The following is a 252,578-nucleotide window of genomic DNA, read 5'->3' as shown; positions in this document are numbered from 1 at the left end:
AAACTACTTTTTCTTCTATTACTATCTCAGTCATGTAAGTAGCTGTGTTCCTCCCCTTTGTTTTTAAGGTGAATAATAGTCTTTCTGGTAAAAAAAAAACATTCTTAGTGTTTGCAAATGACACTCAACTGGGAAGCAGGAGTTTAGGTAAATTTCAGTAAAGAATACATTTCACAATGGTGTGTTTGCTTTTTAAACAATGCATTATTGATTCTAGTCAGTGTGCTGTTTGTTAAAATCTCCAAGTTATCTTCTATACTTGCCAATAGCTAGCCATTCCTCTTTTTGAAACTTGTTTTTCTTCCTTATTTATTTTAGCCCACCCCTATGTTTTACTCATTTTGTTTACTTCTTACTACTTCTCCAATTTTCCGGGTCATTTTGATTCTAATCTGGTCATTGAGAATTTAACTTCTGCTTCTTAGTTTTCATTTCCCAACTAGGTTTCATTTGCTGTGTGAATGAATGTCCTTTTCTCATAGTATTAGTCACTGATAAAAAATGTTATATGAGATTGGGTCCAGGACCACACCTCTGAGAGATAACTGATTCTGAAGATACAGTGACTCCATTGATAATCATTATCTGGGTTCTATTTTCTATCCTATTACACAAAGGTAATAATTCTGGTTTATAAACCAAATATTACCAGTTTCAGATACAGAGATAATGTTGAACAGAAAAAAACCTTGCCAAAATCTTAGTTCCCTTTATCTATTTGCCTTAGTACATAGGCCATACGAAGATAAAGCAAGTCGAAAACCACAGCATTTAGTCAGTCTGGTTTTTTTGGTAATTTCTCTTCAGAGTTAAATCACACATTTAAAATCTAGATAAAGAACATTAAAATGACAGGCTATGGACTAAATCAAACATGCTGGAATCCTGCATAGTGTTGCCTATGATGATTCAGCCCTGGTGTTGTTTACCTCTAAGCATTGTTCCTTTAAATTTTAATCTGTCTCAAAATAGCAGGAAGTAGTTTTTTATATTGTTCCTTTAAATTTTAATTTGTGTCCCAAAATCTCTTGTAAATTTCATTAACAAAAAATTCTGTAAGGTATAAAGGCACTCTATAAAAGCAGTTTTAAATAGAGTATGAGCCTATGTTTGTGAAAGAAGAGATAACATATGTACAGAAAATAAAATGTGGAACGGTATGCACTAAAATTTCAACAGTGATTATCTCTGGTTGGTAGAATTTTGAGTGTTTTTTAAATCTTTTTCACTTTAACTGTTCCGAACAAATTTTAATTGTACAATTTTTTTAAGAAAAATTATTTTACAGAAAATTTCCTGGCTATTCTAAATCACAATGAAATTAATATTTCATGATAATAGTTTCTTAAGCAATGGAACTACCAAATTACTTGCGCATCTCATCATTTTAAAAAGAACATTTTTGCCCACACTCCAATACACGTGTATTTACTTTTTTTTTTTTTAATGATGTTATTTTTAAGTAATCTCTACACCCAACATGGAGCTTGAACTTCCAACCCTGAGATCAAGTGTCACATGCTCCACCAACTAAGTCAGCCAGGCACCCCTACTTTTTTATTAAGACATAAAATATAAAAGATGAAATAAAAATGGTTAAAGTTAATTTTAATGTTACTTTACTAATGACACTAATAAAAACAATGGGGTTGAATATACTTTACTATTTTTTACATTTCTTGTTAAATACTTTATGATATAGAAATTCAAAAGTCCAGTCCTAAGAAGAGTTTTTTGGGATGTTTGGTTTTAGTGGCTCACAAGAAACAATTTTTTAAAAATGGAAGAACTAGTCTACTGGCTAAAGTTTCTAACCCATAACAGTTGTTTTTCAATTCCACAATCAAGGGTTTTTTATGTAATGTGGCCAATAAATGTCCGTCTTCCCTAATGTCAATCCCTTTTTGTAGCAAGCTGGAAGGCATGACATTTAGAAATTTTTAGCAAATGGTTTCAAAGCTCTTCATCAGAAAAATTTTCAACAGGTTAGAAAACTCTGTTTCCATGATCTTTAAGTGAGTAGTTATAAAAACATATGTAAGTTGACACATTCATATTTTTAAATGAGTTCAGGAAAAAAAAAAAACCTCTAGAAATGCTTCCAAATATTTACTTTCTAAGTGCTCCCTTCCTAGCACGAATTTCTTTTGAAAAGTAGTAAGATTCTTAATTATTGTTAACACATATACCTTGAAGAGAAAGACTAAATTTAATATTTTTAGAACATCCGTTAGATAACATGGTACTAATGGATAGAGAACAAGCCACCAATCCTCATGAAAACCAGTTTACCACTAAATACATGTCAAATATCTGCACGGTACACAAGATTGTCACAGTCACTTTCTCTTCTCAAGGTGTCTGAAAATTAAGCTATGTGTTAAAGGTCTTTATTACATAAAAGTATCATATGTGGTACTCTCTCTACTCTTCTGTGAATACCTTTTAAATTTGCATTTACAGAAATGACCTCATCTATTTTTCACAAAACGCTGCTTTTATTAAGGATGTTGTTTATTGATAAGGACATGCTTTCTTTGATACATCTTTGGTGGTGCAGAAAAAGAGTAGCGATCTGTGTATTTTCATTACTGAACAGAATTCAACGAATACCATAAACTAAGCCAAGTGTACAAGTGTCCATGCTTCTATCCAATTGCATAGCAAAGCTTCCATAATGCGTTTTGTTCAAGTACCTTTTTCTGTAACTTTTCAGAGTTTTTTTTTTTTTTTTTTTAACTTTTTCTGTCTTGGTTGGCCAATAGGATTGCACTTTAGTTTGTCAGCAAATTTTTTTCTTTGTGTTTTTTCTCAGTCATTTTTTACCATAGCAGGAAATGCCACTATATTCCCCACTGATAGGTATGTTTTTGTCTGTTGCTAAGAATGTTTCTCTTTTTGCAAAGGATGGGGTTCAATAATACATGACATCTAACATCATTGAGGAAATACAGAAAATTACCTTCATATTCTGAATATTTATTTTTAAATATTTTGCTAATCAGATAGCTTTATACTACCATTAACTACCATCTCAAGGAACAATATACACTGAGACCCAACTAATAGTAAAGATAATCTACATAAATTCATAATCCATAATCTTAATCTACATTTGAAAAAATTTGGGGTGACATCTGATTCCATTGCCACTGCTTTTTCCTTCTAATGATGTTGATAAAGTGCTACTATCAGGAGTAGACGAATCTGATCTTACACATTTTAAAACTGTGTGCTTTTATTACTTACATTGCATACACACAATTTCTTTGCAATATTCTTTTTAAGCCACGTTTCCATTCGATAAAGTATAGTTTAAAATATGCCCCTTAAATCCACTTACCTGGATATAATCCATGGCCATTTACCCAAGTGGCAAAAATTGTCAGGAAAGTGTTGTAACTCCGCAGAGTGGCAGAACTCCCAGTCTTCCCTCAGGATACCTTATAGAACTTGTGCTAATTTTACTCATTGACCAAATGATAGCTCAATTGTTAAATCTACATAATATATATCAATCATTCGTTTCTTTCTTTCTTTCGCTACAGAAAATCTCCAAAATTCCTCCACCAAAAAACATAAAAACAAAACAGTATACTAGAATTAGAGAAACAGTGTCAAAATACAAAACTGGAAAAGCAGAACTATCTAGAGGGCACTGCCACTTGTATACCCAAGATCTGAAAACTAAGCCACTACCAGAGGTAGAAAAGCAAAACATGAGACTGGTGCCTTAAGCCCAGGATCCTAGAAGTGGACCAAAGTGGACTCAGGTTAGTAGTGCCCCCTGGCTTCCAGAAGCAGCAATTACAAAATCTTTTCCGGAGAAAAGTACGCATGATTATCAGCTCCCAGGCTCTTCACAAATTAAGATCAAACAAGTAAAAGTTCATTTTCAAAGATCATCAAACAGAAAGGAAAAAGTCACCATAAGGAAAAATCAGTAGAAACAAAAATTATAACTCACAGACTTCAGATATTGATGATCAGAAACAATATAAAGGAACTGAATTATTTTTAATGAGGAATTTGATTTCATCCATGATGGAGAATGGGTATTAAATTCATTTTCCCATAATAAACAATTATAAGTTTAGACAAAATATGTGAACAATTGTTTCTAGGCATAGTAGTGTGGCACTGAGACCTTGAGACAAAAGAAACAAACAAGGTGACCTCCACATTCTTTCTGGCTTTTTGCCTGGGGATACCTTTCAAAACACAACACAAAACTATGGAAACCAAATAAAGAACAGCCATTTCATAGGATAAAAGAAAGAAAGATTTAAGTTCAGAGATAAGGAGGCAATTGGAACTGGAGGAGCAGAATACCAGAAAGGAAGAACCTGTACAGAGTAGGAGCTCCAGAAATCTGTATGTAAATCCTCTTGATTAGTTGGCTGAATTTTAAGCTGCGTAAGTAAGAGAGTGAGATTCTGGCAGGCCTGTCAGGAACAGGTCCTAGGGGCTCTGAACTAAATGAAGATTCCACAGGTTGCAGATTATGAAAAACAATAGAATTCTATTCAGCAAGTAAGGGGACTTTGGTAAACACCATGAGCATTCAGTTAAGACCCCCAGAAGGTAATAATTTAGAGAAGAAAGGTTTGCATGGGGATACCAAAAAGGTCATAACTTAGGGGAAAGCTACACTAGCCTGAAATAATACTATAATACTATAAACATATTCAAGCAAAACCTAAAATCAAGACTCAACATGATCAAGCTGATCTTCCAATAAATTATGAATAGGAGAAAACCCAATAAAAAGAAAACAACAATATACAGACTCTCAAACACATAGCACTTACAGTGTAAAAAATATCATAGGAATTTTATTAGATGTGAAAAATGAGAAAAATGTGATTCATCATCATGAGAAAAATAATCTTTAAAAATAGACCCAGAAATAACACAGACGTAGAAATTAGCAGAATTTTGTAAATATGGTTAAAGATTCAAGAGAAAAGTGGGACATAAGTAGTGATCGAACAGGGGCTCTTACTAGAGAAATGCATACCATAAAAAAAGAACCACATGAAAGTTCTAGAAATAAACAAAAAATACAATATCAAAAACGTAAAAATCCACTAGATGGTCACATACTGGACACACAAAAAAAGGGATTGAAGACAGATCAATAGAAAGAATGAAGAAGAAAAAGCCTGGAAAAAAAAAAAAAGAGAACCATATTTTTAAAAAATCCAACAGTCTGAAATATGTGGAACTGGAGTCCCAAGAGAAGTGGAGGGAGACATTATAGCAGAAAAAAAATATTTGAAGTAACCATGGCTGAAATGTTCCAAATTTGATAAAAACTATCAAGACCCAGATCCAAAAAGGCCGAATGAATCACAAACAAATAAACACAAAGGACACCATTCCCAGGCATATAATAGTCCAACTGCCAAATACCAAAGATAAAGAGATACATCTTTAAAGTGATCAGAGAAGAGAACAAAAGGCAAATAAACTACAGATAACAATAATAAAAATTACTGTTGACTTCCAGTCAGAAACCCAGAATGCAATCAGATGACATTTTTAAAGTGAAAAAGGAAAGAAATATCTACAATCTAGAATTCTATATCTGGTAAAATCAATTTCAAAAATGAAAGTAAAATAAAGAAATTGTGTTTTAAAAGAAATGTTGAAGGAAGTTCTGCAGACTAAAGGGAAATAATACCCGATGGAAATACAGATCTACACGAATGGACAAAAAAATGCAGAAAATAGTTTATATATAGGTAAATAAATTATTAGATAATTTCTCATTTAAAGTAAAGGCAATACAGTGTATTGTGTGTTTAAATTATAGAAGTAAAATGTATGACAAAATTGGACTATTACAAATTTCTAATATTATATATGAAATAGTGCAATATTAGTTCGAGGTATGCAATAATTAGTTAGGAAGATAAAAAATAGCTACTTAGGAAATTTCTAGGAAATTCCTGTATCATGATCATATTAAAAGTAAGTAAATTATATACTTCCTGATTTCAAAACTTACTACAAACTGTAGTAATCAAGATAGTCTAGTAGTGGCATAAGGATAGACAAAAACAAAAAGTAGATAGATAGATAGACCTGAAAAATGCTATCAACCACTTTACCTTATTGACATTTATAGAAAAATCCAGTCAACATCAGCAGATACCCATTCTTTTTGAGTACAAATGTAATATTCACCAAGATAAACCACAGCCTAGACCATAATACAAATTTTAACAAATATGAAAAATTGAAATCATATAAAGCATATTCTTGGACCATAACAAAACTAAACTAAAACTCAACAACACAAAAATATCTGGAATATTCCCAAATATTTAGAAATTAAACAGCAAAGGGCACACTCCTAAATAACCCATTGGATAAAGCAGAAATTGAAAGGTAAAGGAAAATGTATTTCAAATTATATAGAAATGACAATATAACATTCCAAAATTTTTGGAATGGAGTTAAATCAGAGGAATAAAGCATTAAATGTTTATGTTAAAAACGGAAGGTCTCAAGTCAATGGTTTAAGTTTCTACCTTAAGAAAACAGGAAGGGGAACCCCAGTAGCTCAGTGGGTTAAGCTGCCGACTCTTGATTTTGGTTCAGGCTGTGATCCCAGGCTCCTGAGATTGAGCTCTGGGTCAGGCTCGGCACTGAGCATGAAGCCTGCTTAAGATTCTCTCTCTCTCTCTTTCTTCCTTTCTCTCTGTCTCTCCCTTTGCCTCTCTTCCCTGCTTGCATGTGCTTCTCTCTAAAATAAAAAAAATAAAAAAAAAAGAAATGGAAACTAGGAAAAGAATGGCCAATTAAATCCTAAGCAAGTAAAGGAAACTCAATAAAAAAAATAAGTGCAGAAACTAATAAGAATAAGAAAACAGCGAAGATCAATGAAATCAAAAGCTGTTTCTTTGAAATAACCAATTGATAAATCTCTAGCCATACTGATAAAGAGGAAAGAAGCCACAAATTATAAATATCAAAAGAGAAAGGTAGGATGTTACTATAGAACCTACAGAATTTAAAAGGGTAAATGGACCAATTTTTTGAAAGATACAAAATACCAAAGCTTATTCAAGAAGTTGTTTTATAGGTATTAATGAAATGATTCTAAAGATATGGAAAGATAAAAAATGTAGAATAGCCAACACAATACTGAGGAAGAACGAAGTTGGAGGACCCACATTATTTATTTTTAAGATTTACTATAAAGCTACAATGAAGGCAGGGTAATTTTAGAGATAAATTAATTGAACAGAAATAAAGAGCTCAGATCTCTCTATCTACATCATCTCTATCTCTCTTTCTGTGTCTATCTATATCCATGTCTTCAATTTTTGACAAAGGTACAAAGGCAATTCAATGTAGAAAAAATAGTCTTTCAATAAATGGTATTGGATCACTTGTAAAGTCACATACAAAATAATGAACCTTGATCTACACTTTATGCCCTGTATAAAAATTAACTCAAAATGGATTGTAGAACTTAATATAAAACCTAAAACTACAACAGTTTTAGAAGAAAACAGAAGAAAACCTTTCTGATCTTGGGTGAGGCAAAGATTTCTTAGATATGACACCAGAAGCATGGTCAATATGAAAAAAAAAATTGATAGACTGGATTTTATCAACAGAAGAACTTTGTTCTTGTTAAGACAGTTTTAAGAGAATAAAAAGACAAAGTACAGACTGAAAAATGTTTTTTTTTCTAAATTTTTTTTTAATGTTTATTTATTTTTGAGACAGAGGGAGACAGAACATGAGTTGGGGAGGGGCATAGAGAGAGGGAGACACAGAATCTGAAACAGGCTCCGGGCTCTGAGCTGTCAGCACAGAGCCCGATGCGGGGCTTGAACCCACAAACCATGAGATCATGACCTGAGCCGAAGTCGGACGCTGAACTGACTGAGCCACCCAGGCGCCCCAAAAATGTTTTTTTTAATTGAGGTATAATTGACAAATAAAATGATTTCTATCATCGAATTAACTAACACATCCCTTATCTCACATATTTGCCATTATAGTTGTTGTTATTGCTGTTGAGAACACTTAAGTTCTATTGTCTTAGTGAATTTCAATTACACAATACAATATTATCACCTATAGTCATCATATTATACACTAGATTCTTAGACCTTATTCCTTTTTTTTTTTCACTTTAATTCATTTATTTTGAGTAATCTCTACACCCAACATGGGGCTCGAACTCACAACCCCAAGATCAGGAGTTGCATACACAGGGGCACCTGGGTGGCTCAGTCCATTAAGCATCCAACTCTTGGTTTTGGCTCGGGTCGTGATCTCACAGTTTCATGGGATTGAGCCTCGAGTCAGGCTCTGCCCTGGCAGTGTACAGCCTGCTTGGGATTCTCTCTCCCTCTCTTTCTGCCCTTGCCCCACTCTCACTATCTCTTTGTCTCTCTCTCTCAAAATAAATTTTTAAAAATCGAAAAAAAAAAAAAAAAAGAGGTGCATGATCCACTGACTGAGCCATCCGGGCACCCTAGACTTTATTCCTCTTGTAAGTGGAAGTTTGTAGCCTTTTATCAGCCTCTATTTCCCCTCACCCTCCAGTTCCTGTCAACCAGCAAACTACTCTCTGTTTCTATGGGCTTGGTTTTCAGATGCCACGTATAGGTGGGATCATGCAGTATTTGTCTTTCCCTGTCTGGCTTATTTCACTTATCATAATGCCCTCCAATTTTGTCCACACTGTTGCAAATGGCAGGATTTTCTTCTTTTTAAAGGCCGAATAATATTCCAGTAAATATATCCGTTCATCCACTGATGGACACTGAAATTGTTTTTATGTCTTGGCTATTGTGAATAATGCTGCAACGAACATGAGAGTGCAGGTTATCTCTCTAAGATAATGATTTGCTTCCTTTGGATATATTCCCAGGAGTGCAATTACTGGATCATATGGTAGTTTTGTTTTTAATTTCTTGAGGAACTTCCATATTGTTTCCCATATTGGCTGTACCAGTTTACATTCGCATCAACTATATGCAAATTTCCTTTTTTTCTTCCTATTCTAGCCAGTATTTGTTATCTCTTGTTCTTTTGATAATAAACATTGTAACAGGTGTGAGGTGATATCTCATTGTGGTTTTCGTTTGCATTTTCCCAGTGATTAGTAATATTGAACATCTTTTCACGTACTTGTTGGCCATTTATATGTCTTCTTAGGAAAAAGGTCTATTTAGGTCATTTGCTCATTTTTAAATTGGGTTATTTATTTTTTATTTTTTGTTGTTTGGTTTTTTTTGTTGTTGTTGTTTGTTTTTGCTAGTAACTAGTATGAGCTCCTTGTACATTTTTGATATTAACTTCTTATTGGAAGTTTCTAAATTTTTTTAGAATTTATGTCGTTTCTAAATTTTTTCTCACATTTCATAGGTTGCCTTTTCGTTTTGTTGATGGTTTCCTTTGCTGTGCGTAAGCTTTTGATTTTGATGTAGTCCTAATTGTTTATTTTGCTTTTGTTGCCTTTGCTTTTGATTGAGGACAACATGGCACAGGGAAATTTTTAGAAGTGATGAAATGGTTCTATTTTTTTATAGTGGTGGTTCTGCAACACTGTGTTTAAAAAGTCAAATTTACGTGTACATAATTTATACCTCAATAAAAAAATGAAAATAACAAAGACCATTATTCCAAGGGGTAGAAAATATATGGAGTGTAGACTAAGATCTAACATGTTTGAATAGGATTACCAGAAGGAAATAATTGAGAGAATAAAAAGGTGCAATATTTAAAGAGATTATGGCTTACATTTTCTAGGATTTATGAAAGACAAAATTAGCAAATATGGGAGAGAGAATGTAGGTAAATTAGGATAAATAAAACGAAATCCACTCCCAGACACTAAATAGTGAAGACAAAGACGAAGAGATCTTAAAAGCAGTTGCAGAAGAAAGACAATCTACGCGAACTACAATTAAAATAATTGGAGTCTCCTCAATAGATATAATAGATGCCAGAACACAGAAAAATTATCTCAAAGTGATAAACAAATATAAAAATCAAGATTTCTGTACCTAAAAAAAAAAATCTATCTTTAAATAATATGGAAAAATAAAGACATTTTTAGATAACCAAAAAATGGCAGTGTTTATTTCCAACAGGCATGACTATTGAAGCTTTCATTACATGCATTTCAAGAACAAGAAAATGAGCCTGGAAAGATAGTCCAAGATATAAGAAACAGTGATGAGTAAGAAATTGGTAAATCATGTAGACAAATCTAAGCAAACACAGACTGCATTTAATAATACTATTTTAATATTGGGGGTTAAAAGGGAAAGAAAGAAAATAGCTTGCTGTTTAGGAGCAGGTGACCTTAGTTGAACAATTCTAAAGCTCTCAGATTGTTTGAGGGAGGGGTTAAGTAATTGATCAACACTAGACTTTGTGAACTATGCAGGAAAAAATATAAAGATAACCACTAGGAGAACATCAGTAGGACATACAGTATAGAATTTGCACATGAGCGAAGTGGGGTGGGGAGAACGAACAAAAAAAAACCAAAACAGAAGAAATAAATCAGTCTCCAAAAACGACAAAAAGGAGAACAAAGACATATAGAAAGAAATCTAACAAATAGAAAGGACAGTGTAAGATAGGAAACAGTTCTGGGGCGCCTGGGTGGCTCAGTTGGTGAAGCATCAAACCTCAGCTCAGGTCATGATCTCACAGTTCGGGAGGTTCCGGAGGTTCATGAGGTTCGTGAGGTTCGTGAGGTTCCTGAGTTCGGGCACCGCATCGGGCTCTGTGCAGACAGCTCAGAGCCTGAAGCCTGCTTTGGATTCTGTGTCTCCCTCTCTCTCTGCCCCACCCCCACCCCTGCTGGCACTCAGTCTGTTTCTCTCTCTCTAGAAAGTAAATAAAAACATTACAAAATTTTTTTTTAAAAAGATAGGAAACAGTTCTAAATATGTGTACATGGATGGAATACTTAATTGTGAATTTCTCAGTTAAAAGGCAAAAACTCTTAGATTAATTTTCTTTTTTGTTAGATTAATTTTAAAAATCCGACTATGTGGTGTTGACTAGAGGTACACTGAAATTAAAAAAAGTTAAAAATTAAAAGATGAAAATTGTATACAAGATGAAAGACAGTTGGGTAGCTGTATTAATATCAGAGAAAATAGACTAAGTCAAAAAACATAACTAGTAATTGAAAGTGTTCCAACATAATGAGAAGAGGCTTAACTATAAAGAAGATTTAAAATTACAAATTCATATGTATTTAATAAAATAGTCTCAATAAGTGATAGAAATAGAGAAATCAACTAGCTGGCCATCATAGTGAGAGATTCCAACACACTTCCTTAATTATTGTTAGTTTAGGCAGACTCTTCTGATGAAAACTGTTCAAGCTTGATTTTCTTACAAAGAGATAATTATTGGAAGGAGCTAGCACAGAAAAGGAAGTAATCAGGATTCCCTAGAAAAGAGTTTCAAAAAAGTGGTTTGCTTGTGTTTTTATGCACCTTCAGTGTAGAGATACATCTGTCAATTAAGAGAGAAGCCCAGGGATCATGGCTCAGCCAAATTAAAAAAAAAAAAAAGGTCACGGGACACCTGGGTGGCTCAGTCCGTTGAGTGTCCTTTTGGCTCGGGTCATGATCTCACGGTTCGTGAGTTCCAGCCCATCATCAGACTGTGTGCTGACTATGCAGAGGCTGCTTGGGATTCTCTCTCTCTCCCTCTCTCTCTGCCCTTCCCCTGCTTGCACTCTCAAACTAAAGAAATAAACTTAAAACAAACAAACTAACAAAGTTCATAATCTATAAGATTCCATGTTTTCAAAAGAAGGAAAAATCATTATATGGTTGGTGCCAGTGATTTTCATATCCTATTTTAGAATTTTCCTGAAGGTCCCACTATGATATAAGAATTTTTTAAGAAAGTAGTTTGTAAGTGGAATAATTTTTTCAGTGACCAAAGCATCTGTTTCCATTCTACTGTAGTACCCTCTTCACAGATATACTTAGGAAACTGAGTTGGTAATCAGAAGGTACTTGGTCAACAAGGAATCAGATAAATTATTTATTTATTTTTGGGGGGGGAAGAATATTTTGCTACTTTACATTTTCACAATCATGTCTAATATTCTGCGTGACCTTTTCTGAACTAATTTACGTTTTTACTTTTACTAACTTCTTCTTCTAGTAATTAATTTAAAAATTCCTGCCATAATTGTGGGACCTTAAAAATTTTCCTGAATTCCCTTTTCGTATTATATCGATGCTATTAAATTCTTTAAACTTACTGTAAAAAGTGCTCAAAGACTTGAAATTATCTGGCCAAATAGCAAGCAATGCTCAGCATGAATGTAGTGGAAATAAACACAGTAGTGTGGTCCTAGGAATGCGTCTCACAGCAGATCCAGGCACGGATGGAACCTTGGCATACGATACTGAGTCGGTCTTGCATATTAGTGGAGAGGGTTAGCACAGTCAGTAAATGGTTTGGAGAAACTGCTTCTCTGGGGAGAAAAATGATTGATATTTCCAGATGGGTTCAAAGAATTTAAAGTGGAAAGCAAAACTGTAAAACTTTTAGAAGAAAATATAGAATATCTCCATGAGCTGGTAAAGTTAAGAGTTTCTTAAATAAAACACAAAAAGCATTGGGCAATCTCTATTCAAGTGGGGCATGTGTACATTCCACTCTAGCATTTTCTATCCTGGATGTATGCCATAGAGAAACCCTCACACACCTGGAGAAACTCCAACATGAATGTCCATAGTAACATTGTTTATGATAGCAAGAGTTGGATACAATCTAGCATGACTTTAGTAGAAAGACAGAAATATCTATGGTTTTTTTCACTTAATAGAATGTTATTCCTTTCCCAACATGATGAGAAGTAACAAAAGCAGGTTGCAGAAAAATACATACAGTATGATACTTAGTCATACCAAATTAAGATATAAAAAAATACTTGAAACATCTAATTTTTATTTATTTATTTTTATTTTAGAGACAGGATGAGGCAGGGAGAGGGGCGGGGGCAGGGGGCAGAGAGAGAGAGAGAGAGAGAGAGAGAGAAAGAGAGAGGATGTTAAGCAGACTTTAGGTTCAGTGCAGAGCCCGACACAGGGCTAGATCCCACAAGTCTGGAATCATGACCTGAGCTGAAATCAAGAGTCGAACGCTCAACCAACTGAGACATCCAGGCGCCCCAATACTTCAAACATTTTAAAGGATACATGCATACGTAAGGAAAGTATAAAGAAATGCAAGGGAATGGGAAACACCAAAATCAGGTACTGGTTTTCTCTGAGAAGGAGGGAAGGAAGGAGTAAAATGTAATTGGGATGAAGTACCTACGGATCTTTTAATGTACTCATAGTATTTTATTTAATGAGAAAACAATGTTTGAAAGGTGACTGAGAGAAATTCAAAACCTTTATACTATTATTATAAACTGAAAAATTAAATATTCAGCAAAAAAATCTATCTTTAGATGGTAAGAAAGGTTAAGGGGCATTTATGATGGACAAGAAACTGTCATTAACTTATGGTCATGGCTTAATTTCATAAGAATATTGTCTGTTTGTTCACCCAACTTAATTTTTAAAAATATTTTATTTATTTTTGAGAAAGAGAGAGAGAGACAGAGTGTGAGCAGGAGAGGGGCAGAGAGAGAGGGAGACACAGATTCAGAATCAGGCTCCAGGCTCTGAGCTGTAGCACACAGAGCCTGACATGGGGCTTGAACTCGTGAACCACGAGATCATGACCTGAGCTGAAGTTGGTCACTCAACCCACTGAGCCACCTGGGCGCCCCTTGCCTGCCTTATACACCAGATGAGGTTTTAGCCTGTTGGTAAAAATTGAATCCGTCTTCAAAGGCTAAACATTTGCTATCTTTTGATAGCAAAGGTATTATAAATAAATTTTTCATAAGTTGCAAAGGCAAATTTGAAAGTGACATTCCTCCCTTTCTGGCACAATAATAAATCTTATGCAAACCACTGAAATAAGTGTAGAGCACTATAATGGACTAGTTTGAAGGAACAATTCTACTTGGAATATGTAAATTCTGGTATTTTAGTTTTCAAAGGGTCAATCATACCAAGTTGTTACCATTTTTTTTCTGAAGTCATTATAGATTTTATAGCTCATGTTCTCTAAATTCAACATTAACTAAATATGTATTTTAGACGTATGAGTCTCTCTCTTGAAACTGGGTTCTGTACCTTATTTGACACGAACATTTCTGTTTGCCACCTGCATCAAAATGAAAAAGAACCAGCTATTTTCCTAATTTCTGGCTTCTTTGATTCTCACTAACAATTTTCATGATTTTCTGAGGCACCCGGGTGGCTCAGTCAGTTAAGTGTCTGACTTTGGCTCAGGTCATGATCTCGCAGTTTGTGACTTTGAGCCCCCGGTCTGGCTCTGTGTTGACAGCTCAGAGCCTAGAGCCTGCTTTGGATCCTATGTCTCCTTCTCTCTCTGCCCATCTCCTGCTCGAGCTCTGTCTCTCTGTCTCTCTGTCTCTCTTTCTCAAAAGTAAACATTAAAAATTAAAAAAGAAAACAATTTTCATGCTTTTCATTATTATTATTCAGGAATCGGGAGAAGTGTGTATCATACACACGGAAAGCAGGATATCACAATAATAAGATCTTGAAACTTGGGCAAAGCACATATCACATCTAAGTTGCATTTCTTCTGAGCCTGACTTGATAAGGTTGACATAAGGTTTAAATAGGACAAGGCTCAGAACACTCGGCAAAGTGTCTAGCATATAGTAAGCACACAAAAAATGCTAATAGATGGTGAGGAAGACAGTGACAATGCAGCCCATATATGGAATTGGCTCAAATGATTTTACCTTTTGAATAAATGAGTAAGATACATAGAATAGTGATAAATAGACTCGTAATGAACATTCGTCTTTCAAATGGCTCTCAACATACTTACCCAGTGTAAAATCTGGTGGCTTAGGTGACATTGCCACTGAAATGATTCAGGATGCTCACAGGACCTTGACAAGCTGGGACAACCCCTTAATGATGTAAGAAAGGCCAGCTTTAGTGTTCGGTCCATAATATATACACTTTTATGTCTCCTCCTATTTGATGAGAAAGCCCACTATTTCTACAGAATTTTCTTTAAAGTTCGTTTGTGTGTGTGTGTGTGTGTGTGTGTGTGTGTGAAAGAGAGAGAGAGAGCGTGAGTGCACACAAAAGTGGGGGAAGGGGCAGAGAGAGAGAGAGGAAGAGAGAGAGAATCCCAAGCAGGCTCTGGTATGGCACAGAGCCCCATGGGGGGCTCGGACTCACAAACTGTGAGATCGTGACCTAAGCCGAAACCAAGAGTTGGACGTTTACCCAATTAACTGCCCCCACACCCCAGGCGACCCTCTGCAGAAAATTTACTTCTGATCTATCCCTGGTAACTTTTCCCGGTGGGTGCACCCATCCCTCAACTGTGTAAGAATTGACTACTGAAACTCACAGCTGCACCTTACTTGAGAGTTTCAGCCCAAAGAGGCAGTGTTACCCACAGTCACGTAGGAGATTGAGGTTGGGGGGAAGAAGCCTGCGGTAGCCAGCGACTGCTGATGGGGAGATAGAAGCCCAGCTCCCTTGTCTCAGGGTGGCTGACTCAACGGAGCCATTTCTGCTCTGGCGTTTTCTTTTGGAACCAGGCTGAACCCGGACTGCAGTGAGACCCATGTCTTTATGCAACTCCTTCCCCTGCGCAGTCCCCGCTTCCTCATTCTTACAGATTCTTTTTCCTGCAGAGCCCCCTCAACAAATCCCTCACACAAGAATTCCAGTCTGAAGCTCTGCTTCTGGACAACCCAGCCTAAGATACCTTCCGAGTACGTCTGTTTCTACAGCTATATTAGGAATAGGAGAGAATTTTCTGTTGTTTCTCTTCTACACAAATGCATGAAAACCTTTAGTACTTTGTGGTTTTGGTTTTCTAGTCCTGTATCCTGTGTATTTATTTAGATCTCGGAGGTTAGTAACCATTGTAGCTTAGTGCAACTCTTTTAGATCTACACATAGTAAAGACCAGAAACCAAAAAACAAAACAAGATAACAACAAAAACAAACCTCTGGTCCCCTGAAGCAATGTGGGTGGCAAGAGCATTTCAGTGCTTTTCTTTCTTTCTTTCTTTCTTTCTTTCTTTCTTTCTTTCTTTCTTTCTTTCTTTCTTTCTTTCTCTTTCTTTCTTTCTCTTTCTTTTCTTTCTTTTTTTCTTTCTTTCTTTCTTTCTCTTTCTTTCTTCTTTCTATTTCTTTCTTTCTTTCTTTCTTTCCTTCTTCTATTTCTTTCTTTCTTTCTTTCTTTCTTTCTTCTTTCTCTCTTTTCTTTCTTTCTTTCTTTCTTTCTTTCTTTCTTTCTTTCTTTCTTTCTTTCTTTCTTTCTTTCTTTCTCAGTGCTTTTCTTAACACAGCTGCTACCATATAGGGTGAAGCTCTGACAAGCATATCATGTTAGCTAAAGAACAACAACCTAAATTTAGGGGTGCCTGGGTGACTCGGTTGATTGAGCATCCCACTTTGGCTCAGGTCATGAAAGTCTCAGGTCATGACCTCGCGGTCAGCGAGTTCAAGCCCCACGTTGGGCTCTATGCTGACAGCTCAGAGCCTGGAGCCTGCTTAGGTCTCTGCTCCTCCCCCACTCACGCTCTGTCTCTCTTTCTCTCTCTTTCTCCCAAAAATCAATAAATGTTAAGAAAAATTAAAAAAAAAGAACAAAACCTAAAATTTCACCCTAACTTAAAGAGTTTTACTCTCAATATTACTCCTAGAAGTATGATGGAGACTCAAGCTGCCATAAGTGATGGTGAGGGTAAGATCATGAGTTTCAAAGGGAAGAGATAGTTTACATGCCTGAATAAGATTCTTCATTAACTTTATTAAAGGTTTTGAAAAATACTACAATATCTCAAAGATCTGTTTCTAAGAACTGAAATGAGAAGGTGGTCGTAGAAGGTATTTCTTTGTTCTTCGTTAATAAGAACCCGGCCACTAATGGTCTGTATCAGCCATTATTATTCTCAGTTGGGCATGTCCCAAACCACAATTTGACTTTAAATTTCTGTTTCAGGCCATGGCATTTGCAACATATCAGATGCTAAGAAGTTAGTATGCAAGCAGCATTAGTTTTTTTTATGATTATATTCCTGTTAGACCTCTCAATGGCATTCCGTGCTTCTAACAGAAATGTAATCTGGCTGTCCTAGACACTAAATAAGGTTTGTCCATCACTCACTCCCACAAAAAGGCTCCTTATTATTGGCAGGTTGGAGAGCTATAGTGTGGCCTGTGCTTCATCTGATTTATTTCGCATCATAAATGGCTGATGTTGCAGAAAAATGGAAAAATGTATGTGTGAGAGGAAACAGGGGAAGGGAGGCAGGGAAGGTTGGAGGAGCCATCGGAGAGCAATGCAAGTCTGACCTTAATGAAGAGGGGAGGGAAGAATGTCAGAAGGAAGCATCTCAGAGTACTATGCAGCGTAGGGAAGTTTTAGCAAGGCTGTTGGGGAGTCTTCAAGCCACAGCCCCACTACCTGAGGTCTTCTGTATCTTTTAGGAACAGGACTGCTATGCTCAGCCATCGGCTAGGAGCAGTCTATGGGAAGCCTGGTGTCAGCACAAGTGTGGTGATGGGTTTCAGAGTGTAGAAGGCGGGATCTATGGTGAATTAAGCTCCCCATAGTTGCAGGTCTTTGAAGCACATCTTTCTGGTTGTCAAATGTTCCCTACCATTTTAAGACGATGGGATGAGAAAAGAAAGATAGAAATGGGCTGTAGTTAGAGAGATATTTAGATTCAAGGCAAGGTTTCTGTTGTTTTTTTGAATGGGAAAGACTTCAGTATGCTTGTAAGCCTAGAGGAGGGAATCTGCAAATTGCGAGAAGTTAAAGAAGAGGAAGGGAAGAAGGGAAAGGGCAAAGATGGGTGGGGACTTTGTGTGTGTATATGTGTGTGTGTTTTTTTGGGGGAGCAGGGGAGAATGAGAATGAATTGTGAAGGAAGAAAACTCCAGAGAAAGAGGAAGAAATTGGACACAAGTTGTAGCTTTGAGGAGTGGCATCTTATTCCCTGGGACAGTGTCTGAATATGATTAAGGTTGGACATTGTTGGAAGTTGAAGGGAATTGTGTTTGATTATTTCAATTTCATTCCAAATAGGAAGCAAAGTATCAGGGGCAATGGTGGAAGGTTTAGTCTTGAACAGGAGGAACAACATCCTCTGAGGTTAAAGCAAAAAGGTAAGATTGGGCTTAGAGAAAGACTTGCAGATGTGGGATGAAAATATGGGAGAGAAAGGCTGATGACCTCAATTTCTTGATGAAGTAGGAGGCAAAGTTATCCATGGAAGGTTTTATTTATTTGTAGCTCTTCTCATGTGACAAAATTCTATACACAAAACTATAAAAGAAATAATATTTGGTATATTAAAATTAATATGTCAAATATCTTTTATATTAAGATTATTACCTATTACATTAATCTTTTGTAGCAATGTGTGTGTCTGTTTCTTGGTGTATAACCCAAAACTCAAATATTCTCTTGATTTAATCTGGAATTTTAAAAAGTGACATTGTATTGAATTTATGTTATTCTCAATCAGAAAAAATTACCGGAAATACACTGTCAGTGTATTATGTATATTTACTACCAAATTTAACAAAACGAAACCACTTTTGAGCTATGTAATTTAGTATTAAAATAATTTTATCATATGAGCATATACTGGCTTACTCCATCAAAAAGTAGACATCAAAGTATTTCATAATTGGGAGGGGACTTTGACATCATTGGTTTCTAATGTGGGGAGTCTCAGACCTCCAGAAATCTATAAATTGAGTAGTAAAGGTTTATGTTCTATTTTCAAATCTCAACACACCAAATGGAAATCCCACTTCACCTATATGAAGGCTGAGGTACAATTATTTCTTTTAAAGTTTATGTATTTATTATTTTGAGATAGAGAGTGTGAGTGGGGGAGGGGCAGAGACAGAGGGAGAAACAGAATCCCAAGTAGGCTTTGCGCTGTCAGCTCAAGCCTGATGCAGGGCTCGATCCCATGCATGACCTGAGCCAAAATCAAGAGTCAGATGCTTAACCAACTGAGCTACCACCCAGGTGCCCCTGAGGCTACAGTTATTTGAAATGATGTCAATTCAGTAGGGCCACTCTTCAGAAGCTCCAATGGGCCTTTGCAATATTAATCATTAATCATTAACCATTATTCATGATTAATTTAATGATTAATTCATTAATCATTAATTAATCATTAATCATTATTTAATCAATGAGTTTTAAAAATAAACAAAAGCTTCTGAAATATGAGGTTGGGGCTGGGGAATGGATTATAAAAGTTTGAGGTAACTGGTGTTGAAAAAGTTTGGAAAAACTGATTTAATCCAATTCTATAATTTCCAGATGAGCAAACGGGGCAGGGGGAGATAAATAAATTACCCAATCTCACATCACCATTCATTACTAGTAAAGCCAGCATTATGATTTGCATATTTTGGAAGTTGTGAAAAAATTACTTAACATGGGATTTTCCTGTGTGTTAGGGTTTTGCATTTTGTATCATGGTGTTTAGTGTTCTTAGCATTTGGAACCCAAATGCCCCATGTTTTGTTTTGGAGATGCTTTGGGAATGAATATGTGAGTAGGGAACACCCTACTCCAAACAGTAGGCCAAATTTTCTGTAAAGTGGTTAAAAAAAAAAAAAAACAGTTCCACAGAGGTAATTGAAAAACAAAAACCTTCAAACGAGGCTTTGTAGTAAAGAGGTACCATAAAAGTCTAATTAATTTCAAAGTCCGTTCTTCCATTCTTCATAATTTTAGGGTAGCCCTCATTTATATCTACTCTAGTTAAAACAGTACTTTAAACAGAGCACATAATTAAACTGTTAGTGGATGAATCTGCAAAAAGAAAACTTATTTTTGACTCTTCTACAGTTTTAATCTTAAATGTGCATACTAAATGCATACATTCTTATCAAATAATTAACATATATTCACAATTAACAATCAGGGGCAATCTTTATACAAAAATTCTGCTACAGCTATAATTTTTGAAAACATTTATCTCTCCAGCAAGTTCTACCTTTTTCAAGATAGATACTTTGAATGAAGAATATAAGATACAATCATAATTAGCGGTTCAAACAATGGTTTTCCTTCTTGTGGAATGTCTTAAAATTTCCTTCCTTATATTTCTTTATTCTTTGTCCTCATATTTCTTTAGACAACACAGTCATTTCTTCTTCTTCTTTTTTTTTTTTTTTTTAGGAAGGGGAGGTCTACTGATGGTCTCAGAGAAGCGCCTTCATAATTGTTGCTGAGGCAGAAATGGAATATTTAATAATTCTACATCTCATTGACGCAGTCTTCCAAGATGTTAAGATCATTTTCTAAGTCCAAAGTTTCAAAATTTCGTAAAGATAATCAGAATTTTAAAACAAATGGTAATAAGTCGTTTCGGAGTTCATTTTCTGTGATATCCAATAATAGGTCAGCTAAAGCTCAGATTTCATACTGGCGTCAAATGAACACGGCAGAATGAACATAGCTGAGACCTAGTCATTGTCATAGATGCAACCTGAAAAAAAAAAACAACAACAACGAATTTCAATGTAGTTATATAGAACACATATCTTCTAAGTGTTCCAAGGTTAGAAATGTGGGTGATTCACACTCCTCTGATTTAGGATTTAAAAAATGTAGAACTGGCTCACTTTATGAAAAAGTAGTTAAATGGAAGACCCTATATGTTCATTGCTCGGTATGCAATCCTAACAGAGTTTCTGGATAGATTTACTCTTTATCAAAATTAGACTCAGGAGTATTTTATCTGGCATTTAAATGTACTCTTTGGTAGTTATTCTAATTGAGATTAAAGATGTTAAAATCCAGCAAGAATCATGTTTAAAAGGAAACTAAAAGACCACATGATTAACTCCATGTATCATTTCAGTTGAGATTAATTTTTTAGATCTTAATTTATAAATATGTGATGCTAAGAGAATATTAATGAGCATTATAGGTTATAAAATAAGTACCTACTAATTGGTCAAGTATGCGTATTTTTGTGTATGAAAGTAATTCATAGTAAGATTAATGGTATAATGAATACTCACCAATTATTTTCATACTTCTGTTTTCAAAGAAAATACATAAGATTCTTGCTTGATTTTCAGTCATGTGCAAAGATAATTTTTTAAAATTATACCACGGCATTTACCTTTCCTAACGTTTTCAAGTGATTCAAATTCTGATCAGATTAGAAAGCTCTAATTTATCCAGCAAGCTATTTTTAGTATTTGTAAGAATGAATTCACTGTTACTGTTCTCTGCGGTGGGTGCCATGTGAAACTTACCATCAGCAATATCATCATAGATCTCTCCATCACTGTAAATGCAGAAAATAATTTTTATCTTAAAGAAGGTATCGTCTTAACATTAAGGCAATATTTAGATTAAAAAGTTAATCATATGATTTTATATGACACAATAAAGCATTTAAGGCTGAGAAGTTACATGTTATGCTTTTATAAGTGGGAAAAAACTTCATATTCATTTACATTGTCTTTCGTTGGCTTAGCCTAATCTTCTGTTCTATTCTAAAAATAACCAAAAAACCCACAACTTATTCCATATCATAGACACACAAAATAATGGAAACGTGCCTCAAGAACATACACCATGCTTTATCATCTTTGGATCCAACCATGTGCCTAGCACACAGCTATATCTGGTAAGAAAAGCTTATTAAGTTTGTTGAACTGAACAAGCTGAAAAATCATGGCATGATACTCCACTGGGGGCCCTAATGGATTTCTTTAAAAAATGTATTTATTTAAGTAATCCCTACACCCCACATGGGGCTTGAACTCACAACCTCGAGATCAAGTCATGTGCTCCTCTGACTGAGCCAACCAGGTGCCCCGTGGATTCTTTATATTTGTTAATATCAGATTTATACTTTTACTTGAACTTCAAATGTTGAATGAAATAGAATATATTTGGCATAGGAAGTAGGTGCACCATTTTTGCATGTTTCTAATTATAATTTGTAAATATTAATTATAAGATATGTAAATATTAGTGACAAAATGAGTAGCCAAGATGTGATTATTATGATGATTCTTATGTCATATAATTCTAAAAATATTTATAGTTATAGGTTACATGCATAATAATAGTTCTAGCGACTTTTACATATTTTGGTTTTACTTGGTCCTGAATCTTTGTGAAATATTCTATTTTACATACCTACTGAATCCCTCCTATATACCAGGAGATATAAATATGAGTGAGATACGGGTGCCTGGGTGGCTCAGTTGGTTAAGTGTCCAACTCTTGATTTCAGTTCAGGCCATGATCTCACAGTTCGTGAGTTCAAGCCCCACATTGGGCTCTCTGCTGTCAGCACAGAGCCTGCTTCAGATCCTCTGTCCCCCTCTCTGCCCCTCCCCTCCTTGCTTGCTCCCTCTCTCTCAAAAATAAAAATAAGCTTAAAAAATAAAAATAAAAATAAAATAAATATGAGATACAAGCTTTGATTTCAAGAAGCTTACAGTCTAATGGAGGAAATAATGATATATAAGTAATTAAAATAGAAAGTATTATAAATGCTAATATAGCCTTGAAGTGTAGGCTACAGTTTCAAAGTTCAGAAACACAAGGTGACTGTCAGACCAGACCCGTTTTGGGTTCCTGTACTGCCTCTGTGCTTTTATCATGGAAGCAGCAGCAGGCCCTCCAAGTTGGGGCTACTATGGCAGATGCTATGAGTTGCCTATGTCTTCTGTTTGGATCCTCTGAGACTGAGGGAGAGTTTGGCTCTTGGAAATCTGATATAAATGCAAAGAGGACAGATTTTCCTATCATTCATTCAATAAACATTAAGTATCAATTCACTTCAATAGATGGTGAACCAATAATTACTTAGAGTATACTTTCTAAATTCTCTCTTAATCATCCTGTAATAATCACTGATGAAGATGTGGTCCTATGGTTTGCCACATATTCTTTCTTGAAATCTGTATCTTTCATAAAATAGAAAAGTCCCTTGCCTACCATCGTGATTAAGGTTCTGAGAAAAATAAATATATTATGATTATCTTTCTTTTGACTCTTTACTAGTTTTCTGACAAAGCATTTGGCATTGATTTGTCTCTTTCTGATTAGTGTCGGTTGTTTATGGATATACTTTGTGAACCTTCCTTGACTTTATTATAATGCAGAATTCTGTAAATCTTTATGTTGGCATATGACCTGATAATGGAGGTCATTTCTTGCACTGATATGCTTGGAACAGTATCTTATAACGTTTGAGGGGGGACTCTAACAGCACACTGGTAACAGGCTGTGACAATATCTTATTCATAAGAATAGAAGAAACATTGACGACTATCTTTTTTTGGGCATGCTTCCAAAAAGACAACTTAATACTCTACTATGCCTAGTGTGAGTAAAGAAAAGCCCTCAACTGGGGGCCAAATTACTAACAGGTGACATTAGCACCTATTGTGTAGATACTAATTGGTCCCTGATTAATTCAATTCAACCAACTGCATTAATCAATAAGTGAAAGGCAAAATACTTATGAAAGTGTTAGTGGTTTTGACCTGTCTCCAATGTTTGCCATGTCTGTCTCCAATGAATGTGAACTGTATACTCATGAATGAGAAGGGTTCTTGTCTATTTAGAAGAGTAACACTTTATGAAAACCTTAACTTTATTAGGTATTACGATATTGACATTAGTATAGCATATTGTTTTAAAATTTATTTATGATAGTTTAGTAGGTTGTATTATTTAAATGATATTAGGAATCTTTCTTAAAGAAGAGCACAGCATTCTTTTTATAAGTATAGTAGGAGAAGGAAATGAGCTTACTTATCCACCAAGTAACTCCGAAGAACATAACCATCTATGAAAAAAAAGAAAAGTAAATTTTATTAATAGTACAGCATTGAAAAATCTTTACTGTTTCTTTTAAGAAAGTGAAAAAGAATGGAATAACTAATATGATGTAATGTGATCTGATATACTGAATAATTAGATCTATCTCCAAATATGATCTATTTTTCTTACTTGTGTCCACTTTTCTCTCCTTCCTTTCTTCTCCTTTTCTAACTTTTCTCTCTCTCTCCTACACCTCTCTTTTCCTCCGCTTATACTCTTTCCCCTTAAAGAGAAACAAACTATCTTAAGTTACTGCAAGTTGGCACACAAGCCTCTTCCACATTTCCACATTTTACCCTATTTCTTCGAGGTGTTATCCATGTGCCCCAGTCTTGTGAAGAATATGCAGTTTCTCCAAATACAAAAGTAGTTCATAAATAGGTGTTCCAAATACCACCGATCAGAACCTTAACTTATAAAATGTGATTAGGTTGAACGGAGTCAAAACCGTGTTCAACTCCCTTCTCAGCTCAGCAATCTGGTGATTACTTGGGGGAGGATGGAATGGTTTGTATGCCCAGTGTGGAAGATCTTCCACCGCTGCTTTTGCCATTTGACCATGCCTTTTCATCTTTCGTGAATCAGATCATTAGTTTTTAAATTAAACTAATTTTTTATAGAGAGTCAGTGAGCGAGCCAGAGTGGTAGAAAGAGAGAGAATCTTAAAAAGTCTCTACACCCTTTGCAGAGCCTGACACAGGGCTTGATCCCATGATCTGAGATCAGGACCTGAGCCGAAATCAAGAGACAGAAACTCAACTGACTGAGCCACTCAGGCACACCTCCCTTTCTTAAATTTAATTTTGTTTTTGAAACAAATCATTATTAGAAGAACACAAACCAGGCAGTCTAGTGATTCCCTGTTAAATAGAAAATAGACCCATTTTATGCAAGAAAGCAAAGATTTTTTTTGAGTACCTTATCTGCGCCTCTATTGTGCAAAATAATCCTAAGAAAAAATATAAACGATTTTTCCTGAAAAAAAAAAAATGTCTGTTGACATTTAATTAGTATTACTAACATTTGGAATTCGTAGTTTTGGATTGGCACCTAAACACTACTGTATGCTTGAGATTGGTACCATTTACTGCCTTGTCAATATAGCCTCTAAATTCTTTCACTGAATCAATCTATTGGGCTTGGTCCACTTTAGATATAAGTTTTATTAGAGTAAATGTGTAAAAAATTATAAACCAGGAAACTCATAGACAAAGATTAATACAAATGATAATAAACTTACTTAGACACACTGATGTCATATTGCCATTGACTTAACATGCAAAAACATTTTTTAAAAAAGCTGGGATCATACAAGTGAAACTCTAGATTAAAACTTAAGAAAATGAATTTTTCCTTGAAATATTCCAGGGTAAAAAGAACTCCATCGAAATATTTTACCAAGAAATTCACCACTTTTTTAAGAAATATTTTTTTAATGCTTATTTATTTTTATGAGAGAGAGAGAGAGAGAGAGAGAAAGAGGGAGGGCACGTGCACATGAGCAGGGGAGGGGCAGAGAGAGAGGAGGGTAGAGAATCCAAAGCAAGCTCTGAGCTGTCAGCACAGAGCCCGACATGGGGCTTGAACCCACGAACCACGAGATCATCGCCTGAGCTAAAGTTGGATGCTCAATCTACTGAGCCACCTGGGCGCCCCAAGAAATTCACCACTTTTTAATGAAAACTTTATTAAAATCCTATTTGGAAAAGGAAAAATCAAGGTTCTCTTTGAATTCCTGTAGTATGGAAATAATATAGCATACGTCAAAATGATAAAAGAGCAATAATGTAATATTTTCCTCAGAGTACGAAAAGTCAGACCTTGTTATACCTTCCTTTTTTATTTCAGTTAAAGCAAAAGTAGGAAAAATTATTAATGTAAGAACATCTAAAATTAACATCCTTGGTTTCTTTTATGTCACAGTTCTTTTATCGATTTCATGTTAACAGACTTCTAAAAAAAATTAAGGTATATATCATAATTTAACACCATTTTTAAAGGGGAATAAGCTTGTCTCTCACAAATTCAATCTACATGTGTCTCTCAAAAGAGAAAATCTGTGCAGATAACAAGTTTTTAGAAGAAATTGTGGATTTTGTGTCAAGGTCCCAATAGCTGAAATCTGTCTTCACCTGTACTGATGTTTGGGACTAAAATAAAATGTGAAGAGTGCTCTATAGACAGTAATGGTCACAAACTCCCCACTAGTTAAAATTGGTGGTTCTGCTTATGTTTGAATTTTTTTCCTTAGAATAGAGCGGGAAATAGGGGCGCCTGGGTGGCTCGGTTGATTAAACATCCAACTCTTGGTTTTGGCTCAGGTGATGATCTCATAGTTTCATGACTCTGAGCCACCCCCCATCGGGCTCTGTGCTGACAGCACAAAGCCTGTTTGGGGTTCTCCCTCTCCCTCTCTCTCTGCCCCTCCCCTGCTCACACTCTCTGTCTCTCCCCAAAATAAGTAAATAAACACTAATTTTTTTTAAAAAATTGGGAAATAAAAGAATACAATAATAAGTGTTTTCATGATATATTCATGTTTAAATTAATAATTTTAAAAAAATGACATGTATGAGCTGAAGCTTTTACAGTGGAGGTAATCTCATTGTGAGCTGTTCAGGCTTTGCAAAGTCTCTGAACTAAAATTAGAAGATACAAAATTAGGAAAATGTTTAAGAGATTATAAACGGCTGCCAGAGGTTGGACTTACTCCAGCATTGAATATATTTCTGTTTTTTTTTTTTTTTTTAGTCTTTATAATATTAAAGGAAATAAAGAACAAAACAAAGAGAATATAATCACCATTTTTGGATCTTAAAGTTTTCTATTTTCCTGTGCTTTTAGATAATCTACTTTCAAAAACTCATTTATGCTAAAATTTGTAAGTAAGCAATAAACAGTCCTTCACATGACCAAAGTTAGTAACTCATGATATACGGCTTAATAGCCTGTCTTCACAAAATTAATTATAAAATACATATTCTTCTAGATTCTAAAGCCCCTATTACATTTCCTCCTATATCTTGCCTGTGTGAGAGCTCTAAGGAATGGCTTTCTCTTTTGTTGAATGCTCTGTTGTTGCTGTTGCTTGTGTGTGTGAGATAAATAAATATGACTGATTGTGAACATTATCTCAGAAACATGTATCAAGGAGATGCGGTGTGGGATGTACTGTATTCCTCTATTTTAGCTTTCTGAAGTGATGTGATAATTTGGGGCTCATTAGCTGTAAAATTACTATTGTATAGCATCTTTACAGGGTTAATGACTTTTAATAGAGCATAGGTTTTGATGTCTAGTACCTTTAAAAATCTCTAAAACTTCATTCTCTTAAAAGCATGATTCATGACAGTGTAAAAACAAGTGACTTACCATGAATTTTTATATTTTATATAATCTCCCCATTATAGTCCCTAGAAATAATTTTTTTTTGCAGTAGAAAAATGATCTCCTTGCTTAACTGTTCCATGTACATCCATTATAAGGAAAATTAATGAAAAATATGAAGGAAATGAACAAAAAAGTCATCACGGCTCCATACCACGTAGAATGGTCGCCATGTTTACTGTGGGTGCTGGTGTACCACGGATTCTCACACAAAATATGAATTTATTATTTGGAAACTTCACATTCATAAAGCAGAACAGTGGCTTGAAACAAATGTTCTGAATTATGCGGTGGGTTAGAGCTAACTGAGAAAGTAATACCCCTGCCTTACATGTGCCAGTTCTCAGGATTGACTCACCTTCCAGAAGGTTGTTGTGAATAAAATTATGAAGGAAATACAAAATCATCTTTGGAAAAGTAGAAAATATCTTCATTCTAATGTTTCCAAATTTTTTACTTAGTAATAAGCAACAAAAAAAGTAATATTTTTTATTATTTCATTTGTTCTCACAAGTTCAGATATAAAGTTAAATTTACTCAACTTGACTTCACACAGTTTAAAAACAATAAAGTCATGTTGCATAGATTTACCTCAGCAAATGGAATAATATCTGACTTCAAGGAAACATGGTCATAATATAACAGACAGAAAAAAATAAAACACTGTGTATAAGACTAGATATAAATTATTAGCCTTGTGTTATAGAAACATTCTCTCTCCCTCTCTTCTTTCTCTCTGTCTCTATTTATTTCTAGGGCTTCAAATCAGTAGACTTTTAAAATTTCTGAATTAAAAAAATTTTCTTCAGTGAGCATGTTTTATATTAAACTGAAAACAAAATAACTTAAGGAAAGAAATGATCAAGTGGATTTGAGAAAATCCAAACTCTCTTTGAAATTCCCCTTTCTTAGATGCCCAAAGGAAATGGAGAACATTTTAACCACAAATAATTCAGTTCATGTCTCCTTCCACACTTTTTATAGAAAATTTTTTCTCTGGTGACAGGAGGTGGAAAAACCCACAGCTTATGAGACATTGAGTTGTGGAATATGTGCAAATATTAGTGAGAAATTCTAAACATTGGGGAATGTGCCAGAAATACATATTTAAGATCTCAACACCTCTGCGATATGTGTTTCCATAAGTCAGTGGGTGAACTGATCAAATGTGATAATGCTTGTGAAAGTGGCTTGTACTCCACTCCACAATGGGAAGAGATTATTGTTCATGCTTTCGCCTCTAATTTCTACCATTACAAAATAAGTTGAAGTAAACTATGCTTTCTTTTCTCTGATGGATTGAAGAATGGAAAGTAAGGAAAATGTCAGGGTTACCATGGTGTTGGATTGCAAATGCCTTTATGGCGGTCAGATGTAGAAAAAAGGAACTGAAAGATTTAAAATCCCCTAAATGATACATAACAAGCAAACCACATCACTAAAGCTAAGATGGAGAACTTCTGTCTTCTAACAAGTGAAACTATTCCATAGACTTCTTCCTGTGTGTGTCTATATGTCAGACTTTCATCTGGTTTTCCAACTGCAATCTCCAAATTGTTACATTCAGTTTAGTAAGCCAGCCCTGAGCAAGGTGCCAGGCACCAGGAGATGTACTGGCAATACAATGTTGAGAACATTTCAGTGAAGCTACTCTCAAGCTCAGAGGCTAATAAGAATAATAGATTGGTAAAACGGTAAGGACAATTACAGGGACAAAAGCCATAGCATGGTGGGACAGAGGAGAGATGAACTGTGATTGGTGACTGGGGAGCAGGGAGTGGATGTGCTCCCAATTTTAGATGACAAATGGATTGTTGTTAATAGACAAGTAGGGAGGCACCTGGGTGGCTCAGTCGGTTATGCATCTGTCTCTTGATTTCAGCTCAGATTGCGATCTCACGCTATGGGAGATCGAGCCCCGTGTCCGGCTGCGCGCTGAGTGTGGGGCCTGCTTGGGATTCTCTCTCCCTCTCACTCTGCCCCTCTCCCACTTGCATGATCTCTCTCTCTTTCAAAATAAATAGTTTTGTTTATAGTTATTAATAGTTCAAAATAGTTATTAATAGTTATTAATAGTTCAAAATAAATAGTTTCTCTTTCAAAATAAAAAAATAGACAGTTATGGGCATTCGAAGTAGAATGAAATAGCACGGAAAGATAAAATAGCATGGCATATTCAGGGAATGACAAGGAAGTGATATATATTTTTGGAGTGTCAGTTGCAGATGGAGAATAGTTGATGAGCCTGAAGACAGATCTAAAGAGTTTTATGTATTAGCCTAAAGACTTTGTGTTTTTAAAAAAATATTTGAACAACAGTGTGGCAGGTGGATTGGATGAGAGTAACAGTAAGGTAGACATATCATTTGAAAGGCTATTGCAATAATCTAGATGAAGAAGGGTTAAATCTACACAATTATCCCAAATCCTATAGACGTACATGAAGAATGGATCAGAAATTAGGGAAACTAAGAACATCAAGGATCCAGTTCAAGGAAGGAATAAGCAGGAGGTTTAGAGAAATTAAGAAAAGCAGGAAATTTGGCAAAATAAAAGTGAAATTAAGCAGATATGATAATTAAAATTTGGAATAATGCTTAACATGAAAGGTAACAATAGATGCTCCAGGTGGCCTTGCCCATAGACCTTCACCCTCACCACACCAGTGACTTTGGTTCACTCAACTTTCAACTGACAGCACTTGCATTTTTTTTTTTTTTAAACAGATTTCTTTTCTTTGGCTTCAAAGCTCTTCGTCAGCTTGCCCAGTATCCTGAGTGGCTCACCACCTGCCCAGGAGTTAGGCTTCAACTTCACATGGACAGGAGTTGATGTATAAGCATCGCGATTTATTTCCCACTGGGTGGGATAACACTGCCACTCTGAGTTCCTAACTGGAATAAGCTCCAATTATTCAAGTGGCAACCTTTTCCATAACAAGGCTTTGTTGACTGCCTTTCTCTTCCTGTCAACTTTTCTACTTGCGCATGATTTTTTCCCAGAATCACCTCCTAAATGGGGAAGCCAAGCTAAGACAAAGCCCAGCCAAAGAAAGTATCTAAATAAAAAGCAACAGGTACACAAGTGCTACTGGTTTAATCATCAGGTTTCCATTCTGTTTGGGATGGACCCCAAATCACCTAAGACTTGAATTAGTTATCAGTGAGCTTAGGAATTGTAAAGTGCACTTGGTATTGCACCAGAAACAAATGATAAAAGTTACATGGAACCCTTGATTGTTGTCTATCGGCACTTCATGTAATCTTTCCACTTCTCGTTTTTAACTGATGATAAATTCTAAGAGGGTAGTAGCCCTCCCGTATTCATAGCAGTATTCAGAATTAATGTATCCAAATAGGAAGGGATAGCAGATTACAAAATCATCCCTGAGTAGTTACTATTTTCTTCATTCTTTTTTTTTGAATGTTTATTTATTTTTGAGACAGAGACAGACAGAGTGAGAGCAGGGGAGGGGCAGAGAGAGAGGGAGACACAGAATCGGAAGCAGGCTCCGCGTTATCAGCACAGAGCCCGACGTGGGGCTTGAACTCACAAATCACAAGATCATGACCTGAGCCCAAGTCTGACGCTTAACTGACTGAGCCACCCAGGCGTCCCTATTTTCTTCATTCTTAAGGTCCACTGGCTTCTAGGAAGTTAAGGGTCTCTTTCAAATTTCTGTTTCTGGTGCCATATCTTCTTGCTCATCTACATCTATACAAGTTGTTGATGAGGTCATTTACACATTTGTTACTCAAGAGTTTGTTCCATGAACCTCAGCATCAATTACCTGGCAACTTGGTAAAATGCAGAATGTTACACCTCATCTCAGACCTACTGAATTAGAATCTGCGTTTTTGACAAGATTCTCATGTGAGGTGTATGTACGTTCAAACTGAAGACCATTGCTTTAGATGGGATTAGTTGCTAAAGACAAGAATCTCAGGACAGCGTGGCAAGGTTGGTCTGAGGCTTGTGCCCTGGGGAAAGGGCCACATGACAAGTACTAGGATAATTTTCTCTTATGAAAAAGCAGAGAAAAGAAAACAGGTTCACTTAGGCTCATCACCTCAATCAGCCGCTATTGGCTGTTTAGATAATTTCTTTTATTTACATAATTTTTTGATATGGGTATAAGTCCTATCCCACATGAAGCAGGCTTCTTCCTTCTCTTTCTATTGTGTCATGAGAATTTCCGCACATTAATATCATAGTCATCATGTAAATATTCAGGCTGATATATTAATCATAACTTACTTCATACTTTTTAAAATTTTTAAACATTTATTTATTTATTTATTTATTTATTTATTTATTTTAATATGAAATTTATTGTCAAATTGGTTTCCATACAACACCCCGTGCTCATCCCAACAGGTGCCCTCCAAAATTTTTAAACTTTTAAATATTTTTTCTGACCCTTTAATGCATAGAGTTTTTCTGCATTTAAAGCTATTCCTTGCGTTGCATCCTCACAAATGCTAGTGTGGATGTGGGTTTTCTTTGTCTCCTGGAGCACTGTCTACACATTATCTCCAGTGACCTTTGAGTGTTAATACTACACTACTCATGCCTTTTATCCTTTGTATCCACATTCCATTTTCTCCTTTTGAAAGCCAACCACACCTCCTCCATGATAACTTTAGATCCATTTCCCCAACCTTGAGTCACTGGTTTTATTCTTAAAACTCCCATTTCAGTTCCTGTCCCTGAGTCACCTTCCTGTCATTAAAATTCGACTCAGAGTTCATGTTTCCACACAGACTGGCCAAGCTGATATGGGGCAGCCACGCTGACCATTCAATTTTAAATACAGGGCACATAATTTTGAATTACTCTTCCCCGGACTTTAAGTGAAATAAGCTTCTTTTTAAAGTTTGACAAAAACATTTCCATCTGTCAGTTTTAATAGCTGATAAAGTCAAAGAAGACAGGGACTCTCTTGTGTTCATTTGGAAGAGTATGTTGTATTAAGTGTGTCCACATAGGAAATGAAAACAAGTAAATTTGCAAGGTAGGAAAACTGGAAATTCTGCATGTGACATGTGCTGTATAATTTCAAAACCAGATGACAGCAAGAGCCACTCACTGCTTAGCACAGTGGTTCTTGCTTCAGTATACTTAAGAATAAGCTAGGGATCTTATGATCACAGGTTCCATCTGCCACCCCCCAGAGCTCATGACTTAGCAGGTCAAGAGTGGGGCCAGGCAACTGTGATTTTAATACACAAAGGGTTTTCTGATGCTGGTGGTCTGTGGGACTGCATTTTGGGAAGTACTAATTTGGCATTACTTTGGCACCACAGTGCCGAATATAGCAGGTGAGAAACGATAAAGGATGAAAATAAGATACGCTGATTTCAGCACCGCAAATCTCTAGTTTCTTAATGTTTTCCACAATTCATAAAGCATAGAAAAAACAAAGTTAATAAAACAGGGGTGATCAGGAAAACGTGTCTGATTATTAAATCCTGGAATGCCATATTGACAAAGAGTAAGCAGTGACTTACATTTCCCTTCTTCATTCCTGCAGAGAACTTTCGTATCATCAGTGCTTTGTATAACTTCGAGAGATTCACCGGGCTTCACCTGTAGATCTCTGGTCCCCCACCTTTTAGAAGTTAAGGAGGGTGCAACTTTGGTTGAATATAAAACTCTAATTTCACCATCATACTGGAAAAATACAAACATTTATATTATTGATTGATGTGTATTATTAAAGTAATCCATTTACTGACAGATTTATTAAGAAAGTCTTTGCTAGGGCACCTGGGTGGCTCAGTTGTTTAAGCATCTGACTTTTGTCTCAGGTCATGATCTCACGCATGGTTCGTGAGTTTGATCGTGCATCGGGTGAGCTGGAGCCCGGCCTCGGGTAAGCCCTGCTTGTCTCTCTCTCTCTCCCTCTCAAAAAACAAAAAAAAAAAAACAAAAAAAAAAAGTCTTTGCCAAACAAGCAAAAAATAACGTAAAAGCATTACAGAAAAATTTTCGAGAGAAAAGCTACTCATAATCTCACGAAACTAATATAATCATTATTTTTAAAATTAAAAAAATTTTAAGTGTACACGTGTGTTGATTTGATACACTCATACGTTGAAAAATGATTAGCAGTGTAGCTTTACCTAACACCTCTATCGTTTCACATGGTTACCACTTTTTGTGGTGAGAACACTTAAGATTTACTCTCTTTACAACTTCCAAGTATATAAGACAGTATTGCTAACTATAATCACCAGGCTATACCTGAGACCCCTAAAGTTCGTTCATCTCAAAACTGAAAGTGTGTACCCCTTTGACCAATATCTCCTCCATCCGCCCACCCCAGCCTCTGGTAATTATCACTATACCTTGTTTTTGTGAGTTTGGCCTTTGAAGAGTCCACATATAAGTGATATTACAGAGTATTGTCTTTCTCTGACTTACCTCACTTAGCATAAGGCCCTTAGGGTTGTCACAGTGGCAGGATTTCCTTCTTTTTCATAATTAATATTCCATTACATATACATCATATCTTTGTTTTATCCATTCTAGTTTTAGATTATCCTCTTACTAAAGTTCAAAGAACAACTAAATGTAAATGATTATTGCAGCATATATAGTGCATGTATGAGAGACTTCACTTAATTTGTTATAAAATAAATTCAAATCTAAATTTTGTAGTAAATAAAGGAGTTAGGATGGATAACTCATATTGATAATTACACTTAAAAATTTTTTTTTAGTTTATTTATTTTGAGAGAGAGAGAATGCTCACATGAATGGGGGAGCAGCAGAGAGAGAGGGAGAGAGACAATCCCAAGCAGGCTCCATGCTCTTAGCTAAGAGCATGGAGCCTGACGCAGGGCTTGAACCCATGAACCGTGAGATCATGACTTGAGCCAAAACCAAGAGTCGGATGCCCGACTGACTGGGCCGCCCAGGTGCCCCTATAATTACACTTTTTTTTTTTTAATGTTTATTCATTTTTTTTTGAGACAGAGAGAGACAGAGCATGAATGGGGGAAGGTCAGAGAGAGAGGGAGACACAGAATCTGAAACAGGCTCCAGGCTCTGATTCATCAGCACAGAGCCTGACGCGGGGCTCGAACCCACGGACCGCGAGATCATGACCTGAGCCGAAGTCGGACGCCCAACCAACTGAGCCACCCAGGCGCCCCTATAATTACACTTTTAATAAGTGCATTGTGGTACTTAAAAGTCATTGTTTTTTTCATTAGCATTTTGTACTTTGTCTAATATTTAAATATGACATACTTTAAACTTTTTCCTGAAGTCTTTCTCTTCTTTTTCCTGCTTTTTTAGCTTCTTGGGGTCTTTTTCTTCTGTCTTAGCCTTGGCTCCTTGACTAAGATGGCAGAACACACATAAAACAACACTTAGTTTAGTTTGAAAAGAATAGTGTACAACAAAGACTTCATCCATCACTTAACAATTCTGTTAAATTTTGTTTTTAGTTAGTTCCCTTTCTTAGAAGTCTAGTACATTCATTGTAGTAAATGATAATATTTCATACACGGAAGAGATTCTTCACAAGAATACAGTTAAAGTGGAAGTAGTGATTACTTATGTTGAACCACTGAAATGACTGAGGTATAGTGTAAACATGCTTACACATCAGAGGTTCCATATAATTCAACCTGTCTATTGTCAAACTCCCTATATATTTCCAGCCCTTCCTACATAATTACGTGGCCTGGCCAATGTCATAGAAGAGGCTTTTTGAAAAATAATGTTTTTTAAAAAATTGATTTTTATGTCTTGAAAAGTTTATCTATTTAAAAATAAAAAAGTTTAAAATTCTAGTTGAATTTTCTTGAGCGGTTTTTCATATCTACTTAAAATGGAGCCAGGCTGGCATCTCATAGACACCAAATGGACTCCAGCTGATTGTCATTAGAAGGGTGAAGAAGCCAAAGATAGTGATTCTCCAGCCTGGACACATATAGGATCACCTGGAAGTTTTAAAAAAGTACTACTACTTATGTCTAATTCTTAGAAATTCTAATTAAATTAAATACATTCTAATTAAGTAGAACTGAGTGAGGTCTAGATACTGACATACATACTTTATAGCTCCCCAGATAATAGTAATTTGCATCCAAGGTTGAGGGACATTTGCTAGGGCTGAATGTCTATGTTAGGGAAAGGTTGGGAATCTCTGAAGGAGGGAATGTTAAAATCAGAATTTTTGTGTATAATGAAAAATTCTAAACACTGATATTAATTATTATCTGGCTTACCTAAAATAAAGTTTTGTTTGCAACTGATTTATTGAAAATGTTTGATTCTTTAACTTTCGAGTCTTGGGATTTAGTTCATCTACTGTGAAATGGATTAGCACATTATCCTTCCTTGGGTTCTGTATCCTTCCTCAGTTTCTCCTGTCTTATGGTCCTCTAGGCAGTAGTGGAATTGCTGTCCCAAATCAGCACTTTGGAGCCATCGGGACATACACGAGTGTTCAAAATGCCCCATGAGCTCTCTTTGAAAATACCTTACTGAAATTTAGATTTAGCTAAAAATATTCTGTTAGAGAACATAAAATAGTCTTAAAGTCTGAAAATAAGCAGCAGTAAGGAAAACGGTACCTTTTTATCACATCAAGTTTAACCAGCTGGGGTTTATTCTACTTGAAGAAAAGGTCCAGTGCATAACCAGGTACCTAGAGAGCTGTTTAATGGAATGTGGTGGCATTTTTACAGGAATATAAAACAGAAAAATGCATTTAAAAATGTCAGGGATAGAAGTGACTTCCCAATGGTGAGGAATTTTCAAACCAAACGTATCACTGAAGAAGATTAGATTTTCCTTCCAGAAAAAAGGAGAACAATTCTCTTTTCATCTTGCATGTTTGTTTTGCCTGTGGAACTTGATCTTTACATAGAAATGATAACATATTCTCCCTTCAGTTTCTTTGATCTTGAAACTTTCATTCAGTAAAATTAGCTTAACGGTGTTGGTAAAAAATAAATGCTAAATGAATACATGCTCATGCACTCTTGCAGCATAGCTTAGAAGACGCTATGTATTATCACCGGTTTATGTCACTTTCAGCCTTTAACTAATCAAGACCAAGATCTTTTTATTCATCCTTTTCTCCTGAGAAAGCTACAGACGTGTTCTTGCTTTCATACACAGTATGTATCAGCTCATCGCTTGTGTTTATTGGAATATAGAAAAATCTTACCATGTTATTTCCTATTTCAAAAGAAGTTTCTTTTTTTAATTTTTTTAAACAATTTTTTTAACGTTTATTCATTTTTGAGAGACAGAAACAGAGTGCAAGTGGGGAGCGGCAGAGAGAGAGGGAAACACAGAATCCAAAGCAGGCTCCAGGCTCTGAGCTGTCTGCACAGAGCCCGATGCAGGGCTCAAACTCACGGACCGCAAGACCATGACCTGAGCTGAAGTTGGACGCTTTACCGACTGAGCCACCAAGGCGCTCCTCAAAAGAAGTTTCAAAAGAGACTCCTTTTGTACTAACTGATCTTAACAGATTTTCATACAGTTTTAGCCTAAAATGAAATTGAAACCTTAGGTGAGCTGAAGAATGTCACTATTCACCTTGAACAATTTTTTTTTTTTAAATTTGAATGGAACCTTTGAGAATCTGATGCTTTTGTGAAAAAGAGACATAACAAAGTCCTTTTAAAACACAAATCATTTTTTTTCATAAAAGGAAAAAAAATCTTGTGGCGGACAGAAGAGATTTGAAGAAGTTAGGTGAGGGTTGAGACATAAACTAAGAAGTGCATTCAAGACAAAAAGCTTTTAGGAAAAGGGTAAAAATAAAGGGAGGAGATGAATTGGTGAGACCAGTCATGATCAGGCTCTCAAATATTTCCCCAGTGAATGAATATTTGAATGAATAAATGAGTGCAGACATCAGTGAGTCACAGGGCAGGGGATAATCAGGGGACCAGCAGCAGAACTACTGGGAGAGGGGGAGGGGAAGAGGGAAAAGCAAGGGAGGAGAAAGGAGAAGGGGGATCAGGGCTCTCCACCCACAAATGGAGCAGAACCCTTAGAACTTGGGTCAGAGAGAGGACAGAGCAAACAGGAGCGAACACAGGAGATCCATAACCCACTGGGGTTTTATTCTAGTTGAATTTTCTGGAGCAGTCTGATTTCTGTTTCAAAATGAGGACATTTTAATTACCTCAGCTCTGCTGGTGGAGCAGGGAAATCAGACGCATCCACATCGTCATAAACTTCATCTCCCATGTCTAACAAAAGACAAAATACCAAATGTTGAAACACTTTAGGTTTGAAGTTTTAAAATTATTATTATTATTATTTTTTAATTAAGTAGGTGCTATGTCCAACATGACCCCGAGATCAAGCATCACATGCTCTACTGACTGATCCAGCCAGGGACCCCAGTTTGAATTCTGATATGAACATTCAGTCATGTTTTTAATTTAAAGATTTTTCTTTCAAAGACAACAAAATAAGTTTCCCTGGGGTCTCTGTACATTTCTCCTGGAGGTAATGTCTATTCCTTCAAAGGGAGAGGTTTTTCTCTCCCTAGATGCTTCTGTTAAATTTCCCTCAAGAAAGCCAGTGACCATGGTTATAACTAGCATCACCAGGATAAGTCCCCCCAAAACAGTGACTGAGATTATTTGAAGATCCACACTTGTGATGAATGGAAGATAAGTAGATTGCTGACAAACAAATCAATATTACAGCCCATTGGCAGTAGGCAATAGAGATTGAAATCAAGATTCCTAGGGGATTTAGGATGCTAAGATAATATATATTATTTTATTTATATGTGTGTCTTTGTCTATGCCTGTCTATCTGTCCATCTGTCTATCTATCTATTTATCTATCCATCCATGTATCATTCTTTTTTATTCACTGATCTGCTTGCTCCTTATTAACTTTTAATTTATAGCAAAATTAGGTGTGGTATCACCTTAAAATAGAAAGAATATTTCTGTTAATAAGACAGAGCTGGCACCAGCAGGTATTGAGAACCAGTATTGGTGGAAAAGTGGCAATGACCTTAACGAGTACAATGGCTTTTCCAATCCATAGATACTTTTCTTCCTTCTAGAGCTCTTGTTAATAAAGTCAGGAGGATTGCTTCCTCTTTGTACCTATTGAGTTGCTCCACAGCAAATTAAGCTGAAGAGATGAGTTGAAGAGAGTAAAATGTTTTAAGGAATGATTATCATAGAAAGTTTAAATGCTCTCTGCTAGTGGCAAGGATCTAAATTCCTTTAAGAATTCCTCCTCTATCTGTAATGTAGAGAGTATATACATATATAGTATATACATATACTACACACACATGTGTCTGTGTGTGTATTCCTCCCCCCCCCCCCCCCACTCAGGTAATTAATTTCACAGCTATGTGAAGAATCCATAATTAATATATAAAAATATGACATATCATTGGTTTCCAGAATGGGAAATATTACTGTTCCATGCACACGCACTTAAAACACACCTGAGAACAAAAGAAAATGAAAAAAAAACCATAGTTTTTACTTAACTGATCACATTTGTTTCATTTTATACCTATCCTTTGTGGAGCTAAGATTCTTGAATGCTTTTTTTTTAAATTTTTTTTTAACGTTTATTTTTATTTATTTTTGAGACAGAGACAGAGCATGAACAGGGGAGGAGCAGAGAGAGAGGGAGACACAGAATCTGAAACAGGCTCCAGGCTCTGAGCTGTCAGCACAGAGCCCCGACGTGAGATCATGACCTGAGCCGAAGTCGGACGCTTAACCGACCAAGTCACCCAGGTGCCCCACTTGAATGCTTTTTGAAAATTATACATTAAGATATAAGCTCATTATTAGCTATTGATCAACTTTTATTAGTGCCTTGCATACTTTCATATTGACAACTGAACACGAGGTCAGATAACCAGTTTGGAAAAAGAGATTATCTGTGTATTTAGTTTTCTCTTTCAATTTATTTATAAATTCAAATAAACTTTTTGAAAGACCCTGAATATTCTTTTTTTTTGTTTCTAATTTTTTTTAACATTTATTTATTTTTGAGACAGAGAGAGACAGAGCATGAATGGGGGAGGGGCAGAGAGAGAGGGAGACACAGAATCGGAAGCAGGCTCCAGGCTCTGAGCCATCAGCCTAGAGCCTGACGCCGGGCTCGAACTCACGGACCGCAAGATCATGACCTGAGCTGAAGTTGGACGCTCAACCGACTGAGCCACCCAGGCGCCCCAAGCCCCTGAATATTCTTATGAGACATTTTATTTTGTTCAAAGTGAATTTAAGAAAAATCTTTTAAAGTTCTGTCTCAGATCTTTAAATTAAAAAAATAAGCTGACGGAAACTGTACAAAGAAGAAACTGTTTTATATTTAGCAGTGGAAGAATTTCCAAATACAATATAAATGATACATTTAAAAAAAATCAAAGAAATTTGGATTTAGAAGGGCCTTGGTGGCATATAATCTGGTATATTTTTAGAAATCATTGCACAGAGGCCCAATATATCAAGCTCTACTGAATTGGGGTGGATAAGAGATGGGAAATATCGATGTCCATCCCTGCCCACTTGTTTATTTCTCCTTCGTGACCCCTATGACTGGGTGAACTGTTTAAAAACCATCAAGATGAAAAATTCTCCTCTTCCCACTCTTTCACTGTTGAAGAACTGTGGAACAGTTACTTGACAGCTTTACACAAGTTATTTTTTCCAGAGTCAGAACTTTAATCCAGACACCATGACTATATCCAGTGCCTTCCCACCACCCTATCTGCAAAAAAAAAAAAAAAAAAGATATAAAATATATACTTAATTTTTGTTACTTACCCAATTGTTTAGGAGGAGCAGGAAAACTGGAAAGAAAATGAGAACACAATTATAATCAGACCAATCTAAACACAGAAATTGAGTCCTTTATCTAGGGATAGGCCTGAACAAGTAATAGCCCGGAGGCTTATAAAGGCCAATTAATCCATTGACTATCATTCCTTTCTCATCCTCCATTTTTCCACAGAGTTTCAGTTTCTGTCCATCAATTTGGAATTTCATGAGACTTTTTGTTTTTAAACTCCAATGGTGGCCAAAAAAGTCAACAGTCAAGACATTCAGTGGTTTATTTTGCCCATGGCCATTGGACCAGTATTTTCAGATTTGTCCTATGGGGTTTGGGCATATTATCACATCAGAGTAAAATAAATGGACTCAGTGTTTTGGAGTCATCGTGGCATAGCTCAGGCCAAAAGCTTTTACTTGACTAAAGGAGTAGAAATAGAGAGCTGAAATCAACAAAGGTCATAGGACTCTTTGCATGACTACGTTTTCCCAATATATGTACCCAAACAGGAGAATGGTGAATAAGAGAGGAATATCCACCAAAACTACAGAGGGGGAGCTTATTAATAGAAGTGATCCTAATAGAAATTAGGACTGGGTGGCATTTAGTTGCAAAAGAAAAAGACCTTTGCTTTTATTACTTTTTGAACTTTAAACACACACATAAACACACATTATTGGCAGAATGGTGCACAGTTACACTGAAGTGTGAGAGGTCATTAGTTCAGATGATTTAAAATCAAAATTAGGAATGTGCAGGTGGAGCAGGAAAAATAATCTCTGCTTTTATTTCTAAGTAATGTCTGCATTTGAATAATTCTGCATCGAGAGGATTTATTAAAAAAAAGAGGATTTGTTATGTTTACTTATAATTTTGAGTGTCCTGTTCACTAACTGTTGTTTTAGGTTTCACAAAAGAGTTTATAATGAGGAATTCTATGTGGAATTAATATTTTAGAAGGACTGTAATGAAATATGGAGACTCTAAATTTAACTACAAACACTTTAAATACTGTATTTAGAGAAAAGAAATTCCAAATTGCATCCTTATTTCCAGAAAACTAATTTTTAAAAGAGAATGTATATTTTGAAGAGTAGTCACTATATTATATAACGTGGCATTGGAATTGTGAGCTTTTAGATATGACGCTGCAGTTAAAAAAAAGTCCTACTCAAAGGAGTGTATGTGTATGAGTGTGTGTGTGTGTGTGTGTGTGTGTGTGTGTGTGTGTGGTGTGTGTGTTCATTTGTGTGTCTTATCTGTGCATGTTTGTAGGGAAAGCAAAATATATCTTTGAACCATATGACAATTTTTGAAGACTTTGTGCTCTTCTGTAAATGTCTGAGTGTAAGGGTGACACAGTAAATAAGGCTCAGATGACTAATGGAAAATAACACTGAAATCACTTAAGCCTGTCAGAATTTGGTTATTGGTTATAAAAAATTAGTAGCATTTGATTAAATTAATATTAGTGTAGTTATTGTGCACTGGATTTGTTTGGTTGACTCTTACGATGAACCTTCATTATTGTCTGACTCAGAGACTTTAGGTTTCTCTCGTATACTTTTCTTTTTGTCATCTTTTCCCTTTAACATCTTCAAAATCCCCCAGGACCACGAATTACTCTTCTCTTCAACCTGTAGTGTGGAGCTTAGGAGCATGCAGGCATTGATCAGAATGGAATAATCAGCGGAACACGAAGACATTGGGTGGACATTCAGATTTTTTATAACTATACTGCATTGATCATGCAGGCAGGAAGTTACTCATTGTAATCAACAAGATGATGCTTTCAGGTTTATAGGCCTCAGTCTTTGAATACTGCTGCTGCTAGGTTAAGTAGTAGGTAAGTTACTTTTTTTCTATTTAGTGAAATTTCTTTTAGTTTTAAAATAGAAAGCTAAGTCAAAATTAAGTTTTAGACATCAATTTTGCTTTACGTTATGTTTAAAATTAAGTAATTAACAGATCTTAAAATTTAAAATACGCCATTATAAAAGTTTAAGCAAGTACAGAATTAAGTCTTATACTGGTTTTGCCACAGAAAGCAGATGGTCTCAGTGCATTTGGATTGCCTGTAACTATGATAATTATATGGAGGATAGCCATGCATCAGATAAGCTCTCCAGAGATTACTGATTGATAAATAAATGATTGGGAAGAGTTTCAAAAAGAATCTACAGCATTGGTAATTCTTTATTCCTTTTTCATTTCTCTTTTTTTGTTGGGGTTCTTTCAAACAATATACCACTTCATCTGAAGTCTTGTGCAATTATACTTTCTGACTTAGGACTGCTATTAATTAAACATTCAAATAATTTTTGGTGTTATAATAAGGAACACTATATTTTGCTTTTTATTCTAACCAGAAATCAACATTAAATTTCAGTGTATCCAAAAATTTACAAGGAAGCAATTCACTGATTATTCTTACCCATCATCAGTATCTTCCTCTTCGATCCCATCGTAAATATCATCATCTGGGGGAGGTGGGAACATCCCTTCATGTGGATTGGCCAAGGGGAGAGAATCTTGTGTTAATTTTATAATTTTGTCAGGTAATAGTCACTCAAATTTGATAGTAAATCCGCCTTATTTAACTGCAGAAAACGTTTCTTAATAACCATGTAACTAAAAAATAACTTTATGTTCCTATTCTCACATAGATAGTAGGTAAATGAATTTTTTTGTTGAATATTTTTAAAGGAATTCTTAGAGATGAAATTTAGTGAATGTAGAAAGAGTGCCGAGCTTTGGAGATAAAAGGGATGGGGAAGAATAAATATGAGAAAAAAATTAAATTGAATAGAGTGTAGAGTTAAATACTGTGGAAAAGAGGAGGGAGGAGGCGATAAGAAAATTTTAATTAATAGTGAGGAGACATTCAGGAAAATATACTGATCAAGATATAAGTGAGGGAAAACAAATAGAATGAAAGGTGAATTTGTGAATATTGGTAGTAGCTCTGGTTCATTTAATCAGAGTGATATTTTAAGGGCTAAACCCTTTGTTGTAAACCCTTAGGAACCTTGCTGTTTGACAAATATTTATTTAACAAGTGTTTATTGAATACCTCCTCAATGCAGAAATATGTACAAAGAACTTGAAATCTGACTTTTAGGATGAGTATTTTAGCACTGTAAATTAGTGCTAAAGGTATTAGTAAAATATCTTTATTTTGGTGATGAGCAAATGAGGAGTCTTTATACGTTATCATCCAAATAAGGATACTTCTGAAAGTGAAGGGGGACGCTATTAATAACTGTGCTCAGACAACTGGCATAAATTAAGATTGCCCTGGGCACGCTGGAAATGGAGTCACCCCATGACCCATAACAAACTTCGAAGAGAGAAGTGACTTGGTTAGGGTCACTCAGTGACCAGGACTGGAATCCAGGTCATTGGCTTCCAGTCCAGTGGTCTCTCTACCACTTAAAGATCTTCTTCATTATTTGCAGACAAAAGCATCTTGTAGTGATGACTCGAAGAAACTGCTGATAAAAGTTTGTGGCTTACCTCCACTTCCACTCTGACTGTGGCTAGGAAAAAAAAATAAATTAAATTAGCATATGAATTATGTAGCTATTGGGAAGAGAAGTACATGTATTGAACAGTTATACAAAAGAGAAATAACATTGCAGTTAAAAGTTACCAGAATGTTTTATGTGAAGAGGAAGAGACATTGTTCCTTATCACAATAGATGAGTAGTAACGAGGCAAAAACAAAACAAAACAAAACAAACCTAATAAGGATCAGATGAGTACTACATAAAGTTTTCAAAACAATGTTAATGTTTGCTTCTAACATTTCCCATGAGGTAGTTTTTAGCTTATACTTTATTGCACCATTCCGTACATGGATAGATTTATGAAAAACAACCAACCAACCAACAGTATTATTCCAGGAATCATACAAAGCCATTAGTTTTTTAATGCTTTTTATATTTTACTTATTTTGAAAAAGCGAGAAACAGCATGGAGGAGGGACAGAGAGAGGGAGAGAGAATCCCAAGCAGGCTTCATGCTATCAGTGCAGAGCCGGATGTGGGGTTCAAACTCCCCTCACAAACTGTGAGATCATGACCTGAGCTGAAATCAAGAATCAGATACTTAACCGACTGAGCCACTCAGGCGCCAGGAACCATTATTGCATTCAATTCAATTTTCTTTTAATATGTTATCGCCAGAGCATTTAACTTTTAGCCCAGTAGCATTATATTCTTTTTTAAAGGGAGAATTTCTAAAAAAATGGAAATCTTACTCATGAAATATTATTCTTATTATTACATATAATGTGGCCCTGATTTTCTAAATTCAGATTGCCTGTACTTTTTGTTTATTTCTAGAACATTCTATATTTTCCCCATTAAAATTTTTTTGATGTTTATTTATTTTTGAGTGAGGGAGAGAAACAGAATGGGGGGGGGGGGGAGGAGCAGAGAGAGAGGGAGACACAGAATCCGAAGCAGGCTCCAAGCTCTGAGCTGTCAGCACAGAGCCCAACGTGGGGCTCAAACTCACAAACTGTGAGATCATGACCTGAGCCGGAGTTGGACAATAAACCGATGGAATAACCCAGGCACACCTATATTTTGCCTATTTTATAATCATCTATTTTCTTGCCTCAGTCTCCCACTAAAATGTGAGCTGTGCTACAGCAAAGGAAGAGTAGATTGTGAGAACTGGAAAAATCTCAGAAGCCTAGTTTAATCCCCTTGTTTTGCAGAAAGGAAATGAGAAATGGAATGACTTGACCAAACTCACTTCTAATTAACTGAAGAGCTGAGATAGGAACCTTGGTGCCCTGCCTTCCTGTATAGTGTTGTTTTGTCTATACCTCACTGCACTCCCTGTAAGCACCATTTTCGACCTTTGGATAATCTGCCTCCAACAGGTATCAGTCTGATATTACAACCATACATTATTAATTATACACTCATATCTGATTCTTCAATCTTAAGGTCAGAGTAAAGGAAATTGGCCTGACACAGATCTATGGGTTAATTTAGAAATAAAACCTGCCCTTACTAATGGAACTCTGTAGCAAAGCATGCTATAAATGTCCTAATATATAAATAAGGAGTTGATTTTTGATGAAGTTTAAGTATATTCTCCACTTGCTTGCATACTGTTTTCGCATTCATTTTGTCTGACACTTCCCTTTGAGCATGAAGCAAGCAGTCAGGATTATGCGAAAACTTGCAGTTTTGGTTGGCTGCCACTCCTGGCAAATAGAATTCATCCTGGACAATGAATACCAATCTCATACCAATCCCCAAAGAACAGGGTTTTAATAATCAGGAGCAAAGCTGCCGCACATCATTTTCTTTTTAGAGCAATTCTTCAATTTCCCAGACTTGTCTGTTTGGAATTCAAAGCACTTACCAGCTGAAGTGGAGGTAAGGAGAGGAGAGGGTGAGAAAGAAGGGAAGAAAACAGGGGAAGGAGAAATGCAAGGAAAAAGGTTGGGGAGCAGGCAGAGAAGCAAGCTTGTCACATGATGGGGAAGTATGTGTGTGTGTAATTTCCTTTTCTTCAAGGCCTCGTTAGTTATTACAGAAATTGCTTTAGTTGAGAAAAAAAGGAGAAAGACAGCGGTCGGGACCTGTGTTTCTAAGCCTCTTGTCTGCTCACAGAGTCTGAAGTTCGAAGTCAGTTCCCCCTTCTTTGGAGGAATAAGGGAGAGCAGGGTGCGGGGACCAAGGGGGCTTCTGGAGAAGGGGAAAGAGGGGATGGTGCTTTCTCCAACTCTAGCTGGGGCAGCTCCCGGCTGTCCTCAGCATCTTTCCTTGTTCTACTGAGGACAAAGGCTGTTCTGTTGTGAGATCTCACAGGGAACAGCTGTAGCTTCAAAAAAAGAAAAAAAACACTTGTGTTTTCATTTTCTCTTCTTTCGTTTTCTTATTAAATATGCATACGGGGGTGGCGCCTGGGTGGCTCAGTCAGTTAAGCATCCGACTTTGGCTCAGGTCGTGATCTCACCGTCCGTGAGTTCGAGCCCCGCATCAGGCTCTGTGCTGAGAGCTCAGAGCTTGGAGCCTGTTTCAGATTCTGTGTCTCCCTCTCTCTGCCCCTTCCCGCTCATGCCCTGTCTGTCTCTGTCTCTCAAAAATGAATAAACGTTAAAAAAATTAAAAAAATATGCATACTGGCTGCAAGATGCTAGTATATTCTCTGGGGCTATATTTGTTTAAGATATTGAACATTAAAACCATGTACCTCCTCCAGCTCCATTTCATTAAATGGAAGATTCTTTTTCTGCTGCATGCTTACTAATCAGAGCATGTTTAAGAGTTGTTGTCTGTATGGACTCGATACAATGGAAAAAGTAATAGTATTAATTAGGGGAAATAGTTGCCACTTACAGTTAAATAATATTTCATTTTAAGAACATCACCCCTTTTCACGGATTTATTATTTTTTCTTGAGTTTGTATATCATAAATATGTATTTATTAATATTACTGGGGTTCTTTACTCTCAAAATATGAGAATTTTTTTAAATAAATAAAGCTAAAGTATATACATTGATAACAGACATGGAATGACATACGCATGTACAGGAAATTTTGTACGTCTCAGAATATGGCCTTTTAAAACTTTGACCTCAAAACTGGCATTTACAAACCCCTACACTAGGTCAGAGTATTTCTGATTACTAGAGCCAATTTATGATCTGTAAACTCCAGGGCACACGTGGCATGTTTTGATATGTGTTGCATAATTTATGGAGTATTTATTAAATGTACCACAAATTGTGCAACATATATCAAAACATGTTGAGAAGACATTGCAGGTCTATTTAGAAAGACAAAACTGCCAGAAAGCAACATGACAAATTTAACTGATGACATGAAGTGAGCAACTACAGGAAGGAAATGGAATTCTTCCTACATTTTATAAGTATATTACTATTTTGATCATTTCACATTTTAAAAATGTTTGATAATTGAAGCATTTTTTTTTGAACTTTGAGTTATGAAGAATGCAGACCCATTTTTACCCAAGTGAAGAGCTAGCCCAGATTGTGTGTTTTGAGATCACAGTGGATGTTTCCCAATTCTACAAAATGGGCACAGAAAACAAGGATTCTTACGTGGGCTGGAGATTTTCATCTTCCTTTACCTTCAGCTTGAAGGGGTTATGGATTTACCAAGAAAAGGGAGATATTGGAGGGAGGAAGGAATGAAAGAAGGAAAATGGAAAAGCAAGAAGAAGAAGAAGGGACAGGGAAGACCAGAGCTGGGAAAAGGAGCCAGAGAAGGAGGGATGGAGAAAGGCAGTTGAGGAACTGAGAAGGGAAAAGACGGGAAGAAAAAGTGCATGGGAGATAGCCAATCTCCCCTCCTGCCTCCTCCAGTAAGGATGTCTTGTGTTCGTCTGCCCCAGGAAGACGTTCCCATAATTCCTACAGGGAAGGCCATTCCAATCTACTGGAATGAATGGTCCAGGAAAAATAAATTGGACCCTTTGCTGATTCACAGCGATCACAGAGAATTGAGCTTTTGCTTTTTATGTTTAAAATTTCCTTTTTAAATGTTTATGTATTTATATTTTTTTGAAAGAGAGAGAGAGAGAGAGAGAGAGCATAAGCAGGGGACGGGCAGAGAGAGGGGGAGACACAGAATCCGAAGCAGACTCCAGGCTCTGAGCTGTCAGCACAGAGCCCGTCGTGGGGCTCAAAGTCAGGAACCATGAGATTATGACCTGAGTCGAAGTTGGCCGCTCAACCGACTAAGCCACCCAGGCACCCCTTACGTTTTTACGTTTAAAGAGCAAAGTAGGGGGGTGCCTGGGTGGCTTAGTTGGTTAAGCGTCCGACTTCGGCTCAGGTCACGATCTTAGGGTTCATGGGTTTGTGCCCCGCACTGGGGCTCTGTGCTGACAGCTCAGACCTGGAGCCTGCTTCTGATTCTGTGTCTCCCTCTCTCTCTCTGCCCCTCCCCTGCTCATGCTGTCTCTCTCTGTCTCTCAAAAATAAATAAATGCAAAAAACGTTTTTTTAAAAATAAAGAGCAAAGTAGAGCTGTATTAAAATTCATTCTTTTTTCTGTTATGTTTTCAAATAAGAACAACAAATACATTTAGACTCAGAGATTTCAGAGCAAAAATTTTTATATTTTTAGAGCTGAATTTTATATCTCATGCTTCATGTTTTTATGAAATCATATTTACTTTAGGCATAGCCCTAAGATCAAATCAGAATGATTATTATTAAACAGCATTTTGGAATGCTAACACATTTGGCAAGACCTGGCAAATGGACTATTCTTTTTTAAGTAGTATTTGATACATACAACCAAAGAGTAAAGTAAAAGACTACAGAGTTTTAAATTTTTTTAAATATTTATTTATTTCTGAGACAGAGACAGAGCATGAGCAGGGGAGGGACAGAGAGAGAGGGAGACACAGAACCAGAAGAAGGCTCCAGACTCTGAGCTGTCAGCACAGAGCCCAACGCGGGGCTCGAACTCACAAACCATGAGATCATGACCTGAGCCAAAGTCGGTCGCTCAACCGACTGAGCCACCCAGGCGCTCCAAGACTACAGAGTTTTAAATGACCTTTCACCCCTATTGGAATACCTGTAGCTGTAAAATGGTATTCAGGGATAGCAAGCAGTAAGAGACACGGAAGGTAAAATTTTAGGATCTTAAAATACATCATCTCTGACGAGCCAGCAGTCTGATGTGTTTTACAATTTGTATTTGTCCATACCTGCTAATATCATCCTGCTCTGCGACATCATCATATACCTCCTGGTCATCTCCAATTGGTCTTGATGAAAGAGCACCGAGAGAACTTTTCTTCAGCCTCAGGGAGTCATAGTCAATCTCCACGGCAGTTGTTTTAATATAGCCATCTACCGAGAGGAAGAAGGATTTATTGTCAGGCAACTGTAGTTTCAATATCTCAGAGTTGTAGACAGAATATCAATTGCACATTCTGCACATCTTTCCCTTCATTTCTTTGCTTGCACTCCTGATTTATAGACTTCCGACGCAGACACATTTGACTGGACTTCGTCAGTCTTATGCTGTTGTGGTTTGGGATAAGCCTAGAGTCTATTTTAAAGATTCCACAGTGACTCACAGGACTCATTTTTTCACCTTTTAACATCAGTGAGGAAACCAATGCCCTTTGTTTCTCCTTGGAATAAAACAAATATTTACACTGTTCCCCAGTAAAAAGACAATGCAGATGAAATGAAGATATGTCAATGTCATTTTCAATCTTCCTATTTTTGTCCACCCTGTAAAATACTCCTAACTTAACAGAATGTCTTAAAAAAAGAAAACAACAACAACAACAACATTTGGAGATGTCATAGGAAAATTTGTACTCACATGACCCCCTGGCGGTTCTGCCCAGCCATTTTCCTTCAGGGTTGTCTGTGATGCGGATTATTTCAATTTGCTCTCCTTGCTTGAAGCTCAGTTCATTCTTTCCTCCTTTGACATCACAGCAAGCTTTTGCTTGATGGATGACTTGAATAGGGCCTGTTAGCTGCAAAGAAGGGGGGACATCACAATAGGCTTCCTTACTCTTCGGAAAATCTTTTAGGAATGGAGTTTTGAAAGCAACTTGCCGACCAGCCTATTTACAACATTTATGGTTTGAATTAGACACTGAAGGTGAATATCATCTAACGAATGTTCTTATAAGACGTGGTAGGGGAAAATCACAGTGGTGAGGCAGAACCAGCAAAGAACAGGTAAGCATGTGCTTGGGGTCCAGGAGAGAGTAGCAGTCATCTGTTGACCTTAGAAATCTGTGAAAGGCTTGCAGAGGAAGCCACTAATAACGGAATACGATTTATGTAAGACAATACACACTGGATGCCATGGTTTTTATGGGATATGATGGTGGTCTGCTTGGTAGATGGAGGTTTTTCCGTGTTTGCATTGTGTAGTTATTCTGATGGTTATTTTCAGGCTTCAAACAGCAAAGGGAAGGGAAGATGGTGAGTGGTTGTGGGCTACACTTATGGGAAAAGCATTTTCTTTTCTTTCTTTCTTTCTTTCTTTCTTTCTTTCTTTCTTTCTTTCTTTCCTTCTTTCACCTTGCGGTGTTGTCTGTCTATAAACTTAGAGTAGACATTACCTGCTATAAACAAGATAACATTCTAGAAATAGCTTTGTAAATAAAAAATAGCAAACAAGTGTTATGTGAAGTTTTAACTTTTTATTTATTTTACTTTTTAAAATGTTTATCTATTTATTTTTGAGAGGGAGGGAGGGAGAGAGAGAGAGAGTACAAGCATGAGCAGGGCAGACAGAGAAAATCCCAAGCAGGCTCCACAATGTTAGCACAGAGCTCAGAGCAGGGTTCAATCCCACGAACTCGTGAGATCGTGACCTGACCAAAAATCAAGAGTTGGACACTTAACTGACTGAGCTACCCAGATGCCCCTGTTATGTGAGGTTTTTCAACTTAATATCCTGGATAGTATAGTGGTTTCTTGACAGCAGAATGCAGTACTCCTCCCTTGTCTGTGGTTACATTTTCTGGGGTTTCAGCCACCCATGGTGCACCATGGTCTAGAAACAGATGATTGCCCTTCTGGCCTATTGTCAGAAGATCAGTAGTGGCCTAATGCTATGTCATAACGCCTAAGTCATTCACCTCACTTCATCTCATCAAGTGGGAATTTTATTGTCTCACGTCATCATAAGAAGGGTGAGTGGAGGACAGTAAGATATTTTGAGAGACGCAGATGGACCACATTCAATAACTTTCACTACAGGAGAGTGTTACAATTGTTCTATTTTATTGTTAGTTATTGTTCCTTTCTTCCTGTGCCTAACTTATAAATTGAGCTTTATCATAGGTATATGTGTGTAGGAAAAAACATAGTATATATAGAGTTCAGTACTATCCATGTTTTCAGGCATCCACTGGGGATCTGGAAATGTATCCCCTTGGATAAGACGAACTACTATAATCTAGTTTAGAACATGAATCCTAAACTCCTAATCCTAAATGTGTATCTTTCCAACATAATTTCTTAGATCTTTCGATATGCAAATATGCATTGTGATTTTTGAAGTTCTGCCTCATTTTATTGAACTCATGATGCTATGAATTGTGAGACATATCATCAATTTCGTATCACTGAGAAACAGCTTAATTTAAATTATGTTACACCAGTGATGTTAAGATGCATTATTTCAGAATTTTAAAATGTGAAATATTTTATACTTTAGAATTAATGAAATATGGTGCTGTGTAACAGTTCTCACATTTAATTTCTTTAATTTTAGCATGTATTAACATTTTTGTGGAAGGAATACAGCTTGTGAAGTCCTAGTCTTTACAAACCTTGAATTCATATTTTAGTGGTATGATTTCCATACTGTATTTTTTCTTACTAAGAAATTTTATTTGAGTGAATGAGTGAAACAATGCAAAATTGATTTCTCCAAAGGAAATGCAAGAAAAAACTTCACGTAACTCTTTCAAAATTACAAAGTACCTTCCTAAAAATGTGTTATGAAAAATTTTTTAAGTTTATTTATTTATTTTGAGGGGAGGGGAGCGGCAGAGAGAGAAGGACAGAGAGAATCCCAAGCAGGCTCTGCACTGTCAGCACAGAGTCCAACATGGGGCTGTAACTCACAAACTGTGAGATCATGACCTGACCTGAAAGCAAGAGTCAGACACTTAACTGACTGAGCCATGCAGGTGCCCCTGTTATGAAGACTTTTTTTAAGAAATTAATTTTTCATATTTGCCACTTGGAATATATGAACATTGGTACCCATACGTCTGTATGAGTTAAATGTCTTAACATTCATATTTATTCATACCTAATTTTACTTATATATAGTAGGCTTTTTCAAAATTTAATGAGAACTTTGGTAGATGTAGTGCCTTATGTACGTTATTTTATTTAATTCCACAACAAACTTTCAGGAGAGATACCATTTATTCTAAGAATAAGAATCTGAGATTCAAAGACATAAGAATCTAAGATTTAAACAAGTTTAATAATATGCCCACAATCACATAATTCACATGTACAACTGGATTTTGAATCCACATCTGTCCACTTGACTCTAAGCTGCTTTATGTTTTTCTTGCACCATGCTGTTGAACCTTTCTTTTTTTTTTTTTTTTAATTTTTTTTAACATCTATTTATTTTTGAGACAGAGAGAGACAAAGCATGAACGGGGGAGGGTCAGAGAGAGAGGGAGACACAGAATCTGAAACAGGCTCCAGGCTCTGAGCGGTCAGCACAGAGCCTGACGCGGGGCTCGAACTCATGCACCGCGAGATCATGACCTGAGCCGAAGTCAGACGCTCAACTGACTGAGCCACCCAGGCGCCCCGAACCTTTCTTTTAATACAACAAATATACTGGGGAGTTATATAGAAATCAAAATTTTTATAGCTGAAACCATATATTAAATGTTCCAGGGGAATTAAATGTTTAAAAGAACGTTGACATGAGTCTTTTTTATAGTGAAGAATAGTTCGGTAATACAGTCACCTTATGTATAGCTGACACACCAGACCCATGCCAGATGGGCCATATCATCAAAGACAGTGTAGACAAAAGAGGATAGCCTACAAGCTTAGTGATGGTGGTAGAAATTTGAAATCAGGGGTCCGAAAAGAGAGAGGTCAGAAATCTAGGTGGGAAAAGAGGGATGGGAAATAGCGGGTATCAGAAGTCAACAAGTACATAAGCTAGAAATAAAGGCAAAAATGTAAGTCAGGTCTAGATACCAGCAGTGGGAGTAGTTCATAGAAACTTTATTCTGAGACAGGTCTGATTCATCCAGAGACATTTACGTCCCTTATACCATTGTGATACCTGCCTCAAGGATTCTTACGTGTGTGGTCCAAGCTCATAGTATAAGTAGGTTAATAACAAATATGAAATCTTGAGAGCCAAGAAGCGTTTGAGCAATGAGTATTCACTCACTCAATCAACAGAAAATTTCCTGGGTGCCCACTAATCATAAGCCACCATATTTTATCATATTACATTTTTAGTGCAGGGATAAGGAGGCATATTGGGTAAGATAATTACTGTTGTGAAGATAGTTACTTTTTAAAATTTTTTTTAACGTTTTATTTATTTATTTTTGAGACAGAGAGAGAGACAGAGCATGAACAGGGGAGGGGCAGAGAGAGAGGGAGACACAGAATCCAAAGCAGGCTCCAGGCTCTGAGCCATCAGCCCAGAGCCCGACGCGGGGCTCGAACTCATGGACCGCGAGATCGTGACCTGAGCTGAAGTCAGACGCTTAACCGACTGAGCCACCCAGGCGCCCCAAGTAGTTACTTTTTAAGGAAACAATAACTAAGTAATTCTCCCACCATGTAAGTTTTCAAGAATGGTGTGGTGTCCCTTTTGCGTGAAAATCCTAGAGAGATCACTCTTTTTTTACCCATCAGCAAGCAAGCTCTTACTTTAAATTTCTTCTTTATTTCTTGTTCTTTCTTTTCTCGCTCTTTCTGTTCCTTTTTCTCCAGTTCTAATCTCTTCTTTTCCTCCTTTTCCCTTTTTTTCTCTCTTTCTTTCGTTGCTTCTCTGTGGATAAAAATTGTTAAGTTGTTTTGGCACTTGCGAGCATTGATGTGTTATGGCTCACATATCCAGGAGACAGTATCTCAAGTATAGACGAAGGTGAAAAGCCAGGAGTTGTCAAAATTACTGAGCGTGTGAGATTGTTCTTAAAACCAGTAGGAGGCATACAAGTGGGGATACCTGCCAAAGGCTCTGTTTCCACTTACACCCTGTGCCAGCAAGCGGAAGACACTGCGTATATATAAAGACCCTGTTCTTTCTGCATATGGGCATGAATAGAATTGATCTCTGCCCCCCCCCCCCCCCCCCCCCCTTCACGTGCATGCACTCCCAGGTACAGGGCATGCACATGGACATACATGCAAACCTTAGCTCAGAAACTTTAGTGAGAATTCATTGCTTAAGAACTAGGTAGAGCAAATTAAGATATTTGAATCAACAAGAGAGAAAATAACATATTTCTTTCTCCTTTCACTCATTTTCCAAGAAATTTCTTAGTCCTGGGCTATGGGGAAGCCTGTTTTGGAGCTATTCTTTTAAACATCTTTCTGCTGTAGCAGGTTGACACTTTGTCATCTGATGCTGTGGTAAATTATTTCTCAGAGCACCCTGGTGAGGTGGAGCACTGCCTCGATGGGGGAGTTGTAACATACAAATGAATTCATTTGCCCAAGGACACACTGAGAACAAGAAATACAGATTCCTAGCTCCGTGATTCCCTGCCTGTGGTCTATCCAGTAGCTGCAAGTCTCTGGCCTCTCACAGAACAACATTTTTAAGAGTCTTCCATGAAATTCTTAGGCAAATAAAGAATCTTTAGTCCTTTGTATTGAAATAAAGGTTATCATTATATGCCAGTCATTTGAACAATAAAGCTTTTTCCCCTTAGTGTTGAATATCCATCTATTCTCCCTCATACAAATCATAATATTCATTTTAGGCAGAAAAATCACGGTAAAAAATGTAACCCATACATGTCTTCATAGGTTTCTCCTTCACTGTCTTGTTCCTGCCAAGAAAAACATTAATAATGATTAATTTTAATTCCTAAAAAAGGGAACATACACATATTACATTGATCAAATACGTAGTAAAACAATCATAAATGTAAGTGTATGTAAATTTGTCTTGCTTAAAATATTTTTTCCCTTAAAGAGATACACTGGAAAAGTAAGCACAAAAAGATCTTATTTTATATTCTGCTATATAATTCAGATGTCCAGCCAGACTTAAGTTTACGTTCAGTGCTAAAAAATTACTGTGAGTCAATGTAATGTTTGGTGTTTAATGTCCCAAGAATTTTAGATGAAGTAATATTATAAATTGAAAAATATCATTATTACCCATAACAATTTTGATTTGCTGGTTTATATCAATAGAACATAAATCACAGGAATGGTTAAATATTTTAGTTAAGCAATATAATATAAGAAGGGGGAAAAAAAACTGACCTCATCTAGGTTTCCAGTACCTAAAATGTTTTAAAAAAAGAATAAAATTCAATATACTTTAATTAAAAAGCAGTTTACTACAGAATTATTAGACATAATCTATCCGAAACTGTTCATAATCTAACACAACTTCTGCTCTATAAAACACATACAAGTACAAAATAGAATATGTGGTTTAGATCTTTACTATGGCCTCTTTGATACTTATAATTTAATTGTAAAACCATTTCATTGGCTTTCATAAAATAACACAAAAGCCAAAAAATAATGAAGACATTTTAACCTCTTTGTGAAAGGCATGCACATTTGCTTTTGTGGGCTAATGTGGAACAAAGGTATTACCAGAAAATCACAACTGGTTTGTTCTTTTTGACTTATTTGTTCCCAAGGATTTGTTTCCATGTATCAAGCAAATAAAGTTAATTAAGTTTTTTTTTAAACTGATAGCTTCTTCTTCTTCTTCTTCTTCTTTTTTTTTAATGTTTACTTATTTTTGAGAGAGAGAGAAAGAGAGCACAAGCAGGGGAGGGGCAGAGAGAGAGAGGGAGACACAGAATCTGCAGCAGGCTTCAGGCTCCAGGCTCTGAGCTGTCAGCACAGAGCCCAATGCAGGGCTCAAACCCACCATGAGATCATGACCTGAGCCGAAGTAGGATGGACGCTTAACCCACTGAACCATTTAGGTGCCCCAAAGTTAATTTTTTTAAAAAAGATCCTTTACTATCCAAGTGTTTAGTAGTATCACCTAATTATTAGATATTAAGACATAATCTAGAGCAACAATAATAAAAACAGTGTGGGGTTGGTACAGAAACACATAGACCAATGAAATACAGCAGAAAACTCAGAGACGGATGCATAAATTTACGTATACTCTTTCATACACATGTATTGCCCACACAAATACACACACATACGTGCATAGACATATACACACCTGTAGAGTTAATGGAATATAAAGATGGCATTAGAAGTTATTGAGAAAATGATGGATTTCGGAATATGGTAATGGGAAAAATGGTTCCCTAGGTGAGGCAATAAATCTGGATTTCTACTAATTCCTCAAAGGTGGACTGCAAATATAAGGAGAAAAGACTCAAATATAAGGGATAAAGTTCATAGAATAAAGAGGAAGATAATAGTTTTATTTTTTAGGGATAGGACTCCTTAAGTAAAACTTTAAAACAAATTACAATGCAGAGTTTAATTAATTTGATTATATCAAAATTTATTTATGTTCGGTGATGGGAAGCTTGGGTTAATTGACAATGGATAGGATGAGAGAAGATAGTTGCAATTTCTGCAACTGACATGAGATTAATATCTGAAATTCAGAGGTGCTCCTGAAAGTCAGCCGGGAAAGGATACCAACTCTAAGAAAAAAGTGGTCAAAGGATATGAAGTGGCAAGTTACAGAAGAGGAAAACACAAAGGCCAATACACAACTGAAGTACCCAGACTCAACTGCAAGCAGAGATATGAAAATGAAGTGAGATATTATTTTATACATATAAGACTCAAAACAATTGGAAAGCTAAATAATACCAGGCACTAGTGAAAGGTAGGCATCTTGGAATATTCATGCCCTGCTGATGTGAATACACACAGATGCAGCTTTTCTGGAGAGCACTCTAGTCCTAATTCCATAGTACTAGAATATTCCATGAATATTCCATAGCTTACAAACAGCCATTCCACTACTAGATATATATACTTTAAAGAAAGCCTCTTGGAGGTCCACATGGAAATACAGACCAGAATGTACACTGAATTATTATTTGTAAGTACCAGTGAACTGGAAGTAAAATGCAAATGCATAGGATACATACCATGGAGTACTATACAGTAGTTAACAAATTAAATATACATATAGCAACATGGGTGGGACCCGTAAAACATATTATGCTGAGTGTAAAAAAAAAAAGAGCAGAGTGAGTTCTAACATACTGTTTATGTAAATTCAAATATATACACACATACAACAGTATGCAAAGAATATGTACAAACAGACACACACACACATTAAATGTATTAAAATATTTGTCTCTGGTAAGGGAAGCAGAGGAAAGGGAAGGGATCATGGAGATAAAAGGGAATACACACATAAGTAAAACAAGAGAGTGGTTTTGCAGGGACCAGTGATGACAATGGCCCAATAATGATCCTATCCAAATGATTAACTCACACTTCTGTATCTGAGGTAACAAATAAATAAATAAAATATCTTTGTGCCTCTTACCATCAGAGTGCATGACACTATCTTGATTTTCTTCATTTACAGCGCTTCTGAAAACAAGAAAGAAGAAAAAGTAAAAATGGAGCAAATAGATGCTCGCCGTACAATGAAAAAGGAAAAAGACTAAAAGGATCATATTTTAAATTATTCTTTTGTCTTTAACTTCAGCTCTGATTTAAAACTTCAGAAGTTATTAGAATGAGCTTTAGCCTCATATTTATGCTGCTACTGAGGCAAAAAAAAAAAAAAAAAAGAATAGGGGAGCTTGAGGACAATTCTGTCCATTCACAGTGGACACATATAATCAATCCATTGCCTCAGGGTAGTAATATGTCTTCTGTTAAAATGGAAGTATATAAATAATTCAATTCTGGGATTCTGAAGGCATTTGACTGGTTTTATGGTATAGATGCCAAAGAGAATCAGTTCTAATCCTTGACTCCTTCTTTCCAGAGGTTCTCCTTCTGGCTTTACTTCCATCATTTGTGTCTTGGACTCTAAGTGCCACTGCACTCCAATTGCTCTTCACAGTTATCAGTACCTGGGCCCCACAAATCCCTAATGATTGATGGAACCATCTATATTTTCTATTTTTTATTCTCAGGTTGATTAGCATAGCTGGAGAAAACTGCCATTTCACTGATTCTGGATATTACAAATAATTGACATTCGATCTCAACTTTATCCTCAACACTCTTCTGTAATTTCATATACCTTTTCCTAATGAACCTTCTTTCCCATCATCCTTCTCAAAGGCTATTCAAAACCGTCACTACTTTCCTTAAATCTCCTGTCCCTCTCATCTCCCCTATAACCAGATGATCTTGTTTCTTATTTCACAGATAATAGAGCAAGAAAATATATTCTCTTTAGAAAATATATTCTTAAGAAAATATATTCCTTTAACCCAAACTTATGCTTACCTGCTATCTACCAAAGTTCCTTCCACCTGTGTTCTGAATTCTATCTAAATTATCAGTGTTTTGCCCCATTTCTTTCTTCTGTATGTCATTGTATCTTTTATATTATTATTATTCTTCTTCTACTTTCATTTCCCATTCCTAAATATCTCATACTTTGCTTTCTCTCTCAGCCCCAGTTACTCTCATTCATAAAGTCCAAAATCTTCTCTTTACCTTTCTCAATTCTCCACATTACCACAGATACAGATAGTCCTTTCTTTCCCAGCCAACATGGAGAAGGCTGTATGGGCTCACAGACTTGACTTCTTTTTCTCTTGCTCATTTCTTCATGACTACGTTCTGGCTTCTTTTGCCAATCCTTCGCTGAAACCACTCTTAAAGAACTTACTTACCAAATCCACTGGATACCTCTCCATGATAATCTTACATGATTACTTTGTGGCCCTTAACAATATTGGCCATTTTGCTTTCCTGGAGTCTCTTTTGTTTCCGTAAGAGATCTCTCCCGGCTCACTTGTGTTTCTAACCACCATCCCACAATTTCCTTTGTGGGTTTACTTGCCTCTGACTTCCCCCTTTAAGTGATGATATTCCTTTGTGTTCTGGTCTTGGTTTCCTTTCTTTTTCCACTCTACCCCTGTCCCTGAATGGCCTCACATATGCCCACAGCTGCACTTGTTCTCTTAGTGTTGGTGACTTCCGTATTGACATCTCCAGGGCCGGCCTCTCTTCCGAGTTTCAGACTCACATACACACATCTTGGATATTCCACAGCCAGTGCTACATTAACATCGCAGAAACAGAGGCTTTCCTCTTCTGTCCCAGCACAAACCTGTTTTTCCTACTAGGTTTCTTATCTTAGTGAATGGCACCACGATTCCACATATCCACCTAAGCCTTAAAGGCATTCTCTTGCTCACTCTTCTTCAGTCCCTTACCAAATTAATCATGTTCTGTCAGTTCCATATATTTAATGTCTCCTCTAATTCACGGCCCCACTCTCCATCTCTCTCCTCTTTCCTGGTGGACAGGGGAACAGAGTTCTATTATCACTAGTGTGGACTCTTGCAGTAGCCATCTGCCTTGGCTTCCAGTGATGAGCATTGCTCTCCATCTTCTCCATCCTTACAGTCCCTTCTCCACACCACTGCCAACATTTTCTAATGCAGATGTGATCATATCACTCTCATGTTCACTACTCAAGCCACTTAAAGAACCCAAGAGATGCTGGTTACAAAGCCAACCCCATTGAAGAATCTGGGCTGGAAATGCCTCGTTATCCCTTAGATCATCAAACAAGCTCGGTGGGCACACTTGAGGCTCAGGAAGAATTGCCATAGATACGTGTCTCAGTCTCCACCCGGGATGGTAAACATATGTGGTCATCGATTGTTGATCCAATAAACTTACTTTTTAAACAAATTGAAATTTAAAAATTTAACTTATATATGCTTAGCTTTTAATTTAGGTTAAGTGTAAAGGCCCAATTAATCAATTCATTAACTTGATGATGACAAGACGCTTGTTTCCCTTAGTGATTTTTTTTTTTTAGTCCTTGAAAAATTCAGAATAAAACACAGAAATGATGCAGTAAGTCAAACCCGTGGTACAAAAATTTGTGAAACAAGTTTTACAGTCATGGGGACAATGAACCTATGTTCAATATTATTTATTTATTTACTTATTTATTTACTTACAAATGTTTACTTATTTTTGAGAGAGAAAGAGAGAGTGAGAGAAAGAGAGAACACAAGCAGGGGAGGGGCAGAGAGAGAAAGACACAGAATCCTAAGCAGGCTCCAGGCTCCGAGCTGTCACTGCAGAGCCCAACATGGGGCTCAAACTCACAAACCGTGAGATCATGACCTGAGCTGACATCAGATTGCCAACTGACTGAGCCACCCAGGTGCCCCAGTGTTCAATATTTTAAATATTTGTAATATTTAAGATATTTGTTACACTAGCAAATATTTAATTAGATGTGTCAAACTAAAATTTGTTATTTAGACTTTTTAGTGTAGTTGAAAAGTATGGATTCGTGTCAATATTGAGTGTCAATGTCTTCTCATAACAAAAAAGGAGAGTCAACCAGACTTTACAGCCTCCTGATAAAAGAATATACCATCACCTAGGAAGTAATCTGACCAAAGAAACTAGAACTAAATTTGGTCAAGCTACCTTTACCTCCAACTACCAATTTATAGGAAATAGAGGAACATACAAGCTAAACTATAGGAAAGCATTCAGCAAGATCTAGACTATGGATAATTATAGTCCCCTCAAAGAGCTTGATTTCTTCAACAAATAAATTGCAATAAATAGATAAATATAGTTATAGAGGGTAGACTAGTAGCTTCAAAGAGAATTACCAACGTATAAGCCAATGAAAATGTGCAGACTTTATATGGATTCTTCTTCAAACAAATTTAAAAAACCATACACACACTCAATTTAAGAGACAACTGGAAATTTGAACATGGACTTGATTTTTATATTACTATATAAAGTCTAATTTTTAGGGATACCTACTAAAATATTTATGAATATTTGGTATTAGCTTCAAAATAATATGAAAGAGGGAAGTGGGTAGGGGTATTGATGAAACAAGACTAGTGATAAATTTATAATTGTTGAAGTTGGTGTAGGGGACATGGAGGTTCAGTTTACTCTTCTCTCTGCCTTTTACATATTCACCTTTTATAAGTTTTTTCAAACTAAATATGCTTCTTAAAAAATATAAGAAAAATCCCATAGAAAATACAAGTGAACATTTAAGAGAACTGGATGTGCTTTAACAGATTTGTAAGAGTCACTTAAGTTCTTGAGAGGATTTGCAGTTATTAAATTTGTTCAGTCAGGTTTTTGAAATGCTTAAAAAAATTCAATATATAGATTTATCCATGCAACATAAAACATGTAAGGGGGTAATTAAAACTAAATTTTTTAACGTAAGTATCCATTTGAAAGAATTTAACCTGAGTTGTCTAATCATTAATCAATGATCCCCCTGAAAGTAATTGTTCTTATTAAATAAAAATTACTAGATGTATAAATAAGATAGCAAGTTATATTATGTGAACTTAAGTACCTAAAATAAATTAGACTTTTGCCTCATTAACTTTAATGAATTGAGTATTAATTAAAAGCACAAGACATAAATACCTTAGACGTCAAAATATATTGACATTCTACAGAATAAAATTTACAGCCCTTTCATGGTATACAAAGTTCTTATGCCCAGCCCTATTCTTTTACAGTTTTGTTTTTCCTGTTTCTTCTTCCTTTTTTAAAAAATAGTTTTTAATGTTTATTTTTGAAACAGAAACAGAGACAGAGGGTGAGTGGGGGAGGGGCAGAGAGAGAGGGAGACACAGAATCCGAAGCAGGCTCCAGGCTCTGAACTGTCAGCACAGAACCCAACGTGGGGCTTGAACTCATGAATCATGAGATCATGACTTGAGCTAAGTCAGACGCTTAACCAACTGAGCCACCCCAGCGGCTATTTCTTCTTCTCTCATCTTCTTTTCATGTATTAATACCGACTCACTCTCTGAACACTCTCTGGTTTCTTGTTGCTCTGTGCTTAGCTCGCTTTCTTTTCCTTTTCTAGGATAATCTTTCTTCTCATCATCTGCTTATGGCCCTCCTTCATCTTTAAGGCTCTGTTTAAACATTCCCTCCTCTGTGAAGTTATCTCTGATGCCTTAAGCCCACATGGTTGCTGCTTCGATGTGTCATACATTGCTTCATTATACTGATTATTCTGTGTTACTATAATTATAAAGCAATTGCTTGCAAGTGTCTCTTCCTACTATGAGACTATAATCCCCTTGATGAAAGAGATTGCCACTTTGCTAGTTTATTATTAGTTTATTATTATTATATTATTATTATTATGACTGACTATCATTTTTAGAAAGCTATTAGAATAATTCCAGTCATGAATAAGACTTTGATTTTTTGTGATGAATTAATTTTGTCCCCATTAACTTTTGTTATGAAAGTGAATTGTTTATTATCATTAAAAAAATTTTTTTTAATGTTTATTTATTTTTGAGAGTGAGAGAGAGACAGAGTGTGAGTGGGGGAGGGACAGAGAGAGAGGGAGACACAGGATTGGAAGCAGGCTCCAGGCTCTGAGCTGTCAGCACAGAGCCCAATGTGGGGCTCGAACTCACGAACCGCGAGATCATGACCTGAGCCAAAGTCGGACACATAACCGACTGAGCCACCCAGGCGCCCCTGTTTATTATCATTTTTGAAAAAAAAAATTAAGTCAAAAGGACTACTGGACTTGCAGCTTACTTCCTAAAACACTTGGGTGGATGAGTAACAAATATGTGCAGAATGGAGAGTAGCTGCATAGCACTTTCATACATATGCGGCTGCACGTTTATACAAACCATTAATCACTTACAGATAATGTTTGCATGCACACATTGGTTCATAGACCTAACACGACAGCGTGTAGATGTTAGTTTACATAAGTCTGAATTCACCATCTATAACATGCAAATGTTCAATAGATATGAAATCGTATAAGAATGAAAGTGAAGAATAAAAGGGAAAAACACGAGGTAGGTGAATGTCATGAATAAACCGAGATTAAACTGTTGCCGGGTCGAAAGGGTGGCTCAGTCAGTTAAGCCTCGACTTTGGGTCAGGTCATAGTCTCAAGGTTTGTGAGTTCAAGCCCTGCATTGGGCCCCTCGCTGTCAGCACGGAGCACACTTCAGATCCTCTGTCCCCCTCTGTCTCTACCCCTCCCCGGCTCATTCTCTTTCTCTCTCTTTCTAATAAATAAGTAAAAACTTTAAAAAAATAGTCACCAATTATTTAAAAAACAAAAAAATAGTGCTGCAGGCTCTGAGAAACTCTGCCCCTGGAGGCAAACAATGAAACCAGTCACAACCCATAGTGGCACAGACTGTAAGCAGAGGGAGCAGGTAAAGGAGAAGAAAAGGAAGTTTATCGGTTGTTATAACCCTGTGTCTGTTCACGAGGACCTCTCACGAGTTCTTTAGTTTCACACTGTGGCGTGCAGAATTACATAGGAAAGGCAAAGTTAACTCAGTATCAGGTCCATCATTTTTAGAAAGCTCTAATGTGCTCTATTTCCTGACTTAAAGATGTAAAGCTGTTGACCTTTATCTTATTTGCTATTCATGACTTTAGCTTTTAATTGTTGGTTTTGTTTGTGTTTTTTAAAGAAGAAAGTCACACAACACTTTGTTCTATACCTGCTGTTGCTGAGAATAAAATCTCTGTGAACTTTTCTCTGGAACATGTCTTCCTGTATTGAACGCAGGAGGACTTATAAAAAGTACGACTCGCTTCAGCCAGTGCTTTCTAAATGGAGCTAGGTAAGCCCACCCGGGAGTGCCCGTCTGATAGGGCAAGTCTCAAATTCCAGAGAATGTTAAGAATTTATAACTAATAAAATGTTATAATGGTGTAAGTTCTGACTTTTCGTCTGATTTTAGAGCCAATAAACTCTGAAGCTGGCTACGAGTGATCTCACAGTAAGAACTGTTGAACTTCTCCCTCTTCAAACCTTAGTCACTTCCCATTATTTATTATTTCTTTTTACTTCACTTTTCCTGTCTCGTTGCTATTAATAATCATGGAATTTGTTTTGTATACCAAAATATTCAACTGTTGGTTCTGTCTTCACATGAAGAATTAGTTATGCTGTTAAAATTATAGTTAATCTGGGGCGCCTGGGTGGCTCAGTCAGTTAAGTGTCTGACTTCAGCTCAGGTCACGATCTCGCGGTCTGTGAGTTCGAGCCCCGCGTTGGGTTCTGTGCTGACAGCTCAGAGCCTGGAGCCTGCTTCCGATTCTGTGCCTCCCTCTCTCTCTGCCCCTCCCCCTTTCGTGCTCTGTCTCTCTGTCTCAGAAATAAATAAACATTAAAAAAAATTAAAAAAAAATTATAGTTAATCTTTAACGATGGTGCCAAGAAACGTGTTACACAAAAAGATGTTGACCTGAACACTAATAATGATACATGAGCTCTTTCTACGGGTTTCAGTTTCTCTTCAGATGTCTGAGTAACAGCAGAAAATGTAGCTAGCTGACTTCTCACCACTAGGTGGGGAAACAGTACAATTTAAAATAAAATAGAACTTTGGTCGCAACTACTGTATTGTTAAAGATGATTATTATTTCTGATTCTCATCTGCCTCCAATCTTCTACATTCTTAAGGCATCCTGATCGGAATGATGTCATTACAAGTATCTTCCTGGGAGGTAGGTGAAAAAGGCCACCCTATCTCCTGAAATTCCTTCCCTGATACCAATTAAAAATTCGCTTTTTTGCCTTAAGCAACACAGACTCCACCCTAGAGAAGACTGTAAACCTTTCAGTTCTTTATTCCTTTGGGAAGCCACTCCCTCACCTGAACACTACTTCCCAGTTGCTCTAGTCTTGTTTCGAGAATTCTCCCCTGGCCGCCATTATCATTTTCCTCTCTTTACTAGATCTTTCTCACTGCATGCAGACACGCTGCTATTTCTTGCATCTTAAAAAAAAAACAAAAAAACTCAATTCCTTTTTTCCCAGCAGTTACCGAGTTACCGCTCCATTCATTTGCTTCCCTTTTCTCCTTGAGAAAGAGAACAACTCTTCAAATAGAGTTGTTTACCGTTGCTCTTTCCAATTCCTGTCCTTTCTTGGTCTTCTAAAGCTATTTCAGTCAAGCTCGATTCCAGGAGACTTCACCCACACTGACCTTCACAGTCCTCACTTATTTGACCTTCTGCAGCAGCTGACACAGTTATCACTGCCTTCTCCTTGGGAATACTCCCTTTACTTGGCTTCCAGGACACCACACTCTTGTTTTCTTCCTATCTTATTCGTTGTTCCTTTTTATCCCCCTTTGCTCATTTTTTCTTCTCCGAGGCTAGTAGAGTTGGAGTGCCCCAGGCCTCGGTTCTTCTCTCTAGTTATACTCACTTCCTTGGTGATTTTTTTTAAGTTTATTTATTTTGAGAGAGAGAGAGAAAAAAGTAGGGGGGCAGACAGAGAGGGAGAGAGAATCCCAAGCAAGCTCCGCACTGTCAGCGCAACCCACAAACCGGGCGATCATGACCTGAGCCGAAATCGGGAGTCGGACACTTAACCGACTGAGACACCCAGCCGCCTCATTTCCTTGGTGATTCGAAGTCTCATGATTCTAAGTGGGGAATATATGCCTATGACTCCCTGATTTATTATGTTTTTAAACGAGAACTTTCTCCTAAACTCTTCACTTCTTATACCCAATTACCGCCTCAATATCTCCACTTGGATGTTTAAAAGATCCTCAAGCTTAAAGTAGCCATGACTTCTTGATCTTCCCCACTCCCAAACCTGCTCATTTTTAGCCTCTCTCATTTCAGTTGAAGGAAACATCATCCTTATAGTTGCTCGAGGCAAAAACCCCGCAGCCCTCTTTGATTCTCCTTTCCCTTCAGACCCCAGATCCAAATTCTGTTGTCTCTACCTTCAAAATATATTCAGAATCTGGACACCTCTCTCCATCTCCACTGCCACCATTTTGATTACAGCTATCACGATATCGTGTCTGTCTTTCAGCAATATCTGCCTGACTAGTGTCTCTGTTTCATTTGCCTACTGTCTCTTTTCATACAGTTGTTAAGGTGATCTTGATAAAACATAATTTAAAACATCACTGCTCTGCTCGACCTTTTTCAGTGGTTATCATTCCACTTAGAAGAACCACGATGTCAGCCATGACCGGCAAGGCCCTACACAAGCTAAATCTTTTCCTACTCTTCCTTTCCTTGCTCACTCTACTCCAGCTCCAGTTACCTCCTTCCTAGTCCTTGAACATTCTAGGCGTTTATTCTGTCTGTTCTCTCTGCCTGGAATGATCTTGCTTAAGCTATCCGCAAGCCTACCCCTCTCATTTCCTTGAGTCTTTGCTCAAGTGTAACTGCCTATAACGGGAGCTACCCTCACCTTTCTTAAAGTTGCCACATGCTGTCCCTAACCCCACCCTCTCACTACACCACCTGACCCTGCTCTCTTTTCTCCTACCTAGTATTTCCAAACATACTATCTCCTTGGCCTGTTTATTATTTTTGTTCTTTTTGTCTGTTGCACCCTGTTCTATGTGGGCAGGAACCTTTACTTTGTTCACTGATATTTCCTGAACTACTATTACAAAAGCACAAAGTAGTGGCTCAAAAGAACAATTCTTGAGTGAAGGTAAAAAAAAAAAAATCTATTAGAGCTTGACCTGAGAGTGGCCTTTGACCAGTGAGGGGAGGAATGGCATTTGCAGGCTGGTAGAGAGAGCCTCTGGAAAACACCCATGCGTGTGTTTTAAAGGGTGGCAGCAGGGGGAAAAGCACAGGAACACCCCTATCTCACAATTTTACTTAAAGATTTATCCTGTAAATTTCCCTCTCACATGAAATATGAGTTTTTGAGCCTGAATATCAAGACTCATTTTGCTCTTATTTCTTCTTTGTATCTCATCTAACTTCCCCTACTTGGGGGTAAGTTTCTGACCCAGATATTTCTTCATTTTGGGATTTACTTAAGCTCTCTGATGGGAGTCTGAAAGTCTTTCACTACACACCACATTTTTACTTTAAAAAAAAATTGTAAATGTCCCTTAGCTTTCATTCACTCTAATCTCTCCATCTGACAATTAACTTTCAGATTCCCCAATAATTGTTTGTCTAGGCAGTATAACATCCAAGAAGACTCTTGTTTCTCTTCATCTTTCTCCTGAGTGTATGCATTTTGTGGAGTCAGGAACTCTTAGACGAATCCAACTTTCTAATTAGGAGTTCTTAATAGGGATGAGGTAACGCTTATTACAATTGGTGGATTTTGCTAATTTCTGATGCAAACAGTATTACAAGAAAAAAATTTGAGTCTTGTTGGTTGGAAGACCCCTTTCAACTTTTTCAAGAATTTCCTGAAAAACCTGAGAAATTGACGAGCATTCTTATAAATTTGTAGTACAGGCTATAGGACTATTCTTGAAATCCTTTCTTCTGTAAACAACTTTTTATTCCCCACCATATCAAAATGGATTCTGGAGTAGGTATGGATTCTGGAGTAGGTATGCCAAAAAGAATTAATATCGCAAGCCTGAAGCTACTCATTCTAGAAGAATCTGACACCATGATTGGCCCTTGGCTTGCATCTGGGAATTCAGCTTCTAAAAAATTCTCTACACTGATATGAAAAATTGCCTGATTGATAAGAGTGATTTGTTGTGCCTAGACTGTATAGACAATGTGACTTAGGGTGAAAACCTCCTCTCCTTCTAGAAGTCTGGTATTTCGGTAGTGAATAGGCAAAAGGTGTCTATGTGACCAACTCTCAATAAACATTTGTCTCTAATGGGCTGCCTGGGAAGCAGCATTACACATTTGCAAAGCTGGAGAAAGGAGAAATCTCAGCATGTCCCTCCCAGGCACAGAAGGACAGTGTCACTGTGATAAATCTTAGCCGTGAGTACTACTATTTGCTGGTCCTCTGCATCCTTTAAACGAATCATCAAATATATGGTGGCCTTGGTAACTCCCCATATAGCAAGAATAGTGCTGAATACTCCTCTTCTCCACAGTTTCTTCAATCACATAATTATCCATCTTCATGTCTTATATATTTTCGGGGATTCATGCTTAGGGTATTTATTAAAATTTCTCACTAGAATTGGATACAAGTGAAGCCAGTAACTGGGATAGGTCACATAAAATATTCAAATGTACTAAGATCATGATCTAATGGATTACATTTATCAGACTAGGAAAAAAATTAGGGAAAAGAAACAGAATTTTATTTATTTACTTACTTATTTTTTGAGAGAGGGAGTGAGGGTGAGTGAGAGAGAGAGAGAGAGAGAGAGAGAGAGAATCCTAAGCAGGCTGCATGCTCAGCGCAGAGCCCAACACAGGGTTCCATCTCCCAAGTGTGAGATCATGACCTGAGCCAAAATTAAGAGTCAGATGCTTAACTGATGAGCCATTCAGGCACTCCAAGAAATGGAATTTAATACATGTGAAAGCAAAATAATTATAGAAGTCAAGTGTATGTAAGAGCACATGTTAATTAGTTGTTTTAACTAATCAAATATTTATTTAGCATTTACATGTTAGTAGGCAGATGGCTTAAACTCTTATTTGGTAGCAAGATATCATGGGGTATTAGAGTCTTTCAACTAGAATTCTTAAAATCAAATGCCTGGAAGGCCACGAAGGCCACGAAGTCAATATAAATGCATATTGCGGGCCACAAATAAGATAATAGCCACTATGCTGCTCTAACACTTTCTAGTTTCTGCATTTATACTCCAAACAAACACAATAAAGTGAAACACAGTGGTGGCTACCTATTTTCAACCTCTGCTCTAAACTATGATCATTATCAATAAAGGAAAGCTGGCAATCAGGCATCGATATTGACAGATTCTATTATATAGATTATGGATATGAAGTACTTTCAATATAAAGACATTATTAACAGATTCTATTATATGGATTACAAATATTAAGTACATTAAATGTAAAGAACATCAGTCTGGTAAAGAATTGAAGTGGAGGAAAAACTAACTGTTGCCAAATATTTTGGGATATTGCTTATTTGTGTTCAAGGAGAACGAAGTAAAGCAATTTTCTAGAAGATGAAAAGGAAGATACAGTCTAACTTGCCATAAGGATTTATACTTGCCGTTATCCAATTATTTCCTTTTAAAACGGCATTCATTCTAGTCCAACTTTCTGTTTGCTTTTTCCTCAACCAGCTATTCTGGTCAATCATGGATAAAAAACTTGTGCATAGCAACCCATACAGTCTTGACCTTTCTAGAAAGCACCATCTAAGAAAAGCAGGAGTGGGCTTGAATAACAGTTTCTTAGTTTTTAAACACACTGCCAAAAATCTGAAGCCTGAGAGAAAAGCTGCGCTTTTTGCTTAAAAGGTTATTTAGCAGAGTGGTTAAAAGCACATGTTTACTTTGGACTTAGACTGACCTTGCCTCAAATTTCTACTCTACGTTCCCGTGTGATCTTGGAGAAGTTACTCAACCTCTGTAAATTCCCATTTCTTCATCTGTGAAATGAGGAAAACATTTTTCACGTATATATATAAAGTTCCTAACAAGTCATAAGTAGTCAGTAAATTGTGGTGCTGGTGCTCGTGATAATAGTGGTGACGGTGTCGATAATGCTGGTGGTGGTGATGGTGGTGATAATGGCCATAGTGGTGATGATGGCGGTAGTAATGATGATAATGGTAATGCTGGAGGTGATTTGCTGGTGGTGATGATAATGGTGGTGACTTTAAGGATGGTGGTGGTGGTGTTGGTGATGATGATGGTGGTGGTGGTGGTGGTGGTGATGGTGGGGGCAGTGGTGGTGATGGTGGAAGAGATAGTTGTAGTGCTAACCTGAGGAATGTTTCAAAACTTTTAAAAAGGCGCTGGAATTTTTTTTCGAATGAACTCCTAAGGAAAAAAAAAAACCACGGTAAAAACATAAAACAAGAGTTGCTCAAGGAAGTGGGGGTATGAGAGCAGCCTGCTCAGCCCTTCCTTCTCCTTGCATCTGCTCACATGTGTGGCCCGCGCAGTTTACCACGGAACTCTCAGCGTTCAGCCAAGCATAGTTTGAAAATCTATGGCAAGAGACCGACAAAGAAATAGCAAAATAATCTTTGCTTACTTTAGATCTAAGGGAGGCTTAATGTTTCTGGGAGGTAGACTTGGGACTGGCGGTTGTGTTGGGTGAGATGCTGGCAATGGTGGTTGGCTGGCTGGATGGGGCGGTGGAGGTGGTGGGAGGGAAGTAGTTGAGTAACACATTTGGCCTTTGTTGGTACCTAAGAAGCAGAGGAAAAAAATACCATGAATTAAGATAAATCTTCAAAACACAAGAGCCGGCTATTCTGAGTATGCAGAAATGAAGATCTTAAATATAAAAACGTAAGAAATGCATCCTAGGTTGAATTAATGCTTTAAAGAATCTAATATTCTAAGTACCACAGAACGTGGCATTTAAATTTTCTATTTTTTTCAGATTTATTGAGGTATAATTCACAAGTAAAATTATCAGATATGTAATGTCTATAAGAGGATGATTTGATATATGTATGTATTTTGAAGGGTTTTCCCCATTGAGTTAATAAACACATCCATCATCTAACATGTTTATCTTTTTGGGGGGCAGAGGGTGAGAAGACTTAAGTTCTACTCTCTTCACAAATTTCAGTTATACAATACAGTGTTAACTATAGTCACCATGCTTTACTTTAGATCTTCAGAACTTACACATCTTATAACTGAAAGTTTGTACCCTTTGAGCAACCTCTTCCTAGTTCCCCCACCCTAGCCCCTGAAAACCACTTTTCTACTCTCTGTTTCTATGAGTTTGACTTTTTGTTTTGTTTTGTTTAGATTACACGTATCAGTGATACCATGTGAGCTTTGTCCTTGTCTGGCTTTCTGGCTTATTTCACTACCATAGTGCCCTTCAGATTCATCCATGTTGTCACAAATAACATGATTTCCTTCTTTTTTTAAGTGGAATAATATTCCACTTTATATATCTACCACATTTTCCTTATCCACTCATCCATTGATGGACACTTAGGTCGTATCCATTCCTTGGCTGTTGTGAATCATATTGCTATAAATATGAGAATACAGATATGTCTTCAAGATAATTATTTTGTGGCTTTTAGATGTATACCCAGAAGTGGGATTGCTGGATCATACGCAGTTCTACTTTTAATTCACTGAGGAAAGTCGATACTGGTTTCCATAGTGGCTGTGCCAGTTTATATTCCCGACCGTGTAGACAAGTGTTCCCTTTGCTCCACTTCCTGGCATTTGTTATATCTTGTCTTTTTGATAATAGATATCCTAACATGTGTGAGGTGATATCTCATTGTGCTTTTGATTTGCATTTCCATATTGACTAGTGATGCTGATAAATATTTCTTTTTTTTTTTTTTTTGAGATAGATAACTTCTTTAATTCCCATTATTAAAAGGACTTTCTCTACTTCGCTTAGGAAAAGCTTAACAATTGTTAAATCTAGGTATTGAGTATATGGGTGACAAATTTCATAATGAAAAGTGAAACAAAACAAAACAAAAAAAGAACCTTACTTTTTTGAAACTTTTGTAACTTTTAGTTTTAATATTCTGGACTTTATGAAGAAGCCTACATCAACTTTAATATGACATTCTTTATGATTTAAAACATGTAGACGGTTTTTCATCAGACTCATTATTTTAGACGAAAGACGTTTAGTTTTTGTGTCTGATACTGGTAACACATTCTTACTTGTTTTCAAAGATTTCCTTGAATCATTAATGACAAGATGTATTTTGTTTCATGTGTGATTTCTCAATATTGAAGTTTATTAAACAATCTCACAAGTAAATCATATATATAGTAGAGGTTATAATATAAAGACAAGCAAAATCAAACAAATATAAATCACCCATAAAATCATCACCCAGCAATAGCTACTGAGTTCCATGTATTTTAAAACATTTTAGTGTAAACACATACTTTTATGGCAGAGGAGCAAAATGGGACCATTTTGGTATTTTGTTATCAGTTTAAAATTTTTCTCATTGTTCATAAATATAATTCCAGGTTAATATAACTACAATATGATTTTTAGTAACTAGACAATTTTTCTTTATGCAACTCTACCATGATTTAAAAAAAAACACACTAAGGCTCTAATATTGGATATTTGCATTAATTCCTTTCTTTTTTGCTATAATAAAAAATGGCTTAGTCTTTGCACATATTTAAAGTTTTTTCTTAGAATGGATTCCATTAAGTGGAAATGCTGGGTCAAAAAACTTTTTTTAAGACTTTGATACAAAATACAAATTATTTTCTGGAGTGATACCAACTGCTGGCTCCATCACTTAGTATAGGAAAGTGCTGATTTTCACATATTTTTGCCAACATTGGCATCATATGTTTTGAAGTTGACAATAGTATGGAAAACTTCTACCTTTTGCTTTAATTTCATTTTATCAAAATATCAATATCAAATACCAAAACTTCCAACATTTTAGATGTTTCTTTTGCATTTGCCTTCATATACAGACACACACACACAGATACACATAGCTACTGCTTGAAAAAATTATTGATTTTCGATTTGCTAGATGTAGGTATTTTCCCTCCTCCCTTTCCTTTTCCAGCGTAGCAAAAGAATAACTTTTTTTTTTTTTGATTAAATCCATGTTCATGGTTTTCATTATCATGACTAGGTAAATATTGTGCTTCTCTGAATCAAGTAGGGTACTCTAATTGCATTTACTTATTCATTCAACTTACTGTTTTCCTGGAGTTAACAGCTGTCTTACTTTGTCATTTACAAAGATTTTTCTTACTTCCCACAATTTCCAACAGTGCTGTAAAATGTCTGTAAAGATTTCCTACAAAACCGAACCTGTCAGATAATGAATCGGTTCCAGCATAACTATCATCCCTGTCCGCTTGTTCTAATGTGCCGTGGTTGCTTGTAAAGTCTGCCACATATCTGACATTCGGAGATGTCTCTTTGTCAGCGTCATGGCTCTGATGCATTGAGAGAATGCATCTCTCAAAAGGGTCCAAGATCTGGAGCCAAAGTGCTCAGGTTTAAGTTCTGGCTCCACCACTTACCTGCTGGGTGACTTGGGTAAGTCACTTCTGGTTTCATCTGTAAAATGAAGATCATAATAGTGCCCCCTCATAGGGTTGCGGTGAGGATGTTAGACTTAATACACATAAAGCACTTAGGACAGTACCTGGCATATAGTAAGTTGAACATTTTTTTTTTATTTAACAAGTATTTATTGAATGTTTACTGTGTGTCAAACTCTGTTCTAGGCACTAGGATACAATGGAGGAAAAAGCAGCCGCACATTTCTGCTCTTACGGATTTGAGGAGATAGATAAGAAGTAAATACATATAAAATTATGAGAAGTGCTAATAAATGGTGGAAAGACCATCTAATGGTATACTGTTGGCATCTCTTCCCTATTCTGCATTCAGTGACCTCACTATGGTAGATTGAACTTGGGCATAATGGGAGTAGCTAGGTCGTGGAAATAAACGAGAACTATAACTTTCATTATTGTTCTGTTGATTATTAGGTATAAGAAAGTGATGGAGGAAATGCTTATCATGCAGATTAAACTTAAAAGCATGTTGTTTCTATACCTATTACATGGTAAATAGCATAAAACATTCAAGAAATATTTTCCAGTATTTGAAAGCTATTATACAAACTCAGCAAAATATTCACTCACATCATTGACAAATGAGTGAACTTCTGACATATATCTTTGTTTCTCATTCATCTTGTTAACATAAATGAAAATAATAATCAACATTCAGGTTGGAAGACACTCATTGCTTAATGTCAACCATAGGTTAGCTACAGGCACAAGAGACTGGCAAAAATCAACAATTGGCCATATGGAATTATCAATAAAGAATATTGTATAACTTATTCTTATTTATATATTATGTGCCATGCATCTTTAATACCAAAAAATTTAATACATGTATGTATATAAACATTACACACATACACACACCCTTTCTTAGAGAACTAGTTAAAAATTTACCAGCATATCATGCTTATAATTCGTAGGTTCTTGTGGCTATATCATGAATAGAATGTCTCTGTATCTCCCCAATTTGCATTGACCCTTTCTGATTTTATACATTATGCATTGGAATTATGTATGTTGCCTACTTTCCCGAAATATGCGGTTTGTTTTTCTTGTCCTCCTAATTTTGGGGCAATTTTTTTGAGAGGAAAAGGGGATGCATTCTTGAAAAATGTTTTCCTTTAATGTTACATGTCTTTGAGGTCCATCTTTTCATTTTTATAACCATTTTTCATTTTAATTGTATTATCTACTCAAATCCTTTGGCTGTTTTTATTTTATTAAAAATTTTTTAATGTTTATTTTTTGAGAGAGACAGAGAGTAGGAGCGGGGGAGGAGGAGGGAGAGAAGGGAACAGAGGATCTTAAGCAGGCTCTGTGCTGACAGCAGAGAGCCTGATGGGGAGGTCGAACCCATGAACTGTGAAATCATGACCTGAGCCAAAGACAGAAGCTTAACCGACTGAGCCGCCCAGGCGCCCCACTTTGCCTATTTTCAGAATAGTATTTGCTTTTTCTTAGTGGCTAGTAGAACCTCTTTATTCAGGGTATTAATCTTTTTGCCACTTATATGGACAAACAATATAAGAATCAGGCTGCTATGGCTCCTGCTTCTGCCTATTCATACCAAAAAACTCCCAACAACAAAAAGGAAAACAAACAACTAAACAAACCACAAAACATAAACCAAACTATGCCTCAACCAATAAAACCAAAAGTCTTCAAAACCTTTGAAGGAAATATAGTACTTCACTGTAAATTACCTTAAAGGGCTAATGGCAGGGTTTTAAATGACATATAAAAAGCTTCTTTGGCTAGTAGAGAGAATTAGTTCCCCTGCAAATCTGATAAATAAAATTTTCCAACTGATTCTATTTATGTTAGAAATATTTTTCCATCCCATTTTTGTAATCAGTAAAGTTAAACTTGTTTGATATATAAGACTTACTGCCTTTTCTCTGATTCAGTGAATAAATTCTTTTATATATAACTTCTATCACTAGAGTTATGTTTAAGAATGCCATCCCTGCCCTGAGAATACATAATTATTTTTTAGTTTATTTTTAAGAATTTTATTTTTAAGCAATCTCTATGCCCAATGTGGGGCTCGAACTTACAACCCAGAGATCAAGAGTTGCATGCTCCACCGACTGAGCCAGTCAGACGCCACAAGAACACATAATTATTAACCTTACATTGTTTTCTACTTCTCTTTGGACTCATTTTTTAACATTCAACTGTTTGAAACTATGAAAAATTTATTTTGGGGTTAGGAGTTAGGTGTGAGGTTGGGATCTAGTTTTATGGGTTTTGTTGCTACTGCTGTTGCTCTTAAATCATTTACCAAATGTCTCATCACCATTTATCTAATGGGCTATTACTGACTTGAAATGACTCTTTTATCATAGAATAAACATTAAAAATTCTAGTGAATTTGGGGCGCCTGGGTGACTTAGTCGGTTAAGCGACTAACTTCAGCTCCCATCATGATCTCACGGTTCATGAGTTTGAGCCCCTGCGTCGGGCTCTGTGCTGACCGCTCAGAGCCTGGAGCCTACTTCAGATTCTGTGTCTCCTTCTCTCTGCCCCTCCCCACTTGTACTCTGTCTCTCACTCTCTCTCAAAAGTAAATAAACATTAAAAAAATTTTTTAAAATTCTAGTGAATTTCACAGACGAAAATGACATTTCAATTTATAAATAATATGGTTTGATTGATTCATAAGTGATTTGAAAGCTGTACGCACAGAGAATAAGCCACTATAGGTGGAAATTAACAAGTTGTTGTCTAAAAAGAAGAAAAATGTTTTTCATCCATTTGTGACTTATCTTTTCATGGAAAAGATTTTGACGACCTGGGGGCATTACCATCTGAAAGTGATCTAAGGCTTGGAGGTAAGAAGTTATAGACATGGTTGGGGGAACAATGCACTGGAAACACTAAAACGTGACTTATCCCAAAACCCATGTACTACTTTTTCATTTTTGCACAGGCTTCTGAGACTTTCTGGTGGGGCGTCTGTGACGGGCCCCTGACCTTCTGCTTGCTTGGCATCTATTCTTTCCTTAGTGATAATAACTTGAGCTACCCAGAAAGGGGTGTGCTGGCTTCCCCCTGGACTTGGACCTTCAGGGAGGGCCCCTGGCATTGCCCTCTAACCACCGCCAGGGAAGGGTTTGACTGAGGATGTGGTGGAACTGGGGCAAAGTGCCCCTGAGAGACAGAGAGGGACTGGTTGGGTTTTTTAAAAATTACCTTTGGAAAATTGCCAGAGATAATTTGAAAGGCTTAATGAGGCACTAAATTAATTATTCAAGTGTTCTGCTCCTCATCAAACTTGGGGGAACCTAAACTAAAGTCTTCCTATATTACACTAGTATTTAGCAGTGAAACATTTTGCTTTGCAAAATCTGCGGTCACTTTCAAATCCTACAAGGGATATATTTGCATGTATACAAAATAATTCTAAGGAAAAGCATCTTTGTTTTTCTGGGGAAAAAAAAAACAACAACAGGAGGCTTACCTTAATGTATGGTTGGCTTTGAAATCTCTTTCTGGACTTTTAAAGTATGCTAAGATGTAATTAATGCTATTGGAATTCTCAAAAGCAAAAATCTAGTCTGTTGTTACAGAAAGCAGAGGGTGGGTATTGAATTATAATAAAATAAAGAGGAAACAGAAAAAAGAAATCTATAGGACATTTCTGAGACTGATAACAACAACACTAAGTAATCATTTTTTTTTGACCCAGCACATTCTAGACATTTTACATATTTAATCTTATTCAATCTTTACAATAAATCAATGGGGTTCTTCTCTAGTTTCCATTCAAAAGTTAAGAAAACTACGCATGTTCAGAGAGTTTGGAAGCAACAGAAGTAGGGCTTAAATGCAGCCAGAATTTGAACTTTAGTCAATTTCTATCCTGTCTACACCCTTTCTGCTGTGTTCAGTGGCTCCTCAAGGAAAGGAAGTAGACATTACTGGTAAGTTCCAATGCACGTATTCACATACTTTCCAAAGATCTGAGTGTAAGTCTAGCTTTCTGACTGATACCTTTCCTCACAGTGTGATTTTGTACAACTATTTTCAGTTTCGTGTAGGGCAGAACTAACTCTGGAAAATGTAAAGTAATTCTGGAGCATATACTCACATATTTGGGTGCTTTAGATGCTAAGTTTATAATTTATACCAGAATTTGATTTTGGAAACCAGATAGCAGGAAAGTGGACATTCAAGAGCTAGTGGAAGATGGGCCCCCAAAGATGGATGACTGACACAGACTAGCAAGGAAAAAGTCTCAAGAAATGGAATTGAGGAATTCAAAATAAAGTCATAAAAGGACTTAGAAGATATGAAATAAATAAAATAAAGGAAAAGACCAGTTTAGAGTTTAGTGTGCATTAAGAATTAAGGATACTGGGTGCCTGGGTGTCCCAGTTGGTTAAGCCTTTGACTTTCGATTTTGGCTCAGGTCATGATCTCACGGTTCATGAGACTGAGCCTTGCACCAAGCTCTTTCCCCCTCCCCTGCTCATGCTCACTCTCTCTCTCAAAAAAAAAAAAAAAAAAAAAAGAATTAAGGATGTAAGCTGAGAGATAACACCCCAAAATGATCTAATATGGGTCTTATCCCCTAAGGCTCAGGAGGTGTTTGTTGCCTGGGTGATCTGTGGTTTTAAAATACTAGATCTGACAAGATCATTTGGAATTCCTCAAAGAATGATAGGATCGTGCAGGGATATGGGCCTCCTAGGACTGGGCAGAGCTGCTCTCCTGGACAGTTCAGAATGACTCAGTGGAAATTAAACTAATCAGGTGAATTTGCAACCTACTGCCCACTCTCATCCCAACTCAGAATCCCCAGAACTGTGTTCCTGGACATTTTGGGAGTAGCTCAAGGCTTCAAGAAGGAGATATAGGGCATTTTGCTAAAATGTCAAGTGGGAGCTTGACTGGCATCTTGCTGTAACCTTTGAACTTTCACCAGAGATGTAATAATTTTAATAATGAAATTCTTTTTTTAATTAAAAAAATTTTTTTAATCTATTTATTTTTGAGAGAGAGACAGAGTGCAAGCGGGAGAGGAACACAACAAATCTGAAGCAGGCTCCAGGCTTCAAGCCATCAGCACCGAGCCCAACGCAGGGCTCGAACTCATGAACTGCAAGATCATGACCTGAGCTGAAGTCGGATGCTTAACCGACTGAGCCACCCAGGCACCCCTTAATAATAAAATTCTTAACCATAATAAAAAAATGTGACTAATGGCAAAATAAGAGAGAACTGATTATTTTTGTAAAAGAGGACAGTTCATACTGGTTACAAAAAAAAAAAAAAAATGGGAAGGGTTGGGAATGAAGGAGAGGGATGTAAAAACACGAAAACAACTCTCAAGAATCTGGGAGGTTATCAACCTCTGATTCAAATTCTCATCTTGTTTAATTTTGGAACCTCAGAAGAAGCCTTGCACAAGTCAAACGCCCCTGCTCAGGCAGGCCTGAGTGTGTGCCTGATGGTTGGAACGCCAGCACCATTTACCAGGAAGAAACGACTAGGCCCTCCGTGAGTCAGTGGTGCACAGGATTCTCTGGTTCTGCCCTGAATGCTCCAGATTCACTGAAACACGGCTGCCCAAAGGGGTGACATTTTGTCAGGATCTAAAACTCTCAAAACTAGCAAACAAAAAGAGAACTGAGGGGGAAGAAAAATGGGATAGGGAGAAGGTGAGGGGGTAATTAACAAAAGACATAGTGAGGGTGGCAGTGTCCTCCTATTATGGAGAATGGAACAAACAAAAGTATACAAACTTTACACTTTGCAGTTTTTTTGCAAACGAAATACCGCTTCTAGATATTGTCACAATACTCTTATAATACGAAGATGTATGAGGTCTCAGGAAATCTACCCCAGAGATTCTGACATTTATGACTTTTGACTAAGAAGGTACCTATTGCCTTCATGTCCCATGGGGTCTGAGGAGCATATAGCATTGTGGTTCTTGATTCCCTTTTTAATCTATGGATTCCTTTACAAAACCAAGGACACTGTATCATACTTGGGGGCCTGCAATTGCACCCAAACCCTGACCCTAGACCAGGTATTTATAACTTTGGTTTTCTTGGGATGTCTTGAATTGGGCCAGGTATTAAAAAACTTTGATTTTACCACCAGCTCCATCACCAAAGAGCTCTTTGTCTTTGGCCAATCAGTTAATCTTTGCGTTGAATTAGTTTTTCCATCTGTTGAGTGGTAGTAATAGGATCTCAACTACTTCACAAGGGTTTAAGGGTTAATGAGCTGATAGGCATGAAAGCATCTTGAAAAGCCCAAAGTATCGTATAAACGTAAAAGATGGTCCCACAAGGATGAGGGGTCCTGTAAATAAAACCATTACCAAGTTACCTTGACTTAGCATACTTTGAAATCCTTTATAAAGTTCATCATTTATTTATTTGGGAATTATGACATGCCTGCCCCAGGATTTAGCCATTGGACTGGCAACTCAGAATCTAGACTTTTATTTTCTTTGGGCCTGGGCACATAGCTACTGCCCACCCAAGAGGGAAGAAGAGCGCTAGCAGCTCTTTGGTATTTCCAGAGTCTGAACTGGCGAACTCTACACTAGGTAATTTGTACAATACTAGGTGCACACTTAATAGAACCCCTAGCAGCTGCATGCCGATGCACATTCATTTATACCTAACTGAACAGGAACTTTCTCAGGACCAAACATCACTGAGATCTTATCACATTTACCATAATGGCTGTTTCAATGCTCCCCACATTCCTGGACCTCACCCATGCCTTCCTCTTTCACCACAGATAACTTTACTTTTTATTTTACTAAGAATAGGCAGAGCACTCCAACTGGCCCTCCCTACTCATCCTTCATTTTAACTTTTTAAAACCTCCTTATATTCTGCTCACTCTTTTTTTTTTTTTTTTTTGCCCCTGGTTCTCTGGAAAAATGTCAATCTTTCTTACTAATATTAACTGGCATTCTTGGCTCTTATCACTGCCTGCGTCCTTCTAGACCCTGTTCTGTTGATTATTCACTCCTTCACTGGCACTGAGTACAACCATTTAGTAAGCACCTACTATGTGCTCTGGACTGTGTGTTTCAACCTTTAAGGAGGACTTTTCTTTTTTTTTTTTTAATTTTTTTTTTTTTAACGTTTATTTATTTTTGAGACAGAGAGAGACAGAGCATGAACGGGGGAGGGTCAGAGAGAGAGGGAGACACAGAATCTGAAACAGGCTCCAGGCTCTGAGCTGTCAGCACAGAGCCCGACATGGGGCTCGAACTCACAGACCGCGAGATCATGACCCGAGCTGAAGTCGGACGCTCAACCACTGAGCCACCCAGGTGCCCCAGGAGGACTTTTCATCTTAAACATGGTCAATCTTGTCTACTCCAAAGAAACACAACAATAGCCTCTCTTATCCTTGTCCTCCATTCTACTACCAGCTGCTTTTCCTTCTTCCCTTTATAGCCAAACTCCCTCCATCGGCCACTTCTCTATCTTTATTTTGCTTGGGTGGCTTCATGACAGGACAAAGAATGAACAGGTTTGGGGAGGTGTGGGTTTGAGTTCAGATTCACCACACTTATGAAAACCTTCAATTGCTTATTACTCAATCTGAGGCCTTGAGTAAGTTGCTTGATTTCTCCAAGTCTTTATTTTCTCATCAGTGAAGGAGTCATACACACCCACCTTGCAAAAGCACCTGACCACACTGTAACGCTCAATGAATGTTCCTACTCTTTTTAGCTCTTACTTGAGATGGCTACCTCATTGATACACTGCAGTCTAGCCACCTCAGCTGTAAACAAAACAAAACACCCTTTCCCCAAACCGATCATGCCAGTCCTGGTTCTGTTAGGATATCTTAGAATGAATGAAACATCAGGAAGTTTAACTTTAAATCCTTAGAACCATCGAATTAGGTACCCACACAAACAAACAAACAAACATTACTTTCACTTTCCTGGTTCCTTTAAAAATTTTTTTTTAAATATTTATTTATTTTTGAGAGGAAGAGAGAGGGAGAGACTGAGTACAAGAGGGGGAGGAGAAGAGAGAGAGAGAGGGAGACACAGAATCAGAAGCAGGTTCCAGCCTCTGAGGTGTAACCTCAGAGCCCTAGGCAAGGCTCCAACTCACGGAGTGAGAGATCATGACCTGAGCTGAAGTCAGAGGCCCAACCGACTGAGCCACCTAGGTGTCCCTCACTGTCCTGATTCCTAAACACGCCAGAAGCAATTTTCAACATGGGAAGAGGAATGGTTTGGTAGAGGGAATAGTTGTGCTGGGGTCATTCAAACTTGGGTTTGACTACCAATCCCATTCAGCACTAGTTGTGTTACACTGGATGACTTATTTTTGTTCTTTGGGTTTTCTATTCCTTGCCTACGTTGTATTAAGACTACAGATTCCTAACTTGCAGGATGGCTATGAGAATGAGGAATAATATAAAGGTGTACCTGTCCAGAAAATAACAGGTGTTCTACTTATGAATTATCCTAGAACCTGCAACTGTTGTGTTTGTTCTATATGGGACAGGCTCTTCTTACACGTTTGAGGGCACATTTGTTTCCATCTGTGTAGAAAGAATAGGATAATCATACTCTAACAACTTAAAAAAAAAGTTTTCTAGGGGTGCCTGGGTGGCTCAGTCAGTTAAGCATCTGACTCTTGATCTCAGGGTCATGAGTCAAGCCCTGCACTGGGTTTCACACTGGGAGTGAAGCCCACTTAAGAAAAAAGTTTTCTAAACTACCATTTTTGCCTGAAACCACATGCTAATTGCCATACATCTGACCATTTTGTGGAAAGAAAGCTTTTGAAAGGCCACCTACCCTTTTAAATGTAGTGTGGTTGCACTGCCCTTCTGTAGTGTTAACACTGATGCAACCTAATGTCGCTCAGAGAGCTCTCCATTTGTACACAGAGCACGCACAGGTGGTTTCTTACATTAATTTTATTTTCTTTAAAATTCCCAAAGTTTATCATCTGTGTGTGTATCTATGTATCTATGTATCTCTGTATCGATTTGTTTTTTTCCTGGTTCCACAGTGAACTTCTGAGGGTGGGTCTCCACTGTCAACATCTGTGTGTACCCAACACTCTGTGTCTATTTACTTGGCAGGGCATTTAATGTTCTACTGATTTGGACATTCTTTTTCCTTTACTCTTTTCCCTTTAGAAAAAAAAAATAATAATTTGGGGCACCTGGGTGGCTTAGTCTGTTAGACATCTGACTTTGGTTCAGATCATGATCTTGTGGTTTGTGGGTTTGAGCCCTGCATTGGGCTCTGTGCTGACAGCTCAGAGCCTGGAGCCTGCTTCGGATTCTGTGTGTCCCTCTCTCTGCTCCTCCCCCACTCACGCTCTGTTTCTCTCTCTCTCTCAAAAATAAACATTAAAAATTAAAAAAAAAGAAAAAACTGATTTAAAATAGTTTATTGTAAAATAGATATATACATGGCAAATCATTTAAGAAAATAGAAGACGGACTGTTGAAAAGAAATCTCACATTCTAGATCTTGTCTCCCAGTCTCCACCCTAAAGACAACTGTTACCAGTCTTTTAAGAAATGTACATTTTTCAAGAAATACTCCATTTTTTTTCTTACACAAATGGGACCATGGTACATGTTATTCTATATTTTGTTTTCTTCATTTAAAAAAGAGATTATTCTATATATAAGGAAACCAAATTTCCCCCCATAGCTATGGAGCTCTTCCTTGCATAGGTTTACCATCATTTATTTGACCAGTCTTCTTATTGATGGAAATTTAGGTTATTAAAAAAAATAACTTTATTGAGGTATAATTCAATAAACATACTAGTTTAAAGTCTACAATTCAATGGTATTTGTATATTATAGTTGTACAACCGTCACCGTAAACTAATTTTAGAATATACGAATCACCACAAAAATAAACCCTGTAACCTATTAGCAGCTGATCCCTGTCCCTGCTCTCCTACTCCTGCTGTAGGCAACCAATAATTTACTTTTGGTCTCTTTAGATTTGTCTACCCTGGCCATTTCAAATTAATAGAATCATACAATGTGTGGTCTCTTGTGACTGGTTTCTTTCACTAAGTTGTTTTTGGAGTTCAGTCGTGTTGTAGCAGATACCGATACTTTATTCTTTTTTATAGCTGAATAAAAACCTACTGCATGGGTGCCACATCTATTTATCTATTCGTCAGTGGTGGGCATTTGAGCTTTTTCCACTTTGTAGCTACTATAAATCATGCTGGTACGAACCTTCTTGTACACATCTTTTGTAGACATACGTTTTCATTTCTCTTGGATATATGCCCAGAGTAGAGTTGTCTGACCATTGGAGGGACTCTAGGTTGTTTCTTATTCTTCCATATTTTTGGATTATTAGATAATTACTCTTATAAAATTATTCTTGTACCTGTGTCTTTGTCCACAAGCATAAATACATCTGTAACATCAATTCTTAGAAAGTGGAATTGGTGGGTCAAAAAAACCAAACATTAAAATAATTTGGTAAATAATGCTATTTAGTGAGATTTTACAATTCATTTGTCTTCTAGCTCAAGAGGAGAATACCGATTTTACCATAACCTCACTAACACTGTGCATTATCATGCTTTTTTAGTCTTTAACAATTTCTGGGGAGTAAAAAAAAATGGTGTAAAATTTTAACTTGCATTCTATGTTTTTGAGTGAGGCTAAGGATCTTTTCAAATGCTTATATGACATCCTATTTGTGTGTGTGTGTGTGTGTGTGTGTGTGTATCTTTGTGTCTCCTTTATATATGTTAGAGGTATACATAGCATTCTATTTAGCTAAATTGTTGAGAAAGAACATTATCTCTTTTATGATTGGCATTTGCTCTCATATAGAATATCATTTACAATACAGACATATAAGTAGATATTGCCATTTATGTTAAATTATCTTAAAGTTTTTGACAAGATCCCCAGCAGCCTTCAAAGGTAGGACTTGAAACTTCTGGGTCACAGGCTTAGAACACCTCATTTTACCAAATTTCTCCTTGCCCTAATTCAAAGCCATCTGTTCTTATCTTCAAAGGATTTGTAAACCCATAGTGGATGGGAAATTTTGAAAACCAATGTAGTTGAAAACAAAGCACTGTAACTATATTAGTAAGAAACACTTTACTTTGAAAGCAAGCCGCCAAGAAAATCATGGCCGGCTTAGAACAGTCCGTCAAAATGGAAAGAAAAGTAATACTGAAACATGTGTGTTTACATTGTTAATCAAAGCAGAAATTTGGATGAAGGTGAAGAAGTAGAGATCAAAACAATATGATCGTCAATTAGAGAAAAATAAGTAAAGAAAGTCTTCATTATCTTAAAACTTCTCTATGTCAGAACTAACTAACATTCAGGGTCTCTGAATATTTTTTCACTCTTAAAACTTCACTACCCCAATAACTTTGTTGACTATTCATTTGTTGTCTATATAATTATTCATATAGTTATATGTCACCATATATCAAGTGTAATATATTAAATATCAAATGTAAATTGTTTTTATAAATGATTTTATTTTCTATTCATAAGATGAAATTCAAGTTATTAGGTGGTAATTTGACAGAAGACTACTGACTTTTGAATCTTTCCTTTTTGTAAAGACTATAAGTTATAATTTAAAAAGTCAGTATATAGGAAAGATTTATGGGGTTTTTTGGTCAAATGCTCATAATTTACCAAGTGCCTCTTTCTTGCTCTGAGATAGAGCATATTTGAGCAGAAGACAAGAACTGTATTTCTTTTCTTCAAATACTAAAAGGTGTTTTAAAAGTATACCAACAACTTACATGGGAGCAAAGAAAGTACTAGAATTCAAGTTTTAGAAACATTTGCATGTGAACTACTTTATATGTTGAAGGGATAATGAATGTTCTGGAGAAATTAATACTTTGAAAATAAAATCAATATAACCCAGATACATAACATCTATGAGCAGAAAAGGAGTAAATTTTGATGCTGCAGAGACACTATCACAGCTTTAGAATATGAGCAAATAGAGGAATAATTAAAGCAGGGGATTCAAGGTCAACTGTCATTGGAAGCCAGGTAGGAACATGCTTGTGCACACTGAGGTGGAAATGTGACTTTGGAAGATTTCATAGAAAAATCTAGATTCATTCGTCACGTATTTACAATGAGCTAGAGTCTCGCAGTAGCCACCCCATTGAGACAGGGCACAAGTCTCCTGTTTACCAATTTCTGAATGTTGGCAACTAGGTAAACAAAACAAAATAAATAAATAAAACAAATAAAAATCTGAAAAATTCTGCACACCAAACAAAGCACAATTATAGGCTATATTAATTTGTGACAAATCACCTTTGTAAGTTAAGAAACAGGAAGTGCCATAAAGAAAAGTTTTATTAAGGGAAATTGATCACAGGTTCATCCAGGAAGCCTTTTTTTCCCTGCTAAAACTATGGCATTTGGAAAGGGGTAAATTGGATTGTCAGACCAGGTAGAGAGGCATAGGAGTTCAGGAAAGAGGACAGAACTGCCAACAAAGAAGGAAAAGCTTCCCTGTAGTTCCTGGACAGAACAGGTGTTCTGGTGAGACTCCAAAGGAAGAAGCATTGGAAAAACAAACGTGACTATAACCCCGTGTAACTGCAAAAAGCACGACTATGTAGAAGGTGGGTGTAAATAGAAGGTACTCGGTTCAGTGAATGCCTACCTCTTCCATGACAATGACTATTATTGTCATTGCTGTTTTTGGAAGATCACCTAGGGAAAAGAAAGGTGGGATTCTGAGTCAAGAGCACAAAAGCATCAGATGATAAATCATACCTAGAGAAGGGGGCACCTGGGTGGCTCAGTCGGTTGAGCATCTGACCCTTGATTTTGGCTCAGGTCATGATTGCATGGTTCCTGAGTTAGAGCCCCATGTCAGGACAGAGTCTGCTTGTGAGTCTCTCTCTCACCCTCTCTGCCCCTCCCCTGCTTGCAATCTCTCTCTCTCTCTTTCTCTCTCTCTCTCTCTCAAAATAAATAAACATTTAAAAAAAAAGACCTAGAGAAGAGAAAGACATAGAAGACCCAGAAAAGTCATAGAGAAGCTCCTATTAGAGGTATGATCTTATGCAACTTTCTCTCTTCCTTCTTTTCTTAAAAAAAAAATAAGTATTTTTATTTACCCAAATAATATATTAAACATTTCTGGAAAAAGTTTTACGGCACAGATAAAGTAACATTTCACATGACCTCTCACCCTCTATTCTGCTCTTCTTCCCAGAGGCAATTATTGTTTACCTTTGCAGAACTTTTTCTATGCATTTACTCACCTATGAATGTATGCATAGCAATATTGAGTTAAAACCTCAAATATTACTGTACTCTGAATACCATATTACATATACTGGGCCTATGTCATTCTTTGTAACTCTGGCAGTATGTTGTGTGATCAGGACAATCCATGGTTTGTTTAGTCTTTTCCGCTTTGCCTACTAACAAGGGGCAGTGAGCATCCACAAACATACTTCTGTGTATATGTGACAGTGGTTTTCTAGAAGAGATGTCTAAAAGTAGAGTTGCTGAGATAGAGGGACTTGCACATTTTATATTCACAAAAGCCCTGTCAAATTGTCCCCCAGTGGCTGTCACTATAGACTAGCTGAAGTCTTGTCTCTTCATAACCTGTCTACCACTGGACGTTTTTAGCCATTTTTCAATGACTTCATCTTTCTGAGCCTCTGTTTAATCTGTAAAATGATAAAAATCCCACTTCACAATAATTTATGATAATTATGTTAGTTAACCAAAGTGCCTACCCAAGTACCTAGCTCACAGTAGGTACTTCGTTTAATGTTCATTCACCTTCCTTATTATGGATCTGTGAGGGAAAATTTAGTTAAATTAGGTGTATTTGTATAACTTTTTTATGGTGCTAATAAATCTTTGCAATTATTAGCATGTGTTTAACCATTGAGTAAACCCACTTTTTAGTTCATATTCATATTCTATTTTCTTCATATAATATTTTTTAATGTTTATTTATTTGAAGGGAGGAGCAGAGAGAGAGGGAGAGAGAGAATCCATGCTCAGCGGAGAGCCTGACAAGGGGCTCAGTCTCACAATGAGAGATCTCACAATCTGGGCTGATATCAAGAGTCAGATGCTTAACCGACTGAGCCCCCTAGGCGCCCTGTCATATCCTATTTGCATTTACATTAATCCTAAAAATAGGATATCCTATTTTTAATTAAAATGATCTAATTAGGAATATTCTTTCGAGTTTAGTGTCACTATAGTTTTATGTCTTGTGTTATAACTCAATCTTTCCCACTATATTTCTTTTTCTAATTACTGTGAAATCTTTGTTTTTATAGTTCATGGTGACACTGTTTGGCCTTCATTTGTTCTTTTATCATTAGTCTGAGGCAAATAAGAGTGTACTTTAGTGAAAATTAATGTAAATCCAGGCTTATATTATTATTAATTTTTTTTAGTTTTTCACTTGACCAAAAACCCAATTAAAAATTTTGTATAGAAAATTTAAGATCTCTAAATTTAAGGACCTCTAAGAATGTCCAAAGACCTCAGATTGAAATACACTGTCTTGACTGTCCACAGTTCAGTCAGGCTTACCAGTTGGATGTACACATTTCTCTACCTCATTGATCTTCTCTGTATGCTTTGCTTAATTATTCTAAGCAAACAATATGTACCAAGTTTTACAGTCCCTAAATTGAATTGATAAACTCCAGGGGCACCTGGGTGGCTCAGTCAGTTAAGCATGTGACTCTCAATTTCAGCTCAGGTCATGATCTCACAGTGGTGAGACTGAGTCCTGCCCCGAATGGGCTCTGCGCTGACAATGAACAGCCTGCTTAGGATTCTCTCTCTCTCCCTCTCTCTCTCTCTTTCTCTCTCTTTTTCTATCAAAATAAATAAATATTCCTCTTTTGTTTTTCTGACTCATTACACCCAATACGTGAGCAATTCCTATCAATGCTACGTCTGAAACATTCCAAATTTATCTACTTCTCTCTCTTCCACTGTGCCATTCTGGTCCAAACCACATTGTTTCTCACCTTAAAGCCTTCTAGCCAGTCTTTCAGCTTAATTATTATCATTATTATTATTATTTAAAAATTTTAAATGTTTATTTATTTTTGAGAGAGAAAGAGACAGCATGAGCAGGGTGGGGTAGAGAGAGAGGGAAACACAGAATCTGAAGCAGGCTCCAGGTTCTGAGATGTCAACACAGAACCTGATGTGGGGCTTGAACTCACAAACCATGAGATCATGACCTGAGGTGAAGTCGGATGCTCAACTGAATGAGCCACCCAGGTGCCGCATTATTATTATTATTTTAGACAGAGTTGTGTGCTCAGGGAACGGCCAGAGGAAAAGGAGAGAGAGAATCTCAAGAGGGCTCCACACCCAGCACTGAGCCTGATGTGGGGCTTGATCTCACAACTGTGAGATCATGACTTGAGCTGAAATCAAGAGTTGGACCCTTGACCGACTGAGCCACTCAGGCATCCCTTTCAGTTTCATTTTTATTTGCCTACATTTTATTCTCCTCATAGCAAAAGAAGTCCTAAAATGTAAAGCAGATTGTAACATTCTTGTTCATAATGACTCCAATTTTCATGGCTTCCTTTCACAAATTCCAAAGTATGACTTCTTAGGACCTGTGGGATTTGGTCAGTGCCTATTATTCTGGCCTATTCCCCCTTCACCTATCATATTCCAGACCACTCTATGTGTTTCTATTTTTTTAACCACATTAAGCTGGTTCTTGCCTAAGGAATTTGCCCTAGCTGGTCTCTGCCCAGACATTCCTATCCTATATCACTGTATGGTTGGACACCAAGTTGTAATTAGTTGTAATTAGTAGAAATTGTAATTTCAGAAGCAGAAGTTGTAATTAGTAGAAATAATAACTTTTACTATCAGTCTTGGAATTGGAATAAAATGCTACCCAATAGAGAAATTCACTAGGTCTAAAATTTATTGAACTTAAAATCAGTGACTTGGCCAAGAGATAGCAAATCTTTGGCAATAAGAGAGCAGGACCATTTGGGAGTATAAGACCAAGACCAAGGATCGTGAATACATAAGAAATGGACTAGTCAAAGGTCAGCCAGAAATGTCAGCCAGGGAGGAGACAAGAATCCAAACTAGTCAGACGTGAGTATCTGTCAAGACCATGTACTTTGGACTTGGAGTCACATCCCTTTTAACTTGTAGAGAACTTCTGCCCTCATCCATTGACTGATCCTCGTTACTTGATTGTTGTGTGCCTGTAGAGAGCTGGTAGTTAATCATTAGTACGTAGTTTGTGGTCAATGAAGCAAGACAGTGCTGGTAACCTAGTGAGAAATTGGACATGAAGTACCCATATTAGATCCAGATAATGTGGCTTGCTAAATGCATCTTTCATAACCATGAAAGGTAGTGATGTTGGAGTTTCAGTGTTACGAAACTGGGAGGAAGGATAAGAGTGTTGGTAAGCCCCCACTTTGGGCTTTCCGTATGTTCCAGGACTTCACTCAAACAATCGACGTATGATGGATACCAACCCACCTAAAATCCCCCAGCCTGGTTTCTTCTGGTATGCTTTGCTAAAACTGTATTACTTATACTTGGTAAACTTTGACACCTACAAATTGTGTCACAGTGCTCATTTTCACCAAACCTCCAATGCAGTTTTTTGCAGGACTACATCAAAGGGGCACATGTAACTCAGATTGGTGATAACACCTCGTTGTAGGGGCTACAGTTGCTTTAGAAAATAAAAACTATGTTGAAAGATTCCCTGGTAACTTAGAGAGGTCTAACTAGGATGACATTAAACAGAAAAAAGTACAAGTTAGTTACTCAGTGACAAAGAAACGAGTACATGTTGGGGAAAAATCAACTATGTACAGCAATATGTGTACCTTTATAGGTGTGTACCCTTACATGTGAAACATCAGTAAATTACATAGCATAGTTCTTTTAAAAGGTAAAATGGCTGGGGTGCCTGCATGGCTCAGTCAGTTAAGCGTCCAACTTCAGCTCAGGTCACGGTCTCATGGTTTGTGAGTTAAGCCCCCGTGTGGGGCTCTGTGCTGACAGCTCAGAGCCTGGAGCCTGCTATGGATTCTGTGTCTCCCTCTCTCTCCGCCCCTCCCCCACTCATGCTGTGGGTGTCTCTCTCTCAAAAATAAATAAACGTTAAAAAATAAAAAAAAAATAAAAGCAAAAGTGGTATTTGTTATTTTAGATACTTCAACTGAAATATGACTCCTAGTTTCTGGAAAGAATCCTATTTTAGGTTCTTATTCGATTTTCAGAATTCAACTGTTCAGACCTTGGTTATTAGCCTGATTACTGAACTTAGATCTATAGCAGTAGTTTTCACAATTTAGGGTGCATAAAGATCACTTGGGTGCTTATATAAAAATAGGTTCTAAAAACTCATTCCTTAGACATTCTGATTCGGGTGCTTTTGGAAAGGGCTCAGAGGTCTGTCTTCTTGCTTAGAATCTTGGGGAGTTCTGATGCATGTGGTCTACAGACCACACTTTGAGTAACACCAATTTTTTTTTCTTCTCCTTTAAATGAAATAAATAGTGAAAGTCAAGTCAGCTAATGCTGGCATTACTGAGCTGGTAAAAGGTTTAAAAGGCGAAAGATTTATGCGATTTGAAGAGAAACCAGAGCATAAGCTGGTAAAAGGTTTAGATTAAGACATAAAAAGATGTTTTAAGTAGATTGTTTTATTACTTTTTTTTTTTTTTTTTTTTTAAATTTTTTTTTTTTTAACATTTATTTATTTTTGAGACAGAGAGAGACAGAGCATGAACGGGGGAGGGGCAGAGAGAGAGGGAGACACAGAATCAGAAGCAGGCTCCAGGCTCTGAGCCATCAGCCCAGAGCCCGACGCGGGGCTCCAACTCACGGACGGTGAGATCGTGACCTGAGCTGAAGTCGGACGCTTAACCGACTGAGCCACCCAGGCGCCCCTTTTATTACTTATTTTTTAACTTTATTGATTTATTTTGAGAGAGAGAGAGCACAGGAGGGGCAAAGAGAGAAGGAGAGAATCCCAAGCAGACTCTGCACTGTCATCATGGAGTCCAATGTGGGGCTCGATCTCATGCACCATGAGATCATGACCCGAGCCAATATCAAAAGTCGGACACTTAACCAACTGAGCCACCCAGGAGCCCCTAAGTTGATTGTTTTAAAAAAAAAAAAAAAAAAAAAATTAAATAACCTGAAGACAGAGGCATCTAGGTGTCTCAGTTGGTTAAGCGCTGACTTTGGCTCAGGTTGTGATCTCACCATTGGTGAGCTTGAGCCTCGCATTGGGCTGTCTGCTGTCAGTGCAGAGCCCGCTTCAGATCTTCTGTCTCCTTCTCTCACTGTCTCTCCCCTGCTTTCTCTCTCTCTCTCTCTCTCACACACTCTTTGTCAAAAATAAACATTTAAAACAAATAAAAAAAAAATAACCTGAGGATAGCATTTGTCCATTTTAAAAACAGTAGTTTTTGAAATCTGGGCCCAGTACCAATAGCATCAGCATCACCTGAGAACTTACTAGAAATTCAACTTCTCAGGCCCCATCCCAGATCTACTGAATTAGAAACTCTGGGGCTGGGACTCAGCAATCTGTGTTTTAATAAGTCTTCTAGGTCATTCTGACATACACTAAAGCTTGAGAATCACTGGAGTAGAATAAATGGTGCTATACCTTGTCCTATTCAAAGGTCAATATACAAATGTAGAAGACTGTGAAGAGAATGGTAACTTTAAGTAGTCATTGCACTACTAAGGTGTGCAACTTGTTGCCTGCAATGTAATATTATCACAACCTCCTTTTTCAGCCTTAAAATGCAGGTTGTTTATTTTTGACCTTCAATAATATTGTATCAGCTACTAGCTGACAGTTCTAGTTAGTACTTCATTATCTGAGAGTTCCTTCTGGTTATGATTTGCCCTTTCCACAAGGACCAAACCTTATATGATCCCACCAAAGTTGAAGTAAGAGAACTTGGTGATTATGAATTGGGAAAAGACTCATTGAAGATGCCCGGGGCACTACCCCATTGGTAATTGGATGGATGGGGAAGTGACAAATAGAAGCGGAGGGTGATGAAGGCAATCGGGAAAACCAGAAGATGACATTAGGAGATGTGGCAGATTGAAAAGATTGGGGAAAGGAAGACAAAGTGACGAGGAACACTCTTTAATATACTTTTTATAGAATGCTGACGGCCAGTTTTCTATCCAGAAAGGGAATGGAACCAGGCAAAGTGGATTCATCAAGAAGGCAAGATGCCTTTGACCACCTACCCTATACCACTTATGGGGCAAATGACCAAGGAATAAGAATCTCTGATCCTAAGGACGGAACCATAAAACTGTAGAACTGAACATTCTTGTGAATCTACTATTCCAGGGTAGTTCATCGAGTTTGACATAAATAGACCTTTATGAGGCCATCTTCTTGCTTCTACATAGGACTCAGAAACACAGAAGAAGGGAATCACTTAGTCTTAGGATGATATCTTATGTGATGTCCTCTTAAAAATGTCCTCCATTCTGATCAAAGATAAGAAATCTGAGGTCTAGATAAGTTTAGTGATTCACAGAGCTTAAAATCAGGAGATTCAGGGACAAGCATCCTGTTTTCCTTATTCAAGTCTTATATTCTTTCTACCATTCCATGAAACCAAAAACTGTGCCCTCTTTCTCTTTGTGTCTCCCCATCTCATTTGTTTGAAAGCTCTAAAAAGGTAAAAGCTAAACATCTTCCTTTTGAGAGTTTTTTCAGCATCTCATTGGTGAAATAACAGAAAAAATACATGCTACTCTGTAAAATGAAAGAAGCTAAGGAGGGACTTGGCAAAACCAGAAAATCAACAACTGATAAACTAAGCAAACATGCAGGTAGAACTCTTCCCCCCATACGGAAACAGTTTCTCCAAGTGTTTTGTTTTGTTTTGTTTCTATGAAAAGGAGTACCTTAAAATTTCTCAGAAGTCATGGCTGTATGTTTGCTTGCCCATCCATGTGTTTGCATGTGTGCATGTGTGTGCTGAGATGATTCTAGGGGTAAGCAAGATTGATCGCTAACTTCCCAGAAAGGAGGGAAATTGTTGATAGTCAAATCTCTGAGCTAGGGGAAAGAAAAGGGGACCTGAGGTGGGAAGAGAGAATAGGGAGGACATTTCCCAGGCAGACTCTCTATTGACTGTTCAACCTTTATGGAGAATCCAAGATAACATTAAAGAAGCGACCCATTTGGTGGAGTGGGGAGTACGTCAATAGCATGTGGGTTAGACATCTATTTGATAGGGTTTGGAGAAGACTCCAGTTGATACAATCCAGCCATAGCTGGGCGGATTGAATCAAAACTGTTTGGAGATGAGAGTGGCTGACATGGGCTGGAGTGCGGGAGTGCCTGATTGTTGTCACTAGTGGGGGCTTCTTTTGACCTCAGTGGGGTAAAAAGCCCTGCCTTTCTCTGGACATCACAAGAAAAGAAGGACAAAAGTTTGCTGTGAAAGTATGTGGAATTGCTGCTTTGTAATTTCATAATGAGTTCAACTGTTAGGGCACCTTTTTGTGCAGCTTTCTTGCTATGTAGGATGTTTCTATGAGGTGTAAAACTGTAGTCTTATGACTGCTCACTGTTTCTCCTGGCCAGTCGTTATAGGATGCTGGGCAAAAAGGAATCTCAGGATATATCTGCTCATGGTTCCAAGTGGGGGTGGGGCAGTACCAGCTTCCAAGGAAGCATTTGGAATTAGGGGTGGGAGTGGAGGAGGGACTGGTTTTCGGTTGCTGCGATGGCTCATGAGTGCCACCAGCTTTCCAGTGGCTAGAAGTCAAGGAGGCAAGATAAGCAAGACAGTTGTGTTCAGTGAGGAATAGTGTGTCCTCAATGGCCAGTGGCATTTAGGAGAACCGAACAGCTCATTTTATTTATGAGATCCAGGGGTTATGTGCTCCAGAGGCAGGTACGGAGCCTAGATCAGCTCTCTCTAAATACAGCAATGCAGTGTCCCTTCTACCAGAGCTCATTCTGCTGCCCCACCAAGGCCTTCTCATAGCTACCATCTTGTATGCAGAGAAGCCCAAGACATTTTTACATCCACCTAACAACATGATTGGAAAGGCAAGGTACTTTGACTATACTCGACATCATCAACAAAAACAAATCCATACTTTCAAACAACTGAACATTTAATAACTTGCCGCTGTGAATGATCTTATGATTAGTCTTCTTCTGGCACCGATGATCATGAGCGGCTTTCCTTTGAATGTGCCAATCTTTCAAAAGATAAATGTTGTTTATCTCTCAAGACAATCATAAATCGTGCAAAGACAAAGATGCAAACATCGGAGTTTTTCAGAAATGTGGTTTTTTGTTCAAAGTAAACTAAAAATAGCAACACAACTTCTTGATTTTCTGATTCAAGTCATCTCATGTGCTAGTCACTTGGTTTGGTTTCCTAAGCCCACTCTAACTGAGATGGTGTAGGCAGTGAAAAAAGGGGCACTGGTAAATGTCTCACGAAGTTTCATCTTGAAAGGTGGGACTTAAACCAGAAAGGTAAAAGGCTAGCCTAATTTCCAGAGACTGAGTGGTTACAATTTCAATTAGGCATTATACACCCATAGAGGAAGGCAGTTCTCATTCTCATATATATTGCATTTCTGACATTGAAAAATGTGGACTCTGTCTCAGGAATTTTGCCCTGGCAACCCTGGAATAGAGGTTTTTGACAGCTGTCATTATTTCCAGGCCTTCATGGCCCACAATTACTGGTTCAGAACCATCACCCTGAATTTCATAACATTACACAGCAGCCTGCAGGCTAGGGCCTAGACACTTTTCTGGTTTCCTGGGGGCTGTGGCTAACCTCCAGCATTTATTGTTTTTTATCATTTTCTTGCGGCCTTCTTACAAGGCCCCTGCTATCCAGAGAAGTTTCTATTTCCTGGGAATTAACATAAAGAAGAGGTATGTAACCTACTTCTTTCAATTTCACAGATCTGTAGAGCTGGAAGGTGCCTTAGAGGTGGTCTAATTCACATTCTCTTCCTGTTTTGCAAATGAGAAGGTAGTCAAAGAAATTACTTGCCAAAGTCACCCAAAGTTGATAGAGTTGGGCCCCAAATGGAATCTCTCAACATTAAACACAACTACATTGTCCCATTCAGTATCTGTGGGCTGATGAGGTTCGCTACCACTCAGAACACTCAAACTACCCGTTGTCATAGAATTAGGGAATCATTCAGAATACAAAACCATTTCTCCCCCCCGCCCCAGCAACTTTTTCAAACTTTGAAATTGCTTTACTTCAAATTTTTGAACCTCAATCTGTATATCACAAAGGGTGCCACCAAAATCCCCAACACTCTTCATCATCTTGCTCATGTTCTTGGGGTTGTAGGTGTGTGTATGTGTGCTTTCCGAGGTAGGATGTCTTGCATCTCTGGCTCTGAACAACAAAGTGGCTGAAGCTGTTAGAAGCTGCAAGAATGCCCACTTCCTACTTGACTGGTGACATATTTTTGCAAAGCTGTTCTCACTCAGCTTCCCCATATCAAGCAAATTAAGATTTAGAACACTGACTTCAAGTTCCTTTTTATGCTGTTTCTGTTCTGTACAGTAAAACAACTTTTTTTCACACACGCAAAATATTTGTCACCAGTGAATTTGAATTATAAGTATTATCTGCCACTCTGCATTTACCTCATACAGAATGTCTTCCATCATTAGTTCCTGGTAATATTGGTCCTACTGAACTACTTTGAGAGAAAAAAAAAAAAAGGTCTATGGCCAAATACGATTTGGAAATTGCCTTAAGCTATACTCTCATTAAAAAAAAATTTTAATGTTTATTTATTTTTTAGGGAGGGAGAGAGACAGAGCATTAGCAGGGGAGGAGCAGAGAGAGAGGGAGACACAGAATCTGAAGCAGGCTCCAGGCTCTGAGCTGTCAGCACAGAGCCCTATGCAGGGCTCAAACTCGTGAACCATGAGATCATGACCTGAGCTGAAGCCAGATGCTTACTGAGCCACCCAGGCACCCCTATTATCATTTTTGATATTTATAATGCCCAGTAGTGTATTAGAGACCTTACAGTTAACAACGAATTTAACTTTGTTTAACCCAGGATTTCCCAAACATACTTGAATTACTTTTTCCCTAGAACATTTATGAATATCCTACAGAACTCAATGTCAGTGGGCAATTTCGAGATATCATCTAGCCTTTATTGACTGTGTTCTGCATGCTTTACAGGGTTCTAAGCATTTTATGGGAATGAAATTTTGCTAAGGCTCAAATATCAGAGTACAAATTCAGACTGTAGTCAAAAGGCTCAGGGTTCCATTTTGGTTACATCTCTTACTAGTTGCATAATTTTGGCCAAATTACCTAATAATCTCTGAGCCTCAGTGTCTTCATTGCAAAATGGGGAGAATAAGAATATGTTGATATAATGTGGGGAGAGAAGAAAGGAAGTACTGATACAATATCCAAGTTGAAGAATAGTGATACTTAGATTTTTTTTTTTAACTGCACCAAGATTAAAAAAGAAAACACAGAAGTCCTGTCATTATGTTTTTGATAACTGAGGCTAATTTTTTTTTTAATCTTTAAAGAAACTTATCTTTGGGTTTTTTCTCCAAATCTTTTAACATATTGCAATAGTTTTCTGATAGATACCTGAAACTTTTTTCATAATCTTAGGAAATCTCTTATTCTAAGAAAAATGTCACCTTCTGTAACACATAGAAAACTTAGTGAGTTTTAAAACCTTCTTCCTAGCCCTGATTCTCAGCGGGTTGGGGCACAGAAAAGTTTGTAAATTGCTTCCCGTGGAAATGTACGCTAAATGTTGATTTCCTCATTAGCGAACAAGAGCCTTTTTAGTTCAAAATAATAACAACGGATAACCTTTTGTAGAGTGCTTACTAGGTGCCTGGCACTAAAAACTCTACTTATGGAAGTATTCACGTAATTCCTCCAAAACTGTAGAAAGTAGGTAGCATCATTGTTCTCATTTGTAGGTGAGGAAACAAGCAAATTATTAAATTCCCGAGGCTGGCAGCTACTGAGGGACAGAGTTGGGAATGAATGAAAGGCAGCCTGCCTGGCTCCAGACCACGTGCAGCAGCCCACCCTGCACCAGCCCCCGTGTTGTAGCCCGGCAGCAGGATTGGTTTGGATTCCTGTGGAGGAGCAAGAAACATAGGGTAGAATAAGAAAAAGGAAAAAAAAAAAAAAAAAAAAAAAAAAAAAAGATGAGATCTTTTCTAGTTCTAGGGGACAGGGAACAGTATGTAGACTTTATCTTTCCAGCAACCTTTTCACTTCCCACACTTCTCTGGCCGATACTCTAAGTTACAGAAAACTGCACTTTGGCACTGCCAAGCTCTCACTTCTGTCCGGACGTCTGACCTGCTCATCCGTTCTCCCTCAAGCCCCTCTCCTGGGCCTCTCTCCTCTTTCTTCACTGGCCTGGGCAACACCTACTCTTGGGGCTTAGCTTAGGCATCAGCTCCAATAGGAAGCCTTCTCCTTAGACCCTCCAGGAGTACCTAAGTCTCCCGGCACCCAGAACCTGTGTTCTTCCTACCTTACGGCTTATCGGTGGGCAGTATAGGTGCCCACTGACTTGCTCCTCTTACACGACAAGCAGGGAAGCAGAGATGCATTCGGCTCACCTCTGTTGGATCTCTAGGGTCTAGTGTGGCACCTAGCACGTGCTTGGTGCTTCATGATGATTGTTACTATCCACAAGCGTACCATTTCCCAGTGGTTTACCATGTCCAAAATACTGATTCTCACCTACAGTTTCCTCTTCCTAGTGCATAAAGAGGACAGTTATTTCAGACCCTGTCATATGGCTGGAAGAAAGAAGAAGGGGTGTGTTTCTCCTCAAGCTTTGCCTATTCTATTTTCCTGTGCCTCTTCTTCCTCCCAAGCCTTCCATCAACACTTAATTCCTATTCCAGTCCTCCCATCCTTAGGTGTGATGAGGACATCCTTTGCAGAAGCATATGGAGGTTGGATGTTGACTAAGACTCTTAGGGAAGTCCCTATTGTGACACTGACCAGTATCAGGAAGACTATGTGGGTAGAACTCTCACCACAACTATGGCTGTCCGGCCAGCAATTTTGACCCATTAGAGGCAGAACTCATGACAGAGAGAAGCAGAGATGTTATAGCAACAGACACTATTGCTGCTGTTGTCTCCACGAAGTGGCAATGGGTGGTAGATATTACGCACTGAATGCTGGTCTGGTTCAAACTGACTGCAGTAGGGGCAGAAGGCAGCTTGGGAGAACACCTTCTACTTTCTATCTCTCCTTCCTCTCCTCTGATCATGTTATAATTATGTGTGATAAACTCTCATATGAAGCTCTCTTATAAGCCAGGTTATATTACTCTGATTTTCAATTTTTAGTAGCTGTATCATCAGCATAAAATCTAAGTAAGACATACCAAAGTGATTATTTTTCTCTGTTTTTCTATATGTTTTTGAAACAGAATTTTAGATATTGGCTTACTCAGTTACTCACTCATTTATTCAACCAGTGCTAGCTAAGCATATAGTACAAAGTACTTGCTAAGCACATTGTGAGGGGCTTGAGAATGAGTAGGGCATGGTCCTTGCTTTTATGGAACTCACAACACACAAGGGTTCAGGCACAGAAATAACTAAAACCATATAGAATGTAACTGGTATGATATTGCAGGAAATGTTAATTCAGTTTCATAGATGTAGCTGAGAGACCAGCAGGTCATTAGATTAGCACTGTTTGGTAGAATGTTCTGGAATGATGGACATGTTTAGTATCTGGGCTGTCATGTACTATAATCATTAGACACTGTTGGCTATGGAGTATATAAAATGTGGTCGGTGCAACTTAGGAACTGAATTTTAAATTTTAATTAATTTCAATTTTAGCAGCTCCCTGTAGCTAGTGGCTGCTGTAGTGGACAGTACAGATCTAGATAGTAGTCTATCAGATGAAATGTAAAAACTTAGAAAAGCACTGGGTCGCAAGAAGCAGGCTGACATGTCAACAATGTAGAGAGAGAACTCAAGTTCTTATGAGCTCCAGACCCTTATAACTACCTGTGTATTTGAAACACCAAAGCCTTTTCTAATTGAATACATTCAAAATAAAAATCATGGTCCTCCCACAGAGCTAATGCCTCATTTTCTAATCTATCTATTCTCTTTCCTGATTTCTACTGCCACCTGTCTAGTACAAGCCCCTGCCTGGATTACTGCAATGGTCTCCGACTACTTTATATTGTTTCTAGAACAATCCTTCCCAAATACCAAATCTGACCAGATCACCCTCACACTTAGTAAAAGCTCCAAGTCCTGATTATGGCCTATAACAGTTGGTCCCTGCTTACCTCCCAGTCCCACCTTTTCCTGCTTTTTTCCCTTTATCTCCATTGCAACCTCATTTACCTTCTTATTGTTCATTAAACCATGGGGGTGTGAATGGAGAGCAGGTGGCATGTACAGATGCGATTAACATGCATGTGTGTGTGCATATGTGTGTGGTGTGACCAAATATTATATACCGCTATCATGTGGTTTCACCAAAATTTGAGGAAGCTTCCAGAGGCACTGTGCAGGTGCCTCTGAGCAATAAAAATAGATGCTTTTGCTTGGGCCTTAGTTCTGTCTTTGTTTAATATAAGCTTTGATTAACTAGAAGGCTTTTAAAGAGACTCATGGACATCATTTTACCTGGGTTAGTGTGGCCTATGCAAGTACAACATGGGAAAACAGAGTTTATTTCAGCACTATCGTGTCCCTTGCTATCTAGGTCATCACAGATCCAAATCAGAGAGAAGATAATGAGCCATAGCTAAAGCCCTTCCAAGGTCAGGGTCCTTGGTATGTGGGTGATGTCAAACATTTGGCAGAATACAGTGTCCAGCTGGAGGTACAGAAATGGATAAGAGAAGGCTTTCTTTATGCCACTACTTTCTTTTACAGCAGTTGGTATCTGGGTCTCGCACACTTTTGTGGTGTTGTTTCTTTTTCTATTTGTTGTTATTAGTTTTTCTAGGTGTTTCAGGAAAATTTCATTAACCTCAAGTGTCACTGAGGTAGAATTGTCTTCCCAGGAAAAAAGGAAACACACTGTAGGCAGCCCTAGCTCTAAGCCAAACTAAACTGACAGAGTCTGTCTTCCAAGACCCTATGCCTCCTCTTGATATGTTTCCCTCTGTGGGTATTTCCAAACTCTGGTCCAGGAAGGAAAGTGGTCGTATTCAAGGTGTTGTTAGTTACAGCTGAAAACCAATGTCATGTGAGCATTTGGTCTGCTAGGACCTATCTTAAGGGTACCTGCCTCTTACAGGAGGACCAGCTGGGCTCCCCAGCGTGGTGGGAGAGTCAGTGCTGTCCAGGAGCTGTCTGCGATGCTACACAAGTCCACTGCCAAATGCCAGCTCGAGCAGCACGCCAGGACAACCCAGTGTCCTGACAAGATAATCTGGCATGGTTGCGACCAGCTGTCTGGTTTTCCTTGATATCTCCCCCCTCCGATCCCTACTCCATCCCGGGCTTTCCTAAGGAAAATGAGTTCCTAACACCACTTGAAACAATCTGTTCTTGACTTTGTAAAATCTAAAATGGTAGTGGCCATTTAAAGAAAGACTGATTTGAGTTCGTTTTTTTTCTATTGTCAGGTTCATAAGAATCTCCTGGGCAAGTTATTAAAAATGGAGATACATAGGCCCCAAAGCCAGCAGTTCTGATTCAGCAAGAGGGCTATGGTGGTGATGGAATTGGGGGTGGGCAGCAGCAGTCTTAAGTTTTTTGAAGTGTCTGAGCCTGTTCTGGTGTAGACGGTTCACAGGCCACCCTGGGAGAAACAATGCCTTGAGAAACTATGGGTAAAAAGAAAATTTTATAATAGGTGTCAGGTGAGATATTTTGAAGTGCTGAAAATTTACTTCATCTAATGTCAAACTTAGTTGTATTTAGCAACTTAAAAGAAAACCCAATATCCAGCAATTGGAAAGAACATAGTAATGTAGTAAAAACTCATTTTCAAGGCACCTGGGTGGCTCAGTCAGTTACGCATCTGACTTTTGATTTCAGCTTAAGTCATGATCTCACAGTTTGTGGAATTGAGCCCCATATCAGGCTCTGGACTGACAATGGGGAGCCTGCTTGGGATTTTTCTCTCTCCCTCTCTACCCTACCCCTGGACGTGCATGAGTGCTTTCTCTCTCTCTCACAAAATAAATTAATAAACTTAAAAAACTGTATAAAAATGAATTTTCTAGGCTGATTTTGTGGCTATATCAGAAAATCTGATTATATTTTTCATAAAACTATCTAAAGCAGATAGTTTCCAAAATTTTGAGGTGAATTATAATTCAATGAATTGATCAGTGAAATCTGAAACATTTTGCAGTGCTGTACTTGAATAGAATAACAAAAAGTTACAATAATAAACAATTGTGGTTGGATTTCTGCACAACAGGAATTGAGAGAATAACGAGGAATCTGAACAGAGCTGCAGGCGCTGCAATGTCCAGGAGGGAGGGGCCGTCCTTGGCAAAGACTAGCCAATTCAATTATTTTAACCAAAAGAAAGTTTGGTGATTTTCTTCTACAAAGAGGTATACCTATCTTAATAAAATCAATGTTGTTGACTAAATTAAGTTACTAAAATATGAAAATTTGAGAACAAAAGTTAAATGGGTTATTTTGAGACATTTCAACATGAAAATCCTAAACTATTGGGTAATATGTATAATTGATACAAATGTCTCTTTTTTCTGTTCACTCACAGACTACAAAAATGTTAATTTTCTTGCTTTTTCAAGAAAATTTCCAAGGAATTTTCACATTGAATGATTAGTCCATTTGAAGGAAAGACTAATTTTGTACTTGCAGAGTGTGCTATTAAATGTGCTACCATTATTGAAAACTGGGATTTTCCTTTAATATTCTTTGTTGAATCAAGATGCTGAAGTAACTTACATCAATTTACTGGTGTGGAAAAAAAATCTCTTCAGTAAATGTATACATTTCTTGATGGTTCACCCTTTGCCCTCAAATTTATTTTAATGGTGTTATAGAGAGATACTTGCTGAATATAGCTTCTGAGCCAGTGCTTTCTCTCAAAAGTGAGAGATGATACACAACCTGTTCTGACATAGTTATAAAAATTTATAGAAATCACCTCTAGCTCATTTATCAGAAGTTAATTAATCTCTATCCCATGGACATCTTTCAATACCAATTTACATTCATTTTTTTTCCCCACTAAATGGAAAACACTTTAAGTAAAAGCAGTATTGACCCAGCTTTAGTTGACTTTGATTCCAGCTTATACTCTGCTAGCATTTATACCATAAGTCTGGAATCTAAGAAAAACCTTTCTCTGAAGAATATAAAACTTTTTAAATTCCCAATAATAAATTACATGTCATTTAAAGCACTCAGCACTTTTCTAGAAGCTCTATCTTTAGATCTAATAAATTCTTAGGGATAGGAAAGAAATACTCATTAATGTAAACATTGTTTTTCTTGCAACATAGTTCAAAAAGTGAAAAACCTATACAATTTGCTTCTTTAGGACATTTATCTTATTTTTTATTACTAGATGCAAACTCTACACTGACATATACATGCTACCAATACTTGTGGATGGTTGTATTTTTCAGTTTTTTTTTTTTTTTTTTTTGCATTGTGTAAACCCAAACATTAGGTGATTCCTTTAAGATGACCCGTTGGGTATTTTTTCTGATATTGATACTTTATAATGGTTAAAGGTCCTATTAATGTTTTTCCTCTTAGATACATGATTAAAAGTTCCCAGTCAAGATGACAGGCTGACTACATGCTATAGTAAGCTCTCTTACCTCAAATCTGTAGAAATATTGGAAAAAGTGATAACAAACACATAAGCAAACCATAAATATACTGGAAAACAAGAAAGTAAATCCACAGTGAACTAGAAGCCATGAGAAATCCCTAAAAGACAGATTTAAAGAGAGATCAGCTCAAAGAGAAAACAGAAGTCCAAAAGGAAGACAAGAGAGAGGGTGAAAAAGAGTGAGAGCCCACCCAGAGTGCTCTATACCCAGAGATGGAGAATGCTGGGGATAGGGAGGGGCTCAGAATGAGTACTTGGGGGAACGAAGCATGTGTAGTAAGGTGGTTGGATTTCTGCACAACAGGAATTGAGAGAATAAGGAGGAATCTGAACAGAGCTGCAGGCGCTGCGATGTCCAGGAGGGAGGGGCCGTCCTTGGCAAAGACTAGCCAATAAAGTGCCCTCCCTACAGCACACTCAGCCACCCTCTTGCTCCACTGAACTTGGGATCTTCACCCAATCTGGCTGCACAAACAGAAACACCAAACAATCTAACTGAATCTCCAGTACCCCACGCACACAAATGAAGAACCTCCGCATTTAAGAAAAGCCCGTACCAACAAAGGAAAACTTGAGTCAACAAATAGTAGATCTCACACGGAAAGAAAGAGTAATGTGGCAAGAGAGATGCAAGGAGATACAACATCTCAAAGGATCAAGCTGATATAGTGATAATGAAAATCTTTTACGTGTGTTTAAATAAATCACAGTGGGATTTAATATTTGCGACAAGTGGGCGACATTGTGGCTGGTACTGGCTGATACCTGAGGCAACTCTTGATGGCCACCATCTACTACTCCTGTATTTATCAATGGGGTCTTTATTTGAGCATTTCTCCTTTCCCCCTTTGGCAAATGTAATTAAATTGATGCCAATGACTTGAGTCTTTAGGCTATATCAGGAACCATACTAAATATTTGTCATGCATTTCTGTTTAATCCTCACAATAAGCCAACAGCAGAGTAGACTTATCTCTATGAAGAGATGAGAAAACTGAGGTGGAGGGGGGCTGAGGACCTTCCTTGGGGTCCCACGGTAACTGTTGAAGCTTTTACTGGATCCCGAGGCTCTCTTAACAACAAAGCCTCTGCTCTGAATGCTCCCTGATCAAAAATACTCGTGTAAACTGTGCTTTTCAAAACCAAAGAGTGTTCCTGTGTTAAAATACACCCCACTTCTCCTAGATCACTCAGTGCTCATAGGGCTTCCTGAAGGCTCTCCAATCAACTTTGCAGCAAGATTAAAAACAAGTTTCCAGCTCACAAAAATAGTGACAAGCCCTAAAAAAATACCCGTTTTTATCTATGCCACATTCACCCACTCCTTTTCTCGTTAGACTCACAGACGCAGGAATTTGTCCCCAGCATCAAAACTTGAGAGCACTTTTCTTCAAACTTGCATTCCTTTGAAGATCAACCAAAAAGCGGTAGAGAGGAAATGCACCCTTTATTTTTGGACAACCACCTAGCTTTCTTTCTCATTGGCTTAATTTTTTTGAAGTACTATATTAACATAGGACTATTTTAAAGATTAGATTCGTAATACCCTAAACATTGTTGAAGAAAAAGATGAATGTTGTTACCAAGTGATATTATCTCCATGGTGGAGAAACTAGGCCAGTACAGTTGCACTTGAGTGGTGACCAGATTGAGAGCATAGAAACATCCAGAGCTTCTGATTCTGCTCTTTCCTTAGAGCTCCTGGTCAGTTTGGGTGGAGGGGAGAGTGAGGGCCCTCAGCAAGCATGGGGACATCCAGAGGGAACAAGTGAAGTCACCTTGGGCAGAACTGTGGGCTCCAGGGTCATCCTGGCCTCTGTCAACCAAGTGGCAGTTTTTACAATGGCACACAATTATTCAGGCTTGCTTTCTTCCTTTCTTTCTTTCTTTCTTTCTTTCTTTCTTTCTTTCTTTCTATTTATTCATTTTTGAGAGAGAGAGAGAATGAGCATGAGTGGGGGAGGAGCAGAGAGAGAGGGAGAGAGAGAGGATCCCAAGCAGGCACCATCCGCACTGTCAGCGCAGAGCCCGACACTGGGCTCAAACCCATGAACTCTGAGATCATGACCTGAGCCGAAACTGAGAGTCGGACACTTAACCAACTGAGCCACCCAGGCGCCCCCATTCAGGCTTTCTGAGTCTGTTCATCTTAGGGAGCACTTGTGTTGTTCTTCTTTGCCTTTCAATACTACCTGTAGTGCTAAATATGGGTGTTTAATTTGATGAATACTAATTATATGTGCCAGGTGAAAAACACTGTGCTGAGCTAACCTGAACGCCACTGGATGGCAGAAGGGGAGAAAAGAGATGAAAACAAAAGGGAATAGAGAACAGAAAAAAGGAAGAAAGGAAAGAGGGGGAGAGAGTGGCAGAGTCCTTGCTTACAGGTGTTCTGGGGGGGCCGGGGAGCACTACACTACTCCAGGCTGACAGTCAGGGCCAGCTGGTGGGCACCAGTCAGCTGATGTATACAATTTAACCACCAGCTGTTAAAAGAATGAACTAGCTAAAGTCCTCCAAGGGTTCCACTAAGTGTAGTGACCCCTGGACCTCTTTGTGATCCAGCAACTAACAGGTCAATGCCTGACACAGTAAAGAATTTTCAGGATTTTGGTGCCAGCCATCCAGATGTTAGATATTTGAATATCTATCACCTTTGCACTTTCCTTAACTGGGCAAATTTTTAAGATCAACCATAGGATACTACCTGTTTGCTTAAACAGATCACTCACTCATTTCCATGTTTGGATATAATCACTGACTCTCAGTGTCCTGCCTCAGTGGTATAGCATTTCTTTTGTTTTTAAAAAAATACCTAAGGCTTAGGAAGAAGCCCTTCCTCTCCCCACCATTCTCCTTCCCCTCCCCCACTGTAACAGCTCTCCCAGCCTGCAGTATTTCTTAAGGTGGTCTCAGGACAACCTGCATTAGAACCACTTAGTGACGTTGATAACTATCCTAATTCCTGGGTCCCATCCAGCTTCTTGAACTACAAACTTTGGGGTTTTCTTATGCAACTTAAAGTTTGAGAATCTTTGAAAGAGTAAGACCCAATTTTGATGTTCTCTTGTTCCTTCTGAGTATATGACACATACACTGTTGATTAGACCATCTACCCATTTTGGCCATCTTTCTCCTTAGAGACCCATTTAGTGTCAGAATGGTGAGGAAAACGTGTAAGGAACAATTGATTTGCAAGGGTGTCCTTGTAATATTTTAATTCAGGAAAGAATCTGAAAACTTTCAAATCCCATGTGTGATAGAAGAAAGCCATCTCTAGGACTTCTGTCTAAAAATAGAACCTATTTTTTAAGGATCTTTGGTCATCAGTCACTGGAAATTGATGGGAGGGGGCACCTGGGTGGCTCAGCCAGCTAAGTGTCTGACTTCAGCTCAGGTCACGATCTCATGGCTTGTGAGTTCAAGCCCCGCGTCGGGCTCTGTGCTGACAGCTCAGAGCCTGGAGCCTGCTTTGGATTCTTTGTGTGTCTCTCTCTCTGCCCCTCCCCTTCTTGTGCTCTGTTTTTCTCTCTCTCTCTAAAAAATAAACATTAAAAAATTTTTTTAAATAAAAAAATAAAAGAAAATGGATGGGAGGATCAAACAATCACAACAATTGGAACGATTTCGTTCTCACACTTCTAGTAGCATCACCCTAACTCCCCTGGGTGTATTCTATTTATTAGCAGCTTGTTTCTGGTAATATAATGGCCATTAATAGCAATACAAAATAAAACCACTTCCTCCCCACTGGCCATCCGTCCCACCAATGTCTTCCACTTTCAAAGGAAATGGCATGGAGACTTTTGAATAAAGAACTTCTGTTGATATACAAAGGAAGGTAATAGTTTAGTGTAAGGGTTTCGATCGCAGACAGCCAAACTATCCTGAAAAAGAAAACAGAATGTTCTCTGGGCACCTGGGTGGCTCAATCGTTTAAGCGTCCGACTTTTGATTTCAGCCCAGGTCATGGTCTCATGGTTTGTGAGTTTGAGCCCTGCATCAGATTCTCTCTCTCCCTCTCTCTCTGTGCCCCCGCATCTGTCTCTTTCAAATAAGTAAATTAACTTAAAAAAAAAAAAAAGAAGAAAGAATGTTCTGATTCTTCTTTGCCCTTAGGAAAGAAAGGTCAAAGAAATAAGGAAGGAAAGGAGAAGGTGAACAGCAGAGGATGTGAGGGGAACCTGAGGTATAAAATCCCTAGCTGCCAATATTCTGTTTTAAATTTCTGGCTTTGATGCAATGTAAATGACTCCAGTGTCTGACACCTTCACTGAAGTCTGTCACGCACAAAAACGTCTTCGGTGAGTGGTTTGTGGTGAAAACTGAGGAAAGGCTACAAGTCTCGTCTGGGTGACTGCAGTACAGCGCAGGGCCAGAGAGGCGGTTCCTAAACTGTGACAAGTTAGAAGAGGCAAGAGCCAGAAACCTGAAGTGACCTTGAAAATTCAAGTGGCTTTGTCCTTCATTGATCGGATTCAATTTTTCCACGAAACACGGGCTGGCATTTGAAATTAACTTTATCTAGATTAAAAAAAATGTTTTTACTTATTTTTGAGAGAGAGAGCGAGAGAGAGAGAGCAGGGCAGGGGCAGAGAGAGAGGGGGGCAGAGGATCCAAAGTGGGCTCTCTGCTGTCAGCACAGAGCCCAACGTGGGGCTCAATGTGGGGCTCATGAGATCATGACCTGAGCTGAAGTTGGATGCTTATCCCACTGAGCCACCCAGGTGCCCGACTTTATCCAGACTTTAAGGAGCACACCAGCAGCTTTTCTATTTTCTGCCTTAGGTTTTCCATTTCAAAATCATGTTGGCCCATGTAATTAACCATGGTTTCTTAGTAGTTCAGAACTCAGCAGCCTCTTTGGTTGTCATGCCTCCATAAAGCTCAGCATTTTCTGTAGGTTCTACTAATAGGTTTCATTGACCCAAAAGAAAGGAGATTTGCAGTGATGGTACGGAGGAATGGAAAAGAATACGATTGAAAACATAATCAGAGCTTAGAAGACAAGAATGCAGAAGAAAGCAAGAGAATAGGAGGGAGGCAGTTGGGTGCATTGTGGCGGAGTACCATTTGCTAGGTTGAATGTCACAGGCCATCTTCTATACACTGAATGCGTCCCTCAAATTCAGGTGTTGAAATTTAATCCCTAATGTGATTGTGCTAGGAGGGTGGCCTTTAGGAGGTGATGGGGTCCTGAGGCTGGAGCCCCCATGAATGGGATTAATGCCCTTACAGAAGAGACGCCAGAGAGCTCCCTCATCCCTCTGCCATACCCACACTGTGAGAAGACAAGCAGGAAGTGGGTTCTCACCAAATCTGCCAACACCTTGATCTTGGATTTCCCAACCTCCAGAACTGTGAGACAGAAATTTCTGTTGCTTCTAAGCCACGAGTATTTTTGTAACTAGCAGTTTGAGCTAACACACTGCCTCACCTTGTAACAGTCCACCCAACCAGTAGGTCCATTTAGATAATCACTCAGAGTTAGCGAAGAAAGCAAGAGTTCCCAACCGGCAGATAGAGATCTGGCAGAAGATCTACAAACCTCATCTGCTTTCATGCCACTCAGCCAGACATGATTAATTTCTCCCCGTGAGGACTAAGGACTCAAGGCTTCAGAGAAATCAAAGACGGCTTCTTTCTACAATATAGTGAGGTTTCCTGCCTGTTAAACTGCTCTATCAGGTCTAGAAAATCTTCTTTATTTTAGAGTAACATGAATGACAAATGTATTTTGTAAACTTGACTTATCCTCCTGCCACATGAGACTGCTTTTGAAGAAGCGGCTGAGGAGAAAGTCATGTGCATGCATGCATGTGTGCGTGGGTGTGTGTGTGTGTGTGTGTGTGTGAAGCTGAAGTTCTGGAAACAGGGAGAAGGGGGTCCTGAAGAAGCTGCAGTCCAGATCCTCAGTAACTGAGAGGATGTGAGTACATCAGCTTCTTTAAGGTGACAATTTGGAACAAAAATAGAAAATACTGTACGAGTTAAAAACAAACCACTATCAGGGGGCACTTTTAGTACTCATCCAGGATCCTTTCTCCCCTTAATGGAGTTGAGCAACTGTTATTCCCGAATAGGGGGAACGAACACTTGAACACAATCTGGATACCTGTGGTATTTATCCGCCTTGCGCTTACTTTGGAAAGATTTTCAGCCGCCTGGTTGTACTCGTGGTATCACTACACACGATGCTCTTGAACGCCAGATGCACTACGTGATGGTTCTGAGAATTACAGGCAGATCAAGAGAATAGTGGTGTTATGTGGCAAGAACCTTTTCCTGTGCCTCAACAGATCCACTGCCAGCCCTGGAAAAACACACTCTCGGTTGCCAGGAGCGTGCCGCTGGCTGAAGAAGCCGTTGTGTGCAGACGTGCAGCTGCAGAGAGAAGCCGACTGCTATAATAAATACAGATAGTGCTTCTACAACACCCGTTCTTACTTTGGGGAAAGAAAAACCTCGTATGGTTTTCTGTTCAGATTTTTTTCTACAGCCAGATGTCTCACCTTCAGTTACTTTTTCCTGATAGTATCTATTGCTATTTGCTGTTGTACGTGTTTTTTCTACCTTTGCTATGCCAGACAGAATAAAGTACAATCGTTTTTCTTTAGTGGCAATTTAAACGGAAGAGAAACATGTTTTTGTGTGTGTGTGTGTTTGCTAGTGGTGAATATGGCAGTTAAAGTCTCCGACTTCTAGAATCTTTCTTCCCTGTTTCTCAGATGCTGGAAAAACAAACAATCTAGTGCTCTAGGTGGTTCTCGGGGCTTTAGAGCCTTGCCATAACTATCATGATGGTGTTTCTTCTAAAAGAAACGGACATTTCCAGATATATTTGTAAAAACAAGCAGCTGGATTTCTCCTCCTGAGGCATAATTTGTTCTTTCAATAATTGGAGTTATTCATGTGTCATGTAAGTTAATTTCACTTTGGTTTGAAAATAAAAAACATATGCACAAAGAGGTGTCATTAGCATATGAACCCATAATATTCAGAAATAATTTTTGTCACGGCCAAGAAGGAGCCTTTAGTGGCAAATGCATATGGTGGAAATCCAATCCTTTAAAAAAAGGGTACTGGCTTGGAAATAGTTTTAGCAGATTATATGAAGCAAGGTATCTCCTGCCCAGTGAGCAGACTGAATTATAACATTTACCCAATCTTTCTATCTAGTCTTTAAATTTCTTTTTTAGTTTTTAAAATATTTTAATGTGTGCAAACACAATTGAAAGTAAATCAGGAAGAGTGTGTATTTGATTATTAGACCCAATATGTATTTGTATTTGATTTTTAGATTTGACTTTCTAATTTTCCTTTCTTAAGTATTTGGCATTTCATTTTAATGCTTTTCCCTCTATGGGTTACATGACTATTTTAAGACTTAAGTAATTTTAATCAAATTTGATATATACTAAACATCTCATATGCATTTTATACTTTATTTATGGGTAAGTCAGTCACTATAAAAGAAAATATTTATGTTGTAAGTTGCTGTATCTTCTTTGATCTAGCACAGATCCTATGTTGACATAATGCCACTAGATTAGGCAGTATTTCCGTATTTTATTTTGTAAGCAGCTTAAAAATATACCAACTTGCTGCTTGATCACAGAAAGTTATTACAATAGGATAAATCATGGCATGTTGCTCCAAACTGGGTTTTACAGAAATTTCTCTTCCCTAACTAAGAAAAGCCATAGTCCCTCATACAGATATGGTTGACTATCACTATAAAGAAAATTTCCCCTGCAGATTAGATGACAAGTATGGACCACTGTTGTGCTAAAACTAATATTAAAAGACGAGCTGGCACCTGAACAGTTAAGGAAGAAATTTAAAGCCAAAGAAAGCATGGAGCAAGGAACCAGGAAGCAAAATATGTGGAGGGGGCTTTTCTATGACAAAAATGACTTAGACCCTGAAGAGAGGAAACTGCCTTCCTCAGAGGTCAGCCCCAGTGTCCTCTCCTTCTTCCGGCTCATTTTCCTCTCCAGTACTCCATTCTTCTACTAGTCTCAGTATAAAGTAATTGGCTGTTAAAAGCTTAAAATATAACTACTCTCAGGGAGTTTTCAGGTTTTTAGAGGTCAGACACTACCCACACTCCAGAGGTAAACTCCCATCAGGTAGCTGGAACTCTCCCTTGCCCTTCACCTTGATTGTGACCTGAAAAACTCTTCAGGATAGATTCCTGGAGTGGTCATCAGAGTGTCTTTGGCCAGCCAGCATAGTCCAGAGGATACAAAACAAGCAGTGACCATGCACTTCACATCAGTCTCCTTTCTGCCTTGTGAAGGAGTGCATTGATGGTTCCTTTGGAAGTGTTGCTGATACCTAGATCATAACTGAAATACTTATTTAATATTAAGTAACGAGGGAGACTTGCAGAATCTCCCTCTTCCAATTCCAAAATAAAATAGTAAAACTAAAATGGGGCAAGATAAATAATATCCCAAACTCACTTTAGTGGCCATCACCCATAAAAATAACATAGTTGGATAAACATCAACAACTGTTGGCCTAGGGGAAGAAACAGAAGGTGCCATAGGAGGCAAATAAAGCTTTCCACCTGTTCCCTAGAATGAGGAGCAATACTAGGGGAAAACAGTGATTTGACTTGATTAATTTAAAATTTTTAAAGTTTGTTTATTGAGAGAGAGAGAGAGAGAGAGAGAGAGAGAGAGAGAGAACATGCCAGGAAGGAGCAGAAAGAGAGGGAGAGAGAGAGAATCCTAAGAAGTTTCCTCACTGTCAGCCCAGAGCCCAACATGGGGCTTGAACTCAAGAACTGTGAGATCATGACCTGTGCCAAAATCAAGAGTCAGATGCTTACTGGACTGAACCACCCAGGTGCCTCCAGAAGGCACTGATTTTAGAAAACCTGTGAGTTCTCCTTAGTACACTCCAGGTTGGAGAAGTGGGCTCAGGGGTGAGTGAACACTCTGGGGAAGGTCAAGGAGAAACCTATAGCGTGAAAGCCCTAAATACCATGACAGAATCATATCAGAGGCAGAAGGGGGACGAGCCACCATGATTGGCCTTGCCCTGGTATAGGAAACAAAATGAAATCTCAGAAAATGGAACAGCATCCAGCCCTCAAGATCAGCACAGCTATCTTTTGCTCCACAGAAGAGTGGATTAGAAGCAACACTCAGAGCTGGTGAATTGATCATACTGGATTAGAACACATGCATTTGTCACCCATCAGCCAGATCTAAAGAAATTGGTGTGACCTCTATTCATATGGAACAGAAAATCCCCCAAAGCAAAGAGGAACATCTCTCAGAAAATACTGATGATGGAGTGACTGACACTAACATACTTTGGCTAGGTTTTTAAACCTTAAAGACAGAGATTTCTTTGGGAATCCAGATAGAAAAGATAATCACGTTCAAAGGGGGGGAAATTCAGGGTGGTCCCAGACTTCTCCACAGTAAATTTAAATGCCAGAATGTAAAAATAAAGACCATATAGATTGGTTATAAAAATGATGAAAACATTAGATTAAAAAATGCCCAAAGGTTACTGTTGGGATAAGGCAGGTTGTTTGTGAGAACAGGGTTTAGACTGAAGAGCTGGTTTATCTTAGAAGAGCAGAAGTTGAGAACTTAGAGAGAAAGATGAAGAATGGGAAGCTCTTAAGTTTTGAACAGTGGCTTGTGGGCTTTTGTGGTTAAGAAAGGGAATGCTCTTTCAGAGGCATTTCTGCTTTATTTTATTTATCTTTTTGAAATATTTATTTATTTATTTTGAGGGAGAGAGTGCAAGTGGCAGAGGGGAGAGAGAGAGAGAGAGAGAGAGAGAGAGAGAGAGAGAGAGAGAATCCTAAACAGGTTTCACACGGTCAGCACAGAGCCTGACATAGGGCTCAATCCCACAAACGGTAAGATCATGACCTGAGCAGAGATCAAGAGTTGGATGCTTAACTGACTGAGCCACCCCGGCACCCCAGGAATTTCTGTTTTAGAGTTAAACCCAGGTAAGCTGCCCAATTAACAGTCAATGGTTCCCCAGAAGTTTCAACCTGGAACAGAAGATCCAGAGGTCTTATGGCAAACTGCTTTCCCAAAGACCAAGCAAGGCAAATGAAGTAGAGTGGGCTCAGGATGGAGCCGAAAGTAAGAGTGACAACAGCCACAAAATGCACATCAGACACGTGGACAGTGATCTAGCAGAACAACGTGGCCACCTGAAGCTAACCCATGCTTCACTTTCAGTCTGTGTACCATAGAGCTTTGCCTTTAACTTTTCAGTGTTCTGAACTGGCCCAATCTGTGAGATGTTTCAGAAACTGTGCCTGGGTACTGGCGCAAAACCAGACACTCAGATCAATGGAACAGAATACAGAACCCAGAAATGGACCCACAAACATATGGCCAACTCATCTTTGACAAAACAGGAAAGAATATGCAATGAAATACAGTCTTTTCAGCAAGTGGTGTTGGGAAAACTGGGCAGTAACATGCAGAAAAGCAAAACTGGACCACTTTCTTACACCAAACACAAAAATAAACTCAAAATGGATGAAAGACAATGTAAGACAGGAAGCCATCAAAATCCTTGAGGAGAAAGCAGGCAAAAACCTCTTTGACCTTGGCCACAGCAACTTCTTACTCAACATGGCTCCAGAGGCAAGGGAAACAAAACCAAAAATGAACTATTGGGACCTCATCAAAATAAAAAGCTTCTGCACAGTGGAGGAAACCATCAGCAAAACTAAAAGGCAACTGACAGAATGGGAGAAGATATTTGCAAACGACATATAAGATAAAGGGTTAGTATCCAAATCTAAAAAGAACTTATCAAACTCAACACCTCCAAAAAAAAAAAAAATCCAGTGAAGAAATGGGCAAAAGATATGAATAGACACTTCTCCAAAGAAAACATCCAGATGGCCAACCAACACATGAAAAAATGCTCAACATCACTCATCATCAGGGAAATAAAAATCAAACCACAATGAGATACCACCTCACACCTGTCAGAATGGCTAACATTAACAATTCAGGCAACAACAGATGTTGGCAAGGATGCAGAGAAAGAGGATCTGTTTTTGCACTGCTGGTGGGAATGCAAACTGGTGCAGCCACTCTGGAAAACAGTCTGGAGGTTCCTCAAAAAACTAAAATTAGAACTACCCTAAGACCCAGCAATTACACTACTAGGTATTATCCAAGGGATACAGGTGTGCTGTTTTGAAGGGACACATGCACCCCCATGTTTATAGCAGCACTATCAACCACAGCCAAAGTATGGAGAGAGCCCAAATGTCCATCGATGGATGAATGGATAAAGAAGATGTGGTATACATATACAATGGAGTGTTACTCGGCAGTCAGAAAGAATGAAATCTTGCCATTTGCAACTACGTGGGTGGAACTAGAGGGTATTATGCTAAGTGAAATTAGAGAAAGACAAATATCATATGACTTCATTCATATGAGGACTTTAAGACACTTAACAGATGAACATAAGGGAAGGGAAGCAAAAATAACATAAAAACAGGGAGAGGGACAAAACAGAAGAGACTTAAATATGTAGAACAAACAGAGGGTTACTAGAGGGGTTGTGCGGGGGGATGGGCTAAATGGGTAAGGGACATTAAGGAATCTACTCCTGAAATCATTGTTGCACTATATGCTAACTAACTTGGATGTAAATTTAAAAAATTAAATTAAATTAAAAAAGAAAAAAAAAAAGAAAACGTGCCTGGGATCTGTTTTTTAGGTTCCTTGTTCTTAGATTCCAAGTGTACAGTATTATATCAAATGCCTGTAGAAACTCTGCTGTAAAAAAGTCTACTTACCACCCCCCCAATTTTTAAAATGTGTTTGAGCATAGAATCCCTTTCCCTTGTAATGGTTCGGAACAGCACACATTGATATAACGTGATGTATAAATATCCAATTTTAGAGAGAGATAGTTTAGGGTATATGAAGGAGAATCGTGCCTCCTCCTATCCTTGCTGCTGAAAATAGCCCGGGCACCTTTAGGTTCCAAACTACTGCTGGTTGGATTAGTTGAAGCGATGCATAAGCAGGTATGGAGGGTCAGTCACACCATTAGCCCTTTGCTAACACCCACTGGGACCCTGGCCTTACCTCTTCAATTGTCAGGATGCTTAACTGATCATTCTTAAAGCTAACATATAGAAAGATGAGCTTAGTTTCTCTCCAGTATTAAGAACAAGACCAGAAAAAGGGTTGGATGGAATATTTCCAAGCAGATTTATTACTAACTCCCACATGCAAACCAACAGTCAAGCCAGGGGATCTTAACAACCAAAACTTTGCTGGTTGGGCACACACTGATGCTTAGGATGAACTCTTCTCACCACTGGCCCAGGAAACAAAAGGAACCAGAGACAAGGTTAGTTTAGAAAACATTTTGATATTTTGGATTTTTTTATCTTTTGAAAGTTCAGGCTTTTGTAATCCCAAATGGTTCTGGGGGAAAAAAGTTATTAGCTTCATGTTCAGAAAAACAGTATGTTATATTCGAGCTTATGGTTTACTAGTAAGTCAGTCAAATAGATCTATAATATAGACCCCATGTGTAATATTCATTTCACATGGAACCTCTATTCAATGGAATGCAAGCCTATTGACAGGGGTTATCTAATTCGTTAAAGTAATTGCTAAGCTATAGATAATATTAATACTAAAATCTGATTAAATAGACTTTGGTGGGATGACAGACCCACCAATGAACAATGAACAGAGCAATGAATAAGAAGGTATTATTTCTATGCTCCAAATAAATAATGTTAAGCAGACTGGTGTCTGTCTTCATGTAGCTTATGGTGGTATTTGTAGTTAAAAAAAAAAAAGTTTCAGCCAAAGAAGAGAGAGAGAGAGAGAGAGAGAGAGAGAGAGAGAGAAGAATGAGAATTCTTTGAATATCCCTTATGCCCCAATTATTATCTCAAGATATCCTATGTTTCAAGAGAAGGAGCCTAGCAGGGAGTGTGCTGAGGGGGACCCTAGCCCTGGAATCAGAGACACCCAAGGATCAGCTCTGCCCCTGCTTAGTCATGGTACAGCCTTGGGCAAATTACCCAACGTCTCTGAACTTTAGTTTCCTCATAGAATTCTTATTTCATTGGGTTCTTGGGAGGAGCGAACAGGGTAGTGTGTATCTGGTATGTAACAAGTCCTCAATAAATAATACATATTTTTGATGGGCAATATACTGGACAAAGATGATAAAAGATGGAGAGTAGGTCTGGGGAAGAGGTTTAAGGGGTTGGATATGAACCTGGAAAGGAAGGAATCAGGTAGAAGGCTAAGAAAAAATAGTTTTAGAGCTTTGAAAACCTGCAGAGTAATTAGATGAAGCATCGGTTAATTCGAACACTATATAGTTTCTAAATCTGGTATATTTTTAACCTTCTTAAGTGGAATGCTAAATTCCTTCGTGTAGTTTGGGAAAAATAGCAGTGGTAGGATCAGGAGTCAGCAGACCTGCCTGTTAGGAAATTCTCAGTGTTCAGAAAATAACATATAAGTCACCTATACAAGCTTATTTTTTGCAGCATTGTTTTGAAGAGAAAAGGTTTGGAAACAGTACAAGTTCTTCAATCGATTAGGTAAGTCATTCATTTACCAGAAGATTATGCAACTCTAAAGAATATTCAGTTACCTCTTATTAAAATATGAAAAGATATACAAGATTTTTTAATTATTTTTTTTAAAAAGCAAGGATCAAAGCATTGCATATAATGTCCTACTTCTTGAGTATAAAGCCAAGGGGATTAATATCTATGTTTACATTTACGTACATAGACATAAGGAAACTGGATGGACATAGAAATTAAGAAAAGTGGTTTCTGTGGGGCAGAGGCTGAGAAGACCCAGAAAATGACAGACAAGGACTGTATATCATTTTATACTTGTTTTTTTTTTTCAGCCAGATGTAATTTCTATTTAAAAAAAATCAGTTAAAAAATTTAAACATTAAAAAAAAATGTGAATGCTTTAAAGGGGTGTTACCCACAATTTACAGTTAGGAATCTGCTTGCTTTATCCTGACACTAACCTGAGGTCAGTTCAAATCAAGAAGGACTGAGTTTTGATTTGTGAAAAAGGTGGACGAGGAGGGAACTGCCTCACTTTTGGAGGATAATATATTCCAAGGGATCTGAGTTAGAGGTGGGATACATTATAGGAGGAGTTAGAGTCTAAATTGTGTCGTGGGCACTTGAGCAGTAGGGAGGCAGCTCAGCGTGGGGGAAAGGGAGAAAAGAAGGCAAGGACCCACTCTGCCTACTGGGCAATTTGGCCTCGGTCCCTTGGAACTTTATCGCACTGGTGGTCAGCTCAATACTGACCAATAGTGACAGTCCCTTGCCGGGACTGTAGAGCAGTGGACTCCATTAGCATTTCAACAGCATGACACCAGACAACTGGTTACCACCACCCAAACCTGGGAGTTGAGTGGAAATAAAGATGGAGAACATGGAATAAAACGCCCAAGGATTTCTACTTAACATCACTAAGTCTCCCTGGTTTGATGTTAGAGGTTAGACGGAGGTTATGATAGCTAATTTTTTTTTTTTAATTTTATCTGAGGCACAGAAGAACTAAGGGAAGTCAGAGGGAATCTTTTAGAAATTGTCACAAAAATAATGTTTCTGAGTTATGGACCAGTATTAAAATGAGAAGGTGACAGATGAGGAGGACACAAATGTGACAAGGCTGAATCCTTCTAGAAGATGGATAATCATGGCGTCATTTCAAATGTGCTTTCTACAGGATAGATTAATGGGGGATTTGATCACTAATCTGTTGATCAACAGCAAGATATTGATCTGAGGAAGATGATAGACTGCAAGATGCTTCTGCAGAACTGAAAAAGAAAAACATACTTATACTTAGAACTGCTTTAATTAGGCCATATTTTTGTAAGGAAGAAAATATGTCTGATAGTGGTGTGGTCACTATTCCACAAGCATCCTTTCTCCACCTTCCCCAATAATAAACAATAGTTGCACATTATTGGCCTAAAATATTAATCATTTCAGGTATAAGTGAGCTTCCATTGTCACTCTGCAGGGTTACAATGACGTGGGAAGTCAGGCCATTCAGCATCAAGTTTTAGCATGTGCCATAGGATTGTAACATCTCCGGAAGAAAATTAAGCTATTTACCCCAAAGGAGACTAAGGTGTCCCTTTGGCTTATCCTAGTTAGGTACTACTTTAGGAATCAGCAAAGTTCAGAAAGATTTATGTCGAGAAGTAGAAAACAGCTGAACTACAAAACAGCCAGTGGCATTTCCTGAGCCCTGTTTCCTCTCTTATTTGAATATTGGGTTTAGGAAACGCATGATGACATTTTGGACATTTAAGATCACTTGGAAGCGGTTTTCTCAAGCTCTGTACTATTGACACTGGGCTGGCTATTTTGCTGAGGCAGGCTGCCCTACGTGGTCCGAGATGTTTCGCAGCCACTCCGGCCTCTATCTGCTACCTGCCAGTAGCAACCTCCGGTAGTGACAATCACAACTGCCTCAAGACATTGCCAAATGTTCCTGGGCATCAGAATTGACCCAGTCTGAAAACCATCAACCGAAAAGTTTGCTCATCTTTTTGTCTAACTCTTTTGTGGTAGTAAGGGGAACACACCTTAGCCTCATCCAACAGAAATGAAACCCAGCTAAGGAAGTAAATGAAAGCAAAACCACTCATCGATCAAGTGGATATATTTCCCTTCCCACCCCAAAAGCGGCCCACCAAGGCACATGCTCACAGAACTAAGGATTTTTGCCTCTCACACCTCCCATACTGAAGCAAAAAAAAAAAAATGCCAAAGAAAGGTCACCACATGCCAGGAGTCCCGGTGATGGAATCATTCCTTGTTATAATTTTTTTCCCCAGAAGGTAAAACACCCTCTGCTGTAGAACAAAACTTGTTAAATAGCGAACGAGAAAAGAACTCACTGTTTCCAGAAGCGGCTTTGCGGAATCTCGTCAGGTCAACATTTGGGGGTCTGCTGGGCTTTGGTGGCGGTGGGCCCAGGGTGAACAGGGGAGGCAGGGGCTTCTGCCTGGGGGTGGCTGAATTCTTATCTCCCTTTTCCTTCTCCTGACTTTGGCCCCATGGCCCTGCCCCTGTCAGCTTAGAAGGCGTCTTAGGGAACTTGGCAGGAGGAGCCCCAGAGGCTGGGTCCTCCTGATTCATTTTGCTCAGAAAGACGTTCTTAGCAGCATCTATCTTCCTCTCTTCTTTTTTCTCCTCAGCATTTTTGGAGAGGCCTGGGCTTCCTCTGTTCACGGCAGGTTTCAGAACCACGCCAGGGAAAGGTGAACTTGACGTCTCTCCTCCCTGGTCTTTATTTTCTTCGTCATGCCTTGTTGGTTTTAAAGGGGTCATTTTGGACTTGGCTCCAAGGGGGGTCGGGAGGCCTTTCTGTAGAGACACGTTCTTGGTGGCGTTCTCGTCTTCATGGCTGTCATCGCTACTCAGGGATGGCTTCTGGCCAAAGACAGGCTTGGTTAAGAGGGGCTTGGGGTCGTGGTCTTGGGAGGCTGGCCCAAACTTGCCTTTAACCCCAGCCAACTTGGGGAACACTTGCTTCTGCTCAGTTTCCTGGGCTGGGGGATTAGAGCCCGGCTTGGGGCCTGGTGGCTTTAGGTCGTGGTCTTCGTTTACATTGTGAAGCAAAGGCTTATTCCCATGGGGCCGGGGAAACACAGGTTTGGAATCTTCCTTGGGCACATTGATGGGCTTGGGGCCTACAGGTTTTGGAAATCCCACTTTTACCTCAGGGTCTCTGGTGGCTGAGTTTGCCGGTGGTCCAAATCTTTGGCCCACTCCCGTAGGCTTTAGAAACGGGGGCTTGGGCTCCTTGTCAGGCTTCTCCTCAGATGAAGGTTTCACTGCCAAAGGTGGCTTTGGGGACCCAAACCTAGGTACGTTGCTAGGTCCCGCAGGAGGGCTGGCACTTCCTTGGTTGTTGAATAGGTTCTTTTTAGCTTGTACTCCTGAAGGTGAGCTTTGCCCCGCGACTTTGAAGGGGCGGCTGTTGACAGAGACCTCCTCCGTGGGGTTGCCCCCCGTGTTAAACTTCGCCATGAGGGACTTCACATCTGCTTTTGTGTCCTACAAGCACAGGGAACAAAAACTAACTGAGAGCCAGAAGTCTCACTTGCACAATTTAAAATACTACACTCTAAAGGGCTTCCTGGTTTGAGGCTTGCAGCGTCCCTGATTGGTTAGGAAGACATTGTAACACTTATCTTCCTCTATGGCAAAATATTCTGTGAGAGTTTCTTGAAGGGGAGGGCTGTTACTGTGCATAGAGTGTTTTGTTTTGTTTTGTTTTGCTTGTCTTAGACTGACTCGTCTATTTCTGTTTAAGTTACAACCTACCTTTCGTCTTTCTCCAGCTCTCCTGTTGGATTTCTTCTAAAACTTGGTGTGTTTCTCCTTTGTTTTACTTGACAAAATATGGAAGTGACTAATAAGGGACTTCTTCCATATTTTACAGTCGGGCCTCTTAAACAGAAACTGCACTTGAAAAAATGAAAATAAGTTCTCTATAAATCCAGCTGGCACGCTTTCTACAGCACGGCCATGTTTAACATCTCTGTGGTTTGCAAGAGGACTTCTGTTCCCATCCACGTTTAAGGTGTTATCTGCTTGAGAACTGAGATGTGGCAGAAAAGCTCATTCATTTGGATAAGTAAATAGTCAGTGAGTTTTTCTACTTATTTGTAAATATGGAGTGCTGCTGATTCAATTGGAACCAGACTAGCAGGCAGAATGTGATCACCTCCCAAACTGGTCCTCTCTTGGGAACCCACAGGGAAGGTGACCAGGAAGCAGTAGAGACTGGCTGGGAAGTCTCACATCCAGACTTGTTGTTTCTCCAGTCTCCTCTCTTCTAGAAGGACATTTAACACTCCCTCTTAGAAGGCCTGCTGCACAGTTTCTGTCCTTGTCTAGAATTAGGATATTACTCAGTAAAGACAACAAATAGTTACCCTTCTCTGAATATAATCCCATGTAGTCTGGAAAAATTCATGGTGTGTTTGCTCTTTCCTTCCAAAGCAAGGATTTGACATTTTCTAGTTCTTCTAGAAATATTTGAAAATCTGGGGCGCCTGGGTGGCTCAGTCGGTTAAGCGTCCGACTTCGGCTCAGGTCACGATCTCGCGGTCCGTGAGTTCGAGCCCCGCGTCGGGCTCTGGGCCGATGGCTCAGAGCCTGGAGCCTGCTTCGGATTCTGTGTCTCCCTCTCTCCCTGCCCCTCCCCTGTTCATGCTCTGTCTCAAAAATAAATAAACGTTAAAAAAAAAAATTAAAAAAAAAAGAAAAAAAAGAAAATCTGAAGCATCAAAAAAAATCACTGAAGATACACCTGTGGCCGTGACAGTTTCCATTTTTGTGCTTTAATATTCACCTAGAAGATGTTTTATTTCTCTCCACTAACACCTATCTGGCCACATGTCCAAATACATCTCACTTTTCGATGCCCTACTCCGTACCACAAAACCAGATCATGGGCTCAATATATGGAAACTATTATTAGAAATATTGGGGCGCCTGGGTGGCTCAGTCCGTTAAGCGTCTGACTTCGGCTCAGGTCATGATCTCGCGGTCCATGGGTTTGAGCCCTGCGTCAGGCTCTGTGCTGACAGCTCAGAGCCTGGAGCCTGTTTCAGATTCTGTGTCTCCCTCTTTCTCTGACCCTCCCCTGTTCGTGCTCTCTCTCTCTCTCTGTCTCAAAAATAAATAAACGTTAAAAACAAAATTAAAAAAAAAAAAAAAGAAATATTAAGTAGCCTATTCAAGGGCTCACAGCCAGGAACTGTGAGCACAGGAATGCAAACTCAGGTGTATCTAGGGATCTGAAGTCCACAAATGGTCTCATTCCTTCTTGTACCCCCACAACACGTGGGCTGGGGTCTGACACCTTCAGGCTTCTAATGCATATTCGGGGAAATAAGGGTTGGCAATGAGCTGAATGAATACTGTGACTTGCAATTTAAAAGAAGTGGTGCCCTCAGCTGGAGTTTTTCTTTGTTCCAAACCACAATGCATGTGTGGTTGCAGGATGGGGGAAGGGAACCTAGGTGCTAGGAGGAGAAAAGCAGATGAGAACACCATTTTCCAGTTTGAATTTGCTCCTTTAACTTACTACCCTATCTTCAAGTTGCTGAGAACATCTTGTTTTTTACGTTGCCTACCTTGACTACTCTTTTTGTCCACATGATATCTTCCAATCCTCAAACAATCCCTGAAGGCCTTAGGCAGGAAGACAGCAGGACTAGGGAGAGTTGGGGTGCTGGGGGATAGAATGGGAGAAGATGGGTCCTTCCCTGTGTCCTCCCAAGGAGATCACGGCTGCAGAGACTCCAAACCCTAACACAAGATGCATACAGAAGTATTAACACAAAAACGTGCTCCCCATCTGTAAGAAAGTTGGTCTCCAGGGAAGAACTCCTTTATTCTGGACTCATTTTATATTTTGCAATGTATATTCTAGATCTATAATTTATTCTAGATTTATAACAAGAAGCTACATTGCAGAGTGGTTAATAGCACAGAGTGGGGAGCCAGACTGCCTGGGTTTGAATCTTACCAGCTGTTTAACTTAGGGCTGGGGACATAAGGTCTCTGGGCCTTAGTTTGCTCAGTTCTATCATAGGAATAACAATGCAGCTTCATGGGGCTATTAAGTCGATTAAGCTAATAACTGTAAGCATGCTTATAACATCAGAGGGTCTCCTAGTTTTATACCGCAAGGGAAGCCTTAGGAATCATCTAGTCCTCCTCTCTCACTGCACTGGAGAGGAAAGAGCAAATAAAAGATTACAGCAATATTGTACTTAGTGATCAAAACTGCTTATCTTGGGTTTCATGGGGGAAAACCCATGAAACAAACAAACCCATTGTCAAACTCCACGTCCTGGTTTTACAGTAGAAAATATGGAAGTGGTTGATTCAGAACTGGAACTTAAGTCTCTTAGCTGCCAGCCCAGACCCAGGAGGCTGTGCAACATCATGGTTAATAACCCAGGCTCTAGGATTATTGACTTGGGTTCAAATCTTGATTTTGTCATTTACTGGCCACGTGACCTAACAAGTTACTTAACCTCTCTGAGACTCAGTTTTCTTCATCTGTAAAATGATAATAATAACTCTCCGTTTTTCACAGGATTCTGTTTTTAAATCAAGATTAAATGGATGAATGCATGTAACATTCTTAGATCAAGAATTACCTGTACTGCACAGCCAATGATTGTTTGCCAACCTTATTTTTTATAATTCACTAGTCATATAATATCATTTTCTCCAGGTGATCAAATTCTGAAGTTATAATAGTTCACATTATGGTTTTTTAAAAAAAATTCTTTTTAATGTTTATTTCTGAGAGAGAAAGAGAGGTAGACAGAGTGAGCAAGCACGAGTGGGGAAGGAGCAGAGAGCGAGGGAGAAACAGAATCTGAAGCAGGCTCCAGGCTCTGAGTTGTCAGCACAGAGCCTGACGCGGGCTGCAAGATCATGACCTGAGCTGAAGTTGGACGCTTAACCAACTGAGCCACCCAGGCACTGCAGTTAATGTTATGTTTTAATTTAATTTAATTATATTTATTTTATTTGTTTTGAATTTTAAAATGTGAGTGTAGTTGACACATATTACATTAGTTTCTGGTGAACAACATGGTGCTTTGACAAGTTTATACATTATGCTATATTATGTTCTTTTTTTAATGTTATTTTTATTTATTTTTTTAGAGAGAGAGAAAGTGCATGTGTGTGCATGTGTGTGAAAGGGGGAGGGGCAGAGAGAGAGGGAGAGAGAACCCCAAGCAGGCTCCACCGTCAGCTCAGAGCCTGATATGGGGCTCAATCCCCACAATAATCTGGTATTATCTGGTGAGATAATACCAGAGACATTATCAAGAGTCGATTGCTCAACAGACTGAGCCACCCAGGAGCCCCATACGTTATATTATGTTGTAATTTTAAATCAATGTGACTGAAACACACATACTGCTGGATAACATAATGGAGTTATTGTGTTGGAGTTTGGTTTACCCACACTCTGAAACTTTTCACTGAATGTTGAAAGATAGAGAAAGAAATTGTAGTAAGTTCTTACATAGGATGGACACTTTGAAGAAACAGGAACTGCTAATAAATCTGGCAAATCAATAGCTCAATCTCTACAACTATTTAATCACTTATTCTGACTGCTTAGCTTTAGGAGTTGTTTGATCATTATCATTGTTTTAAGTTTATTAGAGAAGATTTTCAACATCCAGATTTGCCCTTAATCTTAACAATAATAGCTAGATTTCTTGCATAATGGTAAGGATAGAAAGGTAAAAATGATAAAAAAATTTTTTTGACATTCTTTCATCCTGATTTCATTGCCTCACCAGAGTTAACCACTGTTCTCAGGGTCTTATGTATATTTCTAAGCTGTGCATATGCAATTATATATAAACACACACACACACACACACACACACACACACACACACACACACACACATTCTTCCTGTCCCCACTTTTTGCACAAGTGGAAACCCTTGCTTTGCAGTTTGCTCTTTTCCAGAACTGATAGTTGCTACATTCGAGCCCAGCTGGATATATCACAAGCAACCATTCTGATTGCTTGGTACCTGTACAATTCCAGTGGTTAAATATTTTCAATATTATCTCTGTCATCTTCCCTTACAGTTGATCCACATCAGTGCATATTATTTGCACAATTTTTTAAAATAGATTTTTATTTTATTTTATTTTTAGAAAGGTTTTAGATTTACAAAAGCACTGAGAAGATGGTACAGGGAGTTGCGTCTGGTTTCCCTTATTAACACTTTACATTAGTTTGCAGAACCTTTTTAACTTTTAATGATTTAAAGATTGGGCCCTACTTATTCCTAAGAAGAGGTATTTAAAATCTGGAAGACCTTTTGAGTTCAGGATATTTTAAGTAAATCAAACATTTCATCTCAAATTACCCAAATTTCTTTTCCAAAGTCATTTGAAGCAATTCATTATGATTTCCCTCTGTACCTACATTTCCATCTACTTATATAATGTTTAGTACAAACAACTCCCGTCTCTTGCTCTATAATCACACAGATGTAACTGTAGAAATGCTCTTGATAGAAATGAATTTCCTTTAGCCCCCATATATTTTTCCCTTCCTCAGAATTGTGTATCTTCACTGGCATAAACTTACCACGCTTGCCACAACCCCCAGGGAGGAGGTTGTGAGTGAAAATGCATTTGCTACATCCGCTGCACTGCTAGTTAACAACTCCAGATTCCAGAAAATCTTTCTTTGCTTTTAGCAACTTATGTGAAGGTAATGGATCAAGTACATACTTAAACAAAGGCTGAGATGACATTTAGGGCAGGCATCAAGAAACTGAACACATTAAGAAAATGTTCCCCTTTGTAGCTAGTTCGTCTACGTATTTTCATATCAAAAATTAAAAACACTTTATCACTGTTGATGATAACAGGGTTTTGCTTAGTTGGGGATTTATTTTTATAGTACTCATACTTTTAAACATATCTTGGATATTAGGTGAATCCAGTGGTTCTCAATGAGAAGCATTTTTGGCAATGTCTGCCAAAATCTTTGACTGAGATGACTGACCAAGGGAGTGTTCTTGGCTTCCAGTAAGTAGAAGCCAGAGATACTGCTGAACATCCTACAATGCACAGGACAGCCCCTCAACAAAGAATTATCGGTCCAAATAGTGCTGCGGCTGAGAAGCCCTGAGTTAATCTATCGCTCCTGGATTATTGAAAACACTTTACCAGAAAGTCTGCTTTTGATTTTTGTAATAGAATATAATCTAAGATCTATAAATACCTGTTTGAAAACTAAATAATACAAAAAAGCTGTTGCTAGAGATTGTTTTCAAAGTTCCATGTCTTTGAAAGTGTCATCTTTGTAAAGTTTCATTTACAAAGCACACAAAAGATAAAACAGCCATGAATCATGGGGAACTAATGAATTTAAAATAATTGAAGCCTGATTTTACCTCAAGATGTGTTTGTGTCATTTTTGAAATTTTTTTTAGTGTTTATTTATTTTTGAAGGAGAGAGACTGAGCGTAAGTGGGGGAGGAGCAGAGAGAGAGACACAGAATCCAAAACAGGCTCCAGGCTCTGAGCTGTCAGCACAGAGCCCCATGCGGGGCTTGAACTCAGGAACCACGAGACCATGACCTGAGCCAGAGTCGGACGCTTAGCCACCGACTGAGCCACCCAGGCACTCCTCTTTTCTTTTTAAAGAGACTTAATCTTCTATACTCAGTGAACTTGGAAAAGGGAATTACTTTAATCTGAAAACAAACTTTCTTAAAACTATTTATTGTCAGAGACTACTTAATAAAACCACTCTACTTGCTATTAGTTGTAAAGACAGAGTTAATAGAAGTTGGTTTGAAAATACAGTACTTGTTACAACTTCTCACAAGATGACAGACGGCAGGTTGGGCACTAGAGACAGTGAAACTGCAATACGTTTTTTTCATCCCCATTAACACTTTCTAAATATTGAGGTACCTAATGGATTCTAACTTAAGTACACACTGTGTCTACTCTTCTTCCCCAGTGAGTTGTAAAAGCAGGGAACTGTTTTTATTTTTCTTCCTCGAAAACAGCCCCCCTCCGCCACCACTCACCCAAACAAGACCTCCCTAATGCCTGGCACGTTTCTTTCCATAATATCTATCACACATACTGGCTGATGGGCTGAGTTTATTTGAATTTCACCATGATTGAGCCCACGCTTGATAGCTGGGGACATGATTTCCTTAGCTTCTTGAAGGGTGTTGAACCCCTCTCATGAATCTGTTTTTAAGAGCTCTCTCTCACACAGAGTCTCTACCTCATTGCGAATGGGCCGTGATGGATTCCAGTTGGCTGAGCCTCCGAGGTTGGAGGAGCACCAGGCCCCTCTTCAACAGGATGTGGGAACATGCTCCTCACCACAAATTGAGTTCTCGGGGCAAGCTCAGGCTCTGCAGAATGGGCAAGGGCACAGGTAGGAGGAGCTGATGGCGGAAGCGGTGGGGGAGCCCTCACAGGACTGTCGGTGGCTTGTAAAGGTGAAGAAGGAGCTGCAGACAAGCCCGGCAGCCAGCCTCCCGCTGTGAGGTGTAAAGGAGGAAGAAGACAGCACCTGGCATGAGTGGGGTCTCTCTGGGAGCTGTGTTGCTTGGATCCCCTCAACACAGGTGAACTTGGCCATTTCGCTTCAGGAGGCTGGCCTAAGTACATTAGCAGAAAACCTCTGCATCATTATTCCCCCTTGTATTACCTCAGGCACCTGTTCTGGATCCTTTCCTTGTTCCTACTGTGTTCTCTCTTCTAGAGGGAATTGGAGTAGAGGAAACAAGATAGTTCAGCAGCAAGTAAAGCTCAGCCAGTGGTGGCCCACTTTCCAAATGTTGTGTCACCTTGGACTCTCAAGGTATATTGATGCTTTAGGCTTTTATGTACCTTCTGTATTTAAAATCAGGCTTGAAAATCACCATCTTTCTACAAAGTAGAGCCTTCCAACCTTTCTGGTTATCCTACCAAATAGCTCCTGCACCAACACGGTTCTGACTTTGTCATGGCTTCTGATGCCTTAAGCAAAATGGATCAGGAACTTCACTGTGACTTCTTATATGTTTCTGAAGTTTGTTCTGCTATAAGTTGTTGACTCCTTGATGCTAATGGAATGGTGACAGGATGTAGAGAATACGAAGTCAGATGTTGGTGGTAGGGAACGACAAACAGCCCCCAAACCATTTATTTTTGTTAGCCCATTTTGTATAGCTTATATAGAAAATTTAACTTACATTTGTTTACTGTATAATTCACTCAGCCTGAGTTAACTAAATATATCAATTAGAAGATAGTCTCTGAGGAATTTACAGTTTGGCTAACAAACTTGTAGGTAATTGAAGTGTTTTCATAGATGTCTTACTAGCGGCTTATTTGGATCTTAAGACAATATTTAAGTACACTCCATTATGTGACAGAACTTCTTTCATTTTTCCTGTGCCTCCAACTCTATCATCTCAAAGAGATCTTAATTTCATTTACTATTTCTAGTGGTTATTCTATTTTTATATATACGTAGTACACACCAGCAAAATAAAACTTACTTTGCTAAAAACATACGAGATCTAAAATAAAAACTCTTGATGGCTGAGAAAGATGCTGTTTGACCTGGGAAAAAATAACATAGAAATGTTCTGCTTCCTTTTTTCTCAGTCTCCATGTTCCCTGCAGCACAGACACAAACACACAGACACACATAGACACGGGAGCCCGGGCCGTGAGTTCTCTCTCTGCACTTGACAGGAAGTTAGAAACCGAAAGTGTATGGTCTACACGGAGTGGGCTGGGGTAGGGAGATGAGGCCATCTATGGGGTTTTCTAGAGACTTCCTTCCCAGCATGTGAAAGTTCTGTGAGAAGAAATCGGCTCAGAAGAGGAAGGTGTTGACAAGCTAATCAAGACCGGTTACAGTAAAGGATCCGGAGTGTGAATGGAGGAGAGTGAACCTAGCCATTAGAAGTGAAGGATTATGAAAGATTCCACAAACAGAAAGGGAAAATTTGAAACCTCACTCTACAGAACATGGCTGTATGAAGCCCTCCCTTCGTGTCCCCCTTTGCATTCCTGCTCTGTCTCTCCTTTCGAACTTTGAAAATAATTCATTCAGTATTTAGTAATCAGGATTTAACAGTGCATTCACCTCACACCTCTTGCCTCGCTTCTCCTCTCCCATAAGTCACAGTAATAAGACTGTGTCATGAGATGAGCAACTTCTCTCACCTTTGTCACCACGGGACTTGTTAGAGCAGGTTGCGCCCTTTCTTATTAAAATCGTGCTGTTCTCAATTTCAGACTTTTCATGGTGTATATCTTGCTCTTAACACCAGCTACCCTCTTTCCCCTGGTCCCTCATCTTTCCAAGGTGCTTCATGGCTTCCACTGCTCTGGGCTTTCACTTATCCATTCCTTCATACATTCCTTCATTTTCTTCTGAGAGAACTGATGACTCCTTGCTAATGTGCCAATAGTTGTTGGATGTAGCACATAGCCACCGTCTAGTTTAAAATTTGTGCTTATTAAGATTACTCATTTCAGGGTCCAAATGCCCTCAACACCCCCCTCCCCCTCCCCCCCTCCTCCCCCCCACCAAACTATGTACACTTGTATGGTTAGCAAAAATTTCTAGAGTTTGGAGTTTTATATCTGTTCTAATTCTATTATTAGACCTAATAATCACATTTTAAAACAAAATTTTACATACAATATCTTATTTGATCCTCTCAAAGCTTGATTTATCCCTATTGTCAGAGAAGGAAAACCCAAGCTCCAGCACATGGTAGAAAAGAGAACTAAACCTAGGTTTTCTGACTCTAAATCCCACGTTTGCCTAAATACATCAGAGGAATCATGACTTTCTTTCCATCTTGTATGGTTACAAGTTTGAGTTTGAATCCTCAGCTCACATAGAAGACAAATTTCTCATTCTGACCCAAAACGTCTTCCACCTAACCTTAATGATTTACCTTCTGCCCAAGAACCTTTCATTATGGCAGGTGGTGTGTTAGTACTTGTTCTACCCATGGTCTTGACCATAGCAGATCTGAGATGAGCAAGGAGACAAAGCAAGACAGGGGATATGGGGCCTGAGGCCAAGACATCCTGCTGGACTTTGCAACATCACAGGCCATCTGAAAAGGGTGAGAGAAGACAAAACGAACAATGCCGCTGGCTTTATTTTTGATGTTTGGTCTCGGTGAGTGTCACATCAGGGTGGGATGTTTACTTGGATGACCTATTAGGTCTCTTTTCTCCCCAAACAACTGCTCCCTAGAGTCAGTGACATGAATAATCCAATTGGCAGTTCAGGGGCCTGGGGCACCATTCGGTTCATCCATTGTCCCCCTGGGATGGTGTTTGTTATTCATCTGGCTGCAGAAGGAAGTTGAAGGGTGTGAACTGATCTAGCTAGGGAAGGAGGCTATGATTTGGGAAGGCCCAAGGCAAAAATCAGATTGATAGCAATGAATTCATATAAAATAACTCCTTTTGTCTGGATAAAAAGCAATGTGTGTGTGTCTATATATATCTATATATCCATATATCTATATAACTATCTATCTATCTATATATATATAAACACACATACATACTGTTAACATCGATGGTTCATTCAAAGAACAGAAATAAAAAATTAAATACACCAAAATCCCTTCTTGTTTTTATGATTTTTAAAATTCTGTGGTTTTCCTAAAGAATGAAAATACGACAGAGAAAGTCACCTATTATTTTAAAATAAAGATATCCTTTAATTAAAATATTTAACCACATGAGCTATTACTTCACACCCATTAGGATGGCTATTATATAAAAAAAAACCCACCAGAAAATAACAAATGTTGGCAAGAAATGTGGAGAAATTGAGCTCTTGTGCATTGCTGGTGAAAATATAAAATGGTGAAGCCACTGTGGAAAACACCATGCTGATTCTTCAATCCAGCAATTCCACTCAAATAAGTGAAAATGGGGACTTGCACAGATATTTGCACACCCATGTTCATAGCAGCCTTGTTCACAGAAGTCAAAAGGGGGAAGCCATCCAGGTGTCAACGGTGGAGGAATGGATGAAGAAAGAGTGTTATATGCACACAATGGAATGTTATTCAGTCTGAAAAAGGAAGAAACTCTTTAGTGCTACAACATGGATGAGGCTTGAGGACATTACGTTAAGTGAAATAAGCTAATCATAAAAAGAAAAATATTGTATGACTCCACTTATCTGAGGTACGTAGAGTAGTCAAATTCATAAAGAGAGTAAGTAGGATAGTGATGATCGGGGGCTGAGGGTAGGAGGTGATGGGGAATTAGTGTTTAATGGGCATAGAATTTAGTTGGGGAAAAGGAAAACATTCTGGAGATGGATGGTGTTAATGGCCATAGTATAGTGTGAAAGTACTTATGACCATGGAATTGTACACACTTAAAAATGGTTAAAATGGCAAATTTTATGTTCTGTATATTTTACCACAAAAAAAATGGTGTAAATAGTTGAGTAGTATCTGAAAGATTATTAAATTAAATGAAAACTCTTTGTAAATGATACAATTGTTTTGATATTTTTCCACAGTGGGATATTTTCTTTCTTTTTACCCTAGTTTTAGTAAATGGAAGAGGAAAATGAACGTGACTTGAAATGGAGGAGAAAATGATCTTTCAACAAGATCAAGCTTTTTGAAGACATTCTACTGTCCGGATGAAATTTTGTTTGATTGAGAATATTTTTTCAAAACTTTTAAGACGTTTTAAATGACGTACATATAAATGTGGCAAAAATGTCACAAAGGACCAATGTCAGATCTCTAATGTAAATAAAAACAATAAAAAATTACTTGAGTGGTATAAGCACACCTCACTGACTAAAGTTATTTTTGTAACTGATGTGTTAAATAAACAAAGGTGTTTTGGATGGTCTCCTCTGACACGGGACAGGGAAAGTTAGAAGCACAGGGTATGGTACAATCACCTTGGGAGATTTTTTTCAAGCAGCTCATGGTATATGACCCATCCTATCCTGCTGTGCTCATCTAAGGGTTTCTTTATGCATAAGACAATCACCAGCCCTGCCAACCATGAGGACAAATGGGAGCATGTGGCATGTTGGGATACCAAAGTGATTATAAACACTAATAATGAACTATCAGAAAGAGAAATTAAGAAAACAAACCCATCTGCAATAAAATATCTAGGAATAAGTTTAATCAAGGAGGTGAAAGTTCTTTATATTAGAAACTAAAAGACAGTAATGAAAGAGACGGAAGAACACAAATAAATGGAAAGGTATTCTGTGTTCATGAATTGGAAGAATTATTATCATTAAAGTGTCCATACTACTCACAGCAATATACAGATTCAATAAAATCCCTATAAAAATTCCAATGGCATTTTTCACAGAAATAGAACAAACAATCCGAAAATTTGTATGGAACCATAAGAAAAAAAATAACCAAAGCTATTTTGAGAAAGGACAAAACCGGAGGCATCATGCTACCTGACTTCAAACTGTATTACAAAGCTATAATAATGAAAACAGTAGGTATTGGCATAAAAACAGACACACAGATCAATGGAACAGAATAGAGAGCACAGAAATAAACCCATGCATGTATAGTCAATGAATTTATGACCAAGGAATCAAGAATATACAACAGGGAAAAGATAGTCTTTTCCATAAATAGTGCTGGGAAAATTGGACAGTCACATGCGAAAGAATGACACTAGACCACTATCTTACACCATACATGAAAATTAACTCAAAACGGATTAAAGACTTGAATGTAACACCTGAAACCATAAAACTCCTACAAGCAAACAAGCCAACCAATTTTAAAAATGTGCAGAAGACATGAATAGACATTTTACCAAAGAAGATATACAGATGGCCAACAGACACATGAAAAGATGCTCAGCATCACTCATCAGGGAAATGCAAATCAAAAGCATGATGAGATATCAGCTCACACCTGTCAGAATGTCTATTACAAAAAAGAAAACAAGAGATAACAAATACTGGCATGGAGGTGGAGAAAAGGGAACCTTTGTCCAGTCTTGGTGGGAATGCAAACTGGTGCAGCCATTATGGAAAATAGTATGGAGGTTCCTCAAAAAATTAAAAATAGAACTACTATATAGTTCAACAATTATAGTTGAACTGACTTAGCCACCCAGGCACCCCTAATTAAGGATCATCTGATGAGATCATCCTATATTATCCAGGTGGCACTGAATCCAGGAACAAGTGTTCTTATAAAATACGGAAGGGAGAAAGATAAGAGGAGGAGGAGAAGGCCATGTGAAGACAAAGACAGATTGGAGTGATATAGCCACAAGCCAGATAATGCCTGGACCCACCAGAAGCTGGAAGAGGCCAGGAATAGATACACCCCCAGGGCCTTTGGAGGGAGCATGGCCTGGTTTACAGCTTGATTTCAGAATTCTGGCTTCCAGAACTGTGAGAGAATACATTTCTGTTGTTGTAAGCCATCTAGTTTGTGATAATTTGTTGCAGGAGCCACAGGAAACTGATATGCCCACCTTCACAAAAGTCCAATATGCTTTGTGCTGTTTTTCTATGAATATCCAAGTGCCTAAATGGACGAAGTTCAGGATGAAGGCCAGAAAGTCTTTTTGCATGATAACCTTGTCTGGGCCACCATACGTTATCACCCTAGAGTAGACATTCCTGCTGGGGTTGTCCCTGACTTGGAAAGACAGAGTGGGGAATCAGTTACATGTTGCACGTGAGCTTTTGTGTCATTTAACCTGCTCTTGGAAGCAAGATCTGACCAACATCCAGGGCGCGGACTCAGCAATATTATTAATAAATCATACATTGAATTTATATACTGAATGGTTTTACTTGTTTCTTGTTCGAGTAAGGAGGCCAGTTAGCAGAAGTAGAAGAACAGGACAAGCCCTGAACTCTCCATATCTATGAGAGAAACCCTCTACTAGCTTCTGATCAGGTAATTTCAGCTTCTAAAATTTCTCATGGGATTTTCATCTCTTCTCAAACACATACATATTTGGTTTATTCCTAGTGGCTGATACAGAGACGATTCCAACATCCATTTCTCTTCACTCAGCAACTATAGAAATACATGCCTGGGACATATTGCCTCTGGGCTTTCACAAAAAGAGAGATTAAAATGGGCTAAGTGCTTGCACTTAACTTTTAGACCACTAGGTGTCAGTGTGACTGCTCGATGGGACCGCCATAACGTTCAAGAGTGAATTTCCCCTAGAAACTCAACTTTATTGAGCTCCAAAGTCCAAAGAAGGGGGCCTATGGGATGTGGGCAGGAGCTGTGGAGCATTTGAAGCTCCTGGTAGTTAAGTGGATGGAAGTGACAAGCAGGCAGCATGAATTTGAGTCTTGTAAATAATTCCCCTAGAGAAATGGAATCCTTCCCAGACTTTTGTTTCTAAAACAGAAGGCTGACTTCTCCCAGGATGTTTCTCGAATACACTGCAATGCCTTTGATATTCGTGATAACTTTTAGTGGAGGATTTTTAAAGATGTGGTTTTACTCGAAAGAATGATGTCTTCCTTTTGCCCCTCACCTGTAACATTAATTTCTTGGTTATTATCATATTTGAAGTTTATTCCTTGCCTTGTATATGCACATGTTTTGGTCTACATAAAACCTCTCCTGACAGGTCTTGCAGCACGGACAGAAAAGCACAGCCATGACTTTGCCTTGTGTTCATAAACCTATCTATTTTTCCACATGGAATAATCTCTACCTAATGCCAAACTGCTTTAAGTGGCAAATATTAACAATCTACTATTACATATTAGTAAACAATAACTTCATATAATTTTATACTTACAACAGCTCTCTGAGGTAAGTACTACTTTTGTCTTCATTTTTTAGAGGAAACTGAGGCACAGAGTGGTTAAGTGGCTCACCCAAAGTCACATAGCTGGTAGGAGGCAGAGTAAGAGGCCCATGCTCTTCTGTGAACTACCTCATCATAACTCTCATGAAAAGGATGGGAAAAGGCCTTATGAATTCTTCAGAAGAGGCAGAAATTCATATGAGAGGGACAAAGGCTCCAACTGAATTTTGTTTTTAGTTACTGTCGCTTTGAAAGATTTCCTCAGATCATTTGTAGTCCTTTGTCATCCTTTGTCCCTGTTTGCCAGGACTCCTTCTGAGATGGCAGGGTTGATGGCGGCCTAGCTTCCTTTCCCTGGTCTGTGTAGAAATTTCACACGAGTCCCCCCCTCCTGCCAGATCTTAAGGTTGAGGGGAAATTGAAATTTGCTCCTCCTCATCAAAAGAATGAGCACACACTTGTTAGGAGCCAGGGTGAACTAAATCGTCTGTGCCCAATAGGACCAGGTTTCATGTTCTGTTGTAAGACTTCGTTTAAGAGCAGCTGAACCAGAGGCTGGAACAGGAACATGTGAGAGGCCCTATTCAGTTACGAAACAGCAAGTGACAGACACATTTTTATCTGCTTAGCACCCTCTGGCCACAACGAGGCTGTGTTTTAGTGTCTGATGAACACCTCTTTGGCTATTTTCCAGCAGAATGTGTCTTTCTCTTAGTTATTTCAGCTATCACAGTCGATACTGCCAAAATTTGGAGACGGCACCAAATCCTGCTGTAAAAACTCACACGTTTATTTGAAAGAAGCAGTTACCTGACTCCTGCAGAATGAGGTGGGGGGGATGGCCTCATGTGGCTCATCTTCCTGGGGCCAGGGGCTGGGCCCCCTCACTTTGGGCTGTTGTGTCTGCTCAGCATGCAGAGTCTGAGGACTGTGGAACTTTCTGATGCCTGGCAGGGTGATGTCCAGGGGAATGCTTGAGTGAGCCACCCCTCCCTCCCCCCACTAGGCTGACCGAGTCAAGAAAAGTTCTTTTATGTCCTCAGGATATTGAGTAAGAAGGGGGAGAATAAGGGGAACTAAAAACTGTCTGTTCAGCCTGGACGCTTCTGCTGACATTCCCACCAAGCATATGACAGTTTTAAGGACAAATTCGGAACGAGGTTCTCGGGCCCGCCACTCTGGCATGCAAGGGGAGGAGCCAGAAGGCTGTGGTTCTGGAACCTGTTACACACCTGGGGCTGCCCTCCTGCAGGAGGGGTCAGAGAGAGGACTGTCGATTAGGGAGGTCCACTCTGAGCCATGAAGATTTGGGACTTAACTGCATCTGCAACTGGGAGATGAAATGAGTGCTCGGCTCTATGAGCCGATGGGGGTGCATGTGGCGGAAAGCCCAGTGGTTTCACTCTTTTCTGCTGTTGGTTAAACTTTCCTTCAAACTCTGGAAAGACTGGAGTATTCAAGTTACAATCTCTGTTGAGAGACTACCATTGGGACTAAGTGGGGTTTTAACAAATTGCGGTTGTTAAATTAACCTCCTCACCTTCTTTCCATCCATCCATCCATCCACCCATCCATCCATCCATCAGTTGTAAACATTAAGCACCTACTGTATGGGCCAAGCACTATACTGAGACTAGAAAAGTGAACAAGACAAGATTCTTCTTAGTGTTTATAATCTTGTAGCAGTCGCATCAGAGATGGTCACTTCCCTCCCTGTCTGGTTTCCTCCCCTTCCACAGCAGGGGATTGTAAACCATGGCCCATGTGCCAGCTCTGGCCTATGGCTTGTTTTGTATAAGCTAAGCTAAGAATGGATTTTTACATTTATAAAGAGTTTAAAAAAACAACAACCCAGAATCTAAAAAGAAGAACAACAACACATGACAAAGCCTGTATGTAGCCTAAAATATTTACTATCTGGCCCTTTCCAGAAAAAAATTTGCCAACGCCTATTTTATGGCAAGAGAATTCTTGCATTTTTATCCAGGCATATGACTACACAGAAGAAAACATTTTCTAGCCCCTCTTGCCACTAGATGTGGTCATATGACTAAGATTTGGCCAATGGGATCAAAGTAGAAGAGATTTATGTAGCTCCTGGATAGTACCCTTAACCTAGCACGCTTTCCCCTTCCTGCTGGCTGCAATGCTGTGGGGGCCTGAGTCGCTGCCGCTCACTGAAGAGGAAGGAGAGCAATGCTCTAGGGGTGGCAGAGCAAGAAGGGGGCCTGGGTCCTGACATCAGGGGGCAACTCTACTGTCCTGGGATTTTGCCGGATGAGAGAGGGAAAGACAGAAAGAGAAGAAATATTAAGTTTTCAAAGTCAGTCTTAATGTTTTTTTTTCTTGCCCACCAACCTCCCTCTGATGCCAAAGATATCAACAAAACAATATCTCCCCAAACCCAGAACATGCCCTGCCTTCGTGAAATGCATCTCCTCTCTTCACATTTACCTGGAAAACTCCTGTGCGAGCCCCAAAGCCCAGTGTAGATGTCATCTCCATTTGAACTCAGTCCCTTAAGACTTGGCAGGATGTCCTTGCTCTGGCTTCTGAGGTATCTTTCAGTTTTTGGAGACAAGTCTGTCTCTCTCACTAGACCTTGAGCTTTTTAAGGGTGGGGGCTGTGGCTGGTCTTTGATCCATAGTTCCTAGTACAGTGCCTGGCACACAGAGGCACTTTATAAACATTGTTGAGTGAATTAATTTATTACGGGCCAAGGGAGGCTTCTTAGTTTGTGGGGTACTTTTTTTTAATGCATGTATCCCAGGAAAAGTGAACCCAGCAATTTTCACCTCTGTGAGATAGAAATAAATTTTGCTCTAAAATAGGGGAGAAGAAATGTACACATTTACAAAGATTATATTTAAAAATTTAAGTATTTAAATTGAATGGTAGCTATGCTCATTGATAGTGTCTGAAAGGTTTGGAGATTTAATAAAAATAAGTAAAACACTATGAGGTGAGTTTGGTAACATAATGAAATGTTCCTGAAATAAATGAAAAGTGTAAATACTTACCTGAATCTATCTTATATTGAGTTGATCTTATTATTACATAATAATAAACAATTTTTCTCTATTTTTATAATTCTTCACAAAGGAAGAAATATGCAATAATTTATTATTTGATAAAACCATGATAATGATGATACAAATTCCATTTGGCTCTCCCCATGCCCCTCGATGTTATGTGGCTTATAATCAGAACATGCAAAAGTAAAAGCACTTTTTCTGGCCTAAGCCTGTTTTACTGGGTGCTCTGGATACATGCAACGATTTTTGTGAAGCAGCAAATTAACGTAAGATTTTTAAGTCACTGTATAGCAGCAGTATTTTTCCCCTTTATTTAAAGGAAAGAATACAAAATATGAGAGGTATATTTTTCTTCACATATAATCCTTCTTGAGATGGTGCTACCAGAGGATGGAGTCGGAAAGAACTACTTGCATTGTATTTTTAAAGGAAAATAATAGTGTAATATTGCGTTATTATTCAAACACCTACTTTTCATTATTTTTGTAGCTACTCACTAAAGCTTTTAACAAATTACAAGGAAACCTGAGCAATTTCCTAAAATAAAATCATTCGAAGGTTTCTTAACTCAAATACTAGATCTTACATTACATCTGCTGCAGAATTATAGCTAACACCTCAATGCTTCTGGCTCTTTTTTTAAATGTTTAGGACTCTCCCCTCCTCCAGCAAGAGCAATTCTAAGCAAATGATGAAGGTCTCAAATGAATAGCCCTTTCTTTGTGGACTTGAAAACCAGGCTCATTCTTCTCCATTATGTGCAGCTCTATTGTGCAACACAAGGAAATAAAATACCATAGGGGGAAAAGTAGTGAGTCAGGGGTTATGTTAGGAGGCTGGAGGAAGTCAGCTTACTCAGCTCGATGCTACCTGTAACAATACCTATTTAGGATGCCAGAATTTCTGTCTTTACAACCCAGGTAAATTCTTCTACTATTCCTATCTGACCGTCGTCTTCACCTGTACCCCAGGTTGAGAAACCTTACCCTATTTCTGTCTGCAGCATGGGACTGTTTATATGTGTGGCCTGTCAACGTGCCTGCTTTTCTGTTCTCTAAATTAAATGCTGTACTTAGTGTTCCTGAACTGAGCAATTATAACATTTATTTCCTCTCAATTAAAAAAAGTGACAGTTAACATTCTAGTTCTTCAGGAAGAGACACGAAGCCAATGGCCAGTGGAGCCACCTTTCAAGGAGAGGTGATCTGGTTCTGGTGGCTATGCCGGCTGTGCTGTGCCTTTGACGGTCTCCAGGGACTTACTTGGAAAACAAATCATGAATGTGTTTGGGAGTGAAAATGATTTGGTCTCAAGTTAGGCTTTAACACAATCCTGATGGCTTCCCTTACCGTGAGGATCTGGAGATGGTGCGAAGGCAGATTGGGCGGGCTTCGACCTGGCTTGCTCAGCAAGGGAGTGCATTTGTCAGGAGAGCCCCAGCCTCACCAGACTCACCAGACTAAGTAGCCGCAGGTGAAGCACAAATGAGGCCACACCCTCCCCAAACCGGCCCCGCCCGGCTGATGGACTTCCCCTTGTCAGGAGCTTTGTCTTGAAGCCAATCACGTTCTGATCACAGGTTATGTAAAGTGTAAATTCCCAGAGTGAGTTCACTATCTGCTGTCAAAACTCCCCAGTGTGTCCAGACACATTGGTAACTGGTATGAGAATGCATCACATAGGACAGAAGCCAAGAAACAGGTCTGCTTAGTTTCTGTAACTGTAACAGTTCCCTCCCCTTCCACCCCTCAGTATTCCCACACACAAACCAGACAAACATTACAACCTGCAAGGGGCAGGACCGGCTCCAGATTAGTGTGTGAAAAAAAAAAGATGGTTTTTCTCTACTTTCCTCCACCCTGGATCCCTCTGACCCCACCCTCCTTCCTCCAACCTGCCCTTTCTTTTTGCTTCTCAGGGAAGCAGAAAACTAGCTGATCAATATCAAAAGTTTTTCCAACGCTCAGCTTCTTAGATTCTACATATGCATTCAAAATAAGAAAAGGTACAAGGACTTGAATAACTTCCAGGGGTTCTGCTGTGTGAGGTTTTGCTAACCGGCAAGACTTTTTGAAAGATGCCAGCAGTCTCTGAGAAGTCGGCATGCGAGACCTGGGCCCATTTCTCATCTTCTCCTGGAGGCTCTCCTTTCTTGAGTTTTTGTCATGCAGAAGAGTGGCCACTCAAGATTTTTGATTATGTGTAGCTAGCAGTAAGATATATTTGAGCATGTGCCCCTAGTAGGTGGATATCTTTTAGTGAGCCTTATCTATCTAGCTAACCGTCCACACACACAAGTGTATTACTTTGCAAATATACTTTACCCATGATAAAGTGTAAGCAAAAATAGAAAAGCAAAGGTGAGATTTTAAAAATATAATCCCGCTAACAATTTCCCTCCTTGTCCAACAAACTGTCTTGAGCCCTCCTTCTGTTGTGTTCACTCCATTTCGGAGACCGCTATTGAGAAGAGTGGAGAGAGAAAATCAATGCACTAGAAGTAGGCAAAGGGCACAGGGGTGTCAACAAAACCATGGGGTTTCGTACTGGTTGGTCGTACCCATTCAAGTGGGCTTACAAGGTCCTTCTTGAGCACACATGTGCGACCCAGCCTTCTGTCTGATCTAGAGTCTGTCTCCCCTCACCATCCTGCCCCAGGTGCATCATGTCACGGTGCATGTGTTCAGTTCTGAGGTACTCGCTTACTCTCCTGGCCAGGTGACCACCTAACCTAAGGGACATCTTCACCTGAATGTCCAACAGGCATCGCGGGCACCTATTCACATGAGACCGAACAGTGAGCCGAGGATCAGCCTTGGACTCGCTTCTCTGACTCCTGCGTGCATGCATGTCTCAGCAGCGTGTCCTGTGGCTTCTGTGAAGTGTCTTTTGAACCCCACTTGCCCTCCCTCCCCAGTGTGCTGCCTGCATCACTGTCTCTTTAGCTGCAGTGGCTTCTTATGAAATTGTTCTGCCTCTAATCCTTTCTTCCCAAGGCTTCCCAGTGTGATCTTCCTATGATGAACTGGATCGTGTCTCCAGAGCCCTTCAGTGGCTCTCCAACCCTTCAGAAAAAAAAAAAAAAAATCGAAACTCCTTAACATGGACTATGAGGATTTCCTTCATCAGCTCGTGCCATGTCACATCTCCAGCTGCATGCGGCTGAGCTTCTCATTCTATTTCCATACTTTCTTCCCCTTCCTCTTCACCTGGGGTAACCCAGTCTTCTTCAAACCCCACTCAGAGATCACCTCCCCCACCAAAGCCTTCTCTGACACTTCCTCAGAAGTTCCACTCGAACTTGCTGGCGGGAGGGCCCAATTCTTAATTTATCTCTGTGTCTTTAGAATAGTAGTCCTCAAAGTTTAGTGTTCTGAAGAATAAGTGAAGGTACTTTTAAAAGTGTGATTCCTGGGGCGCCTGGGTAGCTCAGTTGGCTAAGCATCCTACTTTTGGTTTCGGCTCAGGTCATGATCTGAGTTCATGCGTTCGAGCCTCGCATCAGGGTCTGTGCTGGCGGTGTGGAGCCTGCTTGGGATTCTGTCTCTCCTTCTCTCTCTGCCCTTTCCCCGCTTGTGGTCTCTCTCTCTCAATAAATAAATAAACTTAAACAAAAGTGTGGGGTGCTGAAGTGGTTCAGTCAGTTAAGTGTCCGACTTCACTCAGCTCATGATTTCACAGTCTGTGGGTTCAAGCCTGCATTGGGCTCTGTGCTGACAGCTCAGAGTCCGGAGCCTGCTTCGGATTCTGTGTCTCTCTCTCTCTCTCTCTCTCTCTCAAAAATAAATAAAATAAACATTAAAAGAAAAGAGCAATTTCAGATTTGGTAGGTTTAGGGTAGAGCCCCACAATCTCATTTGTAGCCACTTCCTCTCCCAAGTGATTCTCATCTAATTCATTCTTAACACTAGTCAGTGCTAAAGCCTTCAACAAATGGCAATGAAAGAAAGAATTCTCTTTCTCATCTTTCCATGCCTAATAGGTAAATGCACTAATAAAGACTATATATATATACATATATATGTATATATATATATGTATATATATATGTATATATATATATGTGTGTGTGTATATATATATATGTATATATATATACACACACACATATATATATATATATATATATATATATATATATATGGTTTTGGAAGTGGGACTTTGGATGGACCATACCTGGGTGCAGAGATAGGCCTCCCAGCATGAATCTGGAGTGTGGACCTGCTTTTGTGGCCTGTGTGTACCAGGATGCGTACACACACATACACAAATTCATATAAATCATATTCATTAGCAACAATTAAAAATAGTTTTGAAAAACATAAAAAGGTAGGGGAACTCTTCTAGATTAAAAGATGCCAAAGGGATATAATAAAATGCAGTATGTACAGCTTGATTGGATCCTGGTTTGAACAAAACAAAATTATAGAATAATGTTGGGACAACTGGAGAAATTTTAAAGTGGGCAATTAAATGATAAAGAAATTTTTACTTTTCTTAGGTGTGATAATGGTATTATCGTTAAAATGGAGACTGCCCTTGTTATTAAGGTGATGCATGCTTAAATTTTCAGGAATGATTGTCATAATTTGCACAGTTTACTTTCAAATGGTTCAGAAAATCATTCTACATATACGTATAATGTGGCAAAGTGTTAACCTTTGGGTGAATCTAGCTGAAGGGAATATGGTTGTTTGCTGTACTATTGCTTAAGCTTTCTTGTAGATTTAAGGCTTTAAATATATTAAAAAAATGGGGAATGTAAAAACTAGAGTGATTTCATGTAAACATTCAGATTTGTGACTTTCCTTGAAAAGTCTGGTTTCTCAGTGCAACAATTCACTGGAACTTCACCGGGCCTCCATGTTTTGCTGTAACTATTTGGCTCATTGAAATCACCTGTCTGGCCCCAGGAAGCATTTGACTTGCAACCCAAGAGCCTTTGAAATTCTGCTGGATTCTCTTCATTGGGTTGTTTCTCTTGAATTCAGTAAGACTGACCTAAAGTGCCTTTTGCTGGGGAAGGCCTTTCACCTTGAGAAGCCCACATGGGAACCAGAAAACAGAAGGCTTGAGCTGGTTGTGTAGGCTATGTCTGTCCTTGGCACACACACAAAACCTAGGGCATCTCTTCCGGCGTCAGTAACCAGATCTGTATGAAGTGAAAGATCCAGTCAACAGCCGGGGGTGACTCTTAACTGGAGCAGTCACTGTCTCCAGCTTCTGGGGCTTGGGGTCCTGGTCACACAAGTCAGGACGAGCAGAACTGACCTTTGCTAGTAGACAAAAAAGCAACCTCAAAAGAGTCACAGTGAGACCACAATAGAGACTGTCTTGGGGAAGCAACGGTGGGAAATGGAACTGGGAGGGAATGATGACTGACTTCAACTTAATCCTACTGTTTATTCATTTCAGATTAGAAAAGACTTCAAACAAAGATGAGACTTCTTGGTTGATGGACCCATTGGTGTTATACATTTCTTTGTGCTGCTTACTATTATTTTTTTGTATTTAAAAAAATTCTCCAAATGACAAAGCAAAACGTGGCTTCTGCCTCACGAGGGATAGAAAGATTTCCAAAAGTGCTCTACACCACTGACAGGCCAACTTTGGAAATACTGTCACTTACAGCAATGTGCTGCCAGCCTCTTTCAAGAACTGAAGGAAGAGGAAATAGAATCATGAGGCTCCGGTTTTCCTTAATACTAAGAACAACAAATTTTAATTTTAAATCACCAGAGTCAATATTTTTTGATGTGGTATTTCCCCTTAATTCCCCAGAAGCTAGAAAACAGAGGCTAGCAAAGGAAAATACAAGACAAAAAATGTATGAGGTCTTTCTTATATATGATATAATTTCCCTTCTCTTTTTCTCTCTTTTTTTTGACTCCAGAAGTTAATAAAGCAAGATCCCTCACTTATGATGTAATCTCTCTCTCTCTCTTTTTTTTTTTTTTATTTTGGAAGCTAATAAAATTTAAAAACACTCAGTACTACAATTGATGACTTCTCTGGGATTTAGTTAAATATAGCCTTTTCTCACTATAAAATTAGAATGGTTCTTTTTGTGCATTCTAATCTCAGCAATGCATGAAAATAAAATGGGATAGTGTAGGGGCTTTCCTTTGTGGTGGCATCATGCAAAGCATCTCATTTCTCCACGGGACAGGGTATGGCTGCTGCACATGGACTGGGGTCAGTTCTGATCGAATGTCCCACGTCATGGGCTGGGCTGGGGATTCTAGGAATGTGAACTGGGTCTTTTAGAGGACAGGGGCTGATACTCTCTTACTAAAGGAAAGACATAATGCACCAGCAGGACTAAGGACTGTCCTGGGTTGGGACTCAGGGCATATATCATTCCTTAAGTTGACAAATGGAGACAACTGGTTGTCTGCACATGATGCTAATCTGATTTGTCCCACAGACCTAGCCTGTGTTGTGCGAAGGGAGTAGCTATGAAAGGAGAAAAATCCGAGGAGAAATCAGCCTTTGCCAGAACCAAATGAACAACTAACAACTCTCCTGAGCTGTGTCAGTTTGCAGATGATCTAAGCAGAATGAGTTAGAGCTCTAAGCTCCTTTGAGTCTGATCAAGAGGGGTGAGTTTGGGGTATATCCCTGGAGATTCACTTTTGATATTTACTTTTGCCATAACTTAGGGATATAATTTGACCCACACTATAAAATTCATAATTACAGCTACCTTTTATTGGGTGATTAACATATGCCAGGCAAGCACCCAGAATTTTATATATATATTACCTAATTTAGTCCTTATATAATTATTATGCCCATTTTATAGATAAGGGTACTCTGGTTTGGAAAGGTAAAGTGAGTAACCTAAGGGGCTGAAGAGGCTCTTAAACTTAAGTTTGTGTGATGGTCCACATCCACTTTCTTAAATACACCCAGTGGCTTTCTTTTTTTCCTTTTTTTAAATTTTTTAAATGTTTATTTTGAGAGAGAGAGAGAGAGAGAGAGAGAGAGAGAGAGAGAGAGAACCAGTGTGTGAGCAGGGGAGGGGCAGAGACAGAGGAAGACACAGAATCCAAATCAGGGTCCAGGCTCTGAGCTGTCAGCATAGAGCCCCAGGCAGGGCTCGAACCCATGAGTAGCAAGATCATGACCTGAACTGAAGTGGAGCACTTAACCGACTGAGCCACCCAAGCGCCCCCACCCAGTGGTTTTCAAACATGGCTTCACAATAGAGTAATCTGGGGTACTTTTAGGAAATGCTGATGGCCAGGTCTATGTGGTCCAGTTAAATCACAGTATTTGGGTGAGCGCCTGGGCATTTGTTTTCTTTAAAGTTCCTAAATGATTCTAATGGTCAATCAAGAACAAGAATCTCTGAGTCACCTTACACTACTCCCAATATAACCTAAACCATCTCATAGTGTGGTAGGCAAAATAATGGTCTCCCAAAGATGTCCACCTCTTAACCCTAGATGATTAATATGCTACCTTATATGGCAAAGGGGAATTTGCAGGAAAACAATTAAGTCAAGGATCTTGAGATAAGGAGACTATTTTGGATTATCTTGGTTGGCCCAACGTACTATAAGAGTCTTATGCAGAGAAGAGGGAGGCAGGAATGTCAATACCAGAGTGATGCAGCTTGAGAAAGGCTACACCAACCATTATTTTCTTTGATGACAGAAGGAAGCCATAAGCCAAGGAATGCAGGCAGCCTCTAGAAGCTGGAAGAAGCAAGGAAATGAATTCTCCGTGAGACTTCCAGAAGGAACACACACAGCTTGAACCTTGATTTTGACTCAGTGAGATCTGTTTTAGACTTCTGACCTATGAAACTATAAGAGAATAGATTTATGTTGCTTTAAGATATGAAATCTGGCCTTTTGATTATACTGTAAGTGATATAGTTATATGTCAGAAAATTTTACATATGCTCAGTGGCTATCCAATTGTCCATCCACCTGTCTGCCTATCCATTCAAATGTCTGTCTATCTATCTATCCAGAGAAAATTTGCTGAAAACATACTAAATATGTGAAGCATGGATTGTCATCTCCATTTCACTGATGGACAGACAGAGAAATTAACAGCTAAGGCAGGATTTGATTCCCAGTCTTTTCATCCGTAAATACACTGTTTTTTTGTTTTTGTTTTTTTCTGTACAGTGTTTCCTCTAGAGTTTATAATTACTAGAATCTCAGGCCTTGTGGGTAGGGATTCAGATATTGTTATAGCAGACCAATAGAGGAAATGTTTTAGTGCATGTACAATTTGGTAGCATTCCTTAAGGCATAAAGTTGGTGAAGTGAGTTTGCCCTCCATAGTTGCATGGCTGGGATAGTCCTGCCAGATGAATGTTTGGTCTTCTCCAAATTCTGACCTGTATAGCATAGGATATCTAGTAATGGTTAGGCTGGATCTTACCTCTTTGCTGAGAGTGGTGCCTATAGCAACACAGCACCCAAGGCCTGAGATTGGGTTTTAGAAGATTTCAAGATTTTTAAAAGTTGTAGAAGACTTTCCTCCAAATGAAATTTGTGTTAAAATAGATATAAGTTAAAACCACTCTAGTAGAGGTGGGGATGGGTATGTGAGAACCTCTTCTTTCCCCTACACAACCCTCTGATGTATATACTTGGAATTGCCTTGCTTGCTTGCTTGCTGACTGACTGATTTATTTATTTATTCAGAGTGAGAGGGAAAGGGGCAGAGAGAGAGAGAGAGAGAGAGAGACCTAGTAGGCTTCACAGCCAGTGCAGAGCCCAACATGAGGTTCGATCCCACGACAGCAAGATCATGACCTGAGTCAAAATTAAGAGTTAGATGCTTAACCGACTGAGCCACTCAAGTGCTCCAGCATCCCACCATTTAAAAATTATTAGGCTATAGTATTAGTGAGAGAGTAGAATGACTGATGGCCTAAGGCAAGCCATAATAAGAATAGAGCATAATCTTGTACAAATATCTTTCCATCTTAAAAGGAAAATATATTCAAGTTTCATATTCTGATATTGATTGATATTGATTAGGAAGAGGAGGAAGAAAGAAAAGACGAGAAGAGCTATTAATTAAGACTTATGTACTGGGGGAGGCAGTGTGATGAAACAGAAAAAATATTGCCCAGCTCAGAGCCAAAAGCTTCAGCTGCCAGCCCCAACCATCGTCGCTCTCAGATTGCCGTGTTACCTTGGACAAGTCCTTTCATCCAATTCAAGGATTAAATTACACAATATATGCAAAACCACCTGGCACAGTGCCTGGCACATGGCAGGTGTGGAATAAATGTTGGGTCAGTCTTTTGTATCTGAGTACCTTTCAGGCTACGAAGCATTCTGTCTGGTGCTGTGGTCAAAGATGAATAAGACAGAACCTCTGCCCTCAAGAAACTCAAGGCTGTTTGGAAGACAGATGATGTATTTCTGGAAAATTCGTAGAACAATACTATTATAGGGCAGTATATTTCAAATGCAAAATAAGCAGGCCAGATGTGAGAAATAACCATGCATTAGAATGATTCAGAAATGCCACTTGAGGCGTGGGTAGAAAACAGTGTAAATACTGGGAGAAGGATTGTTTGGATTGGATGAAGTGCTAATCCCGAGTTTCTCAAAGGCTACATAATTCTCAAAATTCTTCTTACATGGCTGGGAGGTAAACAGAGGTACAGCCAAATATTTCTCTTTCATAGAGCCAGGAACTGAGACAGGGAAGTCTAAGTTCTCACAGAATCAGCAATTCCCAGCTGTACTCTGTCCAGCTGGGTTCAGTCACTAGACCACATTGCCATCAGCCTGGTGTGGGATGCCTTTGAGATGGCCTCTAGGTAAGATTGGGTCACCCAAACAATAATAGATTGTTACATAGGTGATAGGACTTGAAAAGTGATTTTAAGCAGGATGCAAGATAGAGAGAAGCTACTGAGACACAGAGAAGTATGTTCTCAAACTGGCCTTGCTCTGAGCTCCTGGTGAATGGATCAGTGTACATCAGTCAGAAATGATGACCTTCCTCTGAGCCAAAGATAAGAGTCGTTGAAAGAAGGAGATTTAAAGATACTTGAGATCATACATACATGCATGCACACACATACACACACACACAGGCATGCCAATGCCCCCAATGCCCTTTAGTTAAGTCAGATTTTAAAAAATTGGACATTGAAGTATTTTACAAAAGGGACCAATTTAATATAAACTTGCCTGGTATTAGCCCATGTTATCTAAAAATATAAATCATATGACACTAAAACTAATAAGCTACTGGGGACTGTTTTGGACCCTGGTCTACCCATTCTCTTTGCAATAGCCCATGGATGATGTGCATCAGGTCTCAGAAATGGTATCTGTGTGCCACTACCACATATCCAACCTCAGCCCCAGCTGCTGGCAGCACCAACCATCTCTGTAACGTAAAATTGAGTCCTCGTTTGAAACCATCGTAAATGCGGCATTTTAGAGTACATATTGTATGAGAGAAAACAATTTGTATGCAACTGGTAAGAGCTAGCTAATACTTGGCTGGGCAAATGAATGGTTTGGTTTATGAGAAGAGAGTAAAGGAAGACTTAGATGTAGCCTCCAAAAAGCTGTGGGCAATTTAGTTGATTGGATGAAGAACCATGGTCAGCATCTTTAGTAAGAGTCTGGCCAACTTAGAAAGAGTGTTCTATTTGATCTTTCTCTTCTTGAGTTAATCATTGTCTGGGAGCCCATTTATCTTCTATCTGTACTCACCATAGTCTAGAGCAGTAGTTCTCAAACTCTTTGGTTTCAAGACCGCTTTGCATGCTTAAAAATTATCGGACGACCTCAAGGAGCTTCCGTTATTGTGGGTAATAACTGAGACAATGTTTGTTTATTGAGTGACTCATTTAAAATAACAGTAATAAGTCGTTACATATTAACATGAATAACACTTTTATGAAAAGTTTGGTTTCCAAAACAAAAAGTTTAGGGAGAGGCACAGCACTGTTTTACATTTTTGCAAATGTCTTTAATGTATGGTGTAATAGAAAACAGCTGTATGCTCATGTTTGGTCTCCATTCAGTCTGTTGTGACATATTGTTTTGGTTGAATTATATGAAGATATGGTCTCACACAGATATGTAGTTGGAAAAGGGAAGAATATCTTAAAAGCTTTTCCACATAATTAGGTAGCCTCTGGAAAATTCCACCGAATGATCATGAAAGAATGAGAATGAAAAGGGCAAATAACATGTTAGTATTATTATGTAGATAGTTTTGACCTTGTGGATGCCCTGGAAAGGATTTGGTGATCCCTGAGGCTTCTCAGACCACATTGAGAACCGCTGCTCTAGCCCTTCTCTAGATTATATGTGCCAGATTTGTTTCCAGGGAACTTGGGCTTTCCTGTTATTTGTGATGATTCTTCAAATAAACTAACTGTGGACTCCAAATGTTTGATGATATCCAGTCTTCTTTCTAGGTACCCTAACAGAATTTTCTACCTAGTTCCATAATAATTACTCCATCATTACATATATATATCAGTCTTATTTTACATGGACTTATGAGGAATCTGAGAAAAGGTCACTCATTAAAATTGTTTTGTTTTTAATTGTAATTAGTAAAATATTATTGATACTTAAAAGACAATTCTGGAAGCGCCTGGTGACTTGGTCGGTTAAGTGTCTGACTCTTGATTTTGGCTCAGGTCATGATCTCACAGTCATAAGATCCAGCAAGCCCGGAGTTGGGTTCTGTGCTGGGCGTGGAGCTTGCCTAAGATTCTCTCTCTCTCCCTCCCTCTCTCTCTGCCTCTCTTACGTGCATGCTCTGTCTCTCTCTCTCTCCCAAAAAAACCACAAAAAACAAAAAAATGAAACAAAACAAAAAATAATGAAACAAAACAAAACCGAAAAACAAAAACCACTCAATTCCAGTCAAGGTTACACATTTGTTAATCTTCATTAATTTATATATGTAAAAGTATTTATTGATTGTCTTTTATGGGGCCATGTCCTAGGTAATAGAACTGTAAGACTGAATCAAACAGTTCTATTGTGTCAAGAAGCTCACAGTCCTTGAAATACTAAGATAATTACAAAATCACACAGTACATAAACAAAAACTCAACAATCAATTTAAATTCCTTGGAAGAAGAGAGACCAATGTGGCTTGTGTGGCAATGGAATTGCTTTCTGTTCATATCACAGCTACGAATGGGGCAGAAATGATGACTGCCAGAAAGTCTGAAATGAGGAGGGAATAATGGATAACACCCCAAGGAGCAGCTTTTCCTTTCACAGTCAGCACAGATCTTAAAAATATTTTTCTTGAGAAATGAACAAAGGTGACATTTTTACCCTTTGGGCTTAGAAGCAGGTCAGTGCACATTTCGAAAATAAATAACTCTTGGCTGATTTGATGCAGATGTCATCCACAGCTGTCCAAGCAGGGCAGAGGGCTGTCAACGATTTGCCACAGATTTACATTGAGCATTTTGGCAGAATTCATGAAATGTAGACTACTTCCTTATAGAATAGTTTGTTTCTTTCTGCTGCTTAAATCTTTACTTTTAAAACAAATATATATTATGATACCAGGTAACTGAGTAAAGAGCCATCTTTAGTCTACAAACACATGCTAAACATTTTTGAGCACTTATTAGGCACTAGGTGTTACGCTGAGTGCTTAAAAGATGGATGAACACTGGGGTGCCTTGGTGGCTCAGTCGGTTGAGTGTCCAACTTTGGCTCAGGTAGTGATCTCATGGTCCGTGGGTTCAAGCCCCGCATCGGGCTCTGTGCTGACAGCTCAGAGCCTGGAGCCTGCTTCGGATTCTGTGTCTCCCTCTCTCTCTGCCCCTCCCCTGCTCATGCTCTGTCTCTCTCCATCTCTCAAAAATGAATAAACATTATAAAGAAAAAAGATGGATGAACCCCTAATGTATGACAGCTACTTATTGCAGAAACCTATAGCTAATGTATTATCAGCTGCTATCAATTAACCTATAGCTAATGTATTATCAGCTGCTATATATTTCTCAACAGAACTGTTGATAAGTTTCTAGAGAAGTACTGTCCAATAGGATTTTTTGTGATGTAGAAATATTCTTTATCTGTGTTGTTTAATACGGTAGTCATTAACCATCTTCTGTTATTGGGCACTTGAAATGTGGTTAATGCAACTGAAAAACTGAATTTTAAATTGTATTTAATTTTAATTAATTAAAATTTAAATAGCCACATGAGGCTAGTAGGCACGGTATTGGATAGCACAGTTTCAGAGGATCAGACCAATCAATAAACCTTTGTTTCTAAACCTCTCAGACACATAAATTCTAAGCATGCAGGATTTTAAATGATACTTTTATATTAAATAATATTATTCATATTGCTACTAAGGCTCAAATCTGGGTTAATGAGACGATTACACTACTTACTTAGCTCTGAGGTTAAGAATGGATTTAAAAACAAACATTAGAATATGCGATTAAATATCTAATTTAAAGACAAAATATGTCTTGAAAATCTACTGGACATTCTGGACTTTCATAGACTAAAGAAGACACTGGGGCTTTTTGATATTATAACAATCTAGAAATTGAAAAATTAAGGTATTAAGTAACTTTGGCAAAAGAATGAAAGCAAATACAGAAAGTAAAGGTCATTAGTGTCAACCCAATCTCTTGAGGAGGAACTATAATGCTTTGGCAAAAATTCAGAAATTGAGAAATTGAAATGTCATGTCCATAGAGACAAGCAATACCTGAGAATTATGGGGGATACAAGTTTTATAGTCAAAGATTCTCAGCCCAGTTGGACAAATAAAGATAAAAATGCAGACAGCTATGTATCAATGCAAGAATCAGAGAACAAAAAAGAATAATCAGAGGATTATCATATGATAACAAATTATTAATTGTCAAATGAGAGGTTTGTAAAGACATGTGAGTTCAGAGGAAGCCAAACTCACATTGGAAGTCAGACTGAGATTTAAAGTTTTAGCTCTCTACCACTTAATCAATTTTTCTCCTTGGCCAAATTACTTAACGTGAGTTTCAACTTTCTTGTCTATAAAATTGGAATAAGGTTGCTATGAAGGCTGGTGCAGTACCTAACACATAGTCACATACTAAAGACTACAAGGCTACTCAAGTGGTTACAACTATTAATTACGACCACCAGGATCTTCTGGAAGCAGAGCAAATATAAGAAGTGTGACTATGTTGGTGATAGTCAATGAGTAAGTTAATTTAACTTGAATAGAGGTTGTTGGGGGAAATAGTTGGGAATAAGTTTAACGGGTAGGATCGGCCCACAGAATTTCTTTTCTTTGAAATCCTGACAAAAGAATTTGGGTTTGACTGTCATTGGTAATGAGAAACAATTGTAGGGGCGCCTGGGTGGCTCAGTCGGTTGAGGGGCCAACTTCAGCTCAGGTCATGATCTCAAGGTCTGTGAGTTCAAGCCCCGCATCGGGCTCTGTGCTGACAGCTCAGAGCCTGGAGCCTGTTTCAGATTCTGTGTCTCCCTCTCTCTGGCCCTCCCCCGTTCATGCTCTGTCTCTCTCTGTCTCAAAAATAAATAAACGTTAAAAAAAAAAAAAAAAAGAAAAAAAAGAAACAATTGTAGGCTCATGCCAAAAGTACTGAGTAAGTGGCACCACCAAAGATAATTTGAAGAAAGGCAAGGAAAACAGTTAGGAGGATATTATAATAATTCAAGTATGAGATAGTGAACTTGAGTGAAATGGTAGCCATGGAAATGGAAATAAAAGGACAAATATAAGAGACATTTTAAAGAAAGAACGCATTACACTTGAGCTTCCCAGACTGTGTGCCCAGATGTTATAAGTGAGTTGAGATACTGATCATGAACGACTTGGGGACAGTGGGGATCACCCTACGCCTCGCTGGGCAATTACTTCCAGACACAAGCAACTTTTTTTTTTTTTTGGTTTACTCAATGCATCTAATATTATCCTTGCCTGTGCGGGATGTGACATGAAAAATTCTGATAATCACTGAACTCAAGTGCTCAGTACCAGAGTAGATATAAGGAAAGAAGTGAATCAAGAGTTCAAATGACTATAATACTTTTATTCTTCAAGACAACGTGGGTGGTTCTGATAGAAATGGTATTGTGGATACCATTGGAATTGTGGATATTCCCACTCTTGTGATATGGAATATTCATGTAAACAGGTGCTTGGAAAGATAGGATTAGAACAAAGATGAGAGGTTTCTTAGAGATGGTATTGCGTGCATTTATAATGGGATACAGTCAACTGCATCAGGCTAAAACAACACCCACAGGCTGTGGACTATGCTTTGCCATCAACTTGTCTATATTTCCTTTGTCTCTAGGTCTATTTTATTAACTATTTTCATTTCATCTTCATCTTAGAGATAGAGAAGCATTGTGATATTTACAAATCATACAAACATCGGAGAAAAGGCTAATACCTTGGCTGATATAATCAAGTTAGGGGCGCCTGAGTGGCTCAGTCAGTTAAACATCCAATTCTTGATTTCAGCTCAGGTTATTATCTTGCGGTTCATGAGGTGAGTTCGAACCCCACATCAGGTTCTACGCTTACAGCATGGAGCCTGCTTGGGATTCTCTCTCTCCCCCTCTCTCTGCCCCTCTCCAGCTCTTGCATACTTGCTCTCTCTCTCTCTCTCCCCCTCCTCTCTCAAAATAAATAAATAAACTTAAGAAAAAAAGATTCAGAATGAGTTGTTTACTCTAAACCAAGAAGATAAAAATCAACAAGTGTACCTAGTGATGCAAAGGTACTTGGTGCCACTGGACCATACGTTATAGGTAAGAGTACTGTGGGAATGTGTTTCAAGGAAGCCTGAGAAGAAATAAGGGAATGCTTTACCCTTTGTTAGGTGAATTTTTCATTCTTTTCTTCAGGTCCCTTCTGAAGAATTTGCTTGTAACTTGGCAAAGTTCCAAATATCTAATTAAGCTAGGACCGATTTGTTTGCAATACTTGTGGTGGCCAAACCACCTGTCTACTGCAGAAGGGACAATAAAGAGCAGCCATTGTGTGAGGAGAAAGCTCAAGGAGAACAACGAAGCCTCTGTAGTCAAAAATGGAACTACCAGGAGAGAGAAAAAGGAAGCCTCAAGCTAGCCCTTTAAGTATTGGTATGTAATTTTTACAATAGCCCCAACAACTCAGCAGAAATCGTGTCTAGGGCTGATGCAAAATAACAAACAAAAAGTAAGTAACATCATGTAGGCTTAATAAACCCATCGAAAAGCCGAGTGTGTCAGGGTGGGGCTTTGTTTTATTTACCTCTGGCCTCCAACAGCTGAGCTTTCAAACCACTTCCCCTTCTAACACCTGAAAACCACTGTGCTGTGTGTGAGGTTGCTGAATATTTCTGCTGTGTGTGAGAGCGCCCTAGTGCCTGTTCCATCAGCCCCAGGTGCTTATGCAGTCCGGGGTATTAGCGGATCTCTCAAAAGAAAGTGTCACCACCTCAGGGCCTCCTGGACTTTGGGGCCTGGGAGATGGGCAAGGTAGAAAGGGACATAAGCTCCTGTTCCCCTCCCTGGATTGGGAGTTATCCTCAGGTCAGCTTATTCCCTCACCTTCCTGATTATTCCCATCTCCTTCTCTTCTGCTTCCCCTTTTACTTGCTTCTCAAAAACTAAAGTGGTGGAGCACCAGCAACAATAGCCAAAGTATGGAAAGAGCCCAAATGGCCATCGCTGGACAAATGGATAACGAAGATGTGGTATATATACACAATGGAGTATTACTCAGCAATCAAAAAGAACAAACTCTTGCCATTTGCAACTATGTGGATGGAACTGGAGGGTATTATGCTAAGTGAAATTAGAGAAAGACAAGTATCATATGATTCACTCATATGAGGACTTTTAAGAGACAAAACAGATGAACATAAGGGAAGGGGAGCAACAATAACAAAGAAACAGGGAGGAGGACAAAACAGAAGAGACTCTTAAATATGGAGAACAAACTGAGGGTCACGGGAAGGGTTGTGGGAGAGGGGATGGGCTAAATGGGTAAGGGACACTAAGGAATCTACTCCTGAAATCATTGTTGCACTATATGCTAACTAACTTGGATGTAAATTAAAAAACAAACAAACAAAAAACTAAAGCGTTGGAGAGGTAGTAAAAACAGAGGGAAATGAGGTCAAAGTTGGGAGTTGGGGTGGCATTCCATGCTATTTCCTTTTTTCTCATTTTTTTTTTTTTTTAAAGAGAGACAGAGAGTGCATGAATGGAGAGAGGGAGAGAGAAATAGACATGGAGAGAGAATCCCAAGCAGGCTCTGTGCTATTAGCACAGAGTCCGACGCGGGGCTCAAACCCATGAACTGTGAGATCATGACCTGAGCCGAATCAAGCGTCAGGTGCTCAACTGACTGAGCCACACAGATGCCCCTCTCCTCATTTCTAAGGTGGCTCTGTGTAGGCAAAGGAACAAGTCTAGCTAAGTTGATTGTGCCCTGCTGCACAACCAGAGGGGATGCCATTTACAATGTGGCATATGATACAGACCACTTCCCCGTGAGAAATCTACCTTATTGGATAAGCAGGTGCAATAGAAAGGAGCCTCATTTATTTTGGCTCATCTGAATTCATCCTGCTTCAGTTTAAGCTCTCCTTTTTTGCCGGAGGGCACCTGCTTACAACCATTTGGTCAGGGAATTTGTTATTTAAAGTGCAGCTCTCTTATAAACAGATAGTAAAGCCCAAAAGGAAGGTTTCTCAGATCAGGGATTTTCATTAGGTTCCCTCTTGGTCATATTCCCCACAAGTTGCTCTGTCATCCTGAGGGTATACTTCTGAGAACCTTCAGAACTCCTTATACATTGTTTCATATTCCAGAAACGATAAACTTACTTTATCTTTTTCTTCAGTTGAAATAATCCCAACTCTCTTAGGTTGCCTCCCAGTTTTTTTTTCAATCTATTTCAACAATTCTCTTAAAGTTGTCAAATGCTAGACTCCACAATTAATTATAAGTCATGTGCTGTTCTACCACAATTTAAAAAAAAGTGTACGTGTACGCATGAATGGGGAGGCTCTTCTAAGCTGTATGGTGATATTTTCCCAACTCAAAATGAAATATATGGTCGCAACCCCCATAAATCTCTGAATTAAGTTAATAAATATTAATCCATGTTTTTGTGGACAAGTGCATTTTTGGGGGACTGAGGTAGAGGGGATGGAGAACATAAGTTGTCAGGGTTCTCTGAGAGAGAAGCAAGAATAAGATGATGGTTGGTTACATTGATTATTCGGAATGGGTTCTAGGGGAGAATTCTCTGCTGTCTGGCGCATCTCTACAGGCCCTTGGCGCAGGAGGGCAGGGAAGGGAGTTTCTCCGAGGGACAGGTGAGAGAAGAGGCTTTTGGATCAGGATGTGCAGGCGGGATGAGGACGAATAGGCTTTTGCACAGCTTGGCAAGCAGACTTATGAGCTACTAGTGGTCCTTCTCCAAAGAAGACTATGTTGTAAGACTTGGAGATGGGTGCTTTGTTTAGTTCTATGGTGGATTTTTGTTTGTTTTGTTTTAGCAATTTCACAGCAGGGGTGCCTGGGTGGCTCCATTGGTTCAGCATCCAACTCTTGATTTCAGCTCAGGTCATGATCTCACGGTTTGTGGGTTTGAGCCCTGCATCATCAGGCTCTGCACTGATGGCACAGGGTGTGCTTGGGATTCTCTCTCTCCCTCTCTCTCAGAATAAATTAATAAAACATTAAAAAAAAAAAAGAAATTTCACAACAACTCTACTGTGCCACAGAAAGAAAGAATGAGGTTTTTTTTTTTTTTCTCCTTCTGTTCTGTTTTGTCCATATCTAATACAGACAGAAAAAGTAAAGCAATGTGCCTCTGTTTGTGGTGGGTGAGTGATCCAGGGAATAAAAATGAGAAAACTCCAAAATAAGGGTGAAGTTTAGAGGCAGATGGAAAGCCACTCCTGTGATGAAGAGAGGCTGTGACCTCAGAGCTCGAGCTCATCACTCTGTCTACTAAACTGTGAAATTGCATATTTTTTAAGCCCGAGTAAAAGAGCTATTTTTTCCCTTGAGTGATAGCCAGCAAATGTGGTGGATGTATATTATCTAATAAAGAGAATTATGTGATTATAATTTAGCTTGGGGCTATTGCCTGTCAATTCATAACAGTTTGGCAAGATCAGCTGATTTTTCCATAACAATATCTTAAGCCCTCTGAGTTCCTATCACACAACTCATCTGTGGGGGAAATGAAAATGTCCTTTCCTTCCACGAGAGATCCAAGTTATGCAGTCCACACACTCTTTCACATGGCTCCTCTCTTATGTCACACAAGTAACAGTTATGAGAGTAGAAAGTGACGTTCATAGTGGAAAAGTAAAAGTTCAAAGTCCACAGGTAGGGTACAGGCAAGACAACACGTCGTGTATCTAGACAAAGGAAATGCCATTCACCTATGAAAAAGATGCTCGTACGTCTATATTAACTGAAAGGAGAGATGTTCATGTTACCAGTCCTGTGACAAAGGCATGGCCAGGAACAGAATGGAAAATGCAGCATCCCATTCACGACAAATAACAGAGAGGTTTAGAGCTTGGCTCTGGGAGCCAGATAGCCTGGGTTTGAATGTTAACTGTGAAAGTTTGGGCAAGTGACTTCTCTGTGCCTCAATTTTCTCATCTGTAAGTAGGAATAATGATGGTGATAGGACCTACCTCATAGAATTGTGTTAATATAGGACAATGTCACACACACAAAGTAAGTCTTAAAATTTAAATACTCCCCAAAAGGATGACTTTCAAAAATGGGTCACTTTCTTACCTAATGGATTATAGTCCCAGATGCTAGTTTTTGAAATGTTTAAAAGATTTTCCAGTTCATATATCTTTATTTGGCTCTGCACAACTGATGATATTTTCCATCATTATATGGTATGTGTATGAAAAATTTATCTCCACATGATAAAATGATAAATCTTTTGACCCATGATAAAATCTTTAGTTTGTATTTACAGACACCAGCATTCCATTTGCCTTAAAGTTCTTCCAAGATTGTTAGATATAAAAAGGATAAAAATCATAGTTTTGGTACAATTCAATAAACTGGATTCTTGTCTCCAGATTAGCAGCCCAAGTGGTAAGGACTATGATTAAAACAAACAAACAAACAAACAAACAAACAAACAAACAAAACTCTCCAGGGGTGCCTGGGTGGTTCAGTTGGTTAAACATCTGACTTCAGGCCAGGTCATGATCTCGTGGTGAGTTCAAGCCTGGCATGGGACTCTGTGCTGACAGTTCAGAGCCTGGATCCTACTTCAGATTCTGTGTCTCCCTCTCTCTCTGCCCCTCTCCTGCTCATGCTGTCTCTCTCTCTCAAAAATAAATAAACATTAAAAGAAATTTTAAAAAAATCTCTCCAAATAGAGGACTAGAAATATAACTTGTATGAAATACCATTTATATTGGATATTTCTTACCCCAGAAGTATGTGTACAGACCTTTTTATTTATATGTCAACAGTAATATTTCCCTATTTTTCAGTATAGCAGATGGGGAAGTAAATATATGCACGGTTAGTTTTGGCAAACTTCATTCCCCAAACATTTGCTGAGCATCTAGTATATGCCAGCACCTTACTGTGCTTTTAGAAAAGTTAGTACTTATAAACACTTGAAAGTTTGATGTTCTGGCAATATTTCCTTTTGTAAGCTCTGGGTGTGCTTTCCTGTATTTTTTCAGAGAGCTTTCCTGTATTTTTCTTCCTGTAGTTTTTTTTTTTTTTTCCTAAGGTTTTGGAAACTTGGTCCAACAGAATAGAAGGAGTCAAAGCAATCTTCTTGGGTTGCTGAGATGTAGCAAAAGGGAAACTATTCCTATTTAAGGGGGTCCCTACTCTGACCACCCTCTGGTGGGTCAGGAGTCAGGTGGAAGCATTGCATAGAAGCAATCATTTTCCCAGCCTCGGTCTGATTCACATTCACGGATGATATTTGGTTCTTTCCATTTCCCGTATCCCCAGAGAAATCCAGATGTTTCTAAGCATAGTTAGAGAGTAGGCTGTTGCTTATTTTTAAATAAGATTTTTGAGCCCCTCAAAGCCATTTTGAAGGAATTCAAATCCTTTCGATTTTAAACTAAGGTTTAAAAGCATTTTCACTGAGGTTTGAAACATTGTAAAGAACACAAATAACAGTGAACATTCCATGAACACATCTCCTGTGGAAATGCTTTCCTGCAATACTGGCTCATTTGACATGCCTCAGCATCTACAAGGTAGAGGCTATCATTGCCCGCCATTTTATAAAGGGAGAAATCAGGCCACTGAGAGTTAAGCAGCCTGCCTAGGACGAGGCAGGGAGCAAAAGGTAGGACTTGGACTCACACACAAATTACTAGCTCTGCAGACTGTTCACAGCCATTGTGCAAATCTGTCAGACAGGTGATCCCAGGACTACCTGCTTGGTAGGAAGCAGGCCAACACTACCTGCTTGGTAGGAAGATGAAAGAGAGACAATCAGATACATAATAGAGCCCTCATCATTCATTATCTTATCCTTCTTTCCCTATGTTCTCTGATCCTACAGGGGTAAGGTATTAGAGTATAAATAAGATACTAGAGCAATACAAAACCTACTTGAAGTGGATCAAAATCATCTGATTTTAAACCTCAACTATTTGAAATATGTCAGTTTTGAGAAAGTGTAAAGCATTTTGCAGTAATTTATCTTAGAGCTCTTAATTCTACACAGGCAAAATAAAAGCTACTAAAAATTATCATTATTTAAGTTGGAACTTCAAAAAGGAAGTGTATGGAAGCTTTGCTTTGATACTCTGAACCCTATAAACGTGTAGTTTTAGATTCTTGCTGACTTTGAAATCCCACCTGACTGGGCTAGATCGCTCAGACTTTCTCAGAGCTGACATCAATATTTTTTGGCTCCTCCTTTTAAAGACTTTTGATTGTTATTTGTGCCAAATGCACTATTTAACCAACTGGGTTCATATCTGTAGAAAACTCAAACTGTAGAGTTTTGTATTGTTTTTAGCATACATAATATTAAACGTTGCTCCAGCTAAATAAAAAAAAAAGTTAGCTGCGGTAGCTGAGGGTTTTACATAAGCCACAAATAGGCAGTGTGTTCTCCAAAAAAGCAGAATTAACAAATTTCATAGAGGTCAAACGTGTAGGTTTGGCAGAACGGTCATGGATGCCTCATTACAGCTTTTAGAAGAATGTGGCATTTTTGACCCTAAGTATCAAAAATGCTATTATTAAAGTGAATTTTAAAAATGTGTGAACAGAATCATGTTGCCAAGGGGATTGTAGTCAGTTATTTTTTCCAGAGAGATGTCAACACCTAGTGGAGGGAGGGTGAGGGAGACAGGCTACTGGGCTTTCTTAGCACTTGTGTGAGTGGTCGTTCTTCATTTGTCAAAGAACTATAGATGAAGGAAAGTGATTTACATGTTGAAAAAACTCTGAATGTGACATTGATCAATCTATTTGACCAATATTAATTAAGCTTCTGGCATAAACCAGGCACTGGATTAGGAATTTTAAAGCAGAAACAAATTGAACAGAGATCTGCCTTCAGGAACTGTATCCTGGTTGGGGTAAAACAGAAGTTTCCTGGTAATATGATGGCACAGTGAAAGCACAGAAAGAAGAATATCCACTTCTTTGCAGGGGGAAGGGGGGAGACATGGACATGGGAATTTGCAAAGCCTCCTTAGAAAGGGTGACCCTTAAGTTAAATGAGAGTGTTTCCCAGATGGACACAGTATTCTAAATATTTAAAATACTCCCTTAGTGGTTCCTCAGAAAATTAAAAATAGACCTACCCTATGACCCAGCAATAGCACTGCTAGGAATTTACCCAAGGGATACAGGAGTACTGATGCATAGGGGCACTTGTACCCCAATGTTTATAGCAGCACTCTCAACAATAGCCAAATTATGGAAAGAGCCTAAATGTCCATCAACTGATGAATGGATAAAGAAATTGTGGTTTATATATACAATGGAGTACTACAGGGCAATGAGAAAGAACGAAATGTGGCCCTTTGTAGCAACGTGGATGGAACTGGAGAGTGTGATGCTAAGTGAAATAAGCCATACAGTGAAAGACAGATACCATATGTTTTCACTCTTAGGTGGATCCTGAGAAACTTAACCAAAACCCATGGAGGAGGGGAAGGAAAAAAAAAAAAAAGAGGTTAGAGTGGGAGAGAGCCAAAGCATAAGAGACTCTTAAAAACTGAGAACAAACTGAGGGTTGATGGGGGGTGGGAGGGAGGGGAGGGTGGGTGATGGGTATTCAGGAGGGCACATTTTGGGATGAGCACTGGGTGTTGTATGGAAACCAATTTGACAATAAATTTCATATATTGAAAAAAAAAAAAAAAAACAAATAAAATACTCCCTTAGTGGAGCGTCTGAGTGGCTCAGTCAGTTAAGCCTTTGACTCTTGATTTCGTCTCAGATCATGATCTGATTCTTGAGATCAAGCCCTGCATTGGGCTCTGTGATGACAGTGTAGATAGAGCCTCCTTGGGATTTTCTCTCTGGCCCTTCCTCACACACACACTCTTCTCTCTCAAAATAAATAAATAAACTTAAAACAAATAAAATACTCCCCTAGAATAAACAAAGACACCGTTGGTGACATAGTCTAGCACTGTACTGTCTAATGATGTAGCTCACTTGTGGCTATTTAAGTTTAAATTTCTGTTAATTAAAATTAAATACAATTCAAAATTCAGTTTTGCAGTTGGACTAGCCACATTTTCATCACTCAGTAGCCACATGGGGCTAGTGGCTACTGCACTAGACAGCACAGTCAGACAACAGATCCATCATCACTGAAATTTCTGTTAGATCTGTTAGCAGTGCTGGAAAACTGCTAGCGGACAAGAACCGCTTGAATATGAGGTTTAAGGGTGTGAGTGTGGCAAGGGCTAAGCCTGGACGTAGAGGCTGCACTCAAAGAATGGAGGGCTTACACGTCACACCACATTGCTCAGACTGTATATCCTTTAGGCCAAGCATCAGCAAATGTTTTCTGTAGAGGGCCACATCACAGATATTTTTGACTTTTGGGATCACATAGTCTTTGTCGAAACTACGCAACTTGCTGTTGTAGCATGACATCAACCATTAGACAACACATATGAGTGAATAAGCGCGGCTGTGTTACAATGACATTTTATTTGTATAAACTGCCAATGGGCTGGATTTGGCCTGCAGACCATGGTTTGCTAACCCCTATGCTAGGCCACTAGGAGCCATCTGAAGGGTTTGAAGCAAGAAAGTTGCATAATTAGATATCTGCTGTAGAAAAATCATTCTAGTAGCAGAGTAATGATGAATTTAAGGAATGTGAATTGCAAGAGTGTAATAGTCCAGTCATAGAGGATAAAGGCCTGAATTCTAACTGTAGCCTGTTAAATATGGTTAAAGAGAAGGAAATGTATATGTGCTTTTAAGTTGGGTGGCAGGGAGTGGGTGGCAGTGGAGAGATATAAAATGACATAGAAGTATAAGGATTGGGTGACTGGGGAGATGGTGGTGGCACTTATTGGGTTAGAGAATATGAAGACAGCTCTGGAGAAGGATGATGACTTCAGTTTGGGTCAGGTGGCATTTGAGCTGCCAGACGTGTGAGTCACCAGCAGAGGTACAGCAGCTGAAGCCTTGAGAGGGGGGACAGGCAGAGTGAGAGGAAGGCAGACATGGTACCTTACTTATTTCCAACCAAAAGGCCGGAGTTCCAAGGGAACTGAGAAGGAATTGTTACAGGCATAGGGAGGAGAGCCAGGCAAGAATCAAGGGAAGACTTGCAAGTGTTATTGAGAAGAGTAAAAACATTCCATGGAGTTTGGCAATTAGGAGGCATTTTTGGGATGTTACTCAGAATAGATTTTCTAAAACAAAACAGAATAATCACCACCAAAGTGTCTGAAGCTTCCTTTTGTGGAATGTGAGGCGATAGCTATGACTTTTCATGTTCTTGGGTTTTCTTTTGGTGTTAAGTGTTAAAATTAAAAGCAAGCAGATGATTTGGGTCCTTGGATCTCACCTCGGAAATGACATGGTCCACCAATCACTCTATCTGGGGTGAAAGGGCAGGTGAGATATTGTCTGGTCACCACTGAGGTAATCTCTGTGCAAACCTCTTGGGTGAATTTCATGCTGTGGGGGTTGGAAAGTTGCTAGACAAACCTTATAAAATGACATGGAGTTCTGATTTTAGGGTACTTGCAAACAAAAATGAACAAAAATGGTGGACATAAGACAAGGGACCTAGAGGGGAGCCTGGGTGGTGCAGTCGGTTAAGCGGCCGACTTCAGCCAGGTCACGATCTCGCGGTCCGTGACTTCGAGCCCCGCGTCGGGCTCTGGGCTGATGGCTCGGAGCCTGGAGCCTGTTTCCAATTCTGTGTCTCCCTCTCTCTCTGCCCCTCCCCCGTTCATGCTCTGTCTCTCTCTGTCCCAAAAATAAATAAAAAACGTTAAAAAAAAAAAAAAAAAAGACAAGGGACCTAGAGTAAATGCATAATGACCACTCTTGATACATAAAAATATTTTATCCTGAAACCACCTTAATAAGGAAACTAAGTAGTAACAGCTTTAAGATAGAATCATGTGATTTGGAAGTGTTCCATTTCACAACTTAATGGTCAAAAGGATTAGTCATCCTTTCGATGGAGGAGTTTCAAATGACGATTTATAGCTATCTTTGAAGAAGTTTATATTAGGAAATATTTTACATGCCTAGTAGATGAATATATCTTGCTCAAACTTTGAATGATCCACTGTTTAAAATTTTGTCCTAACACATGGAAAAACTCACAAAAATTTGCTCATTGTTTTCAAGAGTAATTCTTGAGAGAATTAGAATTTGTTCCTAAAGGAATTGCTTAATCAAAGCATGGAAGTCTGAAAAACACATGTTTCTGGGCATGTTCATTTTACCTCTATCACCACTTTAAGGGAAAAATTAAATTACATGACAGTAACACAGCAATAACAAAAATAAAGTAAGGAATGCTTTCATCCTCAGTGACCAATTGGCTCACCAGGTTAGACAGTTTTACTGTGAGATGACTTCTTTCTCTGTATGAGCTGCTCTCTTCACCTTGGCCAGACTATGCCCTGACCTGAAGAGCCATCCTGGGAACATGTAGGTTACTTGAGGAGGCAGGGAAATCTCTACAGTGGGACAGTAGACTGAACTGTATAGACTGAACTCTATACAGAGAAATGCTAAAAAGGAAAGCTGGATACTATACACTAGTCCTTTCTGTTTTTATTTTTTGATACTGAAAGAATGGCAATTTGAATCATAACTGGAATTTTTAAAGAACTTAATAAATTTGTAAACTTTACTTAGGAAAATTATTTGGGTAAGGACATCAATAAACATTGTGAAAAAGAGGACCCAGGATGGAAGGAATGGGGAGATTAACCCTATTTGATATTAGAATATATTGTGAAATAATAATTGTGAATGTATGATAATAGAAAAATGAAATATTGATGGCTCAAAAGAGACCCATAATGCATGATAACCTAAAAATAAAAAAAATAGGGAAAGAAAATATTAAATAGATATTATTTTAACTTCACCTTTACTTTCTTCCATGAGTCAGAGTAAGTTTCCAATGGACCATAGAGTTAAGAAGGAAAATCAGCAGAGGATAGACTATAGTATTTATCCAAAATGGTGTTGGTTTTTAAAGAAATTATAACAGAGAAAACCAATTTATATAAAGGTGGGAAGCCTGCCATGCAACTACAAACAGCAAAATACAATGGAAAACAAAATGTGTAAAATATTTATATAAATGGGATCCAAATTTAACATATTCTAAACTAAGAATCTACATGTATGAATAGCACATCAATTGGTATCAATTGATAAGACCCCCTGCCCCCACAAATCCTATGTGAGAGGAAATTCAAGTAGTAACCTAATGTAACTGAAAGTGTTCAACAATAAAGGAAATTTATTTAAAATGGTTCCTTAAAATTGCTTTATTTATTAAATAATCAATCTGAGAAAATTAAAAATCCCATTCTGTCAGCATATATATCCATAAAGTAAGAAAAGGAAAAAAACTTGGAGTGCTTGGATGGCTCAGTTAGTTGAGTGCCCAACTCTTGATTTTCGCTCAGGTCATGATCCCAGGGTCGTGGAATTGAGCCCTGTGTGGGGCCCTGTGCTGAACGCAGAGCCTGATTAAGATTTTCTCTCCCTCTTTCTCTGTCCCTCTTCCCTGCTCACGCTCTCTCCTTTTCCCTACTTATGCTCTCTCTCTAAAGCAAAGAAAAAAAAAAAAGAAAAGAAAAAGCTTAATTTCCTTGATCACCTTTAGGGCTTTAAGGAAATCATTCAAAGTAAGAGAACAACTATCAGTTAGATGTATGAAAATATTTGTTGCAATTTCTCTAATTGGAAAAATCCTGGCAGCAACCAAAATATTTAAGTAGATTATGATACCTTAACTGCATGGAATGTGTTACAATCATTAAAAGCATAATGAACAGCATTTGGTAATGTGGAAGAATGCTCATGAATAAACTGAGTTAAAAAAATGCTATGATAGTTAAGGACAAATACATACTTATAGATAAAGACTTAATGGTCATATAAGAGAAATCACTGTGACTGTGGATTGTTTCTCTTTTCAAATTTCCTTTATGTATTTATTTATTTATTTATTCTAAGAACAAGTTTTTAATGGTTTATTTTGAGAGAGAGAGAGTGTGTGTGTGTGCAGGGGAGAGGCAGAGAGAGAGGGAGACACAGAATCTGAAGCAGGTTCCAGGGTCTGAGCTGTCAGCACAGAGCTTGATTCAGGGCTCAAACCCACAAACCACAAGACAATGACCTGAGCCAAAATCAGATGCTTAACTGATTGAGCCACCCAGGCACCCCTTCAAATTTCCTTTAATATATTTGGAATGACACATGCAAAAAGAAAAAAAGTTCATTGTGCACAAAAAAATTGGTAAGGAAGCAGAAATCAAGCAGTATCAATTCACCCTGATTTTTTTTAAAGGTCAAAGATATCTCTTAAGGTAAAAGCACATAGAATCAATTTAGCACACTTAAATAATAATCTGGTACTGACTTAGTAAGAGTCACATAGAGAGTTACAGGTAGACTCACACTAAATTTATGAAACAGTAGGTTCCTACTGCACCCTACCTCTAGACCAGTGTAGTGCCTTTTTTCTTTTTGGACCCTAGAGAGTCAGGTAAATGGAATAGTTTAGGCATAGGCTCTAGAGCTATCTTAGTTTTACCACTTAATTTGCTGTTGCTAATTCTTTAACCTCTCTCTCTCTCTTTTGGTTTCCAGATTCGTAAGATGGAGTAAAAGCAATATATCTCTCACAATTTTAAGAATTTAGTAAATTGATATTTTTAAAAACAACAATGTCTGGAATATAGGAAGCATCTAGTTAAATGTCAACTATTGTTATTATATTCCTTATTCCTCAAATGCAAAGTATGAAAAATGATTTGAACCTTGATGCAGCTCAGGACTGTGCTATAATAAAAGATAGAAACAATCCATTTTTCTATTCCTAAAGACTTTTTACAACCCAAATAATCTAGTCTACTAATATATTCTTTGAGATTCCATGAAAAGAGTTTGTAATGGGACCAAGTAAGGTATTTCTATAAAATTAGGAAACTGCTTATAAAATTTGCAGTGCAAGAAAGTGAACTCATGGAAACTCCATGAAGTAGATGTTTTAAAGATACCTCTCAAATATTAGTACGGATACTTCTTTTTACTTTTTAAAGAACCAAAATCTAGTTTTATTTCCATGAAATAAAAATGTTCATGAACATTGCCAAAGCCCGCCTGGAGAGCCTGGAACCTTCCCTACTCTTCAGAGACTGCCAATAACTCATTGTGAACCCATGGGAGATAGCAGTGACAAAATCCAAGTGAAAACTGCATGAGCTGAAGTTGGCTTATGTTTTCTAAACTAAGAATTCTGTGTGTTACAGTTACAATCTCTGTGTTTTCCATAACTAAACAGATATAGATTGGCCTGGATATTCTCATTTCTATCAAGAGTGAGAATTTGGTTTTAAACTGTGTAGTTACTTATTAAGTGAGATGGATGGTTTTGCCTTAATCAGATTAGACTCTTAAGAAATTATGAATCCAGTAGCAAATATGAGGCTTCAGGTATGCAAGACAGCATGATGAAATGCAAATTAATTGGAGAGAAGATACACTTGAATATCAAAGGTGCTTGATGAGAATTTCAAGGCACGGACAAGAAAAATGCTGAAGGCAAAACACTGGCAAATCAAGGGTGATGAAGAGTGGGGAGGGAGTGAAAAGTGAGAGCTTTCTCTCAAGTACAGATATGAGATGCCTCATACTCTGTCTAGTTATATGTCTAGAAAAATATTTCCTAAAATGGTAACAGTGGTTCTCATCACATGGTAGGATTTTTACTTTCTCTACATTCTCCTATATATATATTTTTTTAATTCTCATCATCATGCATCTCATATTTACAAGAGAGGAAAATGATGAAGATAGTTACATCTAGAGGGAAAAGGGTTTTGTGTTGATATAGAGTGATACATGGAGGATGCAAAAGTGCACTGGCCAAAAAGTATGTAGAGTGGAGTATTATGTTAAAGTTTCCAGCTCTGTTTGTTCAGTCTGTCTGACACTTAAACTTTCCACCTTACTTTTTATTATGAAACATTATAAGCATATCCAAAAGTTGAACTTGAAAGTGAACATCAATATACTTAACCTAGATGCTTTAATTGTTATTATTTTGCTATTCTTCGCTTTGTCACATCCATTCACCTTTGGTTTTTGATGCATTTTAGAGTAAGTTGCAGAATTCAATACCCTATTTGATACCAAATTTTTAACAACCTCCCCCACCCCTATACCCACATACAACTCAAGACTGGTTCAGAAACCCCTGGTAGGCTGTTACGCATTTAAATCGGATCTTTTTCTTAAACCTGGACACTGTTTCCAATCCAAACATGTCCAAAATCAGCTGCCTACCCAGAAGGCAAGGCTTACCAAACCTTATCATGACTCTTTCTATATCTAAAACTATGTAATTTATTCCACTCATAGAATATTAAAGCCAGAAAGGGAAACCATCTAATCTGGAGTTGCCACTGGCAGTGTTTCCAGGAACCAAGCAGGTAACATAAAAAGTGGGTAACTCATGTAAAAAATCAAGTGGATCTCATAATGGAGACTGACCAAGCCTCAGTGTGGGAAGGCAGCAAGGAGAAACAAAGCTACCCAGAGTGCATGTGAAAACAGAATTTTCAGTTGGGGCAAGGCTTCCAGCCTCAGCCTACTGGTTCCAAGAGCCCTTTATCATTTTTCATGAGGGCAGAACACTTAAACATACAAATTTACTAGAATAATTAAAGTAGTATACTGTTAAATAGAATCCTTCTCTAAAAGTATTTATAAATGCAGTATCCATAGCTGTTCAGTTCAATACAGACCTTAACAATGGAACCAGTAATGTAGATATTACAAATGCAAAGATGTGCTATGTTTCTAATTCTTGCAAATTACTTGCCCAAGAAAGCAATATTCTCTCACCTCTGGATTGACTGCCTGTCTGTAATGAACCCTTAAAGAAGAGAAAAACCAGTGTTTTCACTGATCAAAGAAAGAGTAGTTGTAGCATCACTTCTTAAGAATGTTCTGACAGATTTTTCCTTCCTTCCTTCCTTCCTTCTTTCCTCCCTCCCTCCCTCTCTTTCTTTTTTCTTTCTTTCTTTCTTTCTTTCTTTCTTTCTTTCTTTCTTTCTTTCTTTCTTTCTTTCTTTCTTTCTTTTCCATGTCTGTGGCTTACAAATTAAATAGGAGGATTTACCACATGGAAGGGAAGAACAGTGAGAAAATAGGGATGTAGAAGAGTCAAGACATATAGAAGTTATATCTGAGTTTTCTTGTCTAATTAATCATGAAGACATGGTTATTCTGGCTACTTTCTAGAATTTCCTCCCTCCATGCCCCTCTTATCAAATTCAATCAATGTTTGCTTAAGTTGGTTAATTTTTACATCTATTGAGAATTGAAACCATCTAAGCTCTGCATACTCAGTAGCCACAGGTGGACTTTGCTTAGAAATCTGAAGTTACAATCTTCTCTTTGTTTGCCTGATAATTAACAACAGATAGTTTGGAAATTCCCCTGCTCATCCACACCCTAGGTAACTAATTTAAACAGTATGTATCTAAGCCCTATTGTGTTGGAGTGGCTGTGTTCTGCTATTAAAAAAACTCCACCCAGCCCTGAAATGCTGTCTCATGCAGTTGTGGGTACAAGTGATAAAATTAGTTTCTTTCTGGTGAATGTCCTCTGGTGATAAACTCAACTTAACTACTTGTCTTTCAAAGTTGTAGTGATAAAATTGCTGGTGGTTCTTTGGATGATGTTTATACATTCACACCTCAAAATGTATTTACTCAAGTTAAACCTCCCACGTATCTACCTTATTAAAATGTTTTCACCATATTTCACACAAATTCTTTCAGCTAAATATCTGTCATAGATCAAATTCAGCAGATGTTTATTTCAGTTCCACTTCTTTTGACCTCTGCCAGGATTTACATAAGGGTTGAATTTATTGTTGGCTTATCAGTTTATGAAGCTCAAATTTGACTATAGAAAAATGATTCTGAGCTCTGGTTTTATAATTCCACTAGCTGATGTTAAAAACCATATGGTAAAATTCTAAAACATTTTAATGAAAGAAGTTAATTTTTATTGAATCAATATTTTTAAAGAGGATATAACATTTTTGGGAGAAAGTGGGCCTTCTAAAGCAAAGTTTCCAATATGAAAAAAAAAAAAAAGAAACATTCTATAACTGCTTTTTAAAAAAATTTTCCTTCTCAAAACACTTACTTTGACAAGTTTATTTTGAAGGTGCTTTGCATGTTTTACTTACAAAATAAATAATTCAGAGAAATTTTGCGTGGCTTTTGTTGTGTGACAGGCATTATTCTGAAGATATTCCTACATCAGCCTATGTAATCCTTACAACAACCCTAGTAATAGGTATAGTTATTCATCCCGTTTTTCACAGAGGGAGAAACTGAGGCATACAGAGGGTAAATTGTTCAAAGTCACATAGCTGAAAATGGGCAACACTGAGATTCAAACCCAGGAAAGTCCACTTCCAGATGAGATTGATTTTCAACTTTTTCACTAGAAGTTTACCCACTTCCATGTAGAATTCCTGAAATACTGGGTAAGACTTGGCATCAGTGATCATTAAAATGGGTGAGTGGGACACGAATAATGCAAAATTGAACTAGATATTTGAATCATTTGCGGGAATTTATTTATTTATTTGAAATCTTAATTTATGTATTTTTTTTTAATTTTTTTTTTCAACGTTTTTTTTTTTTATTTATTTTTGGGACAGAGAGAGACAGAGCATGAACGGGGGAGGGGCAGAGAGAGAGGGAGACACAGAACCGGAAACAGGCCCCAGGCTCCGAGCCATCAGCCCAGAGCCCGACGCGGGGCTCGAACCCACGGACCGCGAGATCGTGACCTGGCCGAAGTCGGACGCTTAACCGACTGCGCCACCCAGGCGCCCCTAATTTATGTATTTTGAGAGAGAGAGCACGTGTGTGAGCAGGGGAGGGGCAGAGAGAGAGGGAGAGAGAATCCCAAGCAGCCTTCTCACTGTCAGCACAGAGCCCCACTCTGGGCTCAATCCCACCACTGTGAGATCAGGACCTGAGCCAAAATCAAGAGACAGATGCTCAAACAACTGAAGCACTCAGGTACCCCATCATTTGGGGGAATTTAAAAGATAAAAGAACCTGAGCCCTGCCTGAGCTGAATCAGAATCTTTTGGCGAATGGCTCATGCAATTGTATGAAGTTTAACAGGCAATTGCAATGTGCAGTCAGGCTGAGAATCACTGGTTCAAACCTCTTTAGCTAAGTCTTAGTGCAGGAGATCTCAAACTTTTTTATGCATCAGAATCACCTGGAGGGCTTGGAACACACAAGTGGCTGGGTCCCACTCCTAGAACTTACTTAGTCAGTCTTGGGTAGAGCCCAAGAATTCCTATTACGTTCCCAGGCGATGTTGATGTTGCTGGTTTAGGGAGCATACTTTGAGAGCTGCTGTCTTAATAGGTTGGGATAGGAGTAAAAGGGAGAAGTGGAGCCCTGAAGACACTGAACTAATTCTCCCACTAGCTCATCAACCCTGGTGATGACATATTTCTTCCACTTTGTTGATTTACCCAATGTCACTGATCAAGGATGAAGGGAGAGAGGGAGAAAGAAAGATATGAAGCTAAAGGGAAGTGAGGGAAAAGAGAAAGAGAAGAAGAATTAAGTTCTGGTCAATAAATTAAAGTTTTGTGGCTCTCTCACTGACCTAACCTCATGTCAGTGATAGGTAGAATATAAAATGAGAAAATTTAAAGATAAACATTTCTATATCAGAAACATAAGGCTGTGAGTGAGACTAGTGGGCAGGTAAATTGGGCTGTCAGTTCAGGTTATGAAGACATTTGTTACTTCAGCCCTATAGGGTAACCTGAAAGCCAGAGCTAGGGTCACTCTTTGAAACCAAGGGCAAGGACAGATATGCTTTTTTTTTTTTTTTTTTTTTTTTTTTTTTAGTTATCCAAGCTTTATATAAGGAGACCAGATGACCTGCCACTAAGAATTGCCTTAGGATAGAGCAGCAGTTTTCAACTGGGGGTGATTTTAATAGAGTAATAAATCATGGTGGGGGCATTTTGTAATACCTGGAAATACTTTGTATATTGCCACAATGAGGGGGCAAGGGTACTACTGACATCCAGTAGGAAGAGGGCAGAGATGCTATTAAATATGCCACAATTCACAAAAGTGCTGATTTGAGAAACCCTGGGGTAGACACAGTCCCAGAACAGGAACTGGGACAAGATGCCAGGTGACTTAGTAATGAATATTCCCAATATTACTGTGAACCTGATCACACGCCAGTCGATATAGACCTGGCTCTGGGCTGGAGTCCTCAAGAAGAAGTAGTGGAGAGAAGCACAACACTAGGGAAGGCAGTTCGGATGAAAAAAACTAACCAACTGAGAAAACCTTTTCAAAATGGGTCTACAACACAAAATTCCAAAACATGGGAAGAAAAATATTAATAAGAAATAAAACCCTAACAAAAGCAACAATTAAAATATGAAGATTTAATCTATTCAATTAAAATAGTAAAGCAATCTGAAAATGACTTTGCAAATTCACAAATAATTAGGAAACAAATATATGAATAACACCCATAGGAGAATATAAGAATATTTGAAACAAATTAGGTAGATATTAAGTGAAAACAATTAATTCAAAGTTGGAAATGAAAACTTAATCATGGAAACAAAAATTCAGTATATGGGATAAAACATGAATTTGGCATAAATAGGGTGAAAAACTACCCTGGTTTGTCTGAGCCTTAGAAATTTCCGGGGCATAAGACTTTAGTGCTAAAACTGGGAAAGCACTGGGCAAGCTGAGAAAATTGGTCATCCTGGACACAGGTGAAGAAAAACTTAGTGGATTGAAAGATGAAGTTGATAAACTGACTTAGAATTCATCACACAGAGACACAGAGATAAAAAATTTGGAGGATAGCATGGGACTTTTATCTAATAGAGATTCTAAACAAAAACAAAAACAAAAACACCCAAAAAACCCAACCAACCAACAAACAAAAACTAGGAAGGACAAAATGATAGAGTAATTGTTTTGAGGAAATAATAGCCAAGAATTTTGCAGAATTGAAAAAAGTTATTAGGCTTTAATTCAGGCAACTACAGCCTGTGGGCCAAATTTAGCCTGCCACCTGTTTTTATAAATAAAGTTTTATTGGAACACAGTCATACCCATTTGTTTATGTATTGTCTGTGGATACTTTCAGACTACAGTGGTAGAGCTGAATAGTTGTGAGAGAGACCGTAAGGCTGCAAAGCCTAAACTATTTACTATTTGGTTCTTTATATAAAAATATTGTAGGCTCCTCATTAAATCAATATGCTGAGTACCAAGCAGGATAAATAAAAATAAATTCACATCTCTATGAAGTGTAGTAAAGCTGCAGAACATAAAGATAAACATCTTAAAGGGAATGACAGAATCTCACCTACAGAGAATGACAGATTTTACAGCACAATTATACCAACAATAACAAAAGTCGGAAGCCAATGGAATAAGTCTTTAAACTGCTGAAAGGGGGGTGCCTGTGTGGCTCAGTTGGTTAAGTGTGATTTCAGCTCAGGTCATGATAAGGTTTGTGAGACGAAGCCCTCCATCTGCTGTCAGTGCAGAGCCTGCTTGGGATTCTTTCTTTCTCCCTCTTTCTCTGCCCCTCCCCTACTCTCTCTCTCATGCTCCCACTTTCCCTCACTCTCTCTCTCTCTCTCTCTCTTTCAAAAATAAATACACACTTAAAAAAATAAAGTTCTGAGGGAAAGTAACTATCAATTTAGAATATTTATACACAGGTAATCTATCACTTAAGAATGAAGTAAAAATGAAGATGTTTTCAGTCACACAAAGAGCAATATACATTGTAGTATATAATATTCTTCTTCCAAGTGGGTCCCCATCTCTACTATTACCCTGAATGCATGATGATTATACATCCCTACATGTCTGTCCTTTCAGCTGAGATATGTGTGACTTATTTTGGTCAATTAAGTGTGAGTGAAAATGACACACATCTCTTCCAAGAAGAAGTTTTAAGAAGTAGGAATAGGATTGGAGGATTGTGTTCAATGAGTAATCACACTATTTTTAGGTTCCTGTTGTGTTGGGGAGAATAATGGAAATCCTCAATAACTGTAGAAATTGTTAGATAGTAGGCAAGAGTGTATATATTAGGGTAAAAGGATATATGAATCCACAGCAGATGAGTAAGACGTAAGACACAAACTTGGAACTTTATGAGACATATTGACCAGTATGACAGAATCGGGAGCCTAGAAGTGGAGTCACTATATACGGCAAATGGACATATGGCCAAGGAGGCATTAGAAAGTGGTAGGAGAAAAGAACAGACTAAAATAAATAGTACTAAATTGGTTACCCACAAGGGAATATATTAGATGACTACTTCACATCACAAGTATAAATAAAATCTTGATGATTAAAGCGAAAAGGGAGAGGTTAGGAAATAGCTTTACTATTTGGGAGTGGGGAATAACTTCTTTAAAAGGACATCAAAACCAGAAATGATAAATGACTTATTTTTAAATTTGTTAGCATTAAGATGTAAAACTTCTCTATAAAAAAGAGACAACAAAAAATAAAGAAAAAAGAAGCCATGGGACATAAAATTCACAATGCACACAATTGACCCATGATTAGCGCCTAGAAATGGGTAAAGATTTTTGATAAATCAACATGAAAAGACGATCTATGAGAAAATGGACAAACCATGTGAAGAGGACAAACCATGTGAATAGTCAATAAACTTAGGAAAACATGTTTCATCTTAGTAATAATCAGGAAAATTAAATCAACAATGAAATGGGGTTTTACATATAACAAATTCTCAGAGCTCTATCAGTAAGCCTGACAAACTGATATTGGGGATGATATGGATTTATTAAATCCATCAATCCTTAAAGTAGGCTCCACGCCCAGCATGGAGCCCAATGAGGGGCTCGAACTCAAGATCCTGAGATCATGACTTGGGCTGAGATCAAGAGTCAGGTGCTTACCCAACTGAGTCACCCAGGCACCCCAGGGTGAGATGTAAATTGTTACAATGACTTTGGAGAACCATTTGCTATGACATTCAATAACCCTGAAGGTGCCCATTCCCTTTATGTACAAACATACTCATTCTAGTATCATTTGAAATTGAAAATAATGACAACAAATTAAATGTTGAGAGTCTACATGAATGAATTGCAATATAACTACATAGCAAGTAAATAATTTGAACCAGACCTGCATGTGACCAAATGGATACATCTTGAAGACATACCAGTGAGAAAAAAGCATACACAGAAATCATAAGCAAATGAAACCAAGCAAAACAGTTCTATATATTATTTTATAGATACAGGCAGATGAAATAAAAACATAAAAACATGGCAGCAGGTGAGATGCTGCTTTCAGAGCAGTGTCCCTCTACTGTTGGAGGGAGGGACATGGAACTGGGAAGGAGAAAAAGAGAGATTCCACTTTGTCTTTTTCATTTTTTTTGAAAAGATGGCAAAATGGCAATATTATGGCAGAATGGTAATATGCATGAGATCTGGGTGGTATGTGAGAATTTGTTATATGATTTGTTTCATAACATACCATAATATTTTATTTTACGTTTTTCGTGCCATAATATTTTAAAAATGAATGACATGAGAGGACAGAGAGGGCAGATGGGATGCAACTTGGAAAATTGGGGAAGTGATACTGAAGTTACCAAATCAAGAGCTGGAGTCCCACACCCGCTTGCCTTAAGAACAAGGCTGCAACATATTTAATGTATGCTAAAATGTGCTCCAAGAAGTGACTCTCATTTCCTCCTATGGGTCTTGATGTGTGGATGAGAAAGATCCTTTAGGATTTGAACTCTCATCCTTGACTTAAAACTTGCTTATCATAGCACAGGATTTTTTTTTTTTTTTTTTTTTAACACACCAAGCTAGATTTTGCTGGTGTGTCTCCTTTTGCAGAAGAAGAGGATACAAGCCAGGTAGTGGAGTTGGGGAAAAACATGTAGAGGTGAATGGATTTCCGTTTGGGGGGTATCAGCATATTATTCAGGCCCCTCCGGCTTATGCAATAAGAAAAAGAATCACATTGTACTTGAAAGGTGAGGGTTGGAACCCTAGCTCTTAAAGGGATCCTTCTAGCTCACTTTTTATGTTCTCTGATTTCCCTGGGACACCAGCTCTCAACTGGGCTTTCACTAAAGCCATCCAAATTATCTGAAGGCCCCTAAACCTGTTTCCTTCAGAAACCCTACACTATTTATTCTCTAACTTGGCTGCATTCAAATTAGAGCCAATTTTAAAGGATGAGGGAGAAAGTCAATATTTAAGCCCAAGCATAGTCAAGGCTGCCTGCAGAGTACGAATGTCACTTCAGAAGTAGCCCTCTTCTCAAAATGTAAACCAGACAATGGCACTCACTCCTTTGCTTAGGGGTCACCAATGACTGCTGGGGTGAACAACCTAAGATCGAATCCCTGGGCTGATGCCTCTTCCTTAAAACCATCTCTTGCCACTCTTCTCTTGATTATCCTCTAGCCATTCTGGCATTTTTGCCAATCCAAGCTGTCCCCTGTCTCACATCTTCTGCACCTGCCATTTCTACTGCTTGAAGTGGTTCTGACTGCCTCGTTTCCTGTGTCCTGCTCATTCTTACTGTTTGGTGCAGCAGTTCTCAACCCTCACTGGGCCCCACCTCCCGCCTCAAGGTTTTGATTTCACTGGTCTTGTTTGGCACCTTGGGAATGGGTATGACTTGTAACTGCTCAAGTGATTCTAATGTGCAGCCAGAGTTGAGACCCAGCGCTTTGGTTTAAATCTCACTTTATCAGGGATCAGAGCCCTAAAGAGGATGTCTCCTTTCTATCTTCTATCTCAGCTCCTATTTACCTCCTTCAGAAGTCACTACCAGGTATTTCATGTGTTTACTTTGATTAACTTTGATCTATCTCTTCTACCAAACTGTGGTTCTCCAAGTGCCTGGGTCAGCAGCAGTATCTGAAAACTTATTAGAAATGCAAAATGTTAGGCCCTGTCCCTTACCGTCCGGGTGATTCAGATGCGTGCTAAAGTTTGAGATCCACTGCCCTGAGTGGAAGCTCTAGGAAGCTGGGACCCCACTTGTGTTGTTCACCCCGCATTCTGATCCAGCCAAACCCCAGCCTGGAGTAGAGGCTCAACAAATCTTTGTTGAAAGGTTGTGTGGGTGATAGCACATTTCTTTTGTCAGTAGCTCACATGTCAACTGAAAGTTGAATGAAAGGAGCAAAACAAGCAAACACACAAACAGAAACTGCAAAACCGATTATTACTCCATTTCTTAAACTTCCAAATGTATTCATAAAAGATTTTTTTCCTCACCCACCATCAACATACAAAAATTTCTGCATTAGATATCTGTCCCACCTTTTTCATCCAGAAAATTAAGCAAATTGAAATGTACCTAAAATTACTTGTCATAAAGATGAGTTTACCCTATTTTTTTCATTTTCACCATGAGGTGAGATAATTTGTCTAAGTTATCAAGTCAATTTCCACAGGGGCAGCTGTTGAGAATTAGAATTCTGTTGCCATGTCCTTCCACTTTTAAAATGTGGAATCACGTACTAAAGAACATGGGCCAACTCTATGCCTTTCTTGAGTAGTGATGTGTATAAATGAATATATTGCCTATATTACCATGAAGAAAGAAAAATAAGAAACAATCTAAATGTCTAACTATATGGAAATGATTAAATCATGGAAAAATGATTCATCATTAAAAATGATAGCATAACTCAGATATTATTCAAGATATTTTAAATAAAAAAGCAGGCAAGGAAATGGCTTATAAAGTATGATAGCACTTATAGAAAATCATATTTATAAAACATATTTTAAAATGATGAAATTCTAAAGGATTTGTATTTACTTCACAATGATCACCCCCAGGTGTTGAAACCACAGAAAACATATATTGTTTCATTTCTGCAGATCTATATTTCTAAGAAATTTTCTTTAACACTATGTGTTACTTCTGTAATAGGGAGACAGTAAACCCCTAAGAAAACATTGCTTATATATTGCACCAAATACACACTATCCAGTTAAACTTTTTTTTTTTTTTTTTTTTGGTGTTATTCATCTTGTTTCCCCTGAAAAAAATCTAAATACCTCGGTAAATATCACTTATTTTGGGAAAGGCTATCAGTAATTAAGGTCAAGCATTCTTCTAAGAATCTGAAACCTAAAGGCCCAGTTGGGAACACTACAAGAACTTGTAAGTGCCATCTTGACAGGTGACTGCTTTCCTCTAAGAGTGTGGCTGCAGGTAGGATCCGTGTGCCACCATTTCCTCCATGGCTGCTCATTCGTCCCTTCTATGAGTCCATAACTCTGACCCCGTCTCTTCTCCTCCATGGCAAAGTTACTATCTCTCACCTCTGTAGTTCCCCATTCTGGCTTGAGAGTTTCCAGACTTATAAACACATCCCATGAACCCTTTGCCCTCTCTATCTCAATGCCTGCAGGGCATTCCCTTCCCCAACTGAGTAGCTGCAGGAGTCATTGTCTCAATCCCCCTCTTTTCACCACGGGTTGGCAAAGGAAGCAACCCTCTCCCTTATGAGAGAAGGGATAACTCCGTCTCTAATCTTCTGGGAACTGGGGAGTGGTGGAAGGGGCGTATGGGATAGAAAGTTAGCTCTCCTCTAGACTCTGGGAGCATAAGAACACTACATGTATGAGAACACAGGCCATTTTTACAGAGAAAAAATAGGAAACTGCGTAGCACAATACCAACACTGCAGTTCAGCTACATCACGGGTTAAGCTAGTTTTTATAGTACAGCTGGGAACCCAGTCACTATTTTAAATGTGCTCCAAATAATGAGCTTCAATTAACTTTGGGAACACAACCTGTCCCTAAGGTTTGGACTATTTGGGTTTTGTTTGCTTCTCTTAATTAAAATAACAAAATGCATTTTTAAACTAAAGAGCTCCTTTATAAAATCCACAGTGTGGTCAAAATGGCACTCATCGTCAGCAATATTGCCCAACATTTATCATTGGTGTTCTTTTCTGGGATCCAAAATGCTTATAATAGGAAACTTGCCTACATTACTGATTCTGGCACCTAACTTTCTTAAAGTGGCAAAGACAAAGAATGCAGCTTTTCTTTCCGTAAGTCATAGCCTTTCCTCTAGTCTGAAGGGTAGAGTCAGAAAGGGGAAATCCTGAAGCCACAGACACTCAACTGGTATAACACTCAGCAGTTTTATTTGCAAATGGAACAATGGGTCAAGCAAAAATCCCAAAGGCTTGGAGGACCTGGCTAAGAATCATCCCTACCCGTTTCTGCCCTAAGTAGAGAAGATGAGATGTCTGCCAGGAGACCAGGGAGAGTCATAAAATCTATTACTTACCATTTTATTGAAAAGAGTTGATATGCCTGACACACGGCGCCCCTGAAGATGCTGTAACTCGGACAGTGAATGTGCAAGTTAGCTTTGCAGAGTGCACTTCCTATTTTGAACTGTGTGGTCTGTCCAGCCTTCACACATTGATATGTAAGGTTTATTTGCATGTTATCTCAGCCCTCAGAATATTTGTATAACTGGCCAGGTTTATCAAGTTATTATACTTTAGTAATATGAGAACAGGTATTGGTGAAGTTCTGAAGTCCAAAAGATGACATGGAATTTTTAAAGAAGTGCCTGGATATTAACTTTTGTGTACACTATTAACCTGTTTAATATAGAATCTGTATTTGTGAATCTATCTATCTCTATCTATCTATCTATCTATCATCTATCATCTATCTATCAAAAAAGGACACAATCTAAAATGTTAACAGTGGTTGACTTAGGTCAGTTTTATTACAAATAATTCTTGTTTTGTACTTTGATGAATTTTTGACTTTTCTATTTTGAGTATATAGTACTTGTTGAAAACATAGCTATAATCTTAAGAGGAACAAAAGGAACATGATAATTTTAATCAACAATCCCAAATGTATTTAACTCTATCTTACCAATATTTAAATGGTAGAGCTATCTACCAGCTTCTCGGATGGCATTCATTAAAAATATAGCCATATGCCAACCTAGCTTCATTGTTAGGTTTTTTAGCAATTTTTATTAGCATCAGATGGCTTAATCCCTCATGCTGGTAAATTAGATACTTTTAAGGCATGGTGTTTGATGCTGAATCCCATCGATTATCTGTAATACCTATCTGAACACATTCTGCTACACACATTTATCACCTTTATTTTGAATATGCAGCCTGACTCTAAAACAATTTCAAGGGCAGAAGATCATCTTTGTTGCTTCTTGAAAAGGGAAAGCAACTTATTCCTTAATTTTGGGTTGCCAATTTCTAGATCTTTTTGTAAGTACCCTACCTTTTTGTAAGTACAGCATTTACCTAGTAGAGAGGCACATTTTTTTCACTTGATGCTAATACTGATTACCACCATGAGAACACAAATCCTTTATTTAAAAAGACGTTCCCTAGTATTTATTCTCTAAAATGGGAAATGCCTTTTCACACTCAAGATATGCTTAGAAATATGGATAGAATCATTGCCAGGACAAAGCATGAAGACAGAGCAGGGGGCAAGTTCCAGGGGTGGAAAAGAACCTGATACTGCCTTGAAACCTGCAGGTATTTTAAAGAGGGAGTGATCAGAACCTATGTGGGTAGGCAGGGATCTGAAATTGCAGTCAGTGGCACACAATAAATGCTCAATGACTAAAAGGAGGATCAAGGTAAGACAGGTATAGGAATGAGGCATGCTTTTAGATATAAAACATTTGTTGGCAGAAGGCCTTGAAACGGAGACATTCTTTAGCCTAACCAGAAAGCCTTTTATCTACTATGTGCTGAAACAGAGTTTTTTTTTTTTTCAGTGCAGGTACAGTGTAGGGTCTAAAGCAGTGGTTTTCAACCTGGTTGCCCATTAAAATCACCCGGAATGCTTTAAAAAATCCCAGTTTTCTGGCTTCACCCCAGACCATCAAATCAAAATCTCTAAGTTTGAGACACAGTCATCAGTATTTTTTAGTTTCCGGGAAATTCCATGGTGTAGGCAAGCCTGATCTCCAAAAGGACGAACAGATGACTCATGCCAGCAAGATGGTGAACAGCTCACCAGGCAAGCCTTGCAGACAGAAATGATCTTGATGTTCTGACATGGTTTACTACTAAGTTGAACAACATATTTTCACCATGCAGTACATAATAATTACGTATTCTTGGTCATTCCATGATTTTCCTCTCTGTACCAGTAAGTTGGACAAAATTGTATCATGAACAGAAATCTAGAAATTTCCCTTAACGATGTAGCAGACCGGACAAGTCTCTGATTAAGAGGACTTTGAATTTCAATTCATTCATTTGAATTCCATTTCAATTTGTACTTATTTCCAAACGATAATTAAGGTAAATTTTAGTTGTTATTGACATAAATTCAGCAGTCTGTCAAAAATATATGTTTAAGAGACGTAATTTGACTAAGAAAATAAAAGGTAAGGGCTGAAGCTCCCAACCATAACTCATAGTCCACCAAGGAGTTTTAATTTTTTTACTTAAAATATATTTCAAGTATCACATATGTGAGTATATTTCCTGTGAAGTGAATTAAGGACCGAAGGCCCTGAGCAGGAAGGTGAAACAGGAAATGCAATGAAGATGATGGACAATATAGAGATACCATCTAAAGAAGATAAAGTTCTATTTTCCTGGTATGGGCACTGCAATTATTTCTGCTAGTGAAGGGCAGAAGTAGCTCAGAGGATGCAAGTCGTTAGAATTCTCTAAATACTTAAGCATGCATTCTCTTTTCATAAATTTGCATTCTACAGGACAGTTTTTGTTCAGGCAATGGTAAAATGAGTCTGCCATTTTGGTATTCATTGAAGGTGATGGCTAGGGGGAGACAGTGAGGCCCAACAATGTGGGGTGGGTCACAGAAACCAGCTTCAGTTTTCTTTTTTTTTTTCAAATTTTTTTTTTTAACGTTTATTTATTTTTGAGACAGAGAGAGACAGAGCATGAGCAGGGGAGGGACAGAGAGAGAGGGAGACACAGAATCTGAAACAGGCTCCAGGCTCTGAACTGTCAGTACAGAGCCCGACGAGGGGCTTGAACTCACGGACCGTGAGATCGTGACCTGAGCCGAAGTCGGAGGCTTAACTGACTGAGCCACCCAGGCGCCCCACCAGCTTCAGTTTTCAAAGTCAATTTACAAGATGATGGAGGGAAATAGCACTCACAAATTTAGCTAACACTACTTACTGATTATTATTTAAAAGCATTGTCAGTGTTGTCTCTATCAGTTTCTAAAAGGAGCATTGTCAAAATGGTTAGCGGAGAGGGTTACAATTGCTTACACTCTTACACAATTTCAGCTTTATAACCTGAATGGCTAACATTTTAGAGAAGAAACAAATGATTACTTACTTTATGTGCTCAACACGAACATGCCAGGACAAGAGCCTGAGATAGGAGAACAGAGGGATGTTGAATCTCACCTCTTCCAGGAAGCCTTCTCTTCTGCATACTCACTCTTCTCCCTCTTTTTCTGGCCTCCCGCAGACTGCACCACAAAATGAAGCTCAAAATGGATATGTTTGCCTTTTATGGTTCTCCCATTGTATCGGCTGCATTAAGTTTGGCTCCCTAATTAAATTTCAAACTCCTCCAGTGCGAATTGATTTGCATACTTCCTTCCATCATCCTGAGATCCTAAGGCAACTTGGATTTTTCTAAACCTGTTTTTTGGGTTCATGGGTTCCTTTCAGAATCCGATAAAAGCAGTATACAGTATGCACACTAATTCTGCATGTGTACAGCCTCCCCTGAAACCCATTGCCTAAGAGAAGCTGTAGGAAAACTCAGGGCCAAAATATCATCAGACACTAGGAGATGGTCGCTACATGAGTGCTCTGTGATGATGAAATTAAAGCACAGAAAAGCTAAGTGACCCATCGAGTTTCCAAACTGGGAAACTGGTCAGCTAAAAAACTTCATTACTTTGTAAACTTGTCTCTTTCGAACAGCATGCATTTGAGCTTGCCAGCAAAGAACAACTCAAACTCACAAAATAGATTCATAGAAATTCAAGGAAATTCTAGTCCCCCTGTTTGGCTAGATATGGAACAGCCAAGTGGAAAATAGCAGGAAGAAAGTGGGATAAGAACAGGCATGTTTAACAAGGGTGTGCAGGAGGAAATGGGCAGTTCCTTGATTTGGCTTATTTCTCTTTCACTTTTTGTTTTGAGAACAAAATGCATTTTCACTCTTGTACTTTATATTTTTGATGAAAACAGGCTTTAACCCATTCAGAACATTAATGCTCTGGAAGAAGTAACTAATCAGCTTTAGTAAAAAAATGAACTTATTCTTCAACAGAAAAGGAGTTCCCACTATATTTCAACAGGATGAGTAAATTGTATTTAAATTCAAGAAGAGCAGGAAAGAATTTTCTTTACAACTTAAACCCAACCCCAGACAAACGTTTACTGATCTCTAAGACAACTACTGAAACAGGACAATGGAGAAATAATCTAAGCTTTATTTAAGGGGTGTTTTATCAAACCAACTAACTTGGAAAGCAAAGAGACAAAGAATAAAGTTTATAGAATTCTATGTTATATATTAATTTACTTATGATTTCCTTTTGCTATTTTGGCTATAATTTTTATCTTACACTTTCTTGGGCTCTGGGGGCTCATAAGGCTCTTCAGGGTCTGTTGAGTCTTGTTGTTTTCTATTCATGGCTCTTCCTATTCTCTTTTCATGGCTTCTCACCTCTTCAGTCCTTATATAGTCTTCTCGGGGTGGAATCTAAGTTGTAATCCTATTATCTCACTAGGTCTCCAAGACAAAGAAATTCAACTGACATCATCAAATTGCACACTCTCGTTGGGTCGATCATTGGGCTTGATCATTTGTTAGTAATAATTTGAACTTTAATGAATGAAACAAAGGTCATACATGAAAAAATTGATCTATTTCTCCTTTTGTCCTTTCTCATTCTTTCATTCATTCATTCATTCCAGTTTCCTTCCCCATTATTAGCATAGGCCAGAAAAGTTGGAAAATGAACAGATGTGCCTTGGGATTTCACAGACTCAGAAAAGATGACAAAGGGGAAAATAAATCTCTTTGCTATTCCTTGAGTTTGTATTATTTCCCGCTGTCAGTTGATTGCAGGTATGAATATATGCACTCATTTTCCTAGTTTGTTGTCTGTTTAATTTTAAAATAGGAATATTTCCATTTTGGTATAGAATAAATATTGGTGAAGCTTTACATTCTTTTTTTTCTTTTTTAAAATACCTTATTTAACAAATTAGTATTTGCCAGGCAAGAAGACTACCTAAATACAAAATTATCTGTCCTAATATAAAATTAGTCAGACCTGGGTGTAACCTAGTGACAATTTTTCTTTTGATCAGAGGAATATAAATGCTTCAGTTTTAAATTCTATAGTATCATTTGGAAATTAATACTACTGTTTAGTAATGTTATAAGGAGGACTTAAGAGTATCTATAATGTAGCTATGAAACAAATTTATTAGAACATAATTTGTGAAATGATTCAATGTCATCCTGACCACCTTCTTCTTTTTCTTTTTTAATCCCTTGTAGGCTGATGGACTCTATTAGGCTAGGTTAAAAAATATCACTGATCAATAAATTCTGGGAAAACTATATATCCAGAAAGCAAAAGAATGAAGCTGGAACCTTACCTTATACCATATAAAAAGTTAACTCAAAATGGATCAAAGACCTAAACATAAAACCATAAGGTCCTAGAAGAATAATAAACATAAAACCATAGGGTCCTAGAACAATAAAGAACAATATGCTGGAAGATATTCACTAAGTGAAATAGATGCAAAAGAACAAATGTTCTGATTCCACCTCTATAAGGAGCCTGAAATAGTCAAATTCAGAGACAAAGGATAACAGTGGTTATCAGGGCAGAGAAGGAAGGGAATGGAGAATTACTGTTTACTAGGTGCAGAATTTCAGTGTGGTATGATGAAAAATTCTGCAGATGGATAGTGGTGGTGTTTGCACAACAATGTAAATATACTTAACACCACTGAACTGTACATTTAAAAATGGTTAAAATGATAACTTTTATGTTGTGTATTATGTCACAATAAAAAAAAATAACTCCTCTAAAAAAAAAAAATCACCGAGCCCACTAATTATTTAGAGGCAAGTACTAAGCCATTCTGCCATAAAACCTTATTCTTAGTTTTCAGATTTAATCTTGGCTTTTTAAATATCATAAGTTAGAGTCACAGTCAGAAGGATTTGTATTAGAGTCACAGTCAGAAGGATTTGTATCAATAGCCTTGCATGATAACAATAGCAACAGCTACTGTTTATTGTTTGTCTATAATGGGCAAAGGTCATTATATGCATTACCTCAATAAATTAACCCAAAAATCCTATGAAGGGAATATTATCACCCCTGGGCATATCTTGGGTTTGGAGGTTTAGTAACTTGTCTCTTGTTAAAAAGCCACACCACTCCCTTCTCTTGAACCATTTCCCTGCTCTTAGCATGGCAGTGGGTAATGAGCATGAGGTGTGGATGGAGAGGTTGGGGGGCTGGGGATGAGCGGAGAGATAGATGTTTGTGAATTCATTATATATGTGTGCCTGTGTGTGACTAAGAGAGAATACTTTCATTTCCTTTAAAATAAACCTAAGGGGAGCCATTCAAAGGGCCCTGGGGAGACAGTGGTGTAAGGCCAGGGTAAGGATGTTGACCCACACCTCAAACACTTATTAGTTGGCAGGTATATGTTGCTGCCTACCAGGTGATCAGTAGAATGAATAAGCTACCTGAATTTTGAGTATAAAAAGGGATAAGTGTAAAAACGTAGTGATTCTCTGAAGCTTCTTTTCCCATTGGGCCCAAGGGAATATGAGTGCCCATCCAGTCCTCTTGATAATGGCTGGAGTTCAAGGTAATAATCAGAATGTATGGCCTGAGCTTCAGAGGGCTGTTTCCCCCGTGTTCCTTTCCTTGAATTTGTGGTGTGCTCCCTCAGTAAACACGTGGGGGTGGGGATATACCATGCTCCGTCTGCCTGAATCAGGTGATACTATGCCCCATCCGTGTGCCTGGACCAAGCTCTGCCTTTCCTTCTCAGGAGTCTGCTTTCTCACAATCACAATCCAGGCTGAGCCAAGTAAGGCCTGCCTGGCTGCCTGAGGTCCCTATCTCTCCCAGTTTCTGGTGATTCTTCCCCAGTTAAGTCTAGAGACTTTCTTCTAGGAGCTGATGCCTATTGGGTAGTTTCTGGTGTCTCAATGGTGCACCCTGCTGGAAATGCTTTACCAGATAAGTCACTTTTGAAGGGAAGCTGGAGGATCTCAGGATCTACAGGGAACCTGCTCTCCCCCGCCCCCAACCATTTCCAATAGAAGGGGCTCTGATAAATCATTAAGCTGACCCTAGGGAGTCTGGTTGGGGCTCAGCTCATTTGTTGTTTGACATTTATAATTCACAAGAGTGCAAGGAATTCTCAGTAGTTACTATGATAATTCCACTTAATCCAGATTCTCTGCAGCAGAAATCCTCTCAACAGTGAATTATCTAACAGCTGAGTTCAGTATTTGCATGCGTTTTACAAATCCTAATTCTTTCTGATTCACCTAGATTCTGGGGATAGGGAACAGGAATTCTTTTGAGCTCCCATGGCTATTTTCATATTCTTTAAAAAAAATTTTTTTAATTTAATTTTTTAAAAAGTTTATTTATTTATCGAGAGAAAGAGAGAGCACAAGCAGAGGAGGGACACTGAGAGAGGAAGAGACAGAGAATCCAAAGCCGGCTCTGCGCTGTCAGTGTGGAGCCCTATGTAGGGCTCAAATCCGCATGCTGTGAGATCTTGACCTGAGCCAAAATCAACAGTCTGATGCTTAACTGACTGAGACACCCAGGCACCCTATTTTCGTATTCTCGTGGGCCTGGAACTTCTATTTTTAGAGCTCTATCTCCATATCACACCAGCATATTAAAATGCGTCCCATATCCCAATAACCTTTTTTCTTAGTGGTTTAAAAATTTTTTTCAAAAATCATTTTTAAAAGTTTTGGTTTTGAAATTATTTGCAAATAAATAATTTATTTACCATGATCTTTCAGTAAGTATGTGCATTCTGAATTTGTGCAAAGCGAGAAAAACTAACAAATTTATTTATAAATGCTGGAAATGTTTATGAACAATAACAATGGAGTTGACATGATCATATTATTTATGTTTATTAAATATTTATAAACTTTGATTTTACTTTTTACTTTGTATTTTGAGTATTTTTTTATTTTTTTAGGAGAGGGAGTATGTCAGACTTTTTCAAAAGCTCTGAGGCCTTAAGGACCACACTATATAATGGATAAAATCGTAAAGCCAGTTCCCTTAATCACTTTCTTACGTGGGCAGCCTTACCTTATACAATTCATAAGGTTAGGTATTAAGTTGGGCCATATGAAATTGCTGGGTGTTTGTTTTTTGTGGGTTTTGTTTTGGTAAAATAAAGTAAAATGGCTGAACAAGAGGCAATTTCACATGATGTCGCTTAATTGTTTTTGGTAACAAAAACAATACACTTCTTCCCTCAGAAACCTAAACTGGAGAGCTAAAACTAACAGTAGCAGAGTGCTATGCCTGCAGGAATTACTCAGTAAGTTATTTGCTGAGTGAATGCACGTAGATACCAATCAATGACCCAACAAGAAGCAACTACGTACACCAGAGTGAAATTGCATGTTACGAACTTAGGGTAATGGAACTGGTGGAACATATTAATCATACAAAGTCCTTTGGCAATTACTTTAAAAACCAACACTCTCTTTTTAATTTAATTTTGTTTTGTTAGCAAGAGATTGGCATTGCCTGTGGGAGAAAGCAGTTCAGGCATAGTTCACTGCTGACTCCTCATCCAGGAATGAAAAATGGAAACATCATAGGAGTTTAAGGAGGAAAAGAAGCATTGTGGATCTGAGAGGAGATTTCAGAGGCCAATAATATGTTCATGTTGCTTTTCATTTGGCAGTAAGAACTATCTCCAGGGGCAGGATCCTTAATTGGAAAGTCCTGGTGGTTTTACTTTCCTATGATCCCAGGGAAGCCAATAGCTTTATTTATTTGTCTTTTGGCTGGCAAGCCTAGAGAAAGCAAAGAATTATCAAATCTTAATGATTAATAAGACTTCAACTTTGGGTCCATCCATCTATCCATCCATCCATTTATTTATCCCATTATCTGTTGTTACCATTAAGTGCCAGATACCGTCTAGGTGCTGGAAATAGAATGGGGTTTAAAGTATAAGACACATTTCCAAACTAAAGGGATATTCATCCTGTGTAGGAAGATTAAATGTCACTATTTCTGGAAAAGCAAAGGGAAAGTGCTCAGGGAGCATAGATAGAGACCTGATTCCTTGGGAAATTGGAGATTTCACTGGAGAGATGTTAATTGTTCTGGGTCCAGAATAAAGGTTTATGACCTCGGCTATAGACTAGAGCAACCAGAGGATAGAAGGAGAAGGGGAAGAAGAAGAAGAAGAGGAGGAGGAGGAGGAGGAGGAGGAGGAGGAGGAGGAGGAGGAGGAGGAGGAGGAGGGGGAAGGGGAGAATAGGGAGGGGAAGGAGGGATGGGGAGGAAAGAAGAATGAAGAGGAGGAAGAGGAGGAGAAGGTGAGAGAGAAGGAAAGAAAAAAAAATCATGCTCCAGGAAGGATCCACCACAAAGGTTCTGGTTTAATTGGCTTAAATGGACATCTGTTTTGTTTTTGGTTTTGGCCTAAGCTAACCAGGTAAATCTAGTGAGGATTAGGTTGAGAACCACTGGTCCGGAAGGAGTAGAAACACACAAGGTGAATGAAGGAGGTGGGGGAGGGGGGTGGATTGGTTAAGGGAGAAGAAAGTTGGAGAGCATTCTATTTTAAGTATATAGTATGTTTAAAAAAGGTGATGTTTGGGAGGAGCCAAGTTGGTGGAACAGCATGGAAGTTTTTTGTTTGTTTTTTAACATTTATTTATTTTTGAGACAGAGAGAGACAGAGCATGAGCAGGGGAGGGGCAGAGAGAGAGGGAGACACAGAATCTGAAACAGTCTCCAGGCTCTGAGTGGTCAGCACAGAGCCAGACGTGGGGCTCGAACTCACAGACCGTGAGATCATGACCTGAGCCGAAGTCGGATGCTTAACCGACCGAGCCACCCAGGCGCCCCAGCATGGAAGTTTTTTGTGTCTCACGTCCATGAAATACAACTAGACCAACACTAAACCATCCTACACACCTAGAAAACTGACTGGAGGATTAACACAGCAATCTACACAACGTGAACCACAGAATTCAACAGATACGCAGCACGGAGAAGTGAACTTGGGGAGTGAGAAGGTGCAGGAAGGGAGGTGCTTTTGTGAGTGGAGAGAGGATGGAGACTTGGGGGTAGAATACAGGAAAAGCACCCCTCCCCAAAAGCAGCTGGAGAGAAAGTGGAAAATTCAAAACAGCCGCAGGGACTGAACTAAAAAGGGAGAAAGGAGAAAGGAGAGGGTTTAAATTCCATTAAGACTGTAAACAAGGGGAGCACAAAGGCTGCAACTCCGCAGCTCCATACCTGGTAGTGCTCTGGTGGGAAGGGCGAATCCCCATGAACAGAGTGGGGTCCGGGAGGTTCTCAAGCCACACGGGGAAAAGCGGTTCCACTGCTGTAAGGACATTTGGTAGAGACTGTTGAAGCCACCTGGTCCCAGCAGACCCTAGAAAATGGCCACATTCGCTGGTGCTGGAACAAGGTCATTAAGAGTGAAGCCTGGTACCAGATGTGTGTTGTGATTTTCCATAATCTCCGAGATGCTGCTGCTACACTGTCTCGCAAACATTTTCTGGGGCGGGCTGGCATGTGGCTGTAGTCTCGGGGCACCAGCAGCAGCAGGGTCCAGCAAGCGTTCCTGGGTGCAGCCAATATTCCGCCATTGCTCAGTGAGACCCTCCTGCAGAGGGGCGGAACGGGTCAAAGCCGCAGTCCTTCACAAGTAAGGGGCCGGGGAAAACAGCCGCATCTGAGACAAAACCTGGGAGAGAGGTACTGCCTGGGGCCTGGTCACGGAGAGTGGATAAGCGGAGAGTGGAAGAGAGCTGAAGACGGAGGACTAGTGCGCGATTGCTGACCCAGAAGAACAGACTGGGTGGCTGGGTGGCGCCATTTTTCACCGCTCCCGCGCATGCGCATGCGCACCGATGAGACCCACAAAAATCCACCCCAGTAGGCTAGCAGCGCCATCTAGTGGAGAACGGAGCCATACACTGAGCTCGGCCCAACTGGGCCGACTTCGCTCTCAGGAACACAAGTCTTACCACCGGCTTAGTTTATGGACTATAAAGCACTACATAGACTGACTTCTAGGGGAAAATGAAATAATTTCAGTCCTACTTCAATCTGTTAGCAGGTCCATCTATTCAATTTTCTTTCTTTTTCTCTTTTCACTTCTTTTTCTTGAATACAGAAAGAGAAAAAACTCATTTTTATTTTCAATTTTTATTAAAAATATTTTTCTTTAATTTTTATTACTATATTTTTTACTTTTATATAAATTTGTTCAAATTCTATTTTACTTCCATTATTTTGTTTTAGTCTACTTCAGTGTATTCAACTTTTCAAATTTTCAAACGATTTCCTTTTCTTTCTTTCTTTTTTTTCTTTTTTGTTTCTTTTTCTTGAATGCAGAAAGAGAAAAACTTCATTTTTACTTTCAATTTATATTAAAAATATTTTTCTTTAAATTTTTACTATATTTTTTGCTTTTATGTAATTTTTTTCAAGTTCTATTTACTTCCACCATTTTATTTTAGTCTACTACAGTGTATTCACTTTTTCAAATTTTCAAAGGATTTCCTTTTTTTCTTTTTTAAAATCTTTTTTCTCTTTTTCATTTCTTATCTTTTTCTTGAATACAGAAAAAGATTCATATTTATTTTTAATTTTTATTAATTTTCTTTAATTTTTTGCTACTTTATTCTTTACTTTTGTGTATATTTTTTCAAATTTTATTCCCATCATCTCATTTTAGTCTACTTCAGTGTATTCATTTTTCAATTTCTCAAATGATTTCCTTTTTGAAATTTTTTAAAATTTTATTACTTTTTCTTCCCCCCCTTTTTTTCTAATCTCTAAAACCACTTTCAACACCCAGACAAAACACACCTAGAATCTAGCATCATTTATTTGATTTTTGTGTGTATGTGTGTGTTTTTAATTTTTTAATTTTAATTCTTTTTAATTTTAATTTTTTTAATCTTAATTTTCCTACCTCATTAATTCCTTTTTCCCTTCAAAATGACAAAACGAAGAAATTCACCCCAAAAGAAAGAGCACGAAGAAACGACAGCCAGGGATTTAACCAACACAGATACAAGCAAGATGTCTGAACCAGAATTTAGAATCATGATAATAAGAATACTATCTGGAGTCGAAAATAGATTAGAATTCCTTTCTGCAGAGATAAAAGAAGTAAAAAATAGCCAGCATGAAATAAAAAATGCTATAACTTAGCTGTAATCACAGGTAGATGCAGCGGCGGCAAAGGTGGATGAGGCAGAACAGAGAATCAGCGATATAAAGGACAAACTTATAGCGAATAATGAAGTAGAAAAAAAGAGGGAGATTAAAGCAAAAGAGCACGATTTAACAATTAGAGAAATCAGCGACTCGTTAAAAAGGAACATCAGAATCATAGGGTCCCAGAAGAGAAAGAGAGAGAAATAGGGGTAGAAAGGTTATATGAGCAAATCATAGCAGAAAACTTTCCTAACCTAACACAAACTTCAAAATCCAGGAGCACAAAGGACCCCCATTAGATTCAACAAAAACTGAATGTCAAAAGGCAGACCTATCCACAGAAACTTGGCAGGCTAGACCAGAAAGGAGTGGCAGGGTATATTCAGTGTGCTGAATCAGAAAAATATGCAGCCAAGAATTCTTAATCCAGCAAGACTGTCATTCAAAATAGAAGGAGAGATAAAAAGTTTCCCAGACAAACAAAAATTAAAGGAGTTTGTGACCACTAAACCAGCCCTGCAAGAAATTTTAAGGGGGACTCTCTGAGGGGAGAAAAGATGAATATATATGTACATATATATACACATACATATATATATGTACATATATATACACATACATATATATATATACATATATACACATATATATGTATGTATGTACGTATATATATACATATGTATGTGTGTATATATATATTCCAAAAGCAACAAAGATTAGAAAGGACCAGAGAACACCACCAGAAACTCCAACTCTACAAGCATCATAATGGCAATAAATTCATATCTTTCAGTACTCACTCTAAATGTCAATGGACTCAATGCTCCAATCAAAAGACATAGGGTAACAGAATGGATAAGAAAACAAGATCCATCAATATGCTGTTTACAAGAGACCCACTTTAGACCTAAAGACACCTTCAGATTGCAAATAAGGGGATAGAGAACCAGGTATCATGCTAATGGCCAACAAAAGAAAGCTGGAGTAGCCATACTTATATCAGACAATCTAGACTTTAAAATAAAGGCTGTATCAAGAGATGCAGAAGGGCATTATATCATAATCAAGGGGTCTTTCCACCAAGAAGACCTAATAATTCTAAACATTTATGTGCTAAATGTGAGAGCACCCAAACATATAAATCAATTAATTACAAACATAAAGAAACTCATCAATAGTAAAACCATAATAGTAGGAGACTTCAACACCCCACTCACAGCAATGGACAGATCATCTAATGAAAAAAATCAACAAGGAAACAATGGCTTTAAATGGCACACTGGACCAGATGGCCTTAACAGATATATTCAGAACATTGCATCCTAAAGCACCAGAATATACATTCTCCAGTGCACATGGAACGTTCTCCAGAATAGACCATATACTGAGACACAAATCAGCCCTAAGTAAGTACAAAACGATCGAGATCATACTGTGCATATTTTCAGACCACAACGTTATGAAACTCGAAATCAACCACAATAAAAAATTTGGAAAGGTAACAAATACTTGCAGACTGAAGAACATCCTACTAAAGAATGAATGGGCTAACCAAGAAGTTAAAGAGGAAATTAAGAAGTATATGGAAGTCAATGAAAATGATAATACCACAACCCAAACCTCTGGGACACAGCAAAGGCAGTCATAAGAGGAAAGTATATAGCAATCCAGGCCTTCCTAAAGAAGGAAGAAAGATCTCAGATACACAACCTAACCTTATGCCTTAAGGAGCTGGAAAAAGAACAGCAAATAAAACTCAAACCCAGCAGAAGACAGGAAATAACAAAACTAGAGCAGAAATTAATGCTATCAAAACCAAAAAAACCCAGTAGAACAGATCAATGAAACCAGAAGCTGGTTCTTTGAAAGAATTAACAAAATTGATAAACCACTAGCCAGTTTGATCAAAAACAAAAAGGAAAGGACCCAAATAAATAAAATCAAGAATGAAAGAGGAGAGATCACAACCAACACAACAGAAATAAAAACAATAATAAGAGAATATTATGAGCAATTATATGCCAATAAAATGGGCAATCTGGAAGAAAAGGACAAATTCCTAGAAACATATACATTACCAAAACTGAAACAGGAAGAAATAGAAAATTTGAACAGACCCATAACCAGGAAGGAAATCGAATTATTAATCAAAAATCTGCCAAAAAACAAGAGTTCAGGGCCAGATGGCTTTCCAGGGGAATTCTACCAAACATTTAAGGAAGAGTTAACACCTATTCTCTTGAAGCTGTTCCAAAAAATATAAATGGAAGGAAAACTTCCAAACTCTTTCTATGAAGCCAGCATTACCTTGATTCCAAAACCAGACAGAGACACCACTAAAAAGAACTATAGACCAATTTCCCTGATGAACATGGATGCAAAACTTCTCAACAAGATATTAGCCAACCGGCTCCAACAATACATTAAAAAAATTATTCACCATGACCAAGTGGGATTTATACCTGGGATGCAGGGCTGGTTCAATATCCACAAAACAATTAATGTGATTCATCACATCAATAAAAGAAAGGACAAGAACCATATGATCCTCTCAATAGATGCAGAGAAAACATTTGACAAAATACAGCATCCTTTCTTGATAAAAATCCTCAAGAAAGTAGGGATAGAAGGAGCATACCTCGAGATCATAAAAGCCATATATGAATGACTCAACACTAATATCATCCTCAATGGGGAAAAATTGAGAGATTTTCCCCTAAGGTAAGGAACAAGACAGGGATGTCCACTCTTGCCACTGTTATTCAACATAGTATTGGAAGTCTTAGCCTCTGCAATCAGACAACACAAAGAAATAAAAAGCATCCAGATCGGCCCGGAGGAGGTCAAACTTTCACTCTTTGCAGATGACATGATACTCTATATGGAAAACCCAAAAGATTCCACCAAAAAACTGCTAGAATTGATTCATGAATTCAGCAAAGTTGCAGGATGTAAGATCAACACACAGAAATCGGTTTCATTCCTATATACCAACAATGAATTGACAAAGAGAAATCAAGGAATCAATCCCATTTACAGTTGCACAAAAAGACCCATAAAATACCAGGAATAAATCTAACCAAAGAGGTGAAAAATCTATACACTGAAAACTACAGAAAGCTTATGAAAGAAATTGAAGAAGACACAAAAAAATGGAAAAAGATTCCATGCTCCTGGATAGGAAGAACAAACATTGTTAAAAATGTTGATACTACCCAAAGCAATCTACATATTCAATGCAATCCCTAACAAAATAACACCAGCATTCTTCACAGAGCTAGAACAAATAATCCTAAAATTTGTATGGAACCAGAAAAGACCCTGAATAGCAAAGCAATCTTGAAAAAGAAAACCAAAGCAGGAGGCATCACAATTCCAGACTTCAAGCTATACTACAAAGCTGTAACCATCAAGACAGTATGGTACTGGCACAAGAATAGACACTCAGATCAATGGAACAGAATAGAAAACCCAGAAATGGACCCACAAACGTATGGCCAACTCATCTTTGACAAAACAGGAAAGAATATGCAATGGAATAAAGACAGTCTCTTCACGTGGTGCTGGGAAAACTGGATAGCGACATGCAGAAGAATGAACCTGGACCACTTTCTTACACCAAACAGAAAAATGAACTCAAAATGGATGAAAGACCTCAATGTAAGACAGGAAGCCATCAAAATCCTCGAGGAGAAAGCAGGCAAAAACCTCTTTGACCTCGCCTGCAGCAACTTCTTACCCAACACATCTCTGGAGGCAAGGGAAACAAAAGCAAAAATGAACTACTGGGACCTCATCAAAATAAAAACCTTCTGCACAGCAAAGGAAACAATCAGCAAAACTAAAAGGCAACCGACAGAAGAACAGAGGGTTACTGGAGGAGTTGTGGGAGGGGGGATGGGCTAAATGGGCACGGGGCATTAAGGAATCTACTCCTGAAATCATTGTTGCCTTATATGCTAACTAATTTGGATGTAAATTTAAAAAAATAAAAAAAATTAAATTAAAAAAAAAGGTGATTAAGGTTTTCAATCCCAATTTAAATGGGATGCTGGAACTGAACATTTTGTAGGAAATGGGTTGTCTGGAAGAGCTTCCTTTGAGAGAAAGATTCAGCAAGAAAGATTGCACCATAATCTAGTGTCTCATCTAGGAACTGGTGGACCATCCTGGGTCAGGTATGAAAAGTCAACCAGAAGACACTAGTGTCCTTAGAACTATCATGTATATAGGGGAAGGGAACTTGATCTTCATTATCCGTTAAACACAAAATATGGAAACTGAATGAAGAAACTTACATAAAAAACTGGTACAAAATAAATGAAAACAACAGGACTTCATAAAAAACAAGTGAACCTTAAGACTACCCAGAGTAACAGGCTTCCCACAGGAAACAATTTCCACTGAGGATTAAGCCTGTAATAAAAAAATTACTAAGTACACAAGTCAGAAAAGAATGCCATGAGAATGAATTAGTACACTCAATAGGCAAAAAATTGCAGTGCAGAAATTATATATTCTCGAGCAACTAGAGAAAGACTCCCAAATGAACATGTTTAACATCTTCAAAGAGATAAAAGTATGAAAATAATCCAATAGGGTAGGATTAATTAATTCAAAATGGATTAAGTTCTTGAAGGTGAGATCTGTAACCATAAAGCTCTTAGAAGAAAACATAGGAAACTCCTTGACATGGGTCTTGGCAGTGACTGAATCTAACACAAAAAGCAAAAGCATCAAAAGCAAAAAAACAAAAACAAAAAACAAACAGAAAAACAAAAACAAAACACAAAACGCAAAAAACAAGTGGGACTACAGCAAACTAAAAGGCTTCTGCACAGCAAAGGACATCAACAAAATGGAAAGGTAACCTACTGAATGGGAGAAAATATTTGCAAACCATATATCTGATAAGGGGCTAATATCCAAAATTCATAAAGAGCTCATGCTACTCAATAGCAAATAATAATAATAATAGCTTGATTAAGGAATGGGTAGAAGAAGATCTGAATAGACATTTCTCCAAAAAAGACATACAGATGGCCAATAGGAACATGAAGGATGCTTAATATCAATGCAAATCGCAACCACAGGGAGATATCACCTCACACCTGTTTGAATGGCTATTACCAAAAAGATAAAAAAACCAACAAGTGTTAGTGAAGATGTGACAAGAGATAACAAGTGTTAGTAAACCCACGCACACTACTGGTGGGAATGTAAATTGGTGCAGCCACTATGGAAAATGTTATGGAGTTTCCTAAAAAAATTAAAAATAGAACTATATGATCCACCAATTCTGGTGGATCTTCTGGTTATTTATCTTCTGGTTATTTATCTGAAGAAAATGAAAACACTAACTCAAAAAGATATACGCACCCCTATGTTTATTGCAGCCCTATTTATAATAGCCAAGACATGGAAGCAACTTAAGTGTCCATCAATGGATAAATGGATAAAGAAACTGTGGTATATGTATGCAATGGAATATTATTCAGCCATAAAAAAGAATAACATTTATGCACCTTGAGGGCATCATGGCAAATGAAATAAGTCATACAGAGAAAGAGAAGTGCTATATAATCTCTTATATGTGGAATCTAAAGAAACAGAAAAACAAAACACCAAACTCATAGATACAGAGAACAGATTGGTGGTTGTGAGAGGTGGAGGTGGGGGTGGAATGGGAGAAATTGGTGATCTGTTTTTTTTAGCTTAAATAAAAATGAATAAGTAATAATAATAATAATAATAAACAATAAGGAAACATCTCTAAGATATATTTTAAGTGATGAAACCAGACATGGATCAGTGTATATACTTTACTACCATTGGGTTAAGAACACAAATCGAGAAGGAAGGTGTGTGTGTGCGTTTCTTATTTGCTTGCATATTAAGAAAAAGATGTAGAGATGAGCATCAATAATAATAATAATACCAAATAGTTCCTGAACACCTTCCCCAAATTCAAGTCTTTGGTTAGTCTTTTACAAGTGTATCTTACTGTGAGTCCATGAGTCCCAAGCACCTTCTGTGCCCACAGTCTAGTGTTTGCTTTTAATTAAAGCAAACATATAAAAACCTTGTTTTAGATAATTGACCCTGCTACTGTGTCCATATATGTTTGAAACAAAAGTCAGTGCCTTGGCAAAAGTCCGCTATATATAGAACAGACATAAGGAAGGCCAGGAGCTTATGCTATCATTAGAAATTCCTCCTATTCGGAACACTATGTATTGGATAATGGAATAATATTCAATTGACCCAACCAGATTTTGTAGCAGATAGCATTTCCTTGGAAAAAGACTCCGAGCATCTGAGTTTGTATGCAATAGATTTATTAGCATGTGTTTTGGGGGAAAATATGTTAGGAGTATGGGGAGCACAACTGGGAATAAGGGGAAGTTCAATTGTAATGCTCTTGCAACAGAGGCTTCAGCAAATCATACAAGAAGCTCCAAAGCTGAATAGTGCTCTAGAGCTGTCCCGATTGACGCAAGAGGGACGGCCCATCAGATACCAACCACATTGACCAGTTATCAGATATGGGCTTCTTTCAGATTGAGAGCATAATCTTGGGCACCACTCCCTTGTTACAGGGCAATTCCTGAAGAGAGACTCAGCTGTGAAATGTCAGCAGGTAACACTCATAGGAGGTGGGGGATGGGTGCTTGATCCTGAAGGCAGACCCGGGCTGTGTACCATGACATCCTCCATAGAGTCTTAGGAAATTTTGAATGCAGAAGGCACTGAGAAAAGATAGTCAGAAGCAGTAGAAGCAGAGGTGATAAAGAGAGAGATAAACCGAGTCATGAAAACGGCAGTGTTATTACAGTATTAACAACAAGATAATTAGGTTGCTACAACAATTTTTGAATATCTTGAGAGGGTTTTGTATCTTTAAAAGTGATAAATTATATTTCAGATCTTCATAAACACGAACTGTAATTGTGGAGGCAATTGTATTGTCTGTATCTGTTTCTTGCAATCCGAAAAAGCAAACTTAAAAGACATAGGTCTTGGGTATTCAACTTTGAAGTGCATCTTATGCAAGGGTATTTATAAGAACATGTGAAGAAACCTTCATTGAAAAATATTAAAAGACTTTTAGAGAGATTAGGAATTTTGCTTACTTGCTTAAAAAAATTACAGTTGACCCTTGAACAATGCTAACAAAGGTTAGGGGTACTGATGCCCCACACAATTGAAAATCTGTGTATAACTTTTGACTCCCCCAAACCTTAACTACTAAAAGCTTACTGTTGACCAGAAGCTTTATCAATAACATAAAGAGTTGATTAATACACACTTTGTATGTTATATGTGTTATATAGTGTATTATTACAATAAAGTAAGCTAGGGAAAAGAAAATTTTATTAAGAAAGTTGTAAGGAAGAGAAAATATATGTAGAGTACTATACTGTAAAATATCCACATATAAGTGGGCTCATTCAGTTCGAACTCATGTTGCTCAAGGGCCAATCATTACAGTTAAAAAAATAATAGTTCTGTTTAAATGTAGAGGCAGAAGATGTAAAATTGCATGCTAAAAGACCTATAAAGTCTGCTTTTTCCATTTTATGTGTTCACTATTTATCCTCTGTTTACATGGATAGCCTAGACGTTTAATACACGTTAATTTAAGACCTAATTTTCAAATTAAGTAACCTCAAAATGCATAGTTTTGTCCCTAGTGATATAAAATAAGTTGCTCTCACCTTGAGAAGTTTTTGACTTTTTTCTGGTTTCACAGGCAATTCCTGTAAATGCCATTGGGCAGGTACACAGACATTCTCCATCCAGCAGGATCACAGTACCTCCATGTTGGCATGGGTTGCATTTCCTCACATTGAATTCAGTGATATAATCTTCAAGGGCTCTTTCTAAATACTGTTTCTTTAGGTGTGCGTCTTTTATTTTCACTGGAACCAAATTATATATAGGAGACAGCTACAAGAAAGCAAAATATTTAATTTTAGAACTTTTTCTACTGATGGAGCTTGTGCAGTACCATTCACTGAATTATTTGTCCATTCATTAATTCAACAAAGGTTTGTTTTTTTTTAACGTTTATTTATTTTTGAGACAGAGAGAGACAGAGCATGAATGGGGGAGGGTCAGAGAGAGGGAGACACAGAATTCGAAGCAGGTTCCAGTCTGAGAGCTGTCAGCACAGAGCCTAACGCGGGGCTCGAACTCACAGACCGTGAGATCCTGACCTGAGCCGAAGTCGGACGCTTAACGACTGAGCCATCCAGGTGCCCCTCAACAAAGGCTTATTGAATGATTATTATTGGCAGGTATGATGTTTGCTGATAGACTATAGGAGTGATCGAAGCTAGGCATGATCTCTGTGATCATTATGGAGGTAAGGAGGTCACATTATGCAAGCAAGAAAACTGATATTAAAATAATCACAAAGATAAAATGGAAACCATGATAGGTACTATATGGGATGGGTATATGTGTTTTAAAAATGGACAATCATGGACTTAAACTTTTCTCAGGATAACATACTGACATTATTTTGTGAATTGTTTATGCTGCCTTTTCCCCTCCTCCTCTCTTCCAACAGGTAGCCAGTGTCTCTTGTCAAACTGGGGTTTTGTGTGCAAGGCCAAGATCAGAAAGCCCCTGAAGGCAAATTCTTTGTTGGCTTTCCCCCACCCATAAAAGCCTGAACTCACTGAGGAATTTTTACTGGGAGAAAGGGTGTGAGAAGAATGCCACTGAGGCAGGAGATTCCTCCTGACTTAGTACGTCCCTCAGGGGACAAGAAACCATAAACTGGGTCTCTGGCAGCTATTTGAGGAAAAGCAGAGAGTCCCTAGAGAAGGTAGGTCCATATCAAGGACTAGGGATCCAGTTTTGCCAGGGACTCCCATGTACAATCTTGGCATAGAAGGCTTGGAACCACTTGACTTCAAGGGAACATGTGAGTTTGAACAATGAGGTTATTAGGGTGACCACCGTGGATTAAATATATACATATATTCCCAGTTCCCCAACTGAAGCATCAGGGTTCTTGTATTGATCTGGGCAATAAGACCTCCCTGAACCCCATCCAACAAATGATTAAAGGATGAATTTTCCAGCAGTAGGAAGGGATGGAATCTCAATACGAAACTTAATTAGAATTAAAGAAAATGAAGTAATATGGTTTCTTCTGCATAAATTCCTGGGGTCAAATACATAGTTGCTACAACTGAATCGAGGAAGCTTGGAAGGGCTTTCCTGAGAAAAATGACCCTTCCGCTGAGATTTGAGGTGCTGGGACAGAAAGAGGAGCATTCCAGTCATACAGAATTTGAAATGTCGCTATGGTGGTGGGGTGCCTGGGTGGCTCACTCAGTTGAGCATCCCAGGGTCCTGGGATTGAGACCTGTATCAGGCTCTGTGCTGAGCCTGGAACCTGCTTGTGATTCTCTCTTTCTCTACCTCTGCCCCTCTCCCCCACTCGCTAGCTCTCTCTCTAAAACAACAACAACAACAAAATTCTTATGGTGGAAAAGCCATAACATATGTAGAAGGTGTCTATATCAGCAAATTCAGTTGTGTGACTCAAAGACTTCTTTGAGTAAATAAATCATTAGAAACTGAGGTCCTTGTGTGGCATAGCACTTTGAAACAGGAGGCTACAAATTTAAAAGGGACTGGAATCCAAAGACTCAAGAAAGAGATTAAAACAAAAATACTACATGTGGGTAATGATGGATTGAATAATGTCAACTGAACTTTTTTTCTCTGAGGACAATGACAAATAAAACCAAAATTAAAAATCTGCTTGAAGGCCCTGGGGAGTTAATGAGGTAATACATATTCGGCTACGTTCTGGGAGGAGGTGGAAATTCAGGGAGGTGAGCTTAGTATTTTTGGGCCACAGTCCCCTTTTGACACATTTGCCTAATTTGGGAACAGGCTGCAGAGGGACTGAGGTAAAGGAGCACATCACTGGGCTGGTGGGGGTGGGGGGAAAGGTTGGTATTCAGGGACAGCAAAGGAAAAGAAGCCATGCTTTGGGTTGGGACCCAAAGCCCTACAGTCCTGGAAGTGAGAGGGAGCCAGAAGTGGGTGGCCTTGCAGAGACTGCAGTCTGGTTCGCATTAAAAAAAATCTTGAATCATTGTAACCCCAGAAGCTTTCCAGATGTAAACATATATTTTCTTTGGAAGAAAAGAAAATCATTCTAAGGCCTCACGCTACTCCTAGAAGAATTTTTAAAGTGTAATATTCAGCCCCCAATAAAAATAACTAGGTACACAAGGAAACAAGGTGACATGAACAAGAACCAGTAGAAACCCTAGAAGCTAAAGCAGAGCTGTGAGGATGACAAGATTTGATCTACCAGACAGACTTTTGAAGCGCTATGTTTACATGAGTCGGGCCATAAGGGAGAAGATCAGCAATTGTGGCAGAAAACCAGAAGTTACTTTTTAAAACAGAGGACTTGGGAAAAATAAACAAATAGAGATATTATAAGTTGATATTAGGGGTACCTGGGTGGCTCAGTCAGTTAAGCGTCTGACTTCAGCTCAGGTCACCGTTTTGAGGTTCGTGGGTTCGAGCCCTACATCGGGCTCTGTGCTGACAGCTCAGAGCCTGGAGCCTGCTTTGGATTCTGTGTCTCCCTCTCTCTCTTGTCTCCCCCACCCTTGCTCATTCTCTGTCTCAAAATAAATAAATAAACATTTTGGGGGTGCCTGGGTGGCTCAGTCGGTTAAGCTTCTGACTTCTGCTCAGGTCATGATCTCACGGTTTGTGAGTTCAAGACAGCTCAGAGCCTGGAGCCTGCTTCAGATCCTGTGTCTCCCTCTCTCTCTGCCCCTCCACACTCACGCTCTGTCTCTCTCTGTCTCTCAAAAATGAATAAATGTTAAAAGAAAAAAAAAGTTGGCATTAATATGCCAGTTTATGGACTGGTTAAATAGAAGCTGTGATACAACAGAAGCAAAATTAATGAATTAGAATATAGGTAAGGAGAAAATACTGACAATGAAGCATAAAGTGATAAAAGATTGGGAAATACAGAAAGAAGGTAGGAAACATAAAAGACAGGGTGACTGGGTGGCTCAGTCAGTTAAGCATCTGACTCTTGATTCTGACTCAGGTCATGATCCCAGAATTGTGGGATCAAGCCTCACATTGGGCTCCATGCTGGAGCTCTATGTCTCTTCCACTCTCTCTCTAAAGTAATAATAGTAAAAATGGTTAGGGGGAGAAGAGAAAAGATCCATATAATTTGAGTCCCAGAAGGAGAGAATATTTAAGAAGCAATATTTGAAGAGTTAATGGCTGAGAGTAAAACAAGCCAGTGGAAGATACAGAGGTACCCCATTAATGAAGAGCAAGGCTATAATTTTTTCTTTTCACACATAGCCATATCAGGGTAAAACTACTAAAAAAACAAAGATAATGGAGTAGATCTTAAAATCATCTAAGTAAAAAGTCTGATATTTGATTTTAATAGATATAATCAATGATAGAAATTGTTCTTGGACAATGAGATATTCATAGGAGATTTCTTAAAAGGTCACTTCAAAGGTTATGTCACTCACAGAAAAACAAATCTGGTTTTATTGTAGATCAAAAAGTAAAAGCAAAACAATAAAGCTTCTGCAAGAAAATATATAGGACAGCATCTTCAAGACCTTGAAGTAGGGAAAGATTTTAAACAGGACATAATGGCACTAACTATAATGAAAGGAAATATATATATATTTGACTATGTCAAAATAAAAAAAAAAAAAAACAACATTATAATTCCTGATATGATGTACTGAGAAGGACACAACGTCACTTCTGTGGTATCTTTCCAAATGGATAACCTCAATCTTCTGTAAGCCTAAATTGAGGGACATTTGACATAACAGCTGACTCATCAAAAAATGTCAAGGTCCTGAAAGATGAGAAAAGTCTGAGAAACTGTCCCAGAATTGAGGAGACTAAGGGGCCATTACAACTAGTTGCAGTGTGGGATCTTGATTGGATCTTGGAACAGATAAAAGATATTAGGGGGAAAACTGGTGAATTTTAAATAAGCTCTGTAGGTTAGACAATGCTAATTTTCTTATTTTGATTAACTGCACGATGGTTGTGTAAGTTGTTAACATCAGGGGCTGCCGGTTATAGGGTGCATGTGAACTCTGTGCTATTTTTGCAGGTTTACTGTCTGTACTATTTATGCCATTTTACAGTAAGTCTAAAATTATTTCCAAATAAAAAGCAAAAAGGAGAACATCTGTTACAAAAAATATCATTGAAAGGTGAAGGTCCTCAAATGAAAAAAAAACCTTTTATAATACCTTTAAGTGAGACTAGGCTTATATCCAGAATATACCAAGAACTTCCACAGTCAATGCAAATGTTCACCAGCACACTATTTTATAAATTAGTATATAGGATTTAGATTTTAACTATGTTATATTTATTTGGAAGAAAGTAGCCTCTTACAGACATTGCCACATTGGCATGAACAACATAAGCATGTGGCAGAGTTATTTTGATTTTTGGGAAAAGACATTCATCTTGTTTTACCTTTTAAAGGAAAGTCAAGGCCAGATAATCTGAGATACAGGAAGAGAGGGTCATGGGGAAACGACAATGTGGAAGAAATGCATAAACAAAGTGTTCAAAGAGATAAAGAGGAAGGTCATGTAATGACCATAATTTCAGAGAAGCCTCAAACCCTGGGGGCAAAACTCCCTCAAGAAGACAAAGAACAATGAAAATGTACTTGGTGAAGTGTCTTTTTCTGATAAACTTTGGCTTTCCATTAGTTAAGAGAACAGTTCTCCTTTGTCTCCTACACTAGCTAATTGTATCTTTCTACTATTTGTAGTCATGAAACATGCTAACATACAAATAAATTGAAATATAGTTTAAAAATGAAGTACATTAAAAAATAATAAATAAAATGAAGTAAATTGAAGTTTCTTATATATACAGAGAGAGAATCCCAAGCAGACTCCTGCATTGTCAGCGCAGAGCACTATGTGGATCTCAAGCCCGCAAACCATGAGATCATGACCTGAGCTGAAATCAAGAGTTGGAGGCTTAACTGACTGAGCCACCCAGGCGCCCCATATGAGTGTTATTTTTATCCCTATACAAGTGAGTTAGGACTGACTTTCACTACATCTTTATAACAGTAATGAGGACAACACAGAGCACCGTAACTACAGGTCCTTGAAATACTTATGCTCTTTAACATCCGATGCCTCACTGCGAAGAGTTGCACAACAAAAATGGCAGGTAAATGATTCATTATTACCTAGGTTGTTCCAGAAAGTGCTCAATATAGCTTGACATGTGGGTGCATAAGACTGGTTAAGGGAAACAAGAGAGGGAGGATGGAGGATAAAAGGCAAGATGAAGGCAAAGGCAACACAAAATTCATGCCAGGAGGACTGACCCATTGGCATGAGGTGGGTCACAAATTTGGGGATATTTTCTAGTGCACTAAGTAAGACAACTGAATTTAATGGTCACATGCATTTAAGAAATATTTACGTCGTTCACAAGAGAAACAAAATGATCCATGAAACTGAGTTTAAAGAGTAATATCTCCCATGAGTGCTCATAAAGGAGACACTGTATTATGTAACATCCTTTTAGTAAATAAAGCAGTGAGTTATATAACTTGGCAAAAACAAAACTTTACAGGAAGCCAATTTGCTACATGCTAGCTATACTGATCTCTGCTGCTATTGCTTTAGAGGAAATAATAAACTTTATATCTCTCAGGCAATCATTAATAAATGTAATTTCCTCAACTGACATTTTTATAACTAGTTTGTAGTGGTAAGCTTAAGAAGAAACCAAAGTTCAGCTATTCTGTTGAGATAAAATGTAGAAATGTTGTGTTAACATTCAGGCCAGCTGGAAATAGAAATAATATACTTTCATGAAAGTTGAAGACTCTGACAAAAGCGAATACTGAAAGTGAGGCTCTTTCTCCTCTGCCTGAAGAAGGGCTGAGAAAAAATTCTTGGGCTGGGTCAACACATTCCTCAAACAGAGGTTTGGGGTCTGCTGAAGCACACGGACAAATGGAGAATCAGAGCCATGAGGTTCTACTTCATAGAGCATGGCCATAGTTACTTTATTTTTTATTTTATTTTTTCTTAGTTTAGTGTGGAAAAATAAATTATGCTGTTATGTTGTGTTGTGTTATATATAACTGCTTTACTTAGAAAATCTGTGTGAAATTCTTTAGAGTAATATAACCTCCCAGTGTTTTCTCCAAGATAAACTGTTTGCAACATAAATATCTAGATAATGGATTTCATTTGCTCAGAGGATTAAACATAAGCCAGTTAATAGTTTAGTGTGGTGGGGAGTGTGGGTGGCAAGAGGTTTCACCAATTCTTTAAATAGTTAAATAGAAGGATCAATTCTTAAGACTATCCCTGATGTTTGAAGGTGTCATCCATAGACAATAGAATGCTTCAACTTACCAAAGAATTAATTAGTGATTATAGATTGCTTAATTACCTCATGGAATAGCTTCTAACTAACCAAAAAAAAAAAAAAAAAAAAAAAAAACAAACAAAAAAAACCACTTCTACTGCATTTATAAAATCAAAATAACTTGGAATCTATTTCAAGGTCAAACCACACTATATCTCATATCTCTTTAGGGATTTAAAAGTCATGCAAAGTCGATAAAGAACACAATATTTTAACTGTTTTCTGAACTTTATCTACAAGAAGATAAATTTTAAAAAGTGGTTGCTGGGTGACTCACTATAGTTGCCATTTTCTTAGGTAGAATATTGATCTGAAAAGTCCAGGCTTCCCATGTATGAATAAAGAAGGTTATACAGGTATTTTAGATGGAATGCCTACTAATCTAAAAATCTGGAGGTCAGGGCACCTGGGTGGCTCAGTTGGTTGTGTCTGAGTCTTGATTTCAGCTCAGGTTATGACCTCATGGTCATGAGATTGAGCCCTGGGTTAGGCTCTATGCTGGGTGTGGAACCTGCTTGAGATTCTCTCTCTCCCTCTGCACTCCCCCCCATTTATTTATATATAAATAAATAAATAAATAAATAAATAAATAAATAAATAAATATCTGGAGTCAATAGTTGCCCTTGAAAATAGGATAAACTATACTTTGCATCCAGCCAGCAGGACTGTCCCATAGAGTTAATGAAGGTCTTTGAATAGTTCTGGTAAATCTAGTAGTAAATCTTCAGCAGATGCTTTATTTACTTGAGATTCTTTAAATTGGCTCTAGAATACACTGGACTATGATAAAGATCAGGGAACAAGTTTGGATCCATACAAGGACAGCTGAATTTAGAGATGAGAAAACAAGACAATTTGTGTCCATCTGGATGTAAACATCTTCCAAATTAATTCTTATTTAAGATTTTCTGGCAGATCTATTTTTATTGAGTTTCAAATAATTATTATTTCAAATAAATATTATTTAAACATAATAAAACAAAAAGGATCTCTTCTGGCTTTAATTTCACATATAGACATACAAATTTGGCCAACTTTTTCTCCCTTTTTGTCCTACCTGTGGGGCAAAATATTTGAAGTTTCATAGATATGTCAGCACATTTATGAATGGCTAGATTTCTGCAATCTAAAAGGAAAAGACTACAATTTTCCAGTTTCCGACTTCTTCCCTCTCATAAATGAGATGGTTTTGGTAGCTTCCCTCATTCTTTAAAGACAATAAAATGGGATGAAGTGACAAAAATCTCTAATAACTAGTCCTATCAAAATGCCAACATGACTGTAACTCAGGCTAATCAAACTGAAATTGAGGTAAAAGATAACTTGACCTGAGGGAAAATTTTATAACACACAGGGAAAATGGAAAGCTATAAAGGGAAGTAGGAAAACAAATATGGAATAAAGGGAAACACTTACTCTTTTTAGTTAGTTTGGGGAGAAGAATGATGGGGCTAAATGACACTGGCATTTATATCTTTATGATTACAATGCAGTGTGTTTCCCCTAGAAATAAGTACTAATGGGTTTATAAACTCAAGACTATAATCAAGATACAAAAAAGAAGGAATTTCTGGACCATAAGAACCGCTCACCCTTGGTCTTATTTTCTGAGACCTCATGCACTTCCCTTTCATGAAGGCCCTTAAAGATTCTCCTGTGTTGGAAGTGGTGGTATGATGCCACCTGATGGGAAGGGACAACCAGGGGCAGATGGAAGGGAACTAACAATTCTTGGGCACCTATTTGGTGCCAGTCTGTGCTACAGGCTCTACACAAGCAATCTTATTAAATCCTCAAAATAAACATGAAGCCCTGGAGAATTTAGCATTGCAGAGGTCAGAAAACTTTACACATTTAGAGAAGGACAGAGAGCTGAACTCATCCTGGGCTGGTGTGATGCCACACGTCATGCCTTTCCTCTATGTCACACTTCTTTCCAGGGATGACATAGGAGTGCATTTGAATGCTCACATCTCTTTCAGAAGAAGTTAACCGTTCATCTGAACCAACAGTTACAGTTAATAAGAAAATTTTAAAGTCTTCTATTTGAAAATAAACATTCCTGAAACTAGACCACTTTCTTACACCATTCACGAAAATAAACTGGAAATGGATGAAGGACCTGAATGTGAGACAGGAAACCATCAAAACCCTAGAGGAGAAAGCAGGAAAAGACCTCTCTGACCTCTGCTGCAGCAATTTCTTACTTGACACATCTGCAAAGGCAAGGGAATTAAAAGCAAAAATGAAGGACCTCACGAAGATAAAAAGCTTCTGCACTGCAAAGGAAACAACCAACAAGACTAAAAGGCAATCGATGGAATGGGAAACGATTCTTGCAAATGACATATTGGACAAAGGGCTAGTATCCAAAATCTATAAAGAACTCACCAAACTCCACACCTGAAAAACAAATAATCCAGTGAAGAAATGGGCAGAACACATGAATGGACACTTTTCTAAAGAAGACATCCAGATGGCCAACAGGCACATGAAAAGATGCTCAACGTCACTCCTCATCACAGAAATACAAATCAAAACAACACTGAGATACCACCTCATGCCAGTCAGAGTGGCTAAAATGAACAAATCAGGAGACTATAGATGCTGGCAAGGATGTGGAGAAACGGGAACCCTCTTGCACTGTTGGTGGGAATGCAAACTGGTGCAGCCGCTCTGGAAAACAGTGTGGAGGTTCCTCAGAAAATTAAAAATAGATCTACCCTATGACCCAGCAATAGCACTGCTAGGAATTTACCCAAGGGATACAGGAGTGCTGATGCATAGAGGCACTTGTACCCCAATGTTTATAACAGCACTCTCAACAATAGCCAAATTATGGAAAGAGCCTAAAAGTCCATCAACTGATGAATGGATAAAGAAGATGTGGTTTATATATACAATGGAATACTACTTGGCAATGAGAAAGAATGAAATCTGGCCTTTTGTAGCAATGTGGATGGAACTGGAAAGTGTTGTGCTAAGTGAAATAAGTGAAATAAGTCATACAGAGAAAGACATACCATATGTTTTCACTCATATGTGGATCCTGAGAAACTCAACAGAAGACCAGGGCGGGGAGGAGAAGGGGGGAAAAAAAGTTACAGAGAGGGAAGGAGGCAAACCTTAAGAGACTCTTAAATACTGAGAATAAACTGAGGGTTGATGGGGGCTGGGGGAGAAGGGAAAGTGGGTCATGGGCATTGAGGAGGGCACCTCTTAGAATGAGCACTGGGTGTTGTATGGAAACCAATTTGACAATAAATTTCATATTAAAAAAATAAAAAAAAATAAAAAGCTTATGATTATATGCATGTAAATAAAAATAAATTATTACCTTTAAAAATAAATAAATAAAAATTTTCATTGGACCTTATAGAATAGGAAAAAAAAAAAAAGAAAATAAACATCCCTTACTTTTTGACTTATGAGCACTGGAGAATCATTTAAGGAAGTGGCCCAATTTACAAAGTCAGTCATATCAACCGTTTTGGCTCCTTTGAGAAGCTTCTCTTTCAGCTCATATGCATATTTTTGTGTTCCTCCTCTTATGAGTGAAATAACATCATCTATAAGGTTATCACTAGTGATGTTTACTGAGAAGAGAAAGAGGATATAAGTGAAACATTTATAGTTCTGTGACATTTGATCAACATTTATTGAACCTTTTCAAAAAGTATAGTCTAATATATTTATTGAATTTTACTTATATAATTTTTTCACCCAAAATCTCCAAGAGCAGGTTTTATTAGTAGCCAATTGTAGACTCCAGTTGTCTTAAAAAAAAAATGATGATTTAGATACATTGACGATTCCAAATTCATCACTTATGCCCATGCCTACGTGGGAACTAAACGTGACTTTTGGGATGTACTAGAAATTTTTTGTTTTCAGACTTACTTCATAATTACATTTTATATAACTTTGCTTCAAACTAATTTAATATTACCAAAAAAATCAGAGAGTGTAAAAAAGAATCAGGTGAAAAACAAAATTTTTTTCCATCCTAAATTCCTACTCATCTCTCCTTCAGTTTCTCTCTCCAGACTTTTAACACACTTTTGTGAATCTTATAGAGTTGTAAATTTTTTGAGCTGGAAGGAATTTCAAGAAGATTTTTGTTTATCTTTTTTCATTTTTATAGATGAGAAAACTGAGACTCAGAGAGGTGGAGTGACTAGCCTAAGACTAGCCTGAGGGTCAAATATTGAAATTAGGACTTTCGATGGCAAGTTCAATTTTTTTTTTTTTGCACTCATCAGTGGTTTCTTATCATGGCCACACGTTAGTGGTGGGTATGCTTTTAAAAATACTAGGCTTTCCTCTCTCTGCCTCCCCACTATCAGCTGCTTCTCTAAAGGGAAGTCTCAAGCATTTGTATGTCCAAAAATATTCTCAGGGATTTCTGATTAGAGTAAAAATTGAGCACTCCAGCACTATCTCATTCTTGTAAATCTGCTAAGTATTAACAACACAAGCAACATTTATACTAAAGATATTTATGTTTTTAAAAAAGTTATGCACTAGTTGAATGTTAAGGATGGGTTGGGATTACTTCCCCCCCACCCCCAGTTTTATTGAGATATAATTGACACACTGTAAAAGTTTAAGGTCTACTTAGAAAGAATGCTTTGCCATACACATATATCACAAAATGATTACCACCTGCATCACCCCGTGCAGCTACAAAAAATTTATCTTTTCCTGGGCCGAAAACTTTTAGTTTCTGCTCTCTTAGCAACTTTCCAGTATATCACACGGCACTGTTAGCTACAGTCATCAGGTTGTACATTACATCTCCAGCACTTATTTATCTTATAACTGGAAGTTTATACCTTTTGACTCATTGGATGAAGGCGGATTAGGGTTTTGAGCCAGGAGGAAGGCTGAATTAGGGAAATGGTTTCAGTCTTCTCCTCTGTTTATGGTCACATACAGTATGCCACTAGCCTATTCAGAAACTTTGCTAAGATTAGGGGGGGAAAGGAGATTTTTGCTGAAGACATTTTCTACCATTGGCCTTCTACCATTGCCAGGATAAATGTGCAAATCTACAAAGACTACAGTGTAAGTGCCTTTCCGAGAGCGGCACACTGTGTGGCCTGAGCAATGATGTTTCCAATGAATACATGTCCATGGGTACTTGTGTTCATACCACTGTAAAAATAAAAGTTTTAAATCACTCAAAGGTTTTATTTGTTTGTTTGTTTAGTAAAGAGGATGGACAATAAAGAGAGTTCATAGTGACGGGGCAGTGTTCATTGACAACACCTCCTCCTTTTTTTTAAACTAGTGAGGTAGGCCATACTTACCAGTTCCACCTTCACCCCTCTTTAAACAATCGTTTTTATTGATCTTTCCTGTGAGTTCAGCTCCAGCATTCAGAGAAGCATCCAAACTAAACCCGAGGCATCTCTGTACATCCCTTATTTCAACACCTGTTTAATGTATTTAGTTGAAAATCATTAAATAATGTCTAAATTACTTCAATAAATACATTTCAATTGTACTATTTTGTAAGAAACATACTCGGATTCCTAGACATTATTACTGAACTCAAATGCAAGGTCATATCTGCTCTGCTTTGATGCATGGGGCACTTGTACCCCAATGTTTATAACAGCACTTTCAACAATAGCCAAATTATGGAAAGAGCCTAAAAGTCCATCAACTGATGAATGGATAATATTAGAATCTAGTGGCCTCCTTTTGAATTTGCTCGTCAACTTACTAACAAAGGACATATAAATTTACTTCTTGTTTAAAAGAGACATCACTCAGAATAGGGCAGTTACAGTAAAGTCCTTTACTTCTAACATCATGGGAGACAGACTTTGATGTCTAACATATATTGAATACTCATCATATACCCAAAATCTTTCCAAGCATCAATTAATTTAATCCTCACATTAACCTTTCAAGGTAAGTTCTATTATCCTCATTTTACAGACGAGGATATGGAACGACAGAGCAGATAAGTTACCTGCCAGTGGGATTCAGCAATTAGCCAAGTTACCATATGAACCAGAGTTGTCTGGCTGTTAAGCACTTCTCTGTATTGACTTCATAATTTGGTCGTGGGATGCATCAACATCTCCAATTCCTCTTTGGAAGACTCTGTTCATTAAGGTAGTGAGTTCATTGCTTTGAGCAGATGGCTTATACATGCGACAACTTTGCTTTGGTCCTATGAATGCTACTTAGTAGACATCAGTTTTGGAAGCTGACTCACTGGTGTGTGGATACTACAGTTACTAGGAAGAAAAATCCTAATATTTAATTCAAGTATATACTTTATTATCTATTTAGCAGAGAAAATGATTATTTTATTACAAGGGTAAACTGCCTCAGTTCATTGACCATGTCAGTTTTCAGTCTTATTTATCATTTCAGAACACACACACACACACACACACACACACACACACACACACACAAATGCTTTGTGAAAAAGGAAAGGGAGAAGTGAAGTTAGTCCCTGGGTTTCATAATAAAATATAGAAGTAGGGATCTGGGGACATTTAAGCATTCATTTATTCAGCAAATATTTTTTGTGTACCCACAACCAGTGAGAACTTGAAAAATATCAGGTGGATTTCCCTATGAAAGGAAAACGGAGGATAAAAATGGAAGGCCATGCAAGGAATCCAGAATACTAGATTTCCAACTTTAACCTAGGAAGCATAAAGACTTTGATTCCGAAGATGGGTATGAAAATATCTAAGTGATCCCAATGAGCTTAGATTTTCTGCCTCAGCTGTGGGTCTTTTCTTGTCCAGACAGGGTCTGGACATCCCAAATCTAGGTGTAGGACGTGGTTTGGTCCTCAGGTATTGCCAATGAAGAAGCAAGAAGGATGACTTCCTTTTCAAAGGATTGACCTAATGATCCTTGTCTACTAAGGTCAGACGATAAGTAAATTTAAGTGGGTAGGTCTGAGTTACCCAAGATTAAAGATTTTAGCTCATGGAGCTTTTTCACCAAGCCAACTCTTAGCCTGAAGTGTTCCTTGTGTTTTGATCACCGTTGCTGAGCCTTTCTCTTCTGATTTTCAGGTCACTCAAGACACAGTCCTCTTGTGCCCCTTGCCCATGTGATATTTATCAAAATAGCCTGCCGGGCAGGACTCAGGAGGCTTCATTACGCTGTCTCACAGGATATAGCCCTGTGAGGCAGTACAAGTCAAACAACTTCATATTCCATTTCTCCTGGCAGTGCCTCTACCCGCTCAAGACTAGACTGAGGCATCAAGAGCAGTTAGTTCTGGCTATTCATAGTTGTTTCATCTCTAAAATGTTTACAAACCGTGAGGACAGTGTCCAGCTGTAAGCTCATAGCCATATCCAATTCTTCACTTGAAACAGACAGAGGCTAAGAGAAAGAGCCACGGAAATGTTTTTTGGCAACACTTCCCTCCCTAAGAGACACGCTGAAAACATTTGAGGGCAGAGAAAGGAGATATGCTGGCATCTATCTCCTCTGTAAGGAATATTATAACTAGCCACAATTTCCCACGAAATGAGTAATTAAAACTTATTAACACAGTCACTTTGCATGCACTTTATTCTTAAAAGGCTTAGATGAAACCTTTAGGCCAGTATGGTAATTATGTAGTACATAGGCCTTTCCTGAACCCATGGCAGACATTGATGATCAACCATGGCCTTCTTTCCCATAACTTCAAGTGTGATCAGACATCTGCTCAACGTGGAGTCAATTCAACTACCACCATATGATTAAACTTGTCATTCTATGAGGTAAAACTAATTTTCCACCTTTGCTTTAAGACATTAGATTTACATCTTAATATTACTTTCTCCCTCCTCCCTCAGAGAAAATTTAGAACACTATTTCCCTTCCAATGCTCAAGAGTCCTTTGGAAAAGTATTGACAAACATGTAATGGAACCCATTTATCGATTAAGAAATAAATGATGTGAATTATGTCTCTTGTACTTTTTCTACTTTTTAAGTAGTATTCCACTCAAAGCATCGTCGCCAACTGATCTTAAACTGCAGTATAATTTTGTGCATTTTGTAGTAGTGCTGCTGATCAAGTCATGATCAAGCCATCGTGATCAAGTTCATGATCAAGTCATCGTGTTTGAGGTCTAGAAGTCAATTTGCTATTTGCTGTTTCAACAGGATTTTGATGCCAAAGGGCAGAGAGAGAGAGTTCTCTCAAAGAAGCAGTGTATAGGAATTTATTTGAAAGCCTTTAATCATTGAAAGAGGTTAGCAACAGGAATAATGATTGGTTAAAACAGCTTTAGAGGTAAGAGCTCTGTTTCTAGGTGTACCTTTCTCTTCCATGGCTGCTTTATCCAAAACATATATTAGTTCATAGAGTCCTCCTAGAGACCCAGAGCTACTGTAGTGGGTTCCGTAGGTTTCCAAAAATGCAAAATATTCCCCCTTTGCGTAGGTAGGTGGCAGAGCTTTTATGTCCTCCAAGAAAGTTGTTGTCAGCACGACATCCCGACTTCTCATCGTAAATCTTCCCAGATGAATTACTCCCTTCACATGCAGGAACACTTTTTCCTTTGTTGTAGAGCAGAAGAAAATAAATATGAGTTTAGTAGCCATTATTTCAAAGTTAAAAATCACAAAATTTAGGATTTCCCCAGGCAATAATTTGTGTTTGTTTGTTTTGTTTTGGTGACCATAGATACTTTAACCCAGTAGGGTGGCAAACTCAGAATGCCGTTAGTCCCAACTGTTGATGAAAGTGTGCAGCACGGGGGCTCTCAAACACTGCCGGTGGGAATGTAGAATGGTCTAATCCCCCTGGAGAACTGCCTAGCAGTTTCTTATAAAAGTAAACACACATTTACCCTATGGCCAGCAATTTCACTTCTACATATTGACCTACGGTCAATGAGAAAATAGCCCACAAAAAGATCCATACAAGACTTTCATAGCAGCTTTAGTCAGAATAGCTTAAAACTGGAAACAACTCAAATGTCCACCAACAGAAGATTGATAAACAAATTGTGGTATGTTCACACAAAGGAATACCAGTTAGCAATAAAAAAGGAAGAAACTACTGATACATGCAATAATATAAACAAATCTTAAAAATAGTACTCTGAATGAAAAAAGTCAAGCACAAAAGAGTATGTACTATGTGATTTCACTCATATGAAGTTCTAGAACAGGTGAAATTAAGCTACAGTCAGAGAAATCTGGAGAGCTTGCCTCTCAGGCAGTAAGGGAGTGGCTGAAAAAGGGCATGACGGAATTTTCTTGAGGTGGTGGAAACGTTCTATATCTTGTATGAGGAGGTGGTTACACGGATGGATACCTACAATAGTCAAAACTCATGGAGCTATAGGCTTAAAATATTTGTGTGTTTTTGCTTATAAATTATACCTCATTAAGTTGATTTTAGAATGTTGGCAATGAAAGAAAAAGTAGACATTATGTATGCAGCCCAATCTCATTTTGCAGACCAAGAAAGTCTGATCCAAAGGTATCAAGTTATTTGCCCCAAATCACAAAAATAGACTGTGCAGTGATTGGTCCTATAAATGTAGGCTTCAGGTCTCCCTGCTCCTTCTACTACGTACTTTCAATTTTTTTTAAGTTTATTTATTTATTTATTCTGAGAGAGAGAGAGAGAGAGAGAGAGAGAGACAGAGACAGAGAGGGAGAGAATCTCAAGTAGGCTCCACGCTGTCAACATAGAGCCCAACACAGGGCTTGATATCATGAACGATGCTACCATGACCTGGGCAGAAATCAAGAGTCAGACGCTTAACTTACTGAGTCACCCAGACCCCCACTCAATTTTTGGTAATAATAAGGTGGACAATATTTTAAGACCTAAATAGGTGAACAGTTAATCATTCCCAGAGATGATGGCTTAAATTTCCAAGAGAAAACCATAGACTGTCCCAGCCAAAACTAAACTATAATTGACACCTATGGTTTTGTAGATGGTTCGTTCAAGGTTCTTCTAGAGTAGTGGTTGACACATGTTGATTGCATAGAGTTTTAAAGCATATTATTAGTTTTTAAAAGTATATCTTGGTATATATGAACATCACACCAAACTTTCTGTGTTCTGGAAGCACAGTTGTTCACAGTGTATAACTTCACTCCATGTGATGGTCGGTGATTCAGTCTTCAACAAAAATCTTAAAGAAACTTACTCCATATACAATAAATCATATGAGTTCTCCTGATGACCTCCATCATAATTCTCAGTGGAGTCTCAAGGATGCACAAAACATACTTGGATTCCTTTTCGTTGTTGCTAAATTAGGAGTATAACTTGTCAGAAAGACGTTATGTTCTTTGGCCCCACTTATTTTAGAGGTAGATATTAGATCATTTCCATCCAAACATAAAGTTGTTCCTTCTGTGTCAAAACCTCTTGACCTCACTTGTCTAATGATTTGCTACCCATTTCTTTGTCCTTATTAGAAGCGAAATTCATTTAAAAAACTCTCTGTACTGGCTGTTTTCAATTCCTCTCTCCCCATTTTCTCTTAAATCTAATCCAGTCATTCAGCTCTCCTCACTACTTCAACAAAACTTCTCTTGTCAAGGTCACCAGTGACCTTCACAGTGATAAAGCCGGTAGCAATTACTTCTTAGTCCCTCTTCTTTGACATATTAGCACATTTGGCACAGCTCATTACTCCTTTCTCTTTGATAGTTTCTTTTCTTATCTCCTAGGGCAGTTCTTCTCAAGCTGTAAAGTGTGAACACATCACCTGTAGAATCTTGTTAAAATACAATTCTGATTCAGCAGGTCTGGCTTAGAGGCTGAGGTTCCAGCTTCCCAGTGGTGCTGATGTTGTTGACCCATGGACCACACTTTGAGTAGTGAGGTTCTAGGGCATTATACCTGCCACATCCTGCTGTCCTCTGCTGCTTCTTCCTCTTTCTATTGATGTTCCTTGAGTTTAGTGTTGGATCTTCTCTCTCTCTCTTTCTCTCTCTCTCTCTCTCTCTCTCTTTTTTTTACAAAGTGTGTAGTCATTTATTTTGAGAGAGAGAGAAAATTCCAAGCAGGCTCCATGCTGTCAGCACAGAGCCCAACATGGAGCTTGATCTCACAAACCATAAGATCATGACCAGAGCCAAATCAAGAATGGGACACTTAACTGACTGAGCCACCCAGGTGCCCCATCTATCTCGTTTGGTAGCAACTTCATCTTTCCAGTTGCTCAGGTGAAAAACCTTAGAGTCATGCTTGACTCTACACTTGTGTCCATCATCACTCACCTGGATTCTTACAATAGCTTTCAAAAAATCTTGCTTTTGCTCTTAACTCTCATATTTCTTATCATTTAAATTATATTAGAGTATGTCAATCTTCTATTAAAAAATAATTCTAGTGACTTCCCATACCACTCAGAGAAAAAGCTAAATTTCATGACCTGGTTCAGGGTAACCTTTCTAACTTATTCTCCTTCTGGTTCACTCTGGGCCAATGGACAGATATGCTCCCACCTGACAGGCTCGACTCTAACAGTTCCTTTTGCCAGGTGCATCATCCCAAATATGACTATTTGGTTATTTCCTCTCCTTCAAATCTTCACTCAGATTTCCTTGAGCTTTCTTTTTAATACTGCCATTTTCCCAGCACTCCTGATTTCCCTTCTGTTACTCTACTTTTCACTTTATTCCATAGCACTTAACACTTTCTAAATACTATGTGGTTTGCTATTTTGTGCTTATGTTTGTTTTATCTATCTCTCTGTGATGAACTTTCAGTTCCATGAGGACCGGAATCTTTTCCAGTTTGGTTCACAAATGTATCCTAAGTACCTGGAACAGTGCCTGGCCATGTAGGAAATCCACATTAAATATTTTCTGCATGACTTAAAGGATTTTCCAACTACATACTTTGGATGGGTATGCATGTTAATATAGAGACAATGTACAGACCCATACAAAACAATTATAATGATTGAGCAAAGCACTAAGAGTGAATTATTATTATTTTTTAAAGGAGGAGCGGGTATCTAAATAAGTGACTGTGTTATCAGAAAATGAAGAAGGAACATTTTACCAGCATCATACTGATTACAGAAAGTATATTCTATATTTATTTCAAAGGGGATGAAACAAAATTCTAAATTGGGATTAAATATTAAAAAACAAACACATTTGCAAAGCTTCAAACTAAAGGTGTGATTACAGAGGAAGCAGACAAGTTTCATATGCTACGTGTATAATTTCATGGCATCATTACTTTAGAGACACTTCATAGTAAGTACATAGCCATCAGTGTAGGGCATTGCAGTAAATTACCAAAATTCCTCAGTATGATTCTTCATTGTAATTCTGAAGATAGCATAAATTGAACAGTCTATTACCACAATCTCAGTCCAAAGGTATGCTCTGAATTCTAAATACGCTTGTTCTCTGTTCGTCACCACCAAACATCTCACCCCCGTATACTACTACAGATCCTGTCAAGTTCTTCTCCAGTCTGCATTCTTCTTCCTGACCTTCTAGCTACATATTTGAGGATTTGTTGACTATTACTACCTCTCTCTCTTTTTTCTCTCTCTTTCCAATGAGCTCTATGTGCTCCAAACACTTAAAAGAAACAGTTTTGGGGGAGTGCCTGCATGGCTTCATCTGTTAAGCACTGACTCTTGGTTTGGATTCAAGTCATGATCTCATGGTTTGTGAGTTCGAGCCCTACATCAGTGTCAGCGTGGAGCCTGCCTGGGATTCTCTCTCTCTCTCTCTCTGTCCTTTCCCTCCTCTCTCTCTCTCTCTCTCTCTCAAAATAAAAATAAACTTTACAAATAAAGAAAAAAAAATTTTAAACCCATATCTTAAAAAATAAATAAATAAATAAAAGAGGGGGATGCCTGGGTGGCTCAGTTGGCTGGGCATCCGACTTCGGCTCAGGTGGTGATCTTGCAGTTCCTGAGTTCGAGCCCTGCATCGGGGTCTATGCTGACAGCTCTGAGGCTGGAACCTGCTACAGATTCTTTGTCTCCCTCTCTCTCTGTCCATCCTCCACTCATGCTCTGTCTCTTCTCACTCTCGAGAATAAATAAACATTAAAAAAAAATTAAAAAACATGAAGAAGGGGTTTGGTTATTTTGAAAAATATCCCATCATATTCTCTGTTTAAGTGTTTGAACTTACCTTCTTTGAAGAATGTGTCAAAAACAGTTGGTAAGTTTCATTTTTGGAATACCCAAATCGAAGTTTAGCCTCAGCATTTGTAATACCTAGGGGTGCTTTATTGTCAGAAGTTTCTTGAAGTTTACTTTTGGACTGTTCAATTGCTTCCGTAGGTGTGAATTTTAAATTTATATCTGCGTTAAAATTCGATGTCCTCTCTTGGACAATTTGTTTGAATGCTTGCATCTGTTCTTCATAATATTCAGTTCTGAAGTTTTTATCGGCTTTGGTCTAAAAGAGAATCACGAGATGTTAAAAACAACATACAGAAAACCACCCTAAATAAGCATGGAATAAAATAAAAATCAAGCAATGATTTGAAAGGTATTTGAGCAAAGGAGTTAAGAGTGAAGCACTGAAGCGACATGGCTGGACTCCAGTACGGGCTCCATGACTCTTGAGAACAGGACACAGTAACTTCTCTTGTGTGTCAGATTCCTTCCGCGAAATAGAGAGACTCACCAGAGGGAGCCCAAAGGGTGTTATGAGATAATACAATGAGACACCGCATAGGAAGGGCTGAGAACACAACGAAACTTTCAGATGTTAAATATGTTAATAATTACAGAACAATTTGTGTAACAGATGTGCAATATACTTTCATTTGTGTAAAAAAAAGAAAGGAAGAAAGAAATGATAAAGCTAATCCTGACCAGGAAGGCTTCTGGGCCAGCTCGGTTTTGAATAGTTTCTGCATGTTGATTAATTTAAGCAGGAAGGTTAAGTTCTGCATTGTCTCTTAACCTTTACACTTCTACTGTCTGTTAAAAAGTAAGTAAGTAAGTAAGTAAATAAATAAATAAATAAGGGAAAACAAGCAAGCAAAAAAAGGCTTTTACGTGCATAGGAAATTACTGGAAAAATAGACAAAGCAGAGAGTGTTTGCCCTTGAGAAGGGGAACTGTGGAATGGAAATCTGGAAATCTTGAGTGGTAGCAGGCTTATATTTCCTTGAATAATCTTTTGTGATGTTCAGACTTTTTCACATTTTTTTTATACCATATTCATTTTTTTTTTTTTGCATGGAAAAAAAATACCCTGAACTGAACAACCTAGTTAAAAATTAAAACTTTCAATTAAAAAATTCTTAGCCAACTTGGCAATTGTCAGATATGAGTGGGAGGGTTGCTGGTCTCAGTGATTAACCTCTCTTTCCAGAGGTCCTCTGCGATAGGCTGTCGCTCCAGTGTGAGAAAGAGACGCCCATGTCTTCAGTCAGTGGCTGGGACCAGATTCCCTAGCATATACTGGGGGACTGTTCCGCACAGGGAATGCTATCGTCTGAAACTTTATGTTTCATAGCATATGTTAAAATCCCAGTGCCCGATGTGATGGTAGGAGGTGTGGCCTTTGGGAGGGGCTTTCACAAATGAGATTACTGCTTTCATACCCATGAGCCCAAAGAGCTCCCCAGCTCCTTCCAGGATGTGAGGATGTGAAAAGTTTGTAGCCTAATAGAGGACCTTAACTCAACCAGATTAGCACTCTGATCTTGGACTTCCAGAACTTCTGATATTCTCATCTCCAGAACTGTGAGAAATAACTTTCTGCTTTTTCTAAGCTACTCTGTTTGTGGTATTTTGTCATACCGACGTGAATGGACTCAGACGGGGAAACTAAAGTTACCATCTAATGGAAATGACTAAAATGTGTACAGTTTTCATTAAATCAAGGGATCCTGGGGAAAGTGCTCAATATAAAGGGGGAAAGTAACTTAACCATGTCACTTCCCTGCTTAAAAATTTTCAGTCTTCCCACTGCCTTTAAGAGGTAGTCTAAACTAGACTTACTCCAAGTTAATCTCTCCCTGAGGGTACTCCAGCCCTTTAGACACTTTTCTATTTCCATAGCCTATGCTTCCTGCTACCAAAGGGCCCATTTATGCTGCTTTTACTTTCTAGAATGTTCTCTGACATCTTTTCCCCCTCCCCATCCTCCCATAAACCAAACACATACACGTTCTCTCACATACACACGCTATACAGCTTGACCTGGTTAATTCCCACTCCTATTTCAAATCTTATCTTAAACATCCCTTCTTCAGTGGGGAGGGGTCTTTCCTAATCTCACAGACTAGCAAATCCATTTTCTATAAGCTGTCATGTCTTTTAAAGTAAAACAAAATGAAAGACCTTTTCTTTTATGATTGCTTATTTAATAGACTTTCAGATGGTAAGTTCCAAAAAGTCTGGAAACATGTCTATCTTATCCACACACCACTATCGCCTCATGACTTGGTAAAGTGTCTGTCACGTAGTAGATACTAACAAAAATGTATTAAATTTAATATGCAGGTCCAATGTTGCTAACCATAATAGTGAATATTTATTGAGTGCTTACTCTGTGCCAGAGGCTGTTAAAAGTGGTTTATGTGGGATTAGACATTTAATTTCTTATCTTTAAGATAATTTCTGTAATCTTCCCCATTTTACCAATAAGAAAACGCAGGTTAAATTTGTCCAGGGGCGCCTGGGTGGCTCAGTCGGTTAAGCATCTGACTTTAGCTCAGGTCACGATCTCACAGCCTGTGAGTTTGAGCCCCGCGTCAGGCTCTGTGCTGACAGCTCAGAGCCTGGAGCCTGCTTCAGATTCTGTGTCTCACTCTCTCTCTGCCCCTCCCCTGCTCATCCTCTGTCTCTCTCTGTCTCAAAAATAAATAAAAACATTAAAAAAAAGAAAGAAATTTGTCCAAGGTCACACAGCTAGGAAGTGGTCCATCTAGAATTGAAACCCAGAAAGTCTGATTCCAGGGCCAAGCTGTTAATTCTTATGCTACACTGCCAAAGAGGGCTTGACAAATTCTGACTAGTAAAATAAAGAAAAGACTCACAGAAAAGGTTGCCTTGAACTTAGCCTTTGAAACATGAATAGGATTTTTGTTGCCTTGAGATCTAAGGCTAGTGGAAGTATTGTTGGGTGAGCTGGGGAGACCCCGGGCCCTCAGGCCTTGACCCAGCCCATCTGGAGGGAGTCAGGGAAGGTGACTTGTTGGTCTTGACCTAAGAAAGAAATTGAGGACAGACACTCAACACAGGGTGACTTGTTGGTCTTGACCTAAGAAAGAAATTGAGGACAGACACTCAACACAGTGGATGAGCGACATAAATGGAAAAGTTTATTAAAGTAAAAGATACATTCTTTATATAGGTGATTAGGTGAGAGAGAGAGAGAGAGACAGAGAGAGAGAGATGCACCCTGGGGGTTGGGTTTCTATCTTTTATTGATGGTTATTAACTAAGGGGCAGAATATGGCCAGAAGCAGGGCCTTGTGCTTTTTCTCCCTAATTTGGTCAGGGGTTTCCTGTCATGGTACCTGCCATTTTAGGCCTGTCTGGTTTTATCCAGCTCCATCTGGAGTACTGCCAGGATAGGCCTCTGACCTTCCTGATAGTAGGCCATGGCTTCCTTGTTGTTGATCTTTATCCTGTTAAAACTTGACAATCTATTCTAACAGAAGCAACTGAAGACAATTCTACTCAGTCTTCAATGCTGGGAAGTGGCAAAGCCGAGCAAAATGGCACCAGGAAACTACTCCCTAACTCTCCTGGAAGACTGAGCTCTTCTTAGCTACTGTGTTCTAATTGGCTGCAAGATAGGAGTGGTGTAATCTGTAGGCACCCGCACTTATTCCTGACATGGCTAGAAAGAAAGTGGCACTGGCAGAGATCAGTTTAGCAGTGTGGAGGATTGCTTGTAGGTGTAAGAGAATATTAGCCTTAGGGTGTTAGGGTGCTGTTGAGCAATCCTGTCTCACTATGCCAGGATGACAGTAGTGAGTCTGAAACAGTGAAGGTGAGGTCACTCTAGAAAGCACAGAGACAAAAGCTGGGTTGAAAAAGGCAAAGAAAATATCCATTCATCCAAAAAGAAGTCTGAGCTCAATGCCAGGCATTCAGAGATGGACCAATATTGGGACTCATCATGAAGAAAGAGCAAAAATCTTTAAGGAGAGGCCAAGAGGCAAGATTATAGAAAGCAGGATGATGCAAGGATAGAAGCAAGGTTCTTTCTTTCTTATTTAATGTTTATTTATTTCTTTTGAGAGCAAGAGCATGCATGCAAGTGGGGGAGAGGCAGCAGAGAGAGAGAATCCCAAGCAGACTCTGTGCTGTCAGCACAGAGCCCAGGGCGGGGCTTGTTCTCACAAACTAGGAGTTCATGACCCGAGCTGAAATCAAGAGTTGGACACTTAACTGACTGAGCCACCCAGGTGCCCCGCAAGTTTCTTTATGAAAACCAAAATAAACAGATGTGGAGAAGCTGAAATTACAAAGAGGGGCAAAGGGTGTTCCAGAAGGCCATGCACATTATAAAGGTCAGTTAAAGCTCTCCTATATAAAGGTTTATCCAGCTGATACTTCTTGAAAAGAAAGAAACATTACTTCTGGCACTGGGAGTGGAAGAGATAGAATACAACCAATAAATATTTCAGAGTTCAAATTGAAAGGGAGAGGTGGGAGAGTGACTGGAAATAGAAGGTAAAGAGATAAAACTGTTAAAGAGGCCACTGAGACTTTGTGCAGATAGATAATAAAACCATCTATTATCTATTATTATTACTAATGCTATCTCTCACTAATTGAGAGAAGGACCTAGAAAGAAGAGACTGACTGCAATCTCAGGAGCCGCCCTCAGCCTAATTGTTTAGCTACTAAATTTGGGGGTAATTTGAAATTTAGCCAGTGTCTTCGAGAGATCATTTTCCCTGCCTGTGTCTTAAATGTTAGCTGTGCTCTAGGACCTCATTCCTATGTTCTTTGTTCTCTCATTGTATGCTTCCTGGAGGATCTCAAGCACTCTCAAGCTTTTAATGATCATCTGTATGCTGATGATTCCTAAATTTCTGCCTCCAATTCAGATTGTTCTGTCTCTGCTCATGTTTGTATAATCTACTCTTTGCAGGACAACTTCACCTAGACGTCACACAGAACCTCACACTCAAAATTATCAACACTCAAATCATTATCTTGTTCTTGGAATTGACTTTGACTCTTTCTTTGGCAGACTCCCCCTTCCCTGACTTCCCACATCTTTTCTGGTGGCCTATCATCATCCAGTGGGGGGGGGGGGGGGTTGTGTGTCACTTTTGTCTGTCTGTCTCCATACCTTACACCCATGGTGAGTTTATTTGTTATGTAAGATCATCTGGGAGGAAAATAGATGCCAAAGAACTGGGTCTCCATGGGGCCCAAGAGTAGGTCTGTGGTCTAAACAAGTGTGAGAGCAGAGAGACTGGTCAGTTGCAGTGAGGCAAAGAGTTAAATGTTTGATTTCCTGATGTTCAGATTTTTCAGAGACAGCACTGTTTTGGTGAACACAGGTTAAGGATGTGGATCCAGATGTGAGTAGCTGTCGTAGAATAGATACAGGATGTTAAGAGGCAACAAGAAGTTATTGGCAGCCACAGGATATAAGTCACCCAGGGTTTTGGCAGGATTTGGGCAGGAAAAGATGATTATAATCCAAGTGCATTTTACAATTCTTTGTTGATCTCATAAATCTTACATACTTATGGTGATCCAGTTTAAAGAAAATTGTAATGAAAACCTGAAACCTGATTTACAAATCATGACTTTCAACAACAAAAGTGGAGAGGACCAGAGGAAAACAAGTGAAAAGGAACCGATTCGTGCATGTAACCATCACTGCTTTTTCCCCACAACTGCGGGCTTCAGTGGTTCTTAGCCATTACTTCTGACTTACAAAGTAGCCAATAAACCTTGACATGTAATGTGACTGTTAATTACACACTTAATTGTAGCTAAGCCTTTTACTAACTATATTCTTAAGAAAGAGTAATACAAATATTTATTGAGTGTTTGCTATGTGCCACTAATTTCCTGAGTGTTTTAGATTCATTTATCTTTACAAGGTAGGTATCATTATTTCTATTCTAAAGATGAGTAAACTGAGGCATGATGAGGATAAATAATATGCCTGAGATCTCACCACTGCTTAGGGGCAGAATTGGGATTCCAACCTATGCAGTGTGTTCTAGAACCAGAGCCACATTTGAGATAAGAGGCACTGAGAGAGTGTGAAGTTATCAGGAAAAGATGACTTTATTAAGAAATATTCTTCATATCATGATAGGCCAGTAAAGTTCTTTCAAAAAAAATAAAAGGCAGTAAGTTATTGTCAATGAATAATAAAATAGGATTTAAACAAATGAATTCATCCAATAAAAATTTGTTGAGCATATTCCATATACATATATTGAGTTGGGTATTAGTATAATAGGATATAAAGAAGTATAAAATGAATTCTTTGCCTTCAGATGGGATATATATATATATATATATATATATATACACACACACACCACACACACACACACACACACACATATATACACACACACACATATATACACAATGGAATATTACTTGGCAATCAAAAAGAATGAATCTTGCCATTTGCAACAATGTGATGGAATTAGAATGTATTATGCTAAGTGAAATAAGCCATTCAGAGAAAGACAAATATATGATTTCACTCATATGTGGAATTTAAGACACAAAACAGATAAACATAGGGGAAGAGAGGCAAAAATAAAATAAAAACAGAGAGGGAGGCAAACCACGAGAGACTCTTCAATACTGAGAACAAACTAAGGGCTGCTAGATGGACGTTGAGTGGGGGGATGGCTAATTGGGTGATGGGCATTAAGGAAGGCACTTGTTGGGATGAGCACTGGGTGTTATATGCAGGTGGTGAATCACTAAATTATTCTCTGAAACCATTATTATACTATATGTTAACTAACTTGAATTTAAATAAAATAAAATGAAACAAAACAAAATAAAATAAAAATGCATTCTTTGTCTTCAGTTACTGTAATAATATGCATGAAAAAAGAGGTAAAGTATTACATTGAATGTTAGAAAGTGCAAAAAGAAATTCTAAGAAGTCAAAATAGAGATTTCCACTTAGGTTCTTTTCTGTATGGCAGAAACAAATTTGGCTATTTCCCAAGCCTACAACAGATTAGAGTGGGGGGAGCACCAGCAGTTGTAGCGCCAAGAAGGTGATTTGGGGACGTTAGCAAACTCCCAGCCAACTTCATCAGCACTCCTATCAGTTGACACCGACTAAAAATCCAGGTCCACATGCAATGCGTTTGGTTATGGGACGCTACTCCCAGCTCCCCTGGGGGTGTAAGTAATCTATAGGGTAAGCAACACATCTCCTCTGTAAAATCCAAACTACTCTGAGTGCAGAAGCCCCTCTGTTTCCAGGGTTGCAAATAAGAGAAAACACTGTATTTGCTCTCCGAATGTAGCTTCAGGGTCAGTCCCACGCAATGCCCCAGCCCTCACCATCTTGTGTCACTTGCAGCCATTCCTACCTATAGAGGAGCCAAGAGGCTGGTCACAGTGACGACAGGAAAACTGTGATGCAGATGAGAAACAAAATTAAGTAAGACAACAAGCCCTTCTTCCATCAGCAATGACAAAGGTCACCTTATCTTTGGTATGTTCTTTTTTTTTAAGAAAGTGGAACATTTGTAATACTCTTTAGAAAGATCATCTTCCCCTCAAAAAATGTGCTTAAAGAGGGTAAATCTGGCATCGACGGGGAAAGATCAATAATCCAACATGTTCCCTGAAATTTGGGGGGAAATCGATTCCATTCTGGACTTACAGGTACAAAAATATAGGGTGATGTGGCTGCATATGAAAAAAAATGCCCTCCAAATAGTTCAGACTTTAAACTCTTTAGTATTTATGGGAAAGCATGATCACTTCAGGTTACAATGGGTAGGTATTGTTTTACAACATTGTCAAAAATAATAGAAATACCAACTGTATTCATTTAAAAGTGTATGTGTTTTTGAAACCATTGTGAGTAACAATAGTAATAAAGGACTCTGTGAAAACTGAATAAAGCAAACTTTATGGGTCATCCATGAGACCATTCAAGAAAACAAATTGTTGTCGCTTCTGGTTCAGAATAAGCCAATTATTGTTCTTTATTATATCTTGCTTAGATCAAGTCTCTCTAAAGGTGATAAATACTAATCTTTATTTTAAAAAAATTTTAATGTTTATTTATTTTTGACAGAGAGAGAGAGAGAGAGAGACAGAGACAGAGACAGAGCATGGGCGGGGGAGGGGCAGAGAGAGAGGGAGACACAGAATCCAGAAGCAGGCTCCAGGCTCTGAGCTGTCAGCACAGAGCCCGACGCCGGGCTCGAACTCACAGACTGCGAGATCATGACCTGAGCCGAAGTTGGATGCTCAACCGACTGAGCCATCCAGGTGCCCCAGATAAATACTAATCTTTTAAATGGACCGGTCCAGTTTGTCATGGTTCTAGAGAATTTAGGTGACTTTTAGGAAGATGATTACGTTTGGGGTGGCATTGTGTAGAGTAAAAGTCATTTTAAGAAATAGCTTTACAGGCGCTAGAGAGGTGTGAGGTTAGTGAAAAGAGCCATTCACATTAGTCAAGCAGGCTTTACCAAGGGGAATATAAAGATGGGTTTTCACTGGTATGCTAGCAAAAAAATGGTCTTGAATAGCATGCAAGCAGTGTACTCAGTACTTAAATCAGCATTAATTTAATTTTTAGTTTTATCAGGATCTTAGATGATTCTCTTTATGGGGTCTAGGTATTTGCCAAAACTCTATTGCTATGTGCACATTACTGAGGATTGGCTGTAGACCACCGTGTGTTTTCAAAAGAGATTGAAGCCACACCCCTTTTTCTTTAAGTCAGTCTTATATTCACATCAAATTCTTATTCCACTGGACTTTTCAAATTATTTAGTGTTAAACTTATTGAAGTGGCTTTTCAGCTAAAAGTTGGGCAATGTGGTCGCTTCTGAGACTTACTTCATAGGCCAGAGAAGCCACGTTCCAGGGCCTGCGGTAGTAGACCAAGGTATTTCCATCCCGAACCCGGTCACAGAATCCATTGTAGAACTCATTGTCAAAAGGTGTGTTTAGGGGATCCATCCCTAAGATGTTGATGCTGAGAATGAACAGAGTAGCATTAGGTATGGCGATACCAGGAGCTAATGCAAGGCAGTCCTCTGTAGCTGGGGAAAGAGAGAGCTTTGGCTCAGCCCCCCGCCCCCAACACATGCGTGATATAATCAGGAACAGAAGCAAGAGCCTGCTCACTTCTGCTTTACATCTCTGGCAGGAGGCACACCTTAGGAAGACCTTATAAACTTCCAGGCAACCTCGGCACTGCGGAGACTACAATGAAAGATATGCAGTAAGTAGGGAGCAAGGGACCATCTGGCTCCTAGAGTCTTAACCCCAGTGTTGTAACTCTCAGCTAACTTCCCTTAGTGAACTAAGAGCCAACTCTGTAATACCACCTATTTAAATTATTTGAGAACAGAGCATCTCAGGGGGGCGGTATAACATATGCATGTAATTTTTAATCTACGAATCAACATTGGGGCTCTTTCTCTCCCCATGCTCTTTAAACTTAAGCTTTTTCCTCCATCTGCCTCACTGCTTGTCAAGAACCTCATTCCCTCCAGGCTTATATCATCTGTATTATATTTTCCAAAGGGAAACACAAAAATTTCAGCATCCTGACAAGGCATTCTCAAAAGTTCTACTTTTTCCTCCCAGCAAAATATTTTTATTTGGAAAGGTTCAATTCAGAAATAGAAACCTTATTTAACTTAAAAGAAGTTAAGTTTGAGTTGTAGGGCTCAAAGCAACGTATGAACAAGAAGCATTCTCTAAGAAGAACACTTCTGTTTATTGGAGGAACAGTCATTGCTATCTAGACTGCCTCTGGAATATGGGGTTCTAGACCAAGGAGGCCAAGACGGAGGTTTGATCTGCACAGTTGTAACTGAGTTTGACACAAAAGCAGAAATTCTTCCATTTTCTAGACCACGACCCAAACTTTTGGGATTCGATCTCTCTCACTCTCTGCCCCTACCCCGCTTGTGTGTGATTTCTCAAAATAAGTAAATAAACTTTAAAACAAAATAATCCAAAGACAAATACACATGTGCCAAATGAGCAGCACAGGTAAGTGCTACACAGGTTCCCGACAGGAAGAAACCCCATTTCAGGGTCATAAATAGAGTTTTAGAAGAAGTAGGATTTGACTTGGGTTTTGAAGGATGGGGATGCAAGGGCAGGAGGAATGGTGTGCATAAAAGCATGGAGGTGGAAATGTGTATGGCATGACTTCACGTAGAAGTGTCCAGATTTTCTGCTCGTTTACTCTATAAAAGATGATGTCCAACTCAGCCTGCCTGCACAATTTTAGTTTGACATATAAAATTTTTCATCTTGGGGTGCCCAGGTGGCTCAGTCGGTTGAACATCCGACTTCGGCTCAGGTCACGATCTCATGGCTGGTGAGTTCAAGCCCTGCATCAGGCTCTGTGCTGAAAGCTCAGAGCCTGGAGCCTGCTTCATATTCTGTCTCCTTCTCTCTCTCTGCCCTCCCCTGCTCATGCTCTGTCTTTCTCTCTGTTTCTCTCTCTCTCAAAAATAAGCAAAACATAAAAAAAAAAAACTTAAAAAGTTTTTCATCTTAAATTTAAGTAGTTGCAAAGGGTATAATTTCTCAGCAGGCTACAAATATTTATTTACACCTTAAAATACAATTATTTTGCCTCTTTTTAAAATAAATCCAATGAAATGCCATAGTATTGGGTGGGTATCAAATCACTGCAATGTTTATATATCTTTAGCAACTAGACAGTTTATGGTATTCTTTTTGATTCCTTTTTTTTTAAAAGACAATTTATTTTTCAGAGAAGTTTTAGGTTCACTACAAAATGAGTGAAAGATACAAAGATTGTTCATATGCACTTACCCCTTTTTATTCTTGAATCCATATTTCTATTCCAATTCCACAGAATTTTCATCTAATGTGAGGTTATTTTAGCTTGGAATTTTTTTTTAATTTATATAATTTATTGTCAAATTGGTTTCCATACAACACCCGGTGCTCATCCCAAAAGGTGCCCTCCTCAGTGCCCATCACCCACTTTCCCCTCCCCCCACCCATCAACCCTCAGTTTATTCTCAGTATTTAAGAGTCTCTTAAGGTTTGCCTCCTTCCCTCTCTGTAACTTTTTTTTCCCCTTCCCCTCCCCCATGGTCTTCTGTTAAGTTTCTCAGGATCCACATATGAGTGAAAACATATGGTATGTCTTTCTCTGTATGACTTATTTCACTTAGCACAACACTCTCCAGTTCCGTCCACGTTGCTACAAATGGCCAGATTTCATTCTTTCTCATTGCCAAGTAGTATTCCATTGTATATATAAACCATATCTTCTTTATCCTTCGTCCGTTGATGAACATTTAGGCTCTTTCCATAATTTGGCTATTGTTGAAAGTGCTGTTATAAATATTGGGGTACAAGTGCCTCTATGCATCAGCACTCTTGTATCCCTTGGGTAAATTCCTAGTAGTGCTATTGCTGGGTCATAGGGTAGATCTATTTTTAATTTTTTGAGGAACCTCCACACTGTTTTCCAGAGCGGCTGCACCAGTTTGCGTTCCCACCAACAGTGCAAGAGGGTTCCCGTTTCTCCACATCCTCGCCAGCATCTATAGTCTCCTGATGTGTTCATTTTAGCCACTCTGACTGCTGTGAGGTGGTATCTCAGTGTTGTTTTGATTTGTATTTCCGTGATGAGGAGTGACGTTGAGCATCTTTTCATGTGCCTGTTGGCCATCTGGATGTCTTCTTTAGAAAAGTGTCCATTCATGTGTTCTGCCCATTTCTTCACTGGATTATTTGTTTTTCAGGTGTGGAGTTTGGTGAGTTCTTTATAGATTTTGGATACTAGCCCTTTGTCTGATATGTCATTTGCAAATACCTTTTCCCATTCCATCAGTTGCCTTTTAGTTTTGTTGATTGTTTCCTTTGCAGTACAGATATCTTGGAAATTTTAATTGATTACTTTTTTATACTTTTCTGTACTAAAAAGATATTAAGTGAAATTTCTAAAATTTCAAGATACCTTTTGACCATAAGGTTTAAGTAATTAAAAGTTCCTCTGGATTGAGTTGTTATTATTATTATCAGTATATATAAGTATTAAAAATTTTAAAGTAATAAATAAACATAAGTAATTGGGGGGGGGAATGGTGTCTCAGTGAAATGAATGGGACTTCTTTTTAAATTAATTGATGAGTTCCTGCCCTTGTGGGTGAATCTTACTTATTGCTAGAAAAAGACGAGATTCATGATCAACTGTATTCCTACTTTCTATTTTTATAGATGTGAATGCTGAGAAACTTTACTCATGTACATAAGTAGATAAGAATAGAAGGAATTTTGCCATGGCAATGTCACTTGATTCTTTGATCTTCTGAGATGTACGCCAAAAAAAGGTCACAGACTAGTTTTTCATTAAAAATTATTTTCATAGCCCATTTTCTGAAAATTGATTAGAATATCTTTCAGTGTTGTTGATAAAAAGAGTGAGAGACCAGTTGACTAACAAGGCGTTGGAGCCCAACTGAGCAGCAATATTTGGAGACATTTCTCGGTTCTTCCACATGGTAAAATTTAGATGGGTAAGGGGTGTATTCTCCTTTTGGAAAGTGAAAGCTCAGTGATTTTAAAAAGGGAGATGAAAGGGGAGAATGGGTTTGATAACCTGAATGCCACGGAGTTGTTAAGCTTATCAAGTTTATGAACAATATATATGAATGGAATCGAAGATTTCCTGTCAGTCCAATAGAGTAGTTAAGCCACTAATAGTTGAGGAAACTACTATGTTAAAACTTACCTGCCCCTTAGAAATTCTTTTTTTGCACCCCATGGTACGCATACCCCACTTTGTAGGTTTTGTTTTACAGAACAGCAAATTGACTAGTTGGCTGCATCCATCTGGAAAGTTACAATGAAGCTGATCCACAGTCTAAAGCACAACTAAGGAAGAAATGTTTCAAAACTTGACTTGGTTCCACTACTACAGAGACGGCCAGTCTAGTCTAGAATGAGCCAACTTTTTTTTCAGCCAAGAAACATGAAAACTTCTCATGGATGGAATGTCATCGCCTGGGAAATTAAAAAAAGCATGTATATTTTGTCAGCACCTAGAGGTGCCTGTTTTCACGCCAGCATCTAGAACCATAGGCAGTTCCAATTTACCAGGTAAACAGAAAACAAAGATCCTTCCACAGAAGTGGTGTTATGCTTAGAGCACATTAAAAAAAAAAAAAAAAAAAAAAGTAATTCATTGCATGCTGTACATCATTTACAGATGGTTTGGATTTATATTTTTTCAATGAATGCAAGATGAGCTCGGGATTTCCCTAAACACTTCTGGAGAATCTCAGATGCCTACAAGGCAAGAGGCGGAAACATTTGTGATACAAGGGAATTCTCTTGGCATTAAGAATTTAAGTGGGAGTCCTTCAAATGAAAAACACATATAAGTTAAGGACTGTAGGTAATGACTTGTGACTTTCATGTGTAAAAGAATCTGGCTGTGTATGACTGCTGATAAGTCTCAGTGAGAGTTTCCAGAGTGGACTGTGTAGAAGCAGTTTACAAGCATGTTGCTCTGACTAGGGTGTTTACTCCTATTACCTCTATTCGATATATCCCATTAGGCCCTTAGAAGAATAATGGAGATGCATCGTAAATAAATATGTAACATTAATGGGATTGAAGAATATCTCAAATCTAATAAAGCATGTCATTTTGGAAACTCTTCCTAAATATTAATTACTGATTTATACTATTCTTCAATATTCTTAATTCAAAAATGTGGGTAATAAATAGCAACCTAAGGAGTTTCATTTTCTATGGTTAGTTTTACTTTGAAGATAAAGTGTTGATTCATGGGCTTTGCAGTGATGGTGATGTGGGTGGTGATGAGCATGTGAACAGAAGGCCAAGGTGATGGTGAAACAAATCTAGTTTTATAAAAGTCAGAGAAATGTGGGTTTCAGTTCCACTAGAGACTAAATAGTTCTGCTAGAATCTAAAGAGACTAAACTGGTTTTATTTGCTTCACTCAGTTTTTATCTGTAAAATGAATATAATAACTCCTCTGACAGCCTCACAGGATTATTATGGAAAGCTATAGAGAAACAACGTAGAAAAAGGTGCTGAGAAGTTCAAAGTATTATGCAAATGAAAGCTGTTGGAGAGTAATAGGCTTTATGAAGCCTAAATTAGTTATAGGTAATTGTTCATGGTAGTAGGGAATTTAATTAAAAAATGCTGGTGGACTTATTCTATGGGGACCAACCTCATTTTCCACTTCTGCAGCCAACCTTCTCCTGTAGCTGGGGCCCCACCCTCTTTCTTGGTCTCGAACAGTCAGCCCTCTGACGTTCCCTTCAATCAGCCCTTACGGTGGTAAAGCATACGGTGGTGATGTATTTAGGGAGTCCTAGCCAGCTCTCTGGAATGCCTCATCATATAACTTCCTACAAATGCTTTATATGAAATTTTTCTTTTCTCTGAGCAAAGAAAACCAATAGATTATGAATGATTGTTTTTCAGCTAAGTGGGCTACAATTTCTGTATCCTTTTATAAGACAGGGTATAAATTTGCCTTGTGAGAAAATACATAACATATGCAATGCCCACCTTCAAGCCCATCTGTTTAGATTAGAGAGAAAACTGTTTCCTGGATCTACAACAAAACAAAACAAAGTGATAATGGACTTTCACCAGGGGCTCACAGTATCTCCTTGAAGAAAACAGCAAGAAGAGTCAGAACTCACTGGAGCATACAGTTATCTGGTTATAAGGTTGCAGACAACCCCCATACCATTTACTAACAATTGTTAAAATAACCTCCTGAGTCTGGAGACAAAAACTATTGGATTCAAGACTCCTACCTTTAGGCTAAAGGCCAAAGACACTTAGTATTAGTGGGCAATACTTGAATGCTGCTAGGACAAGATTTCATAAAGTGAATAGAGGATGTGTGAAATGTTTTATCTGGCGCCTGACTCTTGGTCTCCTGGACTTTTTTCCTTACTGTGATTCAACAAGCACAAGTTCCATCTGGTTTAGAGAGAGAAGACATTTCCGCTTGTAGCCAAACCGATGCGGGGGTCTTACCTTAGGAACTGCCCCCTGCCTTGGTATAAGGTCTCAGTCTGAGCACCAATGACATTGTGGGTCCTGTGCACTGCAGGATGGTGAGCATCATCCAAGGCCTCTACCCACTGAATATCAGCAGTGCTCCCTCACCCCCTGGGTCCTCCATCCCATACCCCACTGTTGTGACCAGCAAAATAGTTTCTAGACATTGCTAAATGTCCTCTGGGGAAAAAAAATCGCCTCTGGTTGAGAACCAATACCTTAGTTCCTCCTCTTGCTTTTACCGTCACCCACATCTTCTTCTTTCCTCTCCCTATCCCCATTTCCAGGACTTGAGTCCTGAACCTGAGTTTCCAGGTACCCAGTCTCAATCTTACCTGATGCCAATTGACAGTATTTTAGAAGCACTTATTTTCATTAATCAATCAATTAATTAATTCCTCTATATATCTACCCACCAGTATTTAATGAGTGCCTATGATGAACCAGGCACTGGGATTACGAGGTTGATAAGACACATTGCACTACAGGGCAACGAAACAGAGCCATGTGCCATCTCTGTCAATACACCGCTGGATGTGGGAACAGCTGTCTCTGTTGAGTACAATTTGCCAACAAATCCACCGCAAGTACCTTCACTGAAGAAAGCTCGGAACCACAATTGGAAAGTATGCTGTAGACATTCCTGGGGTGTCCTCTATTTGGAACAGGATAGCACCTGGGGCTTATGTCATTTTTCTAATTCCTAGGGCACAGATCTCTGGGTAATGGTCCTTATTCTGCAGAACTCTGAGTTCTAAACTGTCCAAGACTTCTCACCTGAGGTTAGCTGCCCAGAGCTCCTATGTAGAACATGGATGGAACTTCACCTTGTAATGAGAACCAGAGTCTCAATGCCATTGCCATCAGGCATCAGAACTGATTATTCTGCCCTATTCCTCCTGGGTCAACTCTACAAGGCAGGAAACTCCTGAGAACTTACAACCAGGTGTAGATCCGGGACAAGTTCCAGTGGAAGGCAGCCTTGCTGACAATTCAAATATTTGAATTGAATTGCCAGACCAACCACAGGCGATTTCAATTTCAAGTGTTAACATATCACTTTAACATTGCTATGGCCTTCCAGAGGTTCATAAATGAGGTGCTTCATCTCCTGTTGGACTCAAATAATCACCTATCATCCTGATTCTATGGACCCCCTACTAAGGCTGGACAGCGTATCCAAATTATCTGGAGATACTGATTCAGCACTTTACCTTCTTTCAAGCTCAAGCATAATTCAAACAGAAAGCGGACCCATGAGCTACTCTCTAGCTCAGACCTCCATCACCCCAGCACAGCAGGGGAGATAGAGGTCACTTTCATCCTCAAAGAGAAACATTTAAGCCAAGTACAGACCCATAGCCTGCTGTCCGGGCCAGTTCGGATTCTTCCACTACTCTGTCACGGCAGGGAGGACGGGGATCACTTTCACAATCATCTTCATCTGAAAAGTCCCCGCAGTCATTGTCACCATTACACAGAAGTCGCCTCTTTATGCATCTGCCTGCAATCAAAATCAAGAAAGACACTGTGGCAAGATTTCATTCTTTCTCATTGCCAAGTAGTATTCCATTGTATATATAAACCACATCTTCTTTATCCATTCATCAGTCGATGGACATTTGGGCTCTTTCTATAATTTGGCTATTGTTGATAGTGCTAAATCTTGCCATTTGCAACAACGTGGATGGAAATGGAAGGTATTATGCTAAGTGAAATAAGTCAGCTAGAGAAAGACAGATATACGTTTTCACTCATATGTGGAAACTTAACAGAGGATGATGGGGGAGGGGAAGAGGAAAATAGTTTCAAACAGAGAGGGAGGCAAACCATAAAAGACTCTTAAATCCAGAGAACAAACTGAGGGTTGAAGGGGGGAGGGAGGGGAAAATGGGTAATGGGCACTCAGGAGGGCACTTGTCAGGATGAGCACCGGGTGTTGTGTGTAGGCAATGAGTCATGGGAATCTACTCCTGAAGCCAAGATCACACTGTATAAACTGTATGTTACCTAACTTGACAATAAATTATATTTAAAAAAGAAAAAAAAAAGATACTGTGTGTCTAATGCCAAATTTCCTCTCTTCCTGAAGTTATCAAGTGTACTTTAATGACAGAGGGGAGGGAATGTGCATACCTTTGAATTCTTTGTACAACATTTATAGGTGGCCCTTTTACTCGTACCTTTCACACTTGCAACCATAAGCGTGTCAAAGCAGACGTGTTTTTTTTCTGTTCATGAGTGCACACAGAAGCCCACAATGAGCAAGGAGGATGCAAGGATTACCTGTGCCGCATTTAAACTCATTCCCACAGTCTTCCTCCATGTCTATGCAGGGCTCAGTAGGCTCACACAGTCGTCTGTCTCCCACAGCATCCACGCACTTTTGCCCCTTAAATTGTCCAAAGGCCTCAATGTTCCTTGAACGAAACTGCACAAAACCAGCTGGAAACATTAGAATTTCTAACGCCAAAAAGGAATAACGTCTAAAACTGCATCCACAGCACTGTAGCCTTCTACTCCCAGGTGAGTCTATGGTTTTATGATGGAAGCCCTAAAAGCAGTCACTAATGCTTGTGACAGTGGCATCTGGCGTTCTAGGGTCGGCAGTCTCTCCTGCAGAATCTGGTTCCTCGTGACGCTCATTTAGTACTATCCACCACATTCAGATTTCCAAGCAGGATGAGACTCTTCCCTTTAGATATCCATCTTTTCATCTCAGTTTGGAATTCAGCTGGGGGGCTCCCTCCCTCCAGTCCTTTTCCTGGAGATACCGGCAACCCAGTTTCCATTTGGGGACATCAGCCGAGGGAATGACAATGAATACTTACCATTTGTTTGAGGCAAGGGTCACATACTGACCATTCGCTCCAGGAACTCATTCTGCAGTCTATCGGAAGTGGTGTCTCATTCTCTTGTTCGGTCTCTGGGGTAAAACTAAGACAACAGAATGCGTCAACTTCGTGGCATGACATGTGCCTGTTTCCAAGAAGCCTTCACAAGCCAGTCTAATTTCTTTACTACTTTTCTGCCTTGTAAAATCAAAGGACGTATCCGTTTACCATATCTCTCATTTGACATTTGATCACATGCTGCTTTGTATTTTCAACTGGTTTTGTTGTTGAATTCTCGTACAGCTTTGTAATTTAACTTTGAATCTAACGATGCCTGGAATCATGGTGATGAGGAGAAAGTGGGTGACGGGCACTGAGGAAGGCACCTGTTGGGATGAGCACCGGGTGCTGGATGGAAACCAGTTTGACAATAAATTGTATTGAAAACAATGGTGATGAGGAAAACCAGCAGGTCTTCCCGCTACCTGTTTTACACTGATTAGTCACTTATTTCCAAACAACTTATGAACTCAGTGAAGCACCTTGTTTCACTTTGCATCCCCCAGAGTCTGAGAAAGCCTCTGGTGACCTGGTTCTCTTGAAAATTCCAGCCAGGGGGCCCAGGCACTCTGGGAGCTTGCACCTGGTAGACGAAGACCACCTCCCGCTGCACCGTGCGTGTCCTAAACTGCAAGCCCGACCACTTCACTCTCCGCTTCAGGACTTACCCCTTACCGTAATGGATTTTAAGGCATATATTTTGGCACTTGTAGCCTTCCCCTCCTCCCTCTAGACCCAAAGCTCAGCAGCGTTTTTCTGGCTTTGAACAATTCTTTCTTCTTCTGTTCACTATTTGGATCTCTTCTGGTTGCAACACCTCCTTGGATTACTATATCATTCAATGAAAGAAAGAAAGAGAGAAAGAAAGAAGGAAAGAAAGAAAGAAAGAAGAAAGAAAGAAAGAAGAAAGAAAGAAAGAAAGAAAGAAAGAAAGAAAGACAAGAAAAGAAAAGGAAACAAAAGCAAAAGCCACTGAACAAGAATCCTATAAATGTCCTGCCCCCACTTCCCTGAACTGGTACCTACTCTTTCTAGAGCACAGTCTCTTACTCCAGAAGGGTGGCTAGGTAAGGCCAATCCCTCCACAGAGTCTCCAGATTCCAGCACTTCTCTGAGACTTTGACCAATTGTATTTGTCCTCCATTAAAACTCTTCCTTGCTACCAACTGTTTTTCAGTTTGTTATATATTGTGTTCAAGTCTTTGCCATTAAGTAGAAACAAGCAAATGAATAAGCAAATAAAACACTCTGAGTACCTTCCAGGCACCCCCATTTCCCTCCCGTCCTTCACAATGTCACTTCTTATTTGAAAAAAAATTTTTTTTTACTGTTTATTTTTGAGAGACAGAGCATGAGCGGGGGGAAGGGCAGAGAGAGAGGGAGACACAGAATCCGAAGCAGGCTCCAGGCTCCGAGCTGTCAGCACAGAGCCTGATGCGGGGCTTGAACTCACGAACTGTGAGATCATGACCTGAGCCGAAGTCGGACGCTTAACCGAGTCACCCAGGCGCCCCTCCACAATGTCGCTTCTTAAAGGAATTGTTATAAACATATTTATGTTTCTCTTTCATTAAAAAAAAAAAAAAGTTTCCTCTCTTTCACCACTATGTGTCCCGTTAGCTACCTCTGAAATTCTCTCCTCCTTTTATCTATCTTCAAAGAGTAGTTTGCACCCTATCTCCTGCTCCTAACCTCCCAATCACTGTTCAGCCCTCCTGCCCCAAGGACACTGCTCTTGCCAGAGTCAATGATGACAGACAGCTATGTGGCACACTTGGTCCTTTCATTGCCTGTCTTATTGACTTCCTCACAGCTGTCAATGCAGTTGGCCATTCTGGCTGTTTAAAAACAGCCTCTTCCCTCGGACTGAATGATACTGAACTCCTTTCATTTCTTCTTTCTCTGCTGCCCAGTTCTCCTAGACTATGTAGGCTCCTCCTCCTTAGACAGTCTCTGAAAGGCTGTTTTTCCTCAAGGCCCTGTCTTGAACCAGTCTTTTAAAAAATGTCTACACTTTCTCGGGGCTTTGGTTTCCATGCACATACTAATGACATTGAGAGATAAGTCTGCCATCCAGACACCTCTCTTGGATTTTAAGCTCTTGGATATAACTCCCAATTGGAGGTCTGCACTTGGATTTCATTATGCCCCATTGAACTCACCATATTCTCCAAACAAATTCATTATTTTCCCCTCCTTTCAAAGCTGCTGCTTGCCCTGTATTGTCCTGGTAAATGGCACTTCCATTTATGCAGTCACCCTGGCCAGAGACTTGGATATTGTCTCTCTTAGCCTGCAACCCTCCCTCTCATCTTCCGTATCTAATCAACAACGAAAACCTGTTATTTAGTCTCATAACTAACTCTCAAGTCCATTTGCCCTTCATCTCTGCCAGACACTTTTCTGCTCTACACTAACATTACATCTCTCCCAGATGACAATACTTTTTTCCCTAATCCAGTTTCCATAAATCATACACAAGGATCTTTTAAAAATGCAGGATTTGATCGTATCATTCCCCTTCTGAAAATGTTTATTTACGCTTCCTATCACTTTTATGATAAAGCCCAAATTTTCTAACATGGTGTGGCAGGCCGAATAGTGATGCCCAAAGATGTCCACATCCTGATCCCTAGAATCTATAAATGTTCACCTCACATGGCAGACGGGACATTGCAGGTGTGACTAAGAGAAGATTATTCTGTATCATCTGGGTGAACTCATTCTAAACATGTGGGTTCCTAAAAAGCAGAAGAGCATATCAGGGAGGTGTGAAGACAGAAGAAGAGGTAGGAGAAATTCAAAACATGAAAAGGGACTCCACTGGCTATTGCTGGCTGTGAAGAAGGAAGGAAACCATGAACCAAGGAATGTAGGCATCTTCCAGAAGCTGGAAAAACCAAGAAAATGGATTCTTCCCTAGAGCCTCCAGAAAGGAACGTAACCCTGCTAGCACTCTGATTTTGGTCCAGTGAGACCCACTTGAGGCTTCTGACCTTTAGAACTGTAACGTAATACGTTTGTATCACTTTAAGCCACTAATTTGTGGTAATTTGTCACAGCTGTAGTGGGAAACTAGGACACATGGTCTAGAGAGCTCTGTACAGCCTATCTCCTTCCTCATTCTTCATCCTCACTTTCTCCATCAAAACTTTAGCCACATTGAACTTGAAGTTCCCAAGATAAGCTACTTTTTCTCATGTCTTCAGGCCTTTTGACCTTCTATTTCCTACTTATTACATGATCTCATCTTGGGCATAATGTGTTTTTTCCCCATGAGCATTCCCTAAACTCCTTGTGTAATTTATTTTTCTCTGCACCTATTTGTATATAATCTTGTTCTCTATTATGTCATAAGCATTTTTGCAATGATATATTTCATTTAATTAGCTCATTCCTTCATGCATCCTTTCATTTATCCATTCATCAAATATTTATTAACTGTCTCTATTTGCTAGGCATGAGGGGTATAATGGTGTGCAAAAGAACAAAACAAAATAAAAGAAAAACTATGATCCCTGATCTAAAAGAGATTTTATTCTAAATAACAATATCAGTGAGCTAGGAAACTTTCAATCCTGTTCAGCTTGTTATTGGAATAGGAATGCTAACTGGTGCAACCATTCTGGAAAACAGTGTGGCGGTTCTTCAGAAGGTTGAAGACAAAGCTACCTATGACCCAGCAATTGCACTACTCATTCAAATGTTACAAAAATATTCATTCAATGCACCTAATGTTTACAGCAGTGCTATCAATAATAGCCAAATTATGGAAAGAGTCCAAATGTCCATCAACTGATGAATGGATAAAGAAGATGTGGTATATGTGTGCATAATGGAATATTACTTGGCCATCAAAAAGAGTGAAATCTTGCCATTTGCAATGGGAATGGAGCTAGAGTGTATTATGCTAAGGGAAATAAGTCAGAGAAACAGAAATACCATATGATTTCACCCATATGTGGAATTTAAGAAACAAAACAAATGAACATAGAAGAAGGGAAGGGAAGATAAAATAAGATAAAAACAGAGAGACAAGCCATAACAGATTCTTAACTACAGAGAACACACAGAGTTTCTAGATGTGAGGTGGGTGCAGGGATGGGCTAAACAGGTGAAAGACATTAAGGAGGGCACATGTAATATATGTAAGTGATGACTCATGAAATTCTACTCTTAAAACCAATATTACACTATACTTTAAGTAATTTGAATTTAAATAAAATCTTGGAAGAAAAAAAAAGGACCATAGTTGATTCTCATATTCATGCAATGTTGGGAAATGATGCTTGGCTACGTCTAGAGGATATTCATGAATCTGAAGGGGTAGAATTCAAGTTAGTTGGGGGTACCCATTATATCAATAGAACCCAAACTTGAAGCCACCACGAGCCTGAAAATGTCACTGAGGTAGTTTATCATTAATTTCAGGAATTCCTCTAAGTTCTGTCTACTAATGTCTGCATGGATCTTTCCAATAACTTTCTTTCTCTAGTATTAGTCCTGTTGCCTTCAACTAGGTTATCTCCTCCTGTTTATCTTTTTTTTATATTTATCACTTACTCAGATGATCGCATTAGAATTTTGTCTTAACAGCTCCCCCAAAGAGATTATCTCTTGGTTGTAGAAACTGCACTGATAGACCAGGGGTATGCTACTTTTGTCTTTCTCATCTGCCGATGAGATCAGCTTCAGTGAATAACTAGTCCAGAGGGTACAGTACAGACTGAAGGATCATGTACGGGGAGGTAAAATCCACTGCAAATACTCCAGAATGAGTTAGAGTCCTTTGTTGAGCAAGCCTAGGACCCAGCCAGTGATGGGGGCTGATGAGAAAGGTGGTTCATCTATTTCACACATAGGTAGCAAGACCCTGCTCCAAAAATACTGGCATTGCCTATAGACTGTTCTCTACCATCCTTTGCTTGAAAATCAGCACCACATCACACCGATTCCCTTCCTTTTTAGCTTCTAACTCGAGAACTTCTTTTCTTTTTTGCAGATTTAACTCACACTCTGGACTCAGTACAGAGCTCTGCCTTTGATCTTTTATTGCCCCCCCAGACCATGATTTGGATTTATCTCATGAATGACCCATGAATGACCCCATAGGAACGTCTCCTGATGACATCCTTGCCTTGGGAGGAGACTTACAGCCCTCTAGATATCAGGCACAGGGTATTTGTTGGTTTACTGGTTCTGTCATAACCAGATACTGCAGACTGTGTGGCTTAAACAATAGAAATTTATTTTCTTACACTTCTGAAGTCTAGAAGTCTGAGATCAAGGTATCTGCAGGGTTGATTTCTTCTGAGGCCTCACCTTGGCTTCTAAATGGCCATCTTGTCCCTGTGTCTTCACATGGTCTTTCCTCTCTACGGCCTGTGTTCAAATTTGTTCTTCTCATAAGGACTCTTTTTATAAGTCACATTGGATCAGAGCCTCCCCCCCCCCCCCATGAACACATTTTAACTTGATTACCTCTTTAAAGACCCTGTCTCCCCAAACAGTCATTTTCTGAGGTATTGGAAGTTAGGGCTTCGACATATGAATTGGGGGTGGGCACAATTCAGCCCACAATATTCAATAAATGTGTTCTTTTTTCTTATTAAGCAGTTTCTTCTATATGTCTACTAGTTTTACTAGTCAACTTTAAAATCTCATTTTCTTATTAATCTTTCATTCTACCACCGAGGGGTAAATTTGGTAGGTGTTATTAGTTGTCTTTTACAGATGAGAAACTAAAACCAGAATTACACTACTTATCCAAAGTCAGGCATTAGTGGCAAAACCAGATGGAGAATTTACCTCTCTCTGCTCCTAGTTCACTGCAATCTTTCCTTGTCCCCCATGCTACCTCCCCTTATATCACTAATCAAAGCCTCTTTGAAATGACTTAAAAGCTCATAGCTTAGTCAATAATTTTTGGATGTAATAGTTTAATGATTTTTAGACATTTTGAGATACAGAAAGTTAACAAAAACTTCTTTCCTTCCTTCCTTCCTTCCTTTCTTCCTTCCTTCCTTCCTTCCTTCCTAGTATAGCAATTCCAGGTAAAGCGCATTCATTGGACAACTTGTTTCTTTCCTGCATCTATTTTAAGTTTAAACCTAAATGATATGAAATTAGGCAAAAATAAGTTAAAAAGTGTGGGAACTTCTGGTTTTTTCCCTTCATGCACCAGGTGCCTGGATACTTGGAGGCAAAATATGGCAGGACTGTGGGGAATTATTAGGAGGAAATAGTAGATTGTGCCAAAGGAAGGGGCTATTGAAATGAATGCAGTATGCAAATGTTAAGATAGGAGGTGAGTGTTCTTGGATAGGGACTTCTGAGCCTAACACTCCCTCGCAAGCTCCTCTGACTCACTAGGCAGATAATCTCTTGTAGTTCAAGGGCTGTATAGGTACAATGCCTACCACCTGCCTCTCACCCTGCTGAGTTATTAGACTGAGTGGAGAAGTATTTGTAAAGCACTGTCTGGATTCCTAGATGAAATGTGTTTATCAAGTAAAACCTATCTCCAAGTGTTTCAATCTCAGCTTGAAAGTCATTTCCCAGATCAAAGTGATGTATATCAGCATGACAGGAGGTCTAACTCTGGGCCAGAAGTGCATTAAATGAAGGGCCATTGATGTACGCCTGGTTCCATCTCCCAGCCATAAAATATTTCCAGCTTTAGTAGAAGGAAACCTCCAGGAGCAGCTCACACTCCAGGCGAAAAAACACCTGCTGTGGGAAGGAATCTTTTTGTCAATAAATAAGACAATGCGGCTCCTCTGAGTGGAGAAATATAAGCTAATTAGGACTGCATTCTTAACCCACGGATCTGCCAGTTTTCTTAGTTCATGCGATTCATCAAGACGAGAAGACAATATAACAGCAGTGCCCAATGCTAATTTTTTCAGGACCTTTCCTGATTTACCAAGACTTATTTAAGAGCTTGTTTTGTGTGCTCCCAGTGAGCCTATATTGAAGGACCTTTATGGAGAGCTTGCTCTGTGTCAGGAATTGTTCTAAGTGATTGGGGCTACAAGACAATGTTCTTGCCATCATGGAGCCTACATTCTAGTGGATGAGAACAATAACCGAGGATCCAGCAAATATGACATGCAGTGTCAGTTAAGACGTATGAACTGTAAAGGAAAATAAAGCAGGGTAAGTGGATAGAGTGCCATGGGGCTGGAGTAGGGGAGGGAGGTTTCTTATATGGGGTAGTCAAAGGGCCCTCTCAGAGGAGGTGTAGTGATTTAAAAACGTGTTCACGATTTTTTTTTTTTTTTTTTTTTGGTCATTCTTCCCATCAAAGATGGGGTCTGTGTACTCTCCTTTTGAAGCTGGTAGTGTTTTTCTTTTAAAAAAAAATTTTTTTTTTTTAACGTTTATTTATTTTTGAGACAGAGAGAGACAGAGCATGAACGGGGGAGGGTCAGAGAGAGGGAGACACGGAATCTGAAACAGGCTCCAGGCTCTGAGCTGTCAGCACAGAGCCCGACACGGGGCTCGAACTCACGGACCGTGAGATCATGACCTGAGCTGAAGTCGGACGCTTAACCGACTGAGCCACCCAGGCGCCCCATGGTAGTGTTTTTCTTAATGCCTTGATGAGTGGAACACTGTTGAAATGAGCCTGCCTGACTTTTAAGACTAGGTTAGAAAAAGCCATGCAAGTTCTGCTGGCTTATTTAAAAACATTTGCTCTGGGAGCCTTTTCCCACTATGTATAAAACTGACTACCCTGAGTCTACCACATGGAGAGCAGAGAGAAAGAGAGAGCAAGAGAGACAGATTCTCAAGGAGAATCAACTGTTCCAGCCCCTAGCTGTTTGGGTCTTCCCAGCCCGAATGACAGACACATGAGTGAAGAGATCATCATAATAGTCCCAGGCCCAGCCACCATCTGACTACATCTGCATGGGATACCCATGAAAACCACTTTACCGGGCCCAGTCAACCCTTGGACTCATGAACCAATAAAATAATTGGTATGGTTTTAACAACCGTCTCGGGATGGTTTGTTACACAGCAAAAACGACCAGAACAGAAGGTGATATTTGATTAGCTACTTGGATGAATTCAGAGAGAAGCTGTGTGAGTGTCTGGAAAAAGAGTGTTCGAAGCTAGGGGCAAATAAATGCAAAGGCCCTGAGGGCGGTATGTCAGAAGCACAGAAGTAGGGCGACAGAGCCGCGTGAGCAAAAGGCAAGGTAGCAGAGGTGCCTGGAGAAGCAGGTAGGGTGCAGCTCCTGCCTTGTAAGCTGTGGTGAGGAGTTTGGATTGGATTCTGAGCTTGATGGAAATTCTTACAGGAGTATGAGACCAGGAGTAACACCCAGAGTTATGTTTTCAAAAGATTTAGAGATGTCTCTGGTTGCCAGATGGAGAGCTGACTGGTAGAGTGTGGGCAAGGGTGGATACAAGCCAGAAATGATACTGATTTGGGCGAGAATAGTCACAGTGGAGATAGCAAGCAGTGGGCAGATTTGGGATATATTTTCAAGACAATATCAACAGATGTGCTGTTAGATTGTGCGTGGGAAGGATACGAACAGAGGAGTCAAGGGTGAGTCCCGACTTACCGCCTGAGTAACTCAGTGAGTAGTGGTGACAAATCAGTGGGTATGTTTTGGACACGTTAAGTCTGGGCCGTTAGATGTTCAAGAGATGCTGACTTAAGTAACCAGACATTGCGCTAAGGGAAGCAGTGTGCACCGTGCAAATAAATGTGAGCGTTGTCTGAATCTAAGTGCCATTTCCCACCATGAGGCTGGATGTGAGTGGGTAGGTCTGGGGTAAGCCGGAGGACTGAGCCAACATTTAAAGGAAATGTTACAACATGTCTGTATGCTGATGGGAATGATTCGGTACACAGGGAGATGTTGATGATGCAGGAGAGAGAGGGAGGGTTAGAGGAGCAAAGTCCCTGCGGAGGCCAGGACAGATGAAGCCAGTGCAGAGTGGAATGGTGAGGCTCAAAGGAGTCCACCTCTCTTAACGCCATGGGCTTCACTCAGAGAACTGGGCTGAGCTTCATTTGCTGTTTATTTATTTATATTCCTTACTAGACTGTCAGCCCAGTGAGGGCAGAGACCCCCATGACATGTTTAGTACTACCTTGTAGCTCCTGATCCAATGTCTGGCCCATGTCACAAACCCAGTAAATATTTGCTGTATTACATGGATGAATAAACAAATGACCGTCCTTGTCCGATAGTAGTTGGTAAATAAATATCTGTCAGCTCGTATTGAATATGAATATCAAAAACATTAAAAACAAAGACTGACATTTTGGATATCTTCGGTTTAAGAGTTAAGCCTGGCTTTCCCATTAACAGAGGTGTGGGTATTTGTCCAGATTACTGAGATAAATTTAATTCAAATAAATTGAATAATAATTGCTAACATTTGGGGCGCCTGGGTGACTCAGTCGGTTGAATGTCCGACTTCGGCTCAGGTCATGATCTCACGGTCCATGAGTTCGAGCCCCGCGTTGGGCTCTGTGCTGATAATGAGGAGCCTGGAGCCTGCTTCGGATTCTGTGTCTCCCTCTCTCTCTCCCCCTCCCTCACTCACAGTCTGTCTCCCTGTCTCTCTTAAAGGTAAAGAAACATAAAAAATAATCATTGCTAACATTTGTGAATGCTTAGTTTATGTCAGAATTCCTCTAAGTCTTTATTCTTATTATTTCACTTAATTTTTACATCAGCCTTGTAAGATATGTTACCAGTATTATCACACATTAGAGATAATGAACTGAGCCTCAGAGATGGTGAGTAATTTTCCTCAAGTTACACAGCAGAGGGTACTTGATAGCCAGGTTAGGATTCAAATTCAGGCAGTTCCTCTCCAAGGGCCACCTACCAAATCCCTCTCAGGATTTCTAACTCCCAGTCTAGTGCTCTTTCTTAATTATTTGAAAATAAAGAGTAATATAAATATGAAAATTATAATCACACTAAAAACACACCATGTATATGGTCAAAATACGAATGACAAATTGGGGAAGTGTTTTTAATTCTTACCAGAGACAAAGGACTGGTTTTTTAAGTGGCCATAGAAATTCATAAGAGAAAGACAAGAGGCTCAATGGAAAAATGAGCAAAGGATATGGACAGTCACAAAGAAAAACATACATATGGCTTTCAAACATATGAAAGGATGTGCAATCTTATTGTGGGAATTTTTTTGCAATGTATAAAAACATCAAATCATCATGATGTACACCTGAATCTAATAGGATACTGTATATCAATTACACTTCAACTAAGAAATAATAACAAGAAAAGAGAGAGGGAAATTAAAACTATTTGAAGATACCATTTTTTCACCTATGAGACTGGCAAATATCAAAACACTGACAAGGCTGTGGGGAAATAAACACTGTCATACTCTGCTGGGGAAAGTGCAAAGTAATACCCACCTCCCAGGGCCGTAGGGCAATTTTAGCAAAGTCACAAAGGTGATTTCCTTTTGACTCCTTTACATCACTTCTGCGAGTTAATCCTCAGGTACAACTATCCACTTGCAAAATGATATAGGAATAAAAGTATTCATCGCAACACTGTTAATAGTACAAGAGATTGCGAACAACCTAAGTGTTAATCAATAAAAGATAGATTATCTGAGGCGTGTAGCCACACAATGGAAAAGTGATCAGTTGTGTGGACAATTGATACAGAGAGGTTTCTAGGATATATTGTAAAGGAAAAAGGAAAAAGCAAAGTGTAAGAGAGTATGTAAAGGAAAGGGGAGGAATAAGATTATATAGGTCACTATGTTTTAATCTACACTAAGAAATTCTGGAAGGATACACAGAAAGCTAACAAAGATGTTTACCTGTGGGAACAGGGTATACTGGGAGAGGGGTAGTATTCTAAGTACTTTATATGCAATAACACAAATCTCTCTCAAGACATTTCAATGTATATATTATTATATTTGTTGGTCTTTGAACCATGTAAACATGTTGTTATTTAAATCAAAAAGAAAAAAATAATGAGAGCTGCACTCACGGAGCACTCAAAGCCGCCCCATCACTGTGCAGGGGATATTGCCTTTATTATCTCAGGAATTTCACCCAGCAAGTCACGTTTGCATTCCCATTTTGCAGGTGAGGAACAGATTTAGAGACATTAAGAACTTTGCCAGGGTCACAGAGCTAATAAACTATGGACCCTGGAATCAAACTCCAGCCCTCTGGCTCCAAGACCAGTATTATGAGCTACGACTCTACTCACGCATTGGTTTTAACATTTCTATCCTACCTTGAGAAACAGAAGAGATGATGCCCTGCTCAGGACCTATTCTCATGGGCACTCTTACGTTTGCAAACAAACGATTATTAATATCTCCAACAGTTCACCAGTAGCAATAACTCACTGTTGCTGTGGCTTCAGATGAAGTATCTGCAGCCATATGATATCCCCTGAAGGCTGGCTGGAACTTTATCCCTCCCTTTACTAACCAGAAAGCATATCAAAGTAATAGCAAGTTATAATTCTAAAGAATATTTCACATGTACTGAGTTTTTACCATGTGCCAGGCACAGACATTGTAAGTACAATATATGGAATATAATTTAACTTTCACACAAACCCTTATTAGGTAAGTGCTATTATTGTCACTGTTATGGGGTAAATTGTGTCCCACCCCCCAAACACAAGTTGAAGTTCTAACCCCTGTACCTCCGAATGTGATCTTATTTGGAAAGAGGGTCTTTACAGAAAAAAAAAAATCAAGTTAAAATGAAGCCATTAGGGTAGGTCCTAATCCAATATGATTGGTGTCCTTCTAAGAAGAGAAAATTTAGAACGTGACAGATGTGCACAGAGGAAAGGTGAGGTGAAGCTAGCCCTGTGGTGACAAAGGCAGAGACTAGAAGGATGTAGCCATGAGCCAAGGGGATGCCAGGGATCACCAGCCACCGCCAAAACTGGGGAAGAACCCCGTTCAGATTCTGAGGGAGCACTGCTTTGCCAACACCTTGATTTCAGACTTCTAGCCTCCAGGATGTGAAACAATAGGTTTCTGGTATTCGAAGCCGCCCAGTTCGTGGTACTAGGAAACGAATACAACCCTTGAGGGAACCGAGGTGCAGAAACGTTGAGTAATCTGCCCAAACTTACATGGTTTGTTAGTTAGTAATGGCGCCTTGAATTGGGGAAGCCTTGCTCCAGAGGAGTGCTCCATTCTGATCAAATGTGTGTTTTAAAAAAATCATTTGTGGGGCACATGGGTGGTTCAGTCGGTTAAATGTCCAATTTTGGTTCAGGTCATGATCTCAGGGTTTGTGGGTTTGAGCCCCAGGCCGGGCTCTGTGTTGACAGCTCAGAGCCTGGAGCCTGCTTCTGCGTCTCCCTCTCTCTCAGCCCCTCCCCCCTCGTCCTCTGTCTCTCTCTCTCTCTCTCTCTCTCTCAAAAATAAAATAAACATTAAATAAATTTTTTTTAAAAGTCATTTGCAAACTCCAGTCCTCTGGCTGAACTATGTGTCTCACTTCACAACTGATCCGAACACTGTGTTTTGACCTCAACCCTCTGTCAAAGGGCAGAGCACGGAGTGTTCCAGCCCGGGCAACCCTAACAAACTCTTGAGAGCCTGGCGGTGAGAGTGCTTGAAGCCAAATCCAGCTCAGCAGTGCAGCTGCTGGGAGCTGGGGGGCCCGCCGGGGGTGGGGGGCTTTCTGGTTCCCCCTGAGACAGCTGAGTGAGGCCAGGACCCAAGGGCACAAACTTCAAAGCGGATGTAGCCTTCCTCACAGCCTCTCATTTTTGATCAGCAGGAGTCTCAATCCAGGAATGTGGGTTGTTTGAATTATTTTTTTAACTTAAGAAAGCGTCAGGGTGGAAGGCTAAAGCAACTTGTAGTGACCGCCTTCCCAAATCCCCTTTGCACCCAATGCCCGGTAAGTGAAAATATCTTCCGAATGGAAAAATGCTTTTTAGCTAACGCGGAAGAGGAAGTGAGGGTGCAAAGGGAAGCCTGGTGAAGCTTCACCCAGACCCGTGCTGGTCTGTGCAGCACCTCTGTGTCCCCTTCTGCTGGAAGCTGTAGCCCTGTGAGCAAACCACAGGCCGAGTGGGGCCCAGGAGGCATGGCGGTCCCCACTGGAGCTGACAGGGAGGCAAAGCTGTGCTCGAGATGGACATCAGATCCCAGAATAGAATTTGATTAAACCAAGAGTCAAACGACCAAAGTGGAAATGGAAGCACGTTGCAGTTAGTGTCTGAGCAGAGGAGACAGTGTTTGGGCAGATAGTATCCCCTGACTATACTGTCAAAGCCAGAAATATTTCAATACTGTCCCCAAATCAGATCATGCCGGATGGCATGATCTACATGTTCTCCAGCAATTTTGGATACGGCGTAGTTGTTTGGTAAGCACATCCTGGCTTGGCCTGGAATGAGCTACAAGTTCCCAAATAGGATCAGAACAAAAGGAGAGAAAGAAAGTCTTTGCCAGAAGCAGGGCTGACAGGTCTGTGCTATGGTGATTCTTCTCAAAAGGAGGAAATTGAGGGTTGATGGGGGTGGGAGGGAGGGGAGGGTGGGTGATGGGTATTGAGGAGGGCACCTTTTGGGATGAGCACTGGGTGTTGTATGGAAACCAACTTGACAATAAATTTCATATTAAAAAAAAAAAAAAGGAGGAAATTAACCCTAGGCCTAAGGTCAAAATGTGTGCCTCTGGACATAACTTTGAATGTCAAGGAGGAAAGGCCAAATGTTCAACCTTTGCCTGACATGGGAGCAAGAAGGTGATATATCCAAAAGTTAAGAGTGCTAGACATTGAGGCAGAATGAGGGAAAGATTAATTTTTTTTTTTTTTAATTTTAAACTTCTCATATGTTAAATACTGATAAGCTCAGGTTTATCAAACATACTCTGGTGAAAACCAGCTTTGCTTCATAATTCCAAGTATTTAAAGATTATCTCGGTCTTAACATGTGAATGGCTTGTTTGAAAGAACTTTCTGGAAACAGCAGCAGGTTTCCTTACAAAACTCTCCAAGACACACCCCTGCACTTTTCTCACCCCTTTCCAAAGTTAAAACTTTGGGGCTATCTACCTCAATGTGGGTTGAAATTTTATCTGCTTTCCTGCTAAGAAGTAGGCCTTGAGATAAATATCAAAGCAGTGAAATTCCAGAGACAAACAGAAAAAGAGACTCACCTAGGAGTGGGCCCAGCACTCAGGACACTTATTTGTAAAATGCATATTGCAAAGGCAAACCTCTGGCCGGCAGACATCTTCTCTCTTGAGGCAGCTCCGTGAGGAATGGCCAGACAGGTCCTGTAAGGCATTTATTTGCAAAGGGCCAGAGAACTGTGGGACAATTATTGCCTGTTTTCTGTCAGTATTTTTGTCAAACAGGACTTCCTGGGAGCCAAAGTCCAATCAAAGGAGAGTCATTTTGTAATTCGTGACCTACTGTCCTCTCATATTGATGAGCATATTCGGCCAACGAGATGGTGAGTGCTAAATTGGCTAACGTGAGCGGGAGTGTTGAAAACAAAACCAAAAAACAAAACTCCAGTGTTTCCCGTCTCGGGAGACTCTGGGAGGAAGGGATCAGAGTGTGTAATTTGGGGGGAAAAGGTCTGTGGATGATTCTCATAGAGGCATAAACTCAAAATCAGTAAAAGAACTGCCCTGGCTAGAAAAGGAGGCACGGACATATACGACACAATTTGAGAACGAGCTGTGGGGGTTATTTCCACATTGGTGCAGCAAAGGGTGAAATGCGGTTATAAAGTAGGCTTTCTGTATATGCTTGCGGGATCATTGTGAAGAATCTAGGTAAACTCCCTAGGGCTTTACATTGTCCCACAAGAGGACACGTTCTCCTTATCTCAGAAACACACCCGTCAGCAAGACAGATTCTAAAATGGAACAATTTGCTCCAATCCATCATAAAGGATGCCCTCCCCTTCGTATTTTCACTTTCTCCGGGACTTGTGCAAAGGGTAAGATGTTTTTGAAGTGCCAGGGAATGTGGATACCACAACCATTCTTAAAACACTAGTTGTACGATAGAATAGAATGGTCCCCGGGCGGGACCTGTGAAAAGCCACTGATGCCTGCCCACCCCCTACCTGATTCTAATTTCATTGATCTGGGATGGGACCCTGCATCGGTGTTTTTTTTAAAGCTTGCTGGGTCATTCAAATGTGTGGCCAAGGTCGAGAGTTTGAATGACCAGCCTGAGAAACACTATGTCATTAAGTTTTTGGACAAATATTTGCTGACACAGGACTTAAGGGGCCTTCATCAATACTCATTAATTACAAATAGGCAGTTTTCAAACATGAGCACATACACAAACTGATGAAACAGAGGGTGGGGTGGAGGGTTAACAGACAGCTAGTTTTTCTAGCACAGTCTTAACGTTTCTTCTAATGGTCCTACTTAGAGTGGAAGTTATTTACCCCCCACGGGCTTTCTTGCCTCCCTCTCCTTGTTGTGTGGAGAGTTTTAGGTGTCTAAGGGGGCTAATTTCATTGGTTCCTGAGCTTGCTGTTAACCTGCAGACGGTGCAGAATTGCCAAGTAATGCGGTGATTCGAATGTGTGCAGCAACATTGTCACTATAGCAATGATTAAATCTATGCCCAAGGATGCTTCTTGTAAGTCTTAGCTAACGACAAGGGGGCCAGATACAGTAGGAATCTGCTCTGGACCCTGCCAGGATACCTCCCGAAAGAGGAACTTGGGAGCAGGCAAAATAAGATGATGTTTAATGCTAATTAGACCTAATGCTAATGGGTTAGACTTTGTGTTACTTGACTTGATAATTCAGTGTGAACGGAGATTGAAAACCACCTCTGTCCCTGGAGACTGACTGACCCCCCCCCAGAGGCAGGGAGGAGGGGACAAGGGAAATTTCTTACCTGGCTGGTTGAATGCTGAATTGCTCTGTAGAAGTTCTATTTATTTTATTCCCGTGGTTCGGGCTAAATGTAACGTAGCAAATGAATTAAAATATAACAACAACACATTAATTATATATTATATATTAGGAATATATAAAATACGATATACATTACATTTTTTTGTATTTAAGTCTTCTCTGCCCTTGACATCTATGTATCTGACATATTTTTATATTTTTATTCTATTTTATTAAAAAATTTTTTTTTAACGTTTATTCATTTTTTAGAGACAGAGAGAGAGAGCGTGAGTCGGGGTGGAGCAGAGAGAGAGAGGGAGACACAGAATCTGAAGCAGGCTCCAGGCTCTGAGCTGTAGCACAGAGCCCATCATGGGGCTCGAACCCATGGACCAGATGGTGAGATCATGACCTGAGCTGAC

General features: G+C 38.7%; 2 protein-coding genes and 1 long non-coding RNA gene across 6 annotated transcripts; 1 reads left to right on the top strand and 2 right to left on the bottom strand.

The window, feature by feature from the left end:
• Positions 1-19,570: 19,570 nt before the first annotated feature.
• On the bottom strand, positions 19,571-181,663 carry FYB1 (FYN binding protein 1). Of its 4 annotated transcripts, none has more exons than XM_042951553.1 (19): positions 181,553-181,663; positions 118,865-120,026; positions 70,015-70,171; positions 57,407-57,453; positions 55,168-55,187; positions 54,691-54,725; positions 53,599-53,719; positions 49,523-49,682; positions 48,894-49,038; positions 43,693-43,715; positions 42,611-42,677; positions 41,689-41,826; positions 40,170-40,195; positions 37,532-37,598; positions 34,627-34,717; positions 32,880-33,042; positions 23,914-23,947; positions 21,390-21,421; positions 19,571-20,611 (listed from the first exon to the last, which is right to left on the bottom strand). In XM_042951553.1, the coding sequence occupies exons 2-19, from the start codon at positions 119,997-119,999 to the stop codon at positions 20,589-20,591; spliced, it is 2,484 nt and encodes an 827-aa protein (XP_042807487.1). In that variant the 5' UTR covers positions 120,000-120,026; positions 181,553-181,663; the 3' UTR covers positions 19,571-20,588. The 4 variants fall into 4 exon arrangements, with proteins under 4 accessions (XP_042807487.1, XP_042807478.1, XP_042807505.1 ...); XM_042951544.1 differs by lacking the exon at positions 181,553-181,663 and adding an exon at positions 178,513-178,631; XM_042951571.1 differs by lacking the exon at positions 181,553-181,663 and adding an exon at positions 135,162-135,336.
• Positions 101,247-103,468, top strand: LOC122227218. The gene is made up of 2 exons (XR_006205926.1): positions 101,247-101,495; positions 103,201-103,468. It is a non-coding gene; the product is annotated as an uncharacterized LOC122227218 (long non-coding RNA).
• Positions 181,664-197,011: 15,348 nt separating the features above from the next.
• On the bottom strand, positions 197,012-250,517 carry C9 (complement C9). Its single transcript, XM_042907946.1, has 11 exons — positions 250,441-250,517; positions 236,206-236,311; positions 235,661-235,805; positions 234,731-234,878; positions 227,156-227,294; positions 218,280-218,549; positions 213,458-213,698; positions 210,471-210,596; positions 208,576-208,754; positions 198,407-198,638; positions 197,012-197,437 (listed from the first exon to the last, which is right to left on the bottom strand). Exons 1-11 carry the CDS (start codon positions 250,515-250,517, stop codon positions 197,412-197,414), a joined length of 1,689 nt encoding a protein of 562 aa, XP_042763880.1. The 3' UTR covers positions 197,012-197,411.
• Positions 250,518-252,578: the final 2,061 nt, after the last annotated feature.

This window comes from Panthera leo, chromosome A1 (assembly GCF_018350215.1).
Source record: "Panthera leo isolate Ple1 chromosome A1, P.leo_Ple1_pat1.1, whole genome shotgun sequence".
Taxonomy (NCBI): Eukaryota; Metazoa; Chordata; class Mammalia; order Carnivora; family Felidae; genus Panthera; species Panthera leo.
The sequence above is the reverse complement of the archived record's forward strand: the minus strand, read 5'-3'. Positions and strand labels throughout refer to the sequence as shown.

What these genes read in the sequence shown, in the direction of transcription:
- FYB1 (XM_042951544.1), bottom strand. An exon ending in CAAAGCCGCTTCTGGAAACA is followed by an intron (nt 70,172 to 118,864) that starts GTGAGTTCTTTT and finishes TCTGCTTCTTAG; the next exon opens with GTACCAACAAAGGCCAAATG. An exon ending in ACTTCAGGAAAAAGTTTAAA is followed by an intron (nt 33,043 to 34,626) that starts GTATGTCATATT and finishes GTATTTTTCCAG; the next exon opens with TATGATGGTGAAATTAGAGT.
- C9 (XM_042907946.1), bottom strand. Translation starts at nt 250,517, where the DNA reads ATGTCTGCCGGCCAGAGGTTTGCCTTTGCAATATGCATTTTACAAATA. An exon ending in AGTGCTGGGCCCACTCCTAG is followed by an intron (nt 236,312 to 250,440) that starts GTGAGTCTCTTT and finishes CTGTTGTCTTAG; the next exon opens with TTTTACCCCAGAGACCGAAC. An exon ending in CAGTGCTCATAAGTCAAAAA is followed by an intron (nt 198,639 to 208,575) that starts GTAAGGGATGTT and finishes GCTTTCTTGTAG; the next exon opens with CTGTCTCCTATATATAATTT.